General features: G+C 42.8%; 5 protein-coding genes and 11 non-coding genes across 48 annotated transcripts; 6 read left to right on the forward strand and 10 right to left on the reverse strand.

Annotated features, from left to right (window-relative positions):
• The first annotated feature begins 66,906 nt into the window (after positions 1-66,906).
• CEP295 (centrosomal protein 295) lies at positions 66,907-122,117 on the forward strand. 10 transcript variants are annotated; one of them, XM_060605341.3, is made up of 30 exons: positions 66,908-67,060; positions 71,275-71,402; positions 72,449-72,649; positions 79,136-79,260; positions 80,136-80,229; positions 82,429-82,524; positions 88,024-88,164; positions 90,713-90,896; positions 91,118-91,285; positions 93,868-94,089; positions 98,315-98,407; positions 98,553-98,656; positions 100,257-100,394; positions 100,823-100,920; positions 101,197-104,533; positions 105,561-105,726; positions 105,864-106,007; positions 109,976-110,119; positions 113,872-113,969; positions 114,519-114,621; positions 115,027-115,278; positions 116,409-116,548; positions 117,450-117,624; positions 118,468-119,108; positions 119,960-120,100; positions 121,149-121,245; positions 121,369-121,533; positions 121,616-121,715; positions 121,808-121,907; positions 121,985-122,117. In XM_060605341.3, exons 2-30 carry the CDS (start codon positions 71,295-71,297, stop codon positions 122,021-122,023), a joined length of 7,614 nt encoding a protein of 2,537 aa, XP_060461324.3. In that variant the 5' UTR covers positions 66,908-67,060; positions 71,275-71,294; the 3' UTR covers positions 122,024-122,117. The 10 variants fall into 10 exon arrangements, with proteins under 10 accessions (XP_060461326.3, XP_060461324.3, XP_060461321.3 ...); XM_060605338.3 differs by having other exon boundaries at positions 66,908-67,128; positions 121,808-122,117; XM_060605337.3 differs by having other exon boundaries at positions 121,808-122,117.
• LOC132662656 (small nucleolar RNA U2-19) lies at positions 114,091-114,170 on the forward strand. The gene has a single exon (XR_009602671.1). It is a non-coding gene; the product is annotated as a small nucleolar RNA U2-19 (small nucleolar RNA).
• On the forward strand, positions 114,354-114,423 carry LOC132662655 (small nucleolar RNA U2-30). Its single transcript, XR_009602670.1, has one exon. It is a non-coding gene; the product is annotated as a small nucleolar RNA U2-30 (small nucleolar RNA).
• TAF1D (TATA-box binding protein associated factor, RNA polymerase I subunit D) lies at positions 122,075-133,156 on the reverse strand. 20 transcript variants are annotated; one of them, XM_060605367.3, is made up of 14 exons: positions 133,042-133,156; positions 131,139-131,323; positions 130,049-130,427; positions 128,233-128,405; positions 127,876-127,936; positions 127,369-127,541; positions 126,510-126,545; positions 125,463-125,511; positions 125,187-125,221; positions 124,136-124,184; positions 123,692-123,738; positions 122,818-122,888; positions 122,423-122,473; positions 122,075-122,185 (listed from the first exon to the last, which is right to left on the reverse strand). In XM_060605367.3, exons 2-6 carry the CDS (start codon positions 131,195-131,197, stop codon positions 127,377-127,379), a joined length of 837 nt encoding a protein of 278 aa, XP_060461350.1. In that variant the 5' UTR covers positions 131,198-131,323; positions 133,042-133,156; the 3' UTR covers positions 122,075-122,185; positions 122,423-122,473; positions 122,818-122,888; positions 123,692-123,738; positions 124,136-124,184; positions 125,187-125,221; positions 125,463-125,511; positions 126,510-126,545; positions 127,369-127,376. The 20 variants fall into 20 exon arrangements, with proteins under 20 accessions (XP_060461350.1, XP_060461356.1, XP_060461357.1 ...); XM_060605373.3 differs by lacking the exon at positions 126,510-126,545; XM_060605374.3 differs by lacking the exon at positions 125,463-125,511.
• LOC132662645 (small nucleolar RNA SNORA25) lies at positions 122,257-122,383 on the reverse strand. The gene has a single exon (XR_009602660.1). It is a non-coding gene; the product is annotated as a small nucleolar RNA SNORA25 (small nucleolar RNA).
• LOC132662652 (small nucleolar RNA SNORA32) lies at positions 122,662-122,785 on the reverse strand. The gene has a single exon (XR_009602667.1). It is a non-coding gene; the product is annotated as a small nucleolar RNA SNORA32 (small nucleolar RNA).
• Positions 123,419-123,491, reverse strand: LOC132662643 (small nucleolar RNA Z40). The gene has a single exon (XR_009602658.1). It is a non-coding gene; the product is annotated as a small nucleolar RNA Z40 (small nucleolar RNA).
• Positions 123,876-124,015, reverse strand: LOC132662647 (small nucleolar RNA SNORA1). Its single transcript, XR_009602662.1, has one exon. It is a non-coding gene; the product is annotated as a small nucleolar RNA SNORA1 (small nucleolar RNA).
• Positions 124,257-124,394, reverse strand: LOC132662644 (small nucleolar RNA SNORA8). Its single transcript, XR_009602659.1, has one exon. It is a non-coding gene; the product is annotated as a small nucleolar RNA SNORA8 (small nucleolar RNA).
• Positions 125,345-125,417, reverse strand: LOC132662663 (small nucleolar RNA SNORD5). Its single transcript, XR_009602678.1, has one exon. It is a non-coding gene; the product is annotated as a small nucleolar RNA SNORD5 (small nucleolar RNA).
• Positions 125,561-125,691, reverse strand: LOC132662653 (small nucleolar RNA SNORA18). Its single transcript, XR_009602668.1, has one exon. It is a non-coding gene; the product is annotated as a small nucleolar RNA SNORA18 (small nucleolar RNA).
• Positions 126,712-126,840, reverse strand: LOC132662657 (small nucleolar RNA SNORA40). The gene has a single exon (XR_009602672.1). It is a non-coding gene; the product is annotated as a small nucleolar RNA SNORA40 (small nucleolar RNA).
• BKGD (beta-keto-L-gulonate decarboxylase) lies at positions 133,030-155,764 on the forward strand. Of its 4 annotated transcripts, none has more exons than XM_060605354.3 (9): positions 133,030-133,143; positions 137,909-138,055; positions 140,972-141,070; positions 144,462-144,535; positions 144,715-144,816; positions 145,772-145,948; positions 146,939-147,088; positions 153,472-153,588; positions 154,554-155,764. In XM_060605354.3, the coding sequence occupies exons 2-9, from the start codon at positions 138,001-138,003 to the stop codon at positions 154,725-154,727; spliced, it is 948 nt and encodes a 315-aa protein (XP_060461337.3). In that variant the 5' UTR covers positions 133,030-133,143; positions 137,909-138,000; the 3' UTR covers positions 154,728-155,764. The 4 variants fall into 4 exon arrangements, with proteins under 4 accessions (XP_060461337.3, XP_060461335.3, XP_060461336.3 ...); XM_060605352.3 differs by lacking the exon at positions 133,030-133,143 and adding an exon at positions 133,209-133,295; XM_060605353.3 differs by lacking the exon at positions 133,030-133,143 and adding an exon at positions 133,302-133,458.
• A 4,783-nt stretch (positions 155,765-160,547) lies between these two features.
• Positions 160,548-184,033, forward strand: MED17 (mediator complex subunit 17). Its single transcript, XM_060605350.3, has 12 exons — positions 160,548-161,002; positions 163,905-164,071; positions 165,924-166,143; positions 168,155-168,291; positions 168,607-168,691; positions 169,045-169,197; positions 170,413-170,543; positions 171,218-171,402; positions 175,415-175,552; positions 180,219-180,336; positions 182,100-182,259; positions 183,468-184,033. Exons 1-12 carry the CDS (start codon positions 160,753-160,755, stop codon positions 183,677-183,679), a joined length of 1,956 nt encoding a protein of 651 aa, XP_060461333.1. The 5' UTR covers positions 160,548-160,752; the 3' UTR covers positions 183,680-184,033.
• LOC132662646 (small nucleolar RNA SNORA46) lies at positions 165,052-165,187 on the forward strand. Its single transcript, XR_009602661.1, has one exon. It is a non-coding gene; the product is annotated as a small nucleolar RNA SNORA46 (small nucleolar RNA).
• A 7,634-nt stretch (positions 184,034-191,667) lies between the features above and the next one.
• Positions 191,668-223,599, reverse strand: VSTM5 (V-set and transmembrane domain containing 5). Of its 2 annotated transcripts, XR_009602086.3 has the most exons (5): positions 223,273-223,599; positions 194,563-194,889; positions 194,300-194,440; positions 193,585-194,167; positions 191,668-192,203 (listed from the first exon to the last, which is right to left on the reverse strand). XR_009602086.3 is itself a non-coding variant. In XM_060605336.3 (4 exons), exons 1-4 carry the CDS (start codon positions 223,361-223,363, stop codon positions 194,124-194,126), a joined length of 603 nt encoding a protein of 200 aa, XP_060461319.1. In that variant the 5' UTR covers positions 223,364-223,599; the 3' UTR covers positions 191,668-194,123. The 2 variants fall into 2 exon arrangements, 1 of the variants encoding a protein (XP_060461319.1); XM_060605336.3 differs by having other exon boundaries at positions 191,668-194,167.
• Between the last annotated feature and the right edge of the window lie 63,843 nt (positions 223,600-287,442).

The raw sequence follows: 287,442 nt of genomic DNA on the forward strand, positions 1-287,442 counted from the left end.
CACGTAGACCCACGTGTTCATTGTATGGATGAGAAAACTGGAGTCCAAAGCAAACAAGGGAAAGCAACACGTGGCACAGGACCTGCAGGCCGGGTCTCCCAATACTGAGCTTGCTGTTCCGTCCGCCGCCCCGGCAGGGGCCTGGGGAACGTGCTGTTGGAAGTCAAATCTAGCCTCAGAACATAGACTTCCCAGCAATGTCCATTAGCCTCTGGTAATCTGCCTGTCTGGAACTCAGATCGAGCGGGTCTGGATGTGGTGTAAGGAGGGCAAGGAATTCCCTTCTCTCTCAGCCCTTTGCTGAGACAGCCTAGTCACATGACTCTTAAATATTCTGTAACGAGGTTCTGTTCTAGCCTCTAAAGTCTTCCTGCTGTGGGTGAAAGCTATTTCTTATTCTGCCTGGCAGAGGAAAACTATTGTTTTTTTTTTTAATTTTTTTAACGTTTATTTATTTTTGAGACAGAGAGAGACAGAGAATGAACAGGGGAGGGGCAGAGAGAGAGGGAGACACAGAATCTGAAACGGGCTCCAGGCTCTGAGCTGTCAGCACAGAGCCCGACGCGGGGCTCGAACTCACGGACCGTGAGATCATGACCTGAGCCGAAGTCGGAAGCTTAACCGACTGAGCCACCCAGGCACCCCGGAAAACTATTGTTTATAATAACCTCCATTTAATTAAAGATATGAGTGATACCTTCCCAATTTTTTTCCTTGAGCCAACAACCATCTTTTTGGGGACTTGAAGCAAAGCCTATTGCTTTACCCTTTCATCTATTGGTTTGTTTTTATAGTTTTCCAAATTCTTCCTATACTGTGGGTCCCCAAACTAGCTATAATAGAATGTGATACATTATTATTAAATAATTAGATGAACAAATAAAGGAAGGATTATCCCTTTTTTTCCCCTCTTCCTGTCTAGGTTATGAGTTTCTGTGGTCAAAAAAAATAATAATCTGTAAGAACAAAAAAGACCTCAAGCAGTTACTCACAGAAAATCTGTCATGCAGAATGTTAGCTTTTGAGAAATGCAGATACATTGCGTCAGTCTTAACACATAATTACCAGCTGTGCTGACCCGGCATCTCCTGGCCTTCTTCCGTTCTCCAGATGCCATGTTCAGTTTCTATCTTCTGATTGCCTTGTCTTTTACCTCAATCTTGTTTTCATCACCTTTCATTATAAAGCACTTTCTTTTTTCTTTTAAATAATGGAAATTGTTGTCATGGGAAAACCTCAGTTCTGCTCTTAGCTGTAGCAGGGGCTCATGGACAGGGAGGAAGGGATCTTTAGGGACAGGAATAGATCCCAGGCACATGATAGTAACTATGTAAATAAGCAAGGGCCTGAATGAGATCAAGCTGGCTCTATATTTAATGATTTACCAAAATATAACTGGATCCTGTCACTCTCTTGCTCAAATACACACACACACACACACACACACACACACACACACATGCATCGTTTAACACGGATCTTGGCATGGGTAAGTATTAAATACATGGTAAGCAATCAAATATGAGAAGAAGGAAAGGGAGGTGAGGGGGAAGGAGAACACTTTCCAGGCAGCCAGCGCATGCTTTCAAGGATAATGGAAGAATTTGTTAATGGACACGTCTGTGAGGGAGAAAATGCTTGATTAGGGGTATTTTCAGGGGCTCTAAGGTACGAGACTCAAGGCGTGCACTATCGAAATCCTAAGTCCTCAGGATCAGGAAAGCTGGTAGCTAATACCATCAGACAGTCCATCAAGCATCAGTTCTGTCCACCAAGAGCTGCCCGGCTGGATCTGTCGCCTGGTCGTAGAATCACAGAGTCGGAAGGGGCTCTCGAAACCACTGCACCCAGTATTCCACCCAGATGCAGTAACAGTACCACCTCATAAGATTGTCATGAGAATCAATGGGTTAATGCAAAACACTTGGAATAGTGTCTGATACATAATAAGGCCTTTGTGAGTGTCAGTTAAATACCATTTGTTGAGTGCTCTCTAAGTGTGGGCGCCAACCAAGATACTGCGCATACTTCTCAACATGTAACCCTCTGCTGGACCCTTACCCTATTTTATACGTGGGGGAGCTCAGCAAGATGAAGTGACTTGCCCAATGCATACCCTTAGTATGTGGAGTCGCTGGGATTCAAACTCGGTTTGATTTCAAAATCCGTGGTGCTCTTACTGCTAACTGTGACATTCCAGTGCCCACGACAAGGAGCGTCCCCAGGCCTGCACACTTTCACAGACAGAGAATTCATCCTTGTAAGAGTGGCCCATCTTAGGGGCGCCTGGGTGGCTCAGTCGATTGAGCGTCTGACTCTAGGTTTCGGCTCAGGTCGTGATCCCAGGGTCATGGGATGGAGTCTGCGTTGGGCTCCGTGCTCAGCACAGAGCCTACTTAAGATTCTCTCTCTCTCTCTCTCTCTCTCTCTCTCCCTCTCTGTCTCTCCATCTATCTCCTGCGGTGCTCGCATGTTCTCTCTCTCTCTCTCTCTCTCTCTCAAAAAACAAACAAAAAAGAGTGGCCCATTCATAAAAAGTCTTTATACTGAGCTGAGATTTACCTCAGATGGTTTGTTCTCTTTGGGCTACACAGACTGAGCATCCTGCTCTTCCACTCCACGGGCCATCAGATACTTGCAAACGCTATCAAGAGAGTTAACAGACCTGGAGCCTGGAAATCACTCTTCAGATCAGCGTTTGAGATTCTCCCACATTGTAACTGTGGGTTGGGTCAGACTGGAAGAGAAGGGTTTGAATGCCAGGCCACTGTGTACTTTAGTTTTTGCTTTCCACACACTCGGGGGCCCTTCTCCAGATGGTTAGACTGCAGCAGGGACCGGCGATTGTTGCTGTGATGTGATGGGGGCAGAGCGAGGGGGACTCCCGAGGACGTGGCTCCTGCCAGGTTTCACCTGCCAGAGCCATAAGCTTTCACTAAAACGAGCCCTAGGCTCCACAAAGGACGGCCTGCGCTATCCCACTGGTGTCCAGTAGGGGTCGACAGAGAAACCACTGGCAGGAGGTTTTCTCTCTGAGAACGTTCAGAGAGAAAATGAACCCGCGCTGGCTGCCAGTAGGATCCCGGTTACAAACCAGAGCTCTGGAGACTAACACATTGCATCCTGAACCCAGCTCTGGCACCTAAATAACCACTGACCTCAGGGATCTCTGCTTCCCCGCCTGCCCCCTTCCCCCCTCTGCATAAGGAGGGTGGTAATAATGGTTCCTACTCCCTACAGTTGTTTTTAAGGATTTCCTGACATAACCACATCAGGTGTTTAGAAACGTGCGTGGCATTGCCCAAGTGCTCGATTAACATTACTTGTTGTTACTTGAAAGTTTCCTGTAGATGTAATTCACAGAGACACTTGGAGCAAATGTTACAAGCCCCATTTGATAGCTCAAAAACGGAGGTTTAGAAAATGAAGTGGCTTGGCCAAAGACACTGAACTACGAACTGAGGAGTGCCGTCATGGAGAAAGCTAGCAGACCCAGGAAATCAGCCCCACCAGGTCGAGGGCTGAGGTGTGGAGAAGACAGAAAGGGGGAGGGAGGAGGGAACAGGGAGGAACCTCATCCTGGCAAGCAACCGGGGAGCTCAGTGAACAAGAGGCCAAAGGAAAGCCTGACCCAAAGAAGGCATGTTCACTGGCCTACATGAAACCATAACAAAAGGGTCACCCAGAGGGTGTGCTGGGCAGATGACCAGTGACTTGTTCCAGGAAGAAAGCCCCCCAAAGCCTCCACTCTCTTAACTCCCTCATCCTGGCGGGGGAAGTAGTCCTCGGCAATCCAGTCTGCATGCCCCAAATACCCCCACCCCAGCTGTAGGGCGGGCTGTACAAGAGTCCTCTGGTAAAGTACTGACGGGCATCTGAACACGCCATCCCCAAATAACACCACATTAGCATAAGGAGTAATTTGAACCGAATGTTCTCCTCTATCTACAGAAAAGCAGATCAACATTTCCCTTTGTGAAGGCATTCTCCCTCCTGTCTCCCATACCAGGAGAACAATCCCGACTGGAGCAGAAATTCAGCACCAAGATGAGTCTACACAAACTTTACGAAACTAATCCTCATCAGGGCGCCTGGGTGGCTCAGTCACTTGAGCATACGACTTCGGCTCCGGTCATGATCTCACGATTCGTGGGTTCAGGCCCCACTTCGGGCTTTGCACTGACAGCACAGAGCCTGCTTCGGTTCCTCTGTCTCCTTCTGTCTCTGCCCCTCCCCCACTCGTGATGGCTCACTCTCTCTCAAAAATAAACATTAAAAAATTTTTTTACTAAAAATAGCAAATAAATAAAAATAAAATAATCCTTATCTTCCATTATACTTAACCTTATATTTACTTTCCCTCAATTTACTGCCCCCGATAGTCCTTTTCCTTTGTCTTTTTTCTTCTTTTCAAATATATTATCTTTGGGGTGCCTGGGTGTCTCAGTCGGTTGAGCGTCCAACTTCGGCTCAGGCTATGATCTCACAGTTCGTGGGTTTGAGCCTCACGTCGGTCTCTGTGCTGACAGCTCAGAGCCTGGAGCCTGCTTCGATTCTGTGTCTCCCTCTCTCTCTGCCCCTCGCCTGCTCACACTCTGTCTGTCTCTCTCTCAAATATAAATAAACATAATAAAACAAATTTTTAAATATATTATCCTTGTTAAAGTGGCATATAAGCCCCCAGGTCTTTAATGCCTCTCTGGGTCTTTATTTCTTTTCTATGATGATCTAAGCACACATAAAAATTAAAATAAAATGTGGGGGCTCTTGAGTGGCTCAGTCAGTTAAGCATCTGACTCCTGATTTCGGCTCAGGTCATGATCTCACAGTTCGTGGGTTTGAGCCCCACATTGGGCTCTGTGTTGATAAAGCAGAGCCTGCTTCAGAGTCTCTCTCTCTCTCTCCCTCTCTCTCTGCCCCTCCCCTGCTTGAGCTGTCTCTCTCAAAATAAATAAACTTAAAAAAATTTTTAATAAATAAATAAATAATGAAAACATAAAATGTATTTGCATTGTCTCCTGTAATTTCTCTTCGGTCTATTTAATCTGCAGGCCCCCATAATATTACTTAAGAAAGTAGAAGAATGCATTTTTCCCCTCTCCTAAAATTGGAGGTATTTTACTCTGCAAACTGAGAAAATTTAAAAGCAGATACCTTGTGGAAGGCAACACACTGACTTCAAAATTATACTTTTGAACTGTAGATATACATAACTACTTTATTGGTGAAATGCCAGCACATAGCCTGGCACTTAAAAGAATATATATATTCATTTGTAAATTGACAAATAAATAACTGATCCCAAAATATTGTCTGAAAACAGGTTCTCTGGTGTGAAAGAGAGTAAGTGCTCAACAGATGTGGAAATTAAACGCTCTTGTTATGGGAAGGGCCCCTCATGAAGGCAGAGAAGATCAGATAAAACCAGCTTCACAGTTTTGTTGAACCAGTTCAGTTAGAACTGCTCTTGGCTGTTTGTGTTAAGACTTGACTTCTGTGCTTTCCAACTGTGTAGGAAGAGAAAAGAGAATGATGAGAAGGAATGGTATACTTGATTGTTATATAAAAGTAATGAGGGGCACCTGGGTGGCTCAGTCGGTTGAGCGCCGACTTCGGCTCAGGTCACGATCTCGCGGTCCGTGAGTTCGAGCCCCGCATCGGGCCCCTGTGCTGACAGCTCAGAGCCCGGAGCCTGTTTCAGATTCTGTGTCTCTCTTTTTCTGACCCTCCCCCATTCATGCTCTGTCTCTCTCTGTCTCAAAAATAAATAAACGTTAAAAAAAATTTTTTTTAAATAAAAAAATAAAAGTAATGAAAATGTGTGCGTGTCCAAAGATTTGGGGAACTAATTAGCAAGGGATAGTTCTAACAGATCACATAGACTGAGGAGCCTTGCATATTGTAGGGCTCAATAAATGTCTGGCAAGTTAGCTGAACAGAATTGAATATGTACATGGAACTGAATTTTTTTTAAGTTTATTCACCTAGTTTTGAGAGAGAGACAGCACGAGTAGGGGAGGGACAGAGAGAAAGGGAGACAGAGAATCCCAAGCAGGCTCTGCAACTGTCACCAGAGAGCCTGATGATGCGGGGCTCAAACTCTTGAACCCCGAGTTCACGACCTGAGCTGAAACCAAGAGTGGGACGCTCAACTGACTGAGCCACCCAGGCGCCCCTATACATGGAACTGAATTTAAAAGAGAGTTCAGGCTGGTCTTGTCCACTTCTTGGGTTAGTGAATTATTTTGGTCAGTTGAAGAGTTTGTTTTTTCCTGAGCTCAGAAGTAATTGATAAGCACTTGCATTGCCATGACCCGAGCCTCACCCTCCTCTTCTAATCCATTTCCTTTCTTTTCTTTCTTCTTTGTTTCCTCCCTGTTCCTTTTCCCTCTTATTCTTTTGAATCGATAATATTGCCTCCGTGATTTTTCTGTTTGCACACGCAACATCTGTATTAACCGCAAGAAGCATTCATTCACTCACAATTGATTGTTTCTCAAAAGAACTGCCTTGGGTTGTGGTTCCGTTCTCACGGACACTCTGAAGTTCCTCATTTCCCTTTCATCAGAGACACACTTCCCCACATTTCATTTGGGTCTTGAGAGTTGCTAGACTTGTAGGAATGATTTAAAATCAATTAGAAATCAGGCCATCTAACACGGCAGTATTTCCCTGATGTCTTCATCTCGTAACACCTCAGCTGCATCAAATTTTGTTGGATGGATAAAAATAATGAACACGTAAATGATTGATGAAAGGAATAAAATAAAAAAAAAGAAAACAGTGGGTTTTTTTTCTGGCTCTGCCTCAAATACAATTGTCCTTATTAATAAAACTTAAAGGCAGTGGAAACTCTACTCCAAAACATTTTGATATTTTCTCCACCTTAACATAAGTCCATTGGACACAAATTAATCTTTGCTTGATTAGTCAGAGTCCTATTTCTCTGTGCTACAATGTAGAAATATACTTGGAGATTTTTTTTTTAATTTTTTTTTAAACGTTTATTTATTTTTGAGACAGAGAGAGACAGAGCATGAATGGGGGAGGGTCAGAGAGAGAGGGAAGACACAGAATCCGAAGCAGGCTCCGAGCTGTCAGCACAGAGCCCGACGCGGGGCTCAAACCCACGAACTGTGAGATCATGGCCTGAGCCGAAGTCGGACGCCTAACCGACTGAGCCACCCAGACGCCCCTTTTGGAGCCCTTTATAGTCCGCATGCAGGCATTGAGTCTAGGTGTCGGCTAGACGTAGTAGATTCTATCTCCTCCTTCTGTTAGCAATTACAGCCGCCACGACCAGCTCCCTAATGGAACAGGTTGCTTCTAATCTCCCGCTGGCTAAGAAACCAGTCATTCAAGCAAGTTACAATTGTGTCCAATAGAAGAGTAAATCGATTCCGAGTGAAGAGTCATGAAACTCTATCGTAAAAAAAATACACGAGCTTAAGTTTGTTGATTTGAGTTCATCTGTTTTAGTTGTGCAGTATTTGATTTTGCTTCCGAGTTGCTGTTGTTGTTGTTGCTGTTGTTGTTGTTGCTGTTGCTGTTGTTGTGGTGGGGGTGGCGAAGTTTTTGCCTTGATTCTGGGTCACCTACTTTGTTTCAGTTGGGCGAGGCTACCTAAGTGGTCCCTGACTCCTTTTCTATCCTAAGGGCTAGTCCCAGCTTCTCTTTCAAGGAGGCCCATTTGCTTAGTACAAGAATTAGATGATTAGAACATCAGACTACAAGAATTCCTGGACTGGGACTTAGAACTCCTGGCTTCAAATATGAAATCACCCAATTCTAGCGCCCAGAACATAGTATATATTCAAAAAATGTTAAAATTTAAAATAATAATAATTAAAAAAATGTAACGCTCAAATTCACTTCCCCTGAAAGCATTCTCGGAACTTATATGACACTGTGGCCTAAGACTTAACATTTCTTTTCCTCCCTCCTGGGTTAAAAATAAAATGGCTTCAAACACACATACAAATCAATCCTACCTAATTGAGTTCCCACCAAATTTGAATTCACGAAACGGGGACATGACTGAAATTTATTTCTGGAAAGTTACTTACTAGGGTAAACAAAGTCACAAGAAGAATATTGGAGATTGGAAAGTAAGCAATGTGCTGAAAGACCACACTTTAGAAGCATCCACTCACTGCACACGTAATTGCTAAGCTAATTGCGGATCATGGTCAGCTCTCGGCCCACAACTGGCCCTCCCAAAGCATTCACTTGGCAACATCTGCACCTGGTCTGAGCTACTATCTGTATTAGGAGTATCAAAAGTGGGTTTCTTTGGAAACATTCCCTATATCAGACATTTCTTCTCCCTAGTTAGTCTCAATAAACAAGGTTTGACAGAACAGCCTAGAGAAAGGAATTGAACCAGAGCAATACCGAGTCTACATTTATTCTTTTTTTTTTCCCTTTCATTTTACAAAAGGAGAGGGATTCTAATCTTTTGATTTGCCTGATGTACTTTGACAGCATGGACTCCTCGCTGCTCTTACAAAGATGCTAAGTCCCAGGACGGTCCTCCATTCAAACCATTAGTCCTTTCCCCCTGCTCCTTCTAAGCCTGGCATCCTCCACAGATAATTATCCTTCTAGATAAAGCAGGCTATATTTTAAGAATTTCTTACGTAGTTCAATCGACATAATGGGTATACTGCCGGGGAGATGCATTTTAAAGTATTATTACCAGGAGAGAATTTCCCAAATCCCTAAGTTATAAGGATAGAGACAGCAATTTAGAAAGAGTAGAGCAGAAAGTCTTTATATGTGCATTTCATAAAATGGATTGTACTTCATGAATTTCAATGTGGCAGGATATTCACTCTGCTGTCCTGCCATTACCAAACAAGATGCTTGTTGTAAAAAAGAAATATGCATGACTGTTCAGGATGTTGTGTTATTAATGACTGTGTTCTGCACTCTGTAAAATACTTCATTGGAATGTTGTCACCTGCACGGAAAGATATGCACAAACTTTCTTACCTAAATTATCTTCCTGAAGACATTCAGAATATGCTAACTCCACAAATCCCCAAATAAAAAGCCAGTTTAACAAGCCCCCGTGTCCTTAAATTTAACGCAGGAATGAAATACCAGAATCCTGACATCTACGGATGATTCTTCTCCAGTGAGTTGCAAGATATTTCTTTTTATTAATTTGCTCCATGCAGTTAGTTTTAATAAGCAGAACTGTGTAAAAACCTTTTTTTTTTTAAGTTTGCAACTAGGCAATTTGCTTATGAGGCATTGTTGGTGGGAAAAATGGTACGGTGCTAATCAGTCTGAGGATAACGTGTACGACCTCCACAGAAGGGGCCAGGATTTCCTCTGCCGGGCACAGGAAAGGGGAATGTGTATTTGCGAAAAGAATATATGGGTCTTTTTTCTAACACTAACCGCTCCTTCTGTTGAGCTCTTGATTCCACCTTTTTCCACCTCTTTCAGGAATGTGTTTGTTTTAGTATGTCAATCTCTTCTTTTTCCACTGGCTCCTCCTTCTGGGCGTATAATTCTACCCAAGTCTACCTCTGGTTGAAAATGTTTCTCTCGTTCCCGATGCTGGTCAAATTGCTCTATTAGCCTACAGGTGCACCCCTCACTTTTTTAACCTGCCACTCATTACTGAATGCCCAGAGCCCTGCCTTCACCTCTACCTCTCATTAGAAATCACACTATGCAGGGGCGCCTGGGTGGCTCAGTCGGTTGGGCGTCCGACTTCGGCTCAGGTCACGATCTCGCGGTCTGTGAGTTCGAGCCCCAAGTCGGGCTCTGGGCTGATGGCTCAGAGCCTGGAGCCTGCTTCCGATTCTGTGTCTCCCTCTCTCTCTGCCCCTCCCCCGTTCATGCTCTGTCTCTCTCTGTCTCAAAAATAAATAAAAAAAAAAGTTAAAAAAAAAAAATTAAAAAAAAAAAAAAAAAAGAAATCACACTATGCAAAAAACACAAATGGCTGTGTGATCCCAAATCTAATGGTAATGTCCTAGCCTCTGTGGACCATCGAAATCGCCGGTGTTTCCCTCACTGAGACTCTATTCCTATCCCGGCGTTGCTCTTGGCACTCTGTGCTCATGGTCCTCTGAACTCCTTCTATCTCTGAGCTATCCTCTGTGCCTTTCCTCTTCGAGCGCCTCAACGGTGGGCACACGCCTGGATTAAATCTGTCTCTCAGAATCCACCTAGTCTCGTGGCTCCCAGAAATCCTTCCACCTGTGTGGCCATCCAGACTTTTCTCTGAGCTTTTCCCAAGAGCCTGTGTAGTGCTCCCAGCTGCTCGTCCCTCCAGGACCTGGGACTGATCAGGTCTAAAACTGGATTTGTGTGCTGTCCTCCAGAGCAGGTCTCGTTTCCAACTTCCCTCTCTCTTTCTCTCGAATGTACCTCAGAGACTAGATGAGACATGGTTTGACCTCATCTATTTTGCCCCTTCATCCATCTAGCCACCAATCCCTGCCACTTTGTGCCTTTGTGGGGTGCTTCTCAAGTCCTCTGCTCATCCCCGCTGTCACTGACAGCAGCAGTAAATGCCGTGTTGATTTAGTTAAGCCAGAACTTAATCCATTTCCCTACATGGTTCCAGGTAAGAGGTAATGAAGAGAAGAATATGGTGGTCATAAGAGTGATTTCCAAATAACCAACATATTCACACCTCCAAATGTAAGGAGTGAATTAACTGGCCCCAACTGCTGCTCTCTGATTTCCATCACCACATAGACACCTGGCCACAATTTCCATGAACTGTCCAGACAATGACTGAGCGTGACAGGAATACTGAGATAGGCTCATACCGAGGAGATGGGACAGTCCTCAGATGGGCAACTTTGGCCTGAGGACTCCCCAGTGGCCTTGAAAAACTCCCTTAGAGCTGCAATGATCCACCCAACCTTCCTTTCTTCTCTCTCCCCTTTACCCAGGATGAGACCTGCACTGTGGTCTGATGGCTCTTTCAGCCTCCCTACTACCCTTGTTGTCTGTCCATTTTCCTTCACGGATGCTCCCCTTAAAAAGTCTCTTGTGAGGCACCTGGATGGCTCAGTCGGTTGAGCGTCCGACATTGGCTCAGGTCACGATCTCGCAGTTCGTGAGTTGGAGCCCCACGTCGGGCTCTGTACTGACAGCTCAGAGCCTGGAACCTGCTTCGGATTCTGTGTCTCCCTCTCTCTGCCCCTCCCCCACTGTTCTCTCTCTCTCTCTCTCTCTCTCTCTCTCTCTCTCAAAAATAAACATTAAAAAAAATTCTTTTAAGTATTTTGTATAGCAAGTCCTATTTGGCTCCTGCTTTCCCAAGGACCTAGAGCAACACAAAGAATTTATGCAAGTTTGGGAAGATAGAGTGTATTAGCAGCCATTACTCTCTGAAGGTCATCATGGTTAGAAGTGGCCATGATGCGACAGACAGAGATGCAGAGGGGCAGGTGCATTCCAGGTTGTCCCTGCTCTCCCTTACTTGACATTTAGCTCTCCTTGCCAACTGCTGGCCCTGATGACTAACAGTAGCCCATGCCCACTACCAGATGTTTGGCTGCATACTTACAAAAACAGGAGATACACAGAAGCGACGACTTTCCATAGGCTTTTCTACTACCTCTCCTTTGTGGTCCCACCGTGGAAGCTAGACATAGCTACCCTCCAGGTTCCCCAAGAAGCTCCAACTTTTCCACTCATACCAGTAACAGGAGGCCTAGTTAGAGACTCTTCTCTGACCTTCTAACTTTCCTTCCAGGGCCTTACTTCCATAGCTTCTTTCACAATAGTGTGAGGTGTATTACTATAGTGAACCCTCATTCCACAGTGGGTCTGCCTTCCTGATAGGACCCTAACTGACCCACCTACATGTGCCTTTATTATCAACACCCAAACCACCAAAATAATGGCCTAACTCTCTCATCTTGACCAGTTCTGCTAGACTAATCTTTATAACTATACTCAAAGGATGAAAGGCGACTCTCCATTACCTGCACAATAAAATCTAAAGCATGGACGGGATCCTCCACAAGCTAACTCTCCTGGTTTATGTTCCTCTTTCTCCCTACATGAATCTTTCTCTGCCAAATTAATCTACACACTTTCCCCTGATATTCCTTGTTCTTACCCATTCTACCTGTTCCTTGACTCCATGTCAAATCTTTCTCTTTCCCTGATCCACTTCTGATCCATTTATTCAAATGTGATACATTCTAGACAAGTCAGTTCAAACCTCACCTCCTCTGCAAAGACTTTTCTATCTCAGCTGGAAGTGATTGCTATTTTTACAGAGCAACTTCCTAAAGCAATTAGGCCTTCTCTTGACATTTCTCTTCTATCATATGTTCCAGAATGTGGATTCTGAAAACTCGTTCTCTATTTGACATAAGATGAAATGAAACTATAATATGCATTTCATTTTTAATAGGCCTTGGTAAAAAGGAAACAAGCATCATATGCTGTTGAAATTTATATGCAAACCAAATAACATATATTACTTATATGAATTTTTATAACTCCTATCTTATGAAATTAATTGGGCTCCCCTTTCTCTTGTTCAGTGCTGAGGATTCAGCTGAACAGCCATTGAAGTCAGCAGGGCTAGGGCCAAGGATTAGGGTAGCATGGTCAGGGTGATGGGGCCAGGTGTGGGAAGACATCCTGCATGGTCAGAAAACTGCTTACATATGGAAGGATGGAGAGAATAAGTAAATATATTAAGGATGGTGGGAGAGGAAAGACTGGAATAAGCCCATGATGATTAGATGGAATTGGAAATATTGGTGTGGATTCACATATTTATAAGTATAGGTGCAGATGTCTCTGTGTGTGCGTGTGTGTGTGTGTGTGTGTGTGTGTGAAACAGAGAGAGAAAGAGAGATGAATTTTTGAGTGTGGTATGTTTATTAGAAATCAAAACATGTGGAAGGAAACAGATTGGGCACAAGGGGACATCGAACTGCAAGGCAGACCTAAGTCACTCTGGATCACACGTGGCCTGTCAGAGTTCCTCACTGCACCAAAATGACCAAGCTTTATACCCTTCCCTTGACCAGTCACTAGAAGTGGGCTGGCTGCCCCCAGAAAGGTGGGACATTAGGCAAGAAAGTTCTCAGCAAGTCTTTCCTTGAAGCGGAACCTGAGTGGTGCATTTTCGTGTCCATCACAATGCTTGCATGCACGCGCCCATGTGTGAGTTTGTGCGTGTACATATACAGTAGAACCTGGATTGCAAGTAACTTGTTCTGTGAGTGTTCCAAAGACAAGCAAGCATTTCTGATAAAGTTTAACTTGAAAAATGAGTGATGTCTTGCGATACAAGTCGTACGCAACGCCAAACATCACATGATCACAACTGAGCCAATGGTTCTTCTCTCTCTCTTTCTCACTGCAGGATTGTGACTGATCATCAATGCACTGTCACATTTCCACAAAATCCTCAAAAGGAGGCAAAAGCAAGTGTCATTGGATAGGTTCCTTGTTAAAGTTGCACAAAAAGAAAGATTCCATTGAGCCAATAGATAGCAACGATTCCATTAGTGATAGGGAAAGTCGTTCCTACACAATAACCCTCCTCTCTCTTTTCTCCCTCACACCAGCCATGAAGGTTTTCAAAGGAAGTGCAGGTTACTTTGTTTATTTTTCTTTATATCTTACATTTTCTTCATTATTTTTTACCATATTGCAGTATTAGAATCATTTTTATGCGAATATTTTTGGGTCGTGGAATGAATCATCTGAGTTTCCGTTATTTCATATGGGGAAATTCCCTTTGATATACAAGTGCTTTGGATCACAAGCATGTTTCTGGAACGAATTATGCTTGCAAAGTAAGGTTTTACTGTAGATGTCTTCTACGTGTATCTGAGAAGGCCCAGAAGCAATAAAACCCCAGTAGAATGATCATATTTAGTACCCAGATCTTGGTTACTAAATACCATTCTTTGCTCACCGGGCTCCTCAGAAAATGGCTGATTCCAGAGCTAATGTAGTAAAGGTACAAGATGCACCTGGGACAGTTTGTACCATAAAGCCAAGATTGATCCAAGAGTGGTGAGAACCTGTCAACAGAACATAGGCACCATCTTGAAGAGGCCTAATCTGGCCAAATATGCAGGATTTCGGCATAAAAATAAATAATGACAGCCAGAAATTATAAATCACTGAATAAAATAGGGATCCATGAGTCCATACTAACATAAAGAAACTGAGGGAAGGGGAAGGACCTGACTTAAAGTCAAATGACAACTAATAACAATTATAAAGGATTGACGGAATTAAAGAATCACCATTTGGCAATCATAACAGGAACAGTCAAGGCAAGGGTCAGCAATGAATGCTAAAATTATCAAATAAAACTTCATGGAGGAACTAGGTATTTAAGTAGCCTCAAAATATCACCCCACAGTCAACTATACTGCAATTTAAAAAACTATCTCCCTGGGTGGCTCAGTCAGTTAAGCATCTGACTTTGGCTCAGGTCATGATCTTGCAGTCTGTGGGTTTGAGCCCCACATCGGGCTCTGTGCTGACAGCTCAGAGCCTGGAGCCTGCTTTGGATTCTGTGTCTCCCTCTCTCTCTGCCCCTCCCTTGCTCATACTCTGTCTCTCTCTTTCTCAAAAATAAACATTAAAAATGTTTAGAAAAAAATTTTAAAAAAGTATCTCCCCATAAAATGCTTATTAAGTAAAGGATAAAATACTATTTATCTTTACAGTGGAGAAACCTGGTCAGGCACTATCTTACCACGTGATAGAAGAATGGGGTAACTCTTTTATCATCTCTAGTAATGGGGCTAATCAACATCATGTGCCTCTTGATCTGATGCACAGAGAAGAGCACAGCATTACTTCCGCAGTATTCCTGCCGCAAAGTGCATAAACTAAATGTAAACACGAAGAAGTATCAGACGAACCCCAAATGAAGGACAGAGTAACTGGCCTGTACTCTGAAAAAAATCCCATCATAGTCACAAAATACAAGGAGAGACAGAGGAAGCCAGTGGTATATTAGAGCCAGCTGGTATTGGCTCAGACCCACTCGAGAAAATCAATTGTGCGCATCTCTTCCTGACTCTACACTTCAGTGATAGTGACATGAAGTTGGTAACTTGAAATTGGCCAGAATGGGAATATTGACACCATAAAAACCAGCAGCCACTACAAATCAGGGCTTCTTTTTTTCTCCCAGTGAGCTGGTGTAGCAGCACAGCCCTGGGACGTGCCGGATTAAAGGAGACGAAGGAGACGTGACCGCGAAATACAGCACATGAACCTGGATTTGATCCCAACTGTAAAGGACATGATTGGGACTCTCGGAGAAATTTCAATGAGCCTTGGGAATTAGACGATAGTGCTGTGTCAGAGTTTATTTCCTGATTTTGATGGCTACACCCTGGTTTATAGTATAGCCTTGTCTTTAGGACATATACATTGAAGTATGGAGGAACAATGAAGCATCATGTCTGCTTATCCTCCAAGGTTCATAAAAAGCCTCTAACGCGAACTAAATGGAAAGAGGGAGAATCACAGGGCAAACATGGTAAAATGTTACTACCATGTCAGGGCATTAGGGATTAGGGAATAGCGTGAAGGCTGTATGAGAGTTTTTGTACTATTCTTGCCACTTTTCTGTAAATTTGAAATTATTTCCAAAAAATTTCTTAAGGATTTGAATTTTAATCGAATGCTGTTCAGTCGGCATTTGGTTCCTCTCCTTTTCGTCTTGGGTTGGCTAGGGATTCAATCCCTTTCACGTTCAGCAAAGTTAGGGAAACACTAAAGGGGAAAACGGAGTTTAGTAAACCTTCACTTGCGATGCTGTGTAACTAAATGCAATCTCTACGGGGCTGTGCCCCTTCGTCCTGGGTCTGCGGAGAAGTGGGAAAGCTTCTGTTTCATTTCTCTCCTCAGAAACTCGCAGATTTGTGGATATGGGAAGACTTTTATTTTACTGCCATTATAAACAACAAGGACAAGGGCCACCTGGGAGGCTCGGTTGAGCCTCCACCCCTCGATTTTGGCTCACAGTTTGTGAGTTCAAGCCCTGCATCAGGGATGCTTGGGAGTTCAAGCCCTGCTTGGGATTCTCTCTCTTCCCCCTCTCTCTGCCCCTACCCTGCTCATGCTCTCTCTTTCTCTCAAAATAAATAAATAAACTTAATTTAAAAAACTAAAAACAGGGGTGCCTGGGTGGCTCAGTCGGTTACGCGTCCGACTTCAGCTCAGGTCATGATCTTGTGGTCCGTGAGTTCGAGCCCCGCGTCAGGCTCTGGGCTGATGGCTCAGAGCCTGGAGCCTGCTTCCGATTCTGTGTCTCCCTCTCTCTCTGCCCCTCCCTGACTCATGCTCTGTCTCTCTCTGTCTTTCTCAAAAATAAATAAATGTTAAAAAAAATTTAAAAAAAAAATAAAAACATAAGCAATAAGGATGAGAAGGTGGGTAAAAGAGGAGCTTTTTAAGGGAAACGCTTTTGTTTGTTTTGTTATGAGCAAAATAGGTATTCAGATATTGGTAGTATCATGTTCTGAACCTTCACCAGTAGGTATTAAATGTTGTTTCTTAAAAGGCTAAGAATTTATTAGTGTAAAACATTAAGCATGGAGCCTCTCGTAAATTCCTTTTAATTCAACGTAAAAATAGTGAACAAAGATCACATAGAGAGCAGTGGTTTTTATTTCAAAATCACCCCCCCAGGGGCACCTGGGTGGCTCAGTCGGTTAAGCGGCCGACTTCGGCTCGGGTCATGATCTCACGGTCCGTGAGTTCGAGCCCCGTGTCAGGCTCTGTGCTGACAGCTCAGAGCCTGGAGCCTGTTTCGGATTCTGTGTCTCCCTCTCTCTGACCCTCCCCTGTTCATGCTTTGTCTCTCTCTGTCTCAAAGATAAATAAACGTTAAAAAAAATTTTTTTTTAAAAATCACCCCCCTTTTTCCTTCCATCCTTTCTCCGTGGCGCACAAGCACTGTGTGAGGTGTAGTCCTCTTGGGCAGGTGCAGTGCTCCCTGAGGTAGGGACCACGGCTTCCACTTCCTTTGTCCCCCATAACACGTGCCAGCGCCACCAGCCTTTGCCATGGGTGAGTGGGCTGCTTGATGAGACAACAAAGTGTTCCACTAATGCTGCAAAAGACAGCGAGTCCTTCTCAAACGATAATCTGAATTGTCACCATAGTTGATCTGAGAGTCAGGATGGAACCAAGAGCCTGACAAAAAGCCTCCATCGCTTGAGTGGGAACAAAGGTCTTCACCCCTTCCATTGTCACAAAGCGATTTATAATGGAAGGCGGGATGCGAGGCACTGGCTGTGAACTCATTTAGCAACATTTTTTCTCTTGGCTGTTCAGATTTGCCAAATGCTCTCAACTTGACATTTTAATGTTTCTCTTTAGGGAAGATTAATAATGCCAATCAGGCATTTCTATGCCTATTTACCTGTTGTCAGTTAAGTTCCATCTCTGTCCTAAGTTCCAAAAGCAGCAAAGACTCAGGAAGCTCGCAGCTGGTTACATGAGTAACTAACAGTAAGTGCCATTGGGCGAACACCACAGTCACCTACAGGGACAGGGCAGGGCCTGGCGGACTTGGATGCGTGCTCTCTGATTCCAGCCGTGCCTTTTCCCAGCTTGTGGGACCAAATATGGACAACCAAGGGGCCTTGGGCTTGACCATCCAAGGAAGGATTTCTAGCAAAAACAAATAAACTCCCACTAACATAGTGTGTGGACTAGTCTAAACTCATAAATACATACATTAAATCAACTTACTTTTTTCCAGTCTATAAAATGCTTTCCTCCGCATTTTGGCAACTCCCTAGTGACATCATAACAGAGATGCTTTTGCACATAAATGGGCCTTCACTTAAATGTTGCTCAGGGAGCAGGAAGAAGCATTTGGACTTCCCTTAGCCTCTCCCTCCTCCCCACCAAAATATTGTACGGACATTGACCAACAATTAAAACTTTTACTCGCAATATAATTTATATGCAGTGAAATCAACAATTAAAAATCTTAAATGATTTTAATTATATTAAACAAATACAACAACAAAAGGGATAATCCAGGCATATTGGATTTTATCTTCTAAAACACCATTATTTGGTAGTCTCAAAACTTCCCCTATTTCCCTAAAAATTTGTACATATTAACCGGTAACTTTTGGTAAATACAGCGTACAGTAAATGATTGTTTTATGTAAACAAAAACGCAGAAACTGGAATATAACCCTTTCAGTACGCCCTAGGGATTTAATTTTAAATGTTTAATCAGATGTTTTACACGTATTCTAAATGTGTCTAGCTTTTTAAAAATTCCTATATTAAAATGGTTCCTCTCTGCCACCTTTTCGTAGCTGGTAATGTTTAGTAGCCGTTTAAAGCAACTTTTAATTACATACTGCCAATCAAAATCTTGGCACCGTGGGCTGTGTTTTAGTGTCAGGGAAGACACCACTCTTTAATTACCGGTGCATTGTTTCTAATTCCACTTCCAAAGTATATCCTCATCTGGAGTGACAAGATGTAAAAAAAATTCTTACATTTCACATTTGGCAATTACAATCTAAACTGCACAGGACACAATGGTAATCAGACTATATTGTTTCAATCCTACACATAGCAGAAGTGGGAGATGGGGCTCCTAATGGAAAGAATTAATCACGGGCTTTTTTGATATTCATGGAAGGGGGAGACAGTGACATCCTTTTGAGGGAGCCCAGCTTCTGGCTGTGAAACCCATTCCCATGTGATTTCTTCCTAACAAGCCGAGGAGCTGCTTTAATCTTTAAACATGAAGCATCGTGCTTACAGTATCAAAGATAGACAAGTTCTCCCACTGAGGTTCAAAAGCAGATAATAAGAAGAACCCGGTTGCTAATGTCAGGCTGATGTCAGCTCTGAAATCACTTTTCACTTGATTGAGCCATTTTGTCCTCAGAATCGCTCTGTTCTGTTCCACTGAATTTTTTCCAGCCCTTAATAGTGAGCAGTACATCCAATGCTTCCCTGGGGGGCTTTCTGTCAGAAGTTAGAGCCCCTGCTCCACAGACATGTTATTTCATATCTAAACTCGCGTAGCCCGGGGACAGCCAAGCAGATCCTCTCCACGCAGCCCCAGACTCACTCTTCCGGCTGCCTCCCAGGCGCCGACACCCCCCTAGTCTGCTGAGGAGACTATGCCCACTCCCACCAGGCAGACCCCCCAGATCTCCAGACTTTCCTTTTTGCCTGAAAGGCCCACCAAGATGCTGGATTTCACAAAGACTTTCACGGTTCGCTTGTACCATTTGAGGAGCCATCCTGGAAAAAGTCTCCTACTAAAAACAAAGGTAAGTGAAACAGAAAACGATGCTCAAAATGAAGTTCCATTGAGACTCTTCAATACAGGAACAAACTAAGGGTTGATGGAAGGAGGTGGGGTGGGGGGGATGGGCTAGTGGGGGATGGGCACGAAGGAGGACACTTGTGATGAACACTGGGTGTTGATGTAAGTGATGAATCACTGGGTTCTACTCCTGAAACCAATATTGCACCGTACGTTAACTAACTAAAATTTAAATAAAACTTTGAAAAGAAAAAAAAGAATAAAACCTTTAAAACTTTGAGGAAAAAAAATGAAGTTCCGGGCGAAGCTGAGATAAAAGAAAGTCAAAGTGAATCGATGCCTCCACAGACCATTAGCATCCAACGTTTTTGCACACACACAACAGCAGACAGAGAGATTGCACAGCCTGCAGTGTGGGCATCATCCAAGTCTGGGGGAGTCCCCAAACTTCTACCGTCAGGCTCAAACTTACCTTAATTTCTTTAGCAATTAAGCAAACAAGTTGTCTGGGACTGTCTTTTGGAGCCCAGTTTTGGACCACAGTTGCATTCCTCAAGTGAGTCAGATCTGGCACAGCTGTGAACCCTCCTCTCTGCCCCTCATACCATTTTGCCTCCCTGTTTCTATTAGTTTCTTAGGGCTCTTATACCAAATTACCACAAATAAGTGGCTTACAGCAGCAGAAATTCATTCCCTCCCAGTTCTGGAGGCTAGACGTCCAAAATCAAGGTGTTGGTGGAGCTGTGCTCCCTCCAAAGGCTCAGCAAGAATGTGTTCCTTGCCTTTCCAGCTTCTGGTGGCCGCTGGCATTCTTTGACTTGTATCTGCGTCACTGTAAGCCCTGACTCTGTTGGCCACATTCCCTTCTCTGATCTGTGTCAAATTCCCCTCTTATAAGGACCTAAATTGCATTTAGTGCCCCCCAGATAATCCTGGATCTCCCCATTTCAGGAACCTTAATCTAACCACATCTGCAATTTTTAATTAAAAAAAATTTTTTTTGCCATATAAGTAACATTCATAAAGTCCACTATTGAGACAATAACATCTTTTGGGGGGGGTGGGGGGATGGGGGGTATTACTCAGCCTACCACACTGTTACTGGTTGCTAAAACAACTTTTTTTGTCACTTGAAGGCAGGAACTGGCCAATAGAAGAAAGCTAAGTAGTATATCCCAGCTTGGGGCACCTCACAGAGCATCCCAGGCTCCTAGGGTCCTTTATGATTAAACTATCCAATAAGACAAGATACTCAGTTTCTAGTCAGGTCGAGAGCCTCCAAAGAATAGAAGTAAATTATAGAAAGTTTTTCAAGCTACCGTAAAACCTTCCTTAGGTGGATCCACAAAGAGCTATCTAAACTGGCCTGTGTTTGATTCAAACAAACATATTATGTAAACTAAAAAAGTCCCAGGCAGTGTCCACATCTGAAGATTCTAGGAAAACCATACCATATCATTTCATTATCTTTCAGGTAATGAAAGCAAATCCTTAATCATATAGGGATTCAACAACCTTTCAAGGGGTTGGACCAGAGGCTGGTGGCCTTCCAATGTTTAGATTTGGCCCATGAGTCTTGGACGGTCTCTAGCACAACCTTGACCTAAAATCCACTCTGACCTAATTCACCCAGCCTGCTGGCCTGTGCCAACCAAATATACTGGGTAATTATGCAGTATTGGGCTTTGTCTCAGTTGGGTACACACATTTAGCTTATTTAATCAAGAGCGGTAATGCAGCAAGGCAACTTGGAAAAGAAGAAACACCAGAGCTCAGCTCAAGTGCTGGATTTAATGGACAATGCATAAGTAATGAGAAAGGCAGTACATGAAAAATAAAAGCAAGGAACCAAAAAACCTTGCTGGTGAGACTTTGAAAACTTTCCTTACGAATGTCAAAGCCTGTTTGTTTTTCTTGCAGCCTAGCTCCACCATGAGCTGCTTGGCAGTAAAATCTACTCTGTATTAACTCTGAGTCCATTCATATTGCAAAATGGCCAATAATAATGATGTCCCTGAGCTGCTAATTGATTGTGAAATGCTTTAAGAGCTTTATGACAGCAGGAAGGTACAATTAGTTATTATTAGATCATGCAATTCATTAACTTAAAGGGCAAACAAAACTTCAATGGCAAGTGTTTCTACATATCTTCAATGGCAAGTGAGAAAACAGACTTGTCAGGCCACTGTTGTCTGCTATTAGCAATGTCACTCCTCCCCAGAATGCAATTTGCATATTTTGTCACAATACGAGGTTTTCTTACAAATATTTTTCGGAGCAGAGATAGAAGCGTGTTAATCTAGACGGGATGCTTTATCCAAAATATAATTTGGCCATCATATCTAATAACCAGCACTCAGATGTAAATGATTTTTAATTGTGTTAAATATCTGATAGTTGAAAGCAAAAAAAGGAAGTCATGAGTTGGACACTGTTAAGAAGCCCATCGAAGAAACTCCACATCTATAAAGAAAAAAAGGTTCAAAGTCACAATATTTATTGTTTAAATAAAGAGAAATATTTAAATGGCACTTACATAATAAGTTTCCTGTATGAATTAATATTGATACTATCCCATTTTCTGTTCCCTAAAACATCTTACCAATGAAAGGCACAATATTTTCCTCTGAGAACCACTGGCCCATAGCTATAGACTAGCTACTGCTCTAAATAGGCTCACTAAAATTTAGGGAAACACAAATTTAAAAGGGCTCCAAAGAAACAAACCTAGAAATGTAAGCTTTTGGCCTGTGGTTCATTATCCCACCAATTAGATAGAAAGTTTGCTGAACGTGTTTGCATTACGTCTAGTGGGGGATCATCTGGATTCTTTGACTGCCAGTGACAGGCACCCAACCCCACCATCCAAAGCTAGGGGATGTACTGGATTACACGGTCATGGAAGGAATAAAATGGAGCTGGTCTTAGGGACGCCCACAGTCAGGGACTCAAATGCTCTGGAGACTTTACTCTCTGTCTCTGCATTTTTCTGTGTTTTGGCTTCATACATTTTATTGCAGGTGGAATTTCTCCACATGGCAAGGGAGACAGGAGACAAAGCACAGGCTGCTCTGGGCTTCCAGGCTTCTAGCTTAACGATCCTCAAGGAAGGAGAACTTCCCCATCCTGGAGGTAGTTGAAAACTTCCATGGAAGGGCGCTGGTTGGCTTAGCTTGAGCGACATGACTATGCATGAACCAGTCTCTGAGAACAGGGGAACAGGCTATTATAACTGCTCCAGCCAGAGTCATGTGCTTATAACACTCTCATGATTAGTAGGGCAAGGTCTGCTTATTTCAACATAAGTAAACTAGTGAGTGAAAATAAGAGGGGATAGCATAATGATAGCCACAGCATCAGTCACTAAGGAAATCGTGGTGAGGTGAGTAGGCGAGTACCACGCACCCCCAGTTTGTACCCAACTGCATTCCCTGTGCACACATACGGAGTGGCCACTCCAGGCACACATCCCTATTTTGCAGTGGTCTCTGACATCAGACAGAACAGGGTTCAGTCAGGGAGAAGAAACATCTTCTTGGACAACAGCCCCCTCAGAATTCATATGTGAAAGTCCTAACCCCCAATACCTCAGGATGTACCTCTATTAGGAGATAGGGTCTTTAAAGAGGACATTAAGTTAAAATAAGGTCACTAGGATGGGCCCTAATCTAATCTGACTGGTGTTCTTGTTAAGAAGAGGAGGATTTAGACGCAGGCCAAAGAGAAAAGCCTGGAACAGGTTCTTCCTTCAAAGCTCTCAGTAGAAACCAACCTTGCTGACACCTTGATCTCAGTCCTTGAACTTCCAGATCCATGAGAAAATAAATCTCTTCCTTTTTTTTTTTTAAGTTTTATTTATTTATTTTGGCAGGGGAGGGGGAGAGAGAGAGAGAGAGAGAGAGAGAGAGAGAATCCTAAGCAGACTCCTCATTGTCAGTGAAGAGTCCGACTTGGGGCTCAATTTCATGGTTCAGGAGATTATGATCTGAGCTGAAATCAAGAGTGGGACGCTTAACCAAATGAGCCACCCAGGTGCCCTGAAAATATATGTCTCTTATTAAGCTACCCCATGCATGGCACTTTATTATGGCAACCCTAGCAAACAAATATATCTCCGCATTGTCACCCCTGTCACTAGCAAATGAGCCTCTCTGCCTCTTTCCAAGGAAGAAGAGCCCATGCAACAACGAGTTGTTGTACGGTAACCAGTAGGATATCAGGCACTGTGTGTAGGCACAGGAGCTACAAAGGAAAGTGATATCACGATGTGTGTTCTTTTCTTTCTTAATTCCCCACCTATCCAGGAATAGCACATTCAAGGTATGTGTATATACATGTCATTATACCCCAACTCTCATGACCATGATCAAGATCCATAGTCAACCCTTGCACTCTACCCACTGAGCCCAGATTATTGCCTCGGAATCTTGCTTCACACAGTGCTCTAGGAAATCACTACAAATAAATCAAAATTGCCACTTGAGGTGAAACTTATTTACTCCAGGAGGAAGAAGCCGCTTATTGCCTACCCAGTATCTAACGATCTTCTTACTTAGTAGAGCAGCCATGTTTTTATTCAGTAAAGGGAACATTTTTCACCTTCTCCTCTAACACTAGTCAATAAAATATAATGAGAGATAGTGAATGGAAGACTCCTCAAAAAGACAATTGCCTGGGGTGTGCTATGTCGCCTTCCCTTTCATCCTTCCTGCTTTCTGGAATGAAACTGTGATGTCTAGAGCTTCAGCAGCCACTTTGGTTTATGAGACCACAATGAGAATGGAAGCTAACACCAAAGATGAAGGAAAAGAAAGAAGGAATCTGCTATCTTAATGATTGCGGATCCTCCATATCAATCTTAGATTATCTACATCCAGACTCTTATGTGTTTAAACCACTATTATTCTAGTTTTCTTATTGTATGCTACCAGACCTTGATTTAGAATGATGGTATTTGAGAGGTATTGTAGAATGGCTTACTCAACACCAGTGATCAACTTCTTATTTGTGTTTTTCTCTTACAAAGGCTTGAAACCTATGTATACAAATACCTATCTCCCTTCCTTGCAGCTAGGAAAGCCATATGAAATGTAAGCCAGTTCTGGCCATTGAAATCAAAGGAGAAGTCCACTGGTGATTTTTGAAAAAGACTACCGTTTTCTTCCTTCCTCTTTCTGCCTGGAAGGCAGATGTGTAGCTGAGTGGCTCCATCACTATCTGGAGATCATGAAGCAACAAGGATGAGAATAAAAGGTGCTGACAAAGCTAGAGACGGAAGGGTAGAAATATGGGACGGGCCTGGGTCCCCTACGGCATTGCTCAACTACACAACCCCCCAGACTGCTTTCCTCTGAACTTTTTGTTATGTGAGAATAAATGAACACGGTTTGCTTAAGCCACTTTGGATGCGTCTTCTGTTATTTCTGGCTGAACCCGTTCCCAGCTCTGTCTCTACACAAGCCCACTAGCATTTCGGCCCTCAGCTGAGGCAACACCCCCACTGGAATCACCCCAAGCCTGGTGAATATTTTGCTTCCTGGGACAGCCAAAACAAATTGCCACAAACTGGCTTAACACGACATAAATCTATTCTCTCATAGTTCAAGAGGCCTGAAGTCCAAAATCAAAGTGTCAGTAGAGTTGATTGATTGTCCATTGGTTTTTCAAGAGGCCCTGAAGGAGAAACTATCCCCCAGGCACTTCGCCTAACTTCTGGTTACTCCCAGCAATCCGTGGTGTTCCTCAGCCACAGTTATATCACTCCAATCTCGGCCTGTGTCCACCCACCCTTCTTTCCTGTGTGTGTATTTCTGTCCTTTGTCTTCTTAATAAGGACACCAGTCACTGGATTTAGGGCCTACCCTTTACATCTGCAAAGATCCTATTTCCAAATAAGGTTACATTCACAGGTACTGGAGGTTAGAGCTTGAAACCATTTTCAGAGGACACAATTCAACCCACCTACAGTGATGGACTCCCTCTTATTGCCCCCTTGGGGACCCATAGTATTACATTACCACAGATGACACTCAACTCATTATTTCAGAAAGAGCCTCAAGCTGGGACTTCGGACCAAGTTCTAATTTCAGTCACCTCACTAATCATTTCAATGCCCTCGCCAAGTAATTTAGCTCTTCAGTGACTCGGTTTCTTTATCATAACACAGCAATAAAAACACCTGCTCTGTCGACAAGCTTGATGAGAAAAGCCACTGAGATAATGTAGATGACACAGCCTTGAAAACCACGAAGATTTTCAAGGAGTAAGGCCTTCTGGACTTCCTCTCCTTCTTCAAGAGCATCATGATCATTCATCTCTGGCTTTGCAATGTCTAAGGGTGAAAAGGAAAAAAAGGAATTAGCTTGGGGAGCTGGAATCAGTAAGTCGAGACATCTTCTGCTTGCAGGGGGTGTTCCCGAAAACAGAGCAGGTCGGGACAAAGGAAGAGAGTGGTTGGACCATGGCTGAGTCTGCAGGAAATGACCCCGAGATGGAAGGGTGGCAGGCCACCACGCAGGCCACCAGGCACTGCACAAGCTCTTCCCAATTGAAGCTTCCATACTGCCCTGGACCTCACAGCCTTGTTATCATTCTTTAGGGATTCTAAAAACATTCACTTTTTAAAATGTAAGAAACATATAATAAGTAAGTTAATGAAAGCACATGTAGCCTCTACCCAGATTTAGCACGTTAATATTTCACCATCTTCAATCCATATTCTCTTTAAGAAACAAAGTATAAAAATGCAACTGAAGCCCCCTACACATAAAATCCCATTTTCCTCCCTCCTTTCCATTACTTTGAAGATTGTGTGTATCTTGCTTGCATGTTTTGATGTGTTTCTCCAAATGTCGATAGCTAGATTAAAAAATGCTCAATGTCAGGGCACCTGGCTGGCTCAGTCCGTAGAGTATGCGACTCTTGATCTCAGGGTTGTGAGTTTGAGCCCCACACTGGGTGTAGAGATTACTTAAAAATACAAACTTAAGAAAAATGCTCAGTGTTGTTTCCTACACTGAAAACTTTCCATTAAAAAGCATCATTCTGTGCATATCCTCTTGGACTTGTTTTTTTTCACTCACCATGATTTTGAAATCTATCCGTGTGGCTACATAGAAATCTATTCATTTCAACTGCTAAATATTATTGCATTACATGAATAAACCACAGTTTGTTTTTCCTACTCCCCTGCTGAGGAACAATTAGGCTGTTTCTAATTTTTTATATTATAACCAACGCACCAGTGAACAACCTTTTGTGTTCCTCCTCATGCCTATGTATGAGAGTTTCTCTAGATCTATCCATAACCCAAATTGCTGGGTTATAGGTATGTGCATCTTCAACCTCACAGACATTGAGTGTTAATGCCATTTGAATTAATCATTTTCTTCAAGAAGGTTTGAACTGTAGGGTCTTATTTGAGAAATCCTTCTCAACACTTATGGTTCTAGAAATAGTCACATATTTTTTTCACCTGTTTACATTGAGGCCTTTAATCCACCTGAAATTTATTTTTGTGCCTGGTGCGAAGTTAGTGTCTAATTTTGTGCTTTTCCATCTGAATGGCTGGTTGTCCAGAACCATTCCTGGAAGTGTCATTCTTTCTCCAGTGATACGTGCTTTAACCTGAGGGGTAACCGTTCTAAAGCAGGGGTGATGCTCACCTTGAGTTCTTTATTTGGTCCCACTTGTCTTCTTGAGAATTCATAGCACATTTTTATTTTTTTTAAGTTTATTCATTTTGAAAGAGAGAGAGAGAGAGAGAGAGAGAACACAAGCAGGGGAGGGCCAGAGAGAAGGAGACAGAGAATCCCAAGCAGGCTCCACGCTGCCAGCACGGAGCCCAATGCAGGGCTCGAACCCACGAGCCAAAACCAAGGGTCAGACGCCTAACCCACTGAACCACACAGGCATCCCCTCATACCACATTTTTAAATTAGTGTAGCTTTATAATAAGGCCTTTTTAATGTTTATTTATTTTTGAGGGAGAGATAAAGAGCCGGAGAGGGGCAGAGACAGAGGGGGATAGAGGATCCAAAGCAGGCTCTGTGCTGATAGCAGAGGGCCCGATGTGGGGCTCAAACCCACGAACCATGAGATCACGACCTGAGCCAAAGTTGGTTGCTCAACAGTCTGAGCCACCCAGGTGCCCCACTTTATAATAAGTCTTAATAGCTACATAGCAAGTTCCCTTCTAACGTCTTCCAAATTCCCTTGACTTTTCTGGGCCAAGTGACTTCTTAATAAAGAACTTTAACTCAGTAATTCAAGAGTAACTGACAACTTAAAGGAATAACATATTAGATGGAATAAGTTTAACTAAAAACCCATTAGTACGTCTTGTCACTGAGCAAAAAGCAGGCTTAGAAAGAGTCTCAGGGCACCTGGGTAGCTCAGTCTGTTAAGCATCCGACTTCGGCTCAGGTCACGATCTCACGGTTCATGGGTTCAAGCCCCGTGTTAGGCTCTGTGCTGACAGCTCAGAGCCTGGATCCTGCTTCAGATTCTGTGTCTCCCTCTCTCTCTGTCCCTCCCCTACTGTGTGCACTCGCTCGCTCGCTCTCTCTCTCTCTCTCTCAAAAATAAATAAATAAACATTGGAAAAAAAAGAAAAAAGATCTTCAACATAAGAAGCCTTCATATAGGGACTGGTGACGAGAGTCAGGCAGGTGAAGTGCTGAGATGGGGCAATGTGGAAAGCTGGTAGGGGGTTGGGTGGGGGAGGGGTGCAGATGACATCCAGCCTGCTCTGCTGGAGGTGCAGAGGGCCTGGGGGATGACACCCCTGTGGGGAGACAGCCTACACAGACAATCAGAGGCGCCCTTGCTGACAGTCAGCACCCACACCCCAGTCGTGAGAGAGGCCTTCATGGACCTTCCAGCCCCATCCATCTGCCAGCTGAATGCAGCTGCAGGAGTGACCTCAAGCAGCACCACGTGTGGCTGAAGAATCACCCAGTCGACCCACAGAACAGAGGAAAATAATAAATCATTGTTATTTTAAAACACTAAGTTTGGGGTGTTTTGTTACCTGGCAGTAGATAACAGAAACCATCAGAGACATAACCACTTAAATATGATGGCTGCATTCCCCTAAGACTAGCAGGAAAGCCCGGTTAATCGCTAAACAGGACACACTTTGCAATGTGAAATAACAGAAAATTCTATATACTGATCCAGAAAGGCGAGAAAATTCAGGAGGGCCCTGGGTTTTGACATGCAAATGAAGACAAGAGCACTCCCCATCAGAATCAGACAAACTAGAAGAGCATTCACAATCTACTTGAATTCCTAGTCAATGCCCTAGGGCAATCTGCTTTTTAAAAAGAGAAGAAAGAAAGAATCTTTAAAAAAAAAAAAAAACACACCCTTCAGTTCCACTTTTCAAACTTAGGCAGAATGACTTTCACTGCTTCACTCAAGTTTGTCAAAAAGTAATTTTCTACCTAATTTACTTTCACAGGACGAAGACCTTCTCAGAGGCCGGAGGAAAAATCCCTTTCCGACAAGGGTGAGAATGGAACTAGATTTCCTCCAAGGTTCCCTTCCTTCTGTCTCCTGGGCACGTGTCAGGGATCCCAAGGACAGGCCTTGCTTATCCCCACAGGTGGCCCTGTGTGTGGGAAGCATGGAGAATCCCTCCGTGGTTCGGCCAGGAGCCTGCTTTTGATTCCCCGCCATCACTGATCTCTTAGCCCTAGAGTCATGGTCAATTGGAAACAGAAATCCTGGTTTCCTGGGAGCTGTGACACAGCTAAGAGTGTGAGAAAATCCAGTGTGGTTTCTTGTTTACACAGGGGTCAAATGGAGGTGGAACGAACTGAAAACCAATTTTGACTCCAGCTTTACTAAGTAATTTACAACAATGCCAACAGAGATAAAAATCTTCCCAGGAAAGGAAAGCAGGCAGGTAAATTACTGTGGCTTTCTAAGTGAACTGCAGGGTTTTTGCTTATCTTCTCTTTCTGCGTTCTTCTTGAAACAGCTGCTCCTTTGCTTCATTATTTCCGTATATAAATGGGAACACTTTTTATTAGCAAATGGCTCTGAAGGGTGATACCATTTCCCAGCCCAGACATCTCTGTGTGTGGTGTCCCCACACATACCAGCACGCCCCAACCTTTTCCTTTGTGCCCCAGATCCAACTGCAGGCTGTCATGAAACATTAGTGATTTTTAATTACAGAGTCTAATTACAGTGGTAGAAATTATCATGCAGAGAATAAGCTGGTGCCTGCATCAGCCCACTCAGACCTTTCCATCGTGATTCTACTCGCATTCTTGGACTCATAATTTATGTGCTGTGGGGAAACGTTGAGAAGGTGGCCAAATTCCCTTGCAACCTCCGAATTAAGATGCACGGAAGAGAAGCAGTTTCGACATAGCGGAGAAGGTAGGATCTTTGCCAGACCCTGCACTTACATGGCCCGCGGGGAGGCTTGCTAAGTCCCAAGTTCAGATTTGCCGGAGAGGAAAGTCGAGAGAACAGCAGGGGAGAGGGACGGGATGGGGCTCCTCTGCAGCACTTCTTGTGGACTGTGCTAGACACGTTGTACAGAATCTTCACCATTACTTTACACGGCAGCGCTAGGAGTGGGGTGTTCCTAGCCCCGTGCTCTGAGTGGTTACCTCACTTCTACCAGGAACACCTTCCTCCTTAACCAACCCGAGTTCCCTTCACCTGGTTAACTTTTTTTTTAAGTTTGTTTGTTTGTTTGTTTGTTTTGAGAGAGAAAGAGCACGGATGGGGTGGGGCAGAGAGAGAGAGAGAATCCCAAACAGACTCCACGCGGTCAGTGCAGAGTCTGTTGTGGGGCTTGAACTCATGAACTGTGAGATCATGAACTGAGCCAAAATCAAGGGTCAGACACTTAACCGACGGAGCCCCCTAGGCGCCCCCCATCATCCGGTTACCTTTATCCTTAAGGACTGGCTCGGTCCTTACCACCTCTCCACCACCTCCTCTCGCCTGGGCCTCTGAACACTACAGCAGTCTGCGTTTAGCACTATTAAAACCCTTGTTTTACGCTCTGAGGAAATTCCTTGTTTATTTTTCCGCCAGCCGCTACTAGAGTCCTGCAGAGAGGAATTTGATCTTACCCATCTTTGTGTCCCTCAAATTTAGCACAATCCCTGGCGTATGGTCTGTGCTTGGTAAATGTTTCGGGAATGGACTGAGTGAATTGCCCATAGGTACACAGTTAGTAAGGGGTGAGGCTTCTAACACGCCAGTTCAGGTCTGTTTGATTCCAAAGCTCTATTCGAGGCTTTCTATCAAGGAGTAATAGTATGCAGAGCATTGTTTCAGCAAAAAAAAAAAAGAGAGAGAAAGAGGAAAACTCATTATCCAACTTTAAATTGAGGTTAGAGGTCACGGAGAATCTTCTGGCATTCTTGGAGAATGGGCATTCAGTGATACGTTGCTGGTGAGAACAAGGATTTGGCGGTCTTGTGCAGGATGAATTGGCTGTTTGTGAAGACACCAGAGCAATTCTGTCCCCTTTCTAATCCTTCTGTGCCCCTGGGGGTCACTAGGACCGGGGGATGACAGCATCTCCTGCCGCTGATTTCAGAGGCACCCTGAAAAATATCCAACACAAGAATTTGATCTTGGATTAAAGATTAAATTCATTTGGATTAAATAAATGGAAGGAGCAAAATTGGTCTCTCCCCTCACCCCAGAGCTCGTATGTGGGAGTCCTAACCCCCAGAATCTCAGAATGTGACTGTATCTGGAGATTGAGTCTTTAAAGAGGTAATTAAGTTACAATGAGGTCGTTAGGGCGGGACCTGATCCGACATGACTGGTGTCCTTATAAAAAGAAGAAATTAGGACACTGATACAGAGAGAATATGACGTGGAGGCACAGGGAGAAGGCAGCCATCTACACGTCTCAGAGAGAAGCCTCGGAAGAAACCACTCTCGCTGATGCCCGGATCCCAGAATTCCAGCCTCCAGAACAGAGAAAATAAATTTCTTCTATTTAAGCCATGCTGTCTGCGGTACTCTGTTATGGGAGTCTAGCAAACTGATGCATTCCCAAAAGTAAAAACTGAACAACTTTAATTTTCAAACACGGGCGAGGTATTCTGAGTGAGTGACGGCCTCTAAGTGGTAGATGGCCATAATGAGTCTGGTTTCCTCTGTAGGATAGAATGTTCAATCATCATTGCATTTCAGTGGGCCATATTGTAATAAGAAATGTTTTGTTTCTTCAATACAGATTTATTTATTTTTTTAAAAATGTTTTATTTATTTTTGAGACAGAGAGAGACAGAGCATGAGCAGGGGAGGGGCAGAGAGAGAGAGGGAGACACAGAATCTGAAGCAGGCTCCAGGCTCTGAGCTGTCAGCACAGAGCACGATGCGGGGCTCGAACTCACGAACTGTGAGATCATGACCTGAACTGAAGTTGGACGCTTAACCGACTGAGCCACCCAGGCGCCCCTTCAGTACGGATTTAGGTAGGTGTGCATGTGTTATTAGTGTGCAAGTGTGTCGTTAGTGTGCAAGTCCTCAGAGTTGTACGTAGGGTCTCTCAGAAGACTGAAGAGGCCCATATGCACCTCATCTCAGCTAAGAGAACTTGGGAGGGCCAGTTAAAGTCCATCCTGAACTATTCCGTTGAATTTGAGACCAGACCACACAACTCAGAGCTTGTGAAATGTACTGATGGGACTTCCACGTTGCAGCTTTTTCAGGGTCAGGGAACTGATCTGAGAGCTGGAAAACCCCTAAGGGTGATGGTTTTGTGACCTGGGAGTTTTGAAGAAGAGAGTGTGCTCCACCTCAGGATGGGGATGACAGCGGGGAACTGGGGCGTACTCCTGAGCATCCCCTTGTGATCGAGTGGACTTTGTTCATGCTTTTCCATTGCCTTTCAAGACAGTCACTTAGAAGTTTTTTCTTTAAGATCTTTTCCCCTTCCGGGTGCCTGGGTGGCTCAGTTGGCTGAGCATCAGACTTCGACTTGGGTCGTGATGCCGTGGTTCATGAGATCGAGCCCAGCTTGGGGCTCTATGCTCACAGCTCGGAGCCTGGAGCCTGCTTCAGATTCTGTCTCCCTCTCTCTCTGCCCCTCCCCCACTCATGCTCTGTGTCTCTCTCTCTCTCTCAAAAACAAATAAATATTTTTTAAAAAGATATTTTTCCCTTCATGCCCTATTTATTATAATTCCCTTTAGTTATACCAGCTCTTTGGTAATGTCTGACACACTCACTCATCGACCTTTGGGTGACGGTGCCGTGGGTAGCAAAGGGTTGGACAGTAGAGGGGATAGGTACACCACCCAATCGTACCCCTCTGTGGATGCCCACACAAAGGGGTGCGTCCTACTGGGAGGACTGTACTCCAGGGGGGCAGGTAGACAGCCCAGTGAGAGGTGACCCACACCAGGGCTGGGAAGCGGTGAGGAAGGATGGGTGACACAGAAATGAGGATCTGGGTGACTCCGGGGCATGACTGGAGGGAAGTGGCCTTCAGGACACGAGCCTGGCTTTAGGGTTACAAGTGTGAGTTGCAGGTGGGGGGGGAAAGGAATTGTCCTAAGTAGTCTTTTCAAAAGCGGGCTAAAAATTCCTCATGAAATGATAATTAACCTGAATTGCTTTTGTATGACTGTTACTTGTCATCTTGAATGGAAAGAGCTAGATTTAACGTGGATCATTTCTCCTGCATGCCGGGCAGTCTCGGCCTGGTGGTTCTCAGGACACAGCTCTGTTTAGGAGAGGACAGAGACCCACAGAGACGTGCTGTTCTCCACAACCGTGTGCGGACCCTTAGGCCGTCATGGGCGGTCAGCGGGGTCCACTTGGAGCCCTCCACTGAAGTCTATCGAGTCTTGCTAACAACACGAGACCCAGGGACAGCATCTACTCCCCAGGCACCTTGGCAGTCTTCCCAGCCCCGGCCCCGACTGCTAGGGAATTCACAAAGATTTATTCTGGCTCACACTGTCCCCCGCTGCTTTCTTTTCTCTTTCTCCTGCCATAAAATCTGCGTCATCTCATGTAATTCTGGCCCTTGATAAACCATATCTTTTCTGTCCTCTGTTTTCAGGGAAAAGAGGTAAATCACTGCTAAACAGGCTAAGATTGGGGATTTACTATTTTCATCATTTTTTTTCAGGGCACAAAGGAGGGCAGAAGTAAGAGGTTACTTTACAAAGCCTTGGCAGAGTGTGCTTTCGTGTCTGTTGCCTCATGGTCGTCTCACCACCCTCCATGATAGGAAGGTCAGGTATTACCTCCAATTACAATGAAGGAAACTGGGCTTTGGAGAAATTGACTGATTTCGTCCAGACCATGTGGTTAGAAAGTGGTAAACTGGGCCTCAAAGCGTTGCTGTGACACCACTGTCCACACTCTCTAATAGCCAATCGCGTAGGCATTTATTGAGCACCTACTGTGTCCTAGGCTTCACGCTGAGGAATGAGCTTTAATTCTCCACACTCCCTGCTGTTAAAAAATCTCCAATTCACCTCCACATGTCTACATTCAAGGTGACCAACACTCCGAGAGGGTGCCGCATAGGTCCCTGTTCAGAAGCTTCTCTTCTGACGGCTCAGGGCAAAGAAACAATGCCAATTATAGTTGTTCCTGGATTTTGGAAATCTGTTCCGGACTTAGGATGTTGAAGTTGACATGAAGTCAATCCCTCACTTTTAGAGTCTAGACCCGTGCTGACCAATAGAACTTTCTATGATGATATGGAAATGCCCTAAATCTGCCCTGTCCAATACGTTAGCTGCTAGCCACATGTGGCTATTGAGCGCTTGAAATGTGGCTAGTGGGACAAAGCAACTAAATTTTAAATTTGTATTTAATATGTTTTTATTTAATATGTATTGCTTTATTTTATTTATTTATTTTATTTATTTTTGAGACAGAGAGAGACAGAGCATGAACGGGGGAGGGTCAGAGAGAGGGGGACACAGAATCTGAAGCAGCCTCCAGGCTCTGATCTGTCAGCACAGAGCCTGACGCGGAGCTCGAACTCACGTTCCGCGAGATCATGACCTGAGCCGAAGTCGGCCGTTTAACCGACTGAGCCACCCAGGCGCCCCTTATGTGTTGCTTTAAAGTTACATTTAAATACCCACACATGACTAGCGGCTACCATATTGGATAGCACAGGAGTCTAGACAATCGCATCAGGCAGACTTGAATTCAAATCCCAAATGTGTGTGACCTAACTTCTCTGAGCACCAGTATCCTAAAATGGCCAGAATAAGATCTACTTAACAGAGGTAGTGGATGTGAAGTGTCCATGAGAAGGCCGAGGTGCTTTTTATACGTCACAGCGGTGTTCTGTTGTTAATGTCTCCAATCCCTGCCAGACTATAAACTTCATGAAGGCAGGGACTCTACCTTATTTACATGTGCATCCCTAGCAATAAGAACAGTATGCAAAGTAGGCGTTCAGTAAATATTTCTTGAGATGAATTGAATAAAAGTTGGCAAGATGCCTGAAGCAAGGCCAATGAAAAGAGAGTGGTGCCCACTGCCCCTTTGTCACCTTAGGCACTTTTCCTGAATTACCTGAATAACACCATCTGCCTGTATCAGAAGATAATACAAGAAACAAGAAAAATTTGTGTTAGTGCTACTATAAAAGATGTAGTTGAGGATGTTGTTCACTGTGTTAAACAGTGAGACTTTATGAAGATGTTCAGAATAAATTTCTTTCTCCGGGTAGACTATCACTATTTGAGCGGTAATATTCTGCTTTATCCCATGACCTTCTTATGAACATATAACGAGGAAGTTTTCACATCTGCATCGGCTACCAAAGGGTGTCTGAAACATCTGAAAAATGTAGGATAAACTTACTTTTAAACAGAATGTTAGTTACTTTTAAAAACAATATGCTAACATGGCTTTGTGTCCAAATTAAACGCGCCATAGAATATCAGACCGTTCATGTGAAAAAAAAATTAAAATGACTACACTATTGTCCTGGTGTTTTGAAATGGTTTTTTGCCACCTCTGCTGTATATTTATTGTATTTTCTTTCCAGGCTAACAATTGGATCCACTGCTTAAAATTTAGAGGTACTTCACCTGCAAAGGTGTCTGGAGGTTGAACATGTTATGTGAAAATGTAACTGATGTACTGTATGAAAATAAGCTTACTCTGCATTTCCGGACTTTGAACATCCTGTGGAAAGCTGAGAACCAAATCTGATGTTCAGATTTACTCAAGGGTTGTTCTGTTGTAAAGAACAGGACCCACTCAAGCTAACTAAACTGAGAAAGAAAGTTTCTGCAAGCAAATATCATACTGACATTAAGAACTGTCTCTCTCTCTCAGGAGACAGAATCTGATTAGCTCTATCCGGCCAACATTTTGCCCACCCTGGTGCCCAGTTTAGTCTGCACTGGCTGCAGAACTGGGCCCGATACAGTTGACCACACAGCAGAGAACAAGGGAAGAGGTGCCTGAGACTGGTTTATCGTTAAGTAATGTCTCCTACAGAGTAGTGTCTCTTTATATTCTAGGAATCCTTGTAAGCTATCTTAAACACTTTTATTTTTTTAAATTTTTTTTTTTTAACGTTTATTTATTTTTGAGACAGAGAGAGACAGAGCATGAATGGGGGAGGGTCAGAGAGAGGGAGATACAGAATCCGAAACAGGCTCCAGGCTCTGAGCTTTCAGCACAGGGGCCCGATGCAGGGCTCGAACTCAGACCGCGAGATCGTGACCTGAGCCGAAGTCAGCGCTCAACCGACTGAGCCACCCAGGCGCCCCTCTTAAACACTTTTAGGAAGGGATGGGAGAGAGAGTGGGTAGAGAGGCTGAGTATGTTGGGGAGCAAATATACAATGATCATTTATTTAACAAATGTTTACTGAGTGTCTACACTACAAAACGGGATAAGAAACAATTCTAATAAACCCAAAATTTAGTCTTGGTGCCACCTTTGGCACAGGTCACAGGCTGCCCACATCTGCTGTTCAGATTTTATATTTTCAAGCCTGTAGGATAGAGGCCAGCCTTCAGAGCCATGACCCAGGGACCCAAAGAGCTTCTATCACCAAGAAAGATAAATTTCCATGTCCATCGAACTGTCTGAGGGTGGGAAAATGAACTTATCCAGTTGGAAGTAATTTTTAATAAGATCAGGACGAAAGAGGCTTCCTTGTTAATTTTCAGTTAACCTCTTACTAAACAGAACACTTCGTTCCCCCATCGAAGCCCCTACTGTAAAAGATTTGCGTCAATGAGAGTAGACAAGCAAAAACAGAACAGTAACAAACAATCCGATTAATTGCTGCCTGCGTGACCTACAGGCACCTGTTAAACTGTGTTACGACATATCAAGATAGGGAAACACCAAACCAAGCCTACTGTTTTTATGCATCTGACTGAGGAACTTTGGGAAAATCTTACTGGGGACCACGGCATAGTAATTATAATGATGGTTAACACATCAGGCACTACAATGTTAGGTACTTAGTATATAATATCTTATGGAAATAAGACACATATAGACATATACATATATATACACACACATATACATATACACGTACACATACATATACATTTATGTCTTATATATAACTCTGAGAAGTAGGAGTTATTGTCACCCTCAGTTTACAGATGAGAAAACTGAGTCTCAAAGACTGAATAAAACCTTTTGATTACCCAACCCAATCTGATTTTAAGGACTTTTTGTGGCCTACTAAGTCAGTGTTTAAAAGGCAGAAAATAAAAGTGAAAAGTGTCCAGAGACCCCACCCAGATGATTCTGACCCAGAAATGGATTTTGGAGGGTCTGAATTAGTCATTCCTCTAAATGGGTTTTAATTTAAATCAGCAACAACCTCCACCCCCAAATCATGCAGAGAGGTGATGACCACTTATAAAAATCCGTAGGGAGTCTGACTCTTGAGTTCAGTTGTGGAAATAAGCCAAAGGCGTTTTAACTCAAACACACGTGTGGTGGGGGTAGCATAATCATACCGAGTCAAGATCAAAGCTGACAACAGGGAAGTCATCTACTAACGGAAATCATTCAAAGATCACAGCAGAATTGCTTGTTAAAAGCGATCATAAGCCATGGTGCAAATATTGATGTTTCATAACATTTTTATTATTGTCATTTTAAACGGATGGCTTAGCAGACTATTTATTGGTCTGTTCTGGGGTCTCCCGACTTGCCTCTAATGAGTTGACCCTATAAAATTAGTGAAATCAGACCATGCTGTAAAGTGAAATCAGACCAGTCCTGTGAGGGCTTCCCCACAAAATCAACAAGCGAGAAACGCTGTGTCACTGGACAGGGACAGCGCCATGTGGAATGGCAGAAGGAATGAAGTCACCTTTGGCAAAAATATAAGATTAGGTAGTTTGGGGCAACAGAAGAAAAAGCATTTATGCTTTCAGCTTCATTCTCACCAACCTCCGTGAGTGACACTCTGTCCCCTGCATTGCCTTCTGCCTTCCCCGTTGAGCGTTTCCTTTCCTCGGCCCAACAGACCTTTTTCCCAGGCTCTTAAACAGAAGGAAACACCCCTCCATGCCTCTGCGCACTCACTCCTCAGCACGAATGCTTGCTTTTCTGCCTCTCTTTTCCTCACCACCGTGTTGGCAGAATTTAGAATTATCTCGCTTCACTGAGGTCTGGGTCATAGGGAGTGAGGGGATCAGAGGGCAGGAAGCAAACGTCCCCGGTGGGAGAGCGGGTGGGCAGGCCGCCCTGGCGCGTGGGCAGGACACTCAGCAGCCGGCCCGCTTGCGGCTCAGGTTCGTTCCTACCTACTCCACGTTCTTGTGTTGAATGCTCCCAAAGCACAGTGCCCTGTATTTCTGAGCAGCTGGCCGGGTCCTAATCGGACCAGCTATGACAGCGTGTGGAAGTTTTCAAAAAAAAAAAGTGTGAAAGTGGTTTCAGACTAGAACCCTGAGACTACATGTGACTACATAAGAAGTTGGTTGTAGGGGCGCCTGGGTGGCTCAGCTGGTTAAGCATCTGGCTTCAGCTCAGGTCATGATCTCACCGTTGGTGAGTTCGAGCCCCGATCCGGCTGCTGCTGTTGGCACAGACCCCGCTTCAGATCCTCTGTTCCCCTCTGTCGCTGCCCCTCCCCCTGCTTGCACGAGCACACACTCCTTCTCAAAAATAAACATTAAAGGGGCGTCTGGGTGGCTCAGTCGGTTACGCGTCTGACTTCAGCCTGGGTCATGATCTCGCGGTCTATGAGTTCGAGCCCCACGTCGGGCTCTGTGCTGACAGCTCAGAGCCTGGAGCCTGCTTCTGATTCCGTGTCTCCCTCTCTTTCTGCCCCTCCCCTGCTCATGCTCTGTCTCTCTCTGTCTCAGAAATAAATAAACATTAGGGGGCGCCTGGGTGGCGCAGTCGTTAAGCGTCCGACTTCAGCCAGGTCACGATCTCGCGGTCCGTGAGTTCGAGCCCCGCGTCAGGCTCTGGGCTGATGGCTCAGAGCCTGGAGCCTGTTTCCGATTCTGTGTCTCCCTCTCTCTCTGCCCCTCCCCCGTTCATGCTCTGTCTCTCTGTCCCAAAAATAAATAAAAAACGTTGAAAAAAAAATTTTTTTAAAAAGAAATAAATAAACATTAAAAAATTTAAAAATAAAAAATAAAAAAAAAAAACATTAAAATAATTGCTTGCAGTGGTTGCCTCTGGGGAGAGGAACTGGAAGACTGGGGGGTGGAGGCAGAACTTGATTGTCACTGTCTTTAAATCCTCTTCCAGAGCTCGGATTTTGTATTGTGTGTTGGTCTTTTTCTTTTTTAATTAGGTTTTAAAGGACCTCGAGGGTCATTTAGTTGAAGCTAAGATGTCAGGCACGATTTTTTAAAAAGAGGATCCTTGACAACTGTTCACCTGCCTCTCCCCTAGACCTCTCTGAAGTCCTCTCGAATGGGGACAGTCCGGCCCAAGCCCCGCATTTGCCCACAGGACTGTCTCAAGAGTGGGGGAGTGGGGGCGCGGGGGGGTGGGCTGGGGTCAGTGTCCTTCATGCGGCTGCCAAATCATTGCTTGTGCATCTTCAAATAAAAACTCGCCCTTCAAAACTCTTGCACTCTTGCACATATTATTATGTGCCAATGGTATCAACATTTACTGAGATTTTACTAAATGTATAGCATTCTGAATGCTCTAAATACTCCAATTTATTCTTATTTATAGATGGGCAAGCTGAAACAAGTAAAGTTAAGTGACTGGCTGGCTACCGTGTGTTAATACTGGGGTTCAAACCCAGGTGTATCTAACGCCTGCACTCCTAATTCCATCATGATGCTCCCTTCCCTTCCTCGTGGGTTGTTTACTGCATCACCCCCACATTCACTGAAGAGTTTTCCGGGTGACATGGTGTTTGCCTCTTCTCTTGACCTCACCTTTATCCTGGAGTGAGGGACGGGAGTGTGGAAGGGCCGGGAGGGAAGGTTGGAGGGCCACTCTGGATGGAGGCAAGCAGAATTAAAACAATCAGGAAAAAAATCACCACTACGAATATCCAAGCACTGCCTCCTCATTGTCTATCATCACATCTTCCCCAACATGCAGACACACACGCGCGCACACACACACACACACACACACACACACGCATAATCACAAACACCCACACTGAAGCCCTGACATCCACAGGTTCCACTGTTCAGACTTTTGTTTCTCTTCTTCCTAGGACTTTGTGCTTTGACTTTTTATTTCATCTTTTATCAGGAGCATCACGAAAAGACTCCCTGGAAAGGGGAACAGAAAGACATACCTGGTGGATTCCCGCTGAATGGACCAAAAGGAAGACCTCCTCACGTGGGGAGGCTGCGCGGGATTGGGAGCAGGTGCGGTCCAGGTCATGGAAACAAAGGCTGGCCAGCAAGAGGCTAAAACAGGAAAGAAGAAAAGAACCGGGGTCTGGGAAGTTCAACCGGACAGAAGGAGGAAAGGACATCTTTTTCTGTCTTCCAAATGTGCAAATTAATTCAAGACATAAGAAAGTTAATCATCTTCCTCCCCTTGCTCCCTCCCTAATCAACGAACTGAAAATAAATAACTGAAATACTGTCCTCTCAGCCTTTACACAGTGAAACAAAACTACAAGCAGAGGTTACGTCCTGGAAAAAAAAAACAAAAAGCAAAAAAAAATTCCACCGAGTTTATCTTTGGTTTTCAAACTCAGAAAGGGTCATCACAACCCTACTAAGGAACATGCACACCACAGAGAACTTAAATACAAGTATCTAGATAGGTATCTTTATATCACTTAAGTTTCCTATAGCTTGTATCTAGGCAGAAGAGGCGTGTCAAGTTTCTGACAGGGGACTGGCATACAAGAGAAACTCTGAAGGATTTAAACAGCTTTCTGCGCAAGGCAAAACTCAAAACTGTCAAGAAGATTTACATTGTTTTTCTTTCTTACTTTCCCTCACCCTTCTTTTCATTTTTCTTTGCTTTTTTTCTTTCTTTTCTCCCCCAATGCACGCCCTTCTCTTTCCTTTTTCTACTCTTCTTCTCTTTTTTCTTTCTTTACAAAAAAACAAAAGACAGAACAGCCAATAACATTGCTTTCCCTCTATCACAGTGTGTGGGAATCAGAAAAAAATAAATGCCATACCTCATTAGGAGACCGTCAGCCCAGAAAGAGGGATCCAAATAAGAGATCTGGAAGCAGAATACCAGGAGCTGTCAGAGAGCCACTCACAATCACTGGGATGGGGAGGGCTGCATCCTTGGGGGCAGTTTTGTTTCATCGGCTGAGGGGATGGAAACAGATACTCACAGATCCTCAGAGTATGTTAACCGAGGTTAACACCATGAGCACATGGCCAAGCTTGCACCAGTTTTCAATAAATAGTATTTCATTTGGGTATCTGGACGGAACATATACGCAAGGTCTCCAACATGATGCTGCTGATCTGCATGCCAGTGTGACCCTTGTGTCAGAGATGACAGTGACAAAAAGAACCCGGATAATTTTTAGCAATATGATTTCTGTGGGTTTGAGCATCCGTGTGGAAACCTCGGGGGGACAGTAAAGAATACCAGATTGGGAGTCAGGTAAAGCCAACGACGTGTGCTGTGTGCCAAATCTATGGGGGCAAGTTTGCAGACCCTCGCCCTGGAAGCTGCAACTTCTGCTGGGGAGGTAGCATGTTAATAGATATAGATATAGATATAGATATAGATATAGATATAGATATATAGATATAGATATAGATATAGATATAGATTATATATATTATGTTAATAGCATGTTAATATATATATATATACACCTTTATAAATACAAACACACTTATAAGTGCAACAATAAGGTTAAGAAAATATGGAGAAGTCACTCTGCTTCAATGAATAGAAACAGCTTCCTAACCATCTACGGCCCCCACTGTCTTCTGCCCTAAGCAGCTGCATTCTGTTCTCACCTCCAGCTCCCATGTGTGGGCATACACCCACCCAAATGCCAACATGACTTCTGCCAAGAGAGCTGCAGTTTCCTCACTTCTGAGGTCTCTAGCCTGTCCCTGACCCTGGCAGCTGATAGCCCCTTGGTCTCTTGTGGTTCCCCAGGCTTTTCACTTTTAGCATACTTCGAACCAGAATGACCCATTCATTCCTTGGCCCCTGCCTGGATGTTAGGGACGGCTGACTTCTGGCTCTTCCTGTCCACTGATATCCCACTCTCGCAGATTTTTGGCTCACCCCCACCTAGTGATCTGGCTAATGCCCAGACTTCAACACTTCCTACCTTCCCCTGCCCTCGGCCTGATGGAGTCCAAGTTATGGCTTGTCGGTGGAATGTCAAGATCCAACCTTCTTGCCCCAGTTAAGTGAGGTACATGATAATAATGGAAAAATAGGGAAATGACCCAACCAACCAATCCCTTTAAGATTTGGCATCCAGAAATAGGCTTCTGTGGCTTTAAGAGACCAACCAAGGAGTCACCACACCAGAGTGAGTCTCTGCCTTTCTCTAGTTACAAAATGAACTAACACCACAGAGGAAGTCAGCAAGTATTGCCTACCTTGAACTACACATTGAAAAAGTCCGAGAAGTACCACAGCTAAAGCCCTCTAAATGTTTAGGAGCTCGAGCAGGCTGGGTTTACTGAGGTCTGATTGTGTGGCTTGGGTCTGCATGAGGAAGGAACAAAGGAGCCAACAGGGGGGACAGTCCACGCTAGCTGCCTTCCTTCTCTTTCTCCTGATAGGTACACTAGATATAAGAATGCGGGACCTACTCTGCAGGGGGATGCTGAGGAAATATTGTCAGTCTCCCCACTGGATTAGAAGCCACTAGGCTGGAGGCAGCAGCTTACATATCTCCATACCCCCATACTTAGGCCAATACCCGATATGTAGTAATAGCTTGATTAATGTTCGATGAACAAATGATTAAGACTCTGTTTCACTCCATTCTGAATCTTCCAATTAAGTATTCCTTCAATTAATACTTATCAACTCGAATTCAAGTATCACTAACAGAGGTTAGGGGGCCTGTCTAAAATCGTGGCTTAGGAGACCCAAAATGTTTAACTAAAGCAGTGGTTCTCCTTCTGCTTAGGAAGCGTATATTATCGTTGGCCCAAAATAAATTAATTTGGATCCAATAGAGTCTGGATCTTAAGGTTTCCTTTCGTAAGGTTGGTGTCACTGAGCTGTGACCCTCAGATAATAGTCTAGTATTCAAAGGTCGGAGCCTCAGGTCCAGCTAAGGTTAAGAGCAAACAATTGAATGGAATTGACTGAGAATTTTTCATGGGGACAAATTTCAAACAATGATGTAAAAATTATATTGTGTTTCCTGCTAACACGATGGGAATGTTAATGGGGAGATGCAGGACGCTCGCTCTCTCTCTTCTCTCTCTCTAAAGAGTAATTCCGAAGCACTTAATTGGATTCTTGAATAGCAACGATGACTTGGATATGGCTTCTGGAAGCAGGGGCAGTGCCTGAGAACCACTTTATCTGAGACTGAAACGCGTCTACCTCTTTCATGAAACCCAGACAGTGTTACACATGTACAGGGGACCCACTGAATATTAGCGGAGCCAGGACCCGATCCCAGGGGGAAATGCTGTCATATTTTCCTCAAAATATCAGTCCATTCTCTCAGAGAGCATGCCCAGATCCAGGGAGTTAGTCAGGTATTTCCTAACCCTCCAAGTGATCTGCCACACTGCAGTCTAGTCTGAAAGATCCCCTCTGTTTACCAAGACTTGGCTGCTTCCTGGTGCTTCCTGACTCCAGGTAAAACTGTAAAGATGTCCAAGTTTGTCTTTGTGGCCCCTCCAACTCAACTTTCTAGCCCCTTCATGCCCCCTCCCTCTGTCCAACCACCCTTAAATAGGCCTTCAGATACAAGTTCTCAGGAAAGGCTTGGTATGCAAACTCAGGTGCCTGGATTTCCTATTCCAAACAGTGTTCGCTGTGGAATGAACGACTTTGTCCCTTCTAATTTAGGTGAAGAGATGTGTATGTTGATGTGGGCACATGCATGTGTCTAAGTGCCTAAGGAAGTCCTTTCCCAGGACCTTTCAATTTCAACAAATGTATTTGGAAAGGCAGAGAGGTAAGGGGAAGTGACTCTCAATCTTGACTACAGATTAGCATCATCTGGGATGCTCCTGAAACTTACCAATGTCTTACCCTTACTCAGTCCAGGCAATCAGAGTCTTGGCCAGGGTTTAAAACCACTGGCACGATGGAACACACTTGGGCGTGGCGGGTTGTAGGTTCAAATCCCAGCCATGATACTGACGAGGGGCATGATTTTTAATAAATCATTTAACTTGGGTATGTCTCAGTGCCTTCACCAGGAAAATGAAGTAGTGGTACCAATCTCACTGAGGTGTAGGGCAGTTAAATGACAAGCAGGGCACCAGACCCATAGTAGGGGTACAGTACCTTTGGTTCTTTCTTCCCCACTCTGCCAGGCGTTGAGCTAGATGCCAGAAATCACACATACAAAGAATCAATTACCATGACAGTATCCAGCCCTTCATAAAGATACCTCCCTTTGGATGAAAACATTTTTCCCCCTAGCAGTCCTGAAAACTTCTACCGGAGCAGTGACTTCTCACTTCTGGATGCACATGAAAGTCACTCTCAGAATTTTTTCTTTTTAATGCAGATGGATATTGGCTCCATTTCAAAGATTCTGACTTAATTGATCTGGGATAGGACCTGAGCATCAGGATTTTTAAAAAGCTTCTAAGATGAATCCAGGATTGAAAAGATACTGTCCTAGAACAAGGACAGATATATTATTCCAGAAAGAGTAATAAATAAAATGGTTCTGCCCTCCAGATCTGCCACTTTCAGTATGACCTTGGACACATCATATAGATTCTCCAAAATTGAAAATGGAGATAATATTATTTGGCTTAAAGGGTAGTCATACAGATCAAAAAAGATAACGTTGGCGAAAGTGCTTTTGAAACCATCAGACCTTGTGCAATTTTAAGTTATCATTCCGGAGGCGACAAAGTCTTGGGTTAGCGTCATGGTTAACTACAAACCTTCCCAAGATTGTCCAGGCCCTGGGGCCAGATGGAGAGTGGGGATGGAGAGTCTGGGCATACAGAGGGACATGGTGTGGACTGTAATAAGACTTTGAGAAAGACGTTCTCCAAATGAGAAAAGATAATTTTTTTCTCTGGGTCAAAAATCCATCAGACTTCAAGGCAAATTGAAACAGCAAATTCCTCACCGTCCCAAACAACGATTTATCTGATATATAAACAGCTAGTGGGACTTTTTATTTTTGCAATACGGTTTCTGCTTCCCAAATTTGGCTTCCTCCAGCTCCTACAATGCTCCCCCACCAACAGGTCTTTGAGGTAGATTGGAATAGTTCATTATTCTAATCACGCAGGCCCTGGGTATTGAGTTTAATTTAGCTGCCTGTGCGGTAGGATGCTAGGATATTTTCAAATCTTTAGCCCCTGGCACTGTAAATCAGCCTGAATGTCAGCCAAGAAAAGTGTTGAGATGTAAGCCAGCCCTGCGTTCACAAAAACCACCCATTACTTCTGTTATAAGGGAAAACAATAAATGTCGCATTTAAACACTACTTTGTGGAGGGTTTTCAACATCAAGAAAGTTGAAGTGAGGGACTGTCACTGCACGCTGTTCCAACATTTCCTTAGACAGTGGCACTCAGTCTTGGCCCCATCACTTGGGAATTGGCAGAAAGCAGAGTCTCAGGCCCCACCTCTCACACTTAGAGTCTCTGAATCTGCGTTTTTAACCTGTATCTCCCCACAGGTGATTCTTATGCCATGAAGCCCTGTCTGACAGAATTGTCTCATCAGATCCTCACAGACCACTGTGGCAGTTACTTCCCCATCTCACAGATGAATCAACTGAGACTCAGATGGGAGCAGCTAGGTCCAGGACTCAGTCAGGACCACACCATTATTTATGGACAAACCGAGACTGTCCCAGATCTGCTGATTCCAACAGCAGAGCACTTTCCGGCTCATGACATAGACCTCCTTGTAGGGTTTGTTTGTTTGTTTGTTTGTTTGAACTAGCACTGAGGACATGGTGTCTATAATTTATTTTGCATCCTCTTTAGCACGAAGCAGCTTCGCAGGGATTATTCTTAACAGATAAACTGCAAGCGGAAGTAAAAGAGAAAAGTTGTGGGAGACACAGCATCCAGGAAATAAAGATGACAAAAAAAGTAAGATTTTCACCAAGAAGGACCTCTACAAGAAAGCTGGAGAAAGGCTTCAATCTATGGATTTCTGGTAACCCTGGAAACCTGCACCTCTATAGAGCAAGGATAAAAAACCTCAAAGGACTGGGATGAAGATTAGTAACATAATTAGATAGAAGGCAGACGGAACTCTTTGAGAAAGAAATCAATACGTACACAGATGCAGAATACCAATATAGGAAACACCCCTGCCCCCCTCACCCCTGCTGCTGGGGTGATGTTCTGCAGCAAAACACTGGCCAGGTCCTAGCTGGGCCAAACGCAGGGCAGGGGCTCTGACTGATGATATCACCCCCACCATCTTGCATTTTTGCCTTGCCTGATCCAAACTCTAAGCACCCACGATCCAGGCAGTGCCAGAGGCTGAAGGAGTAGCACTACACAGAGGAAAAGCACTGGAACAGGTATGGGAAGATGAACTAGCTGTGTGACCTTAGATAAGTCACTTAATGTCTCCAAATCATTTCTACATCCTTAAAATGGAGGATAACAACCCTGTCTTGTCCGCCATAGATTCTTTGAGTGTTAACTATGTTAGCTTCTTTGAGTATTAGCTATGTTAATCCATGCAAAAGTGCTTGGGAGTTCATGATTTTATCATCACGGAGTCTGATAATATGTATAGCATATAATTACTACTTTTTTCTTGGCCATGCAGGCACAGACACTTGAAATTCACACTGGTGCTGAAAAATGGCCCTGCGCTATGCAGAAGCCATTAGTTTCTGGGCTGCTTGAATTGTGTGTCAAACTAGGTGCTAACAAACACTAGAGGGTGTAATAAACACAGGTTGTTTAGAAGAGACAGGGAATAATCCAGAAAAGCCCCCTAAGGCAGCCCCACTGGCAAGTCACATTGCCTCATATTCCACTATTCTGGCTGTATTTGCTTCCCTGAAGCATTGTCCTTGGGGAGCTTTGAAATGCAAATATTCCCAGAAAAGGTTAACATATTAACTACTCTCTGGCACTTTAGTCTGAATTAGTCTATCCACAGATTCCTCAGATAATGTTCTTAAATTTCCCAACGAAGGGAATTGAATGGTGATTTCGATAGTGGAGAAAAGAGAGAATTTTGGAGGCTGAGACCCTGCCTTGAGACCCACTACCTGAATAGGGATGCGAGGAGCCACTGGGTGCCTCGCGGGAGGTAAAAGCCCCAAACCAGTGAGGTGAACACTAAATAAAAGTGTGTAGAGAGTGCTGAGCCAAATTCACTCTACTTTTTCTCAAGGTCTAAAAGGAGAATTGGATCCTGTGGTCCCCTGCCTGATCTGCCTCCCTCTTTGGGCCAATTATTTGCCTTTTCCTCTTTGTGGCAGAGTTTAGCTTGCTATTGCTTCAGAAAGTGGGAAAACAAAGCTAATTTAACAATCCCGACTGTTGCTCATTGCAAATCATTATTTATCGCAGACGAGCAATTATCTGTAAGACTTGCCAAGTGTACCTTGTTTTTATCAAAAAGTTCTTTAAAGTGGGTTAGAAGGCTTTGGTCCAATATAAGTTACCTTCAAAAAAAAAAAAAAAAAAAAAAAAGCATCCAGGGTTCTAAATGATCCTCAAAGGCTGTAGGCATGGGAAGTGTTCTAGAACCCTTTAGGGGTGTAACATGCTACCTCAGTTTTCCCAGGGTGATCAGTGTCTGGCGAGCTAAAGATCAGACTACAGAGGACAGCACTGATCCAAGCAAACACAAAATGAATAGCTCACACTTCTCTGATGGACCCTGATGGGTTCTGTCCCCCAAGCCTGCACACTTGTGAACCTTTAAATCAGCCAGCCAGCAGCTCCATGTCCCAGCCAGTCACTGGTCATGAACACAAATGATCCAGGGTATCCATGGCAATCACCCTTGACCCCACCGTTGCTCCAAATTCCTTTGCTCCTCCAGTTCTGGTGGGTTCTAACCTCACTGGTCTTCCCTCCCAATTCTGGCCTTAGAGTAACTCACTTGACCTCTGAATTGAGATCCCAAATTTGATGCTCAGAACTCTGTACTCATTGTAATATATTGGATTTACTCATCACCCAATATTCTGATTCTTCTCCCCGAGAGAGAGGATTATAAAAGCTTGCCCTGTGGAACCCCAGAGTAGCTATAGGCTCACTTGGCCCATAAAAAGTGGGCAGAAAGGACACTAGGAACATTCCCTCTGCCTCAGTGACAGGAAACATTCAAGGGAGAGGCAATTCCATCAGCCTGGTCTCAAGATGCACATGTGAGAGTGGCAGCTGATCCATGTAGGATACAGAAGTGAGAAATAAACATTTGTTATCATAAACATTGAGATTTGGGAGTCTTATTTGTTACTGTAGCATAACTGATTCACATCCCCTTGGATTCCCACCACTTACGGCAACTTTAGACAGATTGCCAGACAGACTGCCAGACTTGGCTCTCGCCCCAGTCCACCATGATATTCAGAAAGGGAGGATAGACCCATCAGCCAGGGAAAAGCAACCTACTCATGTATTCTATGACGGTTCAGCACCTGGGCAGCGTTATGTAATGTTCTGAGTCCCTAGATTTCATCTGTTTCTCTGGGTTTAAGTCCCTTAACAAAGTCTCATCCCAGAATCTAGAACCCTACATGATACTGAGGTCCCCTGTGGGTGAGCTAAGGTAGAATGTCATGGCATGGGTCTCGTTCAGGCTTTATAAGAGGGAATCATCCATCTGGCCTTGCCCAGACCATCTACTTGTCTAGAAAATTACCAAACTCTATCCGACGCTACAGAGATGAATTTTCTAAGAACCCAGTAGTAATCATTAGAGGTGCTCCTTTCTATGTCAAGTTTTCTTCACGAATAGATTTTCCTTTCTTCTCTTTATCACGTTCTCAACCATAAAAATAAGGTGGCAAGGTCAAAAGACCATAGCTCTAGGATCTGACAAACATATGTCTTGATTATGCCATGTTCCCCCAGTGTAACCTTGAGAACATCTGTACCTTCCTGGGGCTCCCGTTCCTTGCCTGTAAATCTGGGGTAACCATTCAGAGACTTGCTGGATGGTGGTTCTGACACCGAGTAAGAAGGCATTCCCAAAATAGGGGCTGCTCACTGTATCACATTTTCCAAGCCCTGCATTTCCTTCTTACTGGCAACAGATAAATTCCAAAAAGCTATCTTTTAAGGAGGCCTTTCCTTCATTAAGGTAATGTGTTAAAATTGTGTATTTCAGTATTTTCTCTCCTACCCTCACCCCACACCTCAGGAGGATAGAGGCCGTAATAGACTCAAGTAGCTACCAGATGGCTCAGAGTGTAATAAATGTTCAGTACGGGCTGTGAAATAAAATAATGAATGAATGGACCCAGAATGGTGAGCCTTACAAAATAATATGCAACTACTTATTCCTTCCACTTCTTCACCTTTAGTTCTCCTTCTGTTCGTATGTCAATCCTGTGTTCACTTGTGTCAGTCATCAAATGAAGGAAATGTGAATGTGTGTGCATGTGTGTGTACGTGTGTTATGCCCTGAGCTCTTCAGGAGAGTCTTGTGTCAAAAAGAAAAAAAGGAAGAAAAAAGGTATGTCCAAAAATGTATTCTGTTAAAGTAAAATTGGAGAGGAGAGCCCCTGCACCCACGTGGCGAGTCACAGCCTACCCCACTTCGACTCTGCCATGTCCCCCGGGTCCTGCAAACAACGCATCGATTCTGCTGTGCCGGCTGATCTTCATTGTGTTCAGAGTGTACACAATTTATTAGCAGGACTTACAGCCATCCAGTGATCTAAATTATACATGAAATCATAATAAAAATTTAAAAAGGTAACCAACACCCCTGCCTGCAATTTTGTAGATTGTGAAAAATACCAAGCGTTTGGTTTTGTTCTTAAATAGATCTCAGATCTTCCCTGGCCTCAGTGTCTGCCCGGCATCCAACCAAACCCTGCTTTGGTTCGTGTGTTCAGCTGGAGTGGGACTCTTCCGCGCTCTCTTCCGAAGCGCGGCATGGGTTCCAGAGGCTTCCAGGGGATCTGGGTCCATCTGGGTGGGAAAAAAGTCTTTGTCACAGTCAGCCAAGCCCTCGTTTTGAAGTGCTTTGGAAAAGCGCGTTGGAAATACACGGCGGTTCTCTCCCCAAGAGCGCATTCAGAAAGTAAAGTGCAGTGCTTTGCAAATCGTATTCCTTGACCCCATGCCTCAAAATCCCTGGGATGGGTGGATTTCAATGCTGATTTCTGGGCCCTACCCCAGATGGGCTGGATCAGAATTTTAAGAGAAGGAAGTACAGGGATCACTATTTTTAATAAGCATCCTAGGGAAATCTTCAGCACATGCAGTTGTGAAAATCATTAGTATATCTGTTTGGAGCCTGGGTTCCAGAGTCAGATGGGACCTAGTTTGAATTCGTACTAGCTGTGTGACCTTAGGCAAGTTACTTAACCTCCTTAGACCCCAGTGCCCAAACACCCGAAAAAGTGCCCCACAGTGTGTTGGAAAGATAAAATGAAATGCAATTGTGCATATTGTACTTCTCTAACTCCACGTGGATAGAAACATCATCTGGGGATCTTTAGAAAGTGCAAATTCTGATCCAGGGAATGTGGGTCGGAGCCTGAGATTCTGACTTTTTCTAATAAGCCCCCTGGTAAAGCCAACGCTGCCGGTCCCCCCGACCACACTTGGAGAGACTGCCCGACAGAGTACATTCTGAATAAATGTTAACTGTTCCATTTCAATTGCCCCCTTATTCATTGTTTCGCTTTCCAGGGTTTCAGTTATCTGTGGTCAGCTGCGGTCTGGAAGCAGGTGATCCTTCTGACCTATGGTCAGAAAGTCAATGGTAGCCGAATGCCACGTCACAGTGCCTATGTCATTCCCCTCGCTTCATCTCATCACGTGGGCTTGTTATTATTTCACGTCATCGCAAGAAGGGTGAGTACAGTACCATAAGATACTTTGAGAAAGAGAGGCCACATCATATAACTTTTATTACAGTATACTGTTAGAATTTTTCTGTTGTGCTTACTTACTGTTGTTAATCTCTTACTGTGCCTAATTTATTAATTACACTTTATCATAGGTATGTAGGTACAGGAAAAATATAGCACATGTAAGTTTCAGTACTATCTGTGGCTTTAGGCATCCACTGGGGATCTTGAAACATATTCCCTGTGGCTAAGAGAGGCAAGGGCCACCGTACGAGAACTCTCTGGGCAAGGGTGAAAAGATGGAGCGGTGTCATTGTGTTTTAAACCCTGATCATCCATTATAATCACCTGTGGTGTTTTAAAAAGATCCCTGGGCTCCCATCTCCAAAGATTCTAATTCAGTATTTTTATGGTGGAACCTAGGAATCTATGTTTTCAAAGTGCGACAAATGAAGGGTGCCTGGGGGGGGGGGGGGATCAGTCTGTTGAGCGTCCGACTTTGGCTCAGGTCATGATCTCGCGGTCTGTGAGTTCAAGCCCTGCTTCGGGCTCTGTGCTGACAGCTCAGAGCCTGAAGCCTGCTTCAGATTCTGTGTCTCCCTCTCTCTCTGTTCCTTGCTGCTCATGCTCTGTGTCTCTCAAAAATAAAGAAACATTAAAAAATTTTTTATAAAGTGCAGCAAGTGAGCCAGGATTGAGAAATCTTGTATCTGAAGTTGTAAGTATCTTTGATGAAATTTATTTTGCATCCACTGAGAGAATGTCAAAATGTCCCCCTAGTACAAAACTCTTATTCACTCTTGCTACAGATTGAATGTTTGTGTCTTCCCCGACATTTATAGATTGAAATTCTAATTCCCAAGGGGATTGTATTTAGAATTGGGCCTTCGGGAAGTGATTGGGTCATAAGGGTGGAGCCCTCATCAATGGGATTACTGTCCCTTACAAAAGAGGCCCCAGAGAGTCGCTTTGCCCCTTCGACCGTGTAAGCATACAGCAAGAAGACAACCCAGAAAGAGGGTCTCTACCAGACACCATAGCTGCTGGTGCCTTTGTCTGGACTTCCCAGCCTCCAGAACTGTGAGAAATAAGTTTCAGTTGTTTATAAGCCACCCTGTCTGTGGTATTTTGTTATAGCAGCCAAACATACCGACACTATGATGCCAGTCTAAAGTGTACTGCCAGAGTCATGGCCATTAGTAGGGAAAAGAGGGAACAGTGGTCATAGCCCCTAGACTGTTCTAGCAATTCATTATAGGGCCGGTCTCAGTTCCTTTCTGTCCCTTAAGGTACAAAGGAAGAGAGGGCCGCAGGAGGCAAACACCACAGGGCGGCCAACTCCATCACTTAATAGCTATGGCATCTTAGACACGTGTTTCAACTCCATGCTCCTCAAATACCTCATCTATAAGCTATGGAGATAACATCTAGTCTACCCACCTCATAAGCTCGTTATGAGATTCAAAGGGATACTCTAAAGCCTTGCTACTCAAAGTGTGGTCCGTGGACCAGCAGTATCAGCATCACCCAAAAGGTCGCTTAAAATGTAGACCCTCTGAGCTACCGAATAAGCCTCTGCATTTTAACAAGATACCCCTACCCACCCAGTGATTCCAATGCAAAGTTTACAAAAGCCTGCATTATGCTGGAAAAAAAAAAAATTGGAGGGAGATATTATAAGAAGAAATAGCCCTACATTCTCATTGGAAAGGAACAAGCCTTATATTATACATGAACAATGAGAGATGAGGACGAAGCCACCCAAATCAAGTGCTCGCTAGTGTCCATACGTTTCCAGAAAACGACAGCAGCAACAGCACCATTAGCTGACATTCTTTCCAGCTCTGATTATAATAGTCAGTGCTTTCCACATGTTTTCGCGATCGAGGAGCAAATAATGATAATAGTTACACATTGCGGTGGGATAAAAGGATGGGATTGTTCAAGCCCAGATCAATTGTCTTGGGCACAGCTTCTGAAAGTTAAATGGGCAGGCAATCACTAGGTGTCTTGCAAGAATGCAGATTTTGAGATGACGCTTGAAGCGTTGCGTTTTGAACAAGCTCCCAGATGATGCCCGTGCGTGGACAGTACTTCAGGGAGTAAGCTGTGAGGACCCAGGCCCCCCAGGCCCCATACCGGCGGCCCTGAGGGCCAGGGAAAAAGAAATATCTGCGTACACCTTAACATATCCGGGGTACAACGGATAAGAAGCTGTATCCTCACATTAATTTGAGGGTCGCTCCTGCTCCTGGGGACATCTTTAGTCCTAATGCACACAAGGTGAGGGTGGCTGGCTGGGAAGACACCTGCCCGGTGCACAAGTATAAGCACCACTTTGTGGTGAGATGTATGTCCGTCAACAGCGCTGACAGGGAGGGAAATAGCCAGTGATTACATGGCGGTGCCATCTGGGAAACCCGTCAAGGTAAACCTTTCTGGTTCCCCAGGACCTTGCACTTGGGTTCCTTTGCATATGTCTCCTTGGAGCAAGACCATAAGTGCACAGTTTCCAGAAGCCGCGCAAGGTTCTCTCCCTGGCACCTGCTTTACGCGTAGATGTTTAACAACCGTGGCAGCTCACCCTTCCGCGAACTCCCTAGGGAACTGGTTTCATGACACTTGGCCTTGGTAGAGCGTTCCTACTTCCCAGGTTCCTGGGGGTATATGTTTGATGGGCCGGGTAGTGTGGTACCACCTCCTTCTACCTGGATTCATAATACTTTAGCAAGAAATTGACCTCCAAGAAGACAATGTCCCGAGTAAACACTACTAAGAAAGCCTCGGCAAGCTCAATATTCAAACATTCATCACATAACTATATTCTTATTGGAGAAATCAAAAACCACCAGGGAAAATGAATACATGTGACTGCATAATATATTGTTAACTTCTTTTTGTCAAAAACACCTAAAATAAGGATGAAAGGCAAATAAGAAACAGGAAAAAAGGTTGGCAATTTAAAAAAGATTTAATACACAAAAAACAAATCAATAAGGGAAAGACTCCTCGTGGAAGTGCAGATGAAGGACATCACCTAGGAATTCACACAAACAACGCATGTACAAATGCTCGATAAATCTATACCTAAAATATGCAAATAATCCCAAAATGCAGGCGGAAAGAAAATATTTTCCCTATGAGATTACTAAAGATGAAAAGTATTGACAAAACCCTTTTTAATGAGCATCGAGCCAATGGCACTGTCAGGTCCCTATGGGAACATAAATTGGTCAAATATGTCAAATGACGACGAAATGTGTCAAATGTGTCTTTAATATTCATACCTTTTTAAAAAAAATTTTTTTAACGTTTTATTTATTTTTGAGTCAGAGAGAGACAGAGCATGAGCAGGGGAGGGTCAGAGAGAGAGGGAGACACAGAATCCGAAACAGGCTCCAGGCTCTGAGCTGTCAGCCCAGAGCCTGATGCGGGGCTCGAACTCACGGACCGCGAGATCATGACCTGAGTGGAAGTCGGACGCCCAACCGACTGAGCCACCCAGGCGCCCCATCATACCTTGTTTAAGAGAGAGAGAGGGCACACGTGAGAAAGGGGCAGAGAGAGAGAGAGGGAGAGGGAGAGAGAGAGAGAGAGAGAAGCAGAGCTCACCCGAAGTGGGGCTCGTGTTCACGAACTGTGAGATCATGACCTGAGCCGAGGTCCGATGCTTAACCGACTGAGCCACCCAGGGACCCTAATATTCATACCTTTTGAGTCGGTAATTCAACTCCTAGAAATCTACCCTAAGGAGATACTTGCACTACAAGATGAATATTCATTCATTTAATAAATATGTATTGAGCTCCTATAGTTGTCAAGCATTAGATGAGGAGTTAGAGTTATAACCAAAAAGAAAACAGACAAAATGCCTGCCTTCAAGGAGCATATGTTATAGTCAGGGGAGACAAACGACAAATAAATTGTGTATGTGTTTGATGTGCGTGTGTGTGTGTGGGGGGGGTGGTGGTGGTGATAATGGTAAGAAAAATAAAGCAGGGCAAAAAAAGAAAAAAAAGGTACAGGCAACAGACGGTGGAAAGTATTGCTCCCAACAGGGTGATTAGAAAGGCCTGTCCGACAAGAAGACACTGAACAGACCCTTGAAGGAATTAGAGAAGCAGCGTGTAGGGATACCTGGGGAAAGATGATTCCAGGCAGAGGAAAGGGTAGCAGCAAAGGCAGGCCGTTGAGGAGGCCAGTGAGATGGGAGCAGAGTGGGGGAGGGGTAAAGATGTGGAACCTGACAGGACAATGCTCTGAAATCACTCAGGGCCTTGTCAGCCACAGTAAGGCCATTGGGGTTTTACCGTCAACGAAATAGGCAGAATCAGAGGGCTTTGAGCAGAGCGATGATGGTCAACGACATGAGTTTGTAAAGACTCTCTCTCGCTGCTGGGTGGAAAATAGGGTGCAAGTGACCAAGAGCGTGAGCACGAAGACCACTTGGTTGTAATTGCAATAAACCAGCTGAAATATGATGGGGGAGGGGACAGTGGAGGCGGCTGAAGGTGGCTGAATTCTAGATACGTTTTGGAGGTAGAGCCACCAGGATTTCCTGACAAAGCAGATGTGAGTTAGAAGAGAAAGGAGTCAAGGGTGACTCAAGGTTTTGGCTGAAAAGTATGATATTTATCAAGATGGGAAAGCCTTTAGGAGGAGAAATTAGGTGAAATGAAGTCAGAGAAACAAAGGGCTTTCAACTCATCAAGTGTGTGGTATGTATTAGACTTTGCAGTAAAGACGTCAGGGAGGTAGTTGGATTAGGAATCTGGTGCTCAGGGACAGGTCCGGGCATATAGATAGCATTTAGTCCTGAGGCCAGATGAGATCACCTGAGGAATGAATGTAGACAGAGAAGAGGTCTGAGATGTGAACACTGGGTTGCTCCAAAATTTACACTTGATCTTAGCCAAAAGGCCGAGAAGCGATTGGGTTGCTCCAAAATTTAGAGATCAGGAAGGCCAGGGGAAACAAGCAGTGTGAAGAGCAGTAGCCAATGAAACAGGAGCAAAACACTCCTACTAGAAGTGGTTTTCTGGAAGGCCAGTGAAGAATTCCAGGAGAGAAAGGAATGGTCAGTAGGTGAAATGTTGCGAGAGAGATATAAATGGAGGACCAACCATTGGGTCACCAACTGGGAACCTTGACAAGAACTCTTGGTGGAGGAAAACCCGATTGGAGTGGATTCAAGAGAAAGTGAGTAGAAAGTGAGTAGAAAGTGAGGCTGGCAAGTATAAACAGTGCTCTCAAGAATTCCTAGGTGTCTAGGTAAAGAAGAAAACAGGCTGTAGCTAGAGGTGGGGTGACATCAGGGAAGAATTTTTTTAAAAGATGGAGCTATTATCTGAATCTTGCTCCTAAAGAAATGATATGACAGAGAAGAAAAATGACAAAGGAATTCAGAGAGATAAGATGGGATCCAATTAACAAAGGTGAGCCTCTCTTGGATAGAACTAGACACAAAAAATGGTTACACAATTATTTATAATGGTAAAAAAAAGGAAATTAAGGAATAGTTTATCAATAAGAACTGGATAAGTGATTTAAGGGATCTAAGTACAATAAAATAAAACACAATCTTTCATATTGATAGTGAGGATTCTGTATTTATCTACATGATAACATATCCAAAAAAAAAAAAAAAAAAACAACAGTATAGTAGGATCCGGACTAAAAATGATTAAAAATGCTTTATCTAGATGATAAGATTTAAAGGTTGTTTTCACTTTATTCTTTAGATATTCTGTGTTGATAACATTTTTCTTTTTACAAAGAACACATATAATTTACTCAAAGGTATTTTCTCTACTTAGAGCTGCTAAAACAGAAAATGCCCTGCCCTGAAGCCCTCTTAGAGGCTTTGAATGGTGATTTACCATTTAATGTCAGGCCCTTTCAAGACTTCTTTTCCCACTTAACTCCTTCCCCACAAACATCAATTCAAATCTGTCATTTATTAGCTACTTGCTTTTGAGCAATATTTTTTAATCTTAATAAGCTTATTTCTTTATTTGTAAAATAATGACTTCAAAAATTGCTGGCTTTTTTTAACGTTTATTTTTGAGAAAGAGTGTGTGCACAAGTGGTGGGGGCGGGGGGGGGGGGGGGTGGTGGCAGGCAGAGAGAGAGGGAGACAGAATCCAAAGCAGGCTCCGTGCTGTCAGCACAAAGCCAGATCTGGGGCTCAAACCTACCGAACTGTGAGGTCATGACCTGAGCTGAAGCCAGACGTTCACAGACTGAGCCACCCAGGCACATCTCCTCGGAAGTCTGTTGTGAGGATCAAAGAAGATAATGTAGGTAAAACGCCTAGTATGGTGCCTGCATATGGGCATATGGGCATATGGATAGTACATTAGGCTATTATTATCTGGTGTGGTCCGGTTTGCTTCCCTAGGGCAGTCCAACTACGCTATACGCACTTAGAGAAGAAGATGATGAAGAGGACCCACTCTTATCAATAACACTGGCACTGCCTTTGCTTCTTCCTATTTCTGGTGACCCTGCTCTCTTCTCTGTGTAATGCAAGGGGACTTGTGAAAGGAAGAAAAAAAATTCCCAGTTTCCCATTGTCCGCGATCATTTCAAAATTTGACAAATCCGCCCTCTAGTGGCAGACATTATAATTTCTACCACTTACCCCCCAAATTGGAGTTGAACTATCTGAGGTGCTGCCTCTGTCCTGCCACCACCATGTAAACGTGAGAAGGTGCCTAAAACTGGCTCATTGCTCCCTTCCTTGGGTTAAGGCTTTGAAAGACCTTAAAATGCAAACCTGTGCCTACGCCTTCAAGGAGTGGTCTGCCTGTGAATCTTTGAGCTTGGATTAGACAGCCAGAGGAATGGAACCTAGTAATATAAGGGTCGAGAAAGTCTATGGGAAGTTAGCCGTTCAGGTGAACCCTAAAGGGGGCTGCTGGCTATTCAAAGGATGGAAAGCAGGAGGCATGATTCCCCCAAATGCTTCCTCTGTTCCCTCAAAAATTGTAATTGTCTATCTAGGAGTAATACCTCAAAACAGGAGTTAATGTAATAATACTGGAAATTAGGTCTTAAAGGAAAGGAATGCAAAACTTATCTAGCCTGGAAAGTGACTGTCTTTACTATGTTAGTGTGCACTCCTGCCGGCATAAAGGACCTATGCTACTCATCCCATTGACAAGATGTGTAATACCAGGCAAGCTATTTAGTCTTTTTGAGCATGAGCTTTCTCATCTGTAGAATGGGTACAATGGTGATCACCGTGCTCTCGGTGAAATATTTGGCAAACCATAGATCATGTAATGGTTTTGTTTGTTCCTTTAAGTCTTCCTGAATGTGGTATGTTTGTGACCAGTGTTGAAGATGGGGGCACGTACCAGAGAGGGGGTATGCACACCTCTTCTGACCTGGGCCTGGTGGCTTGACGACATCAGGGGATAGATTATGAAGTCCTTAGGCTCTTGGAAAAACTAAGGAGAGGGAGTATAAGATGAATAGATCTCTATTAGAAGATTTGGGTGCAATTCCAGTAGTAGAATCCCAATAGTGAAGTCTTAGGAGCAAAGATGGGAGGGAAGAGAAAGAAAAGGAGAAAAAAGAACAACAGAAGCTTGAAATCTAGGAAAAGCTACTGGAGATGAGATTCAACTCACAGAAATAGGATAAGGGCTTTGTCTACAGAAGAGTCAACAAAATCCCAAATGTGAAAGCCACAGACATGGTCTGAGAGAGACAGAAACTGCTGGAAGGGTCTCGGGGAGCTCCAGAGAAGGTGGTTCTGTAATAAGTGGTGTCAAACTCATTCTTAACTGATCTGACGGAATATTGGGTCATCAAATGCCATTCACTTACAAATAAGTCAAGGAAAAAGTGGTATGCCAGAAATGGTCTCATGGTCAAAGTTTTATCACATCAGAAATATAGAGGGAAAAAAAGACCCCTTGCTAACCAGTGAATTAAAGCCCAGTTATTTCTGAAGCTAGATCATCTTATAATAATCAGAACACAGAGCTGAAAACAGTCTCATATCTAATGTTTGTGGGTGCATACTTTCTTTCACTTATTTATTAGAAATATATTTAGGACTACCAGTGGTTTGAACCCTGTGCTCTACCCAGCCCCATACAAGTGCAAAATAAATTAGACGTGGCAGTTTCCTCCAAGATGTTTGCAGTCCACCAGAGGATATGGCACAGTTATAAAATAATTATAAAACTAGGTAGAAGGGTTGTTAACGTCGAGCAGAGAAAGTTTGGGATACAGTCGGATCATAGCTGGCTAGAAGAGAAACACAGGAAGTACAGAGCATTGTTTACACAACTACTCAGTAAATACGTACTGAGTGATTAGAGTGGAATGGAAAACAATGGCATTAACACAGAGGAATGGGAATATGGATTTGGTGTTGGAAACATCTGGGTGAAAACCTCAGTCCTGTGACTTGAGCCACGTCCTCCGGGCAACATAAGGGCTCAATAAAATGGTAGCTATTATGATGTTGTAGCCTAGGGGTGCCTGGATGGTTCAGTCGGTTGAGCTTCCAACTCTTGATTGCTCAGGTCATGATCCCAGGGTAGTGGGATCGAGCCCGGGATCAGGCCCTGTGCTGAGCATGCAGCCTGCTTAAGATGCTCTTCCTCTCCCTCTGACCCACTCCCGCACTCGTACACTCTCTCTCTCCCTCCGTAAAATTAAAAAAAAAAAAAAAAAAGAAAAAGAAATACTAAAAAATAAAAGACTATCTTAGCCTTGAAAGATGGGCAGATTATAGATGAGTGGAAAAGAAGGGAAGGGCATTTGTGTCCCATGACTTATCAAACATATACTTGTCTTGATACTCGGAGGAATCATCCTTGCCGTCAAGATGTTCATATTATAAGCTAGCAACACAGAGGCATGGTAGGAAGAGGAGAGCAGCCCCGGAAGTCATACAACATTGGTCCCACACTACTAGGGAACAAGGAATCCCGCACACTTTGCACCTCTCTAATGTTGTGATTTTATCCTGTGAAACCCTGAGTGATGAGCCAATGAAGAGAGTTGTTTCATGTATTTCACACCCTTGCACTAGCTTCAGGAGGAAGCATTCTCTGTTGTATTGTACCCCCCAAGCATATCTGTGTTGAAGTCCTAACCCCTGGCACCTCAGAATGTGACTTTGTTGGGAATAGGGTCATTGCAGACATAACTGGTTAAAATGAGGACACACTAGGGGTAGAGTAGCCCCTAATCCAATATGGTGTCTTTGAGTGGTGTCCTTATGAAAAGGGGAAATTTGGACATAGACACACACACAGGGAGAACACCATGTGAAGCTGAAAGCAGAGATCAGGGTGATGCTTCTACAAGTCAAGAAACTGCCAGAGGCTAGCAGAGAGGCATGGAATAGCTCCTTCCCTTCAGAGGGAAGATGGCCCTGCTGACACCTTGATCTCAGACATCTAACCTCCAGAACCGCGAGGCAAGGAATTTCTGTTGTTTAAGCCACTCAGTTTGTGGTTCTGTGTTATGGCAGCCCTAGCAAACTAATACTGAAAGGTGCTAAGAATTTGAGAAAGGGGGGCGCCTGGGTGGCTCAGCCGGTTAAGCATCCGACTTCGGCTCAAGTCATGATCTCACTGTTCGTGGGTTCGAGCCCCTCGTTGGGCTCTGTGCTGACGGCTCTGAGCCTGGACGCTGCTTCGGATTCTGTGTCTCCCTCTCTCTCTGCCCCTCCCCCACTCGCTCGCTCTCTCTCTCTCTCTCTCTCTCTCTCAAAAAAGAAATAAACATTTTAAAAAGATGACTCTGACTCTGAACAGCAACAGGTAACAGTACTACCAAGATAAGATCTGGAAACATGAGACTGGCACTGAGGAGTCTCAGTGGCCATAATCCAATGTCAGTTAGGAAATGACCATCAATGGATCTGTTGATTCCAAAATATACAGTATTTATATATAAGCATCAAGCTTAGGTGTTTCACTTTGGACTAAAAAGTCCTAACTTGGAAGTCTGTTGTGCTCACTTCCTAGGATGTGACCTCTCTGAGTCTCGGCTTCCTCGTTTGTAAAATGGCGATCTCAAGGTGACCCATTTCCTAAATAAGTAAGTATCAGAACTAGGGTAAGAACTTCAAACCCAGTATACTCACTCGACCACCCACCTGCCTGTACCAGCAAGTGGCCAAGGACTACATCAGTAAAGGAAAACACTACCCACGTTTTAGATAGTGTCATGATCTACCTCGATCACTTATTCATATTGGGACCCATTTGCTTCCCCTTCTCTCTTCCTACTTGGACATAATAAATTGCTCTGTCCTCACTTCACCTCACATGGGGCCCTGTGTAGGGCAGCGCTTCTCAAATTTCAATGTGCGTACGATTGCCTGCAGATCTAGTTCAAGTGCAGGGTCTGAGTCAGTAGATCTGGGATGGATCCTGAAATGGATGCATGTCTAACAAGGTGATGCCAACGCTTCTGATCTTTGGACCACAACTTGGGAAGCATGGGTGTAGATTACCATTACGTTCACAGGTAAATGAAAATGATTTTGGATGAAGGGAACTCTGAGCAAACAGTGATGATTCGTGTGTATAAAGCTAGATCAGTTAAAGCAGGTCAGGGGCGAGTGACTCAGTTGGTCAAGAGTTCGACTCTTGATTTCGGCTCAGGTCGTGACCTCACGGTTCATGAGATCCAGCCCTGAGTTGGGCTCTGCGCTGCCAGCATGGAGCCTGCTTGGGATTCTTTCTCTCACTCTCCCTGTGCCCCTCCCCCCTCTCAAAACAAATAAATCAACGTTAAAAAAAAAAAAAAGTAAAGCAGGTCGAATGGCAGTAACAAAGAAACCTGTGAAAGTTGCCTGCCCCAAGCCTGTACTGGTGGCCAAGCTGCAGTACGATGTTTTTAGAGTTATGTTTTTGCTTTTATGTAGGATGTTTACAGCTTAAATTTTAAAAATGTAATTTTCACAACTTCTCCGCAAGATAGCGTGGGTGCTAACATTCCTGGCACACAGAGTGCCTAATAGACGTTGGGTATTTCTATCTCTATTTTATGTAGAGAGGCTGAGCTTCAGAGAGTTAACTGTTTGTCCAGCAGATGTTCAAACCCACATCAGCTGCTTCCAGCTGCAAAACTCTTCCCACGCCATCTCCTCAACTGCTATGTACTCGTCTGGGTTGTACATAATCTCCTTCCCACTCACCCCACAACTTTTCACTTAGACTTCCCTCACTTTTTAGGTATGTAACTCACAGTCTACCCACTAATGGCTTAATAAACATTAGTATATTAATAAATACTGTATCAGCGATGTGCTAAAAAAGACTGGAAATACGAAACGCGACCAACCAACTTCCCCAAACTCTCCTCTCCTTTCTCACTCTCCTCAAATAAATGGCCCAATTCCTCACCACCCCAGAACTACCCACACACCTTTAAAAAAAAATATTTATAGCTTTTAAAAGCCTTTCTCAGCCCATCTTTCCTCTCCCGCCGGGCACTCTCAATCTCACGGCTGGTAGCAGTTCTAAATTATCCTCTTGAGATACTATCACTCGTTAAACTCTCGCGGTGTTTATGCCAGAGAGAGAGAGAGAGAGAGAGAGAGAGGGCAGTTGGCAGATGGTAGGATGGTTCATGATTTCTGTTCTTGCAGAGATTCTCTTTCTTCCGGAGTCGACACGCGACAATTATTGAAAGTGTCCCTGCTCCCCACTCCCCACCACTGTAATTGACGTTACACTCACACTGGATGTGGGCAAAGGTTCCTGTGCATTCAGAACAGTAAAGCTCCTGCCATCTGAGAAATGTCTTAAAGGGCTCCAATCCTGGAGGGCTCCAGCTGCGTTTTAAGGAGGGGCAGCATCACACGGCAACTCACTAGACTAACTCAAGTCATCACTGCCTACGGCCACTCTTCCTCTTGATCACCGCACACTAACATTCATTCCTGATGGCCGAACAACACTCAAGAAGCTAAATACACATGCCTCTACCCCACAAAATACAAAAGGACCTAATTAAAAATTAAGCCCAAAACACCAATAGACACTTAAATGCGGTTGGGGTTTGTGTGTGTGTGTGTGTGTTTCTGTTTTTGTTTTTGCCTCCTGTCGTCTGAAATAAATGTATTAAAATAGAAGCCAAAAAACTTAACGTTTATCGCATACTTTGTGCCAGGCATTGTCTCAAGAGCTTTAAACCTCACAACAATACTACATCCTTTTTAAAGCCGAGCACATTGACTTTTGAGGAGGTTCGGGAACTAGCTCAAGGTCAAAGAGTTGTTAAACCAGAAATTTAAATCTAGGCATTGGGACTCGAGGTCCAAGATCTTAACTATTATTCTATACTATTTCCTGGGATGCCCAGATGTTGTTTGTCCACGAGAACTTAAATGTAAATCTACAGGGGCACCTGGGTGGCTCAGTCAGTTAAGTGTCCGACTCTTGATCTCAGCTCAGGTCTTGATCTCAGGGTCGTGAGTTCAGCCCGCGTTGGGCTCCACACTGGGTGTGAAGCCTACTTTTAAAAAATAAAATCAGGGGCTCCTGAGCGGCTCAGTAAGTTAAGTGCCCAACTTCAGCTCAGGTCATGATCTCACAGCTCGGATGTTCGAGCCCTGCATCAGCCTCTGCATGGACAGCTCAGAGCTTGGGCACTACTTTGGATTCTGTCTCCCTCTCTCTGCCCCTCCCCGGCTTTGTTCGCTTTCTTTCAAAAAGAGATAAACTATAAATAAATAAATAAATAAATAAATAAATCTACAGGCTCTTTCAATTTGCATAAAAGGGGGTGGATTTAATAGCTCCTATCAGTAAACTAGAGAATGAACTGTGTCCAGGGACTTGAACATTCAGGATTCTCTGTGTTTGAGATGAATGTCAGTCTCGTTCTTTCAACTACCGCATGTTAGGAACCTTGCTGGAGAAGCTCCAGTCTCATATTATTTTTGTTTTTTAATTTTTTTATGTTTTATTTTTTATATTTGAGAGAGAGACCGAGAGACAGAGAGCGAGTAGGGAAGGGGCAGAGAGACAGAGACAGAATCGGAAGCGGGCTCCCGGCTCTGAGCTGTCAGCACAGAGCCCAACACGGGGCTTGAACTCACAAACCGTGAGATCATGACCTGAGCCGAAGTCGGACGCTTAGTCGACTGAGCCACCCAGGCGCCCCATCCGGTTTCATATTCTAAGATTAGCCTGGAGAGGAAAAAATTCATCCCTTCTGGCTCCAGTAAGAAAAATTCCTGTGAAAGATTCTGACTGGCCTGATTTAGGTCATGTACTCATCCTTTCATCAATCCCAGTGGCAAGGGGCAGAGAGGACTGTAATTTGCCCAGTCTGGGTCACTTGTCTCCCCCTGTGGCCTGGAGGGGTGGATATATACCAGAGGAGGAGAGAAAGTTGCTAGACAAAATGTAAAATATCTGTTATATTACGTAACATGGGGATACCTCTTTGGAGTGTGCAAAATGCTCTCATGATTCCTGCCTTTTGAGTCTCACAACCAGCCTACAAAGAGGGCACGCCGAGTATTGCTTAAAAAAAAAATGGTGATGAATGGCATTAATTCTTTATCACTCTCTCCATTGAGAGACAGGGTTCACTTCTCTTCTCTTGAATCTGGGCTTGCCCTGTGATATTTAATAAAATACGGCTGAACTTGCAATAACTACTTATCAGTTTTGTCTTTAAAAGGCCCTGCACGCTCCACTTTCTTTCTCTGGGAATACTCACACTTACGATGCTCCCTTTTAAACTCTGCTAGTAAGAAGTCAACCCACAGAGAATGGCCACAAAGAGTCATACCATTCACCAGATCCAGCTGAGCCTTCCACTGACAGCCAGAGTCAACTGCCAGCCATAAAGAGTGAGCCATTGTGGGCATTCTAGGGTGGTTTGGCTGGCAACAACAGAGAACCAAAACAGAAACTAGGGCTCATTGGCTTCGTGTCCTACAGTTAGAAAGTCTCAGAGTTGTAATGCTAAACCAGATGCTCTGACTCTAAGCCCACTGGGCTTTCTTTGATTCCTAACTGCCTTCTATTGAAAACAGAACAAGCCTTAATTTAAAATCTCCGATTGCAGAATTTCTGCCCAGGATGCAGGTTGGGGAAGTGAAGCATATAATTCACTCAGCAAGCATTTAAGAAGATGTATGTGGCCAGCAACTGAACAAAATGCACTACTGGTTCTTGAGGAACTCAGTCTAATCAATAGAGAGGCCTATTGACAGCTCATTTCAATAAGAACTGGTAAGTGCTATGATGGGAAATGTACAGAGTACTTTTGAAAAACATGGTGGGCATGAACAGCATGAAATAATGGGCACATCTTTTGTTGGGTGTTAGAGGGTATCTCTGAGTCTATGTTGAGGATGTTGAAGATATGTTTAGAATGAAGCAATTATTCATCAAGATAACTATGACAGGAAATGGAAAGGGAGGAAAAATTCTAGTATTTAGGATAAGGACATGAATTCTAGTCCTGGATTCACCCTCCACGCACATGTGCTTTTGGCCAAGTCACTGAATTTCCCCTTCACTTAGCTTCCTTATTTGCAAAGCTGAGGTGGGATCACACTATTTATTCTTTGTGTCCTTGGACAGTTTGTTTCTCTAACTCCCTTTAAGTTTTGATGTTCCTCAGAGTTCGGTCCTTAGTTCATTGTTCCTCTCACTCTGCAAACCCTCGCCAAGTGATCTCATCCTCTGGTTATCACTCTGCTCTGGTTGTCACTCATATGGAAATGAACCCCAAGTCTATATGCTAGCCCAGCTCTGTGGGCTATCTGCCTCTGTAGTCATCCACTACTGCCCATCACTAAATGTTCCACAGGCAAGTAAAGTTCAATGTGTCCAGAGCTGAGCTCGTCTCCTTGCCCACTTTAACTGACTCCCACTTCTGATTTCTCCCTTGGTCGGTGGCACCACCTATGAGATTAATTTCACTCTCAACTTTCCCCCCAACCTCACCCACAGTCCTTTGTCAGTAATACTAATTTTGCCTCCGAAATATTTCTACAATTCATTCCTTCGTCTAGATATCCCATAAAAAGCTCAAATTCAAAATATTCAAAACTGAACTCATTGATTCCCCCTCAAATCTGCTTTTCATGAGTTCTAGCAGGAGGTTATCCTTATCCACGCACTGTGTGTTGCCAAACATACATAGAACTTAGGCATCATGGTTGATTTCTCAGCCGGGAAGGCCTCCCTCCCTTTGCTTTCCATAACCAGGTAACCACCAATTTCTGATGTTTGGCCTCGTTTGCTTCTTAAATCTACTCATTTCTCTCCATTCTCATTATGATCATCTTTCAGTTCCTGTAGTAGTATCCTAAATTGATAGTGTTCAGCCTTCAGTCCCTTTGGCCTCTTCTGCACAATGATGCTGAATCTGATCATGGCAGCAACTTCCCTCTTCCCTACTCTCCATTTTCTAATTGTTTGATTTTTCGTGTTTTAACTGCAGGCTACAAAATCTAGGAGAGGGGCCATAATCCGTTTACCCTGGTCTCCCCTGCACCTACCACACTGTACCTGGCACATAATAGTTGCTCAATAAATACGAACCTGGACGCATCCCTTTTCTGATTACAGGTTATTTATAGTGAGTAAATTTGTAACATGTTCTACATGTATCGGACCTTTGGAGGCACAGAGTGTCATGATACGGTTCAGTGTTGTACAAACTGGAGGCCTTGAAGGAACGCTGTGAGACACTGCGGCATAATGTACCGAATGAATTGTGTAGGCAGTGCACAAAAGGATATATATCCCAAGGCATCTTCATAACAGGGCTTAAAACTAAAGTCACCCTCAACGCTCTGGGCAAATATTTTCCCCTTTCTGGACCTCTGCCTCCTGATCTATAACATGAGCGCATTGAGAGAAGGGCAGCAAACTTCAAATCCGCGGCAGGTATGAGAAATAATGGGCCAAGGCATAGGGTTTGACGCGGGCGCGTGCGCGTGCGCGTGCGCGGGCTTTTCCGGCGCGGCAGTCCCGGCTGTCCTCGGGGGAGGCGGGACTAGGCCGATTCCCGCGGCTTGGCCCAGTCATTGGCGGGCTGTTTGAATGACGGAAGTGACGGGAGGTTGGCGATGGCTGCCCCGCAGGCGCACAAACGGCTGTTGGGAAGCTGGTGGGCTCCTGGCGCCGGGGCCTTTTCTGTCTGAGCTGTGATTCCTGACCCCGGGTTTCTGGTTCACGGGTGAGTGACGGACGCGCCTGCTTCCCGCGGCCCGGCCGTGCAGAACTCCTTAAGCCCCGGAACTCGAGGTGTGCTCCTCCGGAAGGGGATGCCTTGAAGGCCCCGGGCCCTGCCTGGGGTCGGGCTGGCGGCGGTAAGGAGTGGGGGGACTGGAGGTGCGTCCGGACGCAGACCCGCTGCTTGCTGCGAGAGGCTGCTCCCGGACCTTAGGCGCGTGTGGCCTTGCGCCCCCTCCCGGGGTGCTGTCGCGCGAGGTCCTTGGGCTTGCGAATCGGGGGCAGCCGGGAAGGCCTCCGCGGTTGCTGCTGTAAACGAAACGCTTTTCGGTGCGTCCTGCCCTCCCTTCCCGCGTGTCAACCGCGGACTTGGCCTGAAACCCTGTACCCGTTTAAGAGCGCTGCCTGGAATTGTTTCTTGCAGACAGCGTGCTCTGTTTTGGTGTCTCTCACCTTTAATTTCTCAGGTAGTAAGTCCGGCCGCAAGCTGAGCTTTTAAAACAGTGGGGGAACGTTTGAGTCTTTAATACTAAAACAGTATTGGCAGTTTCACATTCATTAAGTCACGTAATCATCAGAACAACCTTTTGGGGTAGATGCTGTGATTTCCGATATAGTTTAAGAAAACGAGACCAAAGTAACGTAAGTGACTTGGCCAGTGTCTTCTTGCAGTAAATGGCCATGATGAGTCTTGAACGCAAATCTTCTAGGGCTAGTATTTTGTGACTACAGTATGTGCCATTTAATCCTCGGGACAAATTCTTAAAAGATAAATTAGTATCATCTCTGTTATTGGATGGTATTAATACGCAGAATTTAAAAATCCATATTGATAGGAATAAATGACTTAATGAATAAGAGAAGGAGCAGGGGAAATTTCCGTACAGTAGGATTACGATTGGTAAGTGTAGGAGGAAGAATGGAAATAGAAAATGCTTTTTGGCAAAGGCCACAGTTAATGTTTCAAACAGCCATCAGTGGTTACTCAGGAGCAAACGTATAGTAAGGAACATGATACTTACATATATAGCCTCAACTGTCTCTCCACCAGATACTTAACAAAGGAGAAGTGGAGAGACCTGGTAGACACCACCCAACCAAGTGATCAAAATTAACATCAGCAGCTGGCAGTAAGACATGTTAACACAATTTAATACACTGAGAAAGGTCACATCATCACTTCTGCGGTGTTCTTGCCAAAAATGCATACTCTCAGTGCAACTACAAGGAAAGATTAAGTGACTCCATATCGAGGGACATTCTACAAAATAACTGACCAGTGGTTTTAAAAAAAAAAATCAAGAGGTTGAAAAGAAAGGCACAGACTGAGGAACTGTCCCAGATTAGAGGAGTCAAAGGAGGCATTACGATTTCAGCAGTGGTGAAAATGTAGTTCACCGACCTTCAGCTCCCGTATTCTGAATCCATTTGCATGGCTGCTTCTGGCCAGTGACTGAACATGGCATGGACATTAAGGCAGGCCTATTCCTGAGACACAGGGACTTTTGCTTAAGAACTCCTCAGAGGTCCTACTGAATCAGTCTCTTTAGACTGCATGGCGGTCATCTGCCCAAATTTCCCTCTCTCCATTAATTGTCGGATTTGCATTGAAGTCTCTCTGAAGTGCTCCCAGCTTTTACTGGCTCCCTCCCATTTTACCAAACACAGGCATCTCCTAACAAAATCTTTGTGGGTTTAATCCTGTCTTGTCCTCTGCTTCTTGGAGGATCCAGAGATATACCACTGTTGAAAGCAATGGGTTGTCCTTGAATTGGGTCCTGGTTCAGAAAAGGGACATTAGTGGAGTACTCGACAAAATTTGAATAAGGTCTGTAGATTAGTTAAAAGGATTGTGCGAATGTTAATTTCTTGGTTTTGGTCGTTGTGCTGTGATTGACACTTAGAGGAGCTGGGGAAAGAGTACAGTATATGGGAATTCTAAGTCTGAAATTACCTACAAATAAGTTAAAAAATTAAGAAAATTATATGCAAGAGAAAAGTCACTCTATCACATCTAAGGAGGTAAAAATAACCTATGTTTTCCTATGCTCCTGAAGCAAATAAGATGAGAAATACTCAAAGCAATCTGAAAAAATAGTGTCACCCCCCCCCCATCTTTTGAGGTTTAACTTAGAATGAAGTATAACCATCCAAATGTAACGTGTGAGGAATTTTTACATGTGTACACACCTGTGTCATCATTATACAGATCAAAATACAGATCATTTCTAGCACCCTTGCAGGCTCCTTTGTGTCCCATCCTAGTCATTAACCTACAGAAAGATGACCCGTATTTTAACCTCTCTAATCATAGATTGGTCTTGCTTGTTTTTGAGCTTCATATAAATGGAATTTTGTAGTGTGTTCTCTTTTTTGTCTTTTTTCCCTTGATACTTTGTGAGATTTATCAGGTTTGTATATGAATTTTCAGAGACCTTCAGAAAAATTGTGAGGACTGAATTTAATCTTGCTCATTTTTTCTTTGTTTAGTACTTCCTTGTTCATCAGTCCCCACTCACAAAAAATACTAGTTTAAGCCAAAATTTCCTCATTCCACATGTTTTAGCATGTCAGAAAGTTAGGAGCCATATGGAATAAGGAAACCAGATTCTTCCTTTGGATCTGCCAACAGATCCTGTCGCTTAGGTCAAGTCCTTTAACCCAAAAGGCTTTTTGATTCTTCATTTGTAAAATGAGGAAGACAGGGTTGCCTGGGTGGCTTAGTTGTTTAAGCGTCTTTAAGCAGTCGACTCTTAGGGTGCCTCAGTTGGTTACACCTCTGACTCCAGCTCAGGTCATGATCTCACGGTTCATGAGTTCGAACCCCGCATCGGGCTCTGTGCTGACAACTCAGCCTGAAGCCTGCTTCAGATTCTGTGTCTCCCTCTCTCTCTGCCCCTCCCTGACTTGCACTCTGTGTCTCTCTCTCTCTCCCTCTCTCTCAAAAATAAACAAACATTTAAGCTGCCGACTCTTGATTTCAGCTCAGGTCATGATCTTGTGAGATCAAGACCCCTGCATCAGGCTCTGCGCTGACATCACAGAGCCTGCTTGGGATTCTCTCACCCTCTCTCTCTCTCTGCCCCTCCCCCCCTTGCAAAAAAAAAAAAAAATGAGGGAGACAGCACTTCACCTACTGTTATCAAGGCCCTGTGAATATCAGATAAATGGGATGCATTGGAAAACATTTTCAAATGCAAGCCGTTATTTCTTTTTGGACTCAGAGTCCTATTAGATAACTTTAAATCCTCCTAGCCCAAGACAGTATCCATCCATAGCATGTGCAATACTGCCTGGTAGTTATTTGTTAAATTAGTTTGAATATTAAAATAAAACGATAACCTCTGTCCTTCAGTTGTTAAGAATCTAGCTAGAAAGGGCACACTGTAATAGATGAAAAACTAGAGGAAGGAAATACCAAGACAACATTAGATTGGTCCCCATGTGAGTGTAAAGGTAATATTCATCATAGGTGAGCAAGTCAGGAATGGGGTGGTGGGTGGGTAAGGCAAAAATTGATAGAGTCTCATGAAGAAGTGGGTCATAAGCTAACTTCCGAAAGCTCTGAGTATCCATGTTATAACCTAGGGTGGAGAGTGACAACACCTGGTCAACGGCATTAGAAGAGTAGATCTGAGAACCTAAACACCTGACTCATCCAAACAACAGAATTATTCTCAGAAAATTTTTAAATGGTTGTTGATTTTTAAAAAAATCACACCATAGTAATTATTAAAGAATTGTTGAAGGTTGATGTGATTCCATATGATACAGTGACACTTGGCGATCAAGTTATACACAGCAGACTGAGAGTTGAATCTAGGGAGCAGGAGCCTTTTACAATTACAGCAGTCTTGCTGGTTATGAACAAGTTATCAGCGTTCTCGAGTGTAACATTGTAATTGTGAAAACATTTATGCTAACACATTTTTTTAAGTCTTTGTGCTTTTTTTACTTTTAAGCTAGGTAAACTCTGTAAATCTTGATCAGAAGTCAGGTTCCAGATACTCTAGATAAACACACTGCTGTAATGGGGGGAAAACGTTTCCAAGTAAATGCTACTTGTAAATATAAATCGACTTAGTTTATCTAAATTTTTTTTTCATATGTATATAGTCCTTTAAATATGAACTGTTAAATACATTTTAAAAATTGTTCTAATCTTTGCTACCCTATTTTAATAGACATTTTTTTTTTCTTTTCTTTTTTTAAATTCAGAATCTCTAAAGTACCCAGAAATGAAAAGAAAGGTAGGGAATGCTGGCAAGCTGAGATTGAGTCCTAATGAGGAAGCTTACGTTTTAAAGGAAGATTATGAAAGAAGACGAAAACTAAGACTGCTGCAGGTAAGATTCATTTAGAACAATGTTTCAAATTCTTTGTCTTCCCCAAATTATTAGTGGGTTTATAGTAGAGAGTTCTAAATGTTGCATTTAAAGCCCTTTTCTGGGGCGCCTGGGTGGCTCAGTCAGTTGAGCATCTGATTTTGGCTCGGGTCATGATCTCACAGTTTGTGGGTTTGAGCCCCGTGTTGGACTCTGTTGACAGGTCAGAGCCTGGAGCCTGCTTCGGATTCTGTGTCTCCCTTTTTCTCTGCCCCTCCCCTGCTTGTGCTCTGTCTCCATCTCTCTCTCTCAAAAATGAATAAACATTAAAAACATTTTAAAAAATAAAGCCCTTTTCTGGCTGTACAAGAGCCCTGGTTCTTGTGTATTAACTAGTTTTGGAAAATTCGAAAATAGGCTGAAATAGTAAACAGATGAAGAAGAGTTTGAGGTTAGGGATTATTACTTGATAATTATTTAAAAATCGTTCTTTAAACATTTTTTAAATTATGTGTTATTGATGAGGATTCGAGTAGGAAGATTAGAATGGCTTTGAAGACTTACTGGAAAGATTATTAGCTGCTGCAACAGACTGATTAAGAAGTTGTAGAGTTTTCTTTTCTAGAGGTCTTCTCAGAGTAAGATATTTAAGTCCTTGTGAAGCGTGTTGTAGGTGCCATTCTGTCTAGAATTGGGGATGATGTACCACAAACATGGACTTCTCATCAGCTCTATCTGTATTCACCTGGGCTAGAAATTTTGTTGATCATCCTTACCTTTTTAACCTCTTATAGGTTATTAAAATGACCATGGTAATCCTGTTAGTGCTTAGATTGGAGAGGAGAAGATAGTAGCTAATGAGTTAGGACTTTAGAAGTCGTCTTGAGGGTTTAACTTCTTACATCACTTGGATTTTCTGCTTTCCATAGGCCTTACCTAATATATGGATATTCGGGAAAATTGATATACCTGAGGAGAAGTCATTTAAGTTCCTATTTCCAAGTAGCTTTTCAGAAAACTTGAAGTAAGCCTCTTTTCATATAATCTGTTAAATATGCATTCTTTAGGTTCGAGAACAAGAAAGGGATATCGCCTTTCAGATAAGAGAAGATATAAAACACAGGAGAAGTCAGCAATTAGCCCGTTTGGCAGAGGAACTAAGGACAGAATGGAAAGAATCACAAACTCAGAAAATAAAGAACTTGGAAAAACTATATTTGGCAAGTTTAAGAAATATGGGAGAGGGACACCAACAAGCCAAAGAAAATGTAAGTGAACACTTACTGACCGCCTGTCTGGTAGTGGCAGTGGTTAGAAGTAAGTTACAGTTATTCAGTGTTGTCTGGTATAAATGTTTGCACGTGTAGAATTTATTTGGGGCAGCCTAAACTTATGTTTTCTACAGTCTTTTTTTTTTTCTTTATTTAAAGTGGTTGACATACAATATTTTATTAGTTTCAAGTGTACAACATTGTGGTTCAACAATTACCTTATGCGGTGCTTACCCTGCTAAGGGTAGTTACCGTCTGTCGCCGCCATACAGAGTTATCGCGATAGTGTTGATTATATTCTCTATGATGTATTTTTTCATTCCTCTGACTTATTCTATAGTGACAAGTTTGTACCTCTTAATCCCCTTCACCTATTTCACCCATCCCCCACCCACTCATCTCTGGCAACCACCAGTTTGTTCTCTATATTGATTAGTCGGTTTCTTATTTTTTTGTTTGTTCATTTGTTTTGTTTTTTTAGATTTCACATACAAGTGAAATCATAAGGTATTTGTCTTTCTCTGAATTATTTTACTTAGCACATTACCCGTAGGCTTTCCATGCTGTTGGAAATGGCAAGATCTCATTTTTTTTTTTTTTTTTTTATGACTGATATTCCATTGTATATATACATGCACTATAGTTTCTTTATCCACTTATCTGTCAGTGGACACTTAGGCTACTTCTGTATCTTGGCTATTATAATAAATCTGCAGTAAACATAAGGGGACTTATATCTTTTCAAATTGGTGTTTTCATTTTCTTTGGGTAAATACCCAGCAGTAGAATTACTGGTACTTTTTATTTTTAATTTTTTGAAGAACCTCCATACTGTTTCCACAGTGACTGCACCAATTTGAGTTTCCACCAACAGTGCACAAGGATTCTCTTTTCTCTTATATCCTCACCAACACTTGTTTTGTTTCTTTTCGATACTCGCCATTCTGACAGGTGTGAGGTGATACCTCATTGTGCTTTTGATTTGCATTTCTTTAATTAGTGATGTGGAGCATCTTTTCGTGTGTCTGTTGGCCAGCCATGTGTCTCCTTTGGAAAACTGTCTAAGTCCTCTGCATATTTTTAAATTGGATTATTTGATTTTTGTTGTTTTAGGTCGTATGAGTACCTTATATAGTTGAGATTAATGCCTTATCTGATATATCGTTTATCGGTATCTTCTCCCATTCAGTAGATTACCTTTTCGTTTTTTGATGGTTTCCTTCACTGTGAAAAAGCTTTTTAGTTTGATGTAGTCCAGTTGCTTATTTTTGCTTTTGTTTTCCTTGCCTAAGGAAACATATCCAGCAAAATAACGCAGAGGCGGATTTCCAAGAGATTACTACTTATGTTTTCTTTTAGGAATTTAATGGTTTCAGGTCTTACATTTAGGTCTTTAATCCATTTGGGGTAATTTTTGTATCTGGTGCAAGAAAGTGGTCCCGTTTTAATCTTTTGCATGTGGCAGTCCAATTTCCAACACTATTGAAGAGACTGTCTTTTCTCCATTGTATATTCTTGTTTACTTTGTCACAGATTAATTGACCATATAAACATGGGTTTATTTCTGTGTTCTGTATTCTGTTCCATTGATCTGTGTGTGTGTGTTTGTGTCACTACCATACTGTATTGATTACTACAGTTTTGTAATACAGTTTGAAATCAGCAAGTGTGATGCCTCCAGGTTTCTTCTTCTTTCTTAAGATTGCTTTGGCTATTTGGAGTCTTTGTGATTCTGTACAAATTTTAGAATTATTTGTTCTAGTTCTGTGGAAAATATTGTTGGTATTTTGATAGGGATTGCATTGACTCTGTAGATTGCTTTGGGTAGTTTGGACATTTTAACAATATTAATTTTTCCAGTTCTTGAACATTGTATACCTTTCCATTTATTTGTGTCATCTTCAGTTTCTTTCATTGGTGTTTTATAATTTTCAGAGTATAATTCTCTTCACGCCTTGGTTACATTTATTCCTGGGTATTTTATTCTTTGTGATATAATTGTAAATGGGATTGTTTTCCTAATTTCTTTTTGTCCTACTTTGTTATTAAGGTATAGAAATGCAACAGAATTGTGTACATTAATTGTGTATTCTGCAGCTTTACTGAATTCATTTATTTTAATAGTTTTTTGGTGGAGTCTTTAGGGTTTTCTATATGTAAAATCATGTCATCTGCAAATACTGACAGTTTACCTGTTCCTTTCCGGTTTGGATGCCTTTTATCTCTTGTGTGATTTCTGTGGCTAGGAATTCCAGTACTGTGTTGAATAATAGAGTAGCCATCCTTGTTTCTGATCTTAGAGGAAGAGCTTTCAACTTTTCACCATGGAATATGATGTTAGTTGTGGGTTTCTCATAAATCGCCTTTTGTTATGTTGAGATATATTCCCTGTGAACCCATTTTGTTGAGAGTTTTTGTCATGAATAGATGTTGAATTTTGTCAAATGCTTTTCCTACCTCTGTTGAAATTGATCATATGGTCTTTATTCTTCATTTTGTTAATGTGCTGTATTATAGTAATTGAGTTTTTGCATCTATGTTGATGAAAAAAAAAAATCCCTCAGATTTTGGCCTATGATTTTTCTTTTCCTGTAGCTTCTATCTGGTTGTGGTACAGGGTTATGCTGGCCTTATAGAATGCATTTGGAAGCATTCCTCCCTCTTCTATTTTATGGAATAGTTTGAGAATGGTAAGTATTAATTCTTTTTTAAATGTTCGGTAGAAATTCACCAGAAGCCATCTAGTCCTGGACTTCTATTTTGGGGGAGTTTTTTTTATTATTAATTCAACTTTAATGTTAGTAATCAGTCTGCTCATGTTTTCTCTTTCTTCCTGATTCAGTCTTGGAAGATTGTTTCTGGGAATTTATCCAGTTTTTTCTAAGTTGTCCATTTTGTTGGTGTATAATTTTTCATAGTAGTCTTTTCTAATTCTTTGTTTTTCTGTAGTGTAAGTTGTCTTTCAGATTTTATTTACTTAAATGCTCTTTCTTTTTTCTTGATGAGTCTGGCTAAATGTTTCTCAATTCTATTTATCTTTTCAAAGAACCAGCTTAGTTTCATTGATCTTTTTTTTAAATCTCTATTTCATTTATTTCCACTCTGATCTCTATGTCCTTATTTTTACTAATATTTGGCTTTGCTGCTTCTTGTTTTTTAGTTCCTTTAGGCATAAGATTGGTTATTTATTTGATATTTTTCTTGTTTCTTGAGAGAGGCCTGTATTGCTTTTAACTTCCGTCTTAGAACTGCTTTTGCTGCATCTCAGAGAATTTGTGTTTCCATTTTTTTTTTTCTCTATTTTTTTATTTCCTCTTTGACTTTTTCATTGACCCATCTGTTTATCTTTAGTGTGGTTGTTTTTTTTTTTTTTTTTCCTTACCCCCAGTTTTTTTCTTGTAATTGATTTCTAGTTCCATACTGTTGTGGTCAGAAAGGTGCTTGATATGATTTCACTTCTTAAATTTAATGAGACATGTTTTGTGGCCTAACATGTGATCTATCCTGGTGGATGTTCCATATGAACTTGAAAAGAATGTGTATTCTGCGTTGTTGTTTTTTGTTTTTTTAGATAGAATGTTTTCTCTCTATATTTTAAGTCCATCTGTCTGGATGATCTGTGTATGTAAGTGGCTGTTAATATTTACTTTATATATTTAGATGTTCCTATGTTGGGTACATATATATTTACAGTTGTTATAGCCTCTTTTCATTATGTAATGCCTTTCTTTGTTTCTTGGTATAGTCTTTGTTTTAAAGTCTGTTTGTCTGATAAAAGTATTGTTACTTGGCTTTTTTTCCCTTTTTTCTTCCATTTGTATAGAATTATCTTCTTCCAGCCTTAACTTTCAGTCTGTATGTGTCTTTAGATCTGAAGTGGGTCTCTTGTAGGCAACATGTAAATGGGTCATAGTTTTATCCATTCACCCCATGTCTTTTTTTTTATTATGTTTATTTATTTTGAGACAGCGTGAGCGGGGGAGGGGCAGAGAGAAAGGGAGACAATCTGAAGCAGGCTCCAGGCTCTGAGCTGTCATCACAGAGGGGTTCCAACCCGTAAGTTTTGAGGTCATGACCTGAGCCAAAGTCAGATGCTCAACTGACTGAGCCAGGGGCCCCAGCACCCCATGTCTTTTTGATTGGAACATTTAGTTCATTTACATTTAAAATAATCATTGACAGGTATGTACTTATTGCCGTTTTGTTATTTTCTGGTTGTTTTTTGTAGTTTTTCCTGTGTTCCTTTCTTTCTCTCTTGCTCTCTTTGTGTTTTGATGACTTTCTTTAGTGTTATGCTTGGATTTGTTTCTATTTTGTGTGTCTATTATAGGTTTTTGGCTTTTGGTTATGAGGTTCATATATAGTATTCTGTATATATAGCAGTCTATATTAAGTTGATGGTTGCTTAAGTTCAGACATTCTAAAAACACTAAATTTGTACTCCCCCTTTTCCATTTTATGTGTGGTATAATAGTTTACATTGTTTTATTTCATGTGTCCCTTAACTAATTATTGTAGATATAATTGATTTTATTACGTTTACCCCGTAACCTTCATACTAGCTTTATAAGTGATCAACCAGTGGAATTTTTTCCTTTCATAGTTTTCTTGCTTCTAGTTATGGCTTTTTCTTTTCCAGTTAAAGAAATCTCTCTAACATTTCTTGTAAGGCTGGTTTCAAGGTGATGATTTAATTGTTGATGTTTTAATTGTGTATCTTGGTGTGAGCCTCCTTGGTTTCATGTTGTTAGGTCCTCTGTGTGCTTCCTGGACCTGGAAGTCTGTTTACCTCCCTAGGTTAGGAAAGTTTTCAGCTATTGTTTGTTCAAATGTGTTTTTCTGTTCCCCTTTATTCTCCTCTGGGACCCCTGTAATGTGAATGCTATTATGCTTGAAGGTATCTTGGGTCCCTTAACCTATCCTCATTATTGTTACTATTATTCATTTTTATTTTTGCTGTTTAGCTTGGGTGCTTTCCGCTACCGTTTTTTCCAGCTAACTGATTTAATTCTTCTGCATCCTTTAATTTGCTGTTGATTCCCTCTAGTGTATTTTTCTTTTTCTTTTTAAGTTTATTTATTTATTTTTAGAGAGAGAGCATGAGTGCAGGAGAAGGGCAGAGAGGGGGAGAGACAGAATCCTAATCAGGCTCTGCGCTGTCAGCAAGGAGCCATGCACAGGGCTTAAACTCCCAAACTGTGAGATCATGACCTGAACCGAAATCATCTTCACCAACTGAGACACCCAGGTGCCCTGTGGTTGGTTCTTTTTTATATTTTCTATCTCTTTTTTAAGTTCTCACTGAATTCATCTACTCTTAAATTTGGTGAGCTTCCTCCTCACCATTACTTTGAACCCTTTACCAGCTATATTGCCTGTCTCCATTTTGTTTAGTTGTTTTTTTTTCTTTCTGTGGTTTTGCCTTGTTCCTTTTATTTAGAACATATTTCTCCATCTCCTTCTTTTGTCTGACTTTCTGTGTTTGTTTCTGGGAATTAGGTGGAACAATTCCCTCTCCTGGTCTTGAGGGAGTGGCCTTATGTAGAAATGTCCCCAGAGTAGACTGAGTGTGCCCAGCAGCTATTGCTGGCCAGCTGGAGCTGGTGTGGTCATAGCCCAGAGGCCTGATGCGCTGTACTGCAGGGCCGCCCTGGCACGAAGACTGAACTGGAGCAGGCTGGGGTTCCTGGGGTGCTCCATGGTGGGGCTGCCCCAGCAGATCTGCCTCAATTTTTTATATATTAGTATAATTTAATAATCCTGCTAGATGCATTTCCTAAGAAGAATCACTTATTAGGAAAGTACAATCTGTCTTTAACATATGATGTTTAAATTGGAAGTATTCTCTTCCAGTACTTATTTATCTGGGTAAATAAAATAACCTTCTGAATCAGAAGTTGTTTGTTGCAAGCATTTTGGACAGATTTCATTGGGCTGAATGCAGATTTCCCATTTATGATTCTTCATACCTCTCGAACATGTATAGTGGAATATGTATACACTTGGATTTCATTCACAAACAGTAACAGTTCTTTGATGACTTTCAGAAAGACAAAGTAGAACATAGTATTTAAGACTATTCCTGAGCCATGTGTTGTTTATTGTGATTTATGGTTGGAAAATACTAGATTGTGTTCCCAGATACAGTCGCACAAAATAAACAACCTGGTTCCAAAGAAGGAAGGTCTTTGATATCAAACAATTAGTGAAGAAAATAAACATCCTTGAAGTATGTGACAATGATATGTGGTCCTTGATCCCTGAGATTAGTCTGTTTTTAGTAATAGCCTTAGGATTGTGACATCTGATTTTTGTAGTTTTATTTATGCCACCGTTAACTTTGTGCTTTAAGTGCAGTGTTTCCTAAACCTCAGTCATTTGAATACCTTTGTGATTTTTGCCCTGGCTGGCGAACCACCCATATTATTTGTTTGGCATGTTAATCTTGTTTAGCATAACATTTTAAGTAATATATATTTTTAGGAACCTGATTTGAATGCTCTGGCACGGCGGGCAGCAGAAAGAAAAAGAAAAGCAGAAATGAGACATAAAGAGGCTCTGAAATTACAGAAAAATCAAAAAGAAGAACTAATGAAACAAAAAACCTGGTAAAATAATGATGATTTTTACCATATTTTCCACTGAAACCGATAGGGCTAGAAGTAGAGAATACATCGGATACTATTTAAACAGATATTAAATATAAGTCATGTGGTATATCAATTGATTTGTTAAACTTGGTTTAAAAATAATGTCTTGGGGGGCTCCTGGGTGGCTGAGTCGGTTAAGCGTCCAGCTTGTGATCTTAGCTCAGGTCTTGATCTCAGGGTTGTGAGTTCAAGCCCCACGTTGGGCTCCATGCTGGGTGTGAAGTCTACTTAAAAATAAAATGAAATAAAAATAATGCGGTGGGGGTTTGGTTTGTCTAGGTGAGCAAATTAACAAATGAGCTTTCTCTTCTAGTATGACTTTAGCAATTCCTTAGTTTCTGGAAAAATGTATGGCTAGTTCAGAATGAATGTCCCCCCAAATCTGTCTGCCTCCGATATAAAAAAAGAAAAATCAGTGCAGTTAAGAGCATGGAAAGAGACTCAGACTATTGACAAATCATTTAATGTGTATTTTTGCATGTTTTAAAAGTGATGGAGCCTCTTACTAGTCAACAGTGCTCATTTTATACAGTGGCCCACCTTTATCAACATTTCTAGTTTTCTTACTCTAAATCATTGTAAATTAAGAAGCATTAGTTTGTTGGGTCAGTTTCAGCATAGGGCTTTATGTCTTTAGCTACACCTCTTTTTACTTGTAAACATGTTCTTACACGTCTGTTGTGTAGAGACTTTTTATTAAACGGCATATTGAGCCTGTGGGATCCAACTGGAGGATTTCTTGAGATCCTCTGCCTTTTATATTTTAGACCTTAAAGGTTGTGCTATAATATTACCTGGGAGATTAATTTAGGACATCTCTTGTTTTTTTCAAGGCATATAACAGCTCGAAAGGAAGCATTACTTGTGGAAAAAGAGAGATCTGCCAAAATTACAAGTCTGCCACCACCACCTCCAACTCTTTTTGAGGTGAATTACTTTGAGTGTTGAGAAGAACTGGCTTATAATAATTCTTTATCATTAGAATTCAATGCAGGTCAAAATATCATTTGTTAATTTTTAAATTTGCAGGTAACACACATCTAGAGTATTTAAAAATAATCCTAGATACTTTTTTACCCCTTCTTTAGTATATATCTCTGATGTATAAGGATTTTTTTTTTAAGCACAGTACTAATATTCGTGATATCTAATACCCAGTCTGTATTCAATTTTCAGCAGTTGTCTGTATTTTTTTTTAGTTGTTTCAAAAGCTATGTTTTTGATTTTTAAAAAACTATAAATGGTTTGGTCTTTTTTAAAAATGCCCTTTATTTGTTGGGGGGAAAAAAACTGGATTATTTACCCTGTCAACTTTTTACATTCAAGATTTGGACATTGTAAATGGTTAGCCTCTTAGAGGTAAAGAAGTTTGGTTTAGATAAATTAATAAATTTACACGAGATTACATAAAGTAGATGAGAGATGTCTATTTCTCTGTGGGAGTAATATGTGTGCTTTTGTGATTTGGAACTTATTTTAGAAAAGACAAAGTAGAAATTAATTTTAAAAGGTATTGGTTCTTTTGTTTTACAATAGTTTGTTGTAGTTATTGAAATGGCTGTTTGGATGATTATCACAATTACATAGTTATTTTTATCTTAAAAAGTAGAAATTAAAAAACCATTACATACAGGCCTATCTAATTTCATTGCATATACAAGTATATCTTATGTAGGTAAGATCAGCAGAGGTACCAGATGTTGGCCTCTTAAGGCTTTGATTTTGTCAGCCTTCCTGCTTTTATGTGGAGCCATCTGCCATGTGACATTTGATCCAAAAGATTCAAATGGGAGCATTTCAGATTTCGCTCACTCCCTCAAGTACCGTCTCCCTCAGTACCTCCAAGTACCGTCTCCCTCAGTACCTCGTCTCCCTCAGTACCTCCTTAAAACACAAGCAGTATTTTATCCATGATGCCTTTTGATTACTATTGTAATTCATGATGTTCTAACAAGTCAGGGTCAAATACTTACAAAAAGCAAACAAAGCATTATCTGTGTAAGTGATTTGGCAAATAGGGATTGTATGCAAATGTGTAGTTGTACTTTTCCCCCCAACTTTTTATTATGAAAATTTTCAAAATACAGAGAAGTTAAAAGGCAAGTACAGTACAATGAATAGCTGTTTACACCTATATGTGTGTATAGATTTCAAAGAGTTGTGTGTATAAATGCATACATTTGAATATAAATTGTAGCATATTTTATGCTTCTTATAAGAATAAGGACATTCTCTTATGCAATGACAGTATCACACTGAGGAAATTAATACTGATTTTTTATACCATTTAGTATATAGTCCATAATTAAGATTCTCCAGTTGTCCCTAAATTGTTTTACTTTACAACTTCGTTTTTATGTTTGTATTTATATTTATATTTATATTTATATTTATATTTATATTTATATTTATATTTATATATGTATAAAATCTACTGTCAAGTTAGCTTACAGTGTATACAGTGTGCTCTTGGTTTGTAGAAACAACTTCTTTCTTTTTTAAATAGGATTCCAGTTGGGCTTCACCCATTGCTTCTGCGTGTTTTGTCTTAGTCTCTCTCAATCTAGAACATTCTCTCACTCAACCCTACTCAATTTTTGTATTTCAGACTTTTTGAGGAGACTAGTTTCTTATATTCTGTTTGTCTCACTTGGTTATGGTGGTGAATACAAGACATCTCTATTAAAAAGGTATATTTTGCTCTGTTCAGTTATCAAGTAATCTGGGAGGTGATACTTTGGCACCAGACAGGTGTCTATCATCCATCTACGTTTATTCACTGTCTTACTTCTGTTTGAAAAAGGACAGCTTTCTCATCACTGGGCGTGCACCACCATAACCAAGTGCTCAAACTTAGAATCCGTAATAAGAGAGCAACTTGCCATTATGTACCTTCTGATGTGATGCAGTAAACTACACAGCATCACCAATTTAGTATTCTTGCCTAAGTACACTCTAGTTTCTCAACCTATATTCCCCATTAATAGAAATACAGTGAATGATTCTCATGTAAGAAAAATGAATAAGAATAACTGGTTAGATACAAAATTACTTTTTTTTATTGGGTTCAGCTTTAATTGAAAATACTGTTAACCTAATAATCCATTGTCTATGTTCCTTTTTCAGAACATTGAATTAAAGAAAACTTCTCATGTGAAAACCAGTAGTTCTACCTATCATCACCTCCACACTTTTGTGAATAGAGAAATGGACACAAACCAGGTGATTGACTTATTGTTCATGATCCTCACTTTATTTCTGTTCATTGAAGTGAGTTATATGTGTAATTTGGCACTATACACATAAGCATAAACTATAGGAAAACAACTACCAATGTCATCACCAAAGAGTAATGTGATTCATACATTAATGAATTCATTGTAGCCTTTGTATATAAGTATATACACATACTTTTTTTTTTTTTTTTTAATTTTTTTAATGTGTAATTTATTGTCAAATTGGTTTCCATACAACACCCAGTGCTCATCCCAACAGGTGCCCTCCTCAGTGCCCATCACCCACTTTCCCCTCCCTCCCACCCCCTATCAACCCTCAGTTTGTTCTCAGTATTTAAGAGTCTCTTATGGTTTGCCTTCTTCCCTCTCTGTAACTTTTTTTCTCCCTCTTCCCCTCTCCCCTCGTCTTCTGTTAAGTTTCTCAGGATCCACATATGAGTGAAAACGTATGGTTATCTGTCTTTCTCTGCCTGACTTATTTCACTTAGCGTAACACTCTCCAGTTCCACCCACTTTGCTACAAAAGGCCATATTTTGTTCTTTCTCATTGCCAAGTAGTATTCCATTGTATATATAAACCACAACTTCTTTATCCATTCATCAGTTGATGAACATTTAGGCTCTTTCCATAATTTGGCTATTGTTGAAAGTGCTGCTGTAAACATTGGGGTACAAGTGCCCCTCTGCATCAGCACTCCTGTATCCCTTGGGTAAATTCCTAGCAGTGCTATTGTTGGGTCATAGGGTAGATCTGTTTTTAATTTTTTGAGGAACGGGACCCCCACTGTTTTCCAGAGCAGCTGCACCAGTTTGCATTCCCATGTACATATACTTTTCAAAACATAATTTTTATAGGCATCATAGAGTTTATTTAACCATTGTTTTTTTGTTCATTTCTTTTTGCTTCTGTAAATAATGCAAACATAATAATCTTGTAAATTTTTGTGTATAATTCTGAGGTATATTTAGAATAGACTCATGGAAGAGAAATTATTGGATCCAAATTATAACATTTGATACAGATACTTGATATGGATCATTAAATTGCCTTTTAAAAAGTATCAGCAACATATGAAAATGGGCATCTTATCATACCCTTATCTATTCCCTTGTATGGATTATTATGGTTTAGAAATTATTGCCAGTCTCAAGAGTGATAAATGGTAATCCTTGTTATTATAATTGCTATTTCTTTATAACTGGATTTTAATTTCTTTTCATGTTGGATATATTTGGCTACTAAGAAAACAAACTTTCCCAGTATAGCTTTCTTTTGAAGTTTAGAGTGCAGCAAATACATATTTTGGTTAACTACTTATTGGCAGATGTTAAAATCAATATTCAGTTCAAACCTGAGATAGATGAATATTCTCATCATAGAATTAACTTCTAAGAAAAAGAATAAATCTTGATTTGTTTAAAATAATATTGTTATTACAGCTTTAATAGTATTATAACATAGGGACAGTAACTTCAGTCTGTGGCTAACTTGCTTTTGTGGTTACTATACCACATTTTGCAGTATTAAGTAGATGTTGATGAAGAAAACATTTTTTTTTTACCTAGCTGTAGTATAGGGTACCGCTGATGGAGTTACAGTAAGTTATTAAACTTTCCTCTTTGATAGTAAATAAAAGACCTCTCTCCTCTTTAATTTCTGGGTTGAAGATTGGATCAGTACTTGTAGTTTTATAAAAACAGTCCCATAAACTAAAGCATTCTGATATTTGTTTTATTTGCTACTTTATACCATTACTTAGGAAAAAAAAAATCTGCCTTTAAACCTTGGGTTTAAAATGTGACAGTGGAGCAGCATATTTGGTTTTCAGGATAACAAAATTACCTCTGAATTTTCAGCTGCATCTTGTTCCTTTTTTTTTTTTAATGTTTGTTTATTTTTGAGAGAGAGATAGAGCGTGAGCAGTGGAGGGGCAGAGAGAGAAGGAGACAGAATCGGAAGCAGGCTCCAGGCTCTGAGCTGTCAGCACAGAGCCCAATGTGGGGCTCAAACTCACAGACTGTGAGATCATGACCTGAGCCAAAGTTGGATGCTTAACCAACTGAGCCACCCAGGCGCCCCTTGTTCCTTTTTTTTTTTTTTTTTTTAATGTTTTTTAGTTTTGAGAGAAACAGAGCATGAGCTGGAGAGGGGCAGAGAGAGGGGGAGACACAGAATCAGAAACAGGTTCCAGGCTCTGAGCTGTTAGCACAGAGCCCTACATGAGGCTCAAACTCACAGACTGTGAGATCATGCCCTGAGCTAAAGTTGGACGCTTAACTGACTGAGCCACCCAGGCGCCCCTGCATCTTGTTTCTTTAGCAGCTTTCTGCAAATAAACAACTTTCATATGTTCAGTCAGCCTTTTTAGCATGTACAAGTATAAGATGTTTCATTTGAATAGCCTGATAAAGTTGTTCTAAAATCTTTTATGTCATAACATTTGTCTTTGGCTTAAGAATGATGAGGTAGTCTCCTGTATCCCCACTTAGAGCCAGTTATTCTCTGAATTATGTTTAGCTACGTTTACTTTCTATGCACACAATAAAGAAAAACATGTTTGCGTTTTCTAAATTACTCATGGCCTTCCTTGTGTTTGTTCCTTTGTCCATGACAGTTGCGTAGCAACTTGTTAAAAATGGATTTTTTGTCCCTAGAAGTATTTTTCCAATCAAATACACTGTATTGTTTGCTGTGAGACCCAGAAATGTCTGTAGACAAGAAAAGCAGAAACAGTTGAATTCATCAGTTAGCCTGCTGTCCTACTTAAAAAGATTTCTGTCCAAATGTCTGACGTACAAGATGCAGAAGTAGTATATTTAATAATATCACGTTGTGTGCACTGCAGATTTTAATTGATGGAAGAGTTTTTTAGAAACATGTTTTCTAAAAAGAAAATTTGTGTGGGATTCACAGTTTTTGCAAATTTCATGTACCTTTTGAGTTCAGCTGCTAAAAATTTAATCTAACGATTATTTCAACAAGGTTTTTGTCTAAATTTTGTGTCAGGAACACAAGTCTATAAGGGATTGTCTTCCTAAAGTATGCTTGTAAAATCTTGTTTTGAAGTTTGGGCACTCTAACCCTTTATTTTCTTCATATCTTTTATGTACCTCATTGTGTTTGGACTGAATATCGTGAATGTTGTGTATTTTTGAAATTGTTCCTTCCCTTAAAGTTTTGGTTTAGCAAAATTGACATTCTGCTATTAATTCACCTTCAAATGGTGTGGTGAATTCCCAAACAACACTTCTTAAAAATGTCATGGCCTGGTGTGCTTGGATGGCTCAGTCGGTTGAGAGTCTGACTTTGGCTCAGGTCATGATCTCATTGCTTGTGAGTTCGAGCTCAGCATTGGGCTCTGTGCTGACAGCTCAGAGCCTGGAGCCTGTTTCAGATTCTGTCTCCGTGTCTTTGCCCCTCCACTGTTCGTGTAAGTGCTCTCTCTCTCTCTCTCTCTCTCCCAAATATAAAATAAAACATAAAAAAAAATTTTTTTTAAGTCATGGCCTAAATGGAATGAAACGGTGTTCTTAAAGATCACTTTATTTAATTTAATGCATTTTAATTCCCTAAATAAATTTTTTGGAAATTATAGTATTGATTTAATCTAACCTTTGTTCTGCCTGGTGTTCTGTGTAGATTTGCACAAATATTGATTGGCTCAAAAGGGATATAATTTTTCTTGAATTGTATTAGAGTTTATATGTTTGCCTTTCTTCTAGCCATTATGCACCCACATAAAAGCTTCATTTTCAGCATGAGATAAAAAGTTATTTTGCAAATAGTGCAAGGTTTTCATGCTTGTTGTTGTAGCTGCAACTATAGCTATATAAATTTCCTTTTCTTCTTTAACCACGGTTCTTACTCTGGATTCATTTATCCTGAAATGGCAGGCGAGCACAGCTGCAGCCCGCAATCCACAGGACATACAAAGCAGTGCAACTTTTTCTTGTAATATCGTGACTTTTCCTTGCTTCTTGGGAGTACTTCCACCATCACTAGTGGTACTTTGTATGGGTCCCATGATGTTACGCAAGGTTTATGACACTGCCCTAATAAACATGATGAAAAATACACAAGAACCACAAGACATCACTTTTTACCACTTTTTACCATATGCAGTTAACTGGAGAGGTAAATTGCTCATGTAGAAATGATTGGTGTCACAGTGTTTTAAGCAGACACAACATTTGTGCTCACTGCAATAGCAACCAGAAGTGGCTAAAAAATTAATACAGGGTGCCTGGGCAGCTCAGTCTGTTGCACGTCTTGCTCTTGGTTTCTGCTCAGGTCATGATCCCGCGGTCATGAGATTGAGCCTCGCATTGGGGCTTAAGATTCTCTCTCTCTCTTCCTCTGCCCCTCTCCCCTGCCTCTAAAAAATACAGATGAAAAATAAATAATGATGATAGTTCAGTACGTGCTACAGTTAATTTTATGCAGTTATGACTTAAACATTAAATCTTTATGCCTGTTTACCTTTCTCGACTGTGAGTGCCTCCACATCTGGTGTATAAGTGCTTGTGTGTGTGAGTTTTGATAAATTTTAACTTTTTATATCAGTTATGGTAGTAAATGATAAAATAGACTAGTACCTTACATATATTTTACACATTCATGACATACCTAACTTTTCTTAATATTTTTGATATTTCTAGGCTACCTGGTTCATCTGTGAGTTTTTTCAGATTGTTGCAAATCTCCAAAAATTTTTCGAATGTAATTATTGGAAAAAAACCCATGAATAAGTGGACCTGCACAGTTTTATACCTGTGTTGAGTCAACTAAAACAGCTTTCATAGTCATCGTTCTTAGTTCACCTTAGAATTTCAGCATATAAAGGATGCATTTACTATGCTTTTTAAGATGTTTACTTAAAGACACATTTGTAATGCTTAAACGTGTACTTGAAAGTGAACATTCAGGTTCAACAGTAAATCCAGGTTATATACCCTTTCCCCTCCTGTTTGCTACCACTGTTAGCTTGGTGAGATAATAGCTGACTGTACAATCACATAATCTCTGATTATGCACAAGTTTTAGGAAGTCAGAAATTATCTTAAAGTAGCTGTTTTGGTGACTTGGGCTCCCTGAGGTTGAAGTGAAGCCGCAGCTGTTGACTGAAAACCAAAGACAGATCTCAGTGCTTCCCTAAATGACCTTTGATGCGTGTGGGTTCTTCACTACTAGCTTTGTGAGTGCTGACAACGCTGTTATTTTAATGGAGTTTCGGAACAGAACAACAATGGAGGAATGTGTTTGGAGGAGTATAGTGTAATCTGGCTTAAAGTGAATGAATTTGTTCAACTTTCACTAACAATTTGATATTTTTCATTTATACATACAGTTGATAATTGTGGGCATTTAAAAATACAACTCTTTCTATTTTATATAAGTAGGGAAGCATGATTTTAAAGTTATTGTTTAGTTATCACTTTGCTTCACAATTTTTAAATTTTCTGAAATGTACTGATTGACTGCTAGCCAGATCCTCATGTGGCTGCCGAAGAAGAAGTGAAAAGACTGGAAGAACAACAAAAACAAGCAGCACAAGAGAGAATGGAACAGTGTGAAAAGGCGCATGTGCGGGGTTTCCAAGCAATGAAAAAGATCCACTTGGCTCAGGTAAGAATCCTGGCTGTAGACATACCAATAGGCTGTAGAACTGATTAGTGGACAGCCTCAGAGGTCAGAGGTGTGAAGGATGTGAAAGTACATTCTTTGACTCCTGTCTTTGCAAATTTCCCATTTCACATTCAGGTTGGATGAAGCAGTTCTCACTGACAGTAGTATATTGCTGTTCTAACATTTTTTGCAATGATGAATTTGTTGAAAGTTTAATATTTTAATCAGCCAAAAATGGCCTGAAGAGAAATTAATCACTTTTCTCATTTAATGAATTGCATTTGTGCTCTGCGAATTTTGGGATTCTGTTTACTAAATATTTACTGAGCAAAGCACTTGCTGACTTTGCAAAGTATTGATTCAGAAGTAGAGTCATGGTTCTTCCTATCAGGGAGCTTTGAAAAAGTGTCACAGAGCTCTAAAATATGTATAATGAAGCCTGGCTTTATGAGTTTAGCTTTACTTCTGTCATGCTTATTATCGTTCAGTGTTTATCCTTATCCTTATCCTTGGAACATAGCAGAAAACAATTCATTTTAGAAGTCAAATGATTTTATTTTATGTATTTGACTAATGCATTTGGATGTTTTAAACACTCATGTGAAGAATGAGTTTTTAAGTGCTTCTGTAGGAATTAAAAGCCTTAAAGTGGGACCACTGGGTGGCTCAGTTAGTTAAGCGTTGGACTCTTGATATTGGTTCAGATCACGATCTCACAGTTTGTGAGATTGAGTCCCGTGTTCAGCCCTGTGCTGACAGCGCAGAACCTGCTAGGGATTCTCTCTCTCCCCCTCTGCCCCTCCCCAACTTGCTTGTGCACACTCTCTCTCCCTCTCAAAATAAGTAAATAAACATTAAAAAGAAATAAAAGCCTTAAAATTCATTGGTATAGTTTTAACTGATTCATATACGACCTTCTCAGTTAAATTTTTAGGTTTTTATAAGCTGGGAGTAAATTATGACTAAAATAACTGATTACCTGAATTATTACCAATAGTTCTCATACTAAGACTTAAACTGATAGAAAAAAAATGTGAAAGACAATCAAACTGAACACATTGTTCCACAAATCAGTAATGTTTAGTGGTTAAGAAGGTAGACTCCACAGTCTGCCTGGAATTTCTTCTCTTCACTGCTTGGCTGGCTGACCTCAGGCAAATTACCTAACATCTCTGAATTGTTTCATTGTCTGTTTTGAAGATTACATGAGTTTAATAAGCCCTTAGAATTGTGCCTGGAATTTCATAAGCTCACAGCAAATGTCAGTGGCGATGGAAGATGTTAATATAAATGATTCGAGTAGAATAATATGCCGGACTCGCGCTGAGCTAGAAATAGTATATTCAAAGAACTTTGAAGTTAAATTTAATGGGATTGTTTGAATCCTAATATAAAAAAAAATGAGTCATAAAACTTGATATAATAAGAACGAGTAGTGTTGTGGGGCCCCTGGGTGGCTCAGTTGGTTAGGTGTCCGACTTGAGCTCAGGTCATGATCTCGCGATTTGTGAATTCGAGCCCCACATCGGGCTCTGTGCTGAGAGCTCAGAGTCTGAATCATGCTTCGGATTCTGTGTCTCCCTCTCTCTCTGCCCTTCCTTTGCTTGCTTTCTGTCTCTCTGTCTCAAAAATAAATCAACATTAAAAAAAATTAAAAGAATAAGTAGCGTTGCGTCTATCACCACTTGGCGAACACTGTTACACGGCTCTCTCTCTGCCTTTTTGTAGGCTCAGTGTCTCTTACATGAAAATGGTCATCAAAACCTGCAATCATCAAAACCACTGGTAGAGGATTTCCTTTTCCCTGTGTGAACCTTTTTGCTGCAGACCCCATTGTGTCCTGGGATCTCATTTCCTGCTAGTGTCTGTTGTAAATAGTATTTGGCCCCTGCATACCTCTCCAATATTATCTTTTTCCCTTAACCATCCTTGCCCTCGGTACCCTGTCTGTCCATTACCTATAGCAGTGTATTTTCTCCAAATGCCCCATGCCTTCCTCTCTATACCTCTGTGCTGCAGTAATTATTTCTTATGTGTACTCCTCCACCCACTTTTATCTGCCTTAATCCTCAACTCAAGGGATGAGAGGTCTTCCCTTATCCTCCCTTACTATCTTACACCACTAAAATTCAGTTAGATAACCTCACTGAAACATCCTGCTTAAACTTTCATATTAGCCTACCTTCTTAGGCTTAAAGACCTATAGATAGATCCTGTTTCATCATGGGGATTCACAGGAGTGTGAAGTAACACGAAATATCTGTTAAGCCAGTCACTCTGGGTCTTGGTGCTTCTCTGAGACTATTCTATGAGACTCCTCTAGTCTAGGAGTGAGGTTGTGTTCTAGCATCGAGCATGGTATCTGGCTTCCAGTAAACTTTTTTGGAGTGAAGAACTAATGACTTTTTGTGGTAGAACACAGGAGGGGGGTGGGGAGGGAACCCCAGTCCCTGTTCCTTGTGACTTCTCCACTTGGCCCTTCCTGTGAACGGTCCTGTCTAAGGTCTGTGCCTCCACTGTTGTTGATTAAGTCTCTCCGTTCTCGAAGACTCAGGAGAAAGTAATGAAAGAACTCAAACAGCTGCAGCAAGACGACCTGGCACGCAGGAGACAGACTGTGGCACAGATGCCCCCGCAGCTAGTTGAACTTGCGTACAAGCGCAGTGAGATGAAAGAAGACCGGCAGAGGGAGCTGGAATTCGCCTTTGAAGACCTGTATGATGCAGACAGGAGTAAGACCCTTTCAGTATGCTTTCAACAATGCTTTTAGAAGTGTTTGGGTGGGAAAATACATTTGTATTGTTGAAGCAGTCGTTATTTTGAAATGACTTCTCAGGTTGAAAGAAGCTCTCAGGGGTTAGACTTGGAAACCATGATGGCCTTTAAATTATATGCTCAAGTTTTTCTTGGTCATTTCAGAATGGAAACATTATCTCTCTATTTCTTTATTGAGAGGTAAAAGGAAACCTGATTTTACGCCTTGAACCAGAACCTTTGCCTACTGTGACTGATCCGATCCAAGATGAAGAACTGGACCTCTCAATGGAACAAGAAAATTTAGCAGAAACTGAAAACATTCCAGTGACAGAAGCCGAAATAATATGTTCTAGTGAAGCAGACGGTAAACACTCCTGGGCTGAATATTACAATATTTCATAGGAAAAAATGCTAGTAATTTGCCAGTAGGAAAGTCTGGTCTAATTTTTGTGCAAACAAATAACTAATACTGATGGGAGTGACGGAAGAAGGAAACCATGTTTTTAGATTTCCATCATTAACGATCCTTTTCATGTATGTGGGAGGAAAGTCATTTTGTTCACATGTACAGAGGTTATTAGATTATTTAAGTTAGATACCCAACTCTAAGTTCATTTGAAAACTCAGCATTATTTTTAGACTTTCATCAAGTCACCACAGAGTTTCTACTCTGTTAATAGGAAAAAACTAGTAAATAGTTCGTGTATCATGATGAGCAGCACAAATTTCAGCCTCTCTTCTAAACTTCCCCTCTGTCTCCACCATTCTTAACTTTGTCACTTGGCTGTCTCACAGTTACTTAAAACTCCCTGTCTGATGATAAATCTATCCTCCCTTGTCTACTGAAACGTTGTCTTCCTCAACGTTAGTGAATGGTCCCACAGTCTGTGGTTATCTAAGCCAGCCCGGTGCGACTTACGTGTAACACTGCCCCCCTTACTTCACATCTCTTTAGAGACCAAGTTCTCTTTATTTTGATCTCTTTTTTCCCTCCATACCTTTGTTCAAAACCACTCAAGCTTTCTTATCATCTTTATCCCACACTGGTTAGGTAGCCCTTCGGCGTTCCAACTTTATGTGGGTCCCCTGTTAGATTGCTGGGTGAGACTCTTATTAAGTTGTAGGCTCTATCCCTGTCCCCTGTGCCCACACTGCCCTCTGAACAGTACGGTGACTGTGGTGTCTCATAAACATGAGAAGATGGGTTCAGGGCTCACTTGCCTTCCAGAATTCCTGCTTACACTTCATTTCTGGCCACTGCAGAATCTTTGATTTTCTTACCAGATCAGCCGTGCCTTGAGGAAGATATTTTTACTGTTTCATCCAGCTCTTTCAGTTTTTTAATTGGGAGTACTATTCAGATCTCTAGTTTGTCAGAATTGTAATTCTTGCCGTATCCAAAGGAACACTTACTTTTCAGCTTCTGCAGTTCCCATTTGGAATTGCTCGCTTGATGTTGCCAACTCTCTTGATTTTTCGAAAGCATCTAGGAATCTCATTGGTTTAAAAATCCTTATTTTTAAATATTGGCCACAGATTTAATTTCTTAAATATGAGTGAATCACAAACTAATGGTGAGTAAAAGCAGCCAGACAGAAAAGAATACCTAAGTATAATTCTATATTTATACGAAGTTAAAGTAAACAGAACTAATCTGGTTTCAAGGTTAGAACAGTGGTTATCTTTAGGGGTGTCTTGACTGGGAAGGAGTATGAAGGAGCCTTATAGGTGTTGGTAATGTTCTACATCATGATCTGGATTGTATTACGTAGATATATATAAAATGTTTTCAGCTGTACACTTGGGTTTTGTGTACTTTATTGTTTGTAAGTTAAAATTAGAACTTTTTTTAATGTTTTTATTTATTTTTGAGGGAGAGAGAGAGAGAGAGAGAGACAGAGCGAGCGGGGGAGAGGCAGAGAAAGAGAGGGAGACACAGAATCCACAGCAGGCTCCAGGCTCTGAGCTGTCAGCACGGAGCCCGATGCGGGGCTCGAACTCACAGACCATGAGATCATGACCTGAGCCGAAGTCAGATGCTCAACCGACTGAGCCACCCAGGCGTCCCATATTATAACATTTTTTTAAAACTATGTCAGACAAAACCATAGTTTGCCAGTTTTTGACTTCAGTAGATTGCTTTAATTTTATTCCTTGATTAAGCCAGAGAACTATGTATTTGCAACACAGTTCTGTCCCCTTAGAGAGTTGTTTTTACTATACTGAGTTTTGGTGTTGTCCTGTTAACCCATATGGAAGGATGTTTGGGGAAATAAGAATCTTGTTTTTGACTGAAGGGATCTCTTTATGAAGGTAGTTGAGCGAAATTTTCCCGATCGTACCGGGGATAATTTGGGAGCACCTGATTGTCTTTTAAGGTTCTAGCTAGTTCTCTTTTCCTCTGTAGCCTACTAGGAAGTACAGGGCCTGGGCAGCTTTTTGGCTCAGGTGGTTGAATGTCCAGCTCTTGATTTTGGCTTAGGTCATAATCACAGGGTCATGGGATCGAGCCTTATGTCGTCAGCTCTGCGCCGAGCGTCCCATATTTGGGTCTCGTCTCTAGAATAGAGTATAAAACCTTATAGAACATATTTTGAATGCTAATCGTCCACAAGTTAATTAAACAGTATGCATTCTGTCATCGTTTAGCAAACAGAAAAACATCTTCCTGAAAACATTTTTAAGTTTGAAATTTGTGTTGCATGCATATTGTTGGAAAATAGTCGAATTTTGGTGTCTTTGTTTGAATTTAAATTGAAAATTCTTCCTGGTTATAAAATTGTGATGGGGGCCAAATAACATTGTATATGCTGCTAATTTATAAATGTAGAGAATAATAAAGTGCTTTTATTATAACTAGTGAGTGTGGCAGGTACTAAGTATAATGGTAGAATAATTTGCTTGGTATATAACAGATGCTGAATAAGTGTTTTTCTTTTCTTTTAGCTTCCTTATCAATGAAGACCCACCAGGTTCCTTCAAAAATTCTTTTTAAAAAACTATTAAATAAGATCCGAAGCCAAAAATCTCTCTGGACGATTCAGTCCACGTCTGAAGACGAAAACGAAGTGATTACCACTGCTAGTGAGACTGAGAATAAAGCCCCAACAGTCGAATCAGGAGCAATTGCTGACGAAGATAGAACATTATCCTCTGGGCAGGAACAAGGTGATTCTCTCCAAGAGTCTGATTTTGTAGCACACAGACCCTTTTTAAGTTGTTCAAAAATATGATACCTGAAAAATCAAAGAATAATTGGTCAAAGGAAGAAAATGCTTTAAAGCCCATGATGCTGCTACTTCAAGGCAGTAACTGTTAAAAACCTTAGTGAATCTCCTTCCATACACACTAACATGGTAGTATTGTTTATATATGGTTGACCCTGGCACAGAACACGTTTGAACTACGTGGGCCCAATTATGTGTGGATTTTTCCATAAACATATTAGAAGATTTTTTTGGTGATGACGATGATTTGAAAAAACTCACATACGAACCGTGTAGCCTAAAAGTACAGAAAAAATTTAAAAGTTAGGTATTTAAGAATATAGTATCTAGGGGCACCTGGGTGGGTCAGTCAGTTAAGCGTCCAGCTATTGATTTCTGTTCAAGTCATGATCTCACGGTTTGTGGGATCAAGCCCCGTGTTGGGCTCTGTGCCAACAGCACAAAGCCTGTTTGGGATTCTTTCTCTCTGCCCCTCCCCAGCTCATGGTCTCTCACTTTCTCAAAATGAATAAACTTAAAAAAAAAAAAAAAAAGAATACAGTATGTAATATCTATAATATACAAAATATGTGTTAGCTGACGGTATTATTGGTAAGACACCCGGCCATCAGTAGGCTATTAGTAGTTAAGTTTTGGGGGAGTCGGGGCACCTGGGTGGCTCTGTCAGCTCAGCATCTGATTTAGGCTCAGGTCATAATCTCACGGTTTGTGGGTTTGAGCCCCACATCAGGCTCTGTGCTGACAGCTCAGAGCCTAGAGCCTGCTTTGGATTCTGCGTGTCCTTCTCTCTGCCACTCCCCTGCTTATACTGTGTGTGTGTGTGTGTGTGTGTGTGTGTGTGTGTGTGTGTGCGTGTGTGTGCGTGTGTGTGTGTGTCTGTCTCTCTCTCTCTCTCAAAAATAAATAAACATAAAATTTTTTTTAAAGTTTTGGGGGAGTCAGAAGTTATAAGTGGGGGTTTGGCTTCTAACTGTGGTGGTGTTCAAGGGTCAGCTGTCTATTTTAGGTCCAGAAATTGAACCAAAATTAACCGGCTTGCTAAGGTTAAAATATTTAGCGTATTTCTAATTTTTCTTGTTATTTTTTGTGCTGTAGAGAGCATCCTTTTAGCAGTCTTTGCCCACATCTTTATTTCCTTAGGGACAACTCTTGAATTCCTGAATCAAAGAATATGAACATGTTAACAGCTTTTGAGTATATTGCATTGCGTGTTTATTTCACATTCCCACCAGAGATTTGGCTTCTTTGTTACTCTTCAAGAATTTAGGGGGTTTTTTGGTAGACAAAATGTTATTTTAAATACATTTCCGGAAGTTACAAAAGTCAAGCACAACAGCGTCTGTACTAACAAATGAATCGTGATGACATAACTCCTCTTTGATTTGTTTTTTTCCTTAGAGCTTTATCTTCTATGTATTTTTTTTTAATGTGATTGGATTTGTATGGAAATATTTTGCTACCAAGCTTCTGAACCAAGTGACTTATAGCTCATGTCTAGATTTTGGATTTTATCCTAAGTACAACAGGAAACCTTCTGGAAATAGTTTCTTCACTTGACCTCTTGACACCACCTTCTCTTGGTCTTCTTACCTTACTGGCTCCTCCTTCATAATTTCCTTTGCTGCTCTTCTCATCTCTACAACCATGAGTCCTTGCCCCCTGAGCTTGTTTCTCAAATCTTTTCACACTCCCTAAACGCCAATGTCATGACTTTATGTTACCATCGTCGAAGTGTGTGTTTCTAGCCTTGACCTCTCCTTGGAACCCCACTCATTTACTTAAATGTCTTATTTGACATCTTCCTGGGTAATCGCCATAAACTTTTCCAAAACTGAACTCTTAATATCCCCTCTAATAACCGCCTGCTTTTCCTACACTGGTCCACATTTCAGTAAGTGGCAATAAAGTTTTCTTGCTGAAGCCAAAAAGCCTGTCCTTCTGGTTCCCTTTTTTATATCGTACAACCAAATCGTCACAGATCCTTTTAGTCTCACTCTCAAAACCTGTCCACAGTGCCACCACTTCTCACCACCTACTGCCCTAGTTTAAGCTAAATTTCTTGTCCAGTGCGGATTCTTGCACTAGCCTGCTAACCGTCTTCTGTCTTCAGATTTTGTACCTTCCTGCTGTGGTGTAATCCCAGAGTCATCCTGTTAAAACACAAATCACCTCATGTCTTTACTCTCGGGGAGGCCCTCCAACAACTACCCAATTCGTGCAGTTAAAACCAACGTGCTTGTAGTGGCATCAAAGCCTTGCATAATCTGCTCACGCACGCACCTCTCTCCCACCACCTCTCTCGCCCTACTTCCTCTTGACTTCCTTTCCAGCCACACCTCCCTCCTGAACCACTCACCATACGCACTGTCTTCCTGGCTGTTCCGTGCACACAGCAGACATGACTCACGTGGTCTTTGCAGATTGCTGGTCTTCTTGGCTGGGATGCTCTTGGATATTTCTGTGCCTTACTCTTCCTTCAGATACTTGCTGAGACCTGGCTTTCTCAGAAAGGCCTTCTCTGTTCACTCTATACAAAATGGCAAGTTACTCCTCTCCCGCATTCCCCTTACCCTTCACTCCCTATCCCCTCTACCCTGCTTTCTCTCTATAGCTGTTACCAGCATCTCCTAGACCATAAATTTACTTTCTTGGCTTATTTGCTTCTTGCCTTGACACTCTGTCCACCCTGCACGTCCTCCAATCCTGGTATAACCTCCATTGAGGGTAGGAACTTGGTTTTGTTCATTGCTGTATCCCCAAGGCTTAGACAAGTGCCTTGTACATAAAAAAATGCTGTTAGTATTTGTTGAAATAATTGAGTAGCTTAAAGCAAGATAGGTAAGTTTGGAAAGTCAGATGTATATATGATATTTAAAACCATGGGAACTCTTTCAGGGGAAAGAATTTGGTGAGAAGAGGACCTAGGAGACCATTTGAGGGACTCCAGCATTTAGCAGATAACTAAAGAAGGGCAGACAGCAAAGCAGTAAAAAGGACTGGCCAACAAAGTACGAGAGAATGTGATTTCGGAATTCAGTAAAAGGGGGATTCATCTTCAGTCAGAACCAAGTTAATTTCTTGAAAGGCCCTGTATGAGTGGGCTTTCTCCAGCTTCATCTTGCTGCTTTCTCCCCCTTGTCTGACTACACCTTATATTCATTCTTAGACATCCCCACATTCTCTACCCAGCTGATTCCTCCTTACCTTTCAGATGTCTGCCTAAGTGTCATTTCCTAAGACAAATCTCATCTGAGCCCCTAGCCCAATTCAGATTCGCTTATGGTACTCTATTATATAATCCTTTATTTCTCTTACATAGCACCTACCAGTTTCTAGTTTTATAATTTTTTCTGAAGATGAAAGGTGAATATGTAATGTTTCTGTCTGCCCACTTGCCTCCTGTCCACCTTTTTAAAATGTGCCACTGTGTCCCCAGCATGCAGCACATAAGTAGGCGCTGAATAAATGAGCGAGTGAGTGAATGAATGAGTGCTTGATGCAGCGTTCCTGGCTCCCCTGATATGATTAGAAAAACTGATTTAACTTCCTTCTCTGCTCTGATTTCATAAATAACCAAAATCCTGATATCTAAGAATGTCAAGGAGGGTACTTGGGTGGCTCAGTCAGTTAAGCGTCTGACTCTGGTTTCAGCTCAGGTCCTGATCTCACAGTTTGTGGGATTGAACCCCTCTTTGGGCTCTGTGCTGGTGGCATAGAGCCTGCTGGAGATTCTTTCTCTCCTCCTCTCTTTGCCTCTTCCCCATTTGCACTCTCTCTCAAAATAAACTTTAAATAAAAATAAAAATGGACTTTCCTTAAGCTTCTCTTTTTTAAACTTTGGTACCTTGCTTATTCTACCCTTTTATGCTTTTCTCTTGTGTTTGGAACTATCAGTACACCTTTTTAACCAGTTCTTCATTTTTTCCTTTTGGTTCACAATTTTCGTCTCCCATCAGTCTTCTTTTATCAGGCTCAAGTTTAATGGATAAAATATGTGGTCATCTGGAACATGGCTGGATCTTAACTAAATAAGACATATAGATGAACCAAAATTGAATTGTTAATCTGAATGCAAGTTGTTTTTTTTTTTGTTTTGTTTTTTGTTTTACTTTGTTCAGATTTAAGCTTGACAGTGATAATACATTCATAATAATGTATCCTTACAGTTGCTGAAAGTGATACTTTAACAGTTGACTCTGGACCACTTAGTAGCGAAGAGAAACCACTTTCATTGGATACAGACTATGAAAAGGAACAAGGTATTTTTATCACATTCTCAGATTAAGCTTGCTTAACATTCTTTGTCTAATACAATTACATATGTGACAAATGAATAAAGAGAATAATACTGGTGTCAAAATTCTAAATTATTGAAACTAATTTTTGTTTTGGGGATTCTCCTAGAAATAAATGAGACTCAGCCCATCACAACTGTAGCTCAGAGTTCGGTTCTACTTCATCCTCAAGAAGAAGCAGCCAGAATTAGAAAGGCAGCAAGGCAGAAACAGGTAATCTGAACTTTTTATTTGTAGAGGTTTCTTTCTTCGGCTAGGTACCATAATTTTGTTTGATCAATGAAATTTGTCTTACTATCTGGCTACTTTTGATACTGTTTCTTCTACCTTGTTAGAAAGGACTTCATCTCTGCTTATAAACTATTCATTTAACCCTTACTACATTGTTTTGTATTTAATACTTTTGTATGTATCTTATTTTCCCTGTAAAACTTACCATTTTTCTTTAAAGACAGAGACTGTCTTTTTTAAAAATTCAATTCATTTTACATCGTTTCTGGTTCAATGCCTTATACATAATAGTAAGTGCTCAATAAGTGTTCATTGAATAAATGAGTCCCTGTCATAATATTAGATACTCAGCTAGGCTTTATAAATCTCAAAAGTTTTTCTGAAATACTCTTTTTCAGAAGAAAAATTGTAAATTCAACCTCCTTAACTATAATTTTGGTCCCATCAGCTTTAATAAAAGATTTTTTTTTTTTTAACACAAATTACCTTGAAGGTGGTTAATTGTTACTAAGCCAGTTTATAGTCATAGTTTTTTATATAAATACAGTTGGGGAGTGAGAATGCTATGAGCCAGTATTTCTTCTCAGATAAGTGTTTTCTAATCAATATTCTAAAGCAATAGTGTCCAATAGAGCTTTCTCTGCTGTGGAAACGTTCCATATGTGTGTCCAGTATGGTACCTGCTACATGGGCTGTTGAGTGCTTGGCATGTGACTGTCGCCACTGCGGAACTGATTTTTAAGTTTTATTTAATTTTAATTCATTTACATTTTAATAGTCACATGTAGCCAGTGTACTTCTAGAGGTACTACTGAAATATAAACGGTCCAAATTCAGTGGCTCCTATGAGTGAGGGAAAGAAAGGAAGGTGAAGACAAGAACTCGGCCGTAGCCACTGCTGCCTGCTCAGGAATAGGTAAAATACCAGATTGAGACATTTTTTATTTTCAAAACCAGATCATTCTTCATTATCTCTAGTGGAAGTGTTCCTCTTGATAAAACTTCACATTCATTCCTTGCTATACTTGTTCAGTAAGTATTTATCTGTTATGTGTGTTCTAGGGACTGTACGAGATGCCCTCTTTAGCAGGCAACCAGTCACACTAGTCCCGTCCTCAAGAAGCTCGAGGTTCCTCTGGCATGTTCTAATTACTTGGATCTGTGTGTGTGTGTTGGTGTGTTGGTGTAATTATTAGAGTTTATGTGTTACCCCTCTGCCATTGTCTTCATCTGTTTCACACCTGACAGAAAAGACACAGAATGTTGCTCATGTTTTATTTGGCCTCTAGTTAACTGCACCCCTTCATGGGTGGGCCTAAGAAATCAAATTATTTGTGAGGCCTTAGTATTTAATTTCTCTAGTCATTTTTCTTACTGAGAACACTGGAAAATTAAAGGTGCGAGCACAGAATTTGGTCGAGCATCATAACAGATAAAACAGTGGCAATAAGAGATAAAACAGTACCACTTTCTTCTCGACAGCTGGTACTCTTGGTGATGAGATTGGTTTCCTTTCAATGTAATGCAGGTAAACTTTTGTTGAGTTTGTCGTTAATAGATCAGTAGTATTTTTGTTACTTAGATCATGGAAATCGAAGAGCAGAAGCAAAAGCAGTTGGAATTACTTGAACAAATTGAACAACAGAAGTTACGATTAGAAACTGATTGCTTCAGGGCTCAGCTGGAAGAAGAAAAAAGAAAAAGAACTCAACAGACTGGGGTAAGATGCAGGAAATCTCATCCCTACATAGATTGTTGAGGGAGAAGAAAATATGAGCAATCTTAGCATTCGGGAAAGTGAAATGCATTTTTAATCTTATTTGGTAATTTTTTTTCTTTTAGTGCTGTGTGTGTGTGTGTGTAGATATAGGTATACTTACACAAACCTGATGGCTTTCACCTTTCAGTTTCTAGAGGGTGCCATCGTATATGACCATGATTTATATGTAACGTGTACATTGAGCTCTTGGGCTTGGCACTAAAGGAGAATGGTGGGTTACTTCAATTCTTCATAATGGAAGTGCCAGTCTTTTGTATGAAAAATAAAGCTATGTGAAAGTTTACAGTCATCGAACTTCAGTTTATGTAAAATACTTTAGTACTTGTTTCTAGATTTCCCTTTCAACTAGTAGCTTTGTCTTTCATTAGGTCAGCACTGCTCCAGCATCACGCGCCGTCAAATCTGATGAAGATAATCACAGGCAGATGATTCGTAACTATCAACATCAGCTTTTACAGCAAAACAGGTATTAGCTAGGGTACGGTTTCTTGTGATAGTGTGTGGCTGCATCTGCAGGATTTATTATTTGGTTTATATGAAGATCTAATCGGGATTCTCTTGGAACTACAACGTAGAGGTTTCTCAGAGGTCAATATGAATGTTGTTCCTTTTTTGTCATAATAGCCAACCCTGAATTGCTGTTGGTTAAATTTAATACTTGGGTAAATTGAACACTTGGGAATATAGGGCATGTTTTCCTCAAGAAAGAACAATGTTTGTTTTTTGTGTTTGTTTTTGGTAGGTTTCACAGACAGTCTGTGGAAATAGCCAGGAAACGATTACTCGAATATCAGACTATGTTAAAAGCAAAGTACCCACCCGTGTTAGCCACTTCGTTGGTATCTGATTCTGTTGTAACAGTACCACCACAGAAATCTGAAAGACCCATTGTTATATCAGAGCATTGGGACCAAGGTCAGAGACCCAAGTTGAGTTCAGATGTTTTAGCCAAGCAGTCTCTGGAGTCAGAGGAACAGCCTAAGCAATTCTCACAGAGTGAAGTACAACAGGGAGACTATAAATTGCCTCATAAAGATTCTCATACACTTTCAAAGCCTTTGTCATATGATAGACCGCTGATATTACATGATCCTAGAGAAATAGCTGAAACGTCTACGGCAACAACTTCTCAAACTTTAGACTCCCAGCAAAGATTCTCAGAGAACAATGAACATATACCCTCTAAGCTAACTGAACATTCTTCATTCCAACCACTGGCAGCTGAGCGTGCTTTTAGTTCTCTGCCTGCTGGAAAAATCCAGGAACCCTTTCCAACCATAAGCAAAAGTACAGTTCCTGTAAGTCCTTCTGTAATCAGCCAAATACAGGATAAGTCTTTGCCATCCTCAGAGAATATCACAGCCCAGCAGGGTAATTTGAAGGCTCTCCAAGAACAGTTAGACAGACAGAAGGAAATTCTTCGGTCAAGACAGGAAGCTCAAGAACAATTGCTTTTGCACAAACGAAAAGAATTGGAAGGACAAACTGGCCTCTCGATATCCCTTCCATTAGTACCTCTGGATTCATTTGCTACACTGCCTTCTGCCAGAGCTGACTCAGGGAGAATCCAGGAATCTTTTCCAATCAGAGATGATACTGCAGTTTCCTCAGGCCATCTTGGGGTCCCACGACTTCAGGATAGGCTTTTGAGTTTTTCACAGCCTGTCTTATCACAGCAAGATAATTTTAAATTTCTCCAAGAACAGTTAAATATTCAGAGGGACAGCCAACAGGCTAGGCGAGAAGCCCAGGAAGTATTATGTGTACACAAACAGAGTGAAGTGGATGGAAGAATATGGTCTGAACAGACTGAACCCCCCTCTCTCCCATCTCAGGTGGCTCAGCATACATTGGCTTTGCAACCTTCTGCCAGCACTCATTCTGGAAAAATACAGGAGCAGTATTCATCTGAGAGTGAGAAGGGACTTCTCTCAAGCCAGCCTGAAATCCAGCAATCTTGGGATGGGTCTTTGAGTTTCCTACAGCAGTTCCTACCTTTGCATGATAGTATGAAGCTGCTCCCAGAACAGCCGACGGCACAGAAGGGCGCTCTTCAGGCGAGGCCTGAAGCCCAGGCGGAGTTGCTTTTGCAGAGACCAAGGGATTTGGGAGACAGTACGTCTGGGCAGATGAGTTCTTTATTCCCACCAGTGGTTGCTCAGTGTTCAGTTGCTTCACAACCTTCTGCTAAAGCTGAGCCTAGAAGAATTTCTTTATCTGAGAAGGAGAGTACCGTTCCTTCAAGTGACTTGGTACTCCCAGCATTTCAGGACCAGCCTCGTAGTTTGCCACAGTGGGAAAATTTGACAGCACGTCAAGAACAGTTACACGTGCAGAGGGTGATACTTGGTGCTAAACAAGAAACCCAGGAATTTGTACACAAACAAAGTGAATTAGAAACAACGGTTTCTTCTGAACAGACTGGCACCTCTTTATCCCTGTCCCAGGTAGCGGAGTCTGAAAGAGTCCGAGAGTTTATGTCAGTCCAGAGTGATAGTACAGTTCCTGTAAGCCATTCTAAGATCCCTAGAGTTCAGGAAAGACTTCTGAGGTTTCCACAACATATACTACCTCTACAGGATGATTTGGAGGAACACCACAAATGGCTAGGCCCAGGGAAGGAGGCCCTTCATTTTAGCCAGAAAACCCAAGGGAATCTATCTTCTGAACAGACCGACTCCTCATTCCTGCCCCAGTTAGGACAGCCTTCATTTACCTCATTACCTTCTGCTGAATCTGGTACAACCCAGGAAGCCCTTTCAACAGAGAGTGATACTAAAATTCTTTCAAGCCGTTCTCGGATCCCACAGTTGCAGGATAGGCTTTTGAGGATATCACAACTTATCCAGCCTCAACAAGATAATTTGAAGGCTCTTGGAGAAAGGTTAGCTATACAGAGAGAAGCTATCATTCAATCTAGACAGGAAGCTCAGGAAGAATTACTTTTGCATAAACAGAGTGAGTGGAAGGAAAGAATATCTCCTGAACAGGTTGGCGCCTCTTCCTTCCCCCCAGTTGCACAGCATTCATTTGCTTCATTACCCCTTAGTGAATCTCGAAGAGTCCAGGAACCTTGTTCAGCTAAGAGTGATAATTTGGAGATACCAAGATTGCCTGACAGGCTTTTAGATTTATCACAACCTGTTTTAACCCAGCCAGATCACCTGATTGCACTTCAACAAGAACACTTGTCTGCACACGGAAATCCCCTTCCGTGCAGCAAGAAAACCCAGAAAGAATTGGTTTTGCCCAGACAGTATAAATTTGAGGAAAAGTTACCTGCTGAGCATTTTATCCAACCTCACCAGGGTGATTTGAAGGCACTTCAGCAGCAGTTAGATATACAGAGGAGATCCATTCGATCTAGACAGGAAGTCCAAGAAGAATTACTTTTGCAAAGACTAAGTAAACTGGAGAAAAAGGTCTCATCTGAGCAGACTGGCTCTTCACCCTTATCCCAGGTAGCACCGCCTGTTGCTGATTGTGAAAGAATCCAAAAGCCTTTTGTACCCAGATGTAACAGTACTGTTCCTGTAAGTCACCCTGAAATCTCAACATCACAGGACAGACCTTCGAGTTTATCACAGCCCGTTCTGCCTCAGCAAGACATTTTGACAGCACAGTTGGACTTACAAAGGGAAGTGGTGCTTTCTAATGAGAAAGTCCAGGAAGAACTTCTATTAAACAAACACACACAGTGGATTGAAAGTGAGTCTTCTGAGCATGCTCTTCCCTCTTTGTTTTCAGCTCACAAAAGAGAGCATTCATTTATTCCGCTGCCTTTTGCTGAAGTTAAATCTAAAAACAGTTGTGGATTGTATTCCTCTAAGAATGAACATGCAGCTCCCTCCAGCAATTCTGTGATCCCCAGATTTCAAGATAGGCTTTTGAGTTTTTCACCACCTGTCTTAACTCGGCAAAATAACCTGGAATTTCAGAAGCAGTTGGATCTACAAAAGCAAGTTCTGCATCACAGCCAAAAAGCCCAAGAAGAGTTGCTTGTACAGAGACAGACGACACTGCAGCAGCAGATACAGAAACATCAAGAGACTTTGAAGGATTTCTTTAAATACAGTCAGGTATGTAATTAAACTTGAATGCCTAGAAATTAAATAATGGACGTAACCCAACTCAGACAAGCTAAATGTTTTTTAATCTCAGGCCTGAATAAGTTCTTAGTTATTGAGAATAAGTGGTTTGACCTTAACTGCTTTATTTTTCTACCTTAAACAATGTGGAAATTAAAAAGTAAGAATTGATCCACCGTGCATGGTGTTTCGGAGGTTAATAGTTACTGGAATCCCAACTGATTTCGGCCAGTAGTTTGACATAGCCAAGTACAAACACCATTAAAAATGTAGATTGTCATTTGAAGTTTTATCATAAAGGGTTTTGAGCTTACCAAAAGGTTAAATTGCAGAATAGCAGAATTTCTTTTATGCAGATAGCAAGTCTTGTGCTTTCTGTATAGCACTTTGTGGACAATTGTATATGAATCAAAATTAGTACCATCTTTTTCCTTAAGTGATCATATTACCGCATGATTTTAGGGCTGATGGACAGTTAGAACTGCTGCCTGTTACTGAATTAGAGGGCAGACTCTACCACGGTCACGTAGACATCCATGTTCTCAGTAGGGGAGACAGGAGTATATTCTGAGTGTGAAGGTGTCTATTTTATTTTAAAAGGTTACTTCCTAAATCTATGGTTTAGTCTAAATAGAATTCCTTAAATCCTTTGATGTTCAAAGGAAGCTTGAGTTGAGTTCATGAGTTCATGAGTACTTGAGTTCTAGGGATTTACTGGTCTTTTTAAGGAAAAGTAATGGGGAAAGAAAAGCAGGGGGGAGTACTCAAGTAGAATGTCTTATGAAAGATACAGTGGAAGCTGAGTTTTAAGTCCAACATTGTACTTTTCAATGGAATATGGTTTCTGTATAAGAAGCATTTCTCATCTTTTTTAATGTACAAAGCTGTAACAGTGTGAGTGATGGAATTATTTATTTGCTTGAGGTTCTAATTTAAGAAGGGCAGTACACATCTGATGAATTCTTCACATGATCTCTCATCTTGTGTCATCCCCACCCTCAATTGTCCACTTTTTCAGATAAGTCAGCCCACAGTTGGAAATGACATGCAAAGTCAGAAGCTCAGAGAGTGGCTTCCTCTTCCCCAAGACCTAGCAGGAGATGATCAGGAAAACATTAGGCCTGTTACTAGGAGCAACTGCGATGACAATCAGCTGCTTTCAGAAAGTAGTGCCCAGCAAAGTGGTAAGATAATTGCATTTTATTGTTAACTGTCTGCTGGCTACTCTTTGCTTTCACCTCCCGCAACCCTCTGGCTGAAGAAAAGTTTGTCGTATGTTAACAGATCTGTACTAGGCCTAACTTTGTCTCTGACTTGATAGGCAAGCATCTGGACAAAGAACTGGGCAGGAGATCCTCCAAGCCGCCTGTAGCAAAAGTTAAATGTGGATTGGATTTGAACCAACACGAACTTAGTGCTATACAAGAGGTAGAATCACCAGCAAGTGGCAGAACTTCTATACTAGGTAAACATACGGTTTGATAAAATAGGGTTTTGTTTTTAATTTTTTTAACATTTATTTAATTTTGGGAGAGGGAACTAGCACTAGTGGGGCAGGGGCAGAGAAAGAGAGACAGAGGATCTGAAGCAGGCCCTGTGCTGTGAGTGGAGAGCCCAATGAAGGGCTCGAACCCACGAACCGTGAGATCATGACCTGAACCAAGAGTCCGAAGGCTTAATCGACTGAGCCACCCAGGCGCCCCAATAAAATGTGATTTGTTTAATAGTTTGCCGGTTTTCTACATTTTTTTCAGGATGCTAAATTTTTGTTTTGAAGAAACAGACTGCGAATACTCATGAAAGAAAAAAAATGGGTTTACATAAACAGTATTTAAAATTTGGACTTAAAGAAATGTGGCATTAGGGAACTAATTTCTTCTTGTGTATGGTGAAAACCTATTTACTGTATTCCCTATGCTTCCTTTTGTATCTGCCTTCTAAACCTGTTTCTTTAGGAGTAACTCTTTTTTTCTCTTCTTCTTTGCTGCTTTTCTACTTCAATACCTTCACTGCTCTTTTCGTGTATCTTTTGAGGATAATTATTATGCTTAAAATTCTGGCTTTATGAACAGTTATAAGCAGGTATAGTTCTTCTCTCTACTTCTTCCTAGATGCAGTGATCTGGAAAATTCCTCCCTGCGATCTTTAGTAAATAGCCCTGTTTGAGTTCATAATGATTTTTAGATTTCAGACTCAAGCAAATAATTGATCGAGTTTATCCAAGCAGATCCTTGTGTCGATCTCTCCGACACGCAGTAACCCATCACCACTTCTCAGTTCTTGTTCCGCTCTGGCACCTGCCTGTTTCCCTGCCCACTGCCACTCACTTCATGCAGACTCCTGAGTGGCTGCTACAGCTTCCAGTGTTCCCTGTTTCCAGTCTAGCTTTACTCTCATTTTCCCATGGTATATCCAGAGTAGTCTCCCTCTGCATCTCCGTGTTTGAAACTCTTCACCGGGTTTCCCTTCGAGTCGAGGAGTAAGTCTAAATTAAGTCAAAGTCCCTACTGTCACCTGCAGGCCCTTCGTGATCTCGCCCCTTCCTTCAGGGTGGGGTTCACTGGTTCTTCCCTGTAAATTTGTCCTGAGCTATCAAGTGTCCCGCCCCCTGCCTTTGGGAGCTTTTATCCTAGCCTTTATCACACTTCTTTGGGAAATACTTCTAGTCAGAATACGACAGGCACACAGTTTAAAAAGGCAAATAGCGCTAAAAGGTTATAACATGAAACAGCATGTTTTCCTGCCCCTACCCACCCTTCACCCCTTAACTTTACCAGAGACAGCCACTTTTCAAGTCATTTATGTTTCTTCTTATATTTACCACTATCCTTGACAATACATTTCAGGAAAAATCCACCTAAGTTACTATCATGCTAACGTGTTAAGTTTTGTTCACTGTTCAGTTAGTGTGCTATATTTCCTTTTTTGTAAAATTTCTTTTTTTTTTTTTTTGATGTTTATTTTTGAGAGAGAAACAGAGTGTGAGTGGGGGAGGGACAGAGAGAGCCGGAGACACAGAATCCAAAGCACGCTCCAGGCTCCGAGCTGTCAGCACAAGAGTCTGACATGGGGCTCAAACTCACAAATGGCGAGATCGTGACCTGAGCTGAAGTTGGATGTTCAACCAATTGAGCCACCCAGGCACCCCCTAAAACTTCTTTTTCTATAGTAAATTGTCATTTTTTATTTGCTTAAAGTTTCTGTTGAATATCTGTCTTCTTACACTAATACTTCTGTTAAATACCTCTAATGTAAGGGAAGATCACACTATTTTCTCTGTGAAACACCTAGTTGGAAGTTGGAGGACAGCTGTTCTGCATTGTTAATAAGGGTGTTAGCGCTTCCAGAAGGGACAAAAACTGCTTCTTGGAAAGGTACCAAACCACAGTTGTACAGAAAAAGATAAGCAGTACGTCTGTAGTTACTAAAATTTCATGGAGGTAGGAGGCAATTAGAGCAAGAAATAATGACTACAAAGACTGATGATAAAAGTGATGTTGAGAAACACTGATCTATATTGATCCTCTAATTTTCTTCTCTATAGTTCATTTCTTTTGGTTTTACTTTCTGGAAGAATTGCCTCAGTGTATTTCTCACTTACGAATTTTTATTTTGACAATCACATTGCACTTTCTAAAAGCTTACTCTTCCTGTCTTTTTCCTTTTTCATAGCATCCTGCTGTTGTGTCACCAATGCAATTAACTACTTTGAATATATATATATATATATACATATAGTGTTTTGTTTGTTTGGGTTCCTGTATTTTCTCTGTCCAAATTCTTTTGTTCCTTTTTTGTTGTTTCTGATTTTTTTAGAGGCTTTTCTCTAATATCTTGCATATTTGAGTGGGATGCTCATGGCTAATTAGAAATTCTGGGGGCGCCTGGGTGGCTCAGTTGGTAAGCGTCCGACTTCAGCTCCTGTCATGATCTCACGGTTTGTGGGTTCGAGCCCCACACCAGGCTCTGTGCTGACAGCTTGCTCAGAGCCTGGAGCCTGCTTTGGATTCTGTGTCTCCTTCTCCCTCTGCTCCTTCTCTGCTGGGACTTTGTCTCTTTGTCTCGAAAATAAATAAATGTTAAAAAAAAAAATAAAAGAAATTGTGCAGTTGGCGGCCCTGTTTCCTGCTGGACTTCATTAGAAAAGGTGGTTTCTCATCAGGCACCCTCAATTTAGCATCTGTGGTTCTTTCCTTGAGGCAGTATGGAGTTTAGTTTCTTCAAGGAAAGATCTGCCAAGCTTGATACAAGTCTGGCTGTTGCTGTTATGGAGCCAGACCTGGGGGGAATCTGCATTGAGGATGCAGACTTTACTACCCCTGACTTCCTTTTGGCACTCTTACTTCCTCCCACCCTTGTTTTCTTTCAGTGCTGAGCCCCCCTGAGTTTAGAGTGTACTGGATTCAGTTTCTCCAGAGCATAAATCGTTAGTCTCCTCTGGGGATAAATGTAGGCGGTGGGATGGGTCTGTTCGAAGTACATATTTTTAAACATTGTCCCTGTCTTCAGTTCCCTGGTGCACACTTTCCTTATGTAATATTCGGTGCCTTTAACTGCCAAGTTTTTCTAAGGTGGTGCACAGTAGATTAGCTTCTACTTTTGGGTATCTCCCATGCCTCTATTCCCTTACTTGTTCATTATTATATTTGTATCAAAGTATAATATTCAGAGAATTGCACAAATCATAAGGGTTTATTTCAGTGATTATCGCTGTAATAGCCATCCCCATGTAGCCACCACTCGGGTCAAGAACTAGAGTGTTACAGAACTCCGTAGACTGTCCTCTCGCGTCCTCCCAACTATGGCCTCTCAGTTCTCTCCAGAGCAAACCTCTGTCTTGATGTCATACCACAGATTAGCCATGGTTATTTTGACTTTATGCTATCAACACATACGTTAGAATACTATCAGTGGTTAGTGAATTCTCCAGGAACTTGATCCTGTGATTGGTCAATACTGAAGTATTATCTGGTATTTGAACTAGGAGCAGCCTTAAAGTTAGGGAAATGGAAGTGAAGTAATTTAAAGGCCTGTGTGAAAAACTTAAGCGGTTATTATTTCCTTGCTACATACATCAGGTGTGTAAAATTTCAGATTTTTATCTGTAATCTCTATTGCCTTTTTTGTTTGTTTTGGGGGTTTCTTTTAATTTTAATTTTTAATTTTTTTTAAGTTTATTTATTTATTTTGAGAGAGAGATGGCACAGGGGAGGGGCAGAGAGAGAGGGAGACAGAGAATCCCAAGCAGGCTGCATGCTGTCAGCACAGAGCCCGACACAAGGCTTGAACTCCTGAACCATGAGATCGTGACCCGAGCCAAAACCAAGAGTCAGGCACTTAACGAACTGAGCCACCCAGGCGCCCCTAAATTGCCATTTTTGTTTTAACTAACTGTGGAAATGTAATGAGTCCATCTTTTTTTTTTCCTTGCAGATTCTTGTCAAGACAGGGATCCCCTGAGGGTCTCAATAAGCCGAGAACAAAGTTTCTTTGGGAGCCCACTGGACTGTGAACCATTTGGTTGTCTTTACCCGGTTGCCCAGGAGAACGTCTGTGGTGCTAACTCCAGTGAAGCAGGTGAGAGACCAGTGGAATTCCTGTGCACAGAGATATTTATTGTAGTGTAATTTATAATGACAAGTGGTAGATAACTTTAATGACGGTTGGGAATAGAATCCTTATGGTGCATTCGTAATGTGCAGTTCTGTGTACTTGTTAAATAAAGGGGGTAAAACCTGTCTTTATGGTGTAAAAATTGTATGGAATTATCATCACCAAAGTGTTGGTACAGGTTTACCTTTGTTGGAGGCCAGGTTTCACTTTCTATTTTATATGCTTATGTATTGTAGGGTTGTTTGTTTTGTTTTGTTTTACAAAAAACATGTACTATTTACACAAAAAGTTGAATGAAGGAAGTGGAGTTTATTTAGAGAATGGTAATTTTGCTTTTAAATTGTTTCACTAAATAAATGCTGATGGGAAGCATATGAGGATATAAAGTTTTCACAGTTGGCAACCTCTGCAAATTTTGTTTAAGCTTATTTGTAACAATCCACATTTAACTTAATACTGTTAAATATTATCTTTAAAAAATTCTGTGGTATTCTAAATGACGTGCTTTATGTTCACTTTTAAATATTTGGAAAATAGAGTTGCAAGGGAAAAATTTTAAAGTACTTAATCCTGCCACCAAAACACAACCAGATTAATTTCTTCACTTATGAATTTCTGTTTTATAGGTATAATATTGCTTGCCCTACAAAGCATAGTTCCAGTGCTGCTTCATTAGTGCCAATACTTTTCAGCAGTTACCTTTTCCAAGCAGATTTCTTTTAATTTTAGCCATCACTGTAGTTTAATAGAATGAGAGATGAGAGAGAGCCATTCTCTTTTTGAGGGTTTATAGAGCATTTTACATCTCTTTTTAATTGGAGATTGAAATAGCTGCAAAGGATATAATTTCCAGTGAATTAGAGTTTTTGATATTTTATTTATTTATTTACTTTTTTAAAAAATGTATTTACTTATTTTTGAGAGAGACAGAGACAGCACAACTGGGGAAGGGGCAGAGAAAGAGGGGGAGAGAGAAATCCAAGCAGGCTCCGTGCTGTCAGCTTAGGGCCCCATGTGGGGCTTGAACTCACAAAACGTGAGATCATGACCTGAGCCAAAACTGACAGTTGGATGCTCAACCAACTGAGCCACCAAGGTGCCCTGAGTTTTTGACATTTTAAAATGAAACTGTTACCATTCTTCTAAATTTAGCCAAAGAATACTTGTATTTCCTTTTTATTCTACCCGCAAGCATCCTCCAGCCAAAGAGGACCAGGAACATAGCCATAGTTGAACAAAGTGGAATGTTCTGACTTGTTGCAGTGAGGTAGAATGCCCAGCACAGGGAGCTGTGAGGTGTTTCAGGACAGGTATTAGAAAGGACTTACCGTAAGATTCGGGCCTGTATTTGGTGATCTGGGGGAGGCTTTAAGGAAATGGGCCTTGCTTATGAGTATTGGATGTTATCAAGAAGCAGGGGCAATTCCACTATTGGGTACCATAAAAACTTATCCAGGAGGTAGGAATGATGGTGCAAAGCTTATGAAAACTACACTTAGTAAAGAAGCAGCAGTTACTCAGATAAAAAAAGGCAAGAAAGAAAACACCAAAGTGCAGTAAGTGGTTGCTTGTGAATGGTAGGAAAAGGAAGAATTTTATTTCTTCATAACTTTTGAAATCGTAACGAGCATCTATTGCCTTTATTATAAATTATCCAAGGTTTTTCGTTTTGAGAGAGAGAGAACGCGCGGGAGAGGCAGAGAGAAAGGGAGAGAGAGAGAATCCCAAGCAGGATCCACAATGTCACTGTAGAGCCCGACACGGGAGCTCTAACCCATGAACAGTGAGATTGTGACCTGAGCCGAAATCCAGAGTCAAAGTTAAGACTCTTAAGCCAAAACGCTTAACCAACTGAGTCACCCAGACAGCCCTCTAAGTTATCATTCTTAACTATGTCTGACAGATTAAACATATATAAAAATTACACTTTCTGTCTCAATAATTCAGGCCATGGCAAAGAGATGCTTGATCATTTTTATGGTTTGGATAATACTCATGGTTTTGTTTATGTTTAGACATGCATACCAGTGGCCTGATTTTTGTCTTGATCCATCATAGTCACAGAATGGCCTTTTCTGTTGGTACCGTGAAATTCCTCGTGTTTAACAGAACACCAAGGCCTCAGTGATAGTGCTGGGTCAGCTCCTGGCTCTCAGGGACTGCTTTTCTCTTATAATCATCCCTGGATTCAGATCTTTTCTGTCTTAGAAAAGAACGTCCTAGCTTTCTACTTCTTCTCTGTTCCCTCCCTTCCTCTTTATCCAGGTCTTCATCACCTTGCCTTAATTTCTTAGTAGGTTAAGTGGGATCACTAACTTCAAGCTCTGTAGCCTTTGCTTTTGTAGGAAAGCAGGAAATGGGGCTTTGCTTCTGAAGGAGAGCAGGAAATTCTTGGGTAGCATGGGAAGATTACTCTGCTTAAGGCATTACTCTGCTTTGGTGATGCTACTTCCCTTTTTGAGTAATCTCATCATGGGCCCCTTCTATCGGGGACAAACCAGTGACCCTTTTTTCTCTGCCAACTGCCATCGGGGACCTGTCCATTGAATTCTTCAACATCGTTAATTACTCTGACCTTGTTCCTTTCTCATTTTTATTTTTCACCTCTTACCAGTACCCAAATCATCCCTCTGGGAGAGTCTTCTTGGTATCCGTGTAGAGTTGTGATTATGAATTGAAAAACTGCAGATTAATTTCCTATCTCCCAGCTAGCTTTTGAAATGAGCTGCCTAAGAAAAAAATAACAACTTACCCTGCAATTCACCATTTCTTAGTGTCTTTACTGAAAATTGTAGTGTGTATTGAAGAAACCGAGTAACAGTTTATTGGTTAGAACAGTTAGGTCACAATGATATATTTTTTAATGAACTAGAAGAGAATAAAAAAGTGTTTAAGAACAGATTGTACTTACTATAATATTTGGTATTAGCTTTGCTTCTGCTTCATTATCCATAATATAAATATTATGAATATATGAGTAATATGCATGTGTGGCCTGGGTTATCTTTTAGAACATACTTCTCACACAAACATTTAAGAAACATACTGTTAATGTGTATGATATCTTGTAATAAAATCACGGTGATAATGAGACACAAAGTTTATGTATTTGGTGGCACAGTTTTAATTTTATTCTGTTTTAGAGCCACAGATGACTATACGCTTTGGCCAGTTTTCTCATAAACTCTTTTGGAGTAAGAGAGAAATTAACTCAGAATACCTGAATTATCAAGTGAGGCAAAATAATGTTTATATATTTTTAATACATCAAATATAATTAAGAAGCATTCATAATAAAAGCAGTATGTGCTCATTGTGATTTTAGAAAGCACCAAAAGTAAAATTCCTCTTTTTCCTACCACTTGTTGCACTTTAATGTTTTTGTCTTTTTTTATATGCATTTTCCTCAACTTTGAGATCATCTTGTATTCATGATAGAATATTCTTCACTTAATAACAAAAGCATTTCCCATCATACTAGCAGTTTTCTATTTTTCATAGAGTAATAACAAGTACAGTTTTCCAGGGAAAAGATGACTAGGAAATGTTTTTAATGAATAATAAAATGAATGTTTTTGTTTCTTTTTGGTCTAAGATAAGGCAATCTTACAAAGCAAAATATGAAAGAAAATTGTCGGAAAACAGAAATGATGTCCTTTGGTGCTAAGAACTTGATTTGTAATAGTCTAAATTCTCTCCCCTCCCCTCCATTTCAGTCAAGGTCAAGGAGGCTGTGACTGAGAATGACGCAATATTAAGTTATGCTGTGGAGGAAGAACATACATATCTGAGTCCACCTGTGAAGCCACGTAATGTTAGTAATGTCTTAATGTGTACCCCATTGTTAGACCTGTTTGGTTTTACGTTGTCTTTAGTTTGTACAAGTTGTGAAATGTTAAAGTCTGTGTTCTCTGAGATCTACTCTTCCTGAAGTGGATCAATGATGAAAATAGCCAAATCTGAGCATCAGAAGACTTTCCAGTCTATCTGATGCATGATCTCTGTAGTTCTGAGAAGCAAAAGTAATTTCAAACAGTAAGGGCCTATGTCTGGTATGTGTGTGTGTGCGTGTGTGTGTGTGTGTGTGTGTGTGTGTGTGTGTGTGTGTAAAGGTGATAGTATATAACCAAGAACTTGATGAATGAGATAGGGATGGGGTGGAGGAGATACGTGTGTGTATGAAAGTCTAATCAGTTCTGAGCAATGATGAAAAGGTTTTAGTACTGACCTTTACAGCTATGAAGGTTTCTACACTTGATCTGAGCTCAGAATTGATAACTGCTAAAAGAGAACTGTTACTGATTTGAGTTTTTTCTAGCTATTACTTCCTACATTGTAGTCTAATGTTCCCCTTAATTTTTAGGCTGAAACAGAAGAGATTTATCATGAGCCATTATCATCAATAACTGTTTCTACTGGGAGCTTTTTAAGTTATGAAAACACAGATTTGAGCCTTACAGATGCAGGTAATAATGTCAAAATGTTTGTAAATAAATTGAAGGACCAGCATCAGTGGAGTTTGATAGATTGGTGAGAGCAAACATTGAAAGATCATCCCAATGTGCTGAGAGGGATTGTTTCTTTAAATCTCAGGAGTAAACTATTCATGCCTGACAGAATATTGGACAGTATGATACTCTAACCATGATTGGAAGTCACAGGCCTGCAGACCCACAGAGATGCTCTGTGGATCTCCAACTACATTTTGACAATTATCTGCTATGGTCATATTTTCCCATTCAGTGGGAATCTATCTGAGCAGATTTCTTCATTGCCCTGCTCCCTTATCAACATATATTGTTGGGCCTCCCAAAATGTGTCTCTAAGGAAGTGCCCAGCCATTAAATATTTTCCCTAAACTCAATTTTCAGGGTCATTTTCAGAGCATGCATCGGACCACAGGGAACAAGAACCTACCACTGCTAAAGAAGAGGAAACAAATGTATTAAGTTCTGTAGTTCCTGCATCACAAGTCAGTTATCAAAGGCAGGACCCTGGGGAAGTTCATAAACCTGTGTTGCCTGCAGTGGAAAAATTCACGTCTGGTCAGACAGACTTTCAGCAGATGATGGAAAAGCACATAAATGAAGCAAATTTGATGACTGAGAAGACAGACTTGCGGGGTAAAATGATTTTGAACAATACTTGTATATAACCTTTCATCCTTTTAGTTTGAAGGAGTGATTGAGCTTCGTGTTTCTGTTTTTTAATGTTAATTCATTTTTTGAGAGAGGGAGACCGAGCGGGGGAGGGGCAGAGAGAGAGAAGGAGACACAGAATCCAAAGCAGGCTCCAGCCTCTGCGCTGTCAGCACAGAGCCTGATGTGGGGCTCAAACCCACGAACCGTGAGATCGTGACCTGAGCCAAAGTCAAGACGTTTAGCCGACTGAGCCACCCAGGCGCCCTGAGCTTTATGTTTTTATGGACTGCTGCAGCAGTTATGACATGGACACGGCAAACAGGGCATTTAGTGCAAGAGGGGATCTGGGACAAATCAGACTGAAGAACATACAGAAGAGATCAACAAATCTTCCGTTACCATTGCAAAGTTAGCTCTAACAGCTGAGGCTCTATTGCCAGTATTGAGAAAGGAGTTCACAGATGAGACCATTGAGTCCTAGTGTGATCGTTTTTAGCTGTGACACCATGGGCAGGCTGCTTGTTATTCTTTCATCTTCTCTAAAAGAGGGATGTTGGGAGGCTAAACAAAATGATACACATGAAGGACAATGCCTGACCCATAGTAACACCCAGAACAGTGAACAAGGATTTTTTTCTTTTTATTTTTTTCTAATGTTTATTTTTGAGAGAGAGCCCGAGCAGGGGAGGAGCAGAGAGAAGGGGGCGACAGAGGATCCGAAGTGAGCTCTTTGCTGACAGTGGATAGCCCAGTGCAGGACTCAAACTCACGAACTGTGAGATTGTGGCCATAGCCAAAGTTGGACACTTTTTTTCTTTTTTAAAATCATTGATCCTAAAATGAACTGAGAATAACAAAGCTTATAGCAAAACAGTGATCATAATGGCTTCTTACTCCTAATTATTAACCTCTTACTTTAGAGCTAGTAAAAATGGAAATGTTGTCAAAAGGTTTTGGTCATTGAGTATCCTCATGTTTTGTATGTTGGACATGATGATAGGACTTAATTTGAAAGCATCTACTGGTAATGAAAAAAAAAAATGGAAAGAATTTTGTTGAATTGGGAGTTACCTAAAACTAAATTTTATCTTTTTTTCTCAAAATTCTAACAGTTGACCTTGACTTTCCGGAATTAGAACACACTTTTCCAAATCTGCATCATCAGCTATTTAAACCCTTAGAACCACATCCAGATTTTGATATGTTATCATCATACTCTGGGATTTCTCAAGACAGCAGAGACTTTTACCAGGTAAAGTAATGTAGATGCTTCATTGCTGTGAGTTTCCAAAAACAGTTTTTCTTCTGTTAGAGCAGAACAGTGGTTCTTAGCCTTGGCTGCTGATTAGAATCCTGTGGAAAGTCTTTAAAAACCCCAGTGCTTGGACTGTGCCCAGAACAGTTAAATCAGAATCTCCAGGAGTGCTTTAGATTATCAGGATTTTTTTTTTTAGGCTCCCCAAGTGATTCTAATGTGGAACCAAGATTGAAAACCAGCTGCACTAGAATTTTGTCCTGTGAGCCTTATCTCGCTAAGGATTATAATCCATGGGATGCTCAAGAACATTTTTATTGTCATTTGTTATTAATATTTTTAAGTTTATTTACTTTGAGAGAAAGAGCAGGGGAGGAAAGAGAGGGAGGGAGAGAGAATCCCAAGCAGGCTCCTCACTGTCAGTGTAGAGCCCAATGCGGGGCTCCATCTCACGGTTCATGAGATCATGACTTGAGACAAAATCAAGAGTCGGATGCTTAACTCCCTGAGCCACCCAGGTGTCCCTGTTATTTTATTTTTTTGATTTTTCAAAATGAATGCCTCTTCCTACATAGTTCAGCAGCTGAGATTCAAATCAGGTCTTTTGCTCCCATACCCTGACCTCCCCGGCTGTCCTTACATAATAGTTCCTGCTTTTAGAAGACGATCTCATCTTTTCTAAACTCTTATCTGGTTAATTTGCAGTTTCTTTTCTAAATAACCTTTTTTTAAAAAGCCTCTTTCATATTGACTGAAATGGAAGAATGGATTTAAATAGTCAAATTACTGGTGTGAAAGAGAAGTGGTAATAAGGAAGAGTAGTATCATAAGAACATGATTATTGATTCGGTTGGTAATACATAATCAGTATTTCAGCCTTTCTCTTGTTTTCCGTCAGAACTCTGATTCTTCATGGGAAAGCCACCGTACTACCGTTTCTTCCAAAAGTACAGCTTCCTTTACAGCGCTGAGAACCAGCCTGAATCCTTCTAACACAAGCCCGAACGAGCAACCTGACCCTCACTTGGCTCATGCTGCAGCTCAGATTTTTGCTACAGAAAACATTACTGAGGGTGTGTATGATTAAGTTAGAAAAAGTTAAAGAAACTCCAATGCTTTTTCCATGGTTTACATCCATTTTCTTTGGAAACTGTGCCTGGCAGGTCTTGGTATGTCTCCACTCCTGCGCTCGCCAATCCCCAGTGTTACAACTTCTGTTTCTCTGTGTGTCCGTTTAAGTAACAGGAGTAATAATGCTCAGTTTGCATTTTTACAGTACAGAATTTGATAAAAGCAAAAGCACTGCCTCTTGTTCCTCAACTTCCTTACCTCAGCCCTTCCAGTTAACAGTTTAAGTATCCTTATAAAACTTTTTATACAGGCCAGTAAAGCTTCCCGGTTAAGTGTCTTACCCTTAATTTCAGCTCAGGTCATGACCTTACGGTCATGAGACAGAGCCCTGTGTGGAGCCTGCTTAAGATTCTCACTCTGTCTCTGTCGGTCTCTTCTCCTTCCCTCTTTCCCTTTGCCCCTCTTCCCTGCTCACGCTTTTGGTCTTTCAAAAAAAAAATACTTCTTGTACAAATTTTGTGTATACACACATATGCACACCTTTTTATATATGAGGTACATATGTGCGCATTTAGTCTGTTATTAAAATCGGTATTCTCTCTTAATGAGGGAAAAGTCCTCAGCGTATCTAATAACCATATTTTCTTTATTAGACTAGGAGAAAATACATGGTATGAGCAGTGGAGTTATTAAAAATCACTGTGACCATCCTTTCGTTCTCTATTCATGTATACATACATCAGCTTTCACTCCCCAAGTAGTAGGAAGTAAGCTGAATTCATTATTTACTCAAACTGTTATCCAGGTTTTACAACATGTAATTATGGTTAACTTATTTCTTACAGGCTCTGAACAGTCTTTTCAACAGCTTCTGCCAGAATTTTCTTCACAGGAGGGGAGCCAGCATGTTGATCTACCAAGTATTTTTAGCATTGAAGCAAGAGATTCTTTCCAAAGCATGGAAAATCAGAACTACTCTGCACAGACTGAATTACAAAATAGGAAAAAAAGTGTTCCTTTCCAGCTCTCTGTAGGAAATTTACAAAATTCAGGCTTCAGGTCATCTGATGAGGCGAATGTATTTCATCACTTAAATCTACAGCATAGCACTCCCTGTGGTTCTACCTCTAGTGAATGCTCAATAAAAGCCCAACCAGAAGGCAGAGAAGAAACACTGGGCTCTGAAAAACTATCAGAAAGAGGGATTGATACAATGTTACAAAGTCAAGGACTCAATGGAGACAAAAAGGAAACCTGTGGGGTTTTAAATATAAATTCACAAGTAGAGGAAATCGATTCACAGTTGTGTCTGAGAACAGTGGGGATGGGAACTTCAGTTCAAGCACCATATTCTGTTCAGAATGAAAAGTATTTTGAGAATTCAGCTAAAGCAGAAACTCCAGAAATCCTAAGAAACCTCTCTCAACTAGCACAGTCAGAGCTCTTTTTAAGTTCTGGATCATTACAGAGCTCTATTCCAATGTGGGTAAGTGAAATCTGTGTTGTGTGGAAATAAATTCATTTCCAAGTAAGACTTTTGAAACAAATTTAGAAGCAACAAAGCTACTTAACATTCCTGAGCTAGTCAATCATGTAATCATTGGAAATTTCCACTGAAATGAGCAAACTCCCAAATTTCAAGTTTTTTTTTTTGAAGTTTGAGAGTGAGAGGGCACATAGGGGGAGGGGCAGAGAGGAAGACGACAGAGCATTCCAAGCAGGTTCTGAGCTCAAGTTTTAAGCTGACCTTTAAATTTTACAACCGGTCTGCTCCCAATCGACATATCCCCTCTCATTTCCCTGAGGAATAGCTTGGCCTATGCTTCAGCACTTTCAGTGTGGAATTTCTTGGCACTGCATTGTATTAATCTGCTTGGTTTCAACTCTGGTCACCTGAGTATTACCTTTCAGTATCGTCCTTCCACAGATGAACATGTAATACAGACTGAGAGCAAGAGTGACATCTAGGTCACAGATATTTTGCTCCTTTTGGGGTGTTCTTTTGCAGATTCTTACTCAGTAGTTGGATACTTCCCTCTAAAGATGTAGTTTGAGAACAGTCCACTAGCTCCTGCTCCTTTAGATAGGTCAGTTACACCCTCAGGTTCTGCACGGCTGCCTGTCAACCTGCATCAGCCCTATAATATAAACACTTGGGCTTATAATTCTTGCAGTAGCTATCTTCAGACATTTTGCCCATCCCCAAAGTCTTCAGTATTTCTAAAAGTGGGTTGGGATGGGGGAGGCACCACATTGTCAATGTACATCACTTTTACATTTTTACTATTTCAAGGCTGTTACTTTGAATATGATTTCTTTTTCAATTTTATCACACAGTTGACAGAGTCTGGACATGGTATAATGGAAGAGCCAGAGCTTACATTAGTAAGCACCAGTGATATCAGTATTGCTGAAATGGAGTTTGCAAACTTAACCCTAGAAGAAAAGAAAGAAAATGAGGCAAAAAGCAGCTTTCAGGTAAAGGTCATAGCTCCCTTTAATGTGAATACACTTCATTTATACAGCAGCACACAGCTGAGAATAAGGAATTACTTATGATGCTGTAGATTTCATTAGGGCTTAGAAGGGTTGAAACTCATGCCTTCCATCCCTCAATAAAAGATGTAGGAAGTTCTGAGGCACAGAGAAGCTCTAGAAGATACATAAGGAAATCAGACCTAATGGGGATACAGAGTAAGTGCTATTGCAAGTTTATTTTCAAATTATCAACTTGAGTACAACAGATTTATAGTCCTATTAGCTGCAGGTTCCTTGTACTTTTCTCCACTGCAAGCGGACCATTCCTACGGGGCTCACTTCAATTCTTAGAAGGTAGTCATTGGAGGAAATCCTGCTATAAAGGTTATAATAGATGAATTCATGGATTACAACAGAACTACAGTTGGAAACTGAGCAAGTCTAAGTCACCACCCATCAACTGTTTCAGTGTATTAAGTTGCCCTGTTACCAGAGTCCCAGGTTGTACGTGCTACTACTGTGGCAGGACTAATGTTTTTGTAGCCTGATGCTGAATTAGAGAATTCATCTTAAAAAAATGGTTCCACAACTAGTATTTGTTTCCATGATTACTGAGAAGGGTAATGGGGAGGCAGCAGACAAGAAGTGCAGATGCAGAAGTGGTATAGGAGCCCTTGACAAGAATCAGGTGAGGAAAAAAGCTTTGGGCTAGAGGAGGCTGGGCAAAAGCCATTCTCTAACAGAGCTGGAGAGTAAAGCATTTTAATAGGAATAGAACCATTTATTAAGGACTTTCCCTTCCCAGAAAACTCCAGCCCTGCCATTTAGATGTGAGAAACCACACAAAGCGGCGAAAGCAGGATAGGAGCTAAATTCATTGGACGCAGATTCCTACACTGTATTTGGGGATTGAGAATAGGCATTCAACTTCCCATCTCCCCCAAACAGCAAATCTCCCTCTACCAAAGAGAACCAGGGGTTTAGAAACTGTTAAGGTTACTGGAAGATCATTTACCTATGATTTTATCTATGATTTACTTGCAATTAGGTGAAGGAATTTCTGCCTCTTACATCAGAAAAAGAAACCTCAGATTATCCAGTTGGATCAGAACACTGTGTGGAGGAGCCAGTGGCAGTTTCGGCAGGTATGCCTTCAGCATCTGAAAGGGTCCCCTGCTCAACCTCTCAGCCTTCACATTCCCCACAATCTCGTAGACTGCCAGCACAAAAGTGTCAATAAGCTAAAAATAAGTCTCATCTTTAAACAGAAACCCTGCCGAAATTTACAGCTGTACCTGGGAGCTTACAAGAAGCATTTGTAAAGAGGAAAAAATCATTTATAGAGAGATCTTCCCAGAGACAGAAAGAAATAAAGAATAAGATTTACCTTTCTGAGAAATCTCAGATCAAAACAGCTAAGGAGAAACCAACAGGTATGTTCCCCACATCTGCATCAATTCTCACAAAGAGCATATAGCAGGGTAATATTTGCCAGATCACTTATTCTCTGCTCAGGCTCATCTGTGAGTCGCCTGAAGGGTGTGAATAAGGTCAGAGTGTCACTTCCTGAAGACAGAAAGACTGCACAAACCCTCATGCGTCAAAGGGCTTTAAGGTATGTATATGTTTCTGTGTCGTGTGTGGTTACTCACATTCCTTAAGTATTACTCAGAGTCCGAAGAATATGTAAGAATAAATTTCTTACAGATTATACAATCAGTTAGCTGAAGTGAAACAGCAAAGGGAAGAGAAAGCAAAGCAAGATGCATATGCCCAAAACCGAGCAAGGGCAAAAGAATTTCATAAGGTGAGTGAGGCCCCCTATAATCTTTCCAGGTCCAGGGCACTGCAACTGTTAATTTAATTTTTCTATTCCCTCCACAGAAAACACTAGAGAAACTTCGAGCCAAAAATACATGCTGACTTTCTACAAAATGTGTAAAGATTCTTTGTTTAAATTATGTGTAACATAGGTGAAGTTATTTAAAGTCAATAAATTTTTATTTAAGAATTTTAACATGGGATTCCTTCCACTCCCGAGCACTGTCGTTCCTCCAAGTCAGAATCACATTCTTCAAAATAGCCCTGAGAACGAGAGTATACATTGGTTAAATTTGGGAGACATTTCTTTCCCACATGGCTGTAAAGGAGCTAAATCTTGTATCTCCTCAGGAAAACATAGCAACACTGAGTAACTATTATATCCTATGGAGAACTTCGATATCTGGTCACAGCGTTAAGGGCTCTTGGTTTTAGCCCCACAAGCCCTCTTTGAAATGACCTATAAATTAGACTTTTAAATTTTTTCAAATGTGTACATACCTTTTAAAAGGAACTTCTGTTCAATCCACAGTTGTCACCATCAGTCCTATCCTGTAGAAAAGGAATAGAAAAGTAAAACTCCATTTCCAGAGATGATCCTGTAAATAAAGCCAGTCTCCCTCTATTAGATCTATTATAATATTACAAGTTGCCCAGTTACTAGTAACAACAGAGATCTAGGCATGCACCATTCAAAATACTATGTACGGTCAGATGAGAATTTGAAATATAGCTGTTGTAAATGTTCCCAACAGGCTGAACGCTAGCAAAGTAGCATAAAGAAAGCCAACCTAGTGGAAGATTTTTTATGGTCATGTCCACAGCAAATGAGAAACTACATTCTCAAAGCCTTGGTAATGACCATTATACCATTAAAGATAAGATAAAGAACTAACTTGCCAGAGTTCTTTCCCTTGGGCTTCTTTAATCTCCACTTGAATATGGACATACTTCAGGAATTCCCCACCTATGGACGATTTTAAAGTTTAGACTAAATTTCTCAAAATGTGGTTTTAATTAGGTTCCAAAGTAGCCGGATACCCAGTTCTGAACTAATACGTATTGAAATTTCCAGGCTTAAAAATGCAGAGTTGGAATAATTAATTTTTCAACCCATTCCTTTTTTTTATGTTTTTTTTTGGGGGGGGGGGGAGGGGCCAAGAGGAGGGAGACACACTTCAAGCTCTGATCTGTCAGCACAGAGCCCAACGCGGAGCTCAAACTCATGAACCACAAGATCATGACCTGAACCAAAGTTGGACACTCAACTGACTGAGCCACCCAGGCGCCCCCACTTATTTTTTAAATATTGTATTTATTTTGGGAAGAAAGAACATGCCAGTGCGGGAGGGGCACGAGAGAGAGGGATAGAGGATCCCAAGCAGGCTCAGCACTTATCAGCCCAGAGCCCGAACTCAAATACACCAACCATGAGGTCATGAGCTGAAGTCACTGAACTGACAGAGCCATCCAGTGTCCCCCAGATTTCATTTAGATGGATGTTCAGAAAGGCTACTTTCATTCAGCCCAGTCAGAGCAGTTGAACATTTTGCCCATCATCATAACATCACAAATCACTGGCAAGTTGTATAAACACACGTTAATATCTAGGGGTTTTTTTTTTTTTTTTTTTAATTAGGATACAATAAACCACCAGGATTAGCTGTTGCCAAAATTAGGTAAACCAAAGCATTAGGAACATTAAGGAAGTGTTATGAAAGAAAAAGCTTTCAACTTCTGTAAGATTGGGCACTTGAGGGGAAATCTTACCTGCAATCTTTGGGATCCAGTTTTTTTTTTTTTTTTACTTTAGGGCCCTAGAAATCAAGTTTTAAGAATTACACTGATTGCTGTTTTGGCAAATGATCTATAAAATTGTTATCCCTTAATTGCTTCCAATATGGGAAAGTCTTGTTATTTCCACTCCACTTGTTATTTCCACAGGCCTAGCAGAAAATGTTACAGGTCTCATTGTCACCACTGCAATAAACTTGCTGTGATGCAAGCATTACCTGTGTCTCAATGTAGCCACATTAACAATTCCTGGACACCATGAATGATAGTGCCCATTTCCACCTTAGAATGAATGAGGCTTTTAAAAATTTCCTCTCAAGCTTATGTATAAGCTATACAAAGGTTTCTGATTCTGTATAGAAGTCCTGTTTGCTAGCAATAAAAGCACCCACCAGAAGCAACCGAAATAGAAAGCCTTACATGTTTAGGGTCAGACTAGATGGACCCCTGGTTCTCAATTTCAAACACCCTAGAAAAAAAGAGAAGTGTTAGTTCCTATCAAAGATGATCTCGAATTCAGTAATACGAAAGACTATAGGAATACTGTTTCAATAAAAATACCAGGTTTAACATGCACGAAGCCAAGAAAACCAACGATGCCAGATACTGAATTGATATTGCACTGTCCTTTGAACACCCAGCAGGAACAAGCTGCTGAATGCAGATACCATGCAGTGCAATCATGACTGAATTGTAAACCCCTGTACTTCAAGGTTGCAATACCACTGAGAAACTTACCTCTAGAGATTTAAGTTCCTGTAATATGTAATTTGACTTTTATTCCTAATTTATCATTCCAATGAGGCAACTACATTAACTGCATCTGAAATTATAAATCTAGTCCCCATTATCTTTATCCTGTCTCTATACTATACATACGGAACTATTAAGTCAAATACTAAAAGAAATGATGCATTAGAAATCAAGATTGTGGCTTCTCAGATTGCTATTAGGCAGAATTTAAATTCAGTATCTGTACTGTAACATATCTAAATACACAGGTTATTAGGATGAACCATAGCAATGGTTTCATAAGGATACAAGACGGGAGGGGGCATTTTCATGTTATTCCCTAGACATGCAGTCTCCTCAGTTTGTCCAATTCGGTGTATAAATATCATGGCAAGTACCTTTGCCAAGATCTCGATACCTTTTTAATTTTAGAGAACACACAAGTGGGGGAGATGGGCAGAGGGAGAGAGAGAAAGAAAACCTCAAGCAGGCTCCACGCTCAGCGCAGAGCCTGACACAAGGCTCAATCCTATGACCCTGGGATCATGACCTGAGCCAAAATTGAGTTGGACTGCTCAACTGACTGAACCACCTAGGCACCCTAAGATCTAATACTTCTGTGGCATACCCAAATAACTACGAGGCACAACAGTAATGGGATACCGTACTCACAACTCACATTTTTTCAGTACTTTTGAATTCTTAATAAATTTCAACAAAAATTAAACATTCCACCTACCTCTAAACGTAAACAAGTTCAAATCATATTCACCCCTACAGATAAAATACCAAATAAAAGATTAAGAACAATTTAAATGTGTGATTAAAATCTAAAATAGGTGCTTAGCATCCAAATTGACAACCATGGGTTTTTTTTTTTTTTTAAGCTATTGTCAGCTCCGTCAGAATCAAGTTTTAGTTCATGTCTGTAATCATTCAGCAGTTGAACAGTTAAATTCATCATGTGAACTGTAACGGTGCCCCCAAGATTACACTGTCCCCAACAAAAACTTACCTAAACTAGCACGCCCTGAACTATACAGATTCTTGGGATACTCCAATACCTAAGATTTAAAATATATGACCATTAGGTCTTTCAATGTTTTAGCAGATAGATGTCTTGTAGTTCTTTCCCACAGATCTAACACATAGTTCTGTGAATAAAGGAAACCACACATATACTCTATGAGGCGTTTCCAACGATGTAGGTCTACAGAAAAAGCCCCATCGGGATAGACCTCAACCACTGTTTTACAGTTTTAAAACTGAAGATTCCACAAGAAAACAATTAGACCTGTGATCTGCTCTAAATCTGAGTTCAAAATTGTGCAAAAAGCCAAACATCCTATTTACAACAAACTTATTCCATAATTTAATCGCATAAGGATTTTCTGAATGGTTGGTTACCAGAGTGTATACTGAGATAGACATGCAAAGTACCAAGTAGCTATTCTAGAACCACCAAAGGAAAAAGATTTCCATGTCTCAAGTCTTGATTTTTACAAACTCCAATGAAATTCCCAGGATTACAGCAAAATGTTTAAGATTCTGCCTCATTTTAAGAACTACAGTTATTTGACTTAAAAAAATTTCAGGAAAATATTAATATGGCTGTACTTATGTTCTTCCCATTTAGGAATCCCTGGAAGATAATAAAACAAATTGGATGATTGTGAATTAACCTTTCCATCATTCAGATTTAGGAAATCTCGTGTAATCATTTCTAACATTACACTATTAGGTCCTAAACCTCATTTTAGATTATGCATTAGTTTAAGCTAACGCAGATGCTTAAAGTGGGAATATCCTGTATTCTGATTATTGCCTAACCTAAGTTACAGTTTGGGGACCCCTTCCTGCAAGTGAAGTAAAGCTTGCATTTGTCACTATAAAATGTATGAACTCAAATCTTTTTCTGAAATCACGTCATAGACAAAACTGGGCAAATGTCTTTCCACAATGAAACCTGTAGAGGTTTATATTATCTGATAAAGTACATTTAAACAAATCTGATCCAAAAATTCACCAAAAGACATTCCTTCACTGAAAGCAGAAGACGTACCTTTAAGTCCAGACATTGTGCTCTCAAATGAAAAGCCTACAACAAGAAGGCATCTTTGTTTTATGTCAACATTAAAACTGTAATACTAATTCACCATAGTTGAGAATTCCCTTTTGTCTTGTGCTTTAGTCATTCTACAGTCCTGAAACCAACTTTCAAGTTTATCAAACCCCCCACCATCACTTTAGTTGGTTGTAGGGATCTTGTTCCTTCTTACATGTATCAAAACTCATATTGAGCCATGAGTTCTGGGTTGCAAAAGAGGATTTATTTTCTGCACTTAGGTCTAAGTCTTTGTCCACAAAACTGAACAAAAACAAGCACAAGTGCAATCAATACAGCGTATTTAGTGGCATAATCAGCAATATACAGTGGTGATGAGAAGAAAATTGTAGTTGACACAGTCTAGGTAGTTAGGAAGTTCTTATTACAGTAACACGTTTGACACTAAAAGTCTTTGTTTGAATAAAACTGGGATAAAAACGGCTTCAGGTATCCTGAGGAGATGTCAATCATTAGTGATTACATTTATAATAAAGGTTTTCAGGAGATAATTTCCATACTTCTTTGCTCAAAATGACACCTTTAAGCTCTTGCTCTGAAACAAAGTATGGGCAAAAACAGTAGGATCCTGGTTTATTATTTATCAGGTGATTATTTTTGCTATACAAGCCTTAATTCTCTTCTACATGTAAACTATTCCACAGCTTTAAAATGCTTTTCCTGATAATTCAGAGTTTCACTAATTTGTTCAGGTTCTTTTTATTTTCTCCTTAGATTCATTTTTATCACTGACATATATATTTGCATTTATCATCTTTATTTTCTACGAAAAGCTGTTTTTCTCTGTGCTGTTTACCTTAACATTCATATTCCTATCTCCTTTTCAGGCCATTCTATCCTCTGTCCAATGTTTTTGGACCTTGATGTTCTCCTTTTAGACACAGCTGCTTCTTCGGTATATTCCTCTTGTTCTAAATACACATTCTTCTTCTTTGGTACTTCAGAACTTACTATGAAATAATTATGGTCCTGCATAAAAAACATCCATATTGAGCAACAACTAAATTTTACTGCTTTTGTTATCTCACATAACTCTAGGTTACTGAAAAAACCTGGAGACGGTCTAAATGTTAAAAACCCAAATTCAGCTTCTTTTCCTCACTAGACATCCTAATAGCAATTACTGAAAAGCCCATGTTCTCACCAGGTAAGTATCCAAATAATCCCTATTTTTATTTCCTGCACCAAATCTATTGAGCTTTTCAAAAACTAAATTCAGAATCTAAGACAGTTAACTAGTAGAATAAATTCTTCCTGTACCAACTGCTATTCTAAGACGAAATGAGACAAAAATGTCACTTACCACCAATTTGATATCACATTCGTCATCATGTTCAAGATTTGTTGCAAGATCATCCTCTACTCTGTAACATTAAAATATATCCTCACTCAGATGACAAAAACTTCTAGAACCCATTAGTAGTATACTATCATGACGTACAACTGAAACATCAATACTAATTAAAAAGAAAATTTACGCTATCATGTGTAACACCCCAAAATGGATGTCTCGTGTGCCAAACTCATAGCTCAACTACCAACCCAAATGGTTTACTGTAAAATATAAACAAATTGATAGCATGATATGGAACATTAAAGTTCAAAAACATTTAATTCGACAAAACCTATGACCAAAATTATTTCACGTGAGTAAACTTACTCTGACTCAATAGGAGAGAGAGATCCATCATCATCCAAGTATTTATATCTACGACTGTCAAAATCTTCTTTTTCTAAATCTTCACCAACATTCATTTGTTTCAAGGATTCCTTGAGGTAGTATTCATACTTCAGCTTTTCAAGGTAGTTGAAAAATCCTCTTGCCACTGCTTGCTACATAAAAACGCTGTATTGTAAGTAATGGCCTCACAAAATAAAAAACTTTCCTGACTCAGCAGATGCCTTATGTTCCAAAATAGAAAGGATCCCTCTGCTAAAAACTCTTATATGATCTTGATTTAGTTACTCTGCCATATGTGGACCACATATGCCAGATGCTGGTTTTAAAAGGAATTCATGGTCTACCTAGCACATTACCAAATTTACCTACGTTGGTATACCAAGAAAACCTGAGCACAAATCTTGTTTCCATTAAAAAATGTCTTTAGAAGCTCCCAAAGAAACAAATCTCTATAAGAGAATTAGCTTAAAACAAAAGCTTAGAGAATATTCTTTCAAATATATCATCAACTCTAGAGCAAGAGACTTATGAATTATGCAGTCATTTAACTAAAATATTTGAGAGTTTACTGCTAAGTAATTGTTGGGCAGTTCTATCAGAAATTGAGTATTTGGTATCAGAAGAAAATGGCCTATTCTAAAGCCACTGCACATGGAAGGTGTGGATAGGTTTGGCTTAGGTTACCATAAAACCACTGGGAATCATTTCAGTTTTAGGAATGTTTAAAGGCCTGATTAAATCAAGTGATTTTATATAAACAGCCTTGAAACACCTCATATATGGATATGTTCACTGAACAGACCAGTGAAGAATCCACCCAGGAACCCAAGTGGTATTTGTGCTGAAGGATGGGTTGTGGTCTTGAAGTGGCAGTTAGTACAGAAGAGTATTAACAAAGTTGCAGATTTTATGTTCCAGGTACATCTCAATTCTAAAAGTGGCCACCAAGGGGAGCCTGGGTGGCTCAGTTGGTTGAGAATCTAATTCTGGATTTAGGCTCAGGTCATGGGAGACTGGCTGTAGATTACTGCTAGAAAGCCTAAGACTGACTGCAGATAACTTCTACAGTGAAAACTACTTCTGGGAATGGAATATAAAAAACAAGAACCACAAGTCTTAACTCTGTTCAAGAAAGACCATGCTTATAGCTGTGCCAATATTAGACATGAATTCCTTACACATTTTGTCACCTACAAACACAAGTAGTTAACTCTGGAAGAGACTACCAAAAGAATAGAGAGATACAGTTGAAAGCAAAGTATTGTCTGACCTTATTTATCCTAAATCAAGCAGGGCTAAGTTCTAGAGAAATCTAAATCCAGACATCTCCTGGAATGCTTGTGTCAAACTCCCTGGAACGGGGCTGGCAAACGTTGAGATTGAGCCCCACATTTTTCCGGCTCACCACTGACAGCAGAGACTGCTTGGGATTCTCTCTCCTCCTCTCTATACCTCTCCCCAGCTCGCTTGTGGGCTCCTTCACTCAAAAATAAACTTTACAGGGGCACCTGGGTGGCTCAGTTGGTTGAGCGGTTGACTTCAGTTCAGGTCATGATCTCACAGTTGATGAGTTCGAGCCCTGCGTAGGGCTCTGTGCTGACTGCTGGGAGCCTGGAGCCTGCTTGGGATTCTGTGTCTCCCTCTCTCTCTGTCCCTCCCCCACTCATGCTCTGTCTCAAAAGTAAACATTTAAAAAAATAAACTTTTCAAAAAAGGGGGGGGGGGCACTTAAAAGTGGCCAACAAATCATTTCAGGCATTTTGGCTATGTGTATCCACATTTATAAAATACTGACCTCAAAGGTTAAAATCTTCCTCCAAGGTAGTGGTTTTCTTCCATTCTCTGATTCTACAAATGGGAACCCAGATCCTTTGTCTCTAACTTGTTTCCTATTTATTTGGGAGCGTCTAGTATTTTTTCTTCCTTTTGGTCTTCCCCTTGGTCTTCCTGTTGGCTTGTATTTCCTCTTTTTACGTTTCTTTTTTTTGAATCTTTCAAAAATAGCTTTTAAAGTCAATGGTCTTGGTTCTAAAGATGAGTCACTAGAGGAATCCTTTGCTTGAACACTTTCAGGTGAATAAACAAATTTTCTGATAGGGTTTCTTTGCCTCGGTTTAGGTGAGGAAGGGACACACTGAGTTTTAAATAAGCTGCTACCAGATGAAGAATTATCACTGGAAAAAAAAAGGGGAAAAATTAATCACACCCTCTTATATTACTGAATACTGATTACTGTAATATACTTTTCTTCCACAGACCAAAAGCAGGAAAACATGTTCAGAATAATTTTTAAAAAGATGGGCTCATAACTAAGCCAACTATTTAGTTCTAACTACTGAAAATGGCCTATAGTGCCATGATCTCATAGCATTTACCAAAAAATGATCTTCCAAAAGAAAGAATATTAATTTCCAAAGACGGTCTTGTTTACTGCTAGAACTTGCTCTAAATAAAACTAGAGGAACAAAGTAAACATTTGACTTGAATACAGTATAAATGCCCATTTCATTTCTCTGTTAACTAGATATTTCCATCATATATATACATATACATGCCAGCATTCTCGATAATGTGCAGTATCACAAAGTAATTTTTAAGCAAGATCACCCACTGATGTCCATTGCCCGTTTCTAGGAGTAATTTCGTCAGGAAGAGACACCAAACTGGCCAAGAGTATTGCTTCCCTGGTTAAGAATGTGTCCCACTGTTAATTATATAAACAAGCCGAAGACCTGTAACAGGTTTTCCTTTTCTTTTCTAATTCTTGAAAATTGCCTTTACTGCTTACTAGGTAATTCAAATACAGTAAACATTGCCATCAAATTTAGTCAGCTTTGCGATAAAAATCTAGTAATGGCTGATTAAAAAACTTAAAAAGCACTTACCTGTGATTTTCAATTTCCACAGCTGAATCAGATGCCATTATAGGGTTCAGAGAATTCATTCCTGTTATGTATTCTCCAAGCCCCTCTCCAAATTATTCATCACTTATTACTTGCTTCAGATTTCCGACAACTCGGCAAACATGATGTGGCTTCTCCGAACGAATGCTAACATAAACAGCTATTATCTAAACAAAATTTCACGTAGTCAGATAATGCCATTTTATGTAAATTAAGGAAAAAATCAAATACAAGGCCTTTAATATTTTTATATAGGAACTATCCATTTCAAATCAAAAATTCTAAAATCTGGAAAGTGAATTCATGGTTTCCATCTTTCAGTTGTGTCTTCTCAATCTATCCAAGTGGAATAAGATTATAGTACATTTCCAAAAAAAAGTATTAAATATCTTCCCGTAATACAGAATGTAAATTCACTAGCCATATTGTGTGCAAGTATTAACACACCATTAATAGCCAAAAAGCCACTTGTTAAGAGCAGATGAGCACTCCCAGGAAAAACTACATACGAAGGCAAGAGGCAATGCTGCCTCAGCGTATCAGGAGAAATAATCCCCACGATTTACTATCAATCCAAACCGCTGGCCTCATTTTTTTATTTGTAGCCTCTTCTCATTCATACTGTGATTCCAAGTCACTGTGAAATTTCTACCTCGGCATATAGGATTTCCTGATAAGTCCTGAATTCTCAAACTTTTCAAGGCTAACAGACTACACAATGGAGCCCTTCATCTCTCTTGTTTTAATCTCCTTGGAAGCTCTTACAATAACAAAGCAAAAACTGTCTTATTAGTTTACTACCTCATCTCCCCCATAGGTGATGCCTAAATTCTTCCGCTCTTGTGTTTAGTCTTTATTTGGGAAGGACAACTGAGTAAGGAAGAAAGGAATCCTAGAATTAAATGGCAAAATATCTCAACTCAGGAAATCCTTAAGTCACACAGATCTTGTATCTGCAAAATACCCAACAGACTCGTGGTAATTTTCAGGATATGTCTTGTTGCACCTTGCATTTTCAAAATGCAAAATCTACGAATTCATGAATTGCTCAAAAACAGCAATTTAACAAAAATTGGGTCCAATGGCACTGATGGGATATACCGGAGGTTAAGTAAGCCTTTTAAATATCACAGTGGCATTAACTCAAAAACCACTTTTTCGGAAACGGTTTAGAAAGCATTCCTGGGGCCCCTGAGGGGCTCAGTCGGTTGTACACTTCAGCTCAGGTCATAATCTCACCGTTCCTGAGCTCGAGCCCCATCCTGTCTCCCGACTCTGCCACTCCCCTACTCGACACTCTCTCTCTCAAAAATAAATAGCCATTAAAATAAATTTTTAAAGAAAGCACTCCTAAGTGTCGCTTCCGTCCCACGATCTGGCGCTCTTGCGTGGTGGTAACAACCCCTTCAACCACTCACTATGCCTGACCTTAGAGCAGAATGTCTCCAGGAAGCACCCAACCTCATGCAAGGAAAATGGCGTCAGAAATGGTTACCTCGCAATTTACGAAGATTAACAAAACGTGTGCTCGCCCGTAATACTTAATTTTAACAACTTCACTAACATACAACGGAGCACGCCTACAAACGCGTAGATGTGGGCCGCCATCCAGCCACTAGGCCCACAGCCGCGAGCCCACCACGCTCAGGGCCTGCCTTCTGCGCTGTGGCTGCAACCTGCCGAGCAACGCGAGGATCCCGGGGAAACCTAGCTCCTCCCTCGCTCACCAGGCCCGGACGATCACGTCCTCTTCCTACCCACGCAAACTGGCAAATGGCTTGCACCAAGAGCGCCGGCTCGGCACGGGATGAGCAACCCAGGCCTCGGAGGTCCGCATCCAGCAACCTCCTGACCGCAGCACCGCAACGCGCCGAGGACCACCTACCTCCACGGCCTCTCGAAAGAAAAGAATGGCCCATCGCACCACCCAGCTAATAGTGGGCCCAAAATCTCGCGAGAACACTTTACGCCACGAGGAACGTGAAAGGTGGGAAGCAGCAAGATGCGGGAGCGCCATTTTGATCGCCGCGAGGGGCGGGGCGATTGGGGTGGGCGGTGCCTGAGCTCCCTAACGCGGAGGAGGCGGGGTTGACAGACGCATTTCTCGGGGTTCGGGAGTCGGCTCGGCTAACTGAATAGGTAAATGGAATAGCCAAGAACTTTTCGGCAAATGGGGTCAACTTTTCGGAGTGGGTGTGAACTGCCAGGAGGCAGCCACTCAGCCTGATCTGTTTCCGGTGTCTCGCATTTGCTGAGCCGCAGTCTGATTTCCTAAAGCCTGGTCGGGGGTGTGTGCGTGGAGGTGAGTGTGGTGCCGGCTGTGTTGTTAGATCTACTTCTGTCTTCAGAAATCTCTTCTGTGTGCAACTGTGACAGATCCCTGCCTTGACCGTGACTCAAAATGTGTAACCTTTGTACTGGAAGCCGGTGTTACTCCATTGCACACCCGGTTCCCCTCTCCACCTTTGGACTTGTTTTGTTAGCTCACTCTTTCCCTCCAAACTGAGGGTCAGCCTCCTGGAGCTGGGCAGCGTATCGCAAGAGACACCAGCGGTGGATTGTTTTTTTCTTCTGGGTTTTTGACTTCGTTCCCCGAACGGCTACTGAGTGTTAAAACAGTTTCAACTAGTCTAGTTTGGGTGGTTTTTTTTTTTTCTCCTAAAGGAGTTACAAAAAGGAATGAGCTGGTTTGGTGTGTCCACTTTCAGATCTCTTGTATCATATGATAGACCCGTAAAGTTGCCTAGTCCCGTAGAGTCAGTGTGATCTCAGGATTGAACAGACCTTGAAGGTAAACTGATCTCTTTACACAGTTTCTCTCTACATACTGAAAAATTCCAGGCATAAAAGTCGAATCCCTTAGGTAGGCGGGCATTTCCACAAGTCTATGAATTACTTGGAAACGCCACGACAGGTATGGTCGTGTTACTCGCTGTTATATTTGAGAGCAGCCCTGGCCATGTAATTTGTGAGACTGAGTACAAAATAAAAATACAGGCTCCCTTGTTCAAACAGGGCGAAGCGCCACTGAAGGTACTAAAAAGTAAGCTCTCTCCTTTCTTCTGTAGTATCTCCTTTGGCTTGTCACAGTGTTTCAACTAATAGCATCAACTTTCTATTAATTATAACAGCATGTTAGTATTCATTTGTTAATAGAAATTTGCTATTTAATGTCAAAATAAAAATTTGGGGGCGCCTGGGTGACTCAGTCTGTTAAGCATCGGACTTCGGCTCGGGTTATGATCTCCCAGTTGGTGAGTTCAAGCCCGATGCATTGGGCTCTGTTGCTGACGGTTTGCAGCCTGGAGCCTGCTTCAGATTCTGTGTCTCTGTCTCTCTTTCTCTGCCCACCTCCCACCCCCACCCCCATTTGCGCTCGGTGGCTCTCTCAAAAATAAATAAACATTAAATTTTTTTTTAATTTAAATTATTAGCATGTTTTACTTCTTCTATCGTGCAATGCCAGTTTTAAATACAGATGAAATAAGTCAACTCGTATGCAGAATTGCTTAAATTTCACAATATGTATTTTGTAGCTCATACAAACATGTATTTTGTTCTTACCAGAACAGTGGAAACTGCACAAAACTAACCTATATTTTTTTTACTTCTTGATGTATGCAACACCAACACTATGGAATCTGGGGACCTTAAGTCTTGTCTCCCTGAACTCCCACAGGTGGTGGGTCCACTAGATTTCTGTGTTCTTGGGGCTTCACAAATGCATTATGGGAGTGAAGTAGCAAGGAATGGTGGTGGTGGACATGCCCGATGCACCTCCGGCCTCTGATCCTGCACGTGCTCCATTGTCCTAGTGGTCCTAAAAGTTCAAATATAAAGTTAAGAATTGCAGGGTGGTGGACAGCAGAGCACTAAACCAAGTGCCATTCTGAATACATGGCCCTGTGCAATTATACTGGTTGCACACCCAACAAGCCAGCCCTATCCCAGAGACTTATGTGTCTGACACGTTGTAACGTTCAATAAATAGTTAAGGCTGAAATGGTGCCCACTCGGAAGACGGATAAGAGAGCCCTAGTCCTATCTTCAAAGAGATCGCTGCCTAGCCGGAAGAGACAAAGCAAACAGATGACACCTCTGAGTGCTCTCAAGATGACTGTATGCAAATTCTTCCGTCTGTGAGCTGAGCTGTGTCATTCTATCTCAGGTTAACCTCGGAGTTCTGGCTTTACAGTGGGCTACATTTGATTTTCAATTATTTTTTTTTTAATCTTTCTTTTAATAGCTCGGTGATCTCAAATAATACATTCTCTCTGGCCTATTCCTCTTTTGTAGAATGAGAAATGTATTATCTCTTTGGAGTGAGAGGCTTTGAGAGAATGTAAAGTGGCATATCGTACGTACCTGTTAATATAGCATGCACTCAATAAAAAGTTATCAGCTTGGTTGCTACAGTTGTTCTACCCTGTTAGGCATTGTCTCTGCAGTTCCACTTACCCAACTGCCTTCTGTTTATATTTTTTCCATCTCTAGGCCCTACTGCTGGGCCACTGACTCCCAGCAATGGAATCTGGAGGGTAAATATCCTGTGCTCCCAAAGCTGTCCTCCTAGAGCCACTCTTGAGTTTGTATTAGAACCTTTTTTTTTTTTTTAATGTTTATTTATTTTTGAGAGAGAAACAGAGGATCTGAAGTGGGCTCTGTGTGGAAAGCAGAGCTCGAACTCACAAACCATGAGATCATTACCTGAGCCAAAGTCGAACGCTTAACGAAATGAGCCACCCGGGTGCCCCTGTATTAAAACTTTTCTGGAGTTCCTGGGTGGCTCAGTCAGTTAAGCTTCTGACTTCTGCTCAGGTCATGATCGCTCAGTTCGTGAGCTCAAGCCCCACGTCAGGCTCTGTGCTGACAGCTCAGAGCCTGGAGCCTGCTTCAGATTCTGTCCCCCTCTCTCTCTGCCCCTCCCCTGCTCACACTCTGCCTCTTTCTCAAAAATAAACATTAAAAAAAAAAACCTTTTCTAACCCCTTTCTCTCATCACTCCCAACTCCAACCTCCAGCCCTACCTCCCACATAAACACTTAAACACACACTACCACTGCCTTCTGGGCTGTTGGCTAACCTGAAGTTCTACATTTCCAAACCAATTATTCAGCTGTAGCCTCCTGGGTTTGGACTTTGTTTCTGTTTTGGTGAGGAAAGAAAAACAAACAAACAAAAAAAAAAACGACAACAAAAAAAAACCCTGACCTTTTCAAGGTAGCACAAAGTATAAAATCAGGATTATATTTGAATTTAAACTTGTCTTTATTATTCCTACTATAAATAAAAATATCTAGAGTGCTTTTATTTTCCTCATTATAAATATAGTATTGAGCAGATTTTGACATGTTCTTGATTATTACTTGCTGCTTTCTGAAAAAACGTAAGATGTTAACATTTGGAAAATCTAGGTGAAGGTATACAGGAATATCTGTGTGTGTTTTCTGTCCATCTGAAATTAATTTCCAGAGAAAAAGTTAAAATGTCTCATTCCTGAACAATTATAAATTGTTCAACTGAAAAACATGCTTGAGATCATTGAAATATGATTATATAGGACTCAGGGCCCATAATCAACAGTTTATATTTTATTTGGGAGACTAGATTATGCATATAATTAAAGGGTAATAAAAGTTGGTATTTGATGAAGTACTTATGTGAACGTTAAGTCCTACATGTATGCGCTAGCATGTTTGTTGAGGATATGTTGTTTGAAGTCACCACCAAAACCAGAAGCCCAGTTTCTAAGAAACCTGCGAAACTTTGGAAAATTTAAAAAAAAAAAAAAAAATGGGGGGGGGAGGGAGAATTTTTCAAGTGATGTTGAAAGACCACCTTCCACTTACTAAGCAAGCCTGTATCGGAGACTGTTCAGATTAATAATTAATGAGATGTTCCATTAACAATTTTAATGAGAATCTGAATAGTGCTCTTAGAAACACCCTTAAGAATGTTACCAGCATTCTTTGTTGCAGTTGGCCTAGAGCGGGATCCCCTGCCCACCTTACATTATTTTTGCTTGGGTTTTAGGGTTTTTTTTTTTCCCTTCATTTTATTTACCTCCCTCTGCTTGCACGCTTCATCACCTCACCTGAACTCTTAAGGTAAGATACTAATCTCTGTGTATATATGTTTCCCTATTGTAAAATATACTTAGCATATATTTTTAAAACATCAAACTATAATCAGGTTAGAATAATTGAACGTTAAAGCTGCTTACCAAGAAAGTATGTTTATTTGTAAGTAAAAGTAATACTTTGAATTTCAGTAGCTACTTGTTTGCAGAATTTTGCACTTAGTAATTTAAAATTTCTTTTGTAAAAGTGGTAGTCTAAGAAACTTGTTTAATTTTTAGCCTATATGTCAAATATGGAAGACACAAATTATCTATGAGAGAATTAATTCCTTGAGCATCTTATACTGTTATCTCTAACCGTTTAAACAGTTATCTATAAACCTTAAAACCTACTTTTTGCCTCAGGACCTATATTCCTTAGATCAACCATTAGAAAACTACGTGTTAAATTCACATATATGACTAAAGAATCATGTGCCTTCTTGGTTTGGCATTTCCTCTTGTCTATTTTAAGTGTTGACTGTTTAAAGAATCAGTATTAAAAAAGGTTACTTGTGCATTTCTCGCTTGGAATATTAAATACCAGAAGTTGTGATTGCCTTTCTATGAGGATAGAAACCCAAATGCCCTTCTGCCCTTTTTATATAACTGAACTCTTAGTGTTTCTTTCCAGAACAACAGCTGTTCATGCTTCGTTTACGGGGAACTCTTGTGACCATTAGCCTCCCATAGCTTTATGTGTACATCCTTGCACCTCAAGAAGAAATGGCTTGCGCTGAGTATTCTTTTCACGTGCCAAGTCTTGAGGAGCTTGTTGGAGGTAAATACAATAGTACCTGAAGGGTTTTTAAATCATTCTAAGGAAAGCAATTAAAAATAAAAATATTGTAAGACATAATTTATGTGATAGTGTTTTCAATGCAGAGCTCATTTTCCTTTTCGGTGTCTCTCCTGTACTATTTTTTTTTTTTTTTAATTTTTTAACATTTATTTATTTTTGAGACAGAGAGAGACAGAGCATGAACGGGGGAGGGTCAGAGGGAGGGAGACACAGAATCCGAAACAGGCTCCAGGCTCTGAGCCCTCAGCACAGAGCCCGACACGGGGCTCGAACCCACGGACAGTGAGATCATGACCTGAGCCGAAGTCGGACACTTAGCCGACTGAGCCACCCAGGCGCCCCATCTCCTGTACTATTTTTATTGAGAAAGTCCAAACTTATGCCCCTCCAAAAAAAAAAAAAAAAAAAAAGTAAACTCACCACTTGAAGATTCTTGTTAAGATACCAACCTTACAGAGTGAAAATGAATATAGTAATCCAATATTTAAGTATGTGTGATGCCCGAAAAGTCACACCGTTTCAGCTTTTTACCAGTTACAATATTCTTTAAGTATAAAATCTGTGGTATATTAACCATGTTCCTAACATTACTACTTTTTCCCCTTCTCCTGATATGATAGACTGCCAATGAACTCGCTTAGATTTCTGTATATATTTTTCTGCATTTCCCCTTGTTCAAATAGGAATTTAAGGCAGCTTCGCAAGATGAATTAGGTGGGGTGACAGATAAGAAAAAGAAAGTAAAAATAGGACTATGAAATGAAGCCAGCAATAGTACTAAGCCAAAACCGTATAGCCTGTCAGAAAGCTAACATTTGATTGATGGCCTCTAGCTTGTATTCTGACGGCGAGTATAAAACCTACCCTTACTGGGGCGCCTGGGTGGCTCAGTCGGTTAAGCGGCCGACTTTGGCTCAGGTCACGATCTCGTGGTCTGTGAGTTCGAGTCCCACGTCGGGCTCTGTGCGGACAGCTCAGAGCCTGGAGCCTGCTTCACATTCTGTGTCTCCCTCTCTCTCTGACCCTCCCCTGTTCATGCTCTGTCTCTCCCTGTCTCAAAAATAAATAAAACGTTAAAAAAAAGTTTAAATTAAAAAAATAAATAAATAAATAAAGAAAAATAAAACCTACCCTTACTTTTCAAAGTGCACCCATCCTGACAGTTCATCTGTCTTCCTGGTTAAGGTTGAAGTCAAGAAGCGTACTCGGGTTTTGCTTGGTTGTGACTCTCCTCTTCTGACCTTCCTAGTTTTTCCTCAGTTGGATGGCGGCTAACAAATCATCTATATGACTAGTATTCTTTGTCTGTATTATCTTTCTGTAAGTCTTTCTGTCTTCCCTGTTAGGAGAGGACAGCTAGGAATCTTTTCTTTGAGGGCCTTTCTACATCTATCTTCGCTTGTGTGTCTGTGTTTCTATACGTTCTTTCTATATGTACAGGATATTTTCAGTACAAAATAGATTGGAATCTAAGTTTTTTGGCTTGCAATTGATTTTCAATTTTACATAAAGTCCTACAGCAAGAATTTGGTCTCTTTGAAATCGGTAAAAAATAGATTTAACTGTATTTCCACATGCTGAAATATTATAATTTACATATTGATAAGTCTGCTGTCATTAGTTTAGCTAGGGGAATTTTCCAGGCAATTTGGTTTCTGTTTTCATATGGATAAAAGATCTGGTATGGAATGTCTATGTGGCTAGATTTCATGTGACTTCATGTTTTGGAGAGGTTGATTCTACAAAACTTAAACTAATGACTGACACTAATCAGAGAAGTTTTTATGGAAACTTTCCATCCTTAGAAGTACATTGCTCCTAGCATTATAAGTTTGAAATATGTTTCTTTTTTCCCTTTTTGTATTGAGTTACAATATGTCTGCAGTAAAGTGCACTAATCTTAAGTGTACATCTTGATGAATTTTAACATGCTTACACTCATGTCACTACCACCCAGACTGAGATATAAAATACTTCGTCATTCCAGAAGACTCCTTCAGGTATTTAGCCAGTCACTATCTCTACCTAAAGAGGTAACCACCGTTCTGACTTCTGTCACCTTAGATGAGTTGCCCGATTTTGAAGTAAGTGTAAGTGAAGTCCAATAAAGTCTTTTGTGTCTTACTCCTTTTGCTCAACGTTTTCTCTTCAAGTGTCCATGAAGTTGTTACATGTAATTGCTTACTGTCTAACAATTTAAATATAGACATTTCAATAGGTCTTTGAAATTCTGTCTGCAAAAGAAAAGTAGTCCTCACCTTAGTGCAGTGTTTAAATCTCTACAGATCTATAGTGATTTTGATGGGGATTATTTGTGTTTAATTCTGTCTTGTGATTAATTGTGTGTTGGTGTCTAATTATATTAATTAATAAGACCTTGTGATTGTGTGTCTAATGTCTAGTTATATTCATTAGTAAGACCATTTCCCTCTTTTTTTTAATGCTTATTTATTTTTGAGAGAGAGAGAAAAAACGCAGGTGGGGGAAGGGAAAAGAGAGAGGGAGACACAGAATCCGAAGCAGGTTCCAGGCTCCAAGCTGTCAGCACAGAGCCCAATGTGGGGCTCAAACCCAAGAACCGTGAAATCATGACTTGAGCCCAAGTCGGACGCTTAGCCAACTGAGCCACCCAAGCGCTCCTCTCTCTCTCTCTCTCTCTCTCTTTTTTTCTAATTAAAGTAAGCCCTGCCCAACATGGGGCTTGAACTCATGACCCCAAGATGAAGAGTCCCTTGCTCTACCAACTGAACCAGGCCCCTCCCCTTGCCCTCTCCCTCCCCCGCCTTTTAATTATACAAATTTAGACTGAGAGCGTGATACCCAAAATGTTGAGGGAAGGTTTGCTATATGGTGGCAAATTTTTACCTGATGTTAACCCTTTTCCTTTTCTGTCAGTTCTGCAGAAGGGCCTCAAAGATAACTTTGCTGATGTCCAGGTGTCTGTGGTCGATTGCCCTGATTTGACTAAGGAGCCATTTACCTTTCCTGTAAAAGGTAAACAGTTTTTGCAATTCACTTTTTTCAGTCCCCATCTTCTTCTGAAACTAAAATTATTATGAAGGATTGTCTTAAATTACCTACAAATAAAGGATATTGTCCCAAATTTTAGACTAAATTGTGCTGAATTTCTGTGCAGTTTTCTTAAATTGAGCAAATTTCGTTTTATTCCTTTGTGGGAAAATGCTGTTTTATGCACATATGTTATTTTCACAGGTTCTATCATCGATATTCTGTAGGCTAGAATCCTTGATATCACATGAGAGTTTTGTTTTTTAACTGTTGGAGCAACTGTTAAGGAAATGTCAATTTCGCTGTTTATATTTATTTATTCAAGACCAGAAGGAATCCTGAAAGCCTTGTATTTGAGTCATCTGTTAAATTCTTATTTGCCAAGTGATCATCCAGCCGATGTTTAAAGTAAGAAGGAAGGGAAAAAATATTGGTTGAGTAAATATAATTTGTATGATAGATAAACACCTATATTTGGTGACTTAATTTTGACAATAACCCTGCAAAGTAAGTGCTCGCCCCAGTCTAGGGATGAGAAGACTGAAGCTCAGAGAGGCTAGGCAAGATCAACAGTAACATAATCGGGATTCAAATCCAAGTCTATCTGTTCTGAAAGTCTGACCTTCTCCCATTATGTCCTATTGTGATGAGGAATTTGGAGATAAACACTCACACTTCCTTTTGATTATGTTACTGACATAATTATAATTTTTTGTTAAAAAGTAATTTTACACAGAAGTTCTAGACTCTGCTTCTTTCTCGGCCATGAACAGATTTCATTACCCTAAGGAAGCCAAATAATATATTTGGGCTTCAGATATATTAAAATGGAGAGATTTGGCTTTCATTTTCTTTCTGGGTCTTTCCAGCTTCAACAGTCTCTAATTTTAAGTATTCTTGTAAATTCTACATGATCTCACGGCTCGTGAGTTCGAGCCCCACGTTGGGCTCTGTGCTGGGCTCTGGGCTCCAGCTCAGAGCCTGGAGCCTGCTTCATATTTCATATTCTGGGTCCCCCCCCCCCCCTCTCTGCCCTCTCCCACTCATGCAGTCTCTCTCTGTGTCTCAAAATAAATAAACAAACAAGCACTAAGTATACTTGTAAATTCTGGAAGTTTTGTGTACCAGAGGTAATATATTCTCCCCAGTAAATAAGTAGTCAATGAAAGTAAAATTAAAAAATCAGAAAACACAGAAGAGTACAAGGAAAAGGAAAAATGATTCATCTTAATTCTGTCATCCAAAGAGGTTTCTAGATGATAACTTGTAAGCCTTTAAATTGCAACACTACGGAAGCTAGAGATGTACGTTTATATGTATCTTATCTTTTACAAGTGTTAGGTACTTTCTACCTGGTCTGACTGAAGTCACCAATGACTTTGATATGTTTACTAGTATTATTTGGTTTCTCACATATTTCATAGTATTCGGCCATGGCTGCCTGACATTCTGTCTCCCCTTAGTTCTCTCTCCTTTTTCCTTGATTCTTTTGCCTTCTCTTCCTTGGTACCTTTCCGACTTCCATGATATTCTTTCTTCCTCATTTTTCCTAGCTCCTTTCTCTTTCTGGCAGGCTCTTAGATCCTGACATTTTCTGGAATTCTTTCCTCAACCTCTTATTCTGTACAGTCTCTCTGCATTTTTCCATTTACTCCTGTGATTTTAAATTACTGGGTGGATACAAGAACTTGAAATCTGCACATCTCACCTAGGTAGGTCTGTCTTTTTCTTGGCTATATTTGAGTAATTCCAGCTGTCCACAGGACATCCCCACCTATATATGCTAAGGACAACTTGAGGTCAGCATGTCTAAAATTTAGCTCAATCCTTCACCATAGTTGTCTATTCTCCCTTGTCCTCTTTCTTAATCTACTCTTCTCCATCTCTACAGTCCCCATTTTTAGCACATTACTTGTCTTTTCCCAGGACTACTAAAATAGTCCTCTAATGGTTTCTTTAAATTTCAGTATTACTATCACTTACGAGAAAGACTCTTATCCGTGAGTAATTTCTGCTGATCCCATGGAAGAAATTTCTAAAATCCCTAATTATAAATGGGATGTATAAAAATCCTGTACATCTTCCTTCTGCATAGCTAAAGAAATAGCAACGTATGTGTATACTTTATTTTGTGATATTGTTAGTATAAAACTGACAAGACTACTTTTTTCCAAACAAAAAGTAATTATTTTCTACTTTACATTAAAAAAAAAGAAGGTGCCTTTCCCAAGTTGTGTCTAGCTGTACCTGTGATGTTAATTAAAAGTGTCAGTATGGGGCGCCTGGGTGGCTCAGTCGGTTGAGCGTCCGACTTCAGCTCGGGTCATGATCTCACAGTCTGTGAGTTCGAGCCCCGCGTCGGGCTCTGTTCTGACAGCTCAGAGCCCGGGCCTGTTTCAGATTCTGCGTCTCCCTCTCTCTCTGCCCCTCCCCCGTTCATGCTCTGTCTCTCTCTGTCTCAAAAATAAATAAATGTTAAAAAATAAATTAAAAAAAAAAATTAAAGTGTCAGTAAAAAAAAAAAAAAAAGTGTGAGTAGAAAGTTCCCAACGTCTGAAGTTATCTCTAATTACTTGCATTTCTATAAACAACCTTGGGAATAAACAACTTTGACAAGAGGATCTCCCAATATGGATTTGTTTAAATTTTTTTTTTTAATGTTTATTTATTTTTGACCCAGAGAGAGAGACAGAGCATGAGCAGGGGACTGAGCCACCCAGGTGCCCCACCCAATATGGGTTTCTTAAAGAACTAATATTCTACTGGAGCAAAATACATTGTACTAAAGTACAATTTTAGCCAACTCCTTCTCTACCAAAAGCACAGATTTTTTTTTAGTTGTTTTAATGTTTATTTATATTTGAGAGAGAGACAGAGACAGAGCACAAGAGGGGGAAGGGCAGAGAGAGGGAGACAGAATCCTAAGCAGGCTCCAGACTCTGAGCCACAAGCTGTCTGCACAGAGCCCGACGCAGGGCTCGATCCCACCAGCAGTGAGATCATGACCTGAGCCAAAGTCAGATACTTAACCGACTAAGCCACCCAGGTGCCCCCAAAGCACAGATTTTTAAAGGAATAGGTCATTACAGACTAATTGTAGAATTCTCATCCTATCTGAACTTCGGCTTCAATTCTAGCCCTTGCTCTATTATCAACTTTCCGTTGCCTTTATGCTTGGTAATGACAGTATTAGATATATAAGTAGTTAGAATAGGATAGGGATCATAGCAATTTTTGTCTTTCAATCCCTACTATTTGTAAAACTATAAGAATGGAAGAGTTATGTACCCTTTAAATAATAAATAAGTTAGTGCCTTTTGGCATTTTATACTTAAGTTAGAGGTTTGCCTATTTTTAAAGTTACTTTTTTTTTTAGGCATCTGTGGGAAAACTAGAATTGCAGAAGTAGGAGGTGTGCCTTACTTATTGCCTCTTGCAAATAAAGAAAAAGTAAGTGTACTTTTACTCTTCACATTCACATGAAGATTATTAGAAGTTGAGTTGATTCCTCTTTTTATTATTAGAAGACCCATCGACCAATGTGGCATGGAAGTATTAATGGACTCAGTGAAAAAAAGTACAGATTTGTATAAGTTGTGATTTAAATAATATTTTTTCTTCTTGTATAGGTTTATGATGTAAATAAGATTGCAAAAGAAATGAAGCTTCCTGGAGCTTTTATTCTTGGAGCAGGAGCAGGCCCATTTCAGACTGTTGGGTTCAACTGTGAGGTCAGCATACATATAATTATTTTAATTTATTTTATTATTTTTTTAAATTGTTTTATTATTTTATTATTTTATTTTATTGATTTGACGTTTAGTCTACTTATTTTTCTTTTATTGCCCTACCCGAAAGTCTGCTTTCTGAATGAATTGGTATCCTCTTTCTTTATAGATTTGATATTGTTTGGTACCGATTTGGACTATAGCCTATGCTCCACTATAATGGAGCACCAGCCCCTAATTTCAGATTTTCTAGGGTATGCACTCCGTGTTAGATGAGTCTAACATCCTAATGTGGTCTGCTGAGGTCCCTGGATTGTGCAAGATTTTAATCCTTTATCCATCAGAGAATTGCTGCCTTCACTGTAAATCTTTCCTTTTGATATGAAAGCAGCTTTTGATGAGAAGATGAATGGAATATTTAATGATCTCATCAATTCCCTCTTTCAGACTAAATAGCAAGGACCTACCCCAGTGGTATAATGATTATTTACAAAGGATACTATCGATTCCTGTGTGTGTTAGTATATTTACAACATAAAAACACCACGGTCTCTTCCCATCTCTGGACCAGAAAAGTAAAAGACCTCTTAAGTCTGCCCATTCCTTCATCTCTTCAGATGTGACCATTACTCGATAGTCATACAAGGTTCTTTTGTAGAAAGAGTAATATAATTCACCTAGTGTTCAAGATAGAAAAAAAGTCTAAAATTTAAAGCCCAGTTTACAAGGTTTTTGAAACACTGTAAGAAATACTAGACATTTTATAAAATGTTTTTTCAACTTTTTGATGTTTGTAAATCTTCAACATTTTGAATCTAAAATTAAATATTTCATACTTCATGTTTTCTTAATAGGTCCTGAAATAAAATATCTTAAGTCAAGGATCCTCAAGATATTCTCTTCGGATATTGATGCCAGGATTGACTAATTTACTTTTCTTATTTACATTTCTTTTCAGTTTATGCCAATTATTCAAACAGAAAGTGAACACAAATCTCCAGTAAATGGAAGTTACTTTGCCCATGTTAACCCTGCAGATGAAGGGTGCCTGCTCGAGAAATACAGTGAGAAATATCATGATTTTGGGTGTGCATTACTGGCTAATCTTTTTGCCAGTGAGGGCCAACCTGGAAAGGTGATTTTTTGTTCACAAAAACACAGTATTCTCCAGAAGTTCTCAGATAGCTAAAAATTTGAACTTTAACTGCCAAGTACGGTTTTCTTAAAAGTCAAAACCAGCTGAGCCAAATTTTATTACAGATTCAGAGAGTACTACAAGTAAGTGAAAGTCTTATTTAAAACTGAGGTGAAGAGTACTTAGTAAGCAATACCTTGTTTTCTGAGGAATAAAAGGTAATGCTATTCATGTGCGGAGTGAGTCAAATAGATGAACCACGCAGCTGAAATAGACAGATACTACCTACCTGCAGTTACTATGTAGGTAATTTGTTCATTGCTGATTTTGATCAGACATTGGTTGAGCTAGACAGAAATTGTGGTAGCAAAATATTACATCAAGAAAGAGGTAAAAAAAATTAATGCTTCACCTCGTATTTACTTCCTGTTAGAACATGAAACGATCATTTCAATGTTAGCAGTTGTGAGAACGCTCAGATTTTTAAATAGAGGGAGCTACTTCGGCTACTTTGAGAAGCCAGGTAGTGAAGTAAAAAGACCTAATTAAGTGGAGGTAACACAAGTCCAGAATTTTAAGGGAAAGGAAAAGATGTAATCGCTTTCTCCTCCCTTCTGAATTACCAGAGGTTAACCCCTTTGAGCCAGGAATTCTCAACCTTTTGCCGCCTTGACATGTAAATGATAAGAATCTCTAGAGCTCAGTAGAAGACTTCGCTATAACTCTCTCTGTCCAAGAAAACATGAATAAGACTTGTTAGAGTAAATGATAACTCATCATACACACACACACGCACACACGCACACACGCACGCACGCTATGTATTGTTGATCAAGACAGGATTGAGACATCTCGCTCAACTCCTGTGTGTGTGCTCCAAGCAAACAAGTGACTGCTTCATGGCATTAGATTATATGTTTCATTTTGATAGTTATTCACATAAAATTTTGCAGCTTAGAGCAATGGAATGCATATTTATGTCCTCTCTAGGTCATTGAGGTGAAAGCCAAAAGAAGAACTGGAAAACTTAACTTTGTGACTTGTATGAGACAGACTCTTGAAAAACATTATGGAGATAAGCCTGTAGGGATGGGAGGTACTTTCGTAATTCAGAAGGGAAAAGCGAAGACTCACATAATGGTAAGAGTCTTTGTGTACATGTATATATGGGTATGTATGTGCACATACTTAAGATCTTGAGATTTTTTAATATACATTGAGAATTCTACCCTTAAAACACCCTGAATGCTTTTACTATGATTGTATTAATTTTACTTATTTATTTATTTATTTGATCCTTTAAGTTTATTTTTTTTTTTTTAATTTTTTTTTTTTTTTTTTCAACGTTTTTTATTTATTTTTGGGACAGAGAGAGACAGAGCATGAACGGGGGAGGGGCAGAGAGAGAGGGAGACACAGAATTGGAAGCAGGCTCCAGGCTCCGAGCCATCAGCCCAGAGCCTGACGCGGGGCTCGAACTCACGGACCGCGAGATCGTGACCTGGCTGAAGTCGGACGCTTAACCGACTGCGCCACCCAGGCGCCCCCCTTTAAGTTTATTTTATTTTGAGAGAAAGAGAGAGCAGGGGAGGGGCAGAGAGAGAGAGGGAGAATTGAGAATCCCAAGCCAGCTCCACGCTCAGTGCAGAGCCCGACACAGGGCTCGATCTCACAAACCGTGAAATTACGACCTGAGTGGAAATCAATAGTTGGACGCTTACCTGACTGAGCCACCCAGGTGCCCCATGTCTTACTTTAAAACTTAAATGACAAACAATACTGTAAATCATACTGTAAGATAATGTCTAACTGGAGTCCTTTCTTTATGTTAATATATTGGAACTTTGTGTTTTTAAGATGTAGATAGATATGAGTATAAGCCTTAGAAATAGATTATCAATTTTTTTTGGATTATCATTTTTATTGCCAGAATCCCAAACTGCATATGTTGACTTTGCTATCTAGATGGTTGTGGTTTTGGGGAAAGGAGTCATTGTGAAAATTATAATCTTATGGGCTAATTATATAAGTTTATAAGACAATAAGGATGGAATACCGTATGAAGCAAGACCCAGGGCATTTTTTTTTTAATTTTTATTTTTTTTAATGTTTATTCTTGAGAGAGAGCGCGTGTGCACACGCGCATGAGTGGGGGAGGGGCAGAGAGAGAGGGAGACACAGAATCTGAAGCAGGCCCCAGGCTCTGAGCTGTCAGCACAGGGCCCAATGTGGGGTTCGAACCCACAAACCATGAGATTATGACCCGAGCTGAAGTCAGACGCTTAACCAACTGAGCCACACAGGCACCCCGAGGTTTTAAAATAATGTTTTGTGGGTGAATGAATGAATCAAGTGTAAAAGTAATTACAACTTAATTTCCTTTTCATTCTGTCACTAAACTCATCAAAAATGTTTGGTTTTAATGTTTTTTATCCTGATAATTTTAAACGGCAAGTCAGCTGATTTTGCAAAGAAAGACACAACATTTACGAAACTACTTAATTTTCCAAATTGTTAAAAACAGAATTGTAGATAAATCTAATTGCAAATACCAAATAATTACAGGAATTTTTAAAACTCAAGTACACAATACTTTATTATTAACTATGGGCATATCTCATTTTATTGTGTTTCACATTATTGCATTCGCAAATACTGCATTTTTCATACATTAGTTGGTGGCAGCACTGCATCAAGCAAGTCTTTTGGCACCAAATTTCCAACAGCATTTGCTCACTTCCCCTCTCTGTGTCACATTTTGGTAATTCTCGCAATATTGCAAACTTTTTCATTGTTCTTACTATATTTGTTATGGCAGTCTGTCATCAGTGATCTTTGAAGTAATAATTGTACTTGCTTTGGGGTGCTACAAATGGCACCCGTGTAAGATGGTCACCTTAATAAATGTTGGTGTGTTTTGACTTTTCCACCAACCAGCCCTGTGTCTCTCCCTCTCCTCAGGCCTCCCTATTCCCTGAGACACAACAATATTAAATTTAGGCCAGTTACTAACCCTACAGTGGCCTCTCAGTGTTCAAGTGAAAGGAAGAATCACACGTCTCTCACTTTAAATTAAAAGCTAGACATGATTAAGCTTAGCGAGGCAGGCATGTCAAAAGCCAAGGAAGACCAAAAGCTGGACCTCCCATCCAAATAGCCAAGGTGTGAACGTAAAGGAAGAGTCCTTGATGGAAAATTAGAAGTGTTACTCCAGTGAATCCACAAATGGTAAGAAAGCAAAAATAGCCTTATTGCTGATATGGAGAAAGTTTTAGTGGTCTGGATGGAAGATCAAACAAGCCCTAACATTCCCTTAAGCCAAAGCCTAATCCAGAGCAAAGCCCTTCTTCAATTCTATGAAGGCCGAAACGGGTGAGGGAGCTGCAGAAGAAAAGTTCGAAACTAGCAGAGGTTGGTTCATGAGGTTTAAGAAAAGAAGCCATCTCCATAACATAGCAATGCAAGGTGAAGCAGCAAATGCTGATGTAGAAGCTGCAGCAAGTTATCCTCCAGAGATCTAGCTAAGGTAATTAATGAAGGTGGCTACACGAAACAACAGATTTTCAAGGTAGACAAAACAGCCTTCTATTGGAAGAAGATACCGTCTAGGATTTTCACACCTATAGAGAAGTCAATGCTTTGCTCCAAAGCTGCAAAGGACAGGCTGACTCTTCTGTTAAGGGCTAATGCAGCTTGTGGCTTTAAGTTGAAGCCAGTGCTCATTTACCATCCTGAAAATCCTAGGGTCCTTACGAATTATGCTAAATCTACTCTGCCTGTGCTCTATCAATGGAACAGCAGAGCCCAGACGATAGCACATCCGTTTACAAAATGGGTTACTGAATATTTTTAGCATGCTTTTGACACAAACTGCTCAGAAAAACATATTCCTTGCAAAATATTACTGCTCATTGACAATGCACCTGGTCACCCAAGAGGTCTGATGGAGATGTACAATGAGATTCATGCTTTCATGCCTGCTAACATCGCATCCATTCTGCAACCCATGGATCAAGGAGTAATTTCAGCTTTCAAGTTTTATTATATGAGAAATACATTTCAGGGGCGCCTGGGTGGCTCAGTCGCTTAACCATCTGACTTTGGCTCAGGTCATGATCTCATGGTTCGTGTGTTCAAGCCCCATGTCATGCTCTGTGCTGACAGCTCGGAGCCTGGAGTCTGCTTTGGGTTCTGTGTCTTCCTCTCTCTCTGCCTCTCCCCTGCAGACACTCTGTCTCTCTCTTAGAAATAAATAAACATTAAAAAATTAAAAACAATACATTTCATAAGATTATAGCTTCCATAGACATATGGCAGCTCAGTTGAAAACCTAGAAAGGATTCACCATTCTAGATGCTATTAAGAACATTTGTGATTCATGAGAAGAGGTCAAAATGTCAGCATAAATAGGAGTTTGGAAGAAGTTGATTACAATTCCCATAGATGACTTCGAGGGGTTCAAGACGTAAGTGGAGGAAGTAACTGCAGAAGTGGTAGAAACAGCAAGAGAACTAGAAGTGGAGCCTGAAGGTGGGGCTAAATTACTGCAATCTCATGATCAAACTTGAACAGATGAGGAGTTGCTTCTTAGGGATGAACAAAAAAAGTGGCTTCTTGAGATGGAATCTGCTGGTGAAGATGCTGTGAAGATTGTTGAAATGACAACAAGGGATTTAGAACATTACATGAACTAAGTTGCTAAAGCAGCTGGAGGGTTTGAGAGGATTGACTCCAATTTTGAAAGTTCTGTGGGTAAAATGCTACAGAACAGCACTGTTCACCACTGTAGCACCCTGATCACTCAACCCTGAGCCATCAACACTGAGGCAAGAGTTTATGCCTTGAAAAAACAAGTTTATGACTTGCTGAAAGCTCAAATGATTGTCAGCGTTTTTTGGCAATAAAGTATTTTTAAATTTAGGTATGTACATTTTTTAAGATATAATGCACACTTGATAGACCACAGTATAATGCAAACATCACTTTTACATGCAATGGGAAACTAAAAAATTCATTTGACTTGCCCCTATTTTATTGCAGTGGTCTGGAACTAAACCCACAATATCTCCAAGGTATGCCTGTAGTTAACCATAATGTGCATTATATCTCTAAAACTTACCCGTCTTGTAACTGAAAAATGTTTGTACCCTTTGACCTTCACTTCATTTTCCCCATTCCCCAGCTCCTGGCAATCACCACTTTATGTGTCTGTTTCTCTAAATTGGACTCCTTAGATTCCAGTAAGTGATACCATGCAGTATTTGTGTGTGGCTTATTTCATTTTAGCATAATGTCCTTCAAGTTCATCCATGTTGTTACATCCATGTTGCAGGATTTCCTTCCTTCCTAAGCCTGGATAACATTCCTTGTATATGTGTGTGTATACATATGTCATAATTTTACATATTTACACACACATATATATAATCAAATCACACATTTATATATATATATACATATATATATTTATATATATGTATATATATATATATACACATACACACATACACACACACACACACACACACACACACACAGCAGTTTCTTTATCCATTCATCCATTGATAGACCCAGAAGTGGGATTACTGGATCATATGGTTCTATTTTTTGAGGAACCTTCATACTGTTTTCCATAATGATTGCACCGGTTTACATACCTACTAACAGCATACAAGTGTCCCTTTTTCTCCACATCCTTGTCAATACTTGTTATCCCTTGCTTTTTTGATAGCAACCATCCTCACAGGAATGAGGTGATATCTCATGGTTTTGACTTGCATTTCCCTTCCCTGATGATATTGAGCACTTTTTCATATACCTGCTGGCCATTTGTATGTCTTGTTTGGAGAAATGTCTAATTTGGTTCCTTTGCCCATTTTTTAAGTTGGTTGTTTTTTGCTATTGAGTTGTAGGAGTTCCTTGTATATTGTGCATATTAACCCCTTATTGGATAAATATTTTTTCCCATTCTATAGATTGCCTTTTCATTTTGCGGCTTGTTTCCTTTACAGTGCAGACGTTTGTAATTTGATATAGTCCCACTTGTTTATTATTCCTTTTGTTGCCTGTAGTTTTTATGTCATATGCAAGAAATTATGGTGAAAATCCCACGTTCTGAAACTTTTCCCTTAAATTTTCTTCTAAGTTTTATATTTTAGCTCTTACAGCTAGGTCTTTGATCCATTTTGAGTTCTTTTTTTGTACATGTATAAATTAAGGGGCCAACTTCACTCTTTTGCACATGAATATCCAGTTTTCCCAGCACCATTTTTTGAAAAGATAGTCCATTTTCCATTGAATGGTTTTGACACCCTTACTGAAAATTATTTGACCATGGGGCACCTGGGTGGCTCAGTTGGTTAGCATCCGACTTCAGCTCAGGTCATGATCTCACAGTCTGTGAGTTCGAGCCCTGTGTCAGGCTCTGTGCTGACAGCTCAGAGCCCAGAGCCTGTTTCGGATTCTGTGTCTCCCTCTCTCTCTGTCCCTCCCCTGCTCATGCTCTGTCTCTCTCTGTCTCAAAAATAAATAAAAACATTAAAAAAAAAATTTAAAAAAAAAGAAAAATTTTTGACCATATACGCAAGGGTTTATTTCTGGGATCTCTGTGCTATTCCACTGATTTGTATGTCTGCCTTTATGCCAATGTTACACCGTTTTGATTACTTGTAGTAAGTTTGATAGCAGGAAGTGCTAGGCGTCCAACTTTTCTCTTTTCCCCGAAGATTGGTTTGGCTCTTCAGGGTCCCTTGAGATTCCACATGAATTTTACAATGGATTCTTCTATTTCAGCAAAAAACTTTATTGGGATTTTAATAGGGGTGGCATTAAATCTTTAGATTGCTTTTGGTAGTATTAATATCTTAACAATATTGTTCGATTCATGAACACAGGATATTTCTCCATTTATTGGAGTCTTTTTAAATTTCTTTTTTTTTTTTTAATGCTTTATTTTTGAGAGAGAGAGAAAGACAGTGCCAGCAGGGGAGGGACAGAGAGAGAGGGAGACACAGAATCCGAAGCAGGCTCCAGGCTCTGAGCCATCAGCGCCGAGCCCAACGCAGGGCTCAAACTCACGGAGTCTTCCCAAATTTCTTTTAGCAGTGCTTTGTAGTACAGGTTTTTGTTTGTTTTGTTTTTGCTTCCTTGAATAAGTTTATTTTATTCGTTTTGATGCTTCTACCAACTTCTAATGCCTTGTTCCCCACCCACACACCCCTCGATGTACTGGTAGCAGTAATGAGATTTAAAATTAGGACGAGGATATATTTCCAGGAAAACTGAGAAGCTATGAAAAATAAAAAGATAGTAGTAGGCTCATTCTTTCATTTATTCATTCGTGCATTTTAGCTTATACACTTGATTGGTGATCCTTTTGAAAACTATGGTATATAATTTGTTTTGATTCTAAAAATAGTCAAATGTATAAGAAGGCTTACATTTCTAATGTAATGAAGTTAGATATAATTTACATTTTAATTCTCAATAATATTCTATATATTTAGAATGATCTTTTATTGTAGCCCACAGAATTTTCTTCCTGCCCTTTGAACTCTGATGAGGAGGTGAATAAATGGTTGCACTTTTATGAGATGAAAGCTCCTTTGGTTTGTCTGCCAGTTTTTGTCTCCAGAGACCCAGTAAGTTTATGTCTGTCTTTTATATTGCAGTATAATACAGTGATTATGCTTAGGTTTTAGGATATTCTTTTAAAATTAGGCACTTTCTGAGTTGTCATTTAAGAACTAGGATAGTCTCCAGAATTATCTTGAAAGATGAGGGAGCAGGTGGCTAACGCCCCTATGAGTTAGTTAGGCAGGGCAGATTTTACCTTCGAGCAAATCAAGGCACAGGTATTTTACATGACACCCAAAGTCATGTTATTAAATAGTAGAATCAAGACCATGATTCGGGTCTCTTATCACCTTATTTGTTGCTCATCATACCATTCCTTATATTCTAACACTAGACACTAGAAAAAGATATGAGAGAGACCAATTCAGAGAAAGTAGCTACCGCAATACTGACTTTTGATCCAGCGATTACGTGTCTAGGAATGTATCCTTAAATATATGTGTAAGTATTTAAAATTATTAGTTAAAAGGTTATCCATAATAGCATTACTATAATAGCAGAATTGGACATAATCTAAATGTTAGTTGAGAATGGTGGAATCGGTATGTGTGTACAATAGAATGCCATGTAGGTATAAAAGAAAGCAGAAGCTCTTTTATGATCTAATATACTAAGATCTCAAGCTATATTTTTAAATGAAGAAAAGCAATACTCATCACAATATGTGCAGAGTGCAAATTGGAGTAAAAATTACAAAAGTTAATATTTCTGGAAGGATATATAAGAAACTCCTTACACCGGGTGCCTGCAAGGAAAGGAAGGAAGGAAGTAGTAAAGGCAGAAGATGGAAAGACACGCTTTATGGAATATATCCTTTTTCACTCTTTGAATTTTGAATTAAGTATATATATTGCTTACTTAGAAAATAAAATAAAAACTATTATAACAAATAAAAAGGTCTCCCTGCCCCTTAAACAATTCCTATCCAAGATAATTTAAATACTGACAGATAGCTTGTCTGTTGTCCTAGGGGTTTGATTTGCGATTGGAGCACACCCATTGTTTCAGTCATCATGGAGAAGGTGGACACTACCATTATGACACTACCCCAGACACAGTGGAATATCTTGGATACTTCTTGCCTGCAGAGTTTCTGTATCGCATTGATCAACCAAAAGAGACCCATTCAATTGGGCGAGATTAAATCAAATGGAAAAGAAATAATTAAGGTTAAGTAATCAACTCATTAATTGATACTAATATAAAATCCAGTAGAAATGATCTCACGACTTAAATCCCATTGTTTTGGCCATTAACTGAAAGGTATGTTGACCTCTGTACTCTGTATTATCTGATATATCTTAGAGATTATTGGGAACCAACATACATAATGAAAATGTTCATTTTTTTATTCTTTATTCACAGCAAAATCAGTCTTATGTTTATACCTTAAATATAACATGATCAGGAATCATGTGATTATACCTACTATCTACCGGTAATAACTTATATTTGTATAACATTATTAAATTTTTCAAAATACTCTCACAAGTCCTAAGTGGATGTTTCTGGGTATTAGAAAAATCAGTGTTGCAAATGCTGATAGTTATTGAATCTATAGTATTAAATTTTAAAAATCCATTTCAGAAATCAGAGTATACTTTTTTATTTTCGTGGAATAAGGTGGGCAGAGGAAGCAAGTTTCCCCCTTTTGGTGGGGTTGAACCATACTCAGGAGTTCGCAATTTGACTTTCACAAACATTGTCAACTAGGTGGTTAGCCATGATGCCTCCTTTGTTTGGGTTGCCAGTTGGAAGCAGTTTGTATCTTGCCGGCTATTTGCCAGAAGGAAAGGGAAAAGAAACATCCAAATACAACACTGAAGTGGGTATACTTTAATTTATAAGTGAGGCCGTTGGTACACATGACACTGTCCTTTGTGAAATAAAAAATTATACTCTTTTACTGATTGAAATTGTTGACATTATCCTCAGTATTCTTCTTTAATAATCATTAGCCAGAAATCAACTGTCTAATCGTAATCTTGCTAATGCTAAGCATGTGCAGATTTAGGAGCTCTTTAATAGCAAACACATACTAAATCTTCAAAAAATATTTTTTGATTGTCTTCTTTGGATGTTACCTATAACCTGTCCTGTGAGTAGAAATTTGTAAATGTTATTTTTACAAGAAGCACTAGTTTGAAGCAAAAAATGAATAAAAAGTGTATATTCACAATATGATGTGTCTTTTTAATATCTTGCCTCCAGACAGAAAAAAAAGAGCTTTGTTTACCAGTGTAGCACTAATGCCTTTAATAGTGCCTGGCCAAAACAGGCACTCAATAAATATTTGTTGAATGAATGAGTGTATAGAAGATTATGTCAGACACTTCACCAGATGCGGGCCTCTATCATTCAATCGTTTATATGGGGGGGGGGGGGAATTAACAGTAAACAAATGTGTTATATGACAGGTAGTATTAAGTCCTATGAAGAAAAATAAAACACAGGATGGATTGTAAAAGAGTAGGCTATTTTTTTTAAAGTCAATTTATTTTTGAGAGACAGAGAGACAACGTGGGCAGGGGAGGGGCAGAGGGAAAGGGAGAAAGAATCCCGAGCCATGCTGTCATTGCAGAGCCCGAGGTGGGACTCAATCTCACAAACCGTGAGATCATGACCTGAGCCATGATCTGAGCCAAAATCAAGAGTTGGACGCTTAACCGACAGAGCCACACAGGCGCCCCCAAGGAGGATGCTATTTTGTTGAGTCCATCCCACATGAGACAGGATGGACTCATCACCCCAAATTAGGTTTGGGTGTCAAGACTGATAAAGTCACATACACCCCAACAGGGTATGAAAGGATTTGCCGCTTACATAATGAGGCTTTCTGGGGAAAGCAGGACAGCTCCCAAGCAGGTCCAAAAATGGCTGAGAGAACAGAGAAAGGAGCCTGATTTGGGGTTTCTGTGGTAATGAACAGTTAGGGCTAAGGTGATAGTTCCATATGCAGTTTAAATTTCCCACAAGTGTCAAAGAAGGAGGAGCCAGGCTTGCTCAAATATGGAGCAGAATGGGAAGAGAGGGGAGTGAGGCCTAACAGCGGTCAGCAAACATAAAAAGTGGAATTAGTTTCCTTATTACACATTTTATATAGGGAGATCAGAAAAAGACTCTGATAAAGAGACACTTGAGCAAAGACCTGAAAGAAATGAGAAAGTGAGCTATTAAGTTATTTGGAGAAACATCCTTCTTGGCAGATTCAAAGGTCCAGGAATAGGAGGGGATTTGGTATGTTTAAGAAGCAGTAAGAGGCTGGGGCGCCTGGGTGGCTCAGTCGGTTGAGCATCCAACTTCGGCTCAGGTCATGATCTCACAGCTTGTGAGTTTGAGCCCTGTGTCGGACTCTGTGCTGACAGCTCAGAGCCTGGAGCCTGCTTCTGCTTCTGCGTCTCCCTCTCTCTCTGCCCCTAAGGTTTTATGTTAATGCCATGTTTACTTTAAAATTCGAAACGTGACAAGTATGTCCAATATCATCAACTATTGGAGGTTCTAGCCAGGAAAAGCAAACAAGAAAGAATAATGACTGAAAAGGAAGACAAACATTTTTGGCAGAAAGCATGATTGATTCTTAGAAAACCCAAGAGAGTTTCTAGTGAAATTACTAGACTGTATTCAAGAAGATTCCAAAGTATAAAATCAATGTATAATAATGCGTTACATTTCTTCATACCAATAAGAAATAGTTAAAAATGTAAATTTGAAAAAGATATCAATTACAATGCTCTCAAAAGTACATAGCAATATTTTCATTTACCAAAAATTATATATAACCATCATGGGGAACATTATAAAACTGTTGAAAACCTAAAAACATGAAAAATAAATACTTCTATCTAGGAAAATGCAATATCATAGAAGCATCAGAAGCCTTTCTTGTCAAATCTATAAATTTAACTCAATGCCAGTCGAATGCCAGTGGGCCTTTCCATAGAACCAGTTGATTGGAAAATGTATGGGATAGCAAAGGGCCAAGATAAACAAAGGTGATTTTCACGACAACAAGGTCAAGGGTATTTGATATCAAAATTTATAAACTTGTTAAAGTAAGAGTGTGGTTTTGGCACAGTGATGACAATCAAACCAATAGCCTAGAAAATCATTTCCAGTTTCTGTTGAAACCTTTCATCCATTTTCTCCATTTTCATCTAACATTACTGTTCAGTTATTTTAAAGTTCTTGCCTACCATCTCCAATGTTTTGATCATCCATGGATATGTTCCTATTGTTTTAGGTTTTTATTATCAGTCACTCTTGCCTGCCTTTTTACATTTACTGCTATTATATGCTGGTTATTGTGTGTTCAGGTATCTTCCACGGTGAGGGTTTCCATCTTTCTTTTGTTAGGTAGATAAAGTGAGAGACCCATTTCCTCAGTGTAATCAGAGACTGAGCTGGAATAGGGTAGGGCTGCATTTTACTTTTTTAAGTTTATTTATTTACTTAGAGTACCCGTGAGCGAGGGAGGGGCAGAGAGAGAGGGAGAGAGAGAATCCCAAGCAGATTCCGAGCTGTCAGGGTGGAGCCTGACATGGATGGGGCTCAATCCCATGAACCGTGAGACCTGAGCTGAAATCAAGAGTCAGGTACTGAAATCAAAAGTCAGTTGCTTAACTGACTGAGCCACCGAGGCACTCTGGGTTACATTTTAAAGAAGACTCAGGCCACCCCTGCTTATAGCCTGTTATTCCTTGTGTTCTGTGGAGTTTTAATTGAGAGCCTAGCAGATCTCTGTCCCCTCACCCCTTAAGGATGGTTCATCTCTTCCCTTTGGAAGATTTGAGCTCCATGAACCCTCAAAATGTGACAAATATTTTTCATAGAACACTTCTCTTTAAGCAGGACTTAGCCTCATATATGTATCTGAGTCTGCAGAAGACTTCACTTTTTTTTTATACTTAGATCTTTAATCCAATTGGAATTTTTATTTATGGTGTGAGATAGGGGAATGTAACTGGATTATTTTCCATATGTGACAGATTGTTGGCCTTGATCCTCCGTTTATCCATATCCCCTTTCCATGTAACTCTGCAGTTTCTGCAACTGAAAAGGCTGAGTGTCCCCTCTCCTATCCTTGACTTTTAGGCTTGGCCATGGGCCATGTGATTGTTAGACATGTAATGCAGGCAAAACCTCTCTCTTGTACCTTGGCCATCACCGTAAGAACACACCCTGAGCGGCCTGCTAGTCCAAGAAGAATGAACGAAAGACACATGGTACAGAGTCATCTGAACGACCCGGAGACCTATATCTTGAAGTAGAACCCACCAGCCGAGCCCAGCCTCAATTCTGATTCTCAGGTGTGTAAGCTAACCCAGATGAGATAGCAGTTGCCAGGGCCAAAAGGCAGAAGTATGAGCACCTTAAAAAGATAAAATGAAAAGTATGGTTAAAACCAAGCACAGTGATGGGCACAAAATTTAAAATAGAGTATTAAAACCTTTTGCAAACTTATGCATAGAGTACAGTGGTTCTCAAACATGAGTGTGCAAAAGAATCACTTGAGCTTGCCAAAAATAGGTTCCTCTCTTGAAAATTCACATTCCCAACACACTCTCGCATATTGTTTCCTTAGAGACTGACACCAGGGAAATCGTATTTTCCTAAACACCTTAGGAAATAATTAAAAAACTTAAATGTATCTTGGTCAGTACAAAACTTGAAAAGCCTCATGATTGACGTGGGGTCGCGAATGGTCAGGGAAGAATTCTTGAGACGTTTTTGGTGCAAAAAAGGTGCTTTTCTTATAAAACGGGGCCAGGACCCCACGGGCAGAAAGAGCTGCACTTCGGCTTTGTGAAGCTGGTGCTTCTGTATGTACTTAGTGCTCAAGGGGGGACATGCAGGGAGTATTAGATCCTAAATGTCTTCTCGAAAGATTTCTCTGGTGCGTATCACGCAGCTCGATACTAACTATCCGTGAGATGTAGAGGCAGTCATGAGACCCTTTAAGAATGCAGCAGTCAGCATTTATTTGATCTTTATCAAAACTATGCACACTATAGGTCAGCCTTCTGGGCTAAAGGTGAACACTTTTCTGCTCATATCCTTCATCGATGATAAATGGTATACACAATTCCTTAAATAGGAGTTTTGCGATATCTGTCCTCCTCTGTGGAATTAATACTTATGACATAGTCTCGGGCACGCAGACTGTTAAGTTTTACCACTGCTTCTTAACCCTTTAAGTATTGCTTATCTCCATTACTCAGGCATAAAGTAAAAATTAAGCTCATACTACATGCCAGTGTCTATTATTAAGCTTGCTGGAAATAGTCCCTCTCCAGGAGTTTACCACTAATGGGAAAACAGATAATAAACTAATTATGCGGTATATTTTTAAGTAGTGATAAGCACAATGTATTGTTTTCCTCAAATTACGTCTTCGGTTTTATCACTCTTCAGACATGTTTCTTGAGGTGTAAGCCCTCAAATCTCACATTCTCAGAAGGACGCTCATTGCTAAGACCCAGGGACCCATTCATTTCCTTTTCCCGACTTCTTTCCGGCCTTCTCCAGCTTTCCACCTTCCATCGCTTCAAGCAAGTAACTTTCTTTTTTTTTTTTTTTTAACGTTTATTTATTTTTGAGACAGAGAGAGACAGAGCATGAACAGGGGAGGGTCAGAGAGAGGGAGACACAGAATCTGAAGCAGGCTCCAGGCTCTGAGCTGTCAGCACAGAGCCCGACGCGGGGCTCGAACTCACAGACCGCGAGATCATGACCTAAGCCGAAGTCGGCCGCTTAACCGACTGAGCCACCCAGGCGCCCCAAGCAAGTAACTTTCAAAACGCAGACCAGACCGCCCGCGCCCTCGGCACTAAGATCCCTCCCCACCGCCCTCTGCCGGCCACGCCTCCTTACAGACGGGGAAGTTTTTCCCGGCGCCGCACTGGGATTCACCGGAAGCGCTCCCCCCGGAAGCGTGGAGAGCCAGCGCCTGCCAGTCGGGTTCCGGGAGACTCCGAGCGGGGGCGGGGAGCTGCAGTGCATTCTGGGAAAGCCGCCAAGCCCTCGGCTTTGTTTCCCGCCCCAGCGCGGCGTTTGGTTTCCGGAGGTCCGCAGAAGCACTGCGGTTCCCGGCTTGCGGGCTTTCCTCGGAGGCGCCTCTCCTTCCCACCTCGGGTTTTGGCTCGCGCGGCAGTCCTCCCGACGCCGCCAGCATGTCTGGGGTGCGCGCTGTGCGGATCAGCATCGAGTCGGCCTGCGAGAAGCAGGTCCAGGAGGTGGGCCTGGATGGCACTGAAACGTACCTGCAGCCGCTGTCCATGTCGCAGAACCTGGCGCGCCTGGCCCAGCGGATCGACTTCAGCCAGGGTTCGGGCTCCGAGGAGGAGGAGGCGGCGGGGGCCGAGGGGGACGCGCAGGACTGGGCTGGCGCCGGGTCCAGCGCAGACCAGGACGACGAGGAAGGTAAGGCCCGTGTGTGCTACTCCAGTCCGCGGGCCGGTCTGGGGACCCCGGTACCCGCCCAGGTAATGCCACCCTGCGTCTCCCGTGCTAGACGAGATGCGGTGCGTGGGCGAACTTTGAAAGTAACTTCAGTGCGGAAGAGTGATCGTGCTCACTGTGGTCTTTTCACAGCCTGACGATTTAGGGCGCTGCCTGCCTCCTAATACTCCTTATCCTTCTGCACGTTTTCTTGAATTGGAGCATTTGAGGCACTGTCACTGATGAAGCGTTTAAGTCTGTTATGGGGCATACTTGGTGAAGAAGCCTGCGGTTCATATCGCGGCTCTGCCACGTCTAGTCGAGTTACTTTGCTTCCCTTTGCAATGTGGATGATGCTAATTACACCTACTGAAAAGAGAGAGAGGTCTGTATTGACTGGAATATAAGATAAAGTCTAAGAGGTAGGCTGGGACCAAATCGTGTACAGCCAGTAGGCCAAGATAAGCATGTGACTTTTATTAGAAAGCCAGCTGAAAGCTTTTGAAGGATTTTAAGTAGACTGATGATTCTGTTTTAAAAAAGATGATTTGGGGGCACCTGGGTAGCTGTTAAGCGTCCAACTTGGGCTCAGGTCACGTTCTCACAGCTCCCTGAGTTCCAGCCCTGCGTGGATCTCTGTGCTGACAACTCAAAGCCTGGAGCCTGCTTGGGATTCTGTGTCTCCCTCTCTCTCTGCCCTCCCCTGCTCGTGCTCTGTCTCCCTCTCTCTCTCTCTCAAAAACAAATGAACATTTTTTAAAAATTAAGAAAAAAAAAAAAGATTATTCTGGATCCTATGTAGCGAATGGGTTACAGGGAAAATGAAACCGGAAGGAGGGAGACTGGTTAGGAGAGAACTATAGAAAAAGTGTGAATGGGTTTTGGATTTTCATTATTGTCAGGGATAAAAAGTAGTCACAATGATTTAGGTATGTGCAACAGACCCTGTGTAAATGGGAATTTAAAGATGGCATTTCAAAACAGTGGTGTTAGGATAACTGGGGGTCCATTTGGGATTAAAAAGCAAATACTGCCTCCTACTTCACACTCAGATTAGTTCCACAAGGATTGAAATACAAATGAAGAGAATAAAGTAAAAATTGGAAGGAAACTATAATCATAAAACTTTGGGAGTAGAAGATACCTTCCTAATCAAGATAGGAAATACAGAAAATATAAACCCAAAGAGACAGATTAATTACATAAAAATTTAAAATAATGAGAAAGGTGCTATGAACAAAGTGAGAAAATAAATGTCTGGGAAAAGTATTTGCAACATACAGGACACATAGTAGTCAATATCCCTGCTATTCAAAGATTCCCTTCCAACTGGGGGGGAGACAAGGCACTGGAAAAACAGCCCAAAGGCATAAACAGCTCACAGGAAAAGACTTCAGATCTCACAATTAGGGAGAGGCAAATTAAAACACTATTCTGGTGCATTAGCAACATAGTATCCAGTGTTGGAAATGTGAATTGGTAAAGCCTTTTTGGAAGGTTTAGCAGTTCAGTATGTCAAAAATGTTAAATGTGTATCTCCTTTGACCTACTAAATCATGGCTAGGAATTGAACCTACAGAAAAAGTTGTCCATGTACACAGATGTGTGTTCAGCATGTTTACCATTACTGACATTATGGAAAGCAACGTACATGTCCGTTAAATAGGAATGGTTAAACTTACTGTACAGCTATGCTCCAGAATGTCAAATAGCATTAAAAGAATGAAACAGATCTATGTACTGACATGGAAGTAGCCGTAGGACATATTAAGTGAGGAAAAAAAACCAAGTAATAGAAACATGGAAGTAAATGTATATAAATGCATCGAAAAACAGTTGGATGGATACACCTCAACTGTTAATATTGATTACTTCTCAGGATGGGAAAGAACTAGGGATGGGGAACAAAGGAAGACTTTTACTTTTTTACTCTATAACTCTATTTGAACTCTATATAATGAGCATGTATTTGGTGGAATTTAATGAAGTGAGGTTGGAAGGCATGTTAACAGTTTTTAATATCGGAATGCTGCCCTTATAGATCATTTAAAAAAACTTTTTTAAGGTTTATTTTGAGGGAGAGAGAGAGAGCCCGCATGTGCGTGGCAGTGCGGGGAGAAGGGCCGAGGGAGAGAATCCCAAGCAGGCTCCTCCCTGTCAGCAGAGAGCCCAAAGTGGGGTTGAACTCAGGAATGTTACCCAAGCCTACCTGAGCCAAATCTTGGCCTGAAGCAAAATCAAGAGTCAAGTCATTTGTCTGACTGAGCCACCCAGGTGCCCCTGTAGGTCACTTTTATGTTTGTACTTTAATGTATTTTGGAAATTCTCTCGTTATTCAACTTTTGTTTTTGTTTTTTTAATGTTTCTTTTTGAGAGAGAGACACAGAGTGTGGGTAGGGGAGGGGCAGAGAGAGGGAGACACAGAATCTGAAGCAGGCTCCAGGCTCTGAGCTGTCAGCACAGAGCCTGACACGGGGCTCAAATCTACGAACCATGAGATCATGACCTGAGCCGAGATTGGACATTTAACCGACTGAGCCACCCAGGCACCCTTCCAGTTACTCAAGTTTTAAAAGCTGGAAGAAAAGGGTTATTTAAAAGTCTTGCATATATTGAAAAAAAATACTGAAATGCTTACCTGTAATGTTGGAATGTTAGATTTAAGCTGTGGAAATTAGATATGTTTGTTTTGCCATTGTAGGAATGCTAACTTAAATATTAACGCAAAGATTTAAGAAAGGGTACGTGGAATGGGATAAAACAGGAAGCGATTTGAAATGAAAGTCATTGTTCTTTTAGTACTTACAACATCTCAGTGAGATTTCTGCCTTCTAGTCAGTGTAACTCATACCTTGTGTGTTTCTTTTTTTCTTTCTCTTTTTAGGGCTGGTAAAATTTCAACCTTCTCTTTGGCCCTGGGACTCCGTGAGGAACAATTTGAGAAGTGCCTTGACAGAGATGTGTGTTCTCTATGATGTCCTTAGTATTGTTAGAGATAAAAAATTTATGACTCTTGATCCCGTCTCTCAGGATGCACTTCCTCCAAAACAGGTATTCGTGGGCTTTAACTGAATAATGATACCATTTTATTGAGTTCCAGGACCACTTTTCAGGCTGTGTGCCTTCTGTGCTCTTTGCCTTTCATGCAAAATTAAGTCCAGATGAAGCTGTGAAGACTGGTTCAAAACAAAGGTGTGAAACCGCAGCTCCTTTATTTGTCATTTTATTAATGGTCCTGCGACCCTTAGAGGAGTTAAGTTTCATTAATAATATAACACTTGAAAGTTTCCCAGGTCTTAACAAATTCTTACAGCCTGGATCATTGGTCTGCAGTGTATTACACAAAAATGTGATAGTGAAATGGCTGTGGAGTCAGACAGACCTGGGTTCAAATCCCTCCTCTGCCGTCATTAGCCCTGGGTCCTTCAGCAAGTGAGTTTTTTCAGAGTCTCACTTTTCCCCTCAACCTGTTTCTAGGGCCTGGTTTAAAAAGGCCAAACTGTGAAAGCTAGGTGAGATTGTTGCAGTTTGAGGAAGAGCGTGTTTAATTTTTGAGCATGAGAGGATGAAAGGGAGGCAACAGAAGGATGCACGTGAATGGAAAGTCTGAAATTAAGGAGGCCATCTGGGAGGTTCTCAAGGAAAAGGAGCATTAGGTCCACGACCAGGTTAATGGCGAGAAGAAGAAGTAATGGTTGTTCTTGCCCATTTGTACGTAAAGTGCTTTGAATGTAATTACTCATGTGGTAATAGTTTCGGAATCTAGAAATGCCATGCTGGAGCACTTCTTAGAGATCTTCAGCCTGGTTCCTTCGTTGTACAGAGAGAACACCGAGGCCCAGAGGGATGCGTGACACATTCCGAGGCAGCACAGCCCGTGGTTAGAGAGCCAAGACCACAACTCTGGCTCCTTATTCCTAGCCCACGGCCTTTACCTATGCTCTTCCCAGAGAGGGGTCTCCAGGAATTTCTTGATCTCTCCAAGAATTTAGAATTCACTTCCCTGATACGGTCCAAAGATTATTGTGACCAGCACTATTCTTTAAACCTGTGGATGGGAATTTTCCCCGTTCTTGGTTACGCTGTAGTGCGAAAGAATTCCTGGCTCTTTCTCTTGCACAGCTGACCTGCCATTCTGCTGTTGCTACGTAGAGTTAAGGAACATAACTATTAAGAAAATTAAAAATGTATTACATTTTAAAAATTGACAAGTGATTATTGTGACATTTTATGAAACTTGGTGATTTTGATTCATGCAGCCAGAAGACTTTTCTTTTGTTAAATTTGGCTCATTTGGAAGTGTATCCGGTTACTAGAGTACACAAATCGGTGGTGATTAATGGGTATTTAGGTATGTACATATAATACATAGATTATGCTATCTCATCAGTTTTCCAGAAATCAGCCTTCAGTGAAGTGCATTAATTTTAATGCTGTGTGGCTTCAGTCTATTCCAAAGGCACATTGGTAGCTTGCCATCATGTAATTTTACAGCTGTACTCATTGGGGTCATTCATTTATTCCAGAAATCAAGTAGTAGGTGCTGAGCATTGTTCTAGCATCTATGGACATAGTGGGTCTTGCCATCGTGGGTGACTTTGAAGCAGGGATTACAGAGAAGGGTATACACGGGGCCGGGGGTGGGCATTTGTACGACACGAGAGGGGAACCCCATCTAGACTGGGCAGAGTTCACATGAGTTCTGATTTGTAGTCCAGTGTGGTGTTTGTGGTTTAACATAAGTTTATTTGAGTTGACGGGAGAAATCGTTAAGGTTGTTATTTTTCAAAAAACAGTGCTTTTCTTTAATTTCTTAGTTTTCTCCTGAGTAGGTATTTTATTATTGAGAAATGTTGAAATCATGTACAAATACAGAACTGTATGGTTGGATTGTTTTTGCTAGAACCCTCAGACACTGCAGTTGATATCTAAAAAGAAGTCGCTGGCTGGAGCGGCACAGATCCTACTGAAGGGGGCAGAAAGATTGACCAAATCAGTCACTGAAAACCAAGAAAATAAGCTGCAAAGAGACTTCAACTCTGAGCTTTTGAGATTACGGCAACACTGGAAACTCAGAAAAGTTGGAGATAAAATTCTTGGAGATCTGAGCTACAGAAGCGCAGGTATAGATCATTGTTAGAAACGGTCCTTTTAAGCTGTAGCTTGTCACAAAACTATACAGGGTTGACTGTGATGTTTATGTGTATGGCTAGAATGTATGGCTTCTCAGTTGCAGGTTACATTTTGAAATTTTAATTTCTGTACACAGAAGCCTGATAAGCTAAAATTACTCATATAGCCTTATAAGTGAATATATATATATATAGAGAGGGAGGGATTCAGTTTGAAAATCTTTAGATGCATTTAACAGAAAGCTTATGTGCTAACACACCCTGAAGCATAATTGACATTTTAGTCAGAGATGAAGGAGCTAGGACTGGACTCGATCGGGGGCTCCTTTGTAACCCTTGAAAATTAAGCAAAAGGGGCACCTGAGTGGCTCAGTCGGTTAAGCATCTGACTCTTGACTTTGGCTCACGTCATCATGTCATGGTTTGGGAGTTCGAGCTCCACGTCAGACTCTGTGCTGACGGTGCAGAGCCTGCTTGGGATTCTCTCTCTCTCTCTCTCTCTCTCTCTCTCTCTCTGCCCTTCCCCCATGCTTGCACATGTTCTCTCTCTTTCTCAAAAAATAAATAAAAATAAGCTTAAAAAGTTAAAAAAAACTGAGCATAAAAGGAAAAAGAAATGTTTCCATTCCACCTTAATTCTTTTTTTCTCCATTAAGTCATCTAAGCTGTTGCCACATCCTGGGTTAAGGGAGAGAGTGGTGAAAACACTTTGCCTTTTGCCCCATTCTACCAAGGTTGCAGGAATATATTTTGTTGGCATATACCAAAATTTGATGATCTTGAATTCACATCTGTTTGTACAAACTTTTTATTGTTGACCTATTATATTGTTGAGGTAATCATGCTGCTGTCTTGTAAGCCACTAAGGTGTATTCAGAGTAGCGGCACAGTAAAGGTTTACAAGACTCCCAGCTCAGTGGAGTAAAAAAGCTTTGAGTGCCAAGGGATAAAGCAAGGAGCCCTGGCTGTGATCACCGTGATAACAGGAGAGAGATAGTTTAAAAAGACTCATTTGCCAGAGGGAGCCATCGTTGTCCTACCATTAAAAGCAGGCAAGGTGAGGTGGTTTAAGTCAGTACCGGAGAACCTAAGTGTCTCAGCATTTGATGTAAACTGGGGAATTCTGAAGGTAAAATCCTATTTCAAGATGACCAAGACTTTTTTCTGTTTTTTTTACATATTTTTAAAAATTAATTACTTAATTATTTCATTTACATCCAAGTTAGCATATGGCGCAATAATGATTTCAGGAGTAGATTCCAGTGAGTCATTCCCTATGTGTAATACCCAGTGCTCATTCCAACAGGCGTCTTCTTTAATTTCTCTTACCCATTTAAAATGCCCATCCCCCAACCCATAACTCTCCAGCAAACCTCATTTTATTCTCTGTATTTAAGGGTCTCTTATGTTTTGTCCCTCTCCTTGTTTTTATATTGTTTTTGCTTCCCTTTCCTTACGTTCATCTGTTTTGTATCCTAAAAAGTCATATGAAGTCAAGATATTTGTCTTTCTCTGACTGGCTAATTTCACTTAGCATAATATTCTCTAGTTCTGTCCACGTAACTGCAAATGGCAAGATTTCATTCTTTTTGATTGCTGAGTAATACTCCATTGTAGATGTGTATAAATATATATATATATATTTATACACATCTGACGGTGCAGATATATATATATGTATATACATATGTATATATACATATGTATATATATATATGTATATATATACATATGTATATATATATGTATATATATGTGTGTATATATACATATGTATATACATATATTTTTTTTTATACACACCACATCTTCCTTATCCATTCATCCATCGATGGACATTTGGGCTCTTTCCATACTTGGGCTATTGTTGATGGTGCTGCTATAAACATTGGGGTGCATGTGCTCCTTTAAAACAGCACACCTGTGAAATATTATATACTTAAGGTATGTTAAATTTGTGCGTTAACTTGTTTCTATTTTCTTGTTTTTAATACCCCATTAGGATCTCTCTTTCCCCATCACGGTACATTCGAAGTAATAAAGAATACAGATATTGATCTGGATAAGAAGATACCTGAAGATTACTGTCCCCTCGATGTACAAATTCCTAGTGATTTAGAGGGGTCTGCATATATCAAGGTATTTGCCGAAGTTTTGTTTTTTTTTTTTTTTTTTTTTTGAATGTTTATTCTTGAGAGAGGGAGACCACACAAGCAGGGCAGGGGCAGAGAGAGAGGGAGACAGAGAATCCCTACGCTGTCATCACAGAGCCCGATGTGGGACTCAGACCCACAAACTGTGAGGTCATGCCCTGAGACGAAGTCAGACATGAGCCGAAGTCAGACACTCAACTGACTGAACCACCCAGGTGCCCCTTGTTAAAGTATGTTTTAGTAATTTCTTCACCCAGAAGTTAATTTGCTAACATTTTTTCATGTTTTTATTGTCCCATAGGTTTCAATTCAAAAACAGGCTCCAGACATAGGTGACCTTGGCACAGTCAACCTCTTCAAACGACCTTTGCCCAAATCCAAACCAGGTGTAGTTATGTTCTGTCCTCTAACTTCTGGTCCTGTCTTACATTCCCAAATAAACTGGTGATAAATGTAGAGAGGAAAAGTTGGTACTCTGGAGTAAGGACAATTGGAAATTTATTATTTATAATCCGTTAATTAACCGTTGGTGAATAGCTGTGCAATCTTTTTTTTTAAGATCAAACTTCTTTACCAGTTTTCTACGTAAATGAAAGGAAAATTTTTGAGTTTTGGGAAAGATATGCTGTAATACAGTGTTTTCTGAACTTTTGTTGTATGCATTCAAGTCCCCACTTAAGCGAATTAATGCATAATCCGGTCAGATAATTGATATATACATATGTGCCCTGTCTTTCAGGTTCCCCACATTGGCAGACGAAATTAGAAGCAGCACAGAACGTTCTCTTGTGTAAAGAAATTTTTGCGCAGCTCTCTCGGGAAGCTGTTCAAATTAAGTCACAGATCCCTCACATTGTGGTGAAAAACCAGATTATCTCTCAGCCCTTTCCAAGTAAGAGCAGCCAACCCTTTTGAGTTTATAAATAGGACTTTGTGGTTTGGGGAACAGGGCAGAGGGGCTAGTTACGTATTTGGCTGCGTTGAGGGAACAGTAAGGGCAAAGCGGTAGCGTGCTGTCCATAATGGTGGCTCATAAAGCGCGCAAGACACAGCACGTCTCCAATTCTAGTCTGTGTCCTAAGTCGTGTCACTCCTGGATTTTAAACCACATACGCGAAAAACGTGTACTAGCAAGGCTGTTACTCAGCAACAGTTGCTTTGAGGTGTCTGCTGACACCGTTCGTGGACTCTTTCCCAGTGATCCTGTCCTACTGGCTAAATAAGATGTCAGTCAGACAGTGGTTGTTAAATACCTGTAATATTCCTAAATTTGTGGAAATTGGGATTTTAATTATATTATTATTCAAGAGCAGTTGGAATTGCCCTGGAGATCAATTTGTTGTTAAGCCATGTCACTGATTTTTGTTTGTTTGTTTGTTTTTAAAATTGTGAGATGTAGCTTCTTGAGTCTTGTCAAAGGAATGGGTTTTACAAGTGAAAAATTCCATCCATGCTTTCATGACAGCAAGGAAGAGTATTTGTCTTTTTTCTAATCAGCACGACCAGATACCCACTTGGTGGGGTTTTTTGTTGTTGTTTTTCCAAGGTTTTTTGTGTTTTTTTTTTTTAATATTAATTTTTGAGAAGAGAGAGTGAGCATGGAGTAGGGGAGGGGCAGAGAGAGAGGGAAACAGAATCAGAGGATTGGAAGCAAGCTCTGTGCTGACTGCAGAGAGTCTGATGTGGGGCTGGAAGTCATGAACCGTGAGATCATGACCTGAGCCGAAGTTGGACGCTTAACTGACTGAGTCCCCCAGGCGCCCCAACTAAGTGTTTTTTGTTTTTTCAAAAATGGTGTTGTGTTTTTTGTTTTTAATTTAAAGGCAAGAAGAAACTAATTAACATACAGTTTCTGTTGAACTCTCTTTATCCACAGCTCAAAGTCAACAGCCACATTGTAGGTCAATAGAACTTGAATTATTAAAATACGTGATGGTTTATTATATTCCTGAATAGTCATTTTGGTGTGAAAATGGTAATCGTGAAGCCTGATCTCCAAGTTTAGAATGCTCTTTTGAGAAAGGGCTGTGATTATACTTTATGAAGACAGTTGTGCTTTTCTATATCTTCGGTTATTTGTATCTGTCCTACTTCTTTTTATAAATAGGCTTGCAGTTACTGATTTCTTTGTGCCATTCCTCAAATGATAAGAAATCCCAAAAATGTGCTACTGAGAAGCAAAGTCCGGAGGACCATCTTTATGTCTTAGAGCATAATTTGCATCTACTAATTAGAGAGGTAATGGAATAAATGTCTCTTCTTGCGTTTTGGTAAGCATACCCAGTGCGGTGAATGTGCACAGGCTCCTCTCTGCTGAGTCCTCGTTATTCCCCTAGTGATGGCTTTCACCGTCTGTGATGTGAAGGATCCTTGCTCTGTGTTGGGGGAATACGCCGATAATCAGAATTCTCAGTCTGTGTTCACAAGCTTAGCTTCTAGTGGTAGAAATAAACCTCAAGCTTGATATGGACGCACCAGGAAAGTGTGCAGAGTGCAGGGTGCAGAGGGAAAAGTGATTCTGATTGAGTGATGGGGAAAGTGTCATGCCAGAGCCTGTGAACAGGATAGGTGTTTCAGGACATACTCTGCTTACAGGTTAACTAGAACTGTGTTTGCAGAGTGCTGGCTCACAGTTTAGGCTAATTTCAAAAGAATCCCCTGAGAAACTCAATAGAAATATGTATTCCAGCCTCCCCTGCCTTAAATATGTAAGTATTAGTTGCTTTAAAGAAACAAAAAAGGTTTTTAAATTTGCAATTGTTTACGGTGACAGATGTTAACTAAGATTATTTTGAATCATTTTACAGCATATACTAACATCAGGTCATGATGTTGTCTGCCTTAAACTAACACGTTCTATGTCAGTTATGCTTCGGTATGAAATTAATTGAAAATGGCTATTCTTGTTACAGTTTCATAAACAGACCTTGAGTTCCATCACGATGCCTCATCCAGCAAGCGCACCTTTTGGTCACAAGAGAATGAGACTTTCGGGTCCCCAGGCTTTTGATAAAAACGAGATTAATTCATTACAATCCAGTGAAGGGCTTCTGGAAAAAATAATTAAACAAGCAAAGCATATCTTTCTGAGGAGCAGGTAAAGATGAACAAAGTAATGGTTTTTCTTCAAAGCTTCAGTCATTTTTCCTTTATTACTTACTTCCTATGCATTATTTTTGGCATGCTGTAACCTTCTGTGCCAGGAAGGGGGCTGTGGGATAAGAGTTGACACTGATGATCTTGTCAAGTGTGGGGAAGACTTAGCTTCAGGGCCCATGTAACTTACAAGATGGCTTCTGACGCTGGCTGCAGTTTCAGAAGGCACCTGACCAGGAGTATGCCCTGAACCCCACACCTTCTTCAGTGACCCATCCAGGAGATACTTGTTCCTGAACTGATTCTAATCTTTTTTTTTTTTTTTTTTTTTTTTTTGAAGCTTTCCCTATTTTTTTTTGGCTGTCTCACGTTTTAGGACTTGGGAAGGTGCTTTCCCATATGTTGACTTCTCTAGCTTTTGTTCTCTGGCATCAGGTGGTATTAGTTATTTTCAGTGATGAGAAGTTTCCAACTTAGAGAAGTTGTACAACTTGCTCCAAGTGAGACTTCTAAAGAGTAGCAAAATCAGGGTTCATGCCCAGCTCTGTGGAGCTCTGGGGCTCATTTTCTTGCTTCCATACACACGACAGGAAAACCTTGGTCTGTGAGCGTTTCGTTCTGGAAACATGCTTGTCATCCAAAGCACTCTTCTTCTATCAAAGCGAATTTCAGGAACCATTGGCTCAGTTGTGATCATGTCACACTGGGTGTCACATACTGTTCGAATTGTAAGACACGCTCGTTTATCAAGTTAATATTTGTTAGAAGCGTTTGCTTCTCTTGGGGAACACTAGCAGAACAAGTTACTTGCAATCCAAAGTTTTATGTTTACAAAAGAACTTGTACTTAAATGTGCCTTCTTCAAATGCTAAAGGTTTGCACGCCTGAGTGGCTCAGTTTATTTTGAGAGAGACAGAGACAGTGCAAGTGGGGGAGGGGCAGAGAGAGAGGGAGGCAGAGAATCCCAGGCAGGCCCCGTGTGCCAGTGCAGAGCCTGATGCGGGTCTCAAACTCACAAACAGCAAGATCATGACCTGAGCCAAAACCAAGAGTTGGATGGTTAACCAACTGAGGCACCTAAGTGCCCCAAGCATCTGACTCTTGATTTCAGCTTAGGTCATGATCTGGAAGCAGGGTCATGAGATTGAGTCCTACATGGGATTTCTCTCCTCTCTCCCCCTCTCTCTCTTTCTCAATCTCTCAAAACAAATAAACTTTAAAAAAGAAAAAAAGAAACATGTTGAAGGTGCTCTTGTATTTTAGTATTGTTCCTTGGTGAAGAGAGCTGTTTTTTACTTCATTTAGAATGGTGCCTTGATAATATTCCAGACTCTCAGGTGTGGGCACACTGTGCTGTGGATGAGTGTTTATTTTTGATTTTTATTTTTTTCATGCTAATACAAGGCATGGTTTTCTTTTTAAATTTTTTTTAAATGTTTTATTTATTTTTGAAAGAGACTGCGTGAGTCGGGGAGGAGCAGAGAGCGAGACACAGAATCCGAAGCAGGCTCCAGGCTCTGAGTTGTCAGCACAGAACTTGTACCCGAGAATTGTGAGATTATGACCCGAGCCAAAGTTGGATGTTTAACCGGCAAAGCTGCCCAGGCTCTTCTGCAAGTCATGGTTTTAATGGCACATACATGTGTAGTCTTTAAATGGAAACCTAAGCCTGAAGCTTGTAGTAAAATGAATTAGGAAGACATGTTCTGAGAAGACAGCATGGTGCAGTAAAAGGAATAAGAAATTTGGGGTAAAAAAATGTGCTTAAACGAGGGCTCAGGAGGCGCTTGGGTGGCTCAGTTGTTTGAGTATTCGACTTCGGCTCAGGTCATGATCTCACGGTTCCTGGGTTCGAACCCTGTGTGGGGCTCTGTGCGGTTTGTGGGTTAGAGCCCCACATTGGGCTCTGTGCTGACAGCTCAGAGCCTGGAGCCTCCTTCAGATTCTGTGTCCCCTTCTCTCTGCCCCTCCCCTGCTCGTGTTCTCTCTCTCAAAAATAAGTAAACATTAAAACAACAACAAAAACAGGGCTCAGTTACTTGCTAACTAACTTTGGGGCGTTTTTAGTTTAAGTTTATTTATTTATTTTTAGAGACAGCATGTGCATGAGTGGGGGTTTGGGGGCAGAGAGAATGGGAGGGAGAGAATCCCAAGCAGGTTCCGCTCTGTTAGTGCAGAGCCAGACGTGGAGCTCAGTCCATGAACAACCGCTAGTTCATGACCTGAGCCAAAATCAAGAGTCAGACACTTAACTGACTGAGCCACCCAGGCGCTCCACTAACTTTGGTTTTCATATCTATGGCCCTCCACCTATTTCTCTGCCAGTTAGGGATATAGGAGTCTGGTCTTCGGGTCAAATGAAATAATATATGCAGAAGTTCCTTATAAACAATAAAATAGGGTAGGTTACTGTTGTCACTTTCATTTGTACATTTCAGTTATAAAAACCTTTAACCTAAAGTCAGGGGAATGAAGGTAGCTATTTTTGGAATCCTCATACATTTTCAGAGTATTGTTATAGTGTTGGAGGCAGCAAAGCTTTAAAAATATTCTTGCGTTCCCCAGTTATAAAATAATTTTGCAACGTATCAACCCCATCTGTATAAATACCATACACAAGCAAGACCTGTTATTAACATGCTCATGTATTTTGATACATATGTGTGCTAGGGTATGTGTATCTTTTTTTTTAAATCTGGAATTGGGGCGCCTGGGTGGCGCCCTTGAGTCAGACACTGCCTTGAGTGTCTGACTCTTGATTTTGGCTCAGGTCATGTCCTGGGGATAGTGGGATCCACCTCTGTGCTGCTTAAGATTCTCTCTCTCTCTCTCTCTCTCTCTCTCTCTCTCTCTCTCTCTTCCCCCTCGTGCTCTCTCTCAAATTTAAAAAAAAAAAAAAAAAAAAGGAAAATCTGGAATCACAAAATTTTATATCCTGCTTTCACTTAATATTATAAATGTTTTTATCTTTCATTAAATGCTTTTCAGAGATATTTTAATAGCTATGCAATACCCCATTATGTAAACACTCCATGATTTCTTTTACCAATTCTCAGTCACTACTTTTTATTTCCAGTTTATTGAGGCATAATGCTAAGATCAGTGCTCACATACATATCTGTCTGCTGTAGGAATTTTTGGAAGAAATTCTGTCAAGGAAACGAATCCCAGAAAAGGAAGAGAAAGTTTAAGAGGTTGAAAGAAACCAGTACTGGAGCAGAAGCAGTAAAAGAGCAAACCCCAAACCCATTTATGTAAATGGCCTCTTGTCCTCAATGGCAGTTTGCATTTCTTCCCAATCAAGTACTGGAATCAGATAACTAGAAACCGGAGACCTCCATTAGTCTCATTAAGTGTCATGAATTATGCTTTGGTTCTGGGTAGTAGCTGTTTGATTAGTATGTTAGACTACCGGTTATATACCTCAGCTTACGGCTGTGTCACCTTAGGCAAATTACTAAGTGTGGCTAGACTGAAAAATAGAGATAATCATAGTGTCTACTTGACAGGGTTGTTAGTGAGATGAAACGATATAGTTCATGAAAGCACTTACTATGATCTGTGGTACATAATGAGGAGTTAAATCGTATTTCTCGTGTACATATTTATCTATCTTGGAGTGTAAGGTTTTCATTGTGCAGAAAGGCTCCCTGGCTTCTCAGGAAAATGATTGTAGTTCCGTGATAGTAAATGGGCCTCCACTGTGGGTGTGCCATTTGTTACCAGGGACCAAATATTAACATCCATGAATGATTTCTATTCTCTTCAGACCTGAGGCATATACCATAAAAGTACCCTTCTTCCTGTGTTCTGATGAGCTTTCCTGAGAGAAAACAAATTGGAGTTCAAAGGAAATAAACCTTTTTTTAAGAAAGGTCTTTCCTTTTCAAATGTAGTATTTTTAAAAAGTAGTCCTCCCGTTTTCAAATAGCCATAACATTAATAAAGTGATTTATAATCTTACTGTTTAAAATGGTAGCTTTTTAAAATTTTCACCTTCTTTTCTTTAAAAGAGCTGCTGCAACCATTGACAGCTTGGCAAGTCGCATCGAGGACCCTCAGATACAGGCTCACTGGTCGAATATTAATGATGTTTATGAATCTAGTGTGAAGGTTTTAATCACATCACAAGGTTATGAACAGATATGCAAGTAAGTGTCAAAAATAAGTTGTTCGTTTCAAACGTTAAGTTGCTTTTTACATATTGATGTTTGTTGAATGATTATATTGAGATTTGGGGTTTTATTTGCTGCGGTGCCATAACATTCCAGTAAATTCTATCAACTATAGAGGTTTTGTGCAAATGAGAAGTAAGAATGTCTGAAATAGTCTCCGTAAGGTAAATGTCACATATTTGAGTTGCGGCAAAAAATGAGCCTCATCATTGAGCGGCCACACCTTACACTCTGGTCCGCTTCAGTTCTTGCTCGAGGCGGTGGCGAGTCTGGGGTATTTGAAGTGAGTAGGGCCGTTTGCATTAGAGCCTATACTCTCCATATTGTGCCTAAAACAGCCTAAGTTTTGTAGCTCTCCTGGCGGGGGAGATTAGAGGATTAAACCTGTGTCTAATCCAGTTCATGATTATGCCCTTAAAATGGGGCTGAGAGCTGTGTCTGTAAAGGGGGTGAAATGACTTTTGTCCCGACCATTCACAGAGAAGCACTCTCCTTCACTTACATTCACAAATCACGGGCTAAGATACACGGGACAAATTGGTGGTTGCCAGAGGTTGGGAGGCGGGGTGGGCAAAAGGTACAAACTTCCATTTGTAAAAGTTCTGGGATCTAATGTACACCATGGTGACTATAGTTAAGAATACTGTGTTGTATATTTGAAAGTAGCTAAGAGTAGATCTTGAAAGGTCTTATCACAGGAACAAAAATGGGCAGCTTATGAGGTGATGGGTGTTAACGTACTACGATGATCATTTCATAAAATATATACACTTACTACATCATCATGTTCTACATACACCTTAAACCAATCAATGATGTGTGTCAATTATATTTCAATAAATCTGGGGAGAATAAACCAAGTTAATAAAATTAAGCTAGTAGCCACGGAAGGCATTTTGGCCTCCGTTTGAGCCTCTTTTGAAATTTAACAACTGGGGTTCCTGGGTGGTTCTAGTCAGTTAAACGACTAACTCTTGATTTCAGTCCAACTCATGATTCCAGGGTTATGGGATCGAGCCCCATGTCAGGCTCTGCACTGGGTGTGGAGGCTGCTGGGTTCTCTCTCTCTCTCTCTCTCTCTCTCCCCCCCTCTCTCCCCCCCTCCCCCTCTCTCTGCCCCTCTCCTGCTTGCACTCTCTCTCTCTCTCAAATAAAATATTAAAAACTAAAATTAACAACTGACAGGATATAGTTAAGTCCCCTTCCCCAGGTCAGTCTGAGAGAGCCATTAGCAAACATTTATCAGTGTCGGTGAGTACCTTTTCTTTTTCAAGTTTTAGTTGCTTTATTTCAGGCAGACCTAACTAGCCACTGTGCTCTCTCTGTTGAGCAAAACACAGTGAAAACAAAATCACCACCCTCAGGAGTAGGAGAGTATAATACCCTTAAAGTGTTGTTTGTTCGTTCGTTTGTTTATTTATTTATTTATTTATTTATTTACTTATTTATTTATTTAATGTTTGTTTATTTTTGCGACAAAGAGCGTGAGCAGGGGAGGGACAGAGAGAGAGGGAGACACAGAATCCAAAACAGGCTCCAGGCTCTGAGCTGTCAGCACAGAGCCCATTGCGGGGCTCGAACCCACGAACTGTGAGATCATGACCTGAGCTGAAGTTGGGCGCTTAACCGACTAAGCCACCCAGGCGCCTCTTAAATTGTTATTTTTAAAAAAAATTGTTTTTAATGTTTTATTTATTTTTGACAGAGAGAGAGAGAGAGACAGAGACAGAGCATGAACGGGGGAGGGTCAGAGAGAGAGGGAGACACAGAATCCGAAGCAGGCTCCAGGCTCTGAGCCATCACCACAGAGCCCAATGCGGGGCTCAAACTCACAGACCGCGAGATCATGACCTGAGCCGAAGGACGCTCAACTGACTGAGCCACCCAAGCGCCCCAATTGTTATTTTTTTAATATAGAGACTTTAATTCACTGTTTTTCAAAAATGAAAAATCGCTAGGGAGCATGATGTAAAAGATCGGATATAGAAGATAAAGGAATACACAATGGAAATCAGTCTTGCAACTTCCAGGAAAAGATGGTGGGGTGAAGGTGGATCATGGTTTTCTTCCCCTATACTATAGAGAAATAAGGAAATAATTGAGGTGATTTGGAGTGTGGTGGGAGAGTAGCCGTTGAATAAGGTAAAACAAGTTTGGCATGCATTTTAACTGTTACGGCTAGGTGATGGGGCCATTGGCTTTCATTGTATTTCATTGCATTACTTTCGTATATATTACTATATATGCAAAATCTACTGTGTACTTTTGCTTAAAATTTTCCACTGTAAAACATTACGAGAAAGAGTACAAAGGAGTGGAAAAGAAAAAAAATTGTCAGCATCGAGTTATTTACGTTTACAAGACCAAACAAATGTGAGATTATGGTTTCAGGGCCCGGGGTAAAAGTTCTAAACTTCTGAGAAGAAGGGTTGTTGATGATGTATCCTTGACAGCATCAGGAGGGAAAGGAAGTAGTAGAATGCCCTTTTCCTCATCTTTTATAGCTGGGGTCAACTTAGGTTATTTAAAGTTGAAAGTAATTCTCTTAGGACTTCCCAGAAGCATCTAAAAAGTTTCTACACATCCTTCTAGGAAAGTCTGTGCATTTACAAGCATATATATCCTACTTTTTCCCTACAATATTGTGTGCTTTTAAAATATTGAGACGTAATTCACATAAAAAATTTACTATTTTAGAGTGTACAGTTCAGTGGATTTTAGTATATTATTTACGTTGTATATCATCACTAATTCTAGAACATTTTCCATTACCTCAAAAAGAAACCCTATACCTATCAGCAGTCATTCCCAATTTGCATGTTTTTTTAAATATTATATTGGTGAATTGCATTAGGTTATATTGGTGAATAAGCATTCCTTACCACTACGTACAGATTTACTTCATTCTTTTTACAGCTTCATTGTGTTCATTGTATGTACCATGACTTTTAATCAGCCTTCTGTTGATGAACATTTTATTGTATTTTTAAATATTTATTCATTTTTGAGAGAGCGCAGGTGGGGAAAGGGCAGAGAGAGGGGGATAGAGGATCCTCAGTGAGCTCTGCACTGACAGCAGTGAGCCTGGTGTGGAACTCAAACTCAGAGCCACAAGATCATGACTTGAGCCGAAGTCTGACGCTCAACTGACTGAGCCACCCACGTGCCCCCTGATGAACATTTTAGTTGGATGCCAGCCAGGTAACTTGTACACGTGCAAGTACATCCGTAGGCAAGTATATCCGTAGGATAAAGCCCTACAGGTGTAATTGCTGGGTCAGAAGACAAGGACGTTTAAATTTTGTGTTAATGTTACCAAATTGCTTTTCAAAGCGGTTGCCACAACTATGCTTCTACCAATAGTAATCATAATTTTTTTTAAGTTTATTTATTTTGAGAGAGAGAGACCATGCACAAGTGGAGGAGGAGGAGAGAGAATCCCAAGCAGGCCCTGCACTGACAGCATGGATCCCGACACAGGGCTCAAACTCACAAACTGTGAGTCGAGCCAAAATCCATAATCAGACACTTAACTGACTGAGCCACTCAGGCGGGTGCCCCAGTACTCAGGCTTTTTACCATTTGGTTAAGTTTGTAAGTTTTTCCTTTTAAGCCTTCTGAATTTTGTGTTTTTCTTTGAAAGAAATATGTAAACTTTTAATACGTCAAAATTACAATTTTACATAGATAATTGACACAATGTTTTATTCCTAAGTGGTCACTGTAAAGTCAAGTCTAAAAAAAGAGGTATTTTCAAATGTGAGGAGATACAATGCTATTTTATCCTTCAGTTCATCTAGATGGTTTGATTTGGAGAATTTCCTATTTCTCGTAGATGTTGTATGCTAGTGCTAAAAATTTGTAAATTGGTTTGGAAGAAGGTCGTTATCTGCATGTTGTTTTGTGAGTTTCTTTATTTGACCTAAGCCAAGTTAATAGAGTATATATTTTGACTTGTTTGCCGATTATTTCAGGAGAGGGTGTGGAGTTAATGAAAGCTTTTCCCTTTCCGTATGAGAATTTGATCTTCGGTTAACTCTTTAGCTATAGTCCCCTAGTAACCTGCTAAGAAAAGATGCCACCTGTGTTACTAGGCAACATTGCTTTTGGCAAAAATGATCCCAAACTGGTAAAGTGGATCTGGACTGGAAGGAATTATAAACACCTGATGGAGGTGCCTTTGGCTTTTCCCAGATGGAGTGACTTCTCAAACTGGGCAGTATCTCCTGGGCGGGGGGGGGGGGCTGTGGAGACCATGTCTATGGAGTTGTCATGAGGACATGTGGCTCTTATACGGAATGAGGGTTCTAAGTCGGGGCAGGTCCCCCACATGCCCAGTGTAGATCTCATCTCAGTGCAGCAAAGGTGTGCAGATTGTCAGAGCAGAGTGGCAGTGGGTGTTGGCCGGCTGGCAAGCTGGGCTTCCTCTCCTGCATCCTTCTGCGCGCGTGGGTGACCTAGGGGCATCTGGTGGCAGTCTGACGGTTACCTTGAACCTAAGACAAGCCCTCTCTCCCATGGGTGTTGGTGTAGGTTATCAAAATTGTTATTTTCGGTTTCTTTGGTGTTAAGGTTTAAGGTCTGTGGCATCGTATGAGGTAATTTTGAACATTTCTGATTTTTAGTATATGTGTCTATAAAGGTCCATTCAGCTGCAGTTGAATATCGGAGTGGAGCAGATCCGAGTTGTACACAGGGATGGAAGAGTGATCACACTGTCTCACCAGGAGCAGGAGCTACAGGACTTCCTCCTGTCACAGGTAAGAGTTATAGACCGCAAGTCTGGGGCCTCTTGCCCTTGTTACTGCTTAAAGAACAAAATGAGTAAGGAAGAGTTAAGGTATATTATAAAAAGAAAGCTATTTTTGTCCGCCATCTTGCTTAATTTCTAGTGCACATTTTACAACTTAATGACTAATTGTGAAACTTTGATAAATTGTCCTAGATATATTTCCAGTTGGTTTGTGGTTAAGATGAAGGAGCAGCTCGGAGACTGTAAACTTCGGATTTCTCACGTTTGCCTGGGTTTACAGCCCCTTTGGGTCCACACAAAAGTGGAGAATTACCCCAGAAAACCAGAGGAGAGATCAGATACAAAACTCTAGTGACCCTCCATGATAATAAGTGGGATGTTTTACTTAAGCCCTCAGATATAGTTCTTCCGTGTTAAGGAGCAGCATGGAAAGTGCTGGGTTCTAGTCCCAGGTACACCACAAATTTGCTTTGTGACGCCAGACAAATTTCTGGACCTTCCTTTCCTCTTCTGTAAAGTTAAGAATAGTATTTCTCTTGTGTTCTTCATGGAGTTATGATCCAGTGAAAAATTGACTTGTGGGAGAAAGGGTAGGTTTAGAGAAGCTAATACGCTTTTCACAATATACACATTTATATTTCACATAAAGCTGAAAAAAACATGCTCTCTCCATCCTAGAAGCAATAATCTTCTATACTGACTTTCTTTGGTGCCAAGTAAATAAAATGCATTTGTGAGATATGACAGTTTTTGGTTGATTACACTTAAACTGACTTTCATGTCACACACACACACGCACGCACACAGAACTATATTGGGAGGCTGTTGGGTAGCTCCGAGAACCAATGGAAAGTCTAGAGAACAAGGCTGGCAGGTGGCGGAGATCAAAGGAAGCTGCCCGGTGAGAAGCACAGCCAGGACAGCGGCTGCTGTCAGTTGCCATCCTGACACTCCCACTGCCTTCATCGCTAGTGGCAGAGTGCACTCTAACTTGCCCCTGTGCACTAGTCAGGATTTTAGTAGAAAATAGGTGGCACTCAGTAATTTTTCTAAGGATTTACAAAAGTGTGGGTGTAGGAGAACCACCGGGGAAAGTGTGGTAACCTGGTGCTAGTACCAACCAGGTAACCAGGCCGGGGGTTGCTGAGTGGTCACCAGTCCTAAGCCAGAGGGATAAGGGGAGGGCTTGTAGGTGCCCTAAAGGGGGAGAGTCATGTGGAACAGGCCACCTTGGAAAAAAACTAGTCGCCTTTCATCACCGGATACAAGCTCACGGGGAAGGGTACCGACCTTGCTTTCCTCTCTCTTTCGCCATCCTCTGGCTCCCATTACCTTGGTTGCTCCCGTTGTCTGAACCCACCCTGAAGCCAAATGATGTAACCATATGGGTCATCCTCTCTGGGTGGAGTAGGGTGGAGAGTGGATTTGCAGGGGTAACTGGAAGATACTCAGCACACCCCGCTGCCTTTGGTACTGCGCCACATTCGGTGATCCAGGTGGGAGTCTTTGGTTGGCCAAGTTTAGATCACGTGTCTGTCTTCAAGCTGCCATCGGGCAGGGAAGGCGAGCATCAGGCTATTTTAACCTCTGTGGTGGAAGGTGGGATCCTCCCCCGGTAATCACAGAGGAGGGTTCCTCACACAGAAGATAGGATTCCTGTCTGTGCTCGGCAGGGGACACCCCAACAAAAAGTTCACAGTCGTGATGTCAAGCTACTGCAAAGTAAATATCCATGGCAATTACACATGAAGTTTCCTTTTTCGTTCACAGATGTCACAGCATCAGGTGCATGCAGTTCAGCAGCTCGCCAAGGTTATGGGCTGGCAAGTGCTAAGCTTCAGTAATCATGTGGGCCTTGGACCCATAGAGAGCATTGGCAATGCCTCTGCCATAACGGTGGCCTCCCCGAGTGGTGACTATGCTATCTCAGGTACTGGCTGCTGCTTGGAATGTGAAGAGGCCTTTGGGAGTTTGGTGTTAACATTTACCTGTAATAGGCATACTTGGGAGTCATTTATCTCTGCAGTGAGTTCATATAGCAGTTATGCTGAGCTTTTATCTGATCATAGCTATTATTCAGAGCAACAAATTATTCTCTTCTAGTGGTCTTAAAAATGTTTTGCTTGGTGACACATTTTCCTAAGAGATCTGAAAACTGCTATTAGCATCGTTACTCCTAAAGTTCAAAACCTTTGATGGATAAATGCTTTTTGAAAATGTACTGCAAATTGGCAAGAGTAATATCAGATCCTAAGGACATGACGGGATGGAACAGAGAGGAGAGGAGTTTTTGGAGTACTTGCGGCTTTAGTGTAGTCTTTTCTTTCCTTCTTTCTTTCTTTCTTTCTTTTTTTTTTTTACTGTTTATTTTTGAGAGGCAGAGAGAGACAGAGCACAAGCAGGGGAGGGGCAGAGAGAGGGAGAAACAGAATCTGAAGCAGGGTCCAGGCTCTGGGCTGTCAGCACAGAGCCTGACGTGGGACTCAAACTCACAAACTGCGAGATCATGACTTGAGCCGAAGTCGGACACTTACCTGACTGAGCCACCCAGGCGCCCCTAATGTGGTCTTTACTAATACCTGTTCTAAATATTTGAAAGAGTGAGCAATTAGAAATTTTTCCCCCAGAACCATGGTCTGAATCTGTAGGCTTGGTCATTTGCTCGATCTTTATTGATAAGAGTTTCAAAATACCCATTTCTTCTTCGCTGAGTAATGAAGCCTCATTAAAACCTGAAGTTCGTAATTCAGAATAATCTTGCCTTCTCCCTCCCAGTCCTGATTCTAAACGTTTGAGTTTCCTTCTATATTAGATGTGTATCAAGTGTTTTAGAAAAAAAATAAATTGGTTTTCTGAAAATATACAGGACATACGACTTTCCTAAGCCAGAATTCATCTTGCCACATTTTTATGATACAAACAGTAATTCGTGAATATTTATACCAGCCTAGTATATATAAATCAGCAAGGTTTGTTTGGTTTTTTGCATATGAAAACGGACCAGTGCTTTTAAACAAGAGCTTTTAAGTGCATATGCAGAAAAGGTTTTTGTATTCGTGGTAGAATGAAGTTGTGGGACGCTTCCTTGTTTTCTAGTTTGGAAATTGACCATACTGATATTTTGGTTTTGCTCCGCAGTTCGCAATGGCCCTGAAAGTGGCAGCAAGATCATGGTTCAGTTTCCCCGGAACCAGTGTAAAGACCTTCCGAAGAGTGATGTTTTACAGGATAGCAAATGGAATCATCTTCGTGGTCCGTTCAGAGAAGTTCAGTGGAATAAGATGGAAGGTCGAAACTTTGTCTATAAAATGGAGCTGCTTATGTCTGCGCTCAGCCCTTGCCTGCTATGATCCTTGTTTCCAGCACGGTCTCTGGATTGTTTTTTGGCAGAGAAGTTTCCAGAAACGGACTTGAGAAGATGAACCATTAAGCACAAGGAAGAGAAATTTTCCAAAGGAGTATTGTTTTAAAAAAATAATTAGCAGATGTTTACCTAGCATTTTGAAACCTTTCACTTTATAAGTGACGAGTGCTTTGAAATGCAGAAGCTTATGTACAGTTATAGGGTATATAGTATAGGGAGATGCAAAACAACTTTTTTTATGCAGTTAACTTGAAATGTTACTAATTTATGGGTTTGAATTAACTTTTTAAAATATTCCTTTGATGTTGACATCAAATAAAGCATATGGTTAAAAATTCCAGATACTTGTTGAACTCTTAACAACCTAAATGAATGGTCTTTTTTTTTTTTTTTAGAAAAGAGCACTGATGATTTTAAAGTTTATTTATTGAGAGAGAAGAGAGCAGAGGAGGGGCAGAGAGAGGAGAGAGAGAATCCCAAGCAGGCTCTGTACTGTCATCGTGGAACCTGTCCCTGGGCTTGAGGTCACAAACTGAGAGATCATAACCTGAGCCAAAACCAAGAGTCAGTCGGTTGCTTAACCGACTGAGCCACCTAGGCACCCCCAAATGAATTATGTCTTTTATCAACTCATCTCATTCTCCTATTCGTTAAAAAGATTGCTTAAGAATATACAAACGCTCTTATGACCCAGCTTTCGTACAGAGCGTGCTCACAGTGAAAGAAGACCTCTTCCCCTGAAGTGGAAGGATCTACACGCCGGCAGGAAGATCCTCTCCCCCTTCCGTAGCAGAGCTATTAAAGCTACACTTGTCTTGGCAAATCAACTACCTCTTCCTCCAATTGCCTTTATGTATGCCTGGGTCCTCTGAGAGCATCCTAGAAAGTGCTCAGCCGAAGGCACAGAGGGCAGGGTATATTTTTAGGGTTTTCTCAGGTCCCTTTTTTGTCTCTTCCGCCACTTGAATGACCTCTGTCCCTTAAGACGGCAAGTGCTCACACCCCGCCCCGCCTGCCCCTGCAATTCTCCAGCCTCCACCCAACAGCTCTGGATTCCTTCTTTCAGTGAAAGTATTGTCCTGTCTCACTCCATAAAGCGCTCTTCCTCCAGGGAAAAATACGAATGGATCTGTGGATTGATTACATTTTACAAATAACATATTTGAACTTTCTGGAAATAGTGCCCCAATCCTAAAATGCACCTGAGTTACTTCCCTTAATAAGAGACTTAGGTTTATATGAGTCTTTTGGAACAATTATAAATAATACATAGGGAGTGTATTCCTTATGAGAAAGGCTTTCAATTTTTTAAAGATACCCTTTTAATAAGTTATGACTAAAATCGCTTCATAAGGTTTATATTTTTCTTTTAAAAGAAAAATGGAACTTGTAAGCCACAAAGTACCATAACATCTCTGTGTGTGTTTGCTTGTTTTCCCCTCCTGATCGAGATGCTGCATCTTTCTATCCATGGAAATTCTAAGAAACTGTTATGACTCTACAATTATAAAGCTTTATAAAAAATAAATCTCTTCATGGTGGCCCACAAAAGTTGCCTTAGCTAATTATCCTAAGCTAATCCATACAGCTCTACTCACATGTGGAGTCTTCTGTAATTTTGAAGGCTCATACTCAAAGGACTTTTGCTAGGAGACTTTGTTTTGGTGGGGGTTTTGTTTTTTGGTTTAATTTCCATCCACTGCAAATTGATAATTTGGTAAATATAATAAAAATGAGTTATTAGAAGAGTTACAGTTTAAAGAGATCCAGAATAAAAGCCCCCCTCTTATTATAATAGCCATAAAATGGCTATCAACTAGAAAAAATGAACGCTTTGTTGTGTAGGATTATCTGGTCAGGAGCCAGTGCAACGACCACACCGAGTGGAGCGGAGAGCCCAGGGTGTAACCACAGGCTCTCTCAAGCTTCATCTGAGGACAGTGGAGCAACCTCACGCTGCCACGGTCTTCATCGCTGGGGAGTGAAGAGCCATTACCCGCTACTTAGAAAACAGTGGAAAAGGAAGGAGAGGCAGGGGGAAGATGGCAGCTCGGCCACTGGGCCAGCAACTCATGTGCCTTGTGTTGATTCACATTCTCCAGCTTAATTAATGTTGCAACCTGGATGACCCGGCAATGGAAGAATATACCGTTGGGAAAGTTGGGAGGCCAGCGGGAGCAAACCAGTTAGTCCCTAACCGTGTGTTTAACAGGCTGGCAAAAGAGCTGGGTTCTGATGTCGGTTCTACCCCTGCTTAGCTGTCTCCGTTTGGCAACGTTACCCCGGCTGCACCTGGTCCCTTACGTGTTAAAACAGGACAAGAATGCCCCCTGCTCACCTCAGTGGTGGTTCAAAGGTCTCAGTATGGTTGGTAATGGATGTGAAGTTCTAAAGGGCTGGCAGATAGAAAACATTAAGTGACTGTTCTCGGAAAGTCCAGCGTTTTAGAAGTCAGTAAGTGGTTAAGACGCCGGCTTTATTTGTATTTATCAGTAGGAGAAAGCATTTTAGAATGTCCTGTTTTGTTCAAATTTACAGGTGACAAAGACAGCGAGTGCATCTGTGGCCATGAAGATTTTTGGTTTTTTCCAGTTCATTTTGAAAGCCATGCTCTGTGGTCAATTTCTTTCCATACCTTGGTTCACTTCTACTTCGTACTCCAATTCTTCGTTGCCTTGGGACTAACATCTCTGACTCTCACTTCAGGGTGGGAACTGACGTTGACAGGCAGTTCACAGCTGAGAAACCCTGTGTCTGAAATAGCAAGTGCCAAGTGCCAAGTGCTACGCGAACTTTGTGACTGGAGCTTCGTCTTCGTTCTCAAGTTTGCTGTTTCCTATTTACAAGTCCACCTCTAGAAATTCATCCTCTAGGCATACTTCGCAAAGGACAGAGTCACAGAGATCACCATCTGCAAACTGAAAAATTGAGACCGATCTAAATACCCAAAAAAGGGGGCGACTGGGTGGCTCAGTCGGTTAAGCGGCCGACTTCGGCTCAGGTCATGATCTCACGGTCCGTGAGTTCGAGCCCCGCGTCAGGCTCTGTGCTGACAGTTCAGAGCCTGGACCCTGTTTCAGATTCTGTGTCTCCCTCTCTCTCTGACCCTCCCCTGCTCATGCTCTGTCTCTCTCTGTCTCAGAAATAAATAAACGTTAATAAATAAATAAATACCCAAAAAAGGAAATGGCCTAAATTACGGTAAAGGAGCCCGAAATAACTGGTGCTCATTTTTACTTCTTTAAAAGTTGAGCTCACCACATGGCCAACGTGTTTTTCTGCTCCCAATATTCTGGCTCCCCTTGATTAGGAACCAGGAAAACCACCGTATTATACTTTATTTCTCTTCCTATTTACTGATTGTGAAACATTTGTTGTAGAACAGACTATATTTGGCTTGAAGTGGTAGATGAGGGAGAAGTTTGAGATATAAAAGTAGCACATGTGCAACAGGATAGAGAGCCTGGAAATAAACCCGTAGCTACATGGGCAGTTAATCTAGGACAAAGGTGGCAGGGATATGCAATGGGAAAAAGTCTCTTCAACAAATCGTGTTGGGAAAACTGGACAGCTACATGCAGAAGAATGAAATTGGACCGCTTTCTTTCACCATACACAAAATTAACTCAAATGGGTTAAAGATGTAAATATGAGACCTGAAACCATAAAACTCCTAAAAGAAAACATAGATAGCAATCTCTTGGATGTCGGCCTTAGCAAATATTTAAGGATATGTCTCAAGGGAAACAAAAGCAAAAATAAACTACTGAGACTTCGTCAAAATAAAAAGCTTCTGCACAGCAAAGGAAACTATCAACAAAACCAAAATGCAACCTGTTAAAAGATATTTGCAAATGATATAGCCAAAAGGGGTTAAAATCCAAAATGTATAAAGAGCTGATAAGCTCCACACCAAAAAAAAAAAAAAAAAAAAAAAAAAAAAAAAGCAACAACCTGATTAAAAAATGGGCAGAGGAACTTAATAGCCATTTTCTCAAAGAAGATATACAGATGGATAACAGACTTATGAAAAGACATTCAGCATCACTCAGCATCAGGAAAATGCAAATCAAAACCACAATGAGATGCCACCTCACACCTGGCAGAATGCCTAGTATCAAAAAGACAAGAAATAACCATGTTGGTGAGGATGTAGGGGAAACGGACCCCTCATGCACTGTTGGTGGGAATGCAAACTCGCGCAACCACACTGGAAGACGGTGTGGAAGTTCCCAAAAAAATTAAAAACAGAAATACCTGTGATCCAGTATTTCCACTTCTGGATATTTACCCAAAGAAAATGAAAAGATATGGACCTCCTGTGTTTATTGCAGCATGATTTACAATAGCCAAGGTATAGAGGCAACCCAAGTTTTCATCAATAGATGAATGGATAAAGAAGAGTGGTGTGTGTGTGTGCGTGTGTGTGTGTGTGTGTGTGTGTACTTCTACATATGTATATACACCTATTATGCTAAGTGAAACAAGTCAGAGAAATACCATAGGATTTCACTTATACGTGGAATCGAAACACAAAAGAAGAAACGGAAACAGACTCGAATACAGAGAACAAACTGGTGGTTGCCAGAGGGAGGTGGGTGGGGGAATGGGTGAAATTGATAAAGGGGATTAAGAGGTACAAACTTCAAATTATGAAATAAGTCACAGAGATTACAAGTACAGCGCAAGAAATACAGTCAATATTGTAATAACGTTACACGGTGACAGATGGTATCTAACATGATGAGACCTGAAACTACCATAACATTGCGTGTGGATCATTCTTCAATTAAAACAGAAACCAAAGTGGGGCGCCTGGGTGGCTCAGTCGGTTAAGCGTCCGACTTCGGCTCAGGTCATGATCTCATGGTCCGTGAGTTTGAGCCCCGCGTTGGGCTCTGTGCTGACAGCTCAGAGCCTGGAGCCCGTTTCAGATTCTGTCTCCCTCTCTCTCTGCCCCTCCCCTGCTCATCCTCTGTCTCTCTCTGTCTCAAAAATAAATAAACGTTAAAAAAAAACAAACACAGAAACCAAAGCTTTCTGAGGTTAAAAATGTACATTTCTCTTAGTAGAGTCTTGGGTGTATTTATTCATGTAATTTAAGATTAACCCACCCCCCCAAAAAGTAACATACAATCTGCAAAACTTCCCAATAATTTAGATGAAGCCAGTGATGTGTCTCTTACCTAAATCTATTCACAGCTTTTCTTTTGACGCAATTTACAAATACTCCCAGTCCAAGCCCCTTGGGACCCAAAAGGCAGTAATAGAGAACTGTGATCTGTGTTTAGTATTTGAAAAAGCCTAAAGGCGATCACACATTTACCCAACAAAACTTCACCATCAGATTTCTTTGCCAGAACACCATCAAATCAAAGTGATACCAATGATTTCGTTCTGACCAGGAATTCTAATTGACACTTTAGTATTTGTGATTAATAAAAACAGGAAAATAAATAATTGTTTAATAAATTCATTTTGTTTGGCAAGAAAAGAAATCGTTCAAACCATGAGGTACCTGAAGGAAAAATACTTTTAGCATTTTTAGGGCCAGAACTGCCCAAAACAAACCCTGGTCTGTTGCATCAAAGGAATGTAACCTACCTGTTTCCACTTTATAAGGTGACATCTAAAGCTGAAACTTTAGGGGCGCCTGGGTGGCTCAGTCAGTTGAGTGTCTGACTTCAGCTCAGGTCATGATCTCGCGGTCTGTGAGTTCAAGCCCTGCGTCGGGCTCTGTGCTGATAGCTCGGAGCCTGGAGCCTGTTTCAGATTCTGTGTCTCCCTCTCTCTCTGCCCCTCCCCCACTCATGCTCTGTCTCTCCCTCTCTCTGTCAAAAATAAACACACACAAAAAATTTTAAAGCTGAAACTTTGGATTTCTTTTACATGAACAATACTCTTCCTCCCTCCTCCAAATAGTCCCTAATAAGCTTTACAATAAAACCCACCAATATTATGAAACAATCACTCTGAAGTCCTGAAAGAGTAAAGGATTCCTAGGGAACAGAGCTGACTGTGTTAGTTAACAAGAAGAAGCCACCTTGGTTGAAGGAACAAGTCTGCCATTGAAAGAAAGATGGCTCAAGATATTTATTTTCGTATATATCATTTGAAATAAAAAGTACCTTCTGAGTGAACAATTGTAATGTATCCATGCTAGGGATTGCACTGTGCAGGCAATAAGAATGAAGTTTAGGAATAAGTAGAGACACGAAATAATGCCTAAGAAACATTAAGGGAAAACAAGCCAATTGTAGGATAACACATATCACAGAAGCCCATTTGCCTAAAAAGAAAACAGATGGACTATTGGGATGTGTGCATGGAGAGAAAGAGAGAGAGAGAGAGAGAGAGAGAGAGAGAGAGAGAGAGAGGTGTTCACAGATGCCTACGGCTAGAAGGATACATGCCCAATGTAACTACTCTTCCCTCTGGGGAGTAGGACTTGAGGGAGAATTTTACTTTTTACTTTATATACAGACTTGAGTATCATTTCAATTTTAAAGAAGGATTTCTCACCTTTGCAATGAAACCAAGCCCCAACGCCCACCCGATTTCTAAAAGGCAGTGGAAGTGGTGTCCTGAGCCTCACCACGCGCGGACTGGAAAGGCCGCCACCCCTTGAGAAGTTGCGTTGTGGACAGACGCGCCCACAGTGGCCACAGGCCTGGCTCTGCGTCCCTAAACCAGCGGTGCTTGATGCTTCCCTGCAGCGGCCAAAGAAACCCAGGCTGGGATATGAAACGGATGGCAGAGGGAGGGTTCCCCTTGCCCCAGGGTTTGACAGCAGGCTCCTGCTCAGGGCAGGTCTCAGAACTGGCTGCCTCGCACTGCGCAGCTCCTCACCTTCCTGTGACTTCTATCTCAAGGGGCCTGGCGTGCTGTGCGTTCCTCCCACGGGGGCCTCCGCCGTCCTTCCAAACTCGGAACACGATGAAATGAGAAAGTACGGTGTATACCTTTTTAATTTTCTTAGATCGCAATCTGAGAGGACGTTCTGTTGACAGGGCATGTTATGTTCCGTGCGGCATCTCACGCACTGTTGAACGCGGTGGTACAATGGTCACATCTTTATTTCAGCCCTTTGCGGAAGCAGAAAGGACTCTGTTGAATTATGATTAATACTCTGGAAGCAAAAACTTCCAATTAGGCTTCTGGGAGGATGCAGGGCAGAATGACGGGCAGGTGTTTTTCAGAATCACTAAAAAATGTTTACAGTTCGTCATTTAAAAAAGGTGCCAGACGAGGATGTGGAGAAACAGGAACCCTCTTGCACTGTTGGTGGGAATGCAAATTGGTGCAGCCACTCTGGAAAACAGTGTGGTGGTTCCTCAGAAAATTAAAAATAGACCTACCCTATGACCCAGCAATAGCAGTGCTAGGAATTTACCCAAGGGATACAGGAGTACTGATGCATAGGGGCACTTGTACCCCAATGTTTATAGCAGCACTCTCAACAATAGCCAAATTATGGAAAGAGCCTAAATGTCCATCAACTGATGAATGGATAAAGAAATTGTGGTTTATATACACAATGGAATACTATGTGGCAATGAGGAAGAATGAAATATGGCCCTTTGTAGCAACATGGATGGAACTGGAGAGTGTGATGCTAAGTGAAATAAGCCATACAGAGAAAGACAGATACCATATGGTTTCACTCTTATGTGGATCCTGAGAAACTAACAGAAACCCATGCGGGAGGGGAAGGAAAAAAAAAAAAAAAAAAAAAAAAAAAAGAGGTTAGAGTGGGAGAGAGCCAAAGCATAAGAGACTCTTAAAAACTGAGAACAAACTGAGGGTTGATGGGGGGTGGGAGGGAGGGGAGGGTGGGTGATGGGTATTGAGGGCACGTTTTGGGATGAGCACTGGGTGTTGTATAGAAACCAATTTGACAATAAACTTCATATATTGAAAAAAATAAAAATAAAAATAAAAAAGGTGCCAGACCCATGGCTGTGGCTGGGGTTTTTCTAATGCCCACAGGTGATGGAAACCTCACCCAGGGCCTCTGAGCGCTTGGCAGGACTGGGCTCACACACAAAGGGCTGGGGCTTTATTTTCAGGCTTTATTTTGTTCTTTACAATTTTTTTTTTCACAGTTTAAAACATAACTTATAGCTTAGCATTTCCAGTGGCCAACCTCTGGAATTTCAGATTTTCTTTTTTGAAAAATAGACAAAAACACTTCAGGCTCTGGAATCAAATACTTTCCACAAGACTGTTCAGGATGGAGGGAGCTTTAAAAGTGCAAAATAAAGACATGGAAAGCCAGGGGCATAACTTTTCATGAGCTTTGGGGTGGGGGGCAGTTTAATTTACATTTGGGTTTGCCATGAAGGCCTCTCACTGGTTCCGCTTTTCCATTTCTCCTTTTATTCTGGAGATTACCACCCCTGACTTCTGACAAGCTAGAAGCACAGTTCTGGAAAGCAGGTGGTATAGAAGAGCACACACAGATGCCAGCAGGTGCCCAGATCCAAACGGGTTTCCTGCTGATGCACTTTCTGTGGGAAAGAGAAGAAAGAACTAATCAGATTATCCTTGGCCCCCTTTTTATTCCCATACTCCCACCCTGCTTCTTCATGATAGTGGGGACTTGTATGAGGAACCCATCCTGGTGGGGGACTGGTTCCTCTGACTGCTGCCTGGGGAAAGGGCACAGGTGTGCGTGTTTACAAGTGGGTGCACAGGAGGTGGCCTGGGGGGTGAGAACCTTCTCTGTGCAGGTGCTCAAGCTACAAATCAGTTGTGTAGACCAACTGCTCTCTTGCCTTTTGAATCAAGTAGTGCCTTTAGAGTCTTTCTCTAAGAGCACAGAGCTCCTGTGTGACTACTCCAAAAATCCCTTCTTGTTACCCCGGATTATTTAGAGAAAGGCCTAACTTCTCCAAGCAACTTTTTTTGCCACATGGGAAGTAGAAAAGATATTGACACTGGGGACTTCAAGCAAAGAGAGGGGCACCTGAGTGGCTCAGTTGGTGAAGCATGGGACTTCGGCTCAGGTCATGATCTCACAGTTCATGAGTTCATACCCCAAGTCGGGCTCTCTGCTGACAGCACAGAGCCCATTTTGAATCTTCTGTCCCCCTCGCTCTCTGCCCCTCCGTGGCCCCCCCACCCCTCTCTCGCAAAAACAAACATTTTAAAAAATCAAAGAGGAGAAGAGAAGGGAATGCTCCACTAATTGGGCTGGTGCGTTTGGTCTGTAGCTAAGAGTGTTGGAGAGAGAAAGGATAATGGAAAACAAGTTCATGCCTATTTAGAGCTTGCCAAATGGAAGTCGGGGTGGAGAAACTTTCAAGTAAACACGGTGACTGACAAGCCGAGAGCCTAAGAGCCCAGGCCACTTGTGCTCCAGTCCCCAGGTCCCCGTGGAGCCCCGGTACACCAGAGCGTGTATCAGTTTACAGCACTCGGTAGCCTGCTTGGCTTTCCAGACCCTTGAAGAATCCTCCTGCTTTCCTGAAATTGCTCAGTGAGCTCTGTGCATACTGTGGGCTTCACCTGATACCCCAACTGTGAGGTAGGTGAGCGCCAAGTGTTCCTAAGCCCACTTGGGAGGGAGCAAGGGCCTGACTTGAGACAAAGTGTTGGTGACGAGGGGCACAGTCGTACCACCCACCACGCAGGCTCGCTTTCACAGGTACCAGAACCTGGCTTGTCGGGAAGCCATTTGGAGGCCAGCTGCTGCCCACAGTGGAGATGAACATCTGTGTTCCTCACTCTGGCCTAAGTAGGGGCCAGAGGAGGGAAAATCCAATTAATGTTGGGCTACCAGAGGAAGAGAGAGGTCATTTTCTCCCTATTCCTTGCTTCTGACACTGGTCCCTCAGGAACAAGCGGAGCCCCTCTCCCTAACCAGGCCCCGGGGTCTGCTCCAAGCACCTCATTAGGGCCCAGTCTCTCCCCCTGCATGGCAGGCAGATCATGTAAAAGCCTCGGGTTTTCTCACAGTAGCTCCCGCAGCAGAGGCTGGAGGGACCAGCAGAGCAGAAAGGAACACAGAGAGCCTGTCCAATGCTGGCTGCACGCTCGGTCCGGGGCCACTCCGGCCTCGGACACGGAGACGCCTCCAGCGGCCTCCAGCGGCCTCCCCCAGGGCCGCGACGAGTGTAGCCAGCAAGCGGCCCGACCAGCACGAGGCCACTGGCGTGGGTCCGCAAAGCGGCAGCCGAGCGAGGCTCTGGCCCGAAGCCTCAAGCGCGCTTCTCCTTGAGCTTCTCGCAAGCACTAGAACGGACTTTGTCCAATCCAGAGTCCTCGAGTCCACGGAGTCAATTTCGCTAACATCCGCAGTCCCCTCGGGACCGTGTGGCTACGGCCGGGCGGCAGGAGGCTGGGAGGGCGGATTGGCCGCGTTCGCACCCTTTGTGGAAAATACTCTTCTCCTCTTGAGGTAGGAATGTAACTGGGCGCAGCCTTGGCTAACACTCCACATCTTGCAGCTCAATCTCCTCAGTGGTGCTCTCTGCAAAGCAAAAGACAAGCCGCTCAGTTGCCCGCCAGCCACGGGGGGAGGGTTCTCGCTGAGACCAGGATAACAAGAACCACCTCCAGCCATAAAAGCGTGAATGGATCACCACAGGGCCCAGAGAATTACCTTTGAGTTTGTGTCTTCTCTTCCTCTGGAATTTATACGCACACTTATTACAAACCCACATGAGGCTGATTAACAGCGCGGCCACGGCAGCGAGCAAAGCAAGGAAGACAGCCACAAAATGGAGGTCTTCGTAGAGGATCTCTACGGGGTGGGCAGGGCAAGGGGAAGATAATGGCTCGTTTAATATCACGAAGTCGCTGCCCCACACGTGGGCAGTTCAGAGAGGTGCCAGGCCCCGGGGGGGGGGGGGGGGACTGCCTTACCCGACACGTGCAGCACGATGGTGCCAAACTGGCTGCTCCCCAAGCGTTCCGTCACCGTGATGATGTAGTAGCCCGAGTCCCTCACGCCCACGCCGAAGAGCTGGATGGAGCCGTTGTCGAAAGTGCAGAGCCTGTCCTTGTGGCTCTGGGAGATGTTGGCCTGAGTGCCCGGCTTCCACTCCACGATCTTCTGTGCGCCCCAGTTGGAGGTGTACTTCCATTCAATGGTGGGGACGCCATGGCAGGAGTACTCAACCGAGAGCAAGATGTCTTCCTCCACCGTGGCATTGATGGCCGACTGGGGGATGTACAGGGACACACCCTGACCTGCAGGATGGAATGCCAGATGTGGGGCAGCGTCTGTATGAACTTAGAGGAAAGCGGACTTTCACGACTCGTTGATTTATTCAGCAACTATTTATTGAGTGCCTAGCACATGCCAGGCTATCTTCTAGGTTCTGGTGCTGGCACTACAGTGGTGAACATTATAGACTGAGTAATTGTACCCCGCATCACGAAACTCCCATGTCGGAATCCCAACCTCCAGTGTGACTGTATTTGAAGATGCAGCCGCTAAGGAGGTAATCAAGGTTAGGGGCACCTGAGTGGCTCAGTGGGTTAAGCGTCCGACTTCGGCTCAGGTCACGATCTCACAGTTTGTGAGTTTGAGCCCCGCATCGGGCTCTGTGCTGACAGCTCGGAACCTGGAACCTGCTTCAGGTTTTGTGTCTCTCTCGGCCCCTTCCCCACTCACACTCTGTCTCTGTCTCTGTCTCTCTCTCAAAGATAAACATTTAAAAAAATTAAAAAAAAAAAAAAAGAGGAGGTAATCCAGGTTAAATGAGGTCATAACGGTAGGGCCCTAATCCAATAAGATTACTGTCTTCATAAGAAGAGACACCAGAGCGCGCGCTCTCTCTCTCTCTCTCTCTCTCTCTCATTACCTCTCCACAGGAATGTAAGGGGGAAATGAGAGAAAATGCTATGTGAGGTTGCAGCAAGAAGCAGGAAGAGAGATTTCACTAGAAACTGAACTGACCTGTGCTTAGACCCGGGATCTAGGACTGTCCATCCTCAGGAACTGTGAGAAAATAAATTTCTGTTGCTTAAGCCCCTCAGTCTGTGCTATTTTGTGTGTGTGTGTGTGTGTGTGTACACACACACACACACACACACACACACACCCCGCGAACAAGATCCAAGGTGACTGTTTACTGGATGAACAGTAAACCTCCCTGGTGACTCCATTCTAAACGGGAGGCACACAAGGATGAAATAAACAAATGAAATCATTCTGGATAATGACAAGTGCTTTAAAGACAATAAAACAGGGCTCTAGTGACCAGTGGGGTAAAGGTGGCTCTAGAGAGAATGGTCAGGGAAGATCTCGCAGAGGAGATGACCTTTTTTTTTTTAATTATTTTTTTTCTTAAATTTACATCCAAGTCAGTTAGCATGTAGTGCAATAACGATTTGATTTCAGGAGTAGAATCCAGCGATTCATCCCCTACGTATAACACCCAGTGCTCATCCCAACAAGCGTCTTCCTTAATAATGCCCATCGCCCATTTAGCCCATCCTCCCACCTACAACCCCTCTAGCAACCCTCAGTTGGTTCTCTGTATTTAAGAGTCTCTTATGTGTTTATATTCTTTTTGCATCCCTTCCCTTATGTTCATCTGTTTCGTGTCTTAAATTCCATACATGAGTGAAGTCATAGGATATTTGTTTTTCTCTAATTTCGCTTCGCAGAATACACTCTACTTGCATCTATGTTGTTGCAAATGGCAAGATTTCATTCTTTTTGATAGCTGAGTAATATTCCAGTGTGTGTGTGTGTGTGTGTGTGTGTGTGTGTGTGTGTGTATATATATATATATATATATATATATATATATATATATATATATATTCCACTTCTTTATCCATTCACCAGTCGATGGACATTTGGACTCTTTCCATACTTTGGCTACTATAAACAGTGGGGTGCATGGGCCCAATAGAATCAGCACTCCTGTTATCCTTTGGATAAATACCTAGTAGTGCAATTGCTGGGTCGTAGGGTAGTCCTATTCTTCATTTTTTTGAGGAACCTCCATACTGTTTTCCAGAGCGGCTGCACCACTTTGCATTCCCACCAGCAGTGCAAAGGGGTTTGAGGAGATGACCTTTGAATGGAGACCTGAATGACAGGCATGCAACGTGTGGAGACTTGAGGGAAGAGCAGGTCAGGCAGAGGGAGCATGTGAAAAAACTGAGGGGATGGTGAGTGCTGGTGTGTCTGAGGGACAGAAGGAAGGCCAGCATGTCAGAATGCAGTGGGGAGAGACAGAGGTGGGGCTGGAGAGCTGGCAGGACACGGGCCACAATGTGAGGGTCAGGAGTGGGGTTCACTCATGGCTGATGGGAACCACAGGAGGGCTCAGGCAGGAGGGGACATTCTCCGCTAAGCTTGAGAACGTCTGCTGTGGAGAACATTCTGGGGGAGAGGGGATAAGCCCAGATGCAGGAAGAGCAGGCAGGTGGCTGCTGCAGGGGACAGATAAGAGATGGAGGTCTAGGGGCACCTGGGTGGCTCAGTCGGTTAAGCATCCGACTTCAGCTCGGGTCATGATCTCATGGTCTGTGAGTTCAAGTCCCATGTTGGGCTGTGTGCTGACAGCTCGGAGCCTGGAGCCTGCTTTGGATCGTGTGTCTCCCTCTCTCTCTCTGCCCCAACCCTGCTCATGCTCTGTCTCTGTCTCTCTCTCAAAAATAAATAAACATTAAAAAATAAAATAAAATAAAAAGAAGAGATGAGGCATAGCCTCACAGGGCATGAACGGGGAGAAGAAACATGCTGGCGAACTAGATGTGGGCGGTGGGTGAGTCAAAGAGGCATCAAGCAGAAGTTTCTGCACAAGCGTGTACCAGCACCGTTGACTGAGGTCATACATATATGCCGTCATACGTGTAGTAAGCGGGTGCCATGCACAAGCCCCGTGCAACCACCTGCACAAATTGCCTCATTAATGTCTCGCACACAACCTACTGCAATTCTATCGAGAGTGGAGCAAAACCTCATCGTCAACAGGACTAACTAGCTTGTCCAAGTTCATTCTGCAAGGTTGAGCGTCACACAAGCTGGCTCCAAAGCCCACATATTTAATCTCTATGCTCAAATCAGTCATCACTGGTTGGCAGTGGAGAGTACGGAATGTGACAAATGCCCCGCACCCTCCCTGAGAGGACCGGCCAGAGACAGCTGGACATTGGGTAATGAACAGGGCAGGACTTAAGGTCAGAGCCCATCCCTTGGTTTCCGCCCTCCACTTCCTGTTTGGCCCCTCAATCTTTGGGTGTCCAGGTGCTCCACGGCCCCTGCTGTGTGGCTCTAGGTAACCACACCTGTTAACTTTTCCAGACATTTCTCCCTGCCTTCTCCCATCCCCAGCATTTTCCACTAGTGTTTCTCCCCGAAAAGGCCTCGGCTAGGTGACTAGACATAATCTGATAAACATCAAGGTGAGACACTGGGAGGTAATAATGGTTCTCACGGGTTACAACTGCCGAGTAACAGAGATCGATTTTCTCACCAACTCTGGGCTTTAAAACATGTTAAATTCACAGCAAAGTTGAAAGGCAAGTACAATTAATATGTACCTTCTCCTTAATTCACTAATTATTAACATTTTGCCACATTTGCCCCCTCTCTCAGGAAGAAAACAGAGGTCAAATTCCAGGTCAGCCCTCAGAGGGCAGGAGTTAATGTATTTTCTTCATCTTTGTGTCCCCCAGCAGAATTCCGGACACAGAGGGATTGGTCATTAAATCTTTGTTGAGTTGAATAAGTGAATGACAAATATTTATAGCAACAAGAAGGGTAAGATTTCCTGAGAAATGCTGCTGCTGAAATGGTTTGACAAATTTGCATATCTAAAAGGTAACACGCGGGGCGCCTGGGTGGCTCAGTCCGTTAAGCGGCTGGCCGACTTCGGCTCAGGTCATGATCTCGCGGTCCGTGAGTTCGAGCCCGCGTCGAGCTCTGTGCTGACAGCTCAGAGCCTGGAGCCTGTTTCAGATTCTGTGTCTCCCTCTCTCTGACCCTCCCCCGTTCGTGCTCTGTCTCTCTCTGTCTCAAAAATAAATAAACGTTAAAATAAGTAAATAAATAAATAAAAATAAAAGGTAACACGCAAGTAGGAAAGAGAACTATAATTTAGGCAAGACTTCATGTGCCAGTTACAATAATACATACTTACGTGCTTACCAATCCTTCTAATTTTTTACATGAGTCAGCAACATGCCCATGTAGCTAGGAAATGGAAAGGATGGGACTTAAGTGCAGTTTTGTCTTATTCAAAACTTTTTCCTAAAGACACCACCAGAAATTTAGCAATATTAAATGAATCCCGTCATTGCTGAATATAGAATATATAGAAATCTGTTGCATTTCTATACACTATGATAAAGTAGCACAAATAGAAATTAAGAGAACATTCCATTTGCAATTGCTCTATAAAGACTAAAATACCTGGGGGTGAACCTAATCAGGGAGGTGACAGACCTCAATGAGGAAATCAAAAAGAAATAAAAATATCCATAGAGACAAGAATAAAAACACACCGATCGAAAATGTTTGGAATACACACACACACACACACACACACACACACACACACACACACAATGGAGTATTAGTCATAAAAAAGGATGAGATCTTGCCATTTGGGACAACACAGATGGACCTTGAGAGTATGATGCTAAATGAAATAAGTCAGACAGAGAAATTCAAATACCATAGGATTTAACCTACATGTAAAATTTAAAACACAAAACAAACCAACAAACAAAAAGCAGGAACAAGCCCATAAATGCAGAGAAGAAATTGATGGTTTCCAGAGGGGTGGCGGTGAGGAGATGGGTAAAATGGGTGAAGGGGAGAGGGAGGTACAGGCTGTAGTTATGGGACAAGTCATGGGGATGAAGGGTACAGCACAGGGAACGTAGTCAATGCAATAGTGTTGTATGGTGACAGAGGGTAACTGCATTTGTGGTGAGCACAGCATAACATAAAGACCTGTGGAATCTCACTGTGTAACATTGTACGTCCACTATACTTCCATTAAAAAAGCAAACATACAAAAAATTGTTTTTCCCACTTCACCTTGTGACGATCATTTATGTATGTTTTCAGATTTCTCTGACCCCAAATACGAACAGTTGGAATATGATTACCATAAGATTTGGAGAACCATATTTAGAGCTAGTGATAAACCTGCATCGCAACATGTGTATTTCACGCACACTCACGTTAAACATATTGGTCAAGGTTACTGACAGATTAGTTTCCTGGGATACTGCCAGCCCTTTCAATACCCTTAGGGACCTTCATTTTGAGTCTTATAGGTACTCTGGCCCAAGAAATAGCAAAACTGAAAAGCAAACAAACAAAAATAACAAGCCCAAGTTTCTGAGATGCTGATACAGCTGGAAACTGGTCGACTAGTCTGTATTTTCCTTTGACCATAAAAACCTCCTCCTGGGGTGTCTGGCTGGCGAGGTCAGGGAAGCATGTGACTCTTGATCTTGGGGTTGTGAGTTCGAGCCCCACCTTGGGTGTAGAGATTAACTAAAAAAATAAAGAAAGAAACTTAAAAAAATAATAAAGATTTTAATATTAAAACCTCCTTCTAATCAAACCAACCAGGCATTTAACTAGGTTTTTAGAACAAAGAGTTCCTTTTGCTATCTATCTATAATTAGGAGGGAAAATTAACAGTTCTAAAAATTTAAAGGCAAACTGCTTGTCACCTTAGTTTAAAAAGTTGAATTAATGAGTAACCCGCCTCTGTACCTCATGCTAAGATCACTCAGAACAAGTCCAGAGAAAGTTAGTATCTAGACCAATCCTTAGACCTGGCTCAAAATGTTCTATTCAAGGAGGTTGGTTTAATAAATCAGATTTCACTTGGAAAATGGATGCCAGGCAGCCATTAATAAGGATAAGTTTTGCATGGACAAGGGAGAGTGTCTACAACATGTTACTAGGTTAAAAAATAGATTTATAAAGCAGCATAATATGATCTTATTTATGTTTGTATAAATAGGTACCTATTACATACAGAAAATGTTGTAGTAATATATGTTCACTGTCCACAGGGATTGCCCCTTAGAGACTGGATGGCAATGGAATTTTATTTTCCAAATTATACATTTATATAAGCTTTGAATTTCAGTTGTTTACTGAATAAAAAAATAACATGTATTTTAAAAAACCTTTTTAAGGTTCTCCTGATTAGACCAAGCAATCTGGTGGACAAAGTTTAAAGAAAGGTTAAAAGCTGACCTTGGTTTATATCTTCACTTGCTTTATTTTTAAAAAAAAATTTTTTTTAACGTTTTTTATTTATTTTTGAGACAGAGAGAGACAGAGCATGAACGGGGGAGGGGCAGAGAGAGAGGGAGACACAGAATCGGGAGCAGGCTCCAGGCTCTGAGCCATCAGCCCAGAGCCCGTCGTGGGGCTCGAACTCACGGACCGCGAGATCGTGACCTGAGCTGAAGTCGGACGCTTAACTGACTGAGCCACCCAGGCACCCCTATCTTCACTTGCTTTCTATGTGAAAAGCAGAGAAGAACTAAATTCTACCCATTTCCCAGATGCACATCCCTCCTTTAAAGAAGGCGTCACCGAATTAAAGATTTTTAATAAGACAGAAGTCACTGGAACCTGAACCAAGGTGCTCCCTGAAAGCCTGACTTCCTCGTACTGGGGAGACCCACTTAGAACTAATCAGAGGGAGGGGCACCTCTGACTCTCGATTTCGGCTCAGGTCATGATCTCACACTTGGTGAGATTGAGCCCTGTGTCAGGCTCTGGGCTGACAGCACAGAACCTGCTTGGGATTCTCTCTCCCCCTCCCTCTCTCTCTGCCCCTCCACCGTGCGTACTCGCTCTCTCTCTCTCTCCAAATAAATAAACATTAAGAAAAAGAAACTAATCAGAGGGAAAGTGCCAGCAGAAATCAGCTACCAGGAATGGGCTGGAATATACTACTCAGAATGGTTCCTTACTCCTTTTCTGACAAATAAATTACAGAGGTTGTATTTTGCTGCTTTAAAGAAATTGATGATTGAAGATGGATCTATTTCCTGAAATCACAGCAAAGGTCAAGCCTATTCAGACCACAATTTCGATGAACAAGGGTATCAACTAATGGACGGATGGCTGGTGCAGACTCTGGGTGTCAGGAGTCATGGAGGCCACCTTTATCGGGACAACTCATCTTATCTGGAAAGCCACCTGTGCAGCCAGCGTGACCATCTGACACAGCCGAGAACCAGCAAGTGTTGCTGTCACCCTGAGCGAGCCTGTGAGCAGTAAACTGGAAGTCAGAAAGCCTACATCAGGAACACTGCTGGAGCAGGGCAGCGGAGCGAGGAAGCACAGGACAAAAGTGTTATTCCAAGAGGCGGGGAGGTGTGGTGGAGGCTCATGTGAGCAGATCCACGTGGACTCAACCCGGGGGGTGTCCTCCCCGTGGAGAAATCCCTTCACCTTCGAGAGCCTCAGCTTCCTCTGCTGTGGAAAGAGGACCGAAAAGCCTCCAGACGAAGGCTGTGAGGCGGGGGTGACAGGACACGTGTGAGGCTCCGCAGGGCACAGCACTCGGGCCCCCACGCTTGCTCTCCTCGGCTCAGGTCTATGTCACTAGCCTTGGGATGACCAGCCCTCCCAGGGTGCCCAGGGGTTTTCCCAGGATCGGGGAGTGTCGGTGCTAGAAGCAAACCAGGACTGTCGGTTACGCGGAGACTCACAGAAATGTTGAGGAGCAACGAGAAAACTCCAAGGCACACAAGAGCTGATCTCTGAGGCACCCAAGGGTGGGGGGCAGAGGCAGAGGTGAGGGAGGGCCAAAGCCACTCTTCCCTTAACGCTCTGCCTTCCTAATGCATCTCCAAGGTCAGCAATCCCACTGCAGCCCCACAGTCACAGAATGCCATCGCATTCTCCGCAACAGGGTGCTGGCTCGCGGGTGTGGCCTGGTGAACAGTATTATTATTATCCCCGTTTGACAGAGTAGCACATGTTAAGTTCACTGAGGTTCCAGAATTTGTGCAATGTCACATTAAGTGGCTGAACTGAGACTGACATCCAGGGTGCATTTCACTGCCCTGGTACGAGCCAGGGAGTTTGCAAGGAGCTGGAGAAGGGAGCAGACAGACACAGAATTTGTGCAATGTCACATTAAGTGGCTGAACTGAAAGTGACATCCAGTGTGCATTTCACCGCCCTGGTAGGAGGCAGGAAGTTTGCAAGGAGCTGGGGAAGGGAGCAGACAGACACTCAATGAAACGAAGCCGCGGGGCACCTACGTGGCTCACTTGGTTAAGCGTCCAACTTTTGATTTCAGCTCAGGTCGTGATTTCAGCTCAGGTTCATGGGTTCGAGCCCCGCATCGAGCTCCACATCGACAGCACGGAGCCTGCTTGAGGTTCCCTCTCTCTTTCTCTCTCTCTGCCCCTCCCACGCTCATGCTCTTTCTGTCTCTCAAAATAAATAATTAAGCTTAAAGAAAGAGAAAGAAGCAGAGCCTTGAAGGATAAAATTTTAAAATTGTGGGAAAGGGAGGAAGCGCCATCCTGGCTGGGAGAACAGTGAGCCCACCCAGGGAGGCAGGAAGGATCTTCTGCTCTGGCCCTGCTGAGTAAAAAGTGCAGGTGGTAGGTAGCCTGAGGAATCTGTAGCAAGCTGGAGATTATCTGAGGGAGTTAGCCCTCAGGCAGGGAGGCCCTCAGATGGCATTTAAATAGAGGCACAGCAGGATCTGAACGGGGCTTCCTGGAGGGCGATCTGGCAGCAGATCGAACATTTACACACACATGGCTCACACTGCCCTGAGCCCACCACATGCGCCTGTCCTACACACCTTCAGGACAACCCACGACTGAGCCCCAACAGTCGAGAACAACCCCAGGCACTGGCTTTGGCCTGTACCTGGCGGGGAACGAGGGCAGCAGGATGTGAGCGTGTGCACAGTAGGTCTGCCTGGAACTCGTTTCCAGTCATTTCAGAAGCCCCAGAGCCCAGCACCGTGCCTGGCACTTTGTGCGCACTCAGAGTATACTGGAATGGACCAATAAAGACACGCGTGCCCTGCCTGTCAAACTGCTGCCCCCCCTGGAGGGATCAGGAACAGGAGGATCTGTGCCGAGCTGAGGGGGATGGTGGTGAGGCCCCCTTCCCCTCCAAGTCTGCTGAGAGTCAAAGAGCTCAAAGGAGAAATAGCAGTTTTAAGTGCAACTAAAATATTTACGTCGCTGCCTAACTTTTGTCATTCTTCTTTTTAATGTTTATTTATTTTGAGAGACAGAGAGAGCACAAGTGGGGGAGGGACAGAGAGCAAGGGAGACCCAGAATCCAAAGCACGCTTCAGGCTCTGAGCCGTCAGCACAGGGCCCGACTCAAGGCTCGAACTCGCGGACCGTGAGATCGTGACCCGAGCCGAAGTTGGACACTTAACCAACTGAGCCACCAAGGCGCCCCTAACCTCTGTCATTCTTGAAACAAGTAGCCTGGAATTTTGGAGACCGTTCTACATTGGAGGCCAGCATGGCAACCCTAAACATTGGCATTTGGGTTTAGACGCCATGAATGGTGTTGAGGATGGACATGTGTGCCCAGTTTACAGGGTATCTATCCCTCCTATTAGCTCAGGTAGTAATTCTCCCTCTCAGTGCCTGATTACTCAGGGACCAAAGCTCAGCTTGCCCCTGATCATCTTACTGTATAATGAATGGCCTTGAGGAGTCACCCAGGCGTCAGCCAAATCCAAACAGTATGGACAAATAGATGCAGGTTTAGGCGAAGGCTTGCAGGGGTTCCCCTGCATCAGGTTCCTGTAGTTGTACCCCAACCAAAAAAAAAAAAAAATCACTCCAAAATAGCATTTCTGTGGGTCACCACCAGTGACCACCTGTCTTATGCAATTATCACAGCCCAGCAAAACCCCGGCTGGGAAAGCTGAATGGCTCGGCCGCTATCCGCCGGGAAAGACAAAGCGGTCTGATAACGTTACGTTGTCAGAAGCAGGGTGAAGTTATACTCCAACATTACTGTGGGGCTTTGTAAATGGGTGTCACCTTCTTGGAGGGCAATATGGTAAAATCTATGAAAATAGTATTAGCACACACCTCTTGACCCAGAAGTTCCACGGTTATGAACGGATCCTACAAGTAATAAGGGAACACAAATGTAGGTCTTGTTACTGAAGCACAGTGTAGTCTTTTGAAGTAGCAAAAGACCAGAGGCATCCTGTATGCTCACCGGTAAGAGACCAGTAAGGGAAAACGGGCTCTTACACTACTCGTAACTCTGCCAACACCAACTACCCGCAGGGAGAGCACACCCCACCCCTAAAGGGCTCAGTCTTATGAGACTGCCCCCACTTTAGACACCAACTACAAGTCCAGGCCTCCGTACTTCCTTTTTTTAAATGTTTATTTATTTATTTTGGGGGGGGGGTGTGAAGGGGCACAGAGAGAGGGAGATAGGGAATCCCGAGCAAGTTCCGCACTGTAGGTGCAGAGCCCGATGTGGGCCTAGACCTCACGAACCTCGAGATCATGACCTGAGCCGAAATCAAGAGTTGGATGTTTAATTGACTGAGCCCCCCAGGGAGCCCCTGGGCCTCCTGTACTTCTGACCAACTGGCTATAAAACAGAGGTTTCCACCACCCCCTCGTCAGGTTCAATAGTTTGCTAGAATGGCTCACAGAATTCAGGAAAGCACTCTACTATTATCTGTTATTTTTATAAAGGATACAACTCAGGAAGAGCGACACAGAAGAGAGGTGTAGGCAGGTACGTGCAAAGGTTCCATGCCCTCTCCAGGTGTGCCACCCTCCCAGCACCTTGATGGGCTCACCAATCCAGAAGCTCTCCAAGCTTCTTCAGTTAGCATCTGGGGGGAAGTTCCCTTACTTGGGAAGAGTTGATAAAGTCATTGGCCATTGGTGATTGACTCAATCCCCAGCCTCTCTCTTATCTCCAGAGGTTGTGGTGGAAGGAGGTTAGGGCTGAAAGTTCTAACTTTCTAATCCCATGGTTAGCTCCTCTACCAACCAGCCTTCATCTTCCAAAAGTCACCTCATTGGCAAACAAAAAGACAGACTTATCACTCTGGATATCCCAAGGGCCTCAGTTAGCTTTTGTGTCAGGAACCAAGGAGTAAGACCAAATATTGTAACAGGAGATGCTCCTATTACCTAGTAAATGACTAGGATATGAGGGGCTCTGTGTCAGGAACCAGGGAGAGGTGACCAAATATGTATTTCTTATTATGTCACAACTGGTTAAACAAAATTATCAATATTCATATTCTAGTACTACAGAGACATTTAAAGACTGAGATACATCTATATGCACTGATATTCGATTATCAAAAAAATAATGAAAAAGCACAAGGCATAACAGTATATAGAGAATATTTCCATTTAAGTAACAATATATACACACGCACATAGAGTTATCCACATAACGACATAGAAAATCTCTGGAAGGATACTCTAAAAACCAGTGATGTGCTCGTCTTTGGGGACGGACTGGGTGTCCGGGGTTGAAGAAAGCCTTACATTTCACTTTATGCCTTTTTGGACAGTTGGGCTATTTTAGCAAGTTTGTGAATTACTTAAAAAATAAAAAATGGCGTGATCCTCAAAATAAATAAGTTGCATGCCAATCTCAGCCACGGCCTTTTCACATTGGAAAATGTCAGTAATTCACAGGTACTATCTCCACCTGGGAGGCAGGCAGGCAGGAGACCTGGGTTAATATGCTTCACGGGCTGCCTGGGTGGCTCAGACGGCTGAGCGTCCGCTCTTGATTTCAGCTCAAGTCATGACCTTAAGGTTCGTGAGATTAAGACTACCCCCACCCCACCCCACCCCCACCGCATTGGGCTCTGTGCTGACAGTGTGGGACCTGCTTGGGATTTTCTCCCTCTCTCTCTGCCCCTCCCCCACACATGTGCTCCTCAAAATAAATACATAAACTATCAAAAAAAAAAAAAAAAAAAAAAAAAAAAAGAACTATGCTTCACTTGCTTATTTACTTTACATTACTTTCCGGACAAGGCCATGGAGGCCCAGAGGCGTAACACAGAGCCCAAGCTCTCACCAACTAGAAAATCAGAGCTGAGGCTGGAACTCAAGGCACTTTCTTTTCTTTTCCTTTCTTTTAACATTTATTTATTCTGGGGAGAGTGCAAGCAGGGGAGGGGCAGAGAGAGGGGGACAGAGGATCCGAAGCCGGCTCTGTGCTGACAGGCTGACAGCAGTGAGCCCGATGTGGGGCTCGAACTCATGAAACCCGAGATCATAACCTGAGCTGAAGTTGGACCCTCAACCGACTGAGCCACCCAGGAGCACCCCCCAAGGCACTTTCAATGCTCCACAGATGCCTGTAATAAAAATAAAACACTGAGGACAGAGGTGGATGTTTATACCTCTTTTATATTTCCCCACATCGCACATGGCTCAGTGCTGGTAGAGACTTGCGAAGCCCGTGTCACCAGAGGCAACAGTCCTGAGCTGGGCTTGCCAGTACGGGAGCTACTAGCCACACACGTAGCTGTTGGGCACTTGGAATTGGCCAGTCCGAATGGAGATGTGCCCTAAGTGTAAATACACCCCGGATTTTGAAGACAGCATTTAGTATGTTAAACAGAAGGCAAAATACCTCATTAGTAATTTTTTTACATTGATTAGATGTTGAAATAATACCCTGAATATATTGGGTTAAAAATGTATGATTAAATCACACCTGTTTCTTTTTACTTTTTTAATGTGGCCACTAGAAAATTCAAAATTACCTATATGGCTTGCAATATATTTCTTTTAGACAGCACTGGTTTAGACGATCACTTTCCGCTGCCTTGCAAAATAAAATCTGTTCTCTTGCAGTTAGTCATTCCACCCTCTCCCCTCAACAGCAGGAGAAATCCCCCAGTCTTTCTTCTTCTCCTTCTCCTTTTTGTAAATTTTTTATTTAATGTTTAGTTATTTTTGAGAGACAGAGAGACAGAGTGTGAGCAGGGGAGGGGCAGAGAGAGGGGGAGACAGAGAATCTGAAGCGGGCTCCAGGCTCTGAGCGGTCACCACAGAGTCCAACGTGGGGCTTGAACTCATGAGCCGCGAGATCATGACCAGAGCATGACCTGAGGCGAAGTCGGATGCTCAACCAACTAAGCCACCCAGGCGCCCCTTCTTTCTTTTTTTTTTTTTTTTGAGACAGACAGAATGAGAGAGAGAGAGAATGGATCCTAAGCAGGATCCACACTCAGCACAGAACCAGACTCAGAGCTTGATCTCACGACGGTGAGATCATGATCTGAGCTGAAGTGAAGAGTCAGACGTTTAACCAACTGAGCCACCCAGGCACCCCTCTTCTTCATTCTCCGAACACACTGGCAACTCTCCTGTGGGGCTTGGCATCGCTGTAAGCACCTCCAGCATCCCCCTGGACAACCCATCCAGCACCCTTGCCTACCAGAACATTCACCCTTGGCCTCCAGTAAAGCAGCCCGCCCTGACCACAGCCTTTTCTCGTTCCTGTTTACTCTTCAACTGCTCCCACTGGCCTCATGCGTCCTTCCCTTCCGGCTCCTTCCACTTTTCCCCATCCATAATCCTCACTTCCCTCCCTAGCCAGCCTGGGTACCATGGCCTGCCATGTTCCAAGCACTCTTGTCAGTTCTTCCTACTCCACTGGTCTCTGTGTTTTCATCACATCTGCCGAGTCTCGGTCCGCAGCTCTCTACTTCCTCTCTGCTCAAACCCGAGCCGTCAACACTGCGGGAGAATGTCCCTCAACAGACACCCTCCAGAACAAAGCACACGGTTGCCAGCACACATTCATGATCACCAAATTCAAGAGGACCCTCCATACTGCCAACCTCACAACGCTTTTTCTTGTGAATTTACTCCCTTTTCCACGATTACTATGACCAGCTCCCTCCTATCTCTTTAGACCTCCAAATTCCTCTTCCTTCTCAGCAAACGACTTTCTCCCCCTGGGCACCGCTGGCCACCTCTCCTACCTGAAACACACTTGTGCCTTCTGGACTGCCACACTCCCCGGGTATCCTGGCGTCCCTTCTGGCTTCTTCTCTGACCACACAGAGGACACTCCGCAGGCTTCCTCAGACGCTGAGAAGGCACACCTGCCTGCCGGAGCAGAGGGTGGCAGAGAAGGGCAGGATGTGGGCCTGGGAAGGCCACTCTACTCACACTGTGTGTAACCAAAAGCCACAGGTGCCGTTTGGGTGACACCACACCCTGGCTGGGTGACTCTGCAAAGCCTTTTATCTCTCTGCCCCTCCATTTCCTCATTTGTAATTAGGGACCATGAAGGCTTGGCTGTCAATGATCCAATAAAAAAAAACCCCAAAAACCCTTAAGGCTGTGAGAAGCTGATAGCAGGGGCACAGGGGGAGCTCCCTTCCCTGATTTCTCACCCAGATGGAGCTCTGATTCCAGGCCATGAGAATCCAATCGAGTCTCCTTCCATTCAACAAGCACTTAGGAAGGGAAGCCAAGGGGACTAACATTCACAGAGCACCAATTCGGGTCGCTCGCTCTGCGTGGAAGGCCATTATTAGTTAATGGGGTGCCTGACCAGCTCCACTGCCATCGTTCTCAGAATTCCCATGCAGAGGGCCTTTCAGCCGGCCTCCCCGGCCACAGCTAACTGGACCCAAGTGGGCCACTTGACCTAATCTACTCATTCACCATAGCCGAGAAGCCTGATTGAATCCTAACATCCTTGATTGAACATTAGATCATCTGGGGAAGCTTTTAAGAATCCTACCCCTTTGGGTAGAGGTATTCAGAATCTTTGGGGGGAAAGGAAAGAGGGACGGAAGCCTCTGCGATCTTTAAAAGTCCCCATGTGGGGGGCACATAGGTGGCTCAGTGGGTTAAGCATCTGACTCTTGATTTCAGCTCAGGTCCCCATCTCATGGTTCGGTTCATGAGTTTGAGCCCCACATTGGGCTATGCAACGACAGTGCAGAGCCTGCTTGGGATTCTCTCTCTTTTCCTCTCTCTCTGCCCCTTCCCCGTGCTCTCTCTCTCAAAATAAATAAACTTAATATCTAAAATAAAAGTTCACATGTTATTCCAGTGTGCAGCCAAGATTGGTAACTACTGAGTGAATCCGCACTAAGGGGCTAGCCGCTGAAGGCTCATAACCCTTCAAAGAAGCACTTAACAAAGCCTAAAGCCAAAGCAATGGAGGCCTGCCAGGTGCAAGAGGGATGTGTGGGGCACCTGTGCCAGCTCTTTCTGGGAGAAATGAATTTTTTCTGGCATCCTGCAAATTTTATTACTCCTAGGGATGCTTTGGGGGTTAGGGAGGAAAGTTAAATAATTCCATTTGCCCCTCCCCTTTCTCCAAGGCTATAATGCAGTGGTTCTCAACATTTAGCTGGATCAGAATCACCGGAGGTCTTGTTAAAATGCAATTACAGTCACTTAAGCGTCCGACTTTGGCTCAGGTCACGGTTGGTTGGTGAGTTCGAGCCCCGCGTGGGGCTGACAGTGCGGAGACTGCTTGGGAGTCTGTTTTCCTCTCTCTCTGACCCTCCCCCGCTCGCACTCTCCCTCTCTCAAAAATAAATAAATGAACATTTAAAAAATAAAATACAATTGCCAGGCCACATTCCATTTCTCATTCAGTAGTCTTGGGGGAAGGCCTCAGAGTTTGCATTTTTAACAGGTTTCTAGGTAATGCTGCTGCTGGTCTTGGGACCACATGCTCAGAACTTTGGTAGCTGTGATTCTGCAAGCCCTGAGGGGCACTGAGGATGCTCCCAGGATCCCTGCAGGCCGGCCCCTCCTCTCCTTCTCCGACACTGCTAACACCTCTTACGCCACGTGGGGGGGGGGGGGGGTACCGCCTCTGCTGCAGAACCTCTCATCTTGGAGAAAGGAAGCTTTGGGACGCCCAGTCATTGCCAGAATGAGGATCGGTGGGTAAAGATTGAAATAAGGAAGGTTCTGGTAAACAGAACTGAGGCCGTGTGGGTGTAATAGATGCATTCATGGACTCTGGAGTCAGAATTTAGGTCTGCCAGTAATGGCTGTGTGATCTGGGATAAACTCCTTAGTCTTCCAGCGTCAGTTATGTACTTATGAAATAGATACACTACAATAGTGCTGTGACCCAACCTCCTGCAGCAGAAAGAAGTTTCAGTGAGACAATACCTATAAGGAGCATATCAGTTTCCAACGCCTGGTGATCACTCAATAAATATTAGCTATTATTAATGAAAATTCTCTGACGATCCACTGAGCTGCTTACTGAAGTAGTGAGCTCCCCATCCCTGGGTGTGTGCAAACAGAAGCTGGAGTTGTACCAGGGACCAGAGCTGGTTCTTCCAGCCCAAATCCCATAGCAGGTATAGACTGGAATGAGCACTTGTAAATCTTATGATTTCCTCACAGAATTCCTTTTGGGATCTCTCTACCACAAGCAAGAGCCACCCTTGCTGCAATGCTGAACTCTTCTGAATAGCCATGGGCTGCATTTCTACCCGCATGTCAAGGAAGCCAGCCGGGCATGGTGGAGGCGGGCTGCCTGGCCCTGCACAGCCTTGTGGGGGAGGGGGGCAGGGTGCCGCAGGGTTCGCTGTCGGCACAGTGGGGCTACAGGACTTATGGTCGGGCCTGGGCCAGTGTGCAGCCCGGGGAACTGGAAAGTGGGGTTCTCAGGTAACTCCACAGTTAATATGTGTGGAACAGGAGGACTAAGGAAGAAATGAAGTGGGGTGACTTCCCAATGGTTCTTTGAGAGGTATTTATAGGATGCCTGAAGGCCCTTGGAAGCAAGGTATAGAGCAATCAAAGGATTTAGGCACACTCATGACTGGGTACCACAGTTAGGGTACAAAGTTCCCCCTTCAGAGGCACTGAGGGGCCGATTCCTCTTCACCCTGTAGATTTTACACATCACTTCTTCCAGGAAGCCTTCCCTGATCGCTCCACTCTAGGTTAGGGGGCCCAGCCCTGTGTTCCCATAGCTCCCTGTTCCTATCAACACACTTATCCCAGTGTGGTATTTCCTCGTGATTAATGGCTCATCCTCCTCGATCAGCTGTCAACTATGAACATGGTGGTGGGGTGGGCAGATCCATTTTCTTCACTGTTGAGTCCCCAGGGCGCATCACAATGCCTGGTACTGTGGGCTTTCGATAAGCACCTAGTGGAATGAGTACCTTTAGGCAAGCTCCTCAACCTCTCTGAGCCTCAGTTTCTTCATCTGTATAATGGGGGCCAATAGCCAACAGCACCTATTTGCAGGATTATGTGAAGGTGAGTGGAAGCCTGCTGTTTGCAGTACCTGGCACAAAGCAGGTGCTCAATAAACAGCCACACATATCGTTGTCTTGTCACTGTTATTAGCAAGTATAAAAACTCAGGAGAGACTGCCTTTTCTTCTCTTCGGTCGGCTGGAGTGATCTTCTAGACCACACACCTGCTTGTGTCTCCCCTGGCATTGAAAGTCCTCAGTAATCTGCTCTCAACTTTCTTTTCCATCCCCATCCCTCAAGACTCCTCGCCACCCAATTCTAGTTCACCAGACTACAGACCTCTCCCCTTTGGGCGTTTCTCCCCTCGTTCTCAGCTCAGACTCCCCCCTCCCCTATCTCAGGTATGTGCTCACTCAAGGTGCCTCCTCCGCCAGGGCCCCCCCGGGCTCCTGTAACATAGTTCCCAGCCTGCCTTGCGTTCATGTCAGGGGACTGACTGCCCACCTCCCTGCCGGAAGGAGCAGGTGAGCGCCCAGCATGTGCTGAGGTCTGAATGGCCAGCGCCCAGTGACCTGTAACACGATGGATGGCTCATTCAGGCTGGGGCTGTCACGTTGAATCCATGGTCTCCTTGACATGAAGGAATAAGCTGTGGTTCAAGAACCCCTGAAATCCCATCCCAACGTATATAGAAGGCTTGGTTGATGGCGACAGGAAAGACGAAGCCTGCGCTTCTGCTTCTGGGCATTGGCTTCCAAAAGGAATGTGATCTATTCCCCTAGTGAGCCCGGGGCAGTGAATGGTACATTGGTAGAAAAGGGCAAATCGAGAAGTCTCACGTGAGGTCCCCTGGTCACTGCCTGGGGCCAAGGGACCCACATCTCCCTCCCAATTCTCTGGCACTAGTGTAAGGGTCTATCAGAGGAACTATTCCAGCACGCTCAACCTATGATCCAGAGCCAGAGCCTTCCCAAACTCTGTTTCTTTAACTTTTACAGAACTTACAAGATTGCATAGGAAGAAAGTGGCCAAGTGTTGGAAGACCTGGTTTAACCAAAGAATGGTCACCTGCTATTGGTGCAAAGGGAAGAAAGAGGGCAATGCTGGGTCTGTGCTTCTTAATTCCTGTTACTCAGAACTGCCTCCCTCCTTGCTCACCTAGCTACCTCCTACTTGGTCTTCCCTGGTTTCCGCTTCTAGAAGCCTCTTCCCAAATCCAAACAAACCAGGTAAATCCCTTTCTCTGTGGCCCCAGGGCACCTAACATCCAATCATCAGGCTAGGATGTGACTCACCCCGCCCTCCCCGCCCCTGCCCTGCCCAAGGCCATGCCTTCCCCCCTGCTGAGTATCCTGGCCTCTCACACCGTGGGTACTCAGGAACTATTGAGCAAACCCGACTTCCAAGCTAGGCAGCCTTGTCTTCCTGACCTAAGCCTGGTGGGAAAGTATCTATAGGTTGGTCAGGATAAAAACCACAAATAAGACATAAGTGAGGCTCCGCTACACAATGGTGGGTGTTCTGAGACCAGAAGGTAGGAGAGACATGTACGCTTCCTGACTGTTTCCGTGGGATGAGACTCATGGAGGGGACATAGAAATGGCGTAGTCCAGGAGCACTGCCTGGTCACACATTAGGATCACCTAAGGAACTTAAAATCAGAACACAGAGGTACTGGCTCCCGCCCTTGGAGATACCAGTTTGACTCTCTAGAGTAGGGTGTGGGCATCTGTAGGTCTTACAAGCCCCCCACGGGGTTCTAATGTGCAGCCTTGGCTGAGAACCACCAAGCTCACTGCCCTGTGCACTCAGAGAGGATGGGGACTTGCATGGGTACAGGGTTTACAGCCAGCGCTGGGACTGGGACCAGCTCTCCGGGCTCTTCCTTTTCTGCCAGCTAAGGATTCCTCAGGAAGTCCCAGAGCAGCCAGGCTCCTCTGGGGTCTGCACGGCACAGGCCATAGCTGTCCCCAGGGTGCAACTCAGCAGGAGGAAAGGGCAATGTGCTTCCTGAAGCACACTCGTACAAGGAACGTCCAGTGCTCCCTTTACGGTCCAATGTTCTATTTCTTCTTTGCCCACAAGGCTGACTGGGGCCTTCCCAGTTACGGGAGAAAATCATTTTCTAACTCTGAACTTGCCAACCTGGCCTCTCTCCTACCCCCATTTACTGCTGGATAAGTAAATACTTTCCTGTCCAGGGAAAACGCAGGTGCAGGCAGACCAGGCTCACGAATGCACTGGACCAAGGAGGCTCAGTGTCAGCAGGGTCTCGGAGTGGGGTTTCCGCTAAGATCCTGGTAGATGCAGGGTAAGGCAGCAGCACACTTCCCCTTCCCTTGTTTAGCATGTCTGGACCCTTCTGGGCCAGGCCCGAGAAGGAACCGGGCACCTATTTTTTGAGTGCCTGCTGTATCGCTAGAATTGTCTACTCCATCTCGTCCTGTGGTATACACGACTCATATTTCAAGACTCAGCCTCACCTTCTCCATGAAGTCTTTCCTACTCCCCAGATAAGAAGTCTCCTGGTGACTGACAGAAGCAACACACATCCTCTCAGGAAGGGCTCAACTTCCGTCCAGGCCAACGGAGTTAGAGCAAAGCAATCAATTTGATATTGATGTGTCCTGACTTGAGATATATTAAAATATATTTTTTAAGAGTCTAACAGCAGACAGAGTAATGAAAAGCAACCAAGCTGAGCAGCAAAAAGGAAAAAGAATAGTAAAAAATGAGAATAGGTTAAGGGAACTCTGTGAAATCATCAGGTGTAATAACATGTGCATTGTAAGGATCCCAGAAGGAGAAGAGGGAGAGAAGAGGGCAGAAGACTCCTCTCAGGGGTGCCTGGATGGCTCAGTTTGTTAAGTGTCAGACTTCGGCTCAACTCATGATCTCACGGTCTGTGGGTTTAAGCCTCATGTCCAGCTCTGTGCTGACAGCTCGGAGCCTGGAGCCTGCTTTGGATTCTGTGTCTCCCTCTCTCTCTGCCCCTCCCCTGCTCATTCTCAATCTCTCTCTCTCTCTCTCTCTCTCAAAAATAAAAAAATTTAAAAAAAATGAAGAGGGGTGTCTGGGTGGCTCAGTTGGTTAGGTGTCCAACTTCGGCTCAGGTCATGATCTCACGGTCCGTGAGTTCGAGCCCCGCATCGGGCTCTGTGCTGTCAGTTCAGAGCCTGGAGCTTGCTTCAGATTCTGTGTCTCCCTCTCTCTCTGCCCCTAAACCACTCGCGCTCTGTCTCTATCAAAAAATGAATAAACATTAAAAAAATTTTTTTAAATAAAAAATTTAAAAAATTGAAGAAATAACAGCTGAAAAACCCTAATCTGGGGAAGGAAACAGACTTGCTGATTCAGAAAGCACAGAGAGCCCCTAACAAGATTAACCCTAGGAGGTTCACACCAAGGCACACAATCATTAAAACGATGATGATGACGAAAGAGAATTGAACCTTTAATTTGAAAAGCAGCAGGAGACCAGGGCACCTCGGTGAGTCAGACAGTTAAGCATCCAACTCTTGATTTCAGATCAGGTCATGATCTCCAGGTTTCGTGGGTTTGAGCCCCACATTGGGCTCGTGCTGACAGTGCAGAGCCTGCTTGGGATTCTCTGTCTCCCTCTCTTTCTGCCCCTCCCCGACTAGTGGGGTCTGTCTCTCACAAAATAAATAAACTTAAAAAAAAAAAAAAAAAAAACAGCAAGAGAAAAGCCAACAGTTACATACAGGAAAAACTCCATAAGGCTATTGACTGATTTCTCAGCAGAAATTTTATAGGCCAGAAGTGGCATGATATATTCATATTCAAAGTGCTAAAAGGGAAAAACTACAACCAAAAATGCCCTACCAGGCAAGGTAATCCTTCAGAATAGAAGGAGAGTTTCCCAGGAAACAAAAGTTAAAGGAGTTCATCACCACTCACCCAGGCTTACCAGAAATGTTAAAGGGAATTCTTTAACATTTGCTAAATGCTAAGGGAATGCTAAAGGGAAAGAAAAGGCCGTAACTAGAAGTAAGAAAATTATGAAAGAGAAAGAATTTCACAAGTAAAAGCAAACATATAGTAAAGTAGTAGATTAACCAGTTACAAAGTCAGAATGGAGACTAACGTGCAAAAGTAGGAAAATCAATTATATCTACAAAAATTAGTCACGGGATAGGCAACATAAAAACATGCAAAATATGATATCATATACAGGACACATTAGTGCTTTTAGAATGTGTTCCAACTTAAGCGATCATTAACTTAATACAGACCGCTATACATATAAGATGTTATATTTGAACCCAATGGTAACCACAAATCAAAAATCTATAATAGGTGTGCAAAAACCAAAGAGAAAGAAATCCAAGCACAACACTGAAGAAAACTATCAGACCACAAGGCCAGAAAACAAGAGAAGAAAGGAGCAGAGAACCACAAAAACAACCAGAAAACAATGAACAAAATGGCATTAAGTACCTACCTATCAATAATTGCTTCAAATGTAAATGAACTAAACGCTCCAATCAAAAACATAGGGTGACTGAATGGATTAAAAAAAATACCCATCTATATGCTGCCAACCAGAGACTCACTTGAGACCTAAAGACACATACCAATTGAAGTGAAGGGCTGGGAAAACATATACTATGCAAATGAGAAGAGAAAAAAAAAGCCAAGGTGGCAATACTTCCATCAGACATAATAGGCTTTAAAATGAAGACTGTAATGGGGTGCATGGGTGGCTCAATCAGTTAAGTATCTGACTCTTGATTTTGGCTCTCGTCATGATCTCATGGTTTGTGAGATCAAGCCTTGCATCTGGCTCTGTGCTGACAGTGTGGAGCCTGCTTGGGATTCTCTCCCTGTCCCTCTCTTTCTGCCCCTCTCCATCTCTCTCTCCCTCTCTCTCTCTCTCTCTCTCTCTAAATAAATAAATAAATAAACTTAACAAAATAAACGAAGGGGAGCCTGGGTGGCTCAGTCAGTTAAGTGTCGGACTTCAGCTCAGGTCACGATCTCACAGTCTGTGAGTTTGAGCCCCAGGTTGGGCTCTGTGCTGACAGCTCAGAGCCTGGAGCCTGCTTCCGATTCTGTGTCTCCCTCTCTCTCTGCCCCTCCCCTGCTTATACTCTGTCTCTCTCGGTCTCAAAAATACATAAAAACATTAAAAAAAATTTTTTTTAAATAATAAAATAGAAAAAATAAATTAAAAAAACCATGAAGACTGTAGCAAGACACAAAAAAGGGCACTACATAATGATAAATGTATCAATCCAACAAGAGGACATAACAATTGTAAATATTTATGGACCCAACACAGAGTTCCTAAATACATACAGCAATGATTTTCAGGCATAAAGGAAGAAACTGACATAATACAATAATAGTAGGGGACTTTAACACAGCACATACGTCAATGGGTAGATCATCCAGACAGAAAATCAACTAGAAAATAATGGCTTTGAGCAACAAACACATTAGACCAGATAGACTAACAGATATGTACAGAACTTTCCATCTCAAAACAACAGACTACATATTCTTCCAAGTGCATATGGAACATCTTCCAGGATAGATCACATGTTAGGTCACAAAACACGTCTTAATAAATTTAACAAGATTGAAATCCTATCAAGCATCTTTTCCAACCACAACCAATGAAACTGAAAATCAATTACAAGAGAACAACTGGAAAACACACAAACTCATGGAGGCTAAACAACATGCTTCTAAACAACTCAATAAAGAAATCAAAGAAAAGACGAAAATACATGGAGACAAGTGAAAATGAAAATACAACCATCCAAAATCACTGGGACACAGCAAAGCAGTTCTAAGAGGGAAGTTTATGGCAACAGGTCTACCTCAAGAAACAAAACAAATCTCAAATAAACAACCTAACCTTACCCATAATGGAGTCAGAAAAAGAAGAACAAAGCCCAAAACCAGTGGAAAGAAGGAAATAATAACGATTACAGCGGAAATAAATGAAGGAGGCAGAAAAAACAGTAGGAAAAAAAAAAATCAATGAAACCAAGCGCTGGTTCTTTGAAAAGATAGAATTGACCAACCTTTACAGCCAGACTCATCAAGAAAATAAAGAGAGAAGACTCTAATGAATCAAATCAGAAATGAAGCAGAAGAAATGACAACCAACATCACAGAAATATAAAGAATTATAAGAGAATATTGGGAAAATTTATATGCCAACAAATTGGACAACCTAGAAGGCGTAGGTAGATCCCTGGAAGTATACACCCTTCCACAACTGATTCAGGAAAATCTGGACTAATCAATTACTAGTATTAAAATTGAATCAATAATAAAAAAAACTCTCAACAAACAAAAGTCCAGGACCGGATGGCTACACAGGTGAATTCTCTGACTCATTTAAAGAAGACTTAATACCTATTCTTTTCAAACTATTCCAAAAATAGACGAAGTAAAACTTCTTAATGGATTCCATGAGGCCAGCATTACCCTGATACCCAAACCAAAGACACTATAAAAAGGGAGAAAACTACAGGCCAATATCTCTGATGAACAAAGACGCAAAAATCCTCAGCAAAATATGAGTAAACAGAATTCAACAACACAGCAATAAAGTCATTCACCATGATCAAGTGAGATTAATATAAAGATCCAGGTGGTTCAACATTTGTAAATCATTCAAGATGATACATCACATTAATAAGAGGAAGGGTAAAAACCATATGATTAGTTTAATAGATGCAGAAAAAGCATTAGACAAAGTACAACACCTGTTCATGATGAAAACCCTCAATAAAGTAGGTCTAGAGGAAACATACCTCAACATAGCAAAGGAAATCTATGAAAAACCCACAGCTTACATCATATTCAAGGGTGAAAAACTGAAAGTGTTTTCTCTAAGATCAGGAACAAGACAAGGATGTCCACTCTCACCACTTTGATTCAACATAGTCCTGGAAATCCTAGCTGCAGCAAGTGGACAAGACAAAGATTTTAAAAGGCTCCATACTGGTAAGAAAGAAGTAAAATTGCCACTATTTGCAGATGACATGATACTATATATAGAAAATCCTAAAGCCTCCACCAAAAAACTATTCAAACTGATAAATGAATTCAGTAGAGTTGCAGAATACAAAATTAATATGCAAAAATCTGTTGCATTTCTACACACTAATAGTAGCAGATAAAGAAATTATGAAGACGATTCCATTTACACTAGCACCAACAAGAATAAAATACCTACGAATAAATTTAACCAAGGAGGGGAAAGACCTAAACTCTGAAAACTATACTGATGAAAGAACACTGATGAAAAACTGCATTGATGAAAGAAATTGAGGACAACACAAACAAATGGAAAGAAATACCACGCTCATGGATGAGAAGAATTAATATCATTGATTCTTATTACCATTAATCCATATTACCCAAAGCAATCTACAGATTTAATGCAATCCCTATCAAAATGCCAACAGCATTTTTCACAGAACTGGAACAAAGAATCCTAAAATTTGTATGGAACCACAAAGACCCCAAATAACCACACAATCTTTAGAAAGAAAAACAAAGCTGAATGTATCATAACCCTGAACTTTAAGATATACTGTAACTATAACTATAATAATCAAAACAGTATGGTATTAGCACAGAAACAGGCACAGAGATCAACAGAACAGAATACAAAGACCAGAAATAAATCCAAGATTATATGGTCAATTAACTTACAACAAAGGAAGCAAGAGTACATGAGAGAATACTTGTCTCTTCAACAAATGGTTTCGGGAAAACTGGACAGCTACATGCAAAAGAATAAAACTGGACCACCTGCCTACACCATACACAAAAATGAACTCGAATGGATTAAAGACATAAACGTGAGACCTGAAAGCATAAAACCTCTAAATGAAAACAGAGGCAGTAATCTCTTGAATATCAGTCTTCGCAACATAGAAAAATGTTGCGTATCTAGAAAAAGATACGTCTCCTCAGGCAAGGGAAACAAAAGCAAAAATAAAGACTCAGGACTACACCAAAATAAAAACCTTTTGCTCTACAAAGGAAACCAACAACAAAACAAAAGGGCAACTATTGAAGATACTTGCAGTGGTATATCTGCTAAGGGATTAGTGTCCAAAATATATAAAGAACTTATACGATTCAACACCAAAAAACCCAAACAACCTGATTAAAAAATGGGCAGAAGATCTGAATAACTGTTTTTCCAAGGAAGACATACAGGTGTCCAACAGACACGTGAGAAGATGCTCAACATCACTAATCATCAGGGAAATGAAAATCAAAACCACAGTGAGATATCACTTTGCACAGGTCAGAATAGCTAGTATCAGAAAGACAAGAAAAAAAACCAATGTTGGTGAGGATGTGGACAAAAGGAAGCCCTCATGCATTGTTGGTGGGGACGAAAACTGGTGCAGCCACTGTGGAAAACAGTATGGAAGTTCCTCAAAAGATTAAAATTAAAACTATCATGGGTTCCAGGATTTCCGCTGCTGGAAAACCCAAAGAAAACCAAGACACTAATTTGAAAAGATATATGTAACCCTATGCTTATTGAAGCATTATTGTACAACGGCCAAAATATGGAAGCAACAGACGTGTCATCAATAGATGAATGAATAAAGAAGGAGTGGTATATATCTACAATGGAATATCACTCAGCCATAAAAAAGAATATCTTGCCATTTGTGACAACGTGGATGGACCTAGAGGGTATTATGCAACGTGAAATAAGTCAGACATGGATAAGACAAATACCGTATTATTTCACTTATATGTGGAATCTAAAAAACAAAACAAACGAACAAAAAAACAGAAACATACCCTTAAATACAGAGAACTGGTGGATGCCAGAGGGGAGGAGGCTGGGAGGGTGGGGACACGGGATTAAGAGGTACAAACTTTCAGTTATAAAGTAAATGTCACGGAGATGAAAAGTACAGCATAGGGAACGCAGTCAATCATCTTTTAATAATGTTGTTGGTGACAGAGGATGACTACGCTTATCTTGATGAGCACTGAGCAATACATAGAATTATCAAATCAATATGTTGTACACCTTAGGGGCACCTGGATAGCTCAGGCGGTTAATCGCCTGACTCATGGTTTCATTTCCGGTCACGCTCTCATGGTTCACGAGTTTGAGCCCTACATCGGGTTCTGTGCTGATGGTGCAGGGCCTGCTTGGGATTCTCTCTCTCTCCTTCTCTCTGCCCCTCCCCTGCTCGCTCTCTTGCTCTCTCTCAAAAGAAATCAATAAACTTAAAAAACAATTTAAAAAATCTAAAAAAAATATATTGTACACCTACAGTAATATTGAATGCCTTGTATATCCATTATACATACATACATACATACATACATACATGTTAAAGAAAAAAGTCTGACAGCAAATAGGGTGTCACATATAGGTGTCCTCAGGTCCTGGTGGTAATAGAGAAAAGAGGGTCTCCTGTCTGCAGCCCCCTCCCAGACGAGCATGGAGTATGTCAGATCTCCCATGGAGATCAGAAATGAAGGAATTTGGAAGACTTTCTTTTTTATTTTTTTATTTTTTTTTATTTTTTTTTTTAATTTTTATTTTTTTATTTTTTTTTTTTTACGTTTATTTACTTTTGAGACAGAGAGAGACAGAGCATGAACGGGCCCTGTCCTGGAATGGTTTCTGGGCCTTTCCGGGAGCTTTGGTGAGATTCTCCCTACACTGGCTCTCCCGCCCCTTCCCACCCATCCCCAGCTAAGCCCAGAACCCACAGCTCCATTCTAGCCATGGTGGCTTCTGGCCTATCCACTCCCTCCCTAGACCAGACTCAGCCCGCTCCTCTGTCCTCCTGGGGACCGGGCCACGAATGACTCAGTGGGGCCAGTTCTCCAGTCTGGGTTCTGAACGTCCAGGGCTCCCAGAAGGTTTGCACTTCCTGCCTCTCCAGAGTCACCACTGCAAGCTGGCACTGTCGTTTGCTTGTCCGAGGGCATGACTCTGAACTAGGTTTCCCTACCGAGGCCTGCTTCCTACAGGCAGAGGGGGCCCTGAAGGAGTGAGTGAATGAATGAATTACACACTGTGGCAATTGGCTGGGGCCTGAGTCTTGGGAACGTCTGTTGTGTAAGAATGGTGGTTGGAAACATGTTTTGGAGCCTTGAAAAACAATTGAAAAGGTCACTGCCAGGCCAAACACACCCACCTACCTGAGAAATAACAACCTGTTACTTCTCCCTCAACAGGCAGCCAGAAGTGCATGCCCGGTCCCAGTCTTTCTGAGTTTCTGAGATGTGCAGTCTCCAAAGCTGGGCTCTAGTCAGAGAGGTGTAAGGGTGCAGTGCTAGAGTGCTCGGGTTTGAACCCTGGCACCCCACCCTCCCCAGGAACAGCTGGTGACTTTGTACAAGTAGCAACCTCTGTGTCTCCTTTCCTCACTTGTGAAACAGAAATCGAGTAGCACTTAAGAGGGTTGCCTTGTGGATTCAAGGACAGAAGTCTTGTAAAGTCTGAGGGATCGTGAATGCATCCATGCTTAGTAAGAGCTGGCTCTTACTATTGGCCTTCCCACCTCCAATGGCCCTGCACTGGTCACTCTGAACCTCACTTAGCTAATCTGTAAAATGGGAATGACAATAACGTTAATGACTAGACGAGAAAGTAAAACTTACAGTCTGTAGTTTGTGCCATTGGGAGTTTGTGCAGCTGTGCCTTACATCCAGACTCCCCATACTAGGGAGATTCTAGGGTCACCCAAAGCCCGCCACTCAGTGCACAGTGGCAAGGGCCACCTCAAGCCCCAACACCCAAACCCAAACCCCCAGAACCCCTTTACTTCAAGAGAGTCTGCTGTGGGCTCTTCTGCGTTTAGGGAAGGCCTACAGAATGTCCTGGTGACCGGGGAAGCCCGGAGGAGGACGAGGGGTCCCCACAGTAGGGGGCGGGGCCCGCGTGCCCTTGGGGTCGGAACACCTCAGCTGCAGTCCGGTCATTCCAGGAAAAAGAAATAGAAAATACTGCAGAGGAGGCGGCCGCCCGGGCCCGGAGCCGGTTATCTCCCCGCCGGCTTCCGGCTCTGATAACACCCCGCCGGGCGGGGCCGGGACGGGCACCCCCAAGTGGCCCAAGGTGCCAGGACCGGAGAGCCTGCGGTTTGCTCGTCCCCTCCGGCCGCGATCGGCGCCCTAGGGGACGCGCCCAGCCCCGCCGGGGAGCAGCGCGTCCCCTGCCAGGCGGGGCCCCCAAGGTGGGCTAGGGCCTGTGGCCCGGCAGCCGCGACACCTGGGACCCGAATGCCGCCCTGCGGTCCCCCGCCGCGCCCCGCGCACCCCGCGGTCCTCCGCAGCCCCCCTGGCCCCGCCGCCCCGCCGCGCCCCGAGCCTCCCCGCTGCGTTCGCCCCACCGCACCCCCCCCCCCCCCCTCCTCCGCCGCCCCGCGCTTACTTTGCAGACAGCAGGCTGCGGTCAGGCAGAGAGCGAGGAGCCCCAGGGATATGCCGCGGTTCTTCCTACTCCCGCTCGGCAGAGGCCTCATGAGCAATCCCGGCACGGCTCCGGCCCGGCATGGGCTTCCAGGCGGCGAGCGCGGGCCCGACTGTGCGCTGTCACAGCGCCGTGCGGCTCCCGCCCGCCCGCCGCCTCTGCCCTCCTCCTCGGTGTCTGGCAGGTCCTCTAGGGCCAAATGCAGATGAGCCGATCCTATTGTGGTTGAGCCAGTTCCCAAGGAGTGGGAAGGAAAAGAGAGGAGAGACAGCGAGAATGGGAAAGCAGTGGGAATGCACACGCTCAGAAGTAAATAATGGCAAATAAAGAGCAGGCTCCTTCCGTTCACACCCAGCGTCCTGGTATTGATTCCAGACTCAGCTGGATGCTGGATACAAGAGGGAGGGAAAGTTCTAGCTGTTGGCTGAGGACCAAGAGAGACCATCTAATGGCTCCATGGGCAACCAGAAGGCTTTTAGGAAAGTGAAGTGACAGCCTGGGGTAAGAGGGGTGGGAAGAAGGGGACAACAAGAGAGCCTCAGGCAGCTCTGGGTGGAGCCATTGGACACTAATGATATCCACCCACCATCCATCCATCTACCCATCTCTCCACCATCCACCCACCCACCCATCTATCCACCCACCATTCATCATCTACCCACCATCCATCCATCCATCCATCTGTCCACCATCCACACACCGGTCCATCCATCCATCTACCCACATACCCATCTACCCATGCACCAATCCATCCCTTCATCTATCCAAGTGTTCTTGGACAGCCTATTTGTTTGCAAAGGGCCTGGCCCCTGGGAGATACTAAGAGAGCATTGAGCCAGATAGTGTTTGGTTCAGGGATGGGCACATGGGCCTTTGGAGGCTGCCCTGGTGTCATTGCTGGGATTGCTGAAATCAGAGGATACAAACCTGAGAATACTGGGGAACCGTCTTGCCTGTCACATGGAGAGCCTGTGAATTAAGAATGAAGCCAACGGACACAAATTGAGCCAGCTGGGAGCCGCCAAGAAAGACTGAGCCCTAATAACATGGTTTGACCTCTGGGATTCTGCACATTTGCCTTTGCCAGTTACGAGCAAGTAAATACCCTCTCTGGACGGAGAGAATTTAAGTTAGATTTCAATGACATAGAATTGAGAGAGTCCTGACTAATACGAGTGGTCTTCTTGACATTTTTCTGTTTTCTTGATCCATGTGTGGGGATTTAGGAATCACTCGTACTTGTTTATTCATCAAACTTTATCAAATCTGCCTTTACACCAGGCAATGTGCTAGGCTCTGCAGCTCCAAAAATAAATAACTCATGGCTCCTGGTCCCAAGAAATTCACAAACTAGTGGAGCCCAAATGATCCAAATTGAGAAAGGCATCCAGGTATGAGGGCTCTTCTTGCTGAGGCCAAGGTGAGAGGAAACTGGCTGTTTTGCTCACTGCTGCAGACCTGGCACAGGGTAGGTGCTTAATAACTATTTGCTAAATGCATATATGGACGAGAAAAACTGAAGTCTGAGACATTTACGAGAGAAGAAAGAATATTGTGAGATCAAGAGCTGATAAAGGCTAGAATGACCCAGTGATGCTGTAAGTTTATATCCCGCCTCTGTCACCTCCCAGCTCTCCAGCCATGGAGAAGTGACGTCAACTCTCTGGACCTCTGAGGGGACTGGGCTGTGCCAGAAACGGTTGACCCTGTCTGCACATTAGAAACAAAGCACCAGGGGATTGAATGTTACAATATGGAACTGGGTGTCCCTCCAGTTCAATGAATCAGATTTTCAGGGTGGTGGGGGGCAGGGGCTGGGCATTAGTGTTTCTCAAAAGCTCTCTCAGTGATTCTGATGTGCAGCCAGGGTTGAAAACCACTGCTCTGGATTAGTTAGAAGCTTCTTGTGGTCATGTTTGATGACACTTAGAACTAAGTTTATCAGATCCTTTCTTTAAATTTTTTTTTTTTAACGTTTATTTTTGAGACAGAGAGAGACAGAGCATGAACGGGGGAGGGTCAGAGAGAGAGAGGGAGACACAGAATCTGAAACAGGCTCCAGGCTCTGAGCTGTCAGCACAGAGCCCGACACGGGGCTTGAACTCATGAACCGCGAGATCATGACCTGAACCGAAATCAGACGCCTAACCGACTGAGCCACCCAGGCGCCCCTCAGATCCTTTCTTTAGAGTAGGATTGCATAGAGGGGAGCAGGAAGATAGCATGAGTCCATTTCAGCCATGGTTATATTTACCATTTCCTTTTCTCTCTCTTTCTTCCTTTCCCCCTCTCTGTCTTTCAACAAATATCGGTTAAGTGCCTACAAGATCCCAGGCATGGCATCAGTCTGGTTGGGGCAGAGAAGGAGGAGTGGGAAGGAAGACCGGAAAAGTAGACTGGGACTAAGACTTGAAGGGCTGATATACTGAATACTGAGTGAGGGTGCTTGTTTTTGCTAAAAGGATGTAATTCGAGAGTCACACCTAATCCGATATATTGGCTCCTTCTTTGCCATCTTTGGCATATATTACAGCAATTAGGTATTTGGTAACTCTTCTCACCAACCAACCATTCTGGAAAAGAATCAACATCCACCAGTGCTTATTTTCTCAAAGCCTTCGGAGCCACTTTTCACTTCCAAGAGAAACAAATGATGTGTTTACAGTGTCCAAGGTTATGACAGCCCTGTAGCTGCACACAGTTCTTGTTTTCTGATTTCCTGATTTCACATATGCTCTTCCATTGTTCCTGTACGTACATAAGAATTTGTGAGGCGATATATCCTGGTGTTTCTGGAAAATTGACACTACGTTCAGATGATCTGTAACTTCTTGCTTCTTTTGTCTCTCTTGAAAGTATGCTTATTGTTTATCACGAATGGACATTGGTAAGGTGCCAGGAGGGTGGCGGGGCTGGGAGGGGAATGAACGTTACAATATGGAAGACCTACACAAGCTTCGTTAAAGTTGGTTCCTTAGAGCTGGGTTTTTATGGGGCTATGTAGTGTACTAAGGCTCTTAACACTGGACTGGTTTGGTCCAAACTGCCTGTATCCTAGAGTGTAGTCTCTATGACCTACATTCCCAGTGAGCCTTAAGGGTGAGTGCCAATGCTTATTATGTTTCTCTCTCTTTTTTTTTTTTAATAGTTTTTTTTCCTTAAGTTTATTTATTGAGAGAGAGAAAGAGTGTGTGTACTCATGGGAGAAGAAAGGGCAGAGATTGAGGGAGAGAGGGCACCCCAAGCGGGCTCCGCACTGTCAGCGCAGAGCCCAGTGAGGGGCTGGAAACCACGAACCGTGAGACTACAGCTTGAGCGGAAACCAAGTCTGCCGCCCAGGCTCAACCAACGAGTCTGTTCTTTTTTATCCCGATTTTGAAAATCCCTACTGCCTGATAATAGAGAGGCTGGAGACACAGTGCACAAGAACTCCAAACTCCAGTTCGGGAGTCAGACAGACCCAGGAAAAGCCCAGCTCTTCTCCTAGCTGTGTGACCTTAGGCAGACTATTTAACATTTCTTTACAGCAGTCTCCTTGGCTGTGAAGTGGGATTTCAATATTCTTACCTACTGGTGCTGCTGTGAAGGTCACTAAGACACAGGTGTGAAGGGGGTGACTGCACGGAAAACTCTGGATTCTTTATCACAGAGTCGAGATTATTAGTGCCTTGCATAATAGGTGCTCAGTAACTGAATAAATTTCCCTGTGGTATTCGTGCTTTTTAGTTTGGGCTGAAAGATTATACTTCTAAAGGACGGAGACCATTTATTCTAGATCTTCTATGGGTTATCTCTTCCTATATAGCGCTGAGCATGTAAAAGGTGCTCAGTACATATGCACTGGGGGCACTGGGGCGGCTGGCAAAAGTCTAACTTGAATTCTGGTCTTAGCTGTTCCATTGTGGAAATGATTTAATGTTTCTGGGTCTCAGTTTCTTCCTCGGTAAAAATGGGATATTAGGCATTGGGTACACGGTCTGGAGCAGGTGGCATGTGCTTGATCTCAGAATGTGGTCTGCAGATTTTCAGACAAACGTAACAAAACAAACATGAAAATTAGAAAGACAAATAAACAGGGGCGCCTGGGTGGCTCAGTCGGTTAAGTGTCCGACTTTGGCTCAGGTCATGATCTCACCGGTCGTGGGTTCGAGCCCCATATTGGGCTGTGCTGACATAGAGCCTGGAGCCTGCTTCAGATTTTGTGTTTCCCTCTCGCTCTGCTCCTCCCCCACTCATGCTCTGTGTCTCTCTCAAAAAAATAAATAAACATTAAAAAATTAAAAAAAAAAAAAAAAGAAAGCCAAATAAACAAACTGGTTTTCCTGAACTGCTGGCATTTGTAGTTGGCTCACAGGGTCTGATATTACCATTTTGTGCCTGGATGGGCTGGGCATCCCATGGACAAGACAGGCTCTGAGCTGTTCAAGTCTAATTTCAGTAAAAGTCAATGAAAACATCATGAAGGCTGGGCACCATGAGGGAGTCCTGCCAAAGAAAAATATGTGTGAGACCAAAGCTTATCAATCGTATCTTAAAAATCGCCGTTTGCCACTATATTCAGTAACAATTACTGAGAACCGTGTGCCACACAGAATTTTCTGATCCCGTGAACCATTACAGAAGACAGTGGCTGGTGTAGGGGCGGTCTGCTCCAGCAGGAAAGAGCATTTTGTTTTGAATTGCCAGTGCCTGGTGATCATCAAAAATTTTAGGTGGGTCTCATTCTTCTTTTTTCATTCTCTTTAGACGCTGAACCTCCTCATTTTGCATCAGGGGCCAGTTGCTGGTTCCTGGTTCACCATGGATTGAAAACATTTAGGTGCCCTTGGACTATACCTCTTTAATTCCTTACACCCTGAACATCCTTCTCATCACCTAGTTCTCAGCACAAGCACAGTCATTGCCCCATGTTTTAAAACCACCTTTACTGAGGTTTTGTTAATGTGCGGGAAACTGCATCCATTGAAAGTGTGCAGTTTGAGGAGTTTAATTATGTGGATACATCCATGAAACACCCACCACAATCCAGATACAGAATATTTCCATCGCTCTCGAAGCTCCTCTGTGCAGTCAGTCCTTCTCTCTGCCCTCAGCCCCAGGCAGCCATTGGATTGTTTTTGTTATGACAGATTCATTTGCATTCTCTACAATGTTGTATAAACTGAATCATACAGTACATAGTGTTGGGTTTTTTTCCATCCAGGATCATTTTGAGATTCATCCTGTTGTTGAATACATCAGCATTTCATTTCTTGTCTACAGCGTGTGTATTCATTCACCTGTTGATGAACATTTGGGCTATTTTCAGTTTTTGCCAGACATCAGTCTGTTTTACTGTCTTCGGTGCATGATCGCTATCTGATATTATCTTGTGCTTTTCTTTGGTTGTTTTTGTGACTCCCTCTTCTCCTGAGCTAAAACAAAAAGTGATTTAGTCTCTTGTCCTTTACTTTATCGGTAGTGGGGACACATGATAGGAGGTCGTGAATTCATTAATTCCAGGAATTTCAATGTTGGGCTGTACTCGGAGCGTTCCTGAGTTCAAATACCAAGTCTGGCACCATTAGGTTTGTGACCTTGAGCAAATGGCCTCACTTCTCTGAATATCAGTTATTACATCTGTAAACTGAGTAGGAATCATACTGTCTCACAAGGTTGTAGTGAAGATACACGTAGATTACTAATAATGGAAGGTCAGTGCTGTCCACATTGTCTTGTAATAACTCACTTAATCATTTAATCAATTAATCACTCCCATGCAGAAAGTACTCTATCACTCTACCCATTTCACAGACGAGAAAGTTGAGGCACAGAGTCAGTAAGTACCAGAGCTTCACTTGCACTCAGGCTGTTAGGCTTATGAGACTGCTCTCCCCGTCACTCTGTTATTCTGCTTCTCTGTTATTAAATGACACAATATGTGAAGTGCCCAGCACAGTACCTGACATATACTAGCTTCACAATAAATAGTAGTTTCCTTCTTCCTTAGGTGTGAAGTCACACAGAAAGGTGCCAAACATCCTAGCATTTACCTATAATTCCGGAACAAGATGTGCAATGTTGCAGCATGTAAAATTCAATGGAATTTTATAGACCGGATGTACTGCATTATTGTCAACCCATTGACATTTTAGTTTCTTAGTCTACGATATGATTAGAAGTATTGAGAAGGTTGATAAGTTTGTCCAGTAAATCAGTGTTAATATGTTTTTCCAGTAAATTGTGAACCCTCGTTGGTACATGTGGTCTAGGAGACTCCTGAGACCTTTTTAAGGCAAGGTGAGGGCTGGGCCTGAGAGCCGGGTCTGCCCCAGAGGGGGTGCAGGTGAGCGCTGTCAGCAACTTGTAAACAACCACAATCAATGCCAAATGATCAGTGTGGGGGAGGTGCCAACCCTCAGGGATGGGATGGTTCTTTTCTGATTTGGACCATAAAGCACTTTACAAACAATAACTGTTGAGGAATATTCTTATGTTTGTGATTCGTTGTTTTATATATTTGGGGGCTCCTGTATTCGGCACATAGACATTTCTGTTAGCTCTTCCTGATGGATAGATCCTGTGATTAGTATATAATGTCCTTCTTCATCTCCTGTTACAGCCTTTAATTTAAAGTCTAGTTTGTCTGATATAAGTATGGCTAGTCCAGCTTTCTTTTGACTTCCAGTAGCATGACAGATAGTTCTCCATCCCCTCACTTTCAATCTGAAGGTGTCCTCAGGTCCAACATGAGTCTTTTGTAGACAGCAAATAGATGGGTCTTGTTTTTTTCCATTCTGATACCCTATGTCTTTTGGTTGGAGCATTTGGTCCATTTACATTCAGTGTTATTATTGAAAGATACGGGTTTAAAGTCATTGTGATGCCTGTAGGTTTCATGCTTGTAGTGATGTCTCTGGTACTTTGTGGTCCTTGCAACATTTCACTCACAGAATCCCCCTTAGGATCTCTTGTAGGACTGGTTTAGTGGTGATGAATTCCTTCAGTTTTTGTTTGTTTGGGAAAACCTTTATCTCTCCTTCTATTCTGAATGACAGACTTGCTGGATAAAGGATTCACGGCTGCATATTTTTTCTGTTCATCCCATTGAAGATTTTCTGCCATTCCTTTCTGGCCTGCCAAGTTTCAGTAGATAGGTCTGCCACTAGTCTTATGGGTCTCCCTTTATAAGTTAGAGGCTGTTTATCCCTGGCTGCTTTCAGAATTTTCTCTTTATCCTTGTATTTTGCCAGTTTCACTATGATATGTCGTGCAGAAGATCGATTCAAGTTACGTCTGAAGGGAGTTCTCTGTGCCTCTTGGATTTCAATGCCTTTTTCCTTCCCCAGATCAGGGAGGTTCTCAGCTATGATTTGTTCAAGTACACCTTCAGCCCCTTCCTCTCTCTCTTCCTCTTCTGGAATTCCTATGATATGGATATTGTTCCATTTGATTGCATCACTTAGTTCTCTAGTTCTCCCCTCATACTCCTGAATTTTTTTATCTCTCTTTTTCTTAGCTGCTTCTTTTTCCATAATTTTATCTTCTAATTCACCTATTCTGTCCTCTGCCTCTTCAATACGAGCTGTGGTCACCTCCATTTTATTTTGCACCTCATTTATAGCATTTTTTAACTCCTCATGACTGTTTCTTAGTCCCTTGATCTCTGTAGCAATAGATTCTCTGCTGTCCTCTATACTTTTTTCAAACCCAGCAATTAATTTTATGACTATTATTTTAAATTCATGTTCTGTTATATTGCTTAAATCGTTTTTGATCAATTTGTTAGCTGTTGCTACTGCTGGAGTTTCTTTTGAGGAGAATTCTTCCGTTTCGTCATTTTGGACAGTCCCTGGAGTGGTGAGGAACTGCAGGGCACTTCCCCTGTGCTGTCTGGGGTAACTTGTGTTGGTGGGCGGGCCTCAGTCAGACCTGATGTCTGTCCCCAGCCCACTGCTAGGGCCACAGTCAGACTGGTGTGTACCTTACCTTCCCCTCTCCCAGGGGCAGGACTCACTGTGGAGTGGTGTGGCCTCTGTCTGGGCTACTTGCACACTGCCAGGCTTGTGGTGCTGCTCTGATGGGATCTGGCGTATTAGCCGGGGTGGATCCGCAAGGTGCACAGGGGTGGGAGGGGCAGGCTTAGCTCACTTTGCCGATGGTGGTCCCCTGCGGGAGGGGCCCTGCAGCACTGGGAGGGAGGTAGGCAGACCCATCTGAGGGATGGATCCACAGAAGCACAGCGTTGGGTCTTTGCGCGGTGAAAGCAAGTTCGGTGCCGGGAACTGGTTCCCTTTGGGATTTCTTCTGGGGGATGAGCGAGGGAGATGGCGCTGGCCAGTGCCTTTGTTCCCCGCCAAGCTGAGCTCTGTTGTCCGGGGCTCAACAACTCTCCTTCCCAGTGTCCTCTCACCCTCCCTGCTCTCCAAGAGCAGAGCTGTTCACTTTTAACATTCCAGATGTTAAGTCCCGCTGGCTGTCGGAACTCACGCAGTCCGGCCCCTCCGCTTTTGCAAACCAGACTTCAGGGGCTCTGCCTTGCCCAGCGAGCTGCCCTTCCACTGCCCCGCTCCCTCCCACAAGTCCATGTAGCACACACCACCTCTCCCCAGTTCCTACCCTCTCCCGTGGGCCTCTTGTCTACACTTGGCCCCAGAGAGTCCGTTCTGCTAGACTTCTGGTGGTTTTCTGGGTTCTTTAGGCAGATGTGGGTGGAATCTAAGTGATCAGCAGGACGAGGTGAGCCAGCGTCCTCTACACAGCCATCTTCCCCTGGATCTCCTGTTGAGGAATATTCTTAGAGCTACCACCTGTGAACTCTGTTCACAGCCTGTTATCCGAGGATCCAATCTGGGAGAGGCCTTCAGATCCAGGGAGGGGCTGGAGGGAGGGGGAAACTGGCTGATGTTGCCCACAGCGGCATCGCTCTCCCTTGGTGGAGCATTAGCCCAACGGACGTAGGTGCAGGACCTGTGACTCAGGCACGGGGCCCATTCCCGATCTTGGGGGACTTATCCATGCCATGCCCCTGTGAGAACTGGTTGGGGGGAAATAACAAAGGAATCACTCTCCTGTCCTCTGGCACTTTCCAGTCTCATTGAGGCAGAGGAGCTAACAAGACCAGCGCCTCGTTGTAGGACAATGTGTGAGGGAGTTTTAAGGCACAGAGTACGGCGTACTTCTGATGAGGGAGCCTAAGGCAGGCTGAGGGCAAAGCACAAGCTAGCACACTGCACCTCTCAAGGTGGGATAGTGTGATATTCCTCAGGCACTCCTGGCTGCCCAAGGACAAAGGAAAGGTCAGAACACAAATGTTTAAACTGATAGAGTCTCCAAATATCTTAGTACAATGACAAGGAAAGGACAACCTTATCAACAGCCTGATGCCCAGGAACTCCCTGCCGTTTTAACGTTAATGCTCTGCTAGAGGGAAAAACAACCTTAACCTTGACAATAACTAGGCCTCCAGTAATCTGTGAGTCTTTAGCATGTGAAAATCCCTTTAAGAAACTTCCTTTCAAGCTATCTCCCCCGCAGATTATGAGTCACTCCTCACAACCCCACTGCAGCTCTTTCTGCCCACAGCTCCTGTCCCCGGGCTTTAATAAAATCACCTTTTTGCACCAAAGACATCTTTGAGAGAATTCTTTCTTGGCCGTCAGCTCTGAACCCCACCGTCATCCCAAAATACCTCATCATTCCAGTGCTGAGGGGATGAGAGTTTGGGTGTCAGGGTAACCAAGTGTGGTTTCTTGGAGTAGTTAAGTCTTGAACTTTGCCTGATCTGTCCTTGGGCTGACTTCATGGGTGTATGACCCACACTCAGAGGCCCTCACACTCTTGGATTAAAACTCTGCTGTCACCATCTTGAAATTCTTAATGATTTTTGAACAAAGCGTACCACATTTTCATTTTGTACTGGGTCCTGCAAATTATGTCCTGACCATCCTTATCAGGTTACTTCCACCAATTACTATTTTTCCTCCCAAATAGGCTTCTCCTTTTTAGCTTCCTCATCTCACCAAAACACACCAGCTTCTTCCCAGTCCTCTGGACTTGAAACCTCAAGGCAGCTGTTAGCCTTGCCTCACCCTCCACAGCCAAGACCTGAGGAGTATTCCTTCACATGTCCTGATGTCCTGAATCCTCGTGCTTCTTACCATTTCCAGAGTCATACACGCAGTCCAGTCCCCCCTCGGCTTTTGCCTGGAGTCCCTAGACCCTTGCTACTTTGGGTGGTCTAGGGATCATCAGCACCAGCATAAAGTGGACCTTGATGGACATGCAACACCTTGGGCCCCACCCTAGATCTACATTTTGACCAAAAACGTAGGTAATTCTAATGCGTTGTAAAGTTTGAGAAGTCCAGAAAGCAGACTCTGGCTATATTTTGGAATCACCTGGGGAGATTGGAAAACCACCAATGATTGGGTTCTATCCTTAGAAATTCTGATATAATCATTTAACATCAGTATTTTCTTTAAAGCCCCTCTTTCCCACTTGTTTTAGTTCATCTGTCGCTGGGTAACAAATTGCCCCAGCACTTAATGGCTTCAACCAACACATATCTGTTACCTCACAGTTTCTGTGTTCTGGAATGCAGACACAGCTTAGCTAGATCCCCTGCTTCAGGGTCTCTCATGAAGTGGCAGTCAAGGTGTTGGCCTAGGGTCTCTCAGAAGACAGCAGTCAAGGTCCAACTGCAGCATGATCTGCTTCTGAGCTCACTCAGCTCCCTATGGGCCACTGGACCGAGGGTCTCAGTTCCTTCTTGGCTGCTGGGGGCAGGCCACTGTCAGTTCTTTGCCACTTGGACCTCTCCAACATGGAAGCTTTGCTTCATTAAAGTCTGTGTGTGAGAGAATCTGCTAGCAAGACAGAAGTCACCATCTTTTATAACCCATTCATGGAAACAACATCCCGTTACTTTTGCCATGTTCTATGCATTAGAAATAAGTCACTAGGTCCAGCCCACTCTCAGAGAAAGGGGATTCACAAAGGCATGCCTACCAGAGGCAGGAATCACTGGGGCTCTCTTGGAAGTCCGCCTATACCACCACCACCAGGATTGAGAACCATTGCTCTAGAACGAGGATGTAAACAAACCTTCCTTTATCTCCACTCAGATGAAACGGTGATTAAAGGGATTTCAAAGCTATAGCTGGGCTCTACGGGGTCAGTGTGGATATCGAATAGTGCCATCTGGCAAGGTCAAGATATAGGTCAAATATAGAATATGCCATCCCTGGTCTAGACTCTGCCAACCCAAACATAGACTTTTGGGGTAGTTGAGCAACCCTCTCTGATCTCCTCCAGTCCTCCAACAACAATAATTTCTAATTTGTTTGCAACATCAATTGTTCTAAGCCCAGTTGTAGGTCTTTCCTCAAACAATCCTGTAAGTAATTGCTAACACATTTTGAGGGCTTCCTAAATGTCAGGCAGTGTTCTAAATGTCTTACATTTATGACCCCACTTAACCTCACAGTGTAGTGAGGGGAGTTACTATCAATATCGTCACTTCCAATGAGGAAATTGAAGCAGAGACAGGTCGTATAACTTTGCCTGGGTCACAAAAAGCAAGTGGTGAGACTGAGATTCAAACTGAGATGGTCTGAGCTCCAGAGTCCCTGCTCTTAAACCACTTATTCAATGTAAAAAATCTTCAGTATGTACACATTTCCATTTGTGTTGTCATGACATTGCCATTTACAATAATGAAAGATTGGAAACAACATACCTGTCCAACAATAGGAACATGGTGAAGTAGATTATGATGCATCTTTATGGTGACCTATTATGTTCATTTACAAAAAGGCGCGCTTTTCAAAGAATTTTAAAGATGTGGAAAAAATGCACAAAATGCTTTTAAGAGAAAAAGGACTGTGTGGGACATTTAACTATAATTATGAAAACAGATCTGTATGTGAATAGAAGAAGTGGAAATATAACACTACCTTTCTGTGCATTATGTAATTATTATTGTTTTTAAAAACAATTTTTAAAAACAAACATAATTTATACACAATAGAATGCCCAGATCTTAAGTGTCCAGGTCGATGAAGTTTGTGAACTACATATAACTGTCACTGTCATCCAAAATGATAGAACATTTCTATCATCTGATGAAGTTATTCATTCCCTGGCCTTCTTGCCAGTCCTACACCATGCCTTTTATCACAACAGATTGGTTTTAACGACATGGAAAAATGGCCCTCCGTTTTAGAGTCTCACAAAGCTGCCGTCAAGGTCAACTGGGGCAATTTTTTTTTTTTTAATTTTATATGAATGGGATCATATTCTTTTGTGTTTGGCTTCCTCCACTCAACGTTTTGGAGATTAATCATTACACTGCATGCTCCTTTTTATTGCTGAGTGATATTCCATTGTATGAATATACCATAATTATTTACCTATCTTCTTATTGATGGACATTTGGGTATTTTCTAGATTTGGGGTAGTATGAATAAAACTGCTATGCGTATTCATGTTTTGTTTTTATGTGATCATAGATTTTCACTTCTCTTGGGTTTTTACCAAAGAGTGGAATTGTTGGGTCAGGGAGCAGATGTATGTTGAATTTTATGAGGAAAGAAAAGGACAGTTTTCCAAAGTGGTCGTAACATTTTACACTCCCACCAGCAATGTGTGCAACTTCCAGTTGCTTCTACATTCTTGCCAAATTTGGTCAAGTCAAATTTTTAGCCAGTCTTGTGGGTGTAAAGTGATATCTTGTTGTGTTATAGTTTTGAGGGGTGGGGGAAACTCCTTTTTAACCTGGTTTCAAGTTTGGTAGATAATTCAAATACCTTCCCAGATCCCTCTATGTGTCTTGTGTTCCTTTAGAACTGGTCTTTTCCTGTGCCCTGAATCCCATGCTTTCCTGCCCCCGGAATGGTTGCAGTTTTAAGGCAAGGATTTAGGAGTGGAGAACAGGAGGAGCAGAAGACAACTCAGAAGGGAAGACAGAGACAGACATATACAAAGGGACAGAAAGAGGCAAAGTGGCAGAGAGATGGAAATCAACAAAGATGAGAAAGACAACGACAGAGAAGGAAGGGAGGTAGGCATGGGATAAAGGGGGAGAAGGACAACGAGAAAGCAGGAAAAGTGACAGAGTAAGAAGAGGTGTGAGGGGGGAGGGGATGAAAATAAAGTGAGAGGGGGACAAGGAAGGGAAGGGAGGGTAGAGATGGGAGACGGAGGAAGGGAAGGGACCGATGTGAGGGCGAGAAGCCAAATCCTTCCCGTGCCACCCATCCAGCAGGCAGCCTTGGAACGGTCTGGAAGTGGAGGGAAATGCACTTGCCAGTGAGATCTGTCTGCTTCTGGAGGGCTGACACTCAGGAAGCAAAGCTGAACTGTGCTGAGAGGATCCCTCATTAATATCAGAGGCCCCAGACAGCCTTAATGGTCCTGAGCCTGTGGGCTGCGAAGAGACTGGAGTGTAACATAATGGTTGGGTGCATGCCAGGCTGTGCTCATAGAAATGGCATCGCCCTGGGCCATCCTGGGGTCTGATGCCAGGCCAGGGGCTAGAGACTGCTGAGTCATCTGGAGGACAAGGAGTAGTTTGTTTGGGGTGATGGAAAAATGATGAGCACGCTTCCCTCTCCTGGGCCTGACCGGGGTGACAAGAAGCCCCCGCGAGTGTAGCTAATGGTCAGAGAAGCACTCGTGGCAGCTGTGTTAGTGAAGACATGGTCAGTTGTTTGGGTCCGTTTGGTCAGTCAACAGGCACTGAACCTTGCCTGGATCCCACATGGCCTCAAAAAGCTCACAGTCTAGTCAGTAGGGGGTGAAAGTCAACTAAATTACTAATAAGACTGAAATATGTCCTATAAGAGATAAATACTGTAGCCCCTTTCCAATGTCAGGACTCAATAACATTTATTAAATGAATGAGGGATTGAAGGGATGTTCAACCCATGTATCTAGTATCATAGAGGAGGACAGGTTATTTTTGAACTAAGTTTCTCAGAGTTTATTTTATTTATTTTGAGAGTGTGTGTGTGTGTGAGAGAGAGAGAGAGAGAGAGAGAGAGAGAGAGAGAGTCTCATGAACCATGAGACCATGATCTGAGCCGAGACCAAGGGTCAGACACTTAACCGACTGAGCCACCCAGGCGCCCCTGAGCTAATTCTTTGCACTGGGATTGAACACTTGGTAGACTAGGGATCAATTCAGTTTCATTAAATGAATGGCTGATTACATTTCACTGCAATCAGGAATGTAATACTCTCCAGAAAAGTACCACTCTGAGCTGCAGTTCTCCCTGGTACTTTATTATTTTTTTATTTAAAAAAATGTTTATTTATTTATTTTTGAGAGAGAGAGAGAGAGAGAGAGAGCGAGTGGAGAAGAGGGGCAGGGGAGAGAGAATCCTTTTTAAAAACGTTTATTGATTTACTTATTTTGAGACAGAGAGAGAGCAGGGGAGGGGCAGAGAGAGAGGGAGAGAAAGAAACCCAAGCAGGCTCTGTGCTGACACGGGGCTCGAACCCACGAACTGTGAGATCATGACCTGAGCTGAAGTCGGACACTTAGCCGACTGAGCCACCCAGGTGCCCCCCTGAGACAGGGAGAGAATCTTTTTTTTTTTTCTTTTTTTTCTTTTTTAAAAAAAAAAAATTTTTTTTTAACGTTTATTTATTTTTGAGACAGGGAGAGACAGAGCATGAACGGGGAAGGGTCAGAGAGAGGGAGACACAGAATCTGAAACAGGCTCCAGGCTCTGAGCTGTCAGCACAGAGCCCGAGGCGGGGCTCGAACTCACGGACCGCGAGATCGCGAGATCGTGACCTGAGCCGAAGTCGGCCGCTTAACCGACTGAGCCACCCAGGCGCCCCAGGGAGAGAATCTTAAGTAGGCTCCAGGCTCAGTGCAGAGCTTGACGCAGGGCTTGATCCCATGACCCTGGAATCACGATCGGAGCCAAAACCAAGAGTCAGACGCTGAACAGACTGAGCCGTCCAGGCGCTCCTCACTGGTACTTTAATACAAACTTCTGTCCTTTTTTGCTGATGTTTATAAATCACATTCCCTCCGTTCTGTGAGGTGGGCAGGGCTCGAGTCAGCATCTGTCTTTACAGATGAAAAACTGATGGCCCAACAGGCCGAGCGTTGTGCCCAATTGAAGCACTTGCGAGAGCCGCAACCAGAATGCAGGGCTCCTGAAGCTCATCCGGTTCTCATTCCATTGGTCCACATGGCCCTCCTCATGCCCAGTATTGGCTAATGGAGGGGCCTCTGAGGCAACTGGGGTTTTGGGGGGAAAGACCGATGGTGGTGGATGCGGGAACTATGTGCTGGCACGAATGTCGTAGCTGGATAGAAATTATTTCATTTAACTATGACAATGACCTTAGGAGGCGGGAATTACTATCCCTATTTTAGAGATAAGGAAATCCACGTTTAGAAAAATCGAGTAACTTGTCCAAAGTCAGAACTGGGATTCAAATCAGATCTGTTGCACTTCAAAGCTTACACTTTTTCCAGGGCGCCCTGGTTACTTGAGGTAGTTTTCGAGAGCGAAGAACAAAGTGGTAGCACGAAGTTCCCGAGACTCTTCTAGCAAGCACGGTTGCTCTGGGGCAGGATGGGAGTGGAAGGGTGGAGACTGTGCACCTCCAGGCCTCAGGGACACTTCCAGATTTCTTCCCTGTGGGGTGAACACCCTGGATTTTATCTGGCTTCTTTTGCAGAGATAGAAAGAGTGGAAAGTTCTCATTCATTGGGGTAGCTGGCCCTCCAGGCAGATTTAGGAACCAACCAACCAGTCAAAGTTGCTGGGGCAGAGTAGGGAGAGGTTCTGAGGGGAAAGAAAACAATTAGCCCGTCATTCTCTGAGGTAGATTTCTACTTCATGCCTGCAACTGGCTTGGGGCATTTAAGTGCCTGGAAGACAGCTGAGCTTCTCAGTTCAACCTTCTCCTTTTCAGTCCATCTGATTCAGCGTGGCTCCCACGGCCCCACCCCATGACTTTGCTGTTACCAAGAACAAACCTACTTCTGACATCTTAAGTGGCTTTCTTGGAGCCTCCTTCACACTGTCATTTTAAAATTTATGGAAGCCTCCAGAGACTGGAATCCAGGGTCTGATCTGTCTGGTATCCGTTTTTGTTTTTTTTTTTTAATTTTTAAAAAATGTTTATTTTTGAGACAGAGAGAGACTGAGTGTAAGCGGGGGAGAGGCAGAGAGAGAGGGAGAGGGAGACACAGAGCCCAAAGCAGGCTCTAGGCTCCGAGCTGTCAGCACAGAGCCTGATGCGGGGCTCAAACCCACAAACTGCGAGATCATGACCGGAGCCAAAGTCAGACGCTTAACCGACTGAGCCACCCAAGCACCCCTGGTAGCCTTCATTCTGTTTGTCATTGCACGTTATTAGTTGGCGCTTTTCCAGAGGCAAATGCTAAGACCCCACATTAAACTTGCTGAAAGAAAAAAAAAAAGTTTTGAGGACAGGCACGCAATACCTAGGGTCAGAAAATGTCAGGCTTAGGATCCCTGCGCACAACTGTTCAGGTTGTGCACTGCACAAGGGCACCACATCTAAGAGGCAGCCCCCTCCATGGTATTATATGTGAAATACATGCCACTCACGTAATAACCCACATGAAGCCCTGGACAAGCTTAGGAGACTATGTACACACACGTGTGCAACTGCGCCCTGTTCCGACCACTGCCTGCCTCCCCTGAGACTGCTTCTCTTACCCCGTAGCTCTCAGAGACACATTCCTGTTCTGCCCCTCAGCTCCAGCATTCCTAAGAGGGGAGGACAGCCACTAGGGTAGAAAGCTTTTCCAGAGTGGCCCATGTCTAGAGTCACTGACCATGGCAGAGGGCACAGATACCAGGGCCTATGACTTATGGTTGCTTAGGTTGTACAGTGATATATTGACAGAATTAAAAAAAGAAAGAACACTTGAGGCACCTGGGTGGCTCAGTCAGTTAAGCGTCAGACTTCAGCTCAAGTTACGATCTCACGGTTCCTGAGTTCAAGCCCTGCATCAGGCTCTCTGCTATCAGCACAGAGCCCACTTTGAATCCTCTGTCTCCCTCTCTCTCATTGCCCCTCTTCCGCTCATGCTCACGTTCTCTCTCTCTCTCTCTCTCTCTCTCAAATAAATAAACATTAAAAAATTTTATTTAAAAAAAAAAAAGCTTTTTTCGGGGAGGCTGGGTGGCCTAATTCATACAAAGATGCTATGTAGACTGAGTTGACTCTGGCCAGTCTTTTACTCTTCATCTCTCAGGTCAGCTTCTAGCGTTTCCCCACTGTCACGGAAGGGCTCCTCTCTACTGTGGGGAGGATGCTTCCGGGGGCCTCAGACTCTCATACTTCCAGTGTGAGGCCTCCACCAGCAAAAGTGTGGCTTCCAAGCTAGTTCCAGGGGAAGCATTACAAGGAACACTGATTGGCCTGCCTTGGGTCACATGACTGCCTTTAGGTCTATCATTGGGTCTCTCAGGGGGATGGAGTCCTCTGATTGGACAAACCTCCATCATGTGACCAGGAGAGTGGGCGTATCCATCCAGAAGAAGGGGAAGGTCTGCTGGGGAGTAGAATCAGTAGCTCCTCTTTCAACAAAAATGTATTGAGTTGCCAATTGGCTTCAGGCCCTACACTATGCTCCCTTTCTACACACCCTGAACCCTGTGGTGAGTCATCAGAACTCTCTCGCCACTCTCGCCAACGACCTTCACTCTCTGGGCTGATAGGACAAAATTCTGACTCTGCATCTGTCTCATACACTCTTTTCTCCTCCTCTACTTGGTCTGTTGCAGGTTGGCGTCTTTGCAAACTCGTGATTTCGCATCTCAGCTGGATCCTCAGTGCAGCTCAATAATCTTTCTATTTGTCCCTGAATACCTCCTTCTCTCATTCATTCATTCGTACAATAACATCGGATTTACACGTTAGAAAGATCGCTCTGGAGCCTGATAGTTTGAAGATGGACAGACAGACAGAAATCAGTGATGCCTATTTGGATTTGGAACCCAATGTTCCCATGACGTCCTGGGTATGTCTATCACAGCACTTTATCTTGTTGATGCTGTCTGTCTGTTTTCCCCACCAGTTGGTCTGTTCTGGGAAGACAAGGGCTATGTCTAATTCATTTGTGCATCCCTGGGTCTGGCACATGGAAGGGAATTGAACTGATCTAAACCGGCCTCTGATCCATGAAGCTTTTCTAGCCACTTCTCTATGGAAGCTTTACTAGGCACCATTTTTCTTTCATGTGCTTAAGAGCTGCAGCCTTTGCTCCAAGAGAGTAAAGTACATTTCAGTCCTGCTGGTGCTGCACTGGGTTTCCTGCTTAAGCCATAGATAGAGCAGATGTCCTACAGAGCTACCCGACAAAGCACTCATTGCCTTCCTGGTCTGGTCTTGTCATTACAGCTCCTAGCTACAATCCAAGAGGTGGACGTGTCCTGGCATTCAGAATCACGCCTCCCCTCCAACATCATGACTCCCCACATTCGAGGGACTCTTCTATTAGGATGGATGCTTTCCCAAGATGGCACTTGTTCCTGATATAAAACAGGCCCCTGGCTCGCAGTCAGTTGCCCAAACATGCTTGGCTAGGTCTGCACCACAAGTAGGCGTGGCTTAGCTTTTGAAAGCAAGGGACTCACTTTCACAGGAGGTTGGTTTTGAAATTCAGAAGAAGCTTGTTTTCCTTGGAGATCTTTGGTTGATGAGTACTATTGCCCCTACCAAACGGTCCAGGGAGAGTCTCTGATCTGATGTGATTGTTCTCAGAACCTGGGCCACCAGGTTGTGTGAAAAGAGAGAGAGAAAGAAGGCTTCTCTCTGTAGACTTTTGAGTGGCAAGGTGGCTGCTGGATTCTTGTGCCCAAAGAGAGGAGAGGCCTCTACTCACACAGGAATTTTCATTATTTAGCATTTCACATCCCTAATATAGTTCTGTTGAACAGTCTAGAAATGAGTTTCCAGGAACAGTTCTTAGAAAGGTATAATGGGGCAACACTGTAGGGCCCAAGTCTGGAAGGCTTGCCCATAGCTTTTGGGCTGCCCCTGAGGCTGGAAGACAGAAAGTGAAGGGGGCAACCACAGAGAGTGGTGTGGCAGGGAGGAAAGAGCAAGCAGATGGGATCTGGACCTAGCCTTGATACCTGGGAAGGTCATTTTTTATTTTATTTTATTTTATTTTATTTTATTTTTTATTTTATTTTTTAAATTTACATCCAAGTTAGTTAACATATAGTGCAACAGTGATTTCAGGAGTAGATTCCTTAATGCCCCTTACCCATTTAGCTCATCCCCCCTCCCATAACCCCTTTGTTCTCCATATTTAAGAGTCTCTTATGTTTTGTCCCCCTCCCTGTTTTTATATTATTTTTGCTTCCCTTCCCTTGTGTTCATCTGCTCTGTGTCTTAAAGTCCTCATATGAGTGAAGTCATATGATATTTGTCTTTCTCTGACTAATTTCGCTTAGCATAATACCCTCCAGTTCCATCCATGTAGTTGCAAATGGCAAGATTTCATTCTTTTTGATTGCTGAGTAATACTCCATTGTGTGTGTGTGTGTGTGTGTAGATAGATAGATAGATAGATATAGATATATATCTCACATTTTCTTTATCCATTCATCCATCGATGGACATTTGGGTTCTTTCCATACTTTGGCTATTGTTGATAGTGCTGCTATAAACACTGGGGGGCATGTGCCTCTTTGAAACAGCATACCTGTATCCCTTGGATGAATACCTAGTAGTGAAATTGCTGGGTTGTAGGGTAGTTCTATTTTTAATTTTTTGAGGAACCTCCATACTGTTTTCCAGAGTGGCTGCACCAGTTTGCATCCCCCCCAACAGTGCAAAAGAGATCCTCTTTCTCCGCATCCTTGCCAACATCTGTTGTTGCCTGAGTTGTTAATGTTGGCCATTCTGACATATGTGAGGTGGTATCTCATTGTGGTTTTGATTTGTATTTCCTGGATGATGGGTGGTGTTGAGCATTTTTTCATGTGTCGGTTGGCTATCTGGATGTCTTCTTTGGAGAAGTGTCTATTCGTGTCTTTTGCCCATTTCTTCACTGGATTATTTGTTTTTTGGGTGTGGAGTTTAATAAGTTCTTTATAGATTTTGGATACTAACCCTTTATCTGATACGTCATTTGCAAATATCTTCTCCCATTCCACCGGTTGCCTTTTAGTTTTGCTGATTGTTCCCTTCACTGTGCAGAAGGTAGAGGTCAGCATAGTTCATTTTTGCTTTTGTTTCCCTTATCTCTGGAGACGTGTTGAGTAAGAAGTTGCTGTGGCCACGATCAAAGAGTTTTTTGCCTGCTTTCTCCTCAAGGATTTTGATGGCTTCCTGTCTTACATTGAGGTCTTTCATCCATTTTGAGTTTATTTTTGTGTATGGTGTAAGAAAGTGGTCCAGGTTCATTTTTCTGCATGTCACTGTCCAGTTTTCCCAGGCCTGCTTGCTGAAGAGACTGTCTTTATTCCATTGGATATTCTTTCCTGCTTTGTCAAAGATTAGTTGGGTTCTCTACTCTGTTCCATTGATCTGAGTGTCTGTTTTTGTGCCAGGAAGGTCATTTAATACAGCCTTTTCTCAGTTTCCTCATTGCACAATGAGAACACTAATGTGTGGTCCATGCTTCCTACCTGAGCCACTTGCCTACGTTTACTTAATCGCTGCATGTGAGGCGAGAGTCAGTCAATACTGGGTGCTCATGGCTAACTGTGGTTAATTTTATGTGTCAACTTGACTAGGGTATGGTGCCCTCTTGTTTGCTCAGACACTAGTCTAAATGCAGCTGTGGAGGTATTTGTGAGTGTGCTTAGCAGTTATAATCAGTTGACTTTAAGTAACGCTGATTACTCTCCAATATGTGGGAGGGCTTCATCTAATTAGCTGAGGACCTTAAGAGCAAAGACTGAGATTTTCTGAAAAAGAAGCAGTTTTGCCTCCGGATTAGAAACCCTGCTTGAGTTTCCAGCCTACAGCCTGCTCTGCAGAGATGGTACTTGCTGGTCTCTACATCATGTGAGCCGATCACACGACACTTTCTCTCTATGTCCTATTCTGTTTTTCTGGAGAATCTGGACCAATACATTGGCTCACCTGTGTCCCACTCTCATCTGCACTGTTTACTAATCTGTGACCTTGGACACATCCCTTGACCTCCCCGATTTTCAATGTGTCGATCAGTAAAATGGAGATTTAAAAAAATATGTATGTAAAAAAATCTCTTTTTCTTGCCTTTGTACATAGCTTCCCTGCTTGCTTCCCCTGTGTCCACAAGGGAGTGTCTGGGGGGTGAAGCATCAGAAAGAGTGCAAACCGGTTGTCATCTCTCACCATCAGGCCTGTCTGTCCTGCCTCATTCTGACCTGTTCTTCTCCTGCCCGTGGCCCTCCCAGGCTGTTCACTGGGCTCCAGTGAAACCCATGGCAGTGACCCTTCAGGCCCAGCCCCCATCAGAACCCAAAGAATATGGCAGCCTTCTTTCTTTTTTTTTTTTTAAGTTTATTTATTTATTTTGAGAGAGAGAGAGAGCGCGCGCACAAGCAGAGGAGGGACAGAGAGAGGGAGAGAGAGAGAATCCCAAGCAGGCTCCACACTGTCAGTGCAAAGCCTGATGCGGGGCTTGAACTCATGAGCCATGAGGTCATGAGCTGAAATCAACAGACACTTAACCGACTGAGCCATCCAGGCCCTCTGGTAGCCTTCTTTCCACTGCCCAAGGCAGCTTCCAACTAGGATGGTTCTTTCTGGTTCAGGAGCCCCTCTGCCTTTGAAGTCCACACATCTGGGCATGACCAGCCTCCCTGTTCTTAGGGGCATCATCCCCTTCCCTTCAGATCCTCTCCCTTGCTACCTGAGCAGGACATCATCACCTGCCTACCTGCCTCTTCAACCCTTTGTTTTGTCGACTGCAGCTGATGATCTATACAAACCCAGTACCCACAAAAAAGACATAAAACATCACACACAACTTGTCAAATGATAAACACAGATGTGCAACTTAACAAATAATGATAAGACAAACACCTGTGTTACCACTGTCCAAGTCAAGAAATAGAATATCGCCAGAGCCCCCAGGAGTCTCTTTCAGGTCACAACCCCCTCCCTCACCCAGAGGTATCCATGCTCCCGACTTGTATGTAATGATTTTTTTGCATTTCTTTGTGGTTTTAAGGCTGTTTATGCATTCCTGAACCCCATAGTATATATAAAAAGAAATATATTTCTGTGAATTTTACCTGTGATGTTTATAGATGTGATTTGTAATGTGTGCATGTATTTGTTTCGCTTCTTTAGCTCAATGTTATGTTTGTAAGTTTCATCCACAGCGTTGTAAAGTGTGATCCATTCATTTCCAATCCTGTATCATTCTCCTCTGTCTCAGGGATTGGCAAACTATGGCCCACGGGCCACATGCTGCTGGTGACTGACAGGTTTTGTATGGCCCATGAGCTAAGAATGCTTCTTACATGTATAAAGTTTTAAAAGAAAGAATACCACAAAACCAAGATTACGAGATAGAGACCTGCAAAGCCTAAATTACTTACTCTCTGGCCCTTCATGGGAAAAGTTTTCTGACCTGGCTTTACATGAATGTACTGTAACTTACTTTTCCGTTACATTCTGGATGGGTATTTGAACAGTGTGCAAGTTTTTGGCTCCTGAAAATGCTGCTATGGACATTTTTGTACATGTTTTCTGATGCACATATACATGTGTTTTTCTTTTTTCTTTTTTTAAATTTTTTTAATGTTTATTTTTGAGAGAGAGAGAGAGAGAGAGAGAGAGAAAACTAGCAGGGGAGAGGCAGAGAAAGAGGGAGGCAGAGAATCCGAAGAAGGCTCCAGGCTCCGAGCTGTCAGCACAGAGCCTGACGCGGGGCTCGAACTCACAAGCCGCGAGATCATGACCTGAGCTGACGTCAGACGCCTAACTGACTGAGCCACCCAGGTGCCCCTATACATGTGTTTTTCTAAGATATGTATCTAGGAATAAAAGTATACATATATTCAAATTTAGCCGATAACCCCAAGCAATTTTCCCAATCAGCCGTATCGCTTACATTCCCAACAGCTTTATATGAGAATTCTAGTTCTATATCCTTAACAACACTTAATAGTATCAACTTTAAAAAATTTTGCCAATTGGCGGGTGTGTAGTGTTATATCATTGTTGTAATTAGTATTTTCCTGTAATGAAGTTCAGTGAGTATTTATATATGTATTTTTTCTTTTGGCAAAATGCTGGTTCAGTATGTGTGTGTGTGTGTGTGTGTATATAAATATATGTACATATATTGGTATGTCTATTACATATACATACATATATTTGTATGTCTATTACATATGCATATACAAATATATATTTGTATATATGTGTGTGTATTTGTGTGTGTGTGTATGTATATCCTTTTACATTAAAAACTTGAATATACCTGGAATTGCTTTCTGTTTAACTTATATGGATAGCTACTTGTCCCAAGCAGCATTTATTAAAAAAGCTTTCCTTTGCCCACCTCCATCAAGTGCTCATATAATACAAAGTTCTCTTTCTGGACTCTACTTTATTGGTCTATTTATTGGTTTGGACCCATGTATTGTTTTAAATATTAGAGCTTTGTAAAAAAATCTTGCTATTTGATAGTGCCACTCTTCCATTTTTATAATTCTTCCTCAAGCGTATCTTGGCTGTTCCCTGCCCTTTGCATCTTCATATAAACTTGAGGGTCAACTTGTCAACTACTAAAAATCTGTCAGGATGTTGACTGGAATTGCACTGACTCCATAATGGATTTTGGAAGAATTGACTCCTTTACATATTGAGTCTTCCGGTACACAAGCATGGTGTATCTCTTAATTTAATTGTATTTAATGCTTCTCAATAAGTTTTATAGTTTTCCTCATTAAAATTGTGCACAACTTTAGTTGTATTTATTCCTGGGCAGTTCCTATTTTTTTTTGATGTGATTATAAAAGGCGGAGTCTGCCTGCCACAGATACAGAAACCTTTTCTATGTAGTTTTGATTACTTGCAAAATAAAAAAGCATCTTTGGTAAGGCCTCTGCATTCACTTTGCCTTGCCCTCGAGTACTCGGGTCAGTGATGACCCACCAAGGACAAAGGGATCCAGTTTTCCTTTAAGGAAGGTACCCTCCTATGGGCTAATAATAACAATAACCAAAACTTGACCGGCACATTGACAAGTGTTTCCCATTTTATTTTAAAAAAATTTTTAAGTTTTTTAAAAAAATGTTTCTTACTTATTTGGAGAGAGACAGACAGAGAGAGAGACAGGGGAGGGGTCGAGAGAGAGGGAGAGAGACAAAAATCCCAAGCCGACTCCATGCTTAGGATGGAGCCCGACGCGGGGCTCGATCCCTCAACTGTGAGATCATGACTGAGCTGAAATCCAGAGTTGGACGCTTAACCGACTGAGCCACCCAGGAGCCCCTATCTTATTTAATTCTTAGAACCATCCTGAAAAATAGGCATTTTTATTTCCATTTAGCTAGTGAGGAAACAGAGGCTCAGGACACGTTCACATGGCTTTTGTCAGCTCAAGTTCAGGACTGTTGACTTCAGTCTGGTTCTCTTTCCCCTGCCCATGGTTGCCTCCCCTGTTGGCACCTTTGAAAATGTGGGGTTTGTAGTGTTTTGTAGTGTCTGCTCAGAGTAAAATTGAGGGAGCTAGAGAAGATGGACTAGGCTCAGGAGAAAAAACGTCTCTACATAGGTGGACTGGATTTTATATTTTCTATTTGACAACGGATGCTATGGTCTCTTCTATGAGAAACCATAATTCAGCCAACAGATCAGAGTTCTCATTAAATTTGCTTTCATATAGGCTCTCAATTCCCAAATTAATATAAGTCCTAATAAACAAGGAATTTTTTTATTATATTGGAAGAAACTTGAGGCCATATATTCATACTCCTTTTGCCTGTTTTGGGCAGTAAATATTGCTCAACGAATACATTTTTTCTCCTCTTACTATCTAGAACTCTTTCCTCCGGAAGCTAAATGTTGAATACCTTGAAGACCCACTAGGTGGCGTTCCAAGACTACAGAATGTACCTCCCCTCCCCCCCGCCCCCGCCTCGGGTGACTGTTTAGCATTGACTCTTGATTTGGACTCTTGATTTGGCTCTGGTCATGATCCTAGGGATTGAGCCCCATGGCAGGCTCCATGCTCAGCTCCATTGTTTAGATTCTCTCTCTCCCTCTACCCCTTTCCCCTGCTCATGTGCTCTCTTCTCTTTCTAAAATAAAAAAAAAATTAAAACAAAAATTAAAAAGAAAAGACTGCCTAGTGTAGATCGTACTTGCTGAAAAAGAATTCTGGGCACAGAGACAAGGAACTGAACTGTGATTTTTGCTTTAATATTTTTTTTAATGTTTATTTTTGAGAGAGAGAGTGTGGGGGGGGGGGCAGAGAGAGAGAAAGAGAAAGAGAGAGGGTGGGGATCTCAAGCAGGCTCTGCACTGACAGCAGAGAGATCAATGAGGAGCTCTAACTCACAAACTCACAAACTGTGAGGTCATGACCAGAGCTGAAATCAGACGTTTAACCGACTGAGTCACCCAGGCGCCCCTGAACTGTGATTTTTAGTTTGAAAAAAGGAGGAGAGGTATAGAAGAGAAAACACCTTTGATCTTACCATTCTTTGCATTTACAGCTGAGCCACAGTATGAGATTTCCTGTGTCTTTACTTAAGTGTTCATGACTCCCTCACATTTGATGCATTTTCTAGCTTCTCCCAATCAGGGGCTCTCCTGTTTTTCTTTGTACTCAATACAAAGGTCCAGTACATTGTAGGAACCTGGTAAATACTTGTTGACCTGAGATGACCAGTTCCACGTGCAAATCTGCTCCCCCATAACTCTTCTCTGCATTAGGCTTCCTCCTCCGTCCATTCCCTTTCTTGGCTGATGGCATCTGTTCCTCTCTGATGCCAACCATGGTATCACGGTCGAACCTTAGAGCCACCTGCTGCCAGCCCTCGATGAGTCTCTGGTGGGCATTCAGTCTGGCTCCCTATGATAACTGTTTCAAACCTTCAGTCCTCCCCTCACCTTCCCCTCCTCTCTCTTGTCACCCTTCCAGACATCTTGTGGAGACTCCCTCAGCTTCCTACCTTGTGCCTTTGAACTTCCTCAGATTCCCATCTGCCTTCCTCTACTCTCCTCCTGTGAAGCTAGTCTTTGATCTAGGTCAGGGCAAATTCTATCCACCTAAACCCTTTCATTCTTTCATTTCATGTGTATATCCATTGTTCAAAAAAAATTAATTATCCCTATGTGCGAGGTTCTGGGAAAACAGGGGTGAGTAAAACTGACAAAGTATAGTAGGAGAGACAGCTGTTAATTGAATAACCAACCCTCTAGATGAGGAGGGGTCAACATTTTCATGCTACAATGAGATGTGCTAAGAAAATAAGGCTTTTCAGTTCCTGTAACTGATGTATCTTCCTCACAAACCAGCTGTGGTACCTCAAGACTAAGGAATCAGACGAAACACACCCACGCAGGCAACTTCCTCTGATAGAACCACCTGCACTGCTAAGGGAGGCCCCTGCCTGTTTTGCTGGGTACAGGGGCAAGGAAGGCCCACCAAAAGTCTGGTGACTGTGTTTCTTACATCACATCGTCCTTGTGTCTGTGGTTCAGCTCTCCTCATGGGCTCTATATATTGTTGTGGGAAACAGAGGGAGACCGGGTGGGGGTAGAGTAGGTGAGTGTGATAGTTATGGTTACAATCAAAGCAAAGGATTCTGGGAACAAGGAGGCAGACTCAGCGGGTTTTCAGGCCGGGTCCATGCCCAGGGTTATTAAATCCTAGAGGTTACAACATGAGGATGGGAGTCAAGATGGGAACCAAGCAAGTCAGTGACTGAGGGGACTCAAGTGCGAGGCAGCTTTCAGCAGATGTTGGGAAGGCAAGGCCAGGTTGAAGGGTTTGAGGTGAAGGGTCAGAATCCGCTTCATGGCTTCCTGGTAACTGCCACTCCTATCTGCAACTCCACCATTAGCTACTTACATAATGAAAGGGAATTTAAAAGGGAAATGGAGTTAAAAAGGGAAATGTGTTAAAAGGGAAATGGAGTGAGGAAATGGGTGTCTGCTCTTACTTCTTAGACTCTTACCATTCAGTTTAGATAATATTTGTTGAATATGAAAGGGATTGATGCCCTTATAAAGGGGACCTCAGAGAGCTCTCCCACCCTTTGTGCCATGTGAAGAAGACACAGCGAGAAGACAGCTCTCTATGAACCAGGAAGCAGACTCTCACCAGACACTGAGTCTGCTGATGCTGTGATCTTGGACTTAACCAGCCTCCAGCCCTGTGAGAAATTAAGTGTTTGTTGTTTAAGCCAGTCTGTGGTACTTTTGTTATAGCAGCCCAGATGGACTTAAACACATACACTTTTAGAAATGTAATGCCCACAACAACACTGTGAAGGTAGCATTGTTACTTTTATTTTGGAGATGAGGAAATTGAGGTTCAGAGTGGTTGCCCCTGTCATGTGGCTGATAGTCCTCAAATCTGGAAACAAGCAAACTGTTGAACTGCTGAGGCTCGGGGATGGGTACGTGAGGATTTCTCTTGACCTTGTGTCTATTTAAAATTTTTCTAAAAGTTTAAAAAGAAAACCCAAAGAACTTTCCGCTTTTCTATTATTTCTTCATTTCTTCTTGTAAAGTTTCTGTTCTTGAGTCTTGTGATACTAATCCCTGGAGCAGAAGGTGAGGGAAAAATAATACAAGCAAGAAGGCCTGAGACGGAGCATGAGCATACCTTCTCCGCATCTGTTTAAGTTTATAGTTGATGGGATTGCATGGTTGAGCTCTTCGCTGATAGTTGAACTATGCCTCCCTCCATAACCTGGAAGCCTAAATTAAAATCCCATTCCTGGTATTTACTAGTTATGGGAATTGGGGCAATATTCCTAAATATTGTGAGTCTTTTTTTTTTTTTAGCCATAAAACTGGACATTGGTGTCTACCTTGTTGGATTATTGTGGACCCGAAATGCTCTGATGTGCCTAGCAAAGGGCCTGGTCCATAACAGCCGTTAAGTGTAGATGGAACTTCTCTCCACCTTCTCCTTACTTGTATCTTTAATTTCCACCGACTAGACAGGACAAACACCTGTGGAAGGGCAGGGTCTTGTAGTCCCTGTAGCCAGTGTCTAACACAGTTCTTGTACCAGTAAGAAGGCATGCTCAGTGTTTGTGGAGCGAGGAGCTAACAAAGGAGGGAAAGAGGAGACAAAACTGGATGAATCAATTTTTCCCAACTGTGGTAGCCAGCGTCCGAGATGGCTCCAATGATCCCTGCCTACTGGTTTGCACACACCTTGGTCTGTGTGACCAATAGCACATGGCAGAAGTGATGGTATGTCACCACTCAGATTAAGTTATTTATTTTTTTTTGAAATTTATTGTCAAATTGGTTTCCATGCAACACCCAGTGCTCATCCCAAAAGGTGCCCTCCTCAATACCCATCACCCACCTCCCGTCCCTCCCACCCCCCATCAACCCTCAGTTTGTTCTCAGTCTCTTATGCTTTGGCTCTCTCCCACTCTAACCTCTTTTTTTTTTTTTTCTTCCCCTCCCCCATGGATTTCTGTTAAGTTTCTCAGGATCCACATAAGAGTGAAACCATATGGTATCTGTCTTTCTCTGTATGGCTTATTTCACTTAGCATAACACTCTCCAGTTCCATCCACGTTGCTACAAAGGGACATATTTCGTTCTTTCTCATTGCCATGTAGTACTTCACTATGTATATAAACCACAATTTCTTTATCCATTCATCAGTTGATGGACATTTAGGTTCTTTCCATAATTTGGCTATTGTTGAGAGTGCTGCTATAAACATTGGGGTACAAGTGCCCCTATGCATCAGTACTCCTGTATCCCTTGGGTAAATTCCTAGCAGTGCTACTGCTGGGTCATAGGGTAGGTCTATTTTTAATTTTCTGAGGAACCTCCACACTGCTTTCCAGAGCGGCTGCACCAATTTGCATTCCCACCAACAGTGCAAGAGGGTTCCCGTTTCTCCACATCCTCTCCAGCATCTATAGTCTCCTGATTTGTTCATTTTGGCCACTCTGACTGGCGTGAGGTGATATCTGAGTGTGGTTTTGATTTGTATTTCCCTCCACTCAGATTAAGTTATAAAAGACTTGGGCTTCTATTTTGGGTGTCTTCCCCCTCTCTGTCTTTAATGTCTCGCTCTGGGTGAAGCCGGCTGCCATGTTGGGAGCAACCCTATGGAGAGGCCCACGTGGCAAGAACTGAAGCCTCTGGCCAATAGCCAGTGAAGATCGGAGGCGTGCCAATAACCATGAGAGTGAGCTTGGAAGAAGCATCTTCAGCCCCAGCCAATCCTAGAGATGATAGTGGCCTTGGCTGTCAATTGATTTGACTAATATCTTGTGAAAGAACCACCCACAACCATCCAGCTCAACTGCTTCCAGATTCCTGACAATGGGAAACTTTGAGATAATAAATGCTCTTTGTTTTGAGTTGCTAAGTTCTGGAGTAATTTGTTTTAAAGCAGTAGCTAATTAATACAGATTTTGGTTCCTGGAGGTTGGGTGCTACCCTAGGTTAGGTTTGGTAACCAACACCTAAAATGTGGGAGCAGGCTATGGGATTTTGAAGAGAATGTTAGGGAAAGCTTTTGGTGCCCGTGGGGTCACAGAATTTTGGACTTTGAGGAGGTTGTGAGCGAGGGCTTAAAAGAAAGTAAGGAAAATTTCATTGGAAACTTGAAGAAAGGAGATCCTTATTACGTAATGACAAAAATAATAAGTAGCACTCTTGCCTGCAGCGATGTAGAAAGTAGAAAATAAGCTTAATGCCGTGGGCGATCTACTTAATGGGGTTTCCAAGTGAAGGGTTGAAGGTGCCTCCTGCTTTCTTCCCGCTGCTTATTGTAAAATGTGAGAAGAGGGGTAAATTGTAAAATGTGACAAGAGGGCTAAATTGGTGGAAGGACTGTTAAGCAAAAAGAAGCCGGGACTTCCTTGATTGTTTTGAACATTCTCAGCCTCTGAAGATGGCAGCTGGTGCTAAAATTAAGAAATGGCTTTCCAGCAAAGGTCAAATCCAGAACACTGCCGGGAAGCATGAAGATGAAGTGTGACTGTAAAACCTGTTGTTAAGATCTCAGAAGTATCAAAGATGGCGCCTCTGAGTACCCCAGATGGCCATCTCTAGCCCCGACTCTGACCTCTGGACCCCTGCTCTCAAGCCCGCTGGGCACCTGCACTCGGGTGCTCTGCAGCGACCTCAAAGGTAACATGTCCCAGTTGAACCCCGCAACTCTCCACCCATACCTGGGACTCCTCTTGGGCTTTCAGAATACAAACTACTCCAAAAATACAGACGTGATTGTGTTTTCTCACCGCTCCCATCTAATGATGCTCTTCTGTAAAATTCTGTATTTTGGCTCTTACCACTCCCTCCTCCTTCACACATGCTGCATATCATCCACAAAGGATGCCTTGTGTTCGTCACACTTGTGCCTCTCTCACCTCTCAACCTCACGCTGCTGTTACCTCTGACTGAAACACTTCCCTTCTCCATCCCTCTGCCACCGGTCTCACACTCTGCCTTTGAAGAGCTTCCTCGGGTCCCCAAGACTAGGCTAGACATCCCTGCTGTGTGCTACTGTGGTGTGAACAGTGGAAAATGGAAGATGAGGGGCAATGGGGAAGACACTTGGAGAAGATAGAGCCCTGGTCATTAGGAGGACCTGCTGTGCAGAATCTCTGTGGTTCAGATTTACCTTGAGACCTGACTCTGTGACTATCGAAAGGAGCATCTTGGTCAGGGCCCAAGGCACCTGAGTCAGAGCCTAAGCTCTGTCCTGGGCATCCCGTGGATCACTGGCCACATCTGTCCTAAGGGACAATGACCAAAGCATGAAACTATTCTGCCTTTATGCTTCTATAAGTAGGCTACTTTTCTTTTTTTAACAGCCTGGGCTAAAAGCGATCAATTCCAGTGCCCCCTAGATGTGGTATCACAATAGCATCTTTGACCCTCTTCCAGAGCTCAGTCCTTCAGAGAGAAGAGCCAACAAGAACAAGGCAGCTGTAACCTTGACCTGGAGGGCAGGAATTGCTTGCTCAGCCACTGGCTTATGTGTGGCCCCAGATAATTCACTCCTCCTTCCTGGTAGTCCTTTATTCACCTGTAAAATGGGTGTAATAGTTTTTACCTACCTCAGAGGTATGTTGGGAGGTATAATTAATGGTGGTTAAAATACTTTGAGAGGCACAGATGAAAGGCCTTACGTAAGTACACATCATTATTATGACTAATGGTATTTTTCTTCTTCGAACGCACTGGGAAACAGCCCTCTTAATTTGAGCCATTTAGCTGCGTCTCAGATCCCCATGCAGATAAGAGACAGCAGGTACAGCCTCCCGGCTGGCCACACAGCAAACCTTTAATGCTTTGGAAATCTACGGACATCCTGAAAGTGATTTGACTCTCTCTCTTATCTGCCCTCTTTTGACATTTCCTTAACATGACCTGACTTGAAATTGGCAGGTTTATGTATTGTGAATAATCTGTTTAATCCAAAACATTTCCCCAAGTGTGAAAGAAGGAGAGAAAAATGCTCATTATTGTTCACATGCACTGATTAACCCAGCATGGGCTCCAGCTTCTCCCAGACCATGGAGAAAACCCAGACATCTGTGAGCCAACAAGGGACCTATTTCCCAAGGTGGGAACCAAATTGACTTATACGGGGCCAGCGCTAAGATCTTGTTGGGTCCCGGAGTTCCTGGGATTTGGGACCCCTGTGAGAAGGGACTTGCTTTGTGACCCCCACCCTGCCCCTCCAGCCCTGTCTTGCAAAGCATGATGTTTAGTGCAGGCTGCAATCAGCAACGGCCCAACCAGTACCCGCAGAAAGGAAGACCAGTCAATCATCTTGGAGCAAACTAATAGTCGTAATCACTGAAGAAAAATAGCTTTAGATTTGGAATGAAATGAAACTGAATCCTCTGGGTTTATAGCTTTCTGCAGTAAGCACCATTATTATGTGTTGTTACTTGCCAGATGAGGGTAGGAAGATAAAAATCTTGGGTCCTCCACGGAATTTATGGGCCTCGAGGCTGTTATCCCAGCCCTGGCTCCTTTTCACTCCTTTTGAAAAGTCCAAGAGGTTGGGTTTAGGTGGTAGATTTTATCTATTTTTCTGATGAGCTTTGAGGAATAGCTTCACATCGGGTATAATATGAGGAATTCTCCCAACAGTGTGAGCTAATTTTGCCCCAGTTCTTTTTTTTTTTTAATTAAAAAAATTTTTTTAATGTTTATTTATTTTTGAGAGAATGAGTAAGAGAGAGAGAGAGAGAGAGAAGGAGACAGAATGTGAGTGGGGGAGGGACAGAGAGAGAGGGAGACACAGAATCTGAAGCAGGCTCCAGGCTCTGAGCTGTCAGCACAGAGCCCGATGCGGGGCTGGAACTTACGAACCATGAGATCATGACCTGAGCCAAAGTCAGACGCTTAACTGCCTGAGCCACCCAGGCACCCCTCCGTTTCCCCATTTGAATAAAAGTGATGATAATAAGATCTCAGACCAAAGCATTTCTTCGCTTGCCATTGCTTCGATACTTATATGTGAGGGTTGGAGCTTCATGTCTGGGCCAACCAAGTCTTCCAGTGTTATGTCCCCCGTCTCTGCTCTGCCCAGAGTGCTTTTTGCACACTCCCCTGCCAGGATAACGGGAGCGTGGCTGGGGTGGGATGGTGGCCATGAGCCTCCTGGTTGTGGCACCATGGCCCATTCCATACACGATGGTGGTTACCAGAACAGGATCTGGGTCAGTTACGCCCCCACTGAGTCTGGGTTCTGTCGCTTACAGTCGGTGACCTTGGTAAATGCTTTATATCTGAACCTTCATTTTCCCATCTGTAAAAAGAGACTAATGACATCAAATATTTGCTTCAGGGGATTGTGGTGAACTTTCCTATTGGCTAATATTTATCGAGCATCTAATCTGTGCCGGGCATATGTTAAGTGCTTCACGTAAGTTTCCTCATGTAGTTCCCACAACTCTGTAAGATTGATGTTATTATTATTTCCATTTTACAGATGGGCAAACTGAGCCTCCAAGAGTAATCAGTCTAGTTCAAGATCACATAGCTATTACGTAACAAAAATGGATCAACACCTGCATCTTTCTGATTCCAGAGGTAACCTCTTAACCACATAATGAGATATGAGAGTATAGTGGGTGCTCAAAATAAGCTACTTACGGTGATAGATAGAATATATGGAGTATGGCGAGATTGATCGTTCTTTAGCTTTGAGGGACGGAAGCCAGAGACTCACCTCAATCCCTGCCACTCTCTCTTGCTGTATTTGCCCTCCCAGGGATCATCCTACACTCTCTGGAAAGGGAGAAGTCCTCCCTTCAACAACACAGCTGCTTCCTTGTAAAGATTGCACCTGGCTAGCTCACTGAAGGCTGAATGAAAGAAGTACACGGATAAAGGGAAACCACTCATCCATCGGACCCTACAGGAGAGGTAATCGTGTGAGGTTGGGCTGCAGGAGATGGAGCTAGAGTTCAGTTTGTGGCTAATATTGGGTCTTCCACTCACTGTCTCTGGAATGAGATGGGGCCCAGCGAGTGTTTGCAAAGGGTCTCTGAGATGAACGGCCATGCCCTATTTTCCAAGAAGCTTTGCTAGTTTTTGTTGATCTGTTTGTTATTGGGGATAGAGGGCAATTAAATCATCTGTGAACATTAAAGACACGTTGCACCACTCTGTGCCCTCACCGCCTCCGTGCCCTATGTAAAACGGGCACTCTATAAATGTCCGTTTTCACTGATGAATGTGGGGCTCACCTGACTTTCCTTACCGGCTCTGCTTTTCTCCATCGACCTTCTTCTATTAATTGGGTACTCAGTTGTGAGGTGCCATGAGGGGGGTGCAGGAGGGATGGACGTGGCAAGGGGGGAGGAATGGCACACTCTTCCGTTCCTCTTGTACATGCCAGGGCGTATAACGGTCAGCCCAGTGGAGTTCCTAGCACTAGAGGCTTGTGTGTGGGTTGGGGTGTAGAAGGGAAACCAAATGCAGAACAATAAAATCCCCAATTCTAAACAAATTAGAATTCAGGGGCACCTGGGTGGCTCAGTCGGTTGAGTGTCTGACTTCGGATCAGGTCATGATCTCATGGTTCATGAGTTCGAGCCCCGCGTCGGGCTCTGTGCTGACGGCTCGGAGCCTGGAGCCTGCTTTGGATTCTGTCTCTGTCTCTCTCTCTCTCTGTCTGCCCCTCCCCTGCTCATGCTCTGTCTCTCTCCCTCAAAAATGAATAAACTTAAACAAAAATTAAAAAAAAAAAAAAAAAAGAAATTAGAATTCACTGCTCCAGTGAAAGTTCTGAAGGGCCCGTGAAGCCGAGCTAAGCATCTGGGCCAAAGAAACCAGGAGAAGTAGAAGAGAAGTAGAGAGAGGAATCCCAAGCAGGCTCTGCCCTGTCATTGCAGAGCCCAGTGCAGGGCTCAGTCTCACAAACTGTGAGATCATGACCTGAGCCGACGTCAAGAGTCGAACCAACTGAGCCACTCAGGTGCCCCTATTTGTTTCGTTTTGTTTTTTTTTCTTACCGTTCCCACTGGCTTAGCGTGAGCAATGTTGTCGTTCATGGAAAAGCTTTGGGTATTCCAGGCCTTCATTTCTGGCAGTTCTCATTTCTTCTTTATTGTGAACCATTGGTGAGGCTCTCCATCGTCCTTAGTTTGCCTTTGGGTTATCAGGCCGCCCAGCATTTCCACCTTGCAGGATTTCAGATGAGGTGAGATGTGATCTGTGGCCAGTCGAGTGAGGTGTCTGGGCTGGTTGGGTTACTGATGTGGGGCTACAGGGGATCTGAGTATAAAGTAGTTTCTGAGTCTTCCCCGGAAGGTCTACACCACCAGCCAAACTGATAAACTAATTTATGCAAAGGGCATCCTAGGGGGGTGGGCAGAGGCCTAGATTTTAAATCAGAAGACGTGGGTGTAAATAATGGCTCAGCTAATCGCAAAGCTGTGTGTAAACTGACCACCTCTCCGAATCTTGCTTTTCCTCCCTTAGTGACGGGGGTATATTCATCTCTCTCTGTTTCCACAAGCCGGTTGGGGAATCAACGGGATAGTGAGTGTGAGTGGAAGGGGCCATGCGGGGGGGAAGGTATTTGTGAATAGTGTCAGGAGAGGGTTGGAAGACTAACCAACATGCCAGCGCACATCCACATTTTAGTTACGTTTTCTGAGGACGTTCTCTTCATTGTCCAGCACATGTAACTCCACTTCTGGCGACTCTCAAGTCACAGAGGTAAGAAGACAGTGCCTAGAACAACAGGCGGTGTATGGCAGCCACTCAAACATTAGTTGACGAGGTGACATAATAATTGGGTGTGATATGTAGGTGCCTCCTGGGTATCGTGGTACCATTGACCTACTGGGCTCAAAAGCATACCTTTAAGTGGAGGAACTCAGATCCATTCAAACTAACTATGGGAAGCTTTCGGTTGCTCAATAGAGAATTTAAAAAATACTATGTATTAGAGATTACAAACCCAGTATTATTCTTAGTAATTTCAAAATAAGGGAGTGTGTCAGTTATTAAACTATTGTCTCCCAACATCAAATCCGCTCTTCTCCATGGGGGTCCCCCCTTACCCGCGGTTTTGAGTTAAACTTTATCATTGGTATGCATGTACAGGAAAAAAGTGTATACAGGTACTATCTGCCATTTCAAGCATCCGCTGGGGGTCTTGGAATGTGGGGGATGGATGAGGGAGCTTGGATGAGGGGGATCTGTTGTACTTGGCTCTGGGGCCAAATCCTCGTTCTCTTCTGCCAGCTGCTCCAGGGTGGCAGCAGTAGGGGGTGCCAGAAGAAGGCTAGAAGAGGAAAAATGGACATGGACGTAGCCCTGTTCTTGCTTCCGGCGCCTCTCAGCATGACCCCAACAAGGCTGCTTCTTCACCGTGGCCCCCCAGTTTGGTCCAATGGCAGCGGGTGAATCCAGCTTGCAGTTTCCCCAACGTTTGCAGAATCAGCCTCATGGCGACACTCTTCCCTGCCTGACCTGGGCAAACAGCTCCAGTTGGCCAGCACCTCCCACTCTGAGGTCTGGATCCCAGCCCTGTCATGCCTCTGCTCCAAGCTTCTAGGTATTTCTCGTTCCCACCTCTTCTCTTTGTTTCCCCAGGCCTAGGGATGGGAGCTACGTCTTGTACTTGGTACTGCAGAGATAGCTTAGACTTTTCTTTTTGCCTTTTCACCTCTTCCAAACCTAGCTAACCATTCTCTCCATTAAATTTTCTCTAGTCTTGGGACGCTTGGGTGGCTCAGTCGGTTAAGTGTCTGACTTCAGCTCAGGTTGTGATCTCACTGCTGGTGAGTTCGAGCCCCACATCAGGATCCGTGTTGACAGCTTAGAGCCTGGAACCTGCTTCAGATTCTGTCCCTATCTCCTCTCTCTCTGCCCCACCGCTGCTCACACACTCTCTTTCTCTCTCTCAAATATAAATAAACATTAAAAAAAATTTTTTTTAAATTATCTTTAGTCAAATAACTGCGGTGGTAGTTGGTATGGTGTGGACTGTATTCTTTTTTTTTTGTTTTAATTTTTTTTTAACGTTTATTTATTTTTGAGACAGAGAGAGACAGAGCATGAATGGGGGAGGGTCAGAGAGAGAGTGAGACACAGAATCTGAAACAGGCTCCAGGCTCTGAGCAGTCAGCACAGAGCCTGACGCGGGGCTTGAACTCACAGACCGCGAGATCATGACCTGAGCCGAAGTCAGACGCTTAACCGACTGAGCCACCCAGGCGCCCCTGTGGACTGTATTCTGACAGGTGTCCTGAGTCTTGGAAAACCGAGAGCTTTGATGAGAAGTCTCTCCCTCTGGTGGGTCCTCTTTTGATAGCCACCTTTCTGGAAGGGAGGCACAGGGGGCAGGAGCAGCTAGATATATGAATAGGTGCTGCTTGTTCCAGAACGTTTGTGGAGACATCTAGGGGGCATATCTTTAGTGGGGGATGGAATTACAAATATCTCTATCCTGGTGTGTAGAACTTTTTCTCTAAAAAATAAAAAAAAATTAATGTTTGTTTATTTTTGAGAGAGAGAGAGAGACAGAGTGTAAGCGGGGGAGGGACAGAGAGAGAGGGAGACACAGAATCCGAAGCAGGCTCCAGGCACCGAGTTGTCAGCACAGAGCCTGGTCCGGGGCTCGAACTCAGGAACTGTGAGATTATGACCTGAGCCGGATGTCAGATGCTCAACTGAGCGAGCCACCCAGGTATCCCTCTAGTGTTTTTAAAATAAAAAGCTGGAAGAGGCTTTAAGGACCACTTAGCTCAATCTCTTCATTTTATAGGTGCAGAAACTAACAGAAGTTGATACTTGCTTGAGTTCAGTTAATTAAAGCCATTGTCCGGCCAGGAACTCGTGTGTCTAATGCTTATCCTGAGCATTTGTCATGACATTATGCTATACTGAGAAACTCGCCTTGGCCGATTCCAAATCAGATGGGTCTCAGACACATGTGGGCCACCCGGGGTTGTACTTTCTGGGGTGATTAGGCAGAGGCTGGCTCTTCAGGGCTGCGCTGTGACACGTGCCTTGCATTCTTGCTGGAAACCTGACATCTTAGATGCTACAGAGAAATGATATTCCGACGATGGGGAGGAAAAATAGGTTTGCACTGCTGGCTTCTTGCCTTCTAAGTATTGAAGTCCCCTAAACCTCAGGCTTTGAACCTGTTCTGTAGCTATACTCAGATCTGTAGGTGATCTCACCTAGTTCTGACTTGTAAGTTCATTCTTTTTTTTTTTATTTAATTTTTAAAAATGTTTATTTATTTTTTGAGAGAGAGAGAGAGACAGAGTGTGAGCAGGGGAGGGGCAGAGAGAGAGGGAGACACAGAATCCGAAGCAGCTCTAGGCTCTGAGCTGTCAGCACAGAGCCCGACACAAGGATTGAACCCATGAACTGCAAGATCATGACCTGAGCCGAAGTCAGACGCTTAACAGACTGAACCACCCAGGCGCCCCTTAAGTTTATTCTTCATTCCAGATTTATGTCTTCAGTCCTGACCTTTATGCTACCTTCCAGACGCCTAACTTACTGCCTATGTATCATCTTCCTGGGGCTGCCAGTAGGAAACTCAGACTTGACGTGCCTGAAACCAGACTTTCATCTTCCCCCCAGTTCCTGAGCCCGTTTCTCCTTCAGTGTTCTCCATCTCTGTCAATAGGACCACAACTCACCTTGCTCTTCATAGCAAAAAAGGCTGGATTTTTCTTTTTCTTTCACTTCTACCTATAATTCCCCTGCAAACTCTCTGGGTTCTACATTCAAAATCTATCCAGAATCTAACCTGTTCTCATTTCTTCCATTGCTCTACCCTACCCTTCCCCAGATTACCTTATAGTCTCCTAATTGGTCTCATGTTGCCAGTCTTGACACCTTTCATTCTATTCACATAACAGCCAGACTCGACTTTCATTTATTTTTATTTTTTATTTAATGTTTATTTATTTTTGAGACAGAGAGACAAAGTATGAATGGGGGAGGAGCCATGAGAGAGGGAGACAGAATCTGAAGCAGGCTCCAGGCTCTGAGGTGTCAGCACAGAGCCCGATGCAAGGGCTCCAACTCACGAACCGGTGAGATCATGACCTGAGCCAAAGTCAAACGCTTAACTGACTGAGCCACCCAGGCATCCCCAGATTTGACTTTTAAAACCACAAATCAGAGAATTAAAAGCACACACAAAAAGCCCGAGAGTCACCCCAGCTTGCTGCCCAGAAGTGTTTTCCGGACTGTGGTGCAGGGGGCAGAATCCAAGCAGAACGTGGTGACCTTGCTGAGCTGAGGAGAATTCAAGTTTGGAGGGGCTAAGGCGGCTGAAATTGGCAAAAAAGAGGAATGAAAAGGGGAGGGGAGCCCACAGAGGAAGAAATCTTTTTAGGGGTTCCTTTGAGTCTGTTCCTGAGCACCAAACTGTGCATGCATAGGGCAACCTCCAGGAAGCCAAGCAGAGAATGACTAGATCCTAGACATTGAAAAATTGCCAGCGCTTATACCTGGAAAGCTGGAAGATGTTTGTGTTCTAATCAGCTGAGAGGGTGGTACTATTCAATTCCTTGGGCATTTAGGAAAGACCTCAAAGGGTTAATGATGCATTTATTAGGCTAAACTAGCCCTAAAGTGAAGACTACTTTAGACCTACACTAATAAAACCTAAAAACAAGGCTCAGAAGGATCAAGTTGAACTCCAAGTAACTTGTCTACCCTACTGGAAAAAAATCCAACACTTTTTATAGAACCAGATTCAACACTCAATACTATAAAATTCATGATGTCTAGCTTCCCAAAAAGAATGACTAGCCATTCCAAGACATCGGGAAATGTGACCATAGCTGTTGCTGTTTTAGGGTCTTTGCATTTGATGCTGTCTCAGCCTAGAACTCTCTTTCCCAGATGTCTGCATAACACGTCAATTCATTTATGTGTCTGTTCAAATATTACCTCTTCAGAGAAAGCTTCCCTGATATGCAAAATCGTCTTCATCTGCTAATCTCAGTTCCCTCATCCTGTTTTTATTTATTTTTTATTCACAGCATTTGATCATTAGATTATATATGTCTCTGATACATCTTTGCTTTGATATGTCTTATGTAAAGTATATATTCAATGTACGCATTGAATAATTGAGTGAATTGATACAACTGAATGAATTGATATTGATATTGACATTGAATGAATCTATATGCAATGAATGGAATTCAATGTCAATGAATTGATATTAAAATTGAATGAATATGATAAAGTAGTTTAGTCCCTTTGGGTAAGGCTAAACATGGTTACTTAAATTTCCAATAAATGCTAATAGGATTTTTCTGTTTATAAAAGATAGTCTGGCTTTACCTAGTTATCTCACCAAATGTCTCCCACGTTATGAAGTTAGTATTATTATATGTTTTTATATGTGCCATTGATTTCTTTGTTCAAAAAAAACATATATGGAGCACCTGCTATATCTGTCTACATATGGCAAGCCAGGGTCAAGTCTACTACCTTGAAATCTCGCATTTGTGTAAGTAAATGGCTTGTATAACTGTGGTGCAGCAAGATACTGTGAACCCAACATCCAGATGTTAGGACCAGTGACAGGATCTTACATGGCTCTTATCCTGGCCCTAAAATTGCACGAAAGGCAGCAAACCCTCACTTCCAGGCTTCCTTGACCCAGCAAATTCCTCCCTCCCTGCAGTCTGCTGACTCTCCTGAATTTTGGACACTCCCTGTGAGAATCAGGGAGTGTCACTGACCATTTGCATTATTATGTACCCTTGATTGTGTGTGTGTGTGTGTGTGTGTGTGTGTGTGCGTGCACGTACTGAATTTATCTCTTCTTACAGACTTCTACTTTCTGAGTTACTTCATTTAATAGCGTCTCCTTCTCAATCCTGCTTCCAATCAGTTACTGCATTCTGTAACCCTAAGGTCTCCCGACTCTGTCCACTCCTCTTCAAGCCACTGCCACGGGCCTGGTTCGAGCTGTCGTCTTTTCTAGTCCGGGAAACTGCAAGCTCTGACTTCTTTCACTCATCTCCTGCCTCTGGTCTTGTTCCTTAAAATCATTTCTTGAAAACCGATCACTTCCCTCCCCCCTTCTTTCAATGATGGTCTCTTCAGAATCACGTCTGAAGTCCTTGATGTCACCGAGTAGAGGATGGCATTGTGTTGTGTGTGTTCTCTGCATCACCAGCTGGCCGAAGTGCTGGAAAAGCAGAGTAAAAGCAGCCCTCTTGAGTCAGAGTTGCCATTCTTTCTAGTCTTTGAACCTGGGGTCGCTCCTGTGGTCTTGCTAAACTAAACCGCCGAGAGGGGAAGAATGCCAGGCAGACGATGACAGCACCAAGCAGTAAGTGCCATCATAAAAGCCAACACCGGGTATTCTGCAGGAAGCAAAGAAATAGATGCTTGACTATTTGTGGAATGGCAGGCGGAGGCGTTGAAGGAAATGATGTGTAAGTTGAATCTGAAGGAATGAATTGGAGTTTTGCAGGTGGTCAAGGTGAGAGAGGGCCTTCTAGGCTGGGCATACAGCTCTACCTACGCACAGCATGGGTGCAGAGGTGTCGGATGATGAAGGGTTTGATACGTCGTGTGCATGAAATCGGGACTTATCTTGCCAAAGGGATCACTGGGGGATTTTTGAATCAGATTTGTGTGTTGAAAGATGACTTTGGCAACCGAGCACATGGTGGATTTAGGTGGGGATTGGAGGCAGGAAGCCAGTTAAGAGAGCACTGCGATGGCAGTAGTCTAGGGGCAGAAATCACATCGCTAGCTAACATTGATTCGAAGCTTGCTATGTTCTCAGCACACAGTAGGTTCCCATTTTATCTCGTTTTATCCTAACAACCTTCCTATGAAGTAGAGAAAGAGACAGTGGTCCCAGAGCTCAAGTTCTACAACACAGGGATGGACTCTTAGGATATTAAGTAATTAAGGGATCGGTTTTCATCTCTCTTCCAGAACGGTCCAACCCAGAGTGCTTGATTTGGCTTGTGGGAGTGTCAGCAGAGGCCAACCCACCCTCCCCTGGGCACGGAGGCCATGAGTCAGGCCATGTGAGCTGATGGCTGGGCCGGTTTTGTGTTTCCTCTGAGTTTTGCTTGCTCTGTTTCTACTTTGTCACGCAATGCCACTGGATTTGAATTATGAGAGTTTCTGTGTCAGGCTGGTGCCAGCAAGTTGCATGACAAATGCACTCTCAAAATTGGAAGGAATGTTCCCTGTGGGCTAAGTGTAGGGTACATGTGATTCATCAGAAGGGCCAGAAAATGATGGCATTTAAGATTTATCGCCAGCCTCTGTAAGGCAAAGCATATGTCTGTTTTCTGTGAAGAATTAAAAGAGAAGGAAATGGATTCCCAACACCCACAGCTAACCAACGAGGTAGACTTTAAGACCAAAATGACAAAAATTGTTGAAGTTTGTATTTCCCAGATCCATTCAACCTAATAGAAATGTGAGTTAATTTTAGGCTTTAAAACCAGACACACTCAGCATCTATTAGTGATGACTATATCATCACGCGTCTTTTGCCAAAATAAACCTGTTTGTGCTCCATTGGCAGTTGGCTGAAGCAGAGTAAGGTAAGCAGGAAACATGCTCCTTGAGAAGCTCTGCAGGTGTCTGAGAAAAGGCCAGCAGCTCTGGTGTCCGCATGACCTGATTGGCTTGCGAATCTTTTCTAATGGGACAACATTCCCCAGGGGACTTGAACCTACTAGACCGTCTGTGTCTTGCAGCCTAAGTCCTCTGCCTCAACCCACGTTAAAGAAACAAAAATCTCTAAAAATTTAAACAAAAATGAGTTAACTTCTTAAAATTTCAAAAAAGTTTTGTTGGCAGCATTTTCAATGTGTTTAAGTCTGTAGATCTCAAAGAATCACTGCTTTGCTCCTGGTAGGTCTCTGACCAGAACCTCCTGACCACTGAGTATAAATACCAGTGTTCCTTTGCCCTGTGCGCACAATTACCCCCCAGCCCAGTTGCCCTGGTTATTTTTCTCCTTGACACTTATCAGTGCCTGATAAATACATTGTTTTTCATCGATTTCTCCTTTCTTACAAAGTTCCGTGAGGGCAAGGACTTTATTTTATTCACTGATCTATCCTCAGTATCTAGAATCGTTCTTGGCACATAGTAGGTGTTCCACAGATATTTATGGAATGACAGAATAAATGACTCCCAGCTGATTTCTAGTTCCATTAGTCTATCGCATATTTGGACTCCACACTGACCTCCAGGCTTCGAATGTACTCAAAAGCTTTCCATTTCCTCCACCCCTTTTCCTGTATTTTTCTGGTTGCTACACATTTGCCAGCTACAGCACTCCTTACATGTGCCAGAGTTTTCTTTGATTTTTGGGAATCATTTCTTTTTATGTGTATTTATTTTTGAGAGAAAGAGAGTGAGTGGGGAGGGGTCTAGAGAGGAGGGAACCGAGGAGCTGAAGCAGGCTCTGTGCTGACAGCAGCCAGCCCAATGAGGGGCCCTAACTCATGAACAGCGAGATCATGACCTGATTAGATGCTCAACCTAATGAGCCACCCAGAATGTCAAAGGCCTCAGCCATTAGAACGAACAACATGATCCTCTCCTTATCATTTGTAACCTCCTTTTCTTTTTTTATCTCTACCTTTCTTTTCATTGAAGGATGCTTCTTTCCTTAATAATCTTAGAGAAGACTTCAAACTCTTGAGGCAAGGGAAACAAAAGCAAAAATAAACTATTGGGACTTCATCACGATAGAAACTTCTGCACAACAAAGGAAATAATCAACAGAACTAAAGGCAACCTACTGAATGGGAGAGGATATTTGCAAATGACATATCTAATAAAAGGTTAGTAGCCAAAATGTATAAAGAACTTATACATTTTTTTGGTAACATATATTTATTATTGAGAGACAGAGAGAGACAGAGCATGAGCAGGGGAGGGGCAGAGAGAGAGGGAGACACAGAATCCGAAGCAGGCTCCAGGCTCCAAGCTGTCAGCACAGAGCCCGATGTGGGGCTCAAACCCCCAAACCGCGAGATCATGACCTCAACCAAAGTTGGACGCTTAACCGACGGAGCCACCCAGGCACCCCTATAAAGAACTTATAAAACTCAGCACCCAAAAACCAAAAAATCCAGTTAAGAAATGGGAAGATGAAATGAGTAGGCATTTTTCCAAAGAAGACATCCAGATGGCCAACAGACACATGAAAAGATGCTCAACCTCATTCATCATCGGGGAAATGCAAATCAAAACCATAATGAGATGTCACCTGACACCTTCAGAATGGCTAAAATCAACAACATAAGAAACAAGTGTTGGTGAGGATGTGGAGAAAGGGGAACCCTCTTGCACTGTTGGTGGGAACGCAAACTGGTGCAGCCACTCTGGAAAACAGTATGGAGGTTCCTTAAACTGTGATCCAGCAGTCAGTTTGTGTTCACGCAAAAAATACAGAAACACTAATTCAAAGGGATACATCAACCCTGATGTTTATAGCAGCACTATCTACCACAGCCAAGATATGGAAGCAGCTCAAGTGAAAATCAACTGATGAATGGATAAAGAAGAGGTGATTGGACACGTGGGTGGCTCAGTTGGTTCAGTGTCTGACTTCAGCTCAGGTCACGATCTCATGGTTCGTGGGTTCGAGCCCCATGTTGGGCTCTGTGCTGACAGCTCAGAGCCTGGCGTCTGCTTTAGATCCTATGTCTCTCTCTGCCCCTTCCCCTGCTCACGCTCTGCTTCTCTCTGTCTCTCTCTCTCTAAAAAATAAATAAAACATTACAAATTTTTGCAGCAAAAAGAAGAGGTAATACACACACATATTCAGCCATAAAGATGAATGAAATCTTGTCATTTACAATAGCAGGGATGGAGCTAGAGAAAATAATGGTAAGTGAAACAAGTCAATCAGAGAAAGACAAATACTGTATGATCTCACTCATATGTGGAATTTAAGAAACAATACAAATGAGCAAAGAGGAAAAAAGAGAGGCAAACTAAGGAACAGACTCTTTCTAATTTTTTAACGTTTATTTTTGAGAGAGAGAGAGTGTGCACACGTGAACAAGGGAGGGGTGCGGAGAGGGGGGGGGACAGAGGATCTGAAGCGGGCTCTCTCGCTGATAGCAGATAGCCCCATGTGGGGGCTCAAAGTCAGGAACTGCAAGATCGTGACCTGAGCTGAAGTCAGACGCTTAACTGACTGAGCCACCCAGGTGCTCCAAGAAACAGACTTTTAATTATAGAGAACAAACTGATGGTTACCAGAGGAGAGGTTAGGTAGGGGATGGATGAAATGGGGATGGGGATTAAGGAGGGCACTTGTCCTCATGAGCACAAGGTGATGAATGGAAGTGTTGAACCATTATACTGTACACCTGAGACTAATGTAACGCTGTATGTTAACTAATTGGAACTAAAATAAAAACTTAAAAAGACAAAAAAAAAAAAAAAAAAACAAAACATCTGAGCATTGCAGTGTGCCCCAAGAATATGTTAGAGGGAAAAATGACTGTTAATAGCATGAGATGGTCAAGGGCACTTTGGCTCCGGAGTTCAGCTTTGTTTTGTTTTGTTTTAAGTAGGCTTCATACCCAGCACAGAGCCCAATGCGGGGCTTGAACCCACGACCCTGAGATCAAGACCTGAGCTGAGCTAAGAGTTGGACGCTCAACCAACTGAGCCGCCCAGGAGCCCCTAGCTTTGTTTTTGTGAGAAGGTCTGTACATCACAAGTTCACAGAGAGCTGACCTACTTTACCCCCAGGTGTGCATAGTGTGAAGCCGCTGTCCCTGTCACTGGGCCTCCTTGGTGTGCTTCTCGGAGGCCCTGAGAAGTCCTGCTTCCTCCCTATGCTCCCGCTGTGCCCTTGGCCTGGGATGGCCTCTCCTTTCCGTTTGTCCAACTCAAGCTCCTCTCCTCCCGGGAGCCTCCCTTACGGCTCCAGCCCACAACACAGAGCCCTCTGCTCCTTTCCTCTGAACTGGCCTTATCTCTTCAATGACGCTATGAACAGTGAGATTCCATGGAAGGAACCTTTGGAGTTGGAGTCAAAAGTTCAGCTTTGGGCCTCATATCTGCTTCATCTTGGGCAGCCACCTCTGAACCTGTTTCTTCTCTAGTAAAATGGTGATCACTCTTGTCCCTGGACGATGTGACGCAACTGTTTTCGGGTCAGATACGCTCACATAGGAAAAGGGCTTTGCAAACGATCCAGCCTTTGCAAGCATCCCAGACATTATCGTCATAGAATTTTTGTGTGTTATGCTATAAAGGAAAAAAAAAATCTATTATTTTCCTTTATACTACATCCAATACTCTGACTGCTTCTGTATTCTAGTAACGATTGTGTGGTAGTTTTTCCCACATCGGGCAATTCTGCAACACCACATGGGTGTCCTACAATTTCACTCAAATCTGACACTATGACTTAGAGAAAGCCTAAGGTCCCACAGGTTAAGAACCCAGTCCCACAAGACTGTCCTTCCCTCCCTCTCCGACTTCAGATGCCAATTGCAAGCCCCGGTGTCCCCTGTGCATCTCAGGGACTGGCTACAAAACAGAGGTTGCCACAGCGCTTTCTCTGGTTTGATTAATTTGCTAAATTGGCCCACAGAACTCAGGAGCCCAGTTTACTTGCTAGATTACCTAATAGAGGATATAACACATGAACTGCCAGATGGAAGAGATTTACAGGGCCAGGGATGTGGGAAGGGGCGTCGAGCTTCCATGCACTCTCTGGGTGTGCCACCCACCCAGGACCTTGATGTGTTTGTTCATCAACGCAGAAGCTCTCTCGGCCCTGTCTTTTTGGGTTTTTATGGAGGCTTCATACACAGGCGCAATTCATTAAATCATTGACCATTGGTGATTGAACTCAGTCTCCAAGCCCCTCTCCCCTCCCTGGAGGCAGGGGTTGGGATGGTGGGGCTGAAAGTTCCAACCCTCTAATCCGGTGGTTGGTTTTCCTGGCACTTGGTGCCCATCCTTAGGGGCTTTCCAAAAGTCCCGTTATTGACATAAACTCAAGTGTGGTTTGAAAAGGGTTTGTCATGAATAACAAAAGACATCTCCGTTGCTGTTATCACTTCGGAAATTCCAAGGGATTTGGGAGCTCTAAATGAAAGCATACATACATACATACATACATAAACATTTTTTTTATTAGAGAGAGAGAGTGAGCAGGGGAGAGGGGAGAGGGAGAGAGAAAGTATCTTTAGCAGGCTCCACATCAGTGCAGAGCCAGACCTCGGGCTTGATCCTGTGACCCTGGGGTTATGACCTGAGCCGAAACCAAGAGTTGGACGCTCAACCTACTGAACCACCCAGGCCCCCCTGGAAATAAAGATATTTTTATTACAAGTTGCAATAGCACAATGCCGCATCTAGAACAGCATGGCCCGTACTAAGAACTCCACGTAAACCTCAGCTGGAGGACGGTGGCATGTGACGAAGTGTATTTTGACTATAGTTGCAAAATGCAACTCTGCTCAGGTTGGCTTGGTTTCCTTTTGGGAATGTCCACATTTGGGCCAGGGTGATTGAAGAGAGGAAGAAAAAAAGAGAAAAAAAAAGGAAGTCGACTTCTGTTTTTATTTATTTTAAAGTTTATTTATTTATTTTTAGAGAGGAGAGAGAGATAGCTTGAGTGGGGGACGGGCAGAGAGAGAGAGAGAGAGGAAGAGAGAATCCCAAGCAGTCTCCCCACAATCAGCACAGAGCCTGATGCAGGGGCTCGAACTCACGAACCGTGAGATCATGACCTGAGCCGAAATCAAGAGTCAGATGCTTAAGTGACTGAGCCACCAGGGCACTCTGGAAGCTGACTTTTTTTTTGTTGTTGTTGTTTAACATTTATTTATTTTTGAGACAGAGAGAGACAGAGCATGAACGGGGGAGGGTCAGAGAGAGAGGGAGACACAGAATCTGAAACAGGCTCCAGGCTCTGAGCCGTCAGCACAGAGCCCGACGCGGGGCTTGAACTCACGAACCGCGAGATCATGACCTGAGCCGAAGTCGGACGCTTAACCGACTGAGCCATCCAGGCGCCCCGGGAAGCTGACTTTTAGAGTTGTGCATTCACTCAGTATAAACTGCTTAGTATAATTACATTTCCCCAACCCCTTTGCAGGTTTGGAACGTTTTTTTTTTTTCTTTCACTTACTCATTGACTAAACACTTATTGTGAGTCTGTCACGTGCTGGGTACTGGGGAGATAGGAATAGGGATAGAGATATCCCTAGAGGAATAGGAATAGGGATAGAGAGGAATAGGATAGAGAGGAATTAGGTCTATCCTGCATCAAGGCTGGGTGGAGGGATCTGGAGTGTGAACAAGTCAGGTGGGGCAATGGGGTTATGTCCAGGGAACAGAGGGGCCGCCTGCTCCAACCAGGGGGTTGTCTATTATTCTCAGAAGGTTGTTTGCATGCAGGGTAAAAGGGCATGGCAGGCCTGTGAGGCACGTGGAGGTAGGGCGAGAAAGCATCCAATGCAAAGGAATCTGTCCAACTATGTTGTATTCCTGCACCCACATTCTCAGTCACGTCAGGGATGAACTGCTGGGTTCTCAGGGGCCAGGGGGCATGGTCATTGTCTCTCTGACCTAAACTAATTTTTTTGGGCTCCCTCTCAGCACACTGCCTTGGAGGAAAAGGCTGAATCAGGGAGCCTACTTAATGAGCCCTGCGTCTCTTGGCTGTGGCAATGATGCTCACACACAGGACGACCTAGTTGAGTCTGCCTCCAATTTATGGCTGATTTGGGTTTTCCAGACTGTCGCTTGGGTAGGCTGGGAAGCTCCAAGCCTCTTAGTCAGAGACCGTGTTCCTCATTTGCTTTTCTTTCTCAATAACTTAAAAAATCAAATACAGTTTTACATTTGAAATCCTATATTATTTAAAGTCACAAAAATGAACACGGGGTGTGCTCATTTCTACTGGAGGTCCATTGTTTCTAGCTCTCTTAGGCACAGCCAGGAAATACATGTTTACGTACACCTACACACATCTGTATTTCTGTGCCTGTCCATCCGTATCTGTGTTAAGCCAGACATGACGTATCTGTGTTAAGCCAGACATGAGTTTATACTGATGTCCTTGACTCTAATCCAGGACCACACGGGCCATTCTGGCCTCCCCGCCTCGGTTATCTGCCACTTCTTCCTTTAACAGTGAGAAACCTGCCTCCCACCGTCCACCACCCAACCCCAGGATGCACGCGTAGCAGATTCATAATTGTTAATTCCTACCTCTCTGAGAAAGAACTTTAGGGTACAGTGTCCAAGTACAACCCCCTGGTATTTAGCCTTGAGTCTCCATGCAGCACAACTTTTTCCAAATTTTCTCGAGCTACTTATGTTAGCTTTATTTATTGCCACCCACCCCCCTCTTCAACACGCACCCTACAGTGCATCTCCCTGGGCTAAAATTATTTCTGCCCATTTGACCTGGGAGAAATACTGCATATCGGTTTGCCCATAAGCCTTGACCCATGAAGTGTCTCTCAAGCCAGTGTTGGGACTGCAAGAACATTTCCCCAGACGCGACAGACCGATGAACCTGCTAGACGGTTTTTGTAAAACGGTAAACTCAATTTTTTTCCACACATATTTGTAATTCTACAAGTTTTCCTTGCCGAGCCTGGAACACGTGAAAATTTTTATACCGTAGGCAAAGCATAAAGACTAAAGTGGGACGAATTTCCGAACTCACCGTGGAGAGCTATTTTCTTATTTTCAATAACATGTGTATCGTGTTCTAAAAGCGCAGCTGTGTCCTGAAGGAGCAAACAATGTTAAATGTCCAGAAAATGAGTCCGAGAAATGTCAGTCAACGGTGGTCTGGAAACACATTGGTTTCTCCTGAGACAGTAAGGAATTTTAAAAGCTGAGATGTGCTCGAAGACAGAGATTGAAGTGGAAATTATGGCCCAGCCATTTCTGCGGCTCCTCTGGGCCGCTGTGCATTGAGATGTTCCCTCTGCCTAGACCCTTCCTTCCAGAACTGAGAGCCCTTCCAGTCCTCCTCCCCCCAGGCACCTTTGCTTTGGCACATTGTGGGAAGTCAGGAAATAATTGTGGAGTAGCTGAAGACGAGACGTAGGTCAGCCCTGAAAATCTACTTAATTTCAGAGTTATTTTCTATTTGGCAATAAACGCTTTTTTTTTTTTTTTTTTAGTGGATTAATCATGACAATTCTATTCTTGGCCCCACATTTAAAATGTCGGTGGCGCTCTTCCCGCCCTCCAAAGCCCTTTGCGGAGCGCATTAGCAGAGCCCTGCTGCCTTTACGAGCTAGGCCCCGCCCGAGGGCGGCTCAGGGTCCCCTCCTCCCGTTTTATTGTCCAGAGAATGTTTGTACCTTGGTGTCTTTAACAGCGAGTACCTTTTACTCACCAAAGGAAGAACCACAAGAGGGATTTTTGCCAGAGGTAGAACACTTTTCTCCTCCCTTGCTCCCAATCCATCAATTTACACAGAGGGTGTCTCAACGAGAGAAAGCTCATAAAATTCTTTGCTTTGGCTTTTCTCTCCCTCCCAGGAGGTAGTACTTGGAGCGTATAGAGCCATTCTATCTGGTGACCAACTGTCGTAGAGACTTCCCCTCTCTAAGCCCGGCTTCCTTCTGGTGTGACAAGCTCAGGGTGCTGTCAGGGCTGAGGGAGCCATCTGGTGTTAGCGCAGTGCTGGGCTCCTCACAGGACACTTGGTACATCTGTCCTCTGGGGGTTGTAGGTGTGGATTTGTGTCAGTGCGCCAGCAAAGGGGACGCTGAAGAAGTTGCCGGTGTTAGTTGTGACAGCGGCAGGGCTTCCCTGTTCAGTTGAGCAGGTTGCTTCTGCACAAGGCAGTGTGTCCGGGGGACGGGGCGGGGGTGGGGGGGGATGATCCGGCCCGCACCCCACTCACCTGACCTCTGGCATGGGGCTGTGTACGAGTCTCCCCAAGCTGCTACCAAATTAACAAACTACCATGGACTGGGGGGCTTAAAGCCATAGAAATTTATTGTCCCACGGTTCTGGAAGCTAGAAGTCTGAAATCAAGATGTCAGCTGGGTTCTGGAGGCTCAGAGTGGGGCTTCTGTTCCATGACTCCCTCCTGATGGCTGCCAGCCATCTTTGGCATTTGTTGGTCTTTGGCGGCCTCACTTCAATCTCTGCTTCCATCTTGACTCGGCCTTCTTCTGTGTGTGCTTCTTCTCTTATAAGGCAGTGTTCATGTTGGATTTAGGGTTATGGCTCACCCTAGGGTCCACCCTAGCCCAGTATGACCGCTTCTTAACTGACTACATCTACAAAGACCCTATTTCCAAATAAGATCACATTCTGAGGTTTCTGTTAAACATGAATTTTCTTTGGGGGGGGGGGCGATATTTAACCCATATAGGCTGCATCAACCTGGGCGAGAAGGTGCCGATTTAAATATGCCATTGCCAAGCTGTAGTCGCTGCCTTTTTTCTAATTTGTGCAAAGGTGCCATTTGAGCTAGCAGGGGTCATGGGTATCTTCTGCAGAAGCGATCAACTGTGCAGGATCCATTAGTCTGCAAGCTAATAAAGCAGAGACCCTGTCTGATGCCTCTTTGGTAATTGCCATAGCTTGTTCGGTAAGTTGAGTTCGCAAAGGTGTTTGTTGCAATGACAGTAAAAAAACCGGAAAAGAAAACTTCTGATTCCAGCTATTACAGCAAAACTTCTTTTCTCTTCCTTCCTTCTTCCTTCCTTCTTCCTTTCTTTCTTTCTTTCTTTCTTTCTTTCTTTCTTTCTTTCTTTCTTTCTTTCTTTTCTTTCTTTTTTAAACACAAGTGAGTAGTCCTTAACCTGGTTCATCCTATATTTTTCTACTTCTCTGGTGGTTTGGAAAAGTCTCTTGGATTCTCATGGGTTAAGTGAGGTAGGTTCTACCTCATCACTGAGTTATGCAGTGTTTCTCAAAGTCTGCTCCATAGGATATTAGCACCATAAAAATTGCTCCAGGAGAAAAGGGCTTTGTGGTCAAAGAAGACTGGGCAGTTGTGGGCTTGCTATGCTCTTCCTGGAGATTAGCAATATATACTGACTTTGTAAAGGTTTCGATAAGTCCTGTAGTGAAGGCACCTATTAAACTCTGTTTAATCCAGGGTATCTCAAATTAATTTGACTCTGCACCCCTTATTTTGTGAATGAATAACACCTATTGCAATCCCTGGAACTAATGTCTAAGCAATAAACTCTGAGAACCACTGGAGAGTGGCCAAGAATATAAATGTTGAAATCAGGCTCAAATTCAAAACTTAGATACATTGACTTTGGACAAGTTACTGTACCTCTCTGAGCCTGAGTTTCCTTATCTTAAGATGGCATTGTTATGCCAGTTGTTTTATGGGATTAACTGAAATAATGCAGATAAAGTGCTTAACACAGAACCTGGGATATAGTAACAAATTAAACACCTACTATTATATTATCATTTATTATTACTCTATTATTGTACAGCCTTATGATAGCTTATATCATTCTTAGAGATCATTTGGGGGAAATGACAATCTGGATTCTAACAAGATGAACTTTTCAAAACTGTTGTCTTTTTTAAAAAAATCGACCCTGGTAAGAAAGTTGGGTTTTTTTCCTCAGCTTCTCAGAACTCTGGGGATCGCCATTCACCAATTCCAGTCCTTCTGAACCTGGGGAAGCCGCCCTTGTGTGTCAATCAGTTGTGACTTCTTAAGTCATAAGCCAGTTATGTTCACCAGGAAGAAAATTAAGCCCAAAGTGTCCAATGAAGTCCTGTATTTCAGAAGGCATTTCCTAGTTCCTGGCTTACCTCTGGGAATGTGGGGTTGGAGTAGGAGGGAGCCAGTGCGAACAGATCAGGGGAAAATGACTTGGAAATTCCTGGGTTCTAGAAGCACCCACCTCTGGCCTTTTCTGATGCATGTACCACAGAAGATGTCACAGAGTCCACTGGCAAGTTGGCTAAGGCAAAGCACGGCTTCCACCGCACCGATGCCCAGAAGGATGGAAAGCAAGACCACATTCCAGAGGACGATATGCTCAGGCTCCCGGCAGGTGGCCCAGGTGGGCTGGTTGAATAAGTAGTTGCCCCTGCAGGACAGAGGAGAACGTTGGCTGGCCTTGAGAGACAGTAAAGGGAGGGAGCTGTTACCTACAAGCATGTAGACACACGAATCTAATACAGGTGCTGCAAAGTTTACGTGCCTTCATTGCTCTCACCTTCGTAAAGACAGCAGAGTTATTATTATCCATTGGTCAGAGGGTTGAACACACCAACTTTCCCTCTAATAGCGTAACATCTCAGGAGGGCTTTTGTGGGTGCAGACGTAGCCACACAAAAGAGCACGTGGAGAAGTGGGAAATTGTGTGATACAAGATTTTAACTGGCGTATGGATCTCAGGGGCACTGAGGAGTGGTTAAGAGCTTGGGCTTCCAAGTCCCACAGACCTGGGTCCTGATTCCAGCCTCCTCACTAAGAAGGTCCAGATAGGTTTCCTAAATGTTTCTGTACATCAGCTTCTTTATGTGGAAAATGGGGTTGATGATAACATCAATACCATAGCGCGGTTGGGATGATGAGTCCAGGTGTTAGGGCAGTGCTCTGTGTGTAGTAGGTGGTATATTCTAGTTACATCATAATCATTATCAGAGAAAGGGGAGATCCAAGGGGTCTAGAGTAACTGGAGGAGACCTCATCGGGAAAGCTGGGGTCACCTGGCCTTAAAGGAGCAGCAGTAGAGAGGAGAGCAGTGAACCGTAGGAAGAAATAGCTTGGAAGCAAAAATCATAAGAGAAATTTGGAATCAGAGTCCTAGTTGGACAAAGAGAATTGGAATACGTTTTTAAGCCATATTTCATGGGGCTGTGTATTATATCTCTGTCTCTCTCTCCCTTTACCCATACCCATGTCCATTTCCATGGAGTTCCCAATGAGATTGCAAGTTTCTTAAATATAAAAATGTCATGGCCTCACCAGCACCTTTACATCTGACAAAGCCCCTTTGACAAATGTATGACAAAAGACTGAAGGGCAAAATGGAAGTGAGACACTTGTTGGAGGGAAAGGGTGCTGGATTGTATTGGGAATAGGGTGAGGGCAGACTAGGTGAAGAGCAGTGGCCAGTTCAAGATCTACTGTTGAGGAAGGACTGACAGGGCTTGGTGGTGGACTGAATGGGGAGAGTAAGAAAGGAGAAGCATAAAGATGACTCCCAGGTTCCAGGTGCCATCTAAAGCACTGTGATGACCGAGAAAGATCGGTGGGGGGAACATCAAGGGTTTTGGACATATTAACACTGAAATGCTATAAAACATTCCAGAGGAAATTTCAAGAAGGTAATTAGACATTTGGGTTAAGAATTCAGAAGAAAGATCTAGGCTAGAGATAAACATATTGGGATTATTTACATGTATAGATGGATGGTTCTGAAAGCCATGGGGACAGATGGGATCTGCCAGGGAGACAGCAGGAAATGAGAAGAGAAGCAGGGTCTTTCTCAGTCATTGGTGCTAGGTTTCTGCATTCCTTTAGGAAAATAAATGTGCATCACAGGGCCCACCCATGTCAGGATATTTGTGCAGCCCTAAGTGCAGTAAGTGTCTCCCCAATTAGATTGTGAGCTCCTTGCAGGAGGCAAGTTGTCTTATCCTTCCCTTGCAGTCCTTTCTCTCACCATAGCGCCTCGGCAGTACTAGGAAGGTCCTCAGCACATACTCAATTGAGTTTAATAATTAGGGCTAATGAAGTCAAGCTATCGTGGGGACTACCGTAGGTGGATGGCTTAATCCATCAGCACACGAGGGCTTCTCGCCTCGGCCAGTCACCTCCTAGCTGTTGTTGCTTTGGGAGCAGGTGTGGAGAGGGGAACACGACACTGGGTACGAATGGAGGTACCTGGCCGCATTGCTGGGTGGCCAATATCGAACACACACACTCTTTGTGGTCATCAGCTGTATCATCTTTAGATGTTGGACACTGACCCAAGGCCATGAATGCTACTCACTCCAGGGTGTTATTCCTGAAAGGGTAGGTGTAGTTTCCACTGCCCGCGTCACAGAAGGGGCCGCTGAGCAGACCCAGTGAAGAAACGACTACACAGTACATAGCCCCCATAGTGCCCTGCATGGCCAGAAGCACAGGGAACAGCATCTGCAATGGAACAGAGCTCAAATTTCAGTGCCACCAATGAGTAGGTAAGTGGTAGTGCTTTCTAAAGATGCGTCCCCTGAGTTTCCCGGTAAATTGAACACGATCTGAATCTTTTCTTGTAAAGATCCCAGACCGGGTAACTTGTTTCTGTTTCGCTTACCAAATGTGCCAAAAAAAAAAAAAAAAAAAAAAAAAAAAGGCATACTAGAGCTGAGAATCCCTCTGTCCCTTCACCTGCCTCAGTTGCAATTCTAGAGAATGAAATCGTTCGCTACAAAATTGAGGTATAATTGACTTATTCACCACTGAACTGCCAGTGCCTACCCACGACCTGGCACACAGACAAGCTCTCCTCGTCTGCACTCATGGTAGGCATCAGTAATGGATGTCAGCATCTTCCCCGCCAACCCTGGACAAGGCCTCGTAGTCCTTCACGGCACAAGGGGCCAATTGGCTGGTGTCGGCCCTCCAAATGAGAGCTATTAGCCATTCCGGTGGTGGGTGTTCAGTAAGTATTTGTTGTATGATTGGGTGAGTAAATGAATACGTGTTTTTCCAATGCCTGAGTCAGTGACAGACACAGGGCTTTACTGTGTACAAACTCCATGAATACATGTTGACTGGATGGGTGGGTGAGTGCGGCAGTGAGGCCAGTGTCAAGGAAAGGTGACCTTCTGGCATATTAGTGCACTAATGCATTAGGGCAAAGCTGAGGGATTTGTTTGCTTCAAGGCATGAGCTTTTATTCCTGACGTGTCCACGTTGTGTCTTTCCTATCACAGGGCCTGAGGGAGGGGGACAGCAGGGGCTGAGAAGAACGACTTGGGGAGCCCCTTGAAGATGGTCTGTAGACAACACAGAGCTAAGGATCTGTGGACCATCTAACTGGAGGCTGCAAGAGACAGGAGAGGGGACTTTGGGGCAGGAAAGAGGAGTGACATGCTGTATGAACCGGAATTGTAAGGGCTGTGATTGAGGACATCGGGAAGCAGTTTTGCATGCGGGAGACAGTGTGATCCCAGGAGTCAGGTGACAGAGCCTGAGTCCCAACTCGGCCAGTCCTGTCTTCATTTGGAGTGACCCAAGAGCCAACTGTGTGTCAGGCACCTGGGGGCACACACATGATAAGATCCAGGCCTGGTGCTAAAGAAAGAAACTTACACTCTCCCCGAGGTTGGATAAATAATCCCACACATTCTTTCTGGATCTAAGATTAAAGCCATGCCAATCTGGGCAGGCGGTTCAGTCTCTTTGGGCTTTCCCTTTCCTAGCTGTCAAGTGGAAACAAGTTTGCAAAATTGGTAGTGACATTTCCACCACTTTCTTCTAGCAGTGCTGGGTAGGACAAAGGGCATTGGTGCAAGAGGGCCACGAATCAGGAATGGGAAGTAGGTGCACAGTGGATGAACTTAGAGCATCAGCCTCTGTTCTTCGTGGGGCCACTGTACGAGTGTATCTGAGTAAGTGTTTTGGGGAGAAAGATTTCCAGTGTCCCTTCTTGCTTGAATCTCAGTTCTATCATGTGTTACTCCATTGGCTACTGGGGAAATAAGAAAGCCAAAGGATGGGAAGGTCCTAGACTTTCTCACAGATGACAGATAGAAACAGCCACAGACCCCAGCAGGCTGGGCTACCATGGCTGGAGGACATTGTGTCCATTGTGAATGGCTCTCAGCACACCCATTCTCCAGGCTTGTTTGTCCTGGGATCTCATGCGGCAGCTCCCGTCTCTGTTGGCCAGAGCCCTACATAATATCCCTGTGCTTTAAAAGGGGGGTATTAGACTAGACATCGGTCAATAGTCTATCCTCCAAAAAAGAGAGAAAGCACACAGCCTTGGAACTAAGCCCTCTAGGGGTGGGGGTGGTGGGAGGGTAACCCACGTTGGGCTCTGTGCTGGTGGCACGGAGGCTGCTTGGGGTTCTGTCTCCCTCTCTGTCTGCCCCACCCCCGCTTGCTCTCTATCTCTCTCCCTCAAAAACAAAACAATGTCTAATGGTTCTTCATCGTGTGTAGGATACAGCACAGCCCTTCATAGCCTGGTCTCGTCCTGCCACCAGCGCCTCACCTCTCATCATCAAGACCTCCCAGCATACCAGCTGATGGGCTCCCGGGGCAGGGCCAGGACTTTCCTACCTCTGGGCCTTAGAATATGCTCTTCACCCTTTGCCATGTGGTAAGCTCCTATTCGCCCTTAAAGGGCCAGTTCAGATGTTACCTCCTGTGGTAGGCTGAACAAATGGGCCCCCAAAGATATGTTCATTCTTAATCCCAGGACCTGTGAATATTGCCTTATATTACAAAAGATATGATTATGTTGGAGTCTTTTCTTTCTTTCTTTCTTTCTTTCTTTCTTTCTTTCTTTCTTTCTTTCTCTTTCTTTCTTTCTTTTCTTTCTCTTTCTTTCTTTCTTTCATTCTTTCTTTCTCTTTCTTTCTTTCTCTTTCTTTCTTTCTTTCTTTCTTTCTTTCTTTCTTTCTTTCTTTCTTTCTTTCTTTCTTTTAGAGAAAGAGCATGAGCAGGGGAGGGGGCAGACAGAGAGGGGGACAGAGGATCACGAAGTGGGCTCCGTGCTGACAGGTTGAACCTGGAGCCCGCTTCAAGATTCTGTCTCCCTCTCTCTCTGCCCCTCCCTCACTAGCGCTGTCTCTCTCTCAAAAAGTAAATAAACACTAAAATCATTTTTTAAAAAAGAGGAAAATGTGTCAGTATAATATAATGCGGGTGGGTGGGGACTATGGAGAACTGGGAGGCAGGGGTACAAACCCCTCCTGGAGGCATGCAGGTCACTGTGGAGCCAGCCGGCCAGACGCTACACCAAACGAACTTGGGCCAATTACTGGCTACTTATGAAGCCTTGAGTGAGGGCCGGGGAGGAGACGTGGCATCTAGTAAAAGGAGAGCCCCTAGTTTTTAGATTGGGCTGTGTGTGCCCACAGTGCTGGAGAAGTGTGCTGAGTCTGCCTTATCAGCTCTCTGTCTCCAGTGGAAATGTGTCCGACCATCACGACTCTGTAACACTAGGTGCAGGGGTGGTTCCGACAGCCCCTTCCCCCAGTTCTCTTACAGCTGCTGTTGAATGAGCAGAGCTGCGAGCCAAGCTTGGGACTGGGTGCTCTCTGGGTGCTCTCACCACAACCACAGGAGGCGGCTACTGCTATCTCCCCGTTTTCCAGTGGGAGAAACTGAGACTTAGCGAGATGCAGCGCCTCTCTAGGATCTCACAGCTGGCCTGCCACAGAGCATGGTCTGAAACCCAGCTCGTTTGGCTCCTGTTACCCTGTATGCCACTTCCCATGGAGATGAGAGAGAAGCCTGACCTTTCCACCCACCTCCCAACCACTGTCCTGGCAGGAGCATCTCACCTTGGGATAAATACACTGACATTCTGATTTATCACTCAAGCTTTGGTGAGTTCAGTTAGTATCATTGTTCTCGGTTCCTGAGAGGTTTCACTTTGTGCCCAAGTGAAATGGGGGTCCTTATCCGTAATGCCGCATATCAGACCTTGGCCAGAACGGACCCCACCGAGGCATTGCCACTCTGAGCTGTCACTGTCCTCTGTCTGGGGCATTCTTTGAGCCCAGAGACCTGCATTCTACACCTTGCTGGGCCATACCCTAGCTTTATGGGCTGGATCTAGTTTAACCTCTCTCGGGTCCTAATTTTTAATCTATAAAACAAGAGGGATTAAAATATTGACATCTAAGATTCTTTCCAGTTCAAAGATTCCGTTCCAAGGTGCCTTAGAGTATATATTTTTTCTTTCGATTGGAAAGTTTGCTGTGGGAGCCTTTTCCTGCTCTGGGGGCTGATGATGTGAGAGAGGAGAGGAAGAGAGTTATTAAGGGCATACTCTCCCATTCTTTCGCTTTCCCTTCCTGGTTTTCTACCTTATTTTCTTTCCTCCCAACAATGACATAAACCAGGTTATATAGCTGAATTCTTAACCCCAGAGGAGAAAACTATTCAAAGATCAGAATTGCTGGTGCTTCCTGCAGACTTCATGCAAATGACCAAATGGCTGTGTGCCCTGCAAGGTTTTACTGCATGAATAAGACATAGTAAAATTTTCAGGAAAATCTTGACTAGTATAATGGGCACGTATGCTCCCCATTTATTCAATGAACATATTTCTTTAAGTGAAATATTTTCACAAAAATCTCAGATTTTCAAAATCACCTCTAGGTAACTCAGTGCTAGGATCTAGAGCTGATGAGAACCTTCCAGGTAGGAAGAGATGCCCTGGGGGGATGAGTGTGGGCAGCTTGTGTGGTGAGGGCACAGCTTTGGGGCTGACAAAAGAGAACTGTGGGAACCACCTTGGAGGACGTGGGTGCTAAAAGTCTCTCTAAGCACCTTCTGGGGAGCACAGCTTGGTGCTTAGAGCAGGCCAGGCTCCAAGGATGGGCCAGAGTGCACTGATGGCTTCAGGTCAGGATCGTCATAGCTCGATGGCACCTGGGCATGCTTCTCCCCTGCTTTCAAGTTCCAGCGGCTACTTACTTCTCTCTCTGACCTCGTTTCCTCCCCTCTCTCCTAAACCTTTTTGAGCTGGCTCTAGCCACACTGGTTTTCTTGCTGATTCTGGAACTATCAAGCACATTCCCAGTTCCGGGCCTTAGAACGTGCCATTCCCTCTGCTTGGAATGCTGTTCTCCCAAACAGCAACGTGGCTTATTCTCTACTTCATTCAAGGGGCTGCTCAAAGGCCACCTCCTCAGGGAGTATTTTGCTATCTGTTCTATACTCTATTTCCTCCCTAGTCGAGGCATTCTCCACCTGACATTATAGTATTCAGTTGGTTATTCATGGTCTTTCTCTTCCCCACTAAGGGCTAGGAAAGCAGGAATTTTATTGGCTTTTTTTTCCAGCTGTGTCCCTTACGCGTGGAACAGTGCTAGCACAGTGTGGTGCTCAGTAAATGCTTGTGGGTGAAGCACTCAAGGGTAAGAAGCTGCTAGTCAGCACAGTGCACAAGGTGATGCAGAATTTTGCCTGGGTCTGCATTCCAGCACCCCTTGACTGCAACACCCTCCTCCCTTCTCTGGCTGGCAAACACCTACTAATTCTGTACAGTACAGCTCAGACACCTCCTTCCCTCGGCTGCCCCTCTTTGTTCCCCAAGGTAGAGTTAATTATTTCCTCTTCTGCAGACCCCAGGCTCCACTGCAGCCGGGACTCCCTCCATTGGGCTGAATTATTTGTGTGTTGTCCGTCTCCCTTGTTCTGCGGGAGCATAGGAGCCATCTCCGTGGGGGTGGGCAGACCCTTACTCCTGATCAGGCCCCTGAGTGACCCCAAACCACACTACTAACTAGACCTAAGCTGTCCCCCCCAAAGGTCTTGCCAAGTCTGCAAATAATATTTCTGGAAACTAACCACTAGCGGCATGGAAAAAAAATGGGGGCTCTGTTTCTCAGTCCCTGGAATACGCAATTCATGGTATGCTTGTACCAGATGCTCATTTTTTTTCTAAACCACAGAACCCTGCTGGTTCTGGGTTGGCCTGGGGCTCCATGAAAACAGAGAGCTTTTATTCTTGGCGTTGGCTCTGTGAGACAACCACCTTGCTGACATCACGAGGCTGCCTTCCAACAACAATAGGGGGAGGCTGAAGGGGGCTTCCCTCTCAAGGAGATGACATGGTTCTGGGCACGTCTTTACACACCATGGCTGTGACCGACCGCGGGAGGAACTCAGCCCCCGAATGGCTGTCTACCTGGCGGCGTGGGGGATGCCGGGCCGGTGGTGACTCAAGTGGCCCTGGTTGTCTGTCTCATCTGAAAAGCAGCACTGTCTGCAGCCCCCCTCCCGGTGCCTCCATGTCCTGTTCACCGGGGTGTGGCATGGAGCAGGACCTCTACCAGCATAGCTCCACACATACCGTCTTTTTCTGATCCTGGGCTGTGTGTGCACGTTTGCACCAGATGGTGGAAAAAGGGAGAGGGGACAGGCTTTGGACTCAGATGGGGGATGAAGCCCCATTTCTGCCCTCTGTGTGGCTGTGGCCACGTGACTCAATCTGCCTGGGCCTGCTTTCTTCACCCGTCGGAGGAGATGATGATTCCCACTTGGCAAAGTTGCCGCGGGAAGTAAATGGAACCTTCGCGCAAACGCCCATCACCATTGTTAAGGAGCAGAAACCGTGAATTCTGGTAGATCTACAGACCTTTAGTATTGTGCATGGAGCTGATGCTAGGTAAATGGGTCTGTGCTTCTTACTGCCCGCAGGGTGTCCCGTGTGGCTTTTGAGATCTTGTTCTGGCCTTCCTTGCATCAGGAAGGCAAGCTTGGCCTCCGGCCCTTTCTTCCTCGTTCAAAGCCCAGCTCCCCACCTGCACTCACTCCTCTGCTCCCTGCAGTCTGGACTTCCCAGCTAGCCCCAGGGCTGCTCCGGGCACCTCGTGCAGCAGATGCCCCCCAGGGCCCAGCTCCTGTCCCTTCTGCTGCGGTGGACACTGGGATTCCTCAGTCTTGGGACTCTTCTGCTCAGCTTTTCTCTTTCCCCTTTGCTGCTTCTCCTGACACTTTTCTAGGCGTTCTCACTCAGTCTCCTTCCCACACTTTCCTCCCTCTTATTCCTCTTCATTTGCAGCACGGCCGGGGGGGTGGGGTGGGCTCTGACCTGGGTTCCTTTCTTCTCTCCATCTGCTCACGAGCCCTGGATGGACCCTCCACCCCTGGGGCTCCACATCACCTCTCCACAGGGGATTTCTCTCTTGCTTCTGTCCTGTCTCCATTCCTAGCCAAACTTCCTCTGGAACTTCTGCCTTCTTCCCGGCTCCACCCTCAGGTCCCTGCTGGGGAGAACGCTGTCACCAGCTCCCCAGGTCCCCCCGGCCAGAATGCTGGAACCAACTTGGGCTGCTCCCTCCCCTCACTCCCATCAGTCTTCAGACCCTGCCAAATCCACCTTTCAATATGGCTCCAGTGTGCCCTCCTCTCTCCAACTCCACAGCCCCTGCCTTAGTTTGCCTTAGAGTTGGCACGTGTGAAGGCCCAGAATGGACACCGAAGACCGACTGAACAGTGAAAGAAGAAAAAAAAAAAAAAAAAGGAAGAAAAAAGGGAAAGAAAAAGAAAGAAAGAGGAGAAAGAGGAACTGAGTCAGGCTTCACTCTGCTTTCCTGAGGACCGTGGAATGTTTTCCCTCTGGGTTACTGTCTCTCAATAAACCTGAGATTCTGCTGTTAGGGAAACTAAATATCCTCAAGCTGCTTGGTTTGATTCCCTTCAACACTTCCTGCATTTGCTCATTATATCTTGAGAGAAGTTGGGTGCTGTATATCCTACAGATGAGGAGGGCTCCAAGGGGAGTTCAGCCTTTGCTTGGTGGTGGGACTGACCCATGCAAGCCCATCCTGTGGGAGTAAGCAAGTGGGGGGCGGGGTGAGGCTCGAGAAGGCGCTTGGCTGGTCCAGGGAGAAGGAGCTGGTAATCCGAGCCAGGAAAGAGGGCAGACTGCGTTTTACTGGCTGCCAGGTACGTGCAGGGCGCACTGTGTATGTTCTCATTTAATGTTCTCCACACTGAAATGGAAGCTCAGGAAGGTCTGCACCGCAGCTCAGGGGCAGACTTGAGACTTGAACAGGGTCTGGCAGACTTCCTAGGTCTGCGCGGCCTCTTAGGAAGGGCTCTGAGCTGAGACACAGACCACTTTTACCCCGGTATTGCTGTCTTAAATGTTCTCCCAGGCAGGAAGGCCCAACCTCTGCCATCATGAGAGGGGCAGATGGTCACTGCCTCTACTACTGTGGGGGAGAAGAAACAGAACCCTTTTCCTGAGATGGATGCATGCGTCCATCCATGGGCTGAGCACCTACTCAGTGTCTGGCATTGGGTCTCCATAAACAAATGATCCTCTCATACGGGAACGCTGGATACGTGGGAGAGTAGGAGCTGAATGAAAACGAAGGTGGAAAGGAAGGAAAGCACTCAGTGTCTCAGGAGGCAACAAACTACCACACATGGGCTAAATCCAGCAGATTGCCTGTCTTTATAAATAAAGTTTTATTGGAACAATGGCTATACCCATTTGTCTATGTATTGTCTGTGGCTGCTTTTGCCCTTTGGTGGCAGCGTTGAGGAGTTGAAACAAGAGACCACATGGTCCGCAAAGCTGGAATGATTTACTATCCGGCCTTTTACAGGAAAAGTTTGCCAACGCCATAATTTTGCCTAGGGAAGCCTCGATGAGTGGTACACAATTTTCAAGATGGTCATCTTGAAACCTGATGAACCTGACAAATACTTGGTTATTATGCTTTTTATAGTGTACTTCCTCATGCAATTAACAAGCACATATTAAGCTCTCGTCTAAGCCAGCACTTTGCTGGGTAGGCACTTACAGACAAAGGTGAATGAGACTTGGGCTGTGTTCTTGACAAGATCGTGGCCCAGTAGAAGAGCACATAAATAGGTCCTCGCAGTACCATGTGCCCAGTGTTTATGTATCATGTGTTGTGAGGTACAGAGGGAGACAGCTAGCCACTTTCTGGGGGCCCAGGGAAGGTGGGCCCAAGATGAGATGATCGCTTTGTGACTTAGAGGAGGCAAGGTAGATAACTTCATTCTTACCAAGAGTCCAGCTCCCAAAAAGCCATGGAAAGACCAGACCAAGTCTGTAATCTTGGCAGGCTCCAGCACCTGCCCATTGGGAAAGTATAGTAGGAGGTTGGCGATGATGGCCATGATGGCCAAGGCCAAGAGCAGTATGTCTGTGTATCTGGAGCCCGTCTCAGAACACATGGTGAATCCTCCCTGGAAGGGAGAGAGAAAACAACCAAAACTAGGAAGGTGACTGGTCCAGCCATTGCAGAGTCGGGAGACAGAGCACCAGCCTCAGAGCCCCAAGAGCAAGATGCCAAACACAACTCCACCATTTGTAGGGAATGTGAACTGGGGAACCATCTTCCCTCTCTGGGCCTCAGTTTCCTCCATAAAGCAGAGCAAATATCAGCCTCATAGATGGTGATGTGTGTAAGATAAATGGGAGAACATCTGGCTCATAATGGATGTTCAGCAGGCTTTCTCTAAAAGATTGGGGGAACTGAGGTCATGTTTGGGAAACCACTGTTACCCTGTTCTGGTTCTTTCATCCTTTCCCTGGCGAATTCTGCTAGTGATTATGAATTAGGTCCTGGGTCCGAACCCTGACTCCGTCACTTAGCAGCTTCTGTGAGCTTGGGCAAGTTATTTTACATCAGTCACCTCAACTTCCTCATCTATAAAGTGGGACTGACAATAGCACTCATCTGGTGGGATTGTTGATGGTCTGAAAATAAGACAATATATTCAAAATGTTCTCATACAAAGCTCTCAGTGCAGGGTAGCTGCAGAATAAAGAACCAAGGGGGATCTGAGTCATC

The sequence above is a fragment of the Panthera onca genome, chromosome D1 (assembly GCF_046562875.1).
Source record: "Panthera onca isolate mPanOnc1 chromosome D1, mPanOnc1 haplotype 2, whole genome shotgun sequence".
NCBI lineage: Eukaryota > Metazoa > Chordata > Mammalia > Carnivora > Felidae > Panthera > Panthera onca.

Coding starts and splice junctions, on each gene's coding strand:
- BKGD (XM_060605354.3), top strand. CDS start 138,001: ATGGCTTGCGCTGAGTATTCTTTTCACGTGCCAAGTCTTGAGGAGCTT. Junction 138,056..140,971: donor TCTTGAGGAGCTTGTTGGAG/GTAAATACAATA, acceptor CTTTTCTGTCAG/TTCTGCAGAAGGGCCTCAAA. Junction 145,949..146,938: donor GTGAGGGCCAACCTGGAAAG/GTGATTTTTTGT, acceptor TGTCCTCTCTAG/GTCATTGAGGTGAAAGCCAA.
- CEP295 (XM_060605338.3), top strand. CDS start 71,295: ATGAAAAGAAAGGTAGGGAATGCTGGCAAGCTGAGATTGAGTCCTAAT. Junction 71,403..72,448: donor GAAAACTAAGACTGCTGCAG/GTAAGATTCATT, acceptor TGCATTCTTTAG/GTTCGAGAACAAGAAAGGGA. Junction 113,970..114,518: donor CACCTGTGAAGCCACGTAAT/GTTAGTAATGTC, acceptor CTTAATTTTTAG/GCTGAAACAGAAGAGATTTA.
- TAF1D (XM_060605377.3), bottom strand. CDS start 131,197: ATGAATTCTCTGAACCCTATAATGGCATCTGATTCAGCTGTGGAAATT. Junction 130,428..131,138: donor GTGGAAATTGAAAATCACAG/GTAAGTGCTTTT, acceptor TTTTTTTTCCAG/TGATAATTCTTCATCTGGTA. Junction 127,542..127,875: donor AATGTGATATCAAATTGGTG/GTAAGTGACATT, acceptor TTTTTTATGCAG/GACCATAATTATTTCATAGT.
- MED17 (XM_060605350.3), top strand. CDS start 160,753: ATGTCTGGGGTGCGCGCTGTGCGGATCAGCATCGAGTCGGCCTGCGAG. Junction 161,003..163,904: donor AGACCAGGACGACGAGGAAG/GTAAGGCCCGTG, acceptor TTCTCTTTTTAG/GGCTGGTAAAATTTCAACCT. Junction 171,403..175,414: donor CATATCTTTCTGAGGAGCAG/GTAAAGATGAAC, acceptor TTTCTTTAAAAG/AGCTGCTGCAACCATTGACA.
- VSTM5 (XM_060605336.3), bottom strand. CDS start 223,363: ATGAGGCCTCTGCCGAGCGGGAGTAGGAAGAACCGCGGCATATCCCTG. Junction 194,441..194,562: donor CATCGTGCTGCACGTGTCGG/GTAAGGCAGTCC, acceptor CCCACCCCGTAG/AGATCCTCTACGAAGACCTC. Junction 194,168..194,299: donor GAGAAGACACAAACTCAAAG/GTAATTCTCTGG, acceptor TTTGCTTTGCAG/AGAGCACCACTGAGGAGATT.